This window comes from Callionymus lyra, chromosome 6 (assembly GCF_982586985.1).
Source record: "Callionymus lyra chromosome 6, fCalLyr1.hap1.1, whole genome shotgun sequence".
NCBI classification, from domain to species: Eukaryota; Metazoa; Chordata; class Actinopteri; order Syngnathiformes; family Callionymidae; genus Callionymus; species Callionymus lyra.
The window spans coordinates 33,770,929-34,059,286 of record NC_141823.1 but is presented as its reverse complement, the minus strand read 5'-3'; the positions used below and the strand labels follow the sequence as shown (position 1 = coordinate 34,059,286).

The following is a 288,358-nucleotide window of genomic DNA, read 5'->3' as shown; positions in this document are numbered from 1 at the left end:
AAACTATGGTTTGTTAATGTTGTTGTTTAATAAGTACAAATGTAACTGTTTACATAATAAAATTAAACTCCTTAAATGTATTAACCCTATATTTGTATTGGTCTTTATTTGTAAAGGTTATTGTTGTAGGTAGATTTAAAACACAATTGTTTTAATTTGTTATCATGTTAAACAAATTTTTTTTTGTTAGTTGGAAGCCACTTTTCCACAAAATTATCTGCAATATAGATTTAAATAAACATGAAAAGCAGATTGTCCAGTAATTAAACAGACTTGTTGTGTCAGTTTTAACATGGGTGCTTGTGCACATAAAGAGTTGTTTTGTAGTTCTGGTAATGAAGCGTACCAATCAGTGCTTCAACAACATAGATATCGTGGCATTCTGTGTTTCGCTTCTACACTCATGAATGGTTAACAGCCACAACACTGTGAGTTGCAAGATTGTGATCCTTTAAAGGAGATCTGTTTGACTCTTATCACAGGGTTAATGGGTGATGGAACCAGGATGCAGTAGATATAAAACGCTGCTAGAATATCTTATCACACTGTACTCTAGTGTGAGAAATGCAATGTGGAACAAAACAAAGAACAAACCGTAAATTGTACAAGTACTACACTGACTTTTTAACTAAATGAATGAATGAATATACTAACAAATATATTTCTAAAAAAGCACTAAGGTCCAGAATAAAGTTAAATGTATAAATAAGAAAATGATCAATGATCAAATGTAGCGTTTCTAATTTAGTGTCTTTCTAAATCACAGTTTGATAAAAGAGAATACATTTACATAAATAACATCATGGGAGAATACAGGACACAAATGCATGATCACATGACACAGACAAAGTCAGCATTCTGTAACATCAATAATAAATGAACAAAATAACATAAATATTCTGTCCAGAGAAATATAAATATTTAAATAAAATGCAGAAATAATAACTAGTAATCGTAACTTTTACGCTATGTGCTCCTTTTCAAAACATCTTGTTTGATCAGTTGATAAATTGTTTGAAAACAGTTTTAAATAGTTTGATGACAGCCTTGCTCTGCGGGTCAGCTGAGCCGTTGCAGGAGCAGGTTCTGATGCCCTGATATTGTAGGAGGAGATTACGTAGTACAGCAAGGCAACTGCAAGAAATCTTTGCTAGATAGTGGCAAACTGAATGAGAAGATGTCAAGGACAGCTACTACCACATACTCATCCAGTTTCATATAATCTTATAGGCCTTCCCTACAAGTTTCTGCTCATTCCGTCCATCTGTCTTCCTCTCCCAATGTGCCCATGATGCCCATAAACACGTTAACAGTACATACATACTGCACCCCTGTGGCTAAAATCTGACAGTCTTCAAAAAAAACATCCATTTTTTTTCATTAAGTAGTAGTAGTATACGTATTTCAGAATAATCAAATGTTGTCTGTCTTTTACAGGGCCAAGGAGGGCTTTACAGTCGTTCCATTGAATGCTTTTTAGGGAACTACAGTTGTCTAAGTACCTTGCTGCCAGTGTCCGTATGTGCTTTATCCATCATCCTCCTTGTAACTGCAATACATTTACTTTTCTTCTGTCATGCATTGACTTTGTGCGAGCCCTACAGTTTCTGGCCTTTAGCCTGCCAATGTCATGATGCATGATGCAATGATGACATGTATGAGTGGGTGATACATAAACTCTTACATTCTTTCTCCAGTGTCCATTTTAACAGCTAGTTGGCTGTGTATTGTTTATTTATTAAAGGATTCAGAATATACTGTAAAAGGATACTGTTATATCTGCGCATTGAAAGCTTTTTTGTCCTAATCTTAAAATGGTGTATGATTCGAAGTGTACTGTTACATACAAGTGCTTACAAATATACTGTAACAGATGTAAATGACAAGATAGAATTAAAATACATTGAAATTTAATGTAAACTGATTGAGGCATTAAGGTTAGTTGCAGCATTTAAAGAGGAAACAAAAACTGTATGTCTATGGCAATAGGACCAAATGAAGGAAGCTCCAGATAAATATCAAAAGATTACGAATAGACATGTGACTAACATGTAAAAGCTCTATCATTAATTTAATTGTTCTACACATGAATCAGCTAAATGTCAAATTAACATTTACATGACAAATTAAAAGCTCTTTCTTCACAACGAGAATCAGAGAGGAATGTGCTTTTTATTCTGACATTCCAAGGCATTACTGACTAAAACGTTTTCAAGAGCCCAGGTCACACGTAAAGACACGTATAGGACTCCATCTACAGGCCATATAGCAAGACTGCGCTGAACAAGAAGCAATAACCTTTACGTCTTTGGAAATGGCTTGATTTGTTAAACTAATCCTAGATAGAGACGTACAAAAATAATCATTATCATAGTGATCATTGTTTACACAACACAGACCTACTGAGTTGAATTAGATAGACAAAAGTGTAATAGAAATTCAAATATTGACTACTTTCCGTTCATTAAATAAATTCTGAGCAAAGAAGTACTACACCGAATATACACTGCAATATAACTATTGTAGTGACTCTTCCATGAGTGAGAATGAATGTATATGTCTATGTTTCATTCTGCATGTAAAATAAATAAATAAATAAATGAGCCTATATAGCTTACCACCTAGCTCAGATACCCCCAAAAAATCATAAAAATCACAGATTATACACTTAACCCTTGTGTTATGGTAAGGGTCAAGTTGACCCGGAGGCCTGAAAATAAATGTGTTTGTGATATCCCTTGTGTTGCCTCAAACATTGACCCAGCGAGAACACAAGGGATAATTCAAACACATTTGTTTTTGGGCATTTGCATCACGTTGACCCTGAAATAACACAAGGGTTAATAATAAAGGCAGCACCTATATAACTGGTTTACTCAGGAGTGGAAGTTTGTCTTATGTATAGTGAGGGAGTAGGGAATAGGGTGTAATTTCAGGATCCCTAATCCTACAGTAATGTAAATCGTAAAAAAAAAAGTATTTGAATGTTAATACAACGCATGGATACCACATGCTTGGATTTATATTTTGTTATTAGTATTATATATCACAATTATGCAGCAAGCCTGTGTTCTAATATGGAATTTGCATTTTTTTTTTATATTATATGTAATTAATGCTCAGCCCAGTAAGGCATTAATTTTTTTTCAGGAAAAACAAGTGTGTTCAAAATCCTATAATGAATTCAATTCAATTCAATAGTAGTGTATTGCATATTTATTTCAATGTTCATATGAACTCAAGTGCCAAAAATTTGTTTTGCAAACACTTTCGGTATCGCATATTTAGTGTCTTCAAAATGTTTACACAAAATAATAATATATCAAAGCCCATTGCCACTGCCAGGGCAATAATGTTCTGCAGTGGAAAAAAAAAAACTATCATCGCAATCTGAACATTAAAAACAGGCTCCTGAGGTAACAGCAGAAACTCTTATCATTACCTGTGTTCAGTCCAATATACCTGTTCTAAAGAGTAAAACATAAACAAGTTTGAATTATTAAGTTGTTTTGTTTACACCTCTGCTCTAAGCTGGTTGCTATGAGACAAAAGATTATGTACAGGTGCATAAAACCCGTCGCAGAGACAATCAAGGTTCTTATGTATGGGTCCAACATAAATCCAACAGAAAGTAATCCGGGAAATAAAAAGATAGAATAATACACTGATCCGCCACGTCTCAAGACATACATTCATAGGAAAAAAAATGAATAAAAAAGTTCAGTATTTTAAGTATATCAGGCCTGAACAAGCAGAAGTACTGGAGGATTTTCAAGGTTGGCAGATATTACATTACTGCCTTCCAAGGTTTAAAAAAGTTTGATTTTGTATATTAATGAACCAAGATTTTGCAACAATAATGTAATTTGTAAAAATGTACATACACACACTAAAACATACACATAGTTTTGGTGCATCGGTGGACCGTTGTATGACCTCTCCTGTGTGTCGGACAAGTCTTGCCTAAGGTAGCTGGGACAGGCTCGATGCTCCTGAGGTTGAGGTTTTTCACCTTCTTTCTAGCCATTGTTCACATGCACAATGCAGAGATTTTATTAGGCCTCTTAAAGCAAACACATTAATGATCATGTTACCTAATACAAGCACAATATTTTGGCGTGAGATTAAATTAGCTGCATTTAATGTTTTAAATTGTATTGTCGTCCTTCTTGTAAAAGATTCATAAAGATCTCAAAGATTGTATTTATTGGCTTATCAAAGACTGAAATTGCTTGCTTGGCATTTTTCCTCACAGCTACAGTGCCAATGGAAGGTAGCAGAGCCACTCCTTTGTTTAAAAAATAAAAATACAGTATATAATGCATATATACTATTTTTCCTTACAACAAACCGGCTTCTGCCTCTGGGTGTTTTGAGATTTAAGTGAACAGGAAAAGAGTGTTTGCCAAAGATCCTCTTTATTTATTCTCATAAGCCAAGTATCATTTATCTTCGTTTGTTAGGTTCTGTGTCTTCCTCCTTCTTGTTTTTCAAAAAGGACCACTTAGGGTATACAGAAGTCCAAACCAGTCCTTCCATTCTTGTGTGGAAACTCTGAGCCTGGTCATTGGTGGTTCTGATGACACCCAGTTTGTGCTCCAGTGGGTGGTGGGAATCAAAGATGACACCTAGATGAAAGTCATTGAGAATAAATCGACAAAGTGGACAACAACACCAAGTTCACTCGAGAAGATGTCAAGGACAATGTCTTGTTCTTTCTGAATGATGCAGTACACTTGGAGGCAAGCACCTCGCATCACCATGTACCATCTCACATCAAGAGCAGCTGATGAGACCCTACAGATCTTACCAGATCACACTTTTTGTTAAATGTACTGCTTTTGACATTTATTAAATTGAATTATTATAACATTTGAAATCATTGTGAATTACAGTGTCTGCCAAGGCTTGTCATGTTGGATGTGAGCTGTGATCTACACCACAACTCACATTACTGATCCTGATTATCCGGTGACTTTTAAATGAGATGATTAATAACTTACCTGACCTCAGAAACTGGTTCTGACAATAAAAACCCTATAATCGTTGAACTTGTCACACTATTAATGTATGTTTATTATTACAATATGAATAAATAAAATAACATTCCATAATTCATGTTTTGTGAAAAGGGTGATTTTAACTAGTTTAAGTCTACTCTTTTTTATGTAAAGGTCATTAATCAGAGCTCCACTAAAACATAATAGCAGCATGTAACCTGTGAAAGACACGTTAAGCCAGAGAATTGTTAGGGCACGGCTGACAGAGACTGATGGCCTTAGTCACAAACAGGTATGGTAGAAGAATTTATCCACAACAATGCCAGGGTTGAGGCTACAGAACGAATGACAGACAGACATTTTGATCAATGTAGGACGGTTTATAAATAGATACTTTAATTGAAGTTTGTTCACAGAATGCTTAACACAGAACACAGCAGTAAGAAATGTAAGCAAAATACCCAGAAAGAATCACTCAAACTGTTACCCCATGTCAACAAACATAGTTTCGATCAGACTGACCAAATCAGAAAGTGATGATTAAATGTATTCAAAGTCAATTATTCAAGGCAAAGGAAATGTCGGTTGATTTATGCACCTACCCTCACCCATGGTACATGATCACAGGTACAAGAGGAACAAAGATTTTTCAGGGTGGGAAACGAGGCCATCCAGGAGTGGCTCAGAGTAGTACCTGGGGAGAGGAAGGTCCGGGCCTCCCTCACTCAGTCAGTGTGCACATGTTAAGCCTTTTATTTGTTCTATTGCTCTTTCCTTTCTTTATTTAATTGAATTTACAGCCCATCAACTTCAGGCTGGTCATCATATTGGATTGAGCCAGGTGATATAAATAGTGACATTGAAAGATGGGTGACATCATTTTAATGACATTGAAATTAGTAACAGGAAAAACAATTATCATGTATGAACATGCAGAGGAAGGCAGAAAGAGTAGCACTGTCAAAACATATACATGAAGCCAAGTCGGTTAAGTAACAAAAGATTATCAACCAGCCGAACAAGCTGGTGAATGAATCCATAATGAACCATTTTAGGATGGAAACAGGATTTGAGGGGGTGAAGAGGAGGGACAAAATTTAGGGCATCATAAATAGCACACTTCACAGATCTGAGTAAGATGGAGGATACAACAAACCCATTAAGTTGCACACTTACAACAACCAAGTTTAATTTTGAATTGAAGAAAATCAAGAAATGGTCTGCTGCATGTGTGTGCAAACATGCTTTGGATTATGAAGCCCACACAGTTTAAGAGAAACACACATAGACTGTATTAATAGGACACAGAGGTGAAAACGTCTGTGCATTTTGCACATCAAACAAAACAAACGTTTTATCGGTTTATTTCAACTGGACTCCATTTTGTAATATAAACCAAGCAGAGGTCAAGATTATTAACTAACAATTGAAATATACAAAAGCCTTAGCGGCAAAACGATATATTTTATATAGTATCCCAACCCTTCTTCGACATAATGGTGAGTATAAAATAAGGCAAGTTTAAATTTTGGTTAAACTATCAATTTAATCACAGTTTCTTTTACCCGCAGAACGTACTATGATCTTTAACACAAGTTTTACATCCTGATAGTTTTGTTTGTATATTTAGAAAATGCTAAATAATACACCAGACAAGACCAGACCAGAAACTGGGTATTTTTGTATTGGACTAACTTGATGTCCACTACGGTCAAGATGAAACAAACAGGTATCAGCTGAAGAAGTGAATTCAGTCCATATCTGTAACTTTTCCTAAAAACTTTACCTAAAAATATGTAATAAATATATTAGCCACAAACTGTTTTATACGATATCGCTTGAACTTCTGTGAGAAACTATATCCATAGTGTGTGTCTCTGAAAACACACGACTACTTTGGTCAACCTACACGTTTGTTGAATGCTGATGTGACAGCAAACACTCCCTCAGCTATACCTTAAAGGAATCATGGCTGAAGCCTGTCCCATCTACCTGGGTCAAGCGTCTGGAGAAAACAGGTTAGCTGTATTTCACTTAATTGTATCTATTTCGACAGGATAGAGAGAAGAATTTCAGAATATTCAAACCATATGCACTATGACAGTATTTTTCAAGATTAAGCCATTTTAGGTCAGTAAAGTAAAACTGCAAATGACTCATCTTCACCTGAGCTCCTATATTATTACTTACCTATAAGCTCTATATATAGCCTATATATACCTTTTTCTCCCACTTAAAATAATGACAGAGGTCTGTAATTTTCATCATAGGTACACTTCAAATGTGAGAGACAGAATGTGAAAAAAAAAATCCAGGAATTCACGTTGTAGGATTTTTAAAGAATTTATTTGTAAATTATGGTGGAAAATAAGTATTTGGTCAATAACAAAAATTCAACTCAATACTTTGTAATATAACCTTTGTTGGCAATAACAGAGGTCAAACGATTACTATAGGTCTTTACCAGGTTTGCACACACAGTAGCTGGTATTTTGGTCCATTCCTCCATGCAGATCTTCTCGAGAGCAGTGATGTTTTGGGGCTGTCGCCGAGCAACACAGACTTTCAACTCCCTCCACAGATTTCCTATGGGGTTGAGGTCTGGAGACTGGCTAGGCCACTCCAGGACTTTCAAATGCTTCTTATGCAGCCACTCCTTCGTTGCCCGGGCGGTGTGTTTGGGATCATTGTCATGCTGGAAGACCCAGCCACGTTTCATCTTCAAAGCTCTCACTGATGGAAGGAGGTTTTGGCTCAAAATCTCACGATACATTGCCCCATTCATTCCTTCCTTAACACGGATCAGTCGTCCTGTCCCCTTAGCAGAAAAACAGCCCCAAAGCATGATGTTTCCACCCCCATGCTTCACAGTAGGTATGGTGTTCTTGGGATGCAACTCAGTATTCTTCATCCTCCAAACACGACGAGTTGAGTTTATACCAAAAAGTTCTACTTTGGTTTCATCTGACCACATGCCATTCTCCCAATCCTCTGCTGTATCATCCATGTGCCCTCTGGCAAAGTTCAGACGGGCCTGGACATGCACTGGCTTAAGCAGGGGTACACGTCTGGCACTGCAGGATTTGATTCCCTGTCGTTGTAGTGTGTTACTGATGGTAACCTTTGTTACTTTGGTCCCAGCTCTCTGAAGGTCATTCACCAGGTCCCCCCGTGTGGTTCTGGGATTTTTGCTCACCGTTCTCATGATCGTTTTGACCCCACGGGATGAGATCTTGCGTGGAGCCCCAGATCGAGGGAGATTATCAGTGGTCTTGTACGTCTTCCATTTTCTGATAATTGCTCCCACAGTTGATTTTTTCACACAAAGCTGCTTGCCTATTGTAGATTCACTCTTCCCAGTCTGGTGCAGGTCTACAATTCTTTTCCTGGTGTCCTTCGACAGCTCTTTGGTCTTGGCCATAGTGGAGTTTGGAGTCTGACTGTTTGAGGCTGTGGACAGGTGTCTTTTATACAGATAACGACTTCAAACAGGTGCCATTAATACAGGTAAGGAGTGGAGGACAGAAGAGCTTCTTAAAGAAGAAGTTACAGGTCTGTGAGAGCCAGAGATCTTCCTTGTTTGAAGTGACCAAATACTTATTTTCCACCATAATTTACAAATAAATTCTTTAAAAATCCTACAATGTGAATTCCTGGATTTTTTTCTCACATTTGAAGTGTACCTATGATGAAAATTACAGACCTCTGTCATCATTTTAAGTGGGAGAACCTGCACAATCGGTGGCTGACTAAATACTTTTTTGCCCCACTGTACCTACTTCCTTTGCAATTTAGTTTTTTTGGGGGGGTCCTTATTGTATTGTTTTATTTTAAAAATGTAAAAATTTAAAAGTAAAGTTCATGCTAAAAAAAAATATTTACTGTATCCTGGTAGCAAAATGTGAATCAAGACCTGGTGATGGATTATTGTGTGAAGTTCGGAATTTGCAAACACTACCTTCTTTCAAATCATTTGACCACTCTTTATTTTTTTGTGAATCCAATCCATTCCTATTCACCTGTGGCTAAGCATTCACATAATAATCAGATGTGATGGTTCAACGAAACTTAGATAAAGGGTTTAAAAAATGTGCTCAGTCTGGTTAGTCATCATTTGACTTTAACTACTACTGGGGTTAACTTGTTAATAGTAAAACAAAAAAAACCACTTGTCTTGTGGAGGATGTTTGTGGACCATAAAGTGGGGAAGCGAACAGGTGGGGAGGCTCATGTTCAGCTGGAGTCCCTGAACACCTCACTGTCGTCTCCTGTTGACGAGTCCGTTTGTAACAGATCTCAGTGACACTTGCGAGGCCATTTAGCAGTCGGATTCCTTCCGTGGACTATTTCTCCGTCTTTCACTTCAGTTCGGGCCTCTGTCAACAGCACCGCCCCAACGCTTGTTTGTTTGGAACGCCGAGCGATCCATCGCGGAGCGCCGGGCTCGATTGACACTGTCTGCTGATCTGCTGCGGATCCACCGCCAGGCTGCTCGCTAATTCCCGACCAGAGTCGCCTCCAGAAAGACACCATAGCAGCCAGAGACGCCGCTCCGCCGGAGCCCGCACCCGAGAATGTCTTCAGGAGATCTTTACGAGGTAGGATCAGCGCAAGTCCGAAGGAAATACCCGCTAATATTGACGAATAATGGAATTAGGAAGTAAAGGGGAGGCGTCGCGTAGTACGCTGTGGAAACGCGGTGTCCTAAGCCCTTTAACACGGCGAACTAACCCGCTTCAAGCGTCACAAACGTCAGTTTTCTCGCACTTTATATCGCTTTTAGGCGTCTTTCACACATTTGATGGCGGCGGTGGTGTGGAGATGTCGTGTGTTTGGTGGCTTGAACTCCTTTAGCAGTTGAAAGTGGAGGTGAAGTGACAGCAGCGGCGCGGAGCGGGCGGGCAGGCTGAAGCTACGGATGGCTGTGGAGGTGCGCACACTCGCACGGTTCTCCTCTCCTCACGCAGCAAAACATACCATAGTACCTCCAGAAGCAGAGTCAACTCCTCTGTAATCCTGACATCTAAATGTGTGTTTTATAACTCCCCTTGTTGTTGAGCGTCTAAAGTTGTCCAGAAGATGAAGGATGAGAAGGTCATGATCAGTTGGAGATGTCAAGCCACGCACACACAATCGTAGATAAGTGGACTCACAAAAACAAAAACAAGAAGTGGGTTCACAAAAACTTCAGCTTGTTAGGGAAAGATATTGTTATCAGTTGTGGACACACACGACCCTTGCTGATATCATGTTTAAGACAATAGTTCGTTGAGTTGTGAACAAATGGATGGACTCTTACATGTGACATCCTTCCAGGGGTTCTTTCAAGCCAGCATATTTAATGTTATGCATATATGTTAAGTTACTAGAAGTCTTTTTATCTTGTATTTATTTATTTATTGCACCTATAATGATCATAATTTTGCACTGAACATGAGCTTCCTAGACTGTGTGAAGCATGCAGTGGTCAGCACCTAGCACATCATTGACATCATTTGTGCTGTATATCGCTGATTCACTTCTGCCTCCATTTCAGTGAAGATTGCATGATTCTTGAACCCAAAGACTTGATGAATGAATTAGGTAGCACGTCTGCTCCCACCCTGGCAATGTCCGAATTCTGCCTGTTGGACTGTTATTTGATTAACATCTTGAATTGTTCATGATAAAGACATCCCATGGACAGTTAACACACGTCAACGTTGGAAAATTAAATGTAACATAATGTATAATAACACTGCACCTTATAAATAAAATTATTATTATATTTAGCTGGCTATTTTATCAAATATTCCGCTTCTCTTATTTCAAATGATGGTACTCAAATAGCAGACTCTATGACTTTAAAACATTGGAAACAAATTTAATAATCTATTTAAATTATTTTTATTGAAACTTCATCAGCCTGTCACTGTGTTGAGTTATGCTCTCAAATGTTTATCTCAATTCTGAAAAGTGTGTAATGTTCAATCTAAGTAACTTAAATGAATTCAATTCTGTAAGCAAATAATATAAACAGTTTAGCTTAATATTGTATATTTTTATATGTAAGATATACATTTTTAATGCTTCCTTATTACCTTGTTGGTGTAAAATCACGAGAGAAGAAAGGATGGAGTGTGAGCAGCTTGTCTAGCTATAAGGGTGATGTGTTGGTGATCAAGAGTTGACTTTAAACCAGTGGTCAATAAAGATAAGAACTGCTGGTCCTCTTCTCAGAGTGATAATCTAGTTGAGATGTGAGGGTGAAATTTTGTTGCAATGTGCACAAGATACAAGAAAACATTGTATTTTTTGATGTTCAAGAGTGAAGAAATCAGATGGATTTATTTTTGTAGCTGTAAAGGTCAACTAATGTGGAAACCCAACCCTCATGACTTACTCACATGTTTCAAATGTTGAGGTCTTCCTCTCCAAGATGCAATAAGTCCCTCACCATGACCATGTTTTGAAGTTATTACTTTATAAAGTTCTTCCCTAGTGTAGTATGTTGGTGAACGAGAAGTTACGAGAGCAAACTCCATTATAATAATAATGGTATTCACTCCTCCTCCAGCCTGCTGTAATCACGCCTGCATTTTTTATACAACGAATCAAAGTTGAGACCTCCAGAATTGAGTACACATGGTGAGAAATCTTGATGTTTGAACTTCCACAGCAGAGCTGGCGTGATTATGGTAAACAATATTTCTCCTCAAGAAAAGGAGAAATATTTCATGGACAGGGCTTAAACACATTTTCTAATATAAATATTACATAAAAAGAGAGTTTTGTACAAACACACGCATACTGATGAGTACAAGATCAATTTAAGAGAGACTTTCATCAACAAATGACCTTTACGGTTTTTTTTGTTGTTTTTTCCTGTTTAACCCTCACTTATGTGGGCGCTAATAATATAATTCTTGATCCTAATAAGTAACAAATGTTCCTCTAAACACGCTTAAGTTTAGTTTTAGTTTCATCCTTGCAAGTGTAATACATTCTTGAAAGTCCCCACCTGTTACACAAACTAAACTCTTTTAGACTAGAACAGAATAAGTTATCCCTATCCTCCGTTTGATCACTGACGCTTGCTTCACTCCCACACCATCACAACATATTTTACAAACCACACTTGCTCTATTATGAAACACTGCTGAAGTCATAAGAGCAATCCAGTCATACCAAGGTCAATCATTTCCTCATAATGAGTTATTGAGAGTAAGTGTCATCAATAAATGACCCTTTCAAAATAAACTATTGTAACCGAAAGACATTTTCATTAGCAAACAAAAAATGAATCCAACAATTGCAACCGGAACCGTTAAACCTTCTTGCGTAAATAGCCAGCAATCAGTCCAGTGTTCGAAATACCCGTCTGCAGTCTACATTTACAGGTTGATATTTCAAGATTGCAGAAGAAAAATTAAACGACCTGCAATTTTGCAGAATGTCAAAAAAAAAGCCTCTAAAAGTCAGCTAGGGTACGGTGAAAAAGCTGCAATCCACGCATCCGATCCAAGCAGTTGAATAACTATTTTTGCGCTGAGGTCAGGCACCAGTGCTAATGAAGCAGCAACGAGAGAAACTTTCAGTCGACTTCGTGAAAGTCAACAATAACAAACATTCTTGTTAGTGTTAATGTTGACTTCATCATTGGAATCTGCCTCAATCCAATAAATTGCGAGTTTGTGTTTAATACTTGTATGAAGGCTTGAACGAAATTTCACAAATTTTTAGGACAATGATGTCACAAAAATAAGTTTAACAAGTTTAGTTAAGTCATAACACAGTTTAACGCTTTACTAACTTACTTTTAAATCGTGTTGATCACAGATCAAATGATGATCCAAGAAATATCTTGTCTTTATTCAATAAATCCTGCACGAAGCAGTATCTGTCAATACTGATGTTATTATTGAGTGTTTCTTGTATTAAAATTGTTTTTCAAACTGATCATGAACAAAAGTCATTCAGTCTTCTGTGCTCTAAGGTCCTTCTATGTATGAAAACCTTTGGGGAATCGAATTCGGACTAGTTTATTGGATTTGTTTACAAAATTTGTGTTGTTCTAATATGTGATTATACTAAACGTGCTTCATTTACTTACATTTATTCTTAAAATCGTATTCATTTTAAAGCAGGGAAGACTCTAAGAATAATTTCATTTGACTTGTTTATTCTAAGTGTTATTCCAAAATTGTTATTTTTATTTAGTTCTGGACTTTTTGTGATCACTTATTTGTGATCATTGTGCTTTTCCCTCATTTTCATGGACTCCTGTGTTTGTCTTATGTGTCTTGCCCTTTTAAAGCATATATTTTAACTGTGTATTGTTTTTGATTGTTAAAGTGCTTTGTGACCCTGGTCTAGAAAGGTGCTTTAGAAATGACTATTACTTTCTTACTTACTTGATAATCTTGTCATTTGCAGGGTTGTTTGCACTTTGTTCCTCATTGTCACTCTTAGTATTTTCTTTCACCAATTTGTCAACTTCAGAGACTGTCTATGTATTTTTTAGGTTATACAGAAACAAAGTTTACAATTTAACTTTTTTCTTTTTATTATTTTCTTTTTGTTCTCAAAATGCTGATAAACCTCAAACTATTTATTTGAATAAATACCATCTTTGTAATTCTTTATGCTATTATTGTTGTGTTACCGTGATTACTATGTTGTGTGAAAGGATGATGTGTGGGTGTGATGACAAGTACATTTATTAATTGGTTGATATACTTCTAGTTGTAGTACCACAAGGAAGAGGGAGATGAAAGACCATCATGGAATAATAACTTTGCTGTAGAGGAGGATCTGTGAACATTGAAATTAAAAGTAATGGTTCAAATGGGTTACAAAAATGGGTTACAAAACTATATATAATGTAAATGTGGGCATAATTGGGTTGAAAAGGTTGTAGTATGGAGGTTTTTGTATTTACAGAAATAATTTTCAAATTGCAGAACACATTTTTGACATTTTGCAATATTGCACTGCAATCTCATTTCAATAACCTTTTGTTTTTTTTACTATGAATTGAATTTGCATGTTTTTATTTACTCCTTCCTGTTGTATTTTAGTTACTTTGATTGTGTGTTGTAGTGAATGTATCGGAGCACCTTCTAATAGTCATTATTATTATTATTAATATTACTACTAAATAACAGTGGTAGACTTTGCATTTCAGACGTAGGCCATCAGTGACATCATACTTGGTCCAACCTTAATTAATCCACCTCATAATAACATCAATATAAAACCAATGTTGGGGAATCATACAGAATCATCACCCATTAATATAGGCTGTCCAAGCAACACTTAATTTCCACAACAAATTACCCAATAAGCTCAATAAGATGACATTCATCATTTAGAGTAGGAAACTAAGATTACCGATAAATCTGCCAAATATAAAAAATAAAAGCCGATATTGAGAGATAGTCAGCAACGACTTAAGTATCTGAGCTTCAACTGATTCGTCCAAAAATATATACATATTCACAACCAAATCTATCAGTTCTACTCCTTGAGTCACAGTGTATACTTTTCAATATTTTGCGCCACTAACAAGGTGCTTAGCTGATTGCTTGTCTCAGTTCACTTGAAGTGCATGCAGGCCAGCGATCTTGATTCTGCTGGCCTCGCACAAAATTGTTGTCAGTGACATTACTTGCTAACTGAAACATAACTGGATAAAACCCTAACATTGTATTTGATACTGGAAGCTGTGCAGCCAGGTGATAATGTGAATAATCATACAACTTACTTACACATACTACATCTGAGTATGTTTAGGTTAGCAGTTTAGGCTAGCAGAGAATCCTTTACTGGCCCTGACTGTCCACCACTGCTAAATTAGGATGATAAAAAATGCATTATTGTTTTTAATATCATGTAATTCAACCAGTCTTGTCTTTTTAAAATTCCATTTTTTTTTTCTCTGTGCAATCTTCATTTTGTGAGGCACATTTAATGAATTATTAGGTTGTCACTTTTCTTTTGTGTGTGATCCTTGATTTCCTCAAATATCACTTTCTATCGTCAAGAGAATACCTTTGTAAACCATTCTTTTTTATTTGTTGTCTATAATATTTTATTCTAAAATAGGTGATGCTGATGTGTTTTACTCCTTAATTTAGAAAATGATTGCCTTTGTTGAACCATAGATACATTTGCTTGCATAAATACAATGAAACGATTATGCAATCATGGTGTCAAACATACCAATTAAACCTTGTTTCATTGTTTCTCTTTACTGTGGCGAGAAAATGTCACACTGAGAAAGTCATTTAAATGATGATGAAATATATTAAGATATATTAAAAGGTAAGAAAGCCGGACTGTGAAATTACACATTGTAAGTGAGAATACTTCCTTGGTAGCATCATTGCTCTAAAGCAAATTATTTTTTATTGGAAAGGTCAACGGTTTCCAAATCTGCTGCATTTCATCTGTTCTTTTGTACCACTTTGTCTAGTGCTTTTTTCACTGACTAAATTACTGCTTTTAAGAAAGCTTGTATTGTGATGAGTCATGTGATTTTGGTGGTAAAGTGCCTAACACTGTGAGCATCACAAGAATAATAATAATTACCTTAGCCTCTCAGATATGACTGGCATATATGCTGTCATACATCATTTTGAGGGAAGAATAAATAATTGGATTATCATTTAATTATGCTTTATATATATATATATATATATATATAAATCATACATTGTTTTGTATATGTCATACATCGACATACAATCAAATACTTTTCAACATTATTTTAATTGGCAATCAAACAATTTTCCGCTGTAATAAATTCTATCCGTACACTGTTGATCAAACAAGATGTTTTTAGAGATTAAAAAGGACAAAAGAGTTCTTATTATTTATACTTTTTATGGGCTTGTTTATGGGTGTCTGAGCAATATGTGTGTTATGTATTCTTCTATTATGTTACTTAATTTCATTCACATTATTAAAAATGAAAATGTTGATAATGCTTCTCCTGACAAAAAGGGCCATCTTGGTGTTAACTAAAATCAGTTTTAGTCTAGATTTTATTTATTGAAGGTGTATCTATGGTTTATTACATGATTAACACATTTAACACGGAATCAGAAGAAAACTGTTTTTCTTCCTGAAGCACAAAAATCTTCTGCTTTACAAACTTCAATTCCCATCTATGCACATCATTTCTTCAGTTTCCATATTCATTGTATAATCTTTGTGACAAAACGGCTCGTAGGTGTGGCAAAGTTTAACTATTTTCTGTGCATAAATGGAAAACCAAAATTACTTAATGGTTCAGATTTGGACCCCATTCCATGAGTTTGACAAATGTGGGGTATAATCTATTTGGAAATGTTTATACAATACATTGATATTGTTTAGATGTACTCGGTTTTATATTGAAAATTAAAAAATTGGAACGTTAAAAGACACCTCAATTAAATTCCATTCGACAATGAAGCGCACAAGCAGAAATGTGATACTTTTACACGTTCTAATAAGCCTGTTTGATCATTGAATGACCTGCATATTCACTTTAAGTATACTGGCTCTTGTTTTGGAGTAAAGTAAGAGTGGAGCCTTAGAAAAATGCTCCACATTCTGCCTCGCCACATTAAATAAGAGCAAGCTTGTATTGTTGAGGCATTATTTTCACTGTTCATGGCTTGAGAAACTAAACCGTACAACAAGAGTTTTTTCATGAGACCTCAAAAAAAGCATCATGGAGAGGGAGTGAGAGTGATGGCTTCTGGCTTGAGTGCTGCAGCTCTTGTTATTTGAAAGAAAAATCTTGTAATTTCTCAAGCTTGTTCAAATCTTAATGAGTATCCCGTCACTAATGTACTCATGTGAGTTGAGTGCATTCCTTCAGCCACAAACATATGCCTCATTATTTAAAGGGAAACTATTGTGATAACCCAACTCTCCTGACTCACTCTCATGGTTCTTTTTCTCCAAGCTCCAGTAATTCCTTCTTCAAAATAGTAGTGTAATGCATACAGTTTGACTTGTGAGATTGTAATTGTAATGAACTTTGGGATACACACTCTCGCACACAGACCAGCCATACACACCACCATGCTAAAGTGCATACTGATGTCAGGATGTAACTGGTGTACAAAACCCTGAAGTGAACTGAACTGGTTCTTTCATTTAGTTGTGCTGCCATTATCATATTAGACATGTTGTCCGTGTTTTATAAACTCGCTACTAGTTACATAGCTTTCGAAGACCTTGGTTGTGATCCCTGACAGCTATTTCTCTGCTTCTATCAAGTTTATGCCAAAATAATTCCACACAACTGGTGCTGGCACTAAACCTCCTGCAGTGTCAGCTTCTGGGGAGCATGACATCCTTGTGCAACAGGTTAAAGCGACATGTTTTCTCTCAGCTAGTTCTGCTTGGTTCTGGTCTTTTACGATCTTAAGTCACGTGAATACAAGACGGTTGAAAGACGATGAAATTAATCATTTAGCCTTAATTTTAATAATTTAGTCATTACAATTTGTGAAAATGTTTATTTTTGCACTTTGTCATTCTACGTCCATAAAATCTAAATAACCCACGTGAACTTTAAATAATTGGGTTAATGAAGCATCATTGTGTACATACAAGAAAAGACCATCAAGCTAATAGGAGAAACTTTACCAATTTGTTACTAAAATCTGAAACAAAATGACTCTGTGCTGTTATTGAGGGCCAATACTCCTATATTACCCCAAATTACCCCAAAGCTCTTGTATTTTTAAGTAGACAGCCAAAGTAGACAAGAAAACTTGAATCTGATTGTATGGATCATATTTGTCTTCTGGACCTCAGTGCGCAATTTAAAATTCATCATACCACCCTGTAATTGACACTGTACCCCGAGTTGTACAACATGTCCAAATCGAGTTTTGTTATTATAGCCAAATTGCAGCAACAACCTAAGCCACTCTTCCATTGTTATGTCTGTGACTAGTTTGCCTTGTTTTATTTAGCTCTAATCTGTCTGGTTTAAAGTCTGCTTGTGCTATATGTACGCCGTGCTAGTTCTGTCTTGGCTCCAAAGATCCTCTCGATCACATAGCTCCGAGGCTTCACCTTGGTGGGCAAATTTGGGCACTCTCTTTGCACCAGTTGGTCCCTGGCAGATACCTGAGCCACTCCCTTAGATGTCAGCCATCATAGTACTTTTGGAATTCATGGTTATGAGAGGGTTATTGTATTGTTTTGTTTTTTTAATAATAAGAGATTGTAAATCAAATTTATAATAGCTGTTATGGTCTTTAAACCAACAAATAATGTCCGTGAACATGTAATATGCAAATAATACAGTTTAATAAAGTGTAAAATCGTTTAAAAGACCTGGAAATGTATTGCACATTTTGAAAAAGCAATTTAAATAATACATTGGATTTAATTTAAACATAAGTCAAGCTCACACTTGAACAACAGTTGAACTAGACATATGTCAAACTAGTTTACCAGTCTAACCCCTCAAAACACTATAATACTAATGACTTAATAGAAACGTTTATCATTGTTATTTTCCTTTTTTGACAATAAGGAAATCTGCAATACAAATAATAGGACAGTGGAACATTAGGGTCCTGGAGTGCATACTGGGAGGAGCATGTTCTAACCTTACATTACCAGCAACTCAAAATATAAATAAGTAGATTGCCTATTGCTTTTAAATACTACAAACGTTTTTTAAAAGTGGTTATTTGTAACTTAAATCTGCAAGAAATTGTAGGAAATTATTTATTGAATTAAATATGCACTAAAATAATTGTAGGTCTTTCATGCTACTTTTTGTATATCTTTCTGTCTAGTGTTGTCTGACGTGCTCAGCTTCCTCATTAATTGCAAAGAGGCTTCCAGCACAGCAGAAGATCGAAAGCCCAAATAAATGCTTGATCAGTTAGTTTGAATGATGTCAGTAGTCTTGCTGCAAAAGCTCTCAGATTCAACCCAAGGCTTTCCAGGCCTCACATATGGCTCAGAATCATTAAATGTACATGACTATCTGAAGCAAACATCTGCAAAATGTTGGATTAGAAGAATGTTAAATGTTTGGTCCCAGCATAAGATTCAGTCCAATTGTTGAAGAGTTAGAAGGGTAGTGTGGCTATGTTGGTTCCACTGTAGAATAGTTCAGTTGGTTATTAACGCTGGATATGGTTATAACATACAGTAGGTGGTATTCCTGTAACTGTTGTAGTTTTCCCTAAATCTCCACAACTGGTCCAGAAAGCGGGAAAATAATAGTAAACCATGAAAGGGACAGGACAGCCACTTTTTGCAAATTTTGTCCCTAATGGTAAATGTATTGGAATAATAATGTTACGGTGGCTATGTAGAATGTGGCCCCTTGTATAATTTATGCACCTGCCTGTTGTTTAGTAGTTAAGACTGAATGTTTTTCCCCATGGCGCAAGTTTCATACCTCAGGTATCTAGTTTTGTCAATTCTTGAATGAGGGAAGTTGTTTTATTACTCGTTGTTAGCTGTGGTTAATACATTTAAGTGAGATATATGGTGTCTTTACAGCATTTAGTTTACAACTTTCTCAAGGCCTTTGATAGTGACTAAGTTACATTTATTATAATAATTGAATTAATGTTCTTATGTTTGTTTGCCTTTGTGTGTTCTTGCGATAGGTGGAGCGGATTGTGGACAAGAGGCGGAGCAAAAAGGGCAAATGGGAGTATTTAATTAGGTGGAAAGGCTACGGAAGTAAAGAAGACACCTGGGAGCCTGAGCATCATCTACTTCACTGCGAGGAGTTCATTGATCAGTTCAACAGCTTGCAACTGCACTCTTACAAGCAAGACAAACTCCCCAAAAACCGGAGTAGAACAGTCATCCCTAGCCACACGTCTGCAAGAGACAATTCCAGAGCTCCCTCTGAAGTCCGCAAGAAGAAAAGCAGTCTTGGCCCAGCTGTGGGGGTTCGAGTGGGAGCTGTTTTAGGCCTTGGAAGTAAAGGGTCAGCGTCTGCTCAAAGACAGAGGAAGCTGGAAGGCCCACCTGTGAATGCTGTAGTTCACCGAATGGGAAAATCCATTATGTACAAGACTCCTCCACTAGGGGAACCCCGGTATGTGGCCCCTTTGAGGAAACCTCATAATGGACTCCAGAATGGAGAGATGGAAACACACTTGTACAGAGCACCAGCTCGACCACATCAACCTCTGTCGGACACGGCTAAGGAAGAGTTCGGTGATGTGAATACTTCAGGTCAGCAGTTAACCAACGCTCTGGGTAAGACACCAGATTTATAGCGTGATGAATTCACTGATTCAATATGATTGACTTTCATTGAATTACTAATTACAATTTAATTTAAAAAAAATACTTTTTTAATGGCAGTTATTGGATTATAAATTTTAGCATCACGGTTGTTAAAACCTCACCCTCAAGTTGTGATGAGCGACATTAATCCGTAAGTAAAAATCATTGTTCTTTTCAGTTCTGGTTCTGCTAAATGACCAGTCATTACGTTAATTAATTTTTTATCTTTTGGTTTCAAAACAAATGAGAGCAGTTATGACTGTTAAGAGTCATTCGGTCTGTAAATAATGCAACTCCTTAGTCAAGTACTCAAGACATTACTACGAATATATCGTTGTTCCTACAGTATTGTAATATATCATATATTTTCCCACATATACCCCTGTAGCCCTAATTATACAAACTATGCTTCTCTGCCGACTTTCCGTGCAGTAGAAAACACAATCACAGAAATAGTTCATCCAGTCACAATTTTGACTAAAGAACATCTCGATTAATCGATACATTTTTCTGAGAACACGAATTTCACTCTTAAAAGGTTCTATCTATTGTATACGAAACATAAAATGCTATTTTATAATCAAATCCTTATGGTATAAAGAAAGAATGCAAATCATATTACATAATCAAAGATTTATTCTGGGCTCACTTGAGGTCAGGGAATAACATTTTGGTAGCATATCAAACATATTGTGAATAGAATGTATCTAAATATTGAACTTATCTCTCATCTGTAACATTGGAAACATTCTTAACGGCAGCACGAAGGACAGAAGAATACATGAAAAAAGATTGGTGCACTGTCAGCATAATAAATAAATTCAAGAATATTAATAAGTTTTCACATTTGTTCTTTTAGCAGCATGTATAACCCCCTTAAACTGGGAAATGTGACAATATCACAATAACATTAGTAGCCCAGGACTGGATTGTTGTAGCTCTATTTAACTTAAAATATAGGCTGCCGTGTGTCTAAGATGTGTGGTAACCATGTCACATATCCGCTGGGTAATGCCCTCTGCTTCATGTCCCATACGCTTTGTCCCAACGCTGTGGGGATTGTAGGCTGAGAAGAACCACTCACTGCTTTTAGCATGGCTGAATGTGACACATATAGTTAGTAATTCAACGAAGTTGGGGAGTCGTGTATATGAATACTGAATACTGTCACATATAGTGCTTTTGGCATCTTTGTCATCATTAACCAACTTAATGTGACTTCAAACTGCACTCCGTCTTGCCCTTGTCATCCTGTCAGTGTCCCGCTTCTCATTTGTCTCGTTGTTTTCGTCAGAGCTCTGCTTCGCTTATGTTCCTGTGTGTGCGTCAAGTACGTCTGGCTTCAAGTGAGCCCTCATGCGGACTCGACAATGTATTTTAATCAAGGAATCTCTTATAAACAGTTAATCGACAATCGGTTAATTGTTTGCATCCCTAATTCCTACCCTTCCTTAAATTATGTTACTTTACAACATATTACCATTTTGTTATTAATACTGAAATAGCGTAAATTCAATCGCATGACTGGACACTACGTTTGCCTTTAGTGGTGTTCACTAACTATAATTGGCTCATGGTTCTATTCAAATCTACCCAAAATAGTGAAAGATTAGTTCATAAATCAAAGCATACAATTTAATCATTTGACAAAATAAATAAATTAACTGTGCTGCCATGCTAATGTGGCAAGTTTCACATGTTCTTGAATGGAAGTTTTTTGATTTAATAAATGCATACTGTGTTTTGAAAGTCATCTGGTATGAGGTATTTGACAGAGGTGTACGTTATCAAAGTGATTTTCTATTTGTATACTAAATTAAAATAACGCTCTGTATACAAACCTTTCAGAGAGTTTTCTTTTATTACTGTAGGTAGGTACTGATAACTATTTCAGTCGTGGGTCACAGTCCAGACACTGTCACACTCAAGTTAATGATTATAGTTGCTGAACTCGGACAGAAGATGTTGTTAACTTAACTTGTTAACATAATTTGGTGTGAAACTATTGTTTCTGAAAGGCTTTTCATTGTTTAAGCGTAAATAGGTGTAATGAAATGCCATCTAAAACATAAGACCTGTTAATGTAGATATTATTGCCATTTAATACCTTCATTTTTATTAATATTATTGCCATGTGTTATAAAACAAAAAATGTTAACACTATTGACTCTTCCATTTCCTGTAATTTGTATTTGTAGTTATAGCATGGCAATGGCAAGATACTAATCTCAGTCATCACAATAAAATATACCGTTAACTAAAATTATACAAGAGAAAAAAATATTCATTATTAAGTGATAAATCATCCATATACTTCATACTCAATATTTTGATTTTATTGAATTGGAGTCCGGAGCTAAATATGCTGAGGTCAACAATGTTTGTCTGAATAAGAGGAAGTAAAATTGCAAAAACAAATGTATGTTATGCAGGAATGCTGCCAGTAATTTGTCAAACTGAGGGTGGAAATAATTTTAAAAAATGAAGTAACACAATTATTAAAATAGTTTGCTCTATTTATTGCCATTATTTGGCAATGATGGTACGATACGATGAGAAGGACATCTGATCGTACCGTCATTCTCTCTCTCTCTCCGTTTTAGTATTCCTTTTGTGTCGCTAGATTGTATGTTCCTGTATGAGCCAGTGGTGGCTGGCCCATAGAGGGTGCTGGGGCGCCGCCCTTCCACCTATTTCCCCGTTTTTTATTTCTTTATCTTTTATCTTTTATCTTTTATTATTATTATTATTATTATTATTATTTTTATTTTTATTTTTTACAAATGTTACAAACTGTTAATCAACAGTAATGCTTTCCTATGTCTGTAGAATTATTTACACTGATAAACTATATTTGTATATAAACAAGTAATAAACAACAAAATAAACATTATTATTTATCTGTCTGTGAAGGTTCTCATTCATCCAGGTTATGGTTATCCAAACGGTTCAAAAGCGATAAGAGCTTTTTATTTGTGTAGGCTTTTCCTTAACTTTCTTGGGGCTGCTGTCTTTGTCTCTATGTTATCTTGGCCTTTTAAAGCATGTATTTTAAGTAAGTAAGAATACGCTTAGAAATAGGCCTGAAATTACTGAGGTTAGTTGGGTCCACAATGGCATGTTTAAATGTATTGGGAAAAACCCCTGTGGAAAGGGAGAGGTTTACCATTTTGGTAACCCAGGGGCCAATTACATCAAACACTTATAATAATATAATAATAAAGAGCCTTCATGGAAGAACGTCTGACGAGCAAGAGGAGGGTTTCACACAGGGGAGAGATTTTATCTTTGATCAATTAAATTTTGTCAGTAATAAATCTCAACAAATCATTGCTGTCAGATTCACAGAGGACAGGGGTGATTGGAGCAGCAGGACACATGAGAGAATACATTGTGTCAAACAACACTTTGGGCTTTTTCTTATTTGTTGTTACCAGTTTCCGAATGTAATCAGATCTGGCAGTTTCCATCATCTCATTGTATGAGGACATCAGATCCCTAATGTGAAGTCTGTGCGCCTCAAGTTTAGTGGACTTCCAGACTCAGGAGATCTTCATTTATCCAAGGGCACCGTTTTTTCGGAATTTTCAAGTTCGATTCAACAGGTGCCACTTGATCCAGTATTTCAACACAATGAGTAGTGAAACAGTGAATCAAATTGTCCATGTTAAGGCAGTCATAGAAAGAAAGAGGGTCAAACTTAGCAGAAAAACTGTATGGTTCTGATTTTTAAGCGCTTTGTGACCCTAGTCTGAGAAAGGCGCTGTAAAAATAACAATAACTTACTTACTGTGTAGAGTTCGAGAAAGAAGTTTCACCTCTCATCTGAGAAGCTTCTTCAGTTCTGAAGTAAAGAAGTTTGGACCCGTTTTGGCTTCAAAACAAAGCCAGACAATGGCAAAGTCATAAGTGCCATGCAATCTACAATATGGAATCTGGGTATGTGGGTCAGCTTGAGTTCATGATTTTGTCATGTTACATGTAACTAACTCGTGCACATTTAATATGGCTGATGTTAAGCATGTAATAACATTCAATGTTTGCCATGCTATGACGGTTTTTGTACAATTACATTCTTTATCGTTGTTCCAACAGTATGGCAATATATCGTATCATCACGTGTCATATTGCCAGCTTCTTGCCAATACACAGCTCTCACTATAGTGGTGTACAGGTGGATTCATTTTAGATATTACTATAAAAATAATGGATACGTTTTTGTCAGACATGTTTGCTTTGTGTCGAGGTGGAAAAAGGCAATCAATTTGCTATAAATTAAGTTTGCTGCCAAACTATTATGTGGAATGACGAGGGGGTTGTCAACTTCTTTATTGTGAAGTAGGAGTCAATAAGAACATAAGTTATAGTGCAACTTAATTTAACTTAAAAAAGCAGAAGGACTTTTCTCATCGAGATTGAGGCTGTTAAGTAGATTCAGAGATTTTATGTCTGGTATTATGACTTCTACAATGGAACTTAAGATAGGATGTAAAGTATGGCCCTTAACTTTGGGCTCACTATATTACTTTATAACCAGCACATATGAACCAATGCTTCCCTCCATGATAATGGTCTTGTTTAACTTCCCCACAAGATTTCATTAGTTTAATCCAAACATCATCTCTCTCTGAACAGAAAACTGCTTTTAGCGTTAGTCCGGGGTTACCCTCGCCCAAATGAACTCCATGGGATTTTTCTGTGGCACATCAGTATACTTATCTCAAAGAAATAAATTAACATTTATTTTTCTCAGATGATTTGATCAATCAGTTTGTATATTACAAATTCATCTTGGAAAGAGGACAGAACAATGGTATTTTATTGTTATCTTTAACTAACCAACTCTCAGTTACTTAAATTCAAGTGTATTTTATGTTTTGATTCACTTCTTCTGTAAGTACATCCTAATATAACAAGTACACAATAGCATGTAAAGCTTAATTATCCAGATCCATGATTGACATTCTGTATTTCACCATGAAGATACTGCTGTCGGCTAATTCATTATTCTGCATGTAGGTAGCGCATTTATGATGATGTAGATATGAAAGTAGTGAATGAACTGACTACATTTTAGATGTGAAAATTCAGGTTCCAGAACCATGCACCTGGGTCCTCCGTACTCAAGCTTGAATATTCATGCAATCAAGGAAAATTCGACATCAGTGATTCCTGCTGCGACTGCTCGCATGTCAAACCCCCCTTGATTACGGAAATAAGTGGAAGCTATCTTGGCACATTTTTTGACAAGCCTGACAGCTGAACACGTCCAGCTAAACGTAAGTGAATTATAGAAAGTGCTCCTGCAGAAGATTTTATTACCAAGGCTTCTTTATAAGAAGGGAATTCAAGGAAAAATGATTCTCAGTCATGAAAAAAGAAAAGTAGCGAGCTTTGTCAGCTCCTGGTCAGTCATAATCTAAAATCTAAAATGTTATTTTTGGTACAAATAATTATAATCTAGGGACATTGTAAAGAAAGAAATGTGCAAAGATAAGGCTGATTTATAATAGAATATACCCATGTCCCAAAGGAGATCTCCAGATATTAATAAAATCGATCAAATATTATAAGTGAAAATGAAACCAGGAACATGAAACAACAGTACGGACCAGAATATCACGGTTTCATTTTATTTGTATTCATTTATTGTTTATTTTTTGTATTATTTAGATGTTATTTTATCCTCGTTCATTGTTGGGATCTTGCAGAATTTCAATGTTCATATAGCTGCAGAGGGCGTAATGATTGCTGCCATTTCGCTGCCGGAGGTTTCATTGAAAATTACAAAAACTATGGTAACACATAAAATTTTCAATGATTTGCAAACCAAATATTTTTTTGTTAAAAAATCAATACAGCGCTGTCGAATAACGATACAGTATCGTGGAAAATCTATTTTCCAAAACCCTGGCCATAATTTCTGAATGTGTTCTGAAATAGTGTAGGAGATTTTCTTTTCTCCTCCCGAAAAGATGTCCCCTGTGTCAGGTGAGCAGTAATTATTGTAATTGTGTGACAATTTGTCACTCTGTTGGGTGAAAAACCCTCCAAAAGGTTGGACACTATTTTGACCACTCTTTGAATGTTTCGTTGTTTTAAACCTGCTACAAATTGTCTGCACAACAGTTCTGTGCAACCTGAGGCCACCATGCTTGGTTTGGAAAGCTCCACTAGACAATGTGCTGAATTTGCTAAATAATTAGCCACACACACAAACACACACACATTCTATACTGAAGCAACAAAGCTACTCTACACAAAATGAACACCAAGAGGCTTCCTATTTAAGTTAAGACGGGTATATGATGATTTGATGATGAGATATGAGTCTGGGTACCTTCTCTGGGCTCTTTGTCACACTGAAATCAGCTGCTTTTATTTACTGAATACTTGGAACAGTAAGAAAACAACATGTGACAGTCAAAATGATGCTATGTACGATACGCTCATATTTTTATCACATTGTTCATGATAAGTATTTTCTATTCCAAGTCATGAGAAATGTAAGCGACATAATACCGCACAGCTCTGGAGGCTCCGGGAAGTTTCTGAAGAAAAGAGGTTTGCCTTTGAATTGCAAATGTAGCAGCTTTTCGATATCACACCTTCAAAGGTTTTAGTTTAGCAAAACAACACTCTTGGTTGCAGTTTTAGTTCAGTTTTGTGATGGTGGAAAGTTTTGACACAGAAAAATCTGACCAGTGCCGGCGGGAAGCTGATGATGTGAGGAGACGCAGCGATTTTCCAAAGCAGGGTCTCAGTGCACCTCTGACAGATGTGGCGCTCCTCATATCAGATACAGAATGTGCTCTTGTTATCGCTTTGCTTTGAAAAGGGGTTGTTGCAAAGGAATTTAAGGGAATACCATAGTTGTTTTGATTTTCAATTGTGCCAGCATATTTTAGTTTTAAACCTCTATAGCCATTATGAAACCATTTGCTCCATTTTATTTCTCCTTTAATTTAAAAATAATGTGTAATATTTCTAATTAACAAACGGATTCATCCAGATTTCTCCACAAATATAAATATAGTTTTATTCTGCATGGACTATATTATTTATAGTATTCTATTAAACTTCACTTGAACAATTTAACAAGTAAGATTCAAGGGTCTCATGGCTTCTGATTTGTGTATGCAGCATCCAGGAGGTTATAACTGATGTCACATGCAGTTGTGTAAGAGAGTAGTGCGCCTTAAATCAGTTACCGGTACATGTTTTTGCCTTTATTGTTAAAACAATGTGTTTCTTGTGGTGAAGTGGAAAAAACAAGCCAATCCCCGTGGGGGGCATCTGCTGCGCCATCTTGGAATGGCAAATGAGGAAACGATCACACGAGGAAAGGTTATGTCCAAACGGCATTGGATCAGTTTAGCTGAGATCATCTTCATCATCTTTAACAATTAGAATCAAAATAATCCACAACTCTGCTGTCAACCCAAGTAGCTGCTGCAATGCTGGGCTGGATTTTACAGTTCACTTAAACATAAACTTCCATTTAAAAATCAAAAGAGCAATTACAAAGAATACAGTTTAATAATCTGATTTGTGAAGGAAAAAGAAAAAGATGTTTTTTTTTACCAACCTAGATCTTCTTTTAGTGAACTGCTAATAGGAATTGCACATTTGCAACATCCAATGTCTAATATTGAATGATCTACTCCAATCATTGGTAGCATACATGCTGTCTCTCATTTTTCTTGCAGACCCACCTCTGGCCAATGACAAGATGCATTTGCACAGCTCGGTCAAGCGGAAACTGGCCGAGGAGAAAGGCTACGTGTTCGACAAGCGGCTCAGGTACAACGTGCGACAGAACGAGAGCAACTGTCGATACAGAGACATCGTGGTGAGGAAGGAGGAGGGATTCACTCATGTTCTGCTGTCCAGCCAAACCACTGACAACAACGCTTTGACACCAGAGGTGATTTTGACATCTTCAGCATCAAAGCACACATCTTGGCAGTATAGCACGATGCTATATGCGCTTACGTATCATATTTCATAACACTGTATTTTTGCATGTACTTTCCAAGATCTAGATCTTTCCTATCACTCCAATGACACTTGCAACAAGCACTAGAGCTACTGTGGCGACTATTAATTGAACAAGAACGGACTTAACAACATTCATTTAACGTCCAGATCAAACTCTCAACTTTGAAAGCACAACAATGTCAGCATCACAAAAATGGATCATAAAAAAAGAAAAAACTAGCAAAAAGACCAAAAAGTGTCATTTTATTATATTGCAAAAATATTATGTATGTGTTGGGTCCACCCCCTTAAACGATGTGTTGATTCAAGTTTCTCTCAAATTGATCTTGGACATCGATCAGTATGTGTCTTTTTGCACAAAATGCTCTTCTTATAAAGATATTTACAGCATAAAGTGTGCTTATGCCCCGCTTTAGCATGACTGAAAACAGTCTGTTTTTGCTGAACCGAAGTCTCGTGCAAGCGACCACACCCATTCTCCTGTGATTGTTCAGGGGTCAAAGGTAGGTAGTGACTAGACCACACCTCTGGTTTCAGGGACACCTCCCAATCAAAATGGATCAAACATGGCATAATCTACAGTAGTACCTGACGTCAGTATATCAAATACTGTGATAGGATTTACATCAACATGTTTATCATTTTTTAAGAGGTGCTTGTGTAGGAATTGCATCATGATGGCAACCAACACCCAGGACATCTGCTGCAGAGAAATAAGTAAGGTGAGTGACTACAGCTAAATGTAATATCAGAGAATTTCAGTTTGAACTTTTCCAAGTTGGGAGAATGCAGTGTAGCAGCTGTCACTCAAATGCCTCACAATAATATTAGGAGAAAAAGATACTAGAAAAAGTTCAAATACATTTATCTCAGTATAGTCAATTGAATTCTATTTATTAGCCAGATTAATCCTGCTATTGCAGTGTTAACTCTGTGTAACATGCTCTTTTCTTTTTAATTCTAGGTCCTTAGGTGGATCAGGTAAAGTGTATTACAGAAGACCCGGGATTTGAACCAAACTGTCTGAAGCCATACACACTACAAAATATGCATTGTAACATATTTAGGGATGATTTTTAAGTAACTTGAAAACATATGTTGGATGTTGTGTAATAAAAGGTATTTTTCTTTTTCACCTTTATCTTTTTTTATTTTCAACAGACATATAAAAGTAACATCTTATTAGAAGAAAGTAGAGGCTGCATGTAGGAAGGGTGGAAGACAAATTGACACAAAAATTTTTTTTTCTTTCTTTTGGGAAATGTAGGAATTCTAGAGAACGTCATTTGTCGGATCCCAGGTAATTCCCCAACAGTCAAGTTAGTCTTGAGTTCCTTCTGCCTCTCCTCCAAACCGGGACACATGTCTGGCAACAAACTCCTCTTCGGACAAACTTTCAAGGTTGTCACTCAGGGAATTCGGGATGTTAATCTGTTTCAACTCATGCACGAATGTATGTGGCTCCACCAGAACTTCTTCAAACACAGGTTTTATCAGCTGTTCAGTATAAGGAACTATAAAACAAAAAAAACAATAATTTTGATTCAGTTCCACAATAATTTTCTTTTGTTAATTTCAACTTGTCTTTTCTTTATTTCATAAGGTTACCTAAAGTCGGTGCTTCCTTCACGGTTTTGACAGTTCCTTGGCCTTTCTTGTACTTGAGAAAAGACGACCTGTACACTCTTGAGTCGTGGCTTTAGTTCATCCAACTTTCTCATTGTGATGCAAAGCCAGGTGTAGTCTGTGAATTCATAGAAATATTCAATATGCATGTTCTTGGGCTCATTCAACACACTGAGATGATTCTTAAATCATCACCTGGTGAGTCAGCTCTCATATCACCACCATTTTGTCTTTCTTTTGAAGCTGTAAATAATGTTGCTCTGAATTCCACTTATGAACGGTTACAGGTTCCAGTTGGTTAAAAGCATGTTCTCGTAAAGTATTGTGCTCAAAGATCTTGACGTTAATAGCTTTTATTACCTGAGAGAAGTGTTCATAGTTGAAGTAAGTGGTTGAATGTCTGAATGAAAATTATATCTTCTACACCTAACTGAAGCCTGTGTTGCTGTTTACAATCTGAAAAGTGGAATAACAAAAATGTCCATTAATACTAATACACTTGATGGATTAACGCACATTACACACACCCTTTTGCAATTTATATCTTAGATTTTTATAATATTTATCTTTGCCATTCCTTTTTATTTAATTTCTACAGTGTATTTTCTATTTTGCATTTTCAACATGTCTCTCCCATTACTGGCATTTCTGTTTTAAAATGTCTCTCTGTGAGATGAATAAAGAATGTATTTAATAGACTATATAGTTTTTCTTCTATGACCTGCAACTGAGATGACTTTATTGATTGATAACAACAGAAACACATACCTGTGCTTCTCATGTGTGCCTGTTGTGTTCTGTAGCACTTCTGTGTCGCTGTTGTTTTCATAATTTGCTGAGCTCATGTTGACATTAATCACCAGGTTGTGATGTTTCTGAGACAGAAATATGACTTTCTAATAGGCTGTACAGTAAATGTGAAAAATGTGTTTGTCTCACTTTATCTCTATGAACTCTCCGCTCACTCTTTTAGGGTGTTAACAGAGAAACACGAGGTGCGTTCAAGGGCCAACATAATATAGGACATTTTAAACTCAGCCGTGAACTCTGTTTTATAAAGCGCCATGTTGGCGTATATAAAGAAGAAATAATTAAAATAAGGTTTGCTGCTCAATGTACACATAATGACAACAAAGGAGGAGCATATTTTTTACATCATAATGGGCTCAGTTCTCCTGACCTATCGTTCTGCGAGAATTCAGACGGGGGAGGACTTAGTTATAACTTCAAAACGGAGCAAAGTAATGATGAGTAACTTACTGCATGTTGGAGAAGAAGACTTTAACAGTTATATATAATCAACATTTTTTCAACGTTTCTGTGACAAAGGTTTTTATTTTTCAACCGCCATGAGTCGCACACTAGCTCTTCACTTGATAACATTGGATGGGCATCTGCACTAAACTGCTTTACAAAAGTGGATTTTGGATGATGTTGCATCTATTGCCATCATGGCAAGAGTATGTACTGAATCTTTCAGGAATAGGAAATATGAAACAGACAGAATTTGTGACTTTTTCTAACACAGCATAGCTTGAGCCCCTTCAGTTTTCACAACAATTTGCAATTACACTAATATAGCACTAGGTGGAGCTAGAAGCTCCAGAGCTGCTGAACTATAGTATTTTTTACTTTTAATTCTAAAAAATTGTAGAATTGTTTTTCATGTTGTATATGCCCCCTCTATACTCAATGTTAGTTCTTTACAACAAGTATAAATCATAACAAACCCGTTCCTGCTTGTATCTAAAAATATTTCCACGAATGAAAAGTTAAGTTTTACATAGAGCAGGCAGGCATTTTGTGTCTCACATCTCCTCAGCACTGATTCAGTGCAGTCTGGTCAAACGTGATGCGTCACCAGATGCTTCATTAGTCAGTAAACAAGTGTATTTATAAAAGCTCTCTTGACAGTATCAGTGAGCTGGGTAGGCCATATGATTAATGGCCTATTGTCCTATTGTGGTGAAGGGGCACACGGTGGTGCAGTGGTTAGCACGAACGCCTCACAGCCAGAGGGTGAGATCTAGTGTGTGAAGTTTGCATGTTCTCCCCCAGTGCTGCGTGGGTTCACTGCGAGCACTCCAGTTTCTTCCCACAGTACAAAAACATACAGAGGTTTATTGGGGAAATTGCCGGTGTGTGTGTATGGTTGTGTGTCTTTGTGTGTCTGTCCTGTGACAGACTGGCGTCCTGTCCAGGGTGTCCCCTACTTTTCGCCCAATGACACTTGGATAGGCTCCAGCCCTTCTTTCATTCTCATTCGGAAAATGAATTAATGAATGAACTTGTAGTGGCGTATTGCCTCATTATTGTCTTTGTTTTCAGAAACATAACTTTCAAGGCCTCCAAAAATAAAAAGTGGGTTGACTGAACTGTTGATTTAGGCACAGAATCATGATCAAGATGGATCTATTTGCATGCGGTTTCCACGCATTTTCTTCTGTGATTTGTTGATTGGCAGCTAAAGATTTCATGCCACTCAAACTCCCACCATAAAATTAGCATAACAAGCTGGAGCCCCAATGTAATTAAAGTGACGCTTCAGTTGAAAAAGTTAAAATGTAACGCTATCATGGTGCTCAGACCAGGTTGGATGCACTTTAAAGCATTCCTGACAAATCACACCAATTTACTGTATATTAGATTAAATGTTTTAAAAAAAGAATAGCTGAAGTTCTGTAAGATTAGGCAGGTCAATAATACATTTATACACTGATAATGTATATTTACAAATAGTCTCGTATTTTCGAGGCCTAAAAGGACTTATCAAGGCTGTTCAAATATCTTCTCATCTCTCTCTAAAGAGGGAATAAAGGAGCCTGAATATTTAAGTCCATGAATGAGTGTCTTCCGTCTGCCTTTTTAATACCTTTGCATTTTATAATCTTTTAAGTCATTCAAGATGGACCTAATGTACGCACATGGAGGCTATTTTTAGCTGTTCGGCTACCTACGTAGCAACCAGATAAGCTAATTTCTATTTTCTACATACCTTACTGTCACTCAAGTATCCGTCTTCCCATGTGTTTTTGTATACCTCTGTCAATGTGTATAATACTGGCTCTTTTGTCAGTGAACTTCTTCAAATTGTCAAGTATTTTATGACGACAAAAAAATTATGAGTCCAGATTTTTCACCACAAAGTTACATTCAAACAATAAATTATTTTAAACTCGCTTGATTAAATGAATGAATGGAAGAAAAAAAAAAGTGAATTTCTAAGTCAGATGAATAAAGTATCTATCTAACTATCTATTTATCTAAAAAAAGTAAAACATATATCGATTCACACACTCTTGTCATTGTGCGGATGGACACACATAATAATATGCTCATCAGAAGGGTGGCTCATGTGAAGTTTGGAGAACCAGGAAGGCTGTATTGACATGTGTACAGGGCAATATTGGGAATAGGAGTACTATGAAAAAGAAAAAGAGGAAGACAACCAATGGTCCGTGGGTGCTGTGAAGGAGGACATTATGAATAAGAATGATGAAGATAGAAAAAGATAGACAGTGACAAAACCCTTTGAGAAATGCTATAAGGGTAGGAAAAGACACAGTGAAAAAAAAACATTGAATTTGTCATTTCTTTGTCATTTCTTTGCTATTTCTAGCTACTCCTGAAAATCATTCACAATGTTTCGAGTAATGCTGTAGACCAACACACGCCAGCTAAAACAGAAACAAAGAGACAAAACAGTGTATTTTCTGTTTTTACCTGGTAAAGAAAAATAGTAAAAGTGTTGTCTCTGTCAGTGAAAGATGTCCATATCATTTCTTTCAGATAATGAAGGAACTGTGTCGAGCACTGGGGAATGCTGCTGCAGACGATAGTAAATTATTACTACTGAGCTCTGTGGGGTCTATTTTCTGCAGTGGCATTGAGCCGTCATACTTGATAGGTCGTCTTTCCACCGACCGTAGGAAAGAGAGCAGTCGAATCGCAGACGCTGTGAGGTAAGAAGTTATTTCGCTTAATTTATGTTTGCTAAATCCTCCACCATCCTGCAGGGACTTTGTGCTGGCGTTCATCCACTTCAAGAAGCCAATCGTAGTGGCTATAAACGGCCCTGCTCTGGGTTTAGGAGCCTCCATCTTGCCTCTGTGTGATGTGGTCTGGGCCAGTGAGAGAGCCTGGTTCCAGACTCCGTGTGCGGCACTTCATCTCACACCGTCGGGCTGCTCCTCCTACACCTTTCCTCAGATTCTGGGAGTAGCTCTGGTGGGTCCAGGTTCTATCAACTATCAGGTAGTCAAGCACTGGTTCATGCCACTAAATGAGGTTTTCTTCTTTCACTGACAGGCCAATGAGATGCTGTTCTGTGGAAGAAAACTGACGGCGCAGGAAGCCTGCAGTCGAGGTCTGGTGTCACAAGTCTTCTGGCCCACAACCTTCAACCAAGAAGTGATGCTGCGTGTGAAGGAGATGGCGTCTTGTAATGCTGTGGTACGAACCTAGACTAAACAAAATATTTGACCAATCACACTTGCTCCGGAGGAAGTATTTCTGAATTTACAACTCAATTGCACAAGTCCAACATTTTTGCTATAAACTATTGATGCACTGTTACAGTCAATCCACCTTGTTTTTGCCTTGGACTTTTCTCACTAATGACAACAATATATATAAGCAGCTGCAAATTAATTTAATTTTTGTAAATTTGCAAAAGAACATGTTGATAGCATCGATAACATCCCCATCTCATGCATTAAGTTTTTTTTTTTTTTTTTTTCTGCTCCTGTAAAACTGTGATGATCTCCAAATGGTTTGACAGCTTAAAAAAAATATGGCCAAACATCAGCTGCTCACACACTTTAAGTTGAAATTACTTAGAAGAGTCAGAGTTGAAGATGCTTTGGTTTTGTTGTTTGGAAAAGACAAGATTAAAAAATAAAAATGTCTGTTGGAGAAGTTTGTGGTTAGTTTGGAGTCGAACTTGGTGAGGCCACCATCAGATGGTTTGGACAGAGACTGGGGCCTGTTTGAGTAGGTTGTACCAGAAAGGTTGAAAAACTAGGATGAGATGGTTATAAAGATCCCAAGACACCCAGCTATAATAATCAAAGTGCTTAAAAGTCAAACTCACCTCCCATCTCTCTCTCTCAAAAGGTTTTAGAAGAATCCAAATGCCTTGTGAGGAGTATCCTGGTGTCCATCCTGGAGGAAGTGAACGAGAAAGAGTGTCAGATGTTGAAGCAGCTGTGGTGTTCGACCAAAGGACTGGAAGCACTCTTCTCTTACCTTCACAACAAGGCGTGAAGAATCGTGTTCCAGATTGAGTTCCATGAAATCTGCTCCGAATCTTTTCATTCTGGATCGTCCAGATATTTATTCTTCTCTTAAGAAGTTACAAGGCCAAATGTGTAAGGCAGAAATGTAAAGTGGGCTTGTTTTTTTTCTCTGAAAATGATCAGGGTGTGTTAGTATGACAGCACATGATGAATTGAGAGTTTATATTAATATATATATTTATTTATGATCTTTCCACAGGTTCAGTTTAAGGGTTTCTTAGACATTTGTTAAAAAACAGTGAGAACCAAAGTTTGTATGAAGAGGAATGTTTACATGGACAGCAACAACACATCCATTTAATCTCATAACTACCAAAGCTTGTTCAACAAGATGGAAGAATAACAACGTAGGCCAACTTGTTGTTACTTCATTTTTTCACATTGGCACATAAACTAACTGTGACAACTCTGGTCATATTCCCTCCAACATTGCTGTCCATCTAAACAAACATAATGATTATTTTGTCATTACGTGTTTTGACAATACTCCTGTTGTTGACGTTGCTTTTAATCACTACATATGTAAAACAGGGTTGATGAAGCTTCATGAAGCAGTGTCCCAATTTTCCAAGCTCAGTAGATGGCACTGCTGATTTAAAAATGGTGGGAGGTTTATTCAAATAGCTTCTCAAAATCAAGATCTCCATATGTTTAGCCTCTAGATCTTATAGAACATATTTTTACAGATTCAATTTTGAACCCTATATGTTAAAATTAAGCTTTGAAGAAGCAGAAGTTGAATTAATTTTCTGATCAAACCTCTTCACAAAACTATTTTCAAGGTTTAATTTAATGTCTAGGGTAGATATGAATCTGAATATATTTATTTAGGACACTGATAAAGAGCTGTAAGCTCTAGAGTGGAAAATACAACTGAAGCATGTCACTTCGCCCGACAAAGAGACGAAACCAGGATGCGGAGAACTGGTTTGATCTGCGACATGTCTTCATCTCGCCTCCTGCTCAACTACCATACGAGTCATAGATTACCCAACCATACCCATGTGATGTTGCATCAGATTTAGGATGTTGAGCTCCATTCTCCTCCCAGCAAACATTCTTGTCTTTGCTTTAACAGCTGGGTTATCCAAAGAAAAATTGATTATTACATCTGCTCTGATTCAGAAATGTTTGTTAATCTGTCTTTGTCTCGATCTTTCTGGTGTGGACAATATTTAGAACCGTTTAAGTGTTTTGTCAATCTCAGAAGACGTTTGTCCACTTTGGCCATGAGAAGATGGTGACGGCATGTTAATCTCTGTACATATCAACGTGCTGCCTGTGGGAATATCTTGAATATCAGGGGGTCTTTTGTACATTTATTGTAAGTATTGTTAAAAATGTTATTTTTCTATTTATTTGAAATGACAATGTGGATGTGCAGTGTGATTGTGCCAGCCCTAACAGCAGCATTTAATTTAAAATGAGCTCCTTTATCTAAAGCAAAATGTATAGAGTCATGACAATGTTTACTTTAGTTTGGCTCTAGATTTGGGTGTAAATGTAATGTAAAATTATTGGATATATTTGAAGACTTGTGTTTTACAGGTTTAGAGGTTTTAAGAAAATTGTTGGTGGTTGTTTTCTTGTCATATTTATTTCTTTAGATTTGCAGTAAATGTTTATGATTTAAAACAAAGAAATAAATAGAGACTGACTTGTGAATGTGTTGGGTTTCTAGTCACACTCAAGTGTCTTTTTAGGGAGTACTTGATGGTAACAAGGATCCATCTCTTACCATAGTTTAATAAATTTAGGTTACACTTTAAATGTATTTCTGTTTTTTTCGATAAAGTTTTGTTTAAACTGTGATCACTAACTAGTCCCGGATGTATTGTATCCTTTGAAAATGTCGCCTCAGCTGTAATGAACTTAAAAGAGATACAGGAACTCCTAGAAAAACGACTATAAAACAATAAGTAGGGAAACGACCTTTAGTGGAAATGACATTGACGATGATGCACAGATGAGAGTTGTCACACTATTTAAATAATGTGACTACAACCCGTCATGGATGACTCAACAAAAGTGACATCATTGGCAACAAGTGGCAAATTGTTACAGCATTGCATATGAAAAGAGAAGGTAAAACATTCTGTAATGCAGTGGAGCAAGTTGAGCCTCTCCAGACATGCATGGATCTTTCTACAATCAAGTTTTTTAGTTTAGTTTAGAATGTTTCCATTGCAGGGGTAAAGAACTGCTGAATTAATGGTGACGATGTGCAAGAGCTACTGTAGTTGTAAGCATGTTTTGCAGCCGTCATATTGATGAGAAGCTTCTTTTTGGTTCTCTACAAAACAAACCTCTCATAGGCAGATGTAAACAGAGGACGACATGTCACATTTGTTCACATAGGGCCTCCACTAACAACAGGTTGGTGCAGGAAACAAAAGTGCAGAATTGACACTGATGTTTTCATTCTTTAATTATGGTTTATTCAAACTTAAAATTACTCCAACAAACTGAAGCTCAAGATGGAAGGTCACACCATTTTGGATGACTCGTTCATCCTCCTCTGCATTTCAATTGATAGCCGTTTGTTGTTTTCACACTTATCCATTCTCTGTTGAAAAATAAGAAAAAAATTATCAGACAGTCCCTTAACAGACACAAATGACCTGGTATCTCCAGTGTTGGGATTAACGTCAAAAAAGCCCTTACATAGGACGACTGTATGAGTTGATCTTCTTTAAATGAATTTGACTCTCCTCACAAAACCAGGACAAGAGCATTAAACACATTCAGCATTTATGCAATAAATAAAAAATTACAAATCCACCTTTAAATGCCCCTTCTTACCTCTTTTTTCAGGCACCTGCGCATGGCCCTGTCAAAATCGTTACAAGTCCCAAAGAACCTCATGAAAGAATGCTGTGGAGAAGTGCATGTTTAAGATTCACTTCAGCTACTGGAGGATTGCATTGGGCAGCAGACGTACTTCTGCGTGGCACTGCTTCAGAAGGGATATCAGCTCATTACACTCATCCGTGTGCAGATGTGGGGACAGATTAGAATGCATGCCGCGTCAAGGGTTGAAACCAACGTACTGAAAGTCACAAAAGACCACATATTTAATACTTGTAGATTAAATTAAAGAGATGAAAGTTGTTTTTGCAGTGATAATTATTCTCTTAAAATGCATACATGAAACAGCTTTATGATGCAAGACTGTAAATTAAATGTACATGAGAACTCATAGATATATTGAAATGTGTAGATGAATGGAGACACAATCCTCTTTCATTAAGTGATGGATTCATGTAAGCACATTTATTTGGGAGTGAAAAGCAAGATTTATTGCCATTTTAATGTCTCCCCAGAACTATGATTCCACAGTAATGTTATCCCTGTTCCTGGAAGAAATGGATTAGAAATCCTTCCTTCAGTCTGTTAAAGTAATTTAAGAGGTGAAAAAATAAAAAGCAATAATATTGCCCAGTAGTAATGGCCTCTTGAAATCTCATCACTACTGTCTGTCATGCAATTGTTATGTTATTTTTTTAACTGAGCTGAATGAGAAAAATAAAAAGGAATAAAGAGGATATCTGGTGTCATTTGCTTTGTAACTTTTTTAGACTTTATTTTAAAATAGATAAAATGTATTAAAGTGACATGTATTTATAATTACAGTCTGATAGACATTTCTGAGTCCACAGCCCTTGCGTTATGGTAAGATGCAATTGTCATGACATTGCAGTTTTGATTGTTAAAATAATGCCGACATTTAACCGGTCAATAACTCAAACTGTTTGCTGAGCTTGTTCTGAAGGATCCTCATGCCACCCCCTCCCTCTCCGTCATGTTGTGTCATTGTGTTCATTATGGACTCTTACCTGTAAAACACAACAACAAAAGTTACTTCATTAACGTGAAAAAAAGACAATGCAAGTCGTGTGTTACACGGAAACAATGCTGTCAATCTTACCGGTAGTTTGACTCTCAATCTGACGTTTGCAAGTGAAAAGCCACATGAGCTAGCTAAGGGTCAGAAAAGGCGTGCATTGATAACAGTAATAAAATCGTTTATGATTGGGCAGCACAAACTGTTCGTGGTAGATCGAGGAGACCTGAGAACGCGTCCAACTTATTTAACCTCCAAACAGCAGCGAGAACACTCGTGTTGTCCTGTCGACGATTTCATAACAGGATGTGCTTACATGACAGATAGCTCGGGAAACCAATCAAATCGCGAGGTTTAAGTCACTGCAGCCAAAATATCCAATCAATTAAAGAAGGCGGGGCATGTGGTTCAGAGAGTAAGCAGTTGGTACAAAATATATACAGCCTTCGCTGTTCCGCTAGTGGTTCTCATCGGCTACAACAAGGGGCAACATCCGGTATTTAATAGCGGACTCAATGCGGAAGTGCAAAGAGCTGTAGTTTTACTCAAAGATCAGAAACAGAATGTCATGGAGCAGAGACTAGTCAAGTGAATGAGGACACAGGACACATCTGGTATTAAAAAAAAACAGCCCTGAAGTCACAAACACACCCAGCAAAAAAGAATTTTCCGGCCTTCAAAACACATTGACTGGCTGGTTTGTAAAACGTCTCAGGTCTTAAACACAAATTCAAATTCTTTAAACAAGTTCACTACCAGCACACATTACGGGAGTGATTTTATAAATAGCAACAGGGGTCACCAACTGTTGCCAGCGGGCACCATGAGGGTCTTGTTCTGTTACTAAAGTCTATCTATCTAAATATATTCACGCTCAGTGGCCTTGAAGTAGTTTGCTGTATCAAAAATGATGGCAACTCTTTAGCATAGTGTGTGTTTGTACGAGCAAGTTCATTTTAGGCCGGAGCGTTATACACCATCCCAACTGGTGTCAGGATATTTAACTCTCTACTTTAAATATCCTGATGCTAATCCGTAGTTTTTTTAATTTTTAAGATCGTTTTTATTTTATTTTGTATTATCTCTTTTATTATTTCTTTTTTCCTTGCACTTTATTTTTTTTTTCAACTGTGCTGTTGTAAAAGTGTGTTTCCCCTCTGGGGATGAATAAAGATTTTCTATTCTATTCTATTCTATTTTATCAAACTAACCAACTAACACACATTGATTAAAATGTTTGGTTTGTAGAACTAAAAATTATCTAGTAAATTATCTTGTTTTGTGTTGGCCTGTTAAAACCTTTTATCATTGTGCCCTATTTACTCTTGTTTCTGATAATGGATATATCTATTTAAGGACTACTTAATGAGATTTAACTGTATTACAATTACAAAATATATCATGTATTTAACACCAAAGTCTCAGAATGGGTTACATTCTTGACTTCAGAAATTCAGAATATCCTGTATGGAAGTAAATGTGTGCCACTGGAATTTGAATATTCATATAAAAAGAATTTCTACAACATCTAAATTGAGCTTTGAATTTAAAAGCCATCACATTCGCTTTGTGACCCTGGTCTAGAAAAGTGCTCTTTAAATATAAATTACTTACTTACTTACGTTTCAAGGAATTTTATTTATTTAATGCATGAATACATTTTGTGGCAAATTAAATGTGTAAAAAAAAAAAATTGTGTTAACTCCTGCACATCAAGTTGATGTACATACACCTGATGCACTCAAAATATCATGTAAAGCAATAGTTTGTTTATTTATAAGTCAGGGAGTGTGAAGGATTGGGTCCTTAATCCTTTTGGCTATTGACTCAATGTTATGTGCATAAAAATCTTCATTTGTAAGAAAGTTAAAGTCAGTTAAATTTCGATTAATGCAGATCCATTCCACAACAACAGAGGGCGCTAGTGTTGCAACAGACACATTTCAGAGCGTTTTCTGATTGGTCCATTTGTGCGCTTCGTTGTTGGCGGTTTGTTTGGAAGAATTTTGTTGTAATACTTTGACTGCTGCTTACTGTGGAATATATATTTGACTTATTTGTTTTGTAAAATCCGGGAAACATGGATGACTTGACAAAAAGGCTGCTGCAGCTAATTGTCAGGAAAATACCGAGTCAGACTTTCCGGACAACCTTAGAGAAGTGGGGACGTTTAACAGCGGCGCAGATTCAGTCGATCGACTTTACCAAAACCAAATTGATGTTAGCAGGACAACTGCTCTCTCTGTGTGAGGTACTTCAGTTTTATTCTTACTGTTTACACGTGCACTGTATCATAGCCACACTAGCTTTCGAGGCAATGTCCAAAATAACGAGAACGTTTGACTTTCTTCAGGCAAACAAATTATCAATGAAACATATCACCGAACTCGAGATGACATGTAAGTACTTTTGTCCTCCCTGCTTTGAATAAATGCAGAAATGGACTTTTTTTCCCTAACCTATCTTCCAGATGTGATGGACCATCCGAACCCAAAGATGTGGCAGGTCCATCAGCTCAGCGACCCTGTCGGTGTGTGTGACGTCACGACAGTGGCGAGGTTCAAGAAAATGAATGGAGCTGAGATGTTGATTCCTTTTTTTTTCCTCAGATGGGTCTAAACCTGTCGAATTGATCCAGTTCAGGGTTCAGTTGAAGATCCATTTACGTGAGCTTGAAGGACATGTGAGTCAACATGTTATTTGTAAACTTAACTTTACAAACTTCATCTTACACAGTCTCCATATAGCTGTCAATGATGAGGTCATGACCCCAGCCACTAAAATATCAGTGGGTGTTATATATTCAGAGTTGATCCAAAACCAGTAAGCAAACTATACGACTTTAGTAAAATCATGAAAGCGGGATAATTATAAACGTCCATGAAAGAAGCAACAAAAACATTTATTTTCAATGATAAAAAATATTCTTCCCATGGTAACACACAAAATTAACTATACACAAATGTATCCTACATATTGGTTATCCTAAACCAAAATGACTCGAACACAACATTTAAAGCATGTGCTTGTGAATCTCAATGGTCCTGTAAAAGTCACTTGTCAAAAGTACAAAGCCCCTCTTCTCTTCTATTTTAGCTCTTAAATAATACAATCAACTTTCATATAGATACAGTAATTTAAAAGCACATGGTAATGCATGTCAGGCGGGACAGGATCATAAAGATAATCTGTTTCTCACAAAGATCATTAGACAAAACCACAATTATGATCACCAGAGGAGGTGATCATAATTATATGGCTACTTCGTGAATGCATGTTTTGTATCTTGTAAAATAAATTGAAAACATTAAACTGTGCTTATACATTTCAAGGTATTGTTAAAAATAAAGAAGCACAAGGACGAAGCTTTGTGGATTCGGATTTCATGGGGTGGCGTCGCCACACAGTCACTTGTCCTCCAACCAACCTACGTTGTCTACTACCTGCAAACTTCATATATTTTTGTGACCGGTCTGAGGTTGAAGAAGAAGCCCTTGTTATTCCAGGTGATGATTTGATGTGTAATTGCTCCAGAGAATCTTCATTACACTCCTCTCACCTCACTGTTTCTACAGGCTTTCGCCCTCGCCACAAATCATCAGTCTATCAAAGATACTAATCTTAGTGGGACGAATCTTGCAGCATTGAGGGACATTCTAATGAGACAATACCAGCAGGTGAGCAAATTTTCTATCTAAAGTTAATGTTGACAAAAGTTTGGTATTTTCGTTGTATTTGTTAGATGCAATATGGATACATGTGGTTTGAGACATGTATTGTTCTGCTGCATTTTTCTAGTTTTTATGATTTTCCATCAAGCTTTGCCACAGGACAGTCTGTGGTCGTCCCTGCTTACAGCTGTCCTCATTTACCGCAGCCTAAATAATGTTCAAATTTGAGAATAAATAACATGTTTGGTCAAGTTATACATGTCTTTTTTATAGTTTCCTTTAAGATACCAAAGCCCACTCTCCGAACACAATGAAGCCGTTTCAGGTAATTGTTTTCTTTATCATCCATTTAGCAATCGGATTACAAATAAGCATTTCAAGATTTAAATTACAGATCCACATATTGAGAAAGAACAAAGTGAGGATAGCACCAAAAGGGTACAATTGGCCTGCCAGGCGTTTGGTTACGGGGAGCTGCCCCAGTTACAATCGGCCGTTTACAAGGTAATTTAATGTCTTGTTTAAAACAATCTACTTCTCTTCTAAACATGCCTAAAGTTAAACATTTGTTTTCTACCCAGCTTAGGACAAAATTCCGAGACAAAAAAAACAAGACCATGAGCGAGAGGATGGAGCCCTTCAGATGTGTTGTGAAATTCTCCAGCACCAACCTCCTGGAGTCTCTCCGAGACTGCGCTTCCTCAGGTAAGAACTGTATGTTTGCCTAAGATGCACAGAAACCGTCTTCTCCACCTACCTGTGGTTATTCAGGAGATTGTATGAAAATACTTTACTTCCTGTCAATTATGAATGAACGGAAGGGTAAAGGAAAATTAGTTACCCATTCGCTAGGTTTGTCAGAATATAAAACTGTTCCCTAGTTTCACTATAACAGTGTTCATACTCTAACTAAAGCTTACTTTCCAATTTCTAAACTTAATTTAACTTGGATGAAACTATACCTGTCAGGCGATCGTCAAAATGACCACTAGATGGCGTCATTACAATTCATTGTTGTTACTACTATCACATGGTTCTTAAACACAACTGCCAAATGGTTATGGTCAAAACAACAATTTGAACGCTTTTCCCTCAAGGAAACCAGGGGTTTCTTTTTAAACTTAAAAATCAATTAGTTCTATACTGTATAAGCTTCAATTTGTTGCTCCTCAGGAATCGTCTCAACACCAGTCACACCGCTGTTGTCGTCAGTCCCACTTAAAGGAAGGAACCATTTTGTCATCACGGACAACACTGCTGGACCATCTCAACCACAAAATCATGCTTAGCTTTTTTTTAATATAATGTAATATGAGCTTTAACTGTCTTTTATTTTAAACCTGTAACCATTTCCTCATTCTGTCTTTCTTCACCTTTGTCTATTAATTCCTGTGGATACACATTACAGCTGCAGAGTTTTGAACTCATGGTCTAGTAAAGTTAATATAATTTTTCAATCATTATCAAACATTTTTTCTTTTTCATACATTGCTTGTGATGTTTTTTGGCCTAGGTTGAAATGGAACTTTTAGTCAAATGATCAGTTGGCAATAAGCACTTGTTCAACTAGCTCTGCTTTTAAATGTTGACATAAACTTGTTTACTGCATTATTGTTTTATTTGTTACCTTTTTGTACTCCAGACAATACAACTTCGTTTTTGTTGTGCAACATTGAATGTGACTTGATGTTCTTTGATTTCACAAACACGTGTTTTTGTGTTTAATAATCTACCTTTAATTTCCTTAAATGCTGGAAGTAATTTATAGATGTGTATAGCTGCTAGTTCATCTCAATAGTTTAACCTGGGTGTACATGACGGCAAACATTGTTCATCCTGCATAAAGTGAATACCATTTAAATGTGCTAAATACAACACTTGACCTGTAAGAACATGGCAACATGCACACACAACACATCAAAATGGAAAGTATAATTGATCTCATAATTTAAGACATTGAATTATTCTTCTTAAAAATCTTTTTGCTCGTATACAGGAAGTTATCTGATCTTTGTGCTGCTGTCCGTCGCACTGGTATTAGATATTAACACCATCTGTGGAATCCCTCTCCTCCTTTACTACATTTCTTCACTCCAGGTCAAAGTTGAACAGCAACAGGTCACAGTATACCTCAGATGAGACTAAGAAGCTTAAATTCTGCCTTAAGTTTTAGTTGTTTTGTCGTGCAATTTTGTGCACTTTATTTTTCAGAAAGAGGTGTCATCTCATACTTTTAAGATATTTAATTGACAATCTTGCACAATGTTAAATTAAATCAACATTTAGTATAACAGGAATAAAGAGAACACCAATTTCAGTGAAAAGAGAGATGTATATATATTCATATATATGTAGTAATTAATTTAACAATCTATTATTAAAAAATATAAATCTGAGGAATATAACATTACTACCTCAGAAAATTACATATTTAAACAAAAATAATCACTGACAGACACAATGTACCAATAAGGCCATTTTAAAAATGTTTTTTTAATTGCATGTTAAGATCAAAGGATTTGTTGAAAAGTTGTATGCTGCTCACCCAAAATATCCCATATTCCTGATTGCTTTGAAATATGATCTAAATTTATTTTAATGTGACACAGCGGACGTAAACGCCTACTACAGGACGTGACGTGTTAACGCCTCTGCAGAGAGGAATAGCGGCGCAGGCATAGACATGATTTGGTTGACAAAGATCGTCTTTTTGTCAATATAAATATTTTATGCGTTGACGTATCTGTTGACGTTTCTTTGACTCATAAAAAAGATTTTAAAGAGACGTTCGCATAGTCAACTTGTGACGTCATCACGTAGGAAGTGCGCGGACCAAGATCGCAGGGCGGATCCAAACGGTACCTCCACCGGCTAATGGTGTCGCCTCCAGTCAGAGCTGAGGGACGTTATGTCACGGTTCATTCATGCCTGCAACCAGAGCTGTGCTGCTCTTCTCCACCTCCACAGAAGACCTGACGCTCGCACAGGAACATGGCAGACATGAGCGGACAACAACCTGCCGGCGCCAGCTCCAGGTGTGACGGGGAGGCTGTGGCGCAGTCCCGGGAGATGATCAAGCCCAGCATCAGCGAGCTGACCAAAGAAGTGAGGACCAACATCCTGTGCACCGTGGAAGGATGTGGGAAGATCCTCCCCAACACTCCTGCCCTTAACATGCATCTGGTCAAGTCCCACAGGATCAAGGTAAGCATACGTGTAGCATTGTTATGCTAACTTATGAACAGTGACTGTATGTGAAAAGCAAGTCACAGCGTTACAGTTGTTTTATGACTGCAAGAATGTACATCTTTGTTTTTGTGTTATAAGTAAGTGCAAGATCTGATCAATGATTGAAATGTGATTCTTTCTGGAAAAAGTCTGAAGTCTTGGCATTGATTTATCTCTTGTTAGTTTGTGAAGAATCAGTTCATTGTTGTTTCATCCAATAGAAGCGAGTGAAAGCTGGGCTGGAGTCTCCACTAGTCGAGCTTCCTTTCATCATCAGACTCACGAACCCTTTCTCCTGCATGAATGACATCTTGTTCTGGTGTAGCTGACACAGCACAACACATGATGGATTTGCTGAGAACACGAGGAGGGATTCTAGCAAAACTTGGGAATGACATTATGAATGTTTGGAAGACAATATAGATGTAACAATATAAATCATATATCTTAAAAATGGAAAAGCACTCAAACCCTTGCAGGGACCAAGGTCTAAGGCAGACAAGTACCTGCGTTATCTTAATACATAGACAAAGATTTGAGATCTGTATTTCTAAGTGGTTTTAAGTATTTACAATTACATCTTAATCAATAGTTTGGACTATATGGCTTCTCCTAAATGTTAATTTAATATATAATTCAAATTTTAACTTACCCTCTGTTGGTACAGCTACACACGAACCTGTGATGAAAAAAATATTGAAAATGAAAACAATGCGTGGGCCATGCTGAGATGATCCGATCCTCGATTGTAATTTGATATATGGCTGAATTATTGATTACTTTTGTCTCCGATGACAAATTCCAGTAAAGATGTAAATGGATAAAATGTAAAGCAGTTAATTGTACAATTGGTTGTTGGTTTAAATTGCTACTAGAGCAGCACCATTTCAATGCAAATATGTGTTCTGTATTCCTCTCAGGATGGTATCATAAATCCAACAGTGAGAAAGGACTTAAAGGCCTCCAAGAAGTTTTACTGCTGCCCCATTGAGGGTTGTCCCAGAGGACCCAACAGACCCTTTTCTCAGTTCTCACTGGTAAAACAAGTAAGTGAAGACAAATCCTTGCTGCCCTTGAACTGATGTTCTTGGAAAGTTGTAGTCACAAAAAGATGTCAATCATATTCTCCTTTTTGTGCTTCATTAGCACTTCATGAAAATGCATGCAGAGAAGAAGCACAAGTGCTCCAAGTGCAACAATGGCTACAGCACAGAGTGGGACCTTAAACGGCACATCGAAGACTGTGGGAAAACCTATCAGTGTACCTGTGGCTGCCCATATGCCAGCAGGGCAGCGTTGCTTTCACATATCTACAGGACTGGACATGAGATCCCGACCGAGCACAGGCAAGTGGATACAATATCTTGCCCTTTAAAGTATATACTTTATTGAATATTGTTTTGATTGTTTAAGCGCTTTGTGACCCTGGTCTGGAAAAGCGCTATACATATAAAAATGACTTACTTACTTACTTACAATCACCACCTGGAAAAACCCTTACTCAGCACATTTCCAACTAATCTGCAGCCATACAATCCAAATGAACATGGGCTCTATCGCCCGTGGAACAAACAAAGGTTTTATCGGATTCATCATTGTTATTAAAATGTATTGCCTTGTGTTTTTCAGAATTCCTCCGGTTAAAAAGCGAAAGCTGGAGAAGCTCTCAAGTGGTTCTGAAAAGATGAAAGAAGTGACATGTGACGTGACACCAGGAGCTAAAGAGATGCTAGCTTTCCCTGCTGATGCTAACATTCACATCCCAGATACAGCCAGTCTGAGGTCGCACCCACGCAGGAACCTCCAAAAGCTGCTTTTACCCAAACCCAAGATCGCTCTAGTCAGTGTTCCCGTGATGCAGCTGGCTCACCTCCCGGTCCTCCTCCCATCTTCAGAGAGTGGCTCTTTGAGGCCCGTAGTACTGGCAGTTGACAGCCAGGGTTCTGTTGGCACCCTTCACCTCCTGCCACAGGCCTCTGCAGCAGTGAATTCCCAGCTAGGAGCTAAAAATGTGTGTTTTAAAGACAGCATGCAGTCTTCGCGCTCTTGTCTGGGGCCCATTAGCACCGGGGTGCAAGTCAATCTGGGGATTCTTGACGATCCCACAGGTGTCCTCGGTGGACAAAGAGGAAGGAGCACGTCGACCAACATTCAAACGGACAAATCGTTTCTCTCAAAGATCCCTGCGCCAGAAGGGATAAGCTGTGAGTCTGCAGTGTCTTCCTGCTCTCAGACTGACATCAGTGTGAGTGCTCAAATCCTCCTTCCAGTCAGTGTCGAGACCCAAACCTTCTCCTCTCGAGGCAAGGCTACATCAACCATTGGAGCTCAGACAGACGCCGGCCAAGTCCAGTGCCCCTCTTTGTGTACAGCCCCCAACAAAACACGGCAAACACAGACATGCCTCCCTCCACAGGACCAGACCATGACATGCTCCACGCTGTTTTCTAGTGACGCTCTCACCGTCTCCACTCAGACTCTCAACATTGAAGGGCCTCCAACAACCACACATGGCAGTTTGTACGAGGACTCCAAGTCTGCAGAGTGTTTTGGGGTGCAGACAGACGAGCTCAACTCAAATGGCGTGGCAGACAACCAGACACAAACTATGACCTTGTTGAATGATCTGGAAAACATCCTCTCTGGCCACCAGGAGCTCACAGAGTCCTCTGTTAGCTGCACATCTGGCCTGGGTTCTGTGCAGGAGCAGCAGAGCAGCATTGACTTTGACTTCGAAGAGTTTCTCAAGGCTGTGCACATCCAGACACAGACGGAGGAAAGTGACCTGGAAAGACTGGCTGCTGACACGCCCCTGGAGTCTTTAGACATCCAGACTCAGACGGACTTCCTGCTCATGGACGAACTGGACCAAAGTGTTGGACCAAGTCGAACACAAGCCAGTGACTTGGAGCTGTTTGACATCCAAACCCAGACTGACCTCAATTTCCTCCTCAGTGCAGGCAGTCACATGCCACTGAGCATCCTGCGCCACCCGAGCTTCTCCATGAGCACAGAGTCGTCAGACACAGAAACCCAAACGGACCTTCCTTCGTTTGTCCCTCACCAGACGCCGATCAGCCATGGCGATAGTGCACGACTCCTGAACAGCACAGAGACACAAACCAGCCAGGCTGACGGCCTCGGCCACCTTTTTCTCACAAGCAACGAAACTCAAACGGTCATTGATGACTTCATGACGGCCGACTTGGCGTGGAACATGGTGTCCCATTTCAGCTCTGTGGAAACCCAAACATGTGAGGAGCTCTGTGCTCTCTTTCGAACGGCTGAGAAGCCCCACAGCTAAAGCATGATCCTAACCATTCTCAATAATCTAGGTGTGAGAGAAGAGCATGACCTCCAGTGGTCCATAGTCTTTTCAAGAAGTCCTATAACTGTCTTAACATTCCATAAGGGTGGTTTAGACGTCTGCAGACGAACAGCATCGTGCACTTTATTAGTTTAACGACCTTGACTCTTAGCTTTTGACAGTTAACGTGTTTATTTGCACATCATGTGTCTTGTCTTTGAAAGCTTCGTTTGTTTCATCATTATCATCAGGATGTTTTCCAAACTCTCCCAGTCCCTTGTACATTGTGTTCAAACTACTTTTGAAATTTGCATGTAACTGTTACTGTGGCAGCACAATATTAGTTGATCTTCGAGGTTTGCTGAGCGAGTTTACATTGTCGTGGCTTTAGCAGTTTTAGCATTAGCACACTTTCTGTGGGAGAAGTTGAATAGCAGGAAGGTATTTAAGCCAGAGTCAAGCTACCTTTGTCACTTATTCATGTGAGTGTGCTCACATTTCTGGATCATTTTTCTCGACTCGTGGAATTCCTTTTTTGTTGTGTTGCACTTCTCTTGTTTATCTCATTCATCACCGATGATGTTTGACCAGTGACGTTGTTGTGTAAAGTTTTGGTGCCTTAAATGAATGGTTTACCTTCACCCTCCGAGGAACAAGCTGCTGCTTCCATCTTGTGTTTAAGTTCAGATGGAATCTTTAAAATGCTTTACTTTGCACGTTTATTTATGTTTTAATGCCATTAATGAATGTCCTGACGGTTTCTGTAAATAATGCAAAGGAGCTTTTAAGCAAAGACGACTTGTTTAACCATGTTGATTTCTACAACAAAAGAATGTACAGGACGCTGTGATAGCAAAACAATTATTGTCTTTGAGGCCATAATATTTATTATTGTTTTTGTCTGTTGTGATTGTTTACCATTAGTTCAGCAGATGTTTAATTCCAAACAAAATGTATGCCTTTATTTACCAAATGTGAGCTCTTGACTTCAGTTGCATGTGTGTGTGTGTGTTTGCGCAGTTATTTGTTACCTTTTTTTCTTGTTAAAGCTTCACCACACAATGCTAATAAACAGCTGGAAAGTAAACTTTGCGTTTTTAAATTCAAGCTATGATTGACAGGTTTGTCCACATTGTGCTCCACTGTGTGTAAGGTTTTAATCCTTCAAAATAAAAGTGGCTTATCTGTTACTCAGGCAAAGGCCAGAGTAACAGAAAAAAACACTTTGACAAAGTATTGGGTTACGACCCACCTGTTGAAAATCAATGTCTACATCAACATTTATATATTTTAAAACTTTTATCTTCAAAAAGACAAGAGGACAGTAAAGAGTGATTTCAAACAAAGTGTTTAATTATACAGTGGAAGTGATCATCTTAGTGATCCTTCAAGTGATACATGTTTTCATATACCTGAGTGAACTAAAGGCTGCCACAAATAAAACTTAATTCACCAATTTCCTTATTCTAAAAGATATTTAGTTTTCTATCTGACAGGCTTTTTTTTTCAGAAAATTCACAAGGTTTGGCGGTGGTTTGTGTATTTTACTGAATCATCAAGGAGATGAATCGAGACAAAGGAACTGTGTTCAGATATGGATGGAACACTTTCATTCTCTTTATGAGGTCGTTACAGGGTTGCTTGGTAACAACAACTGCAGAGGAAGCACTTGTGGGAACTGATGGGAACGTACAAGATCCCCAAAGTGAAGAGTCTGAAGCTGTGTTGCCTTCTGTTCTTGACCCATGTTTCATCTCAGAAGTCTTTCCCATTTTGATTTATTTAAACACGTCATGATGTTTCCCTTAAAATGTTACAATGATGTTGTATAGATTTCAGACATTTAATAGAAAATCTCTGCATTCTTTCATATACTTTAAGCGCTTTGTGACCCTGGTCTCGAAAAGCGCTATATAAATAAATATTACTTACTTACTTACTTACAAAAAGTGAATTCTACTCCTTCAGCATAAAAAACATAATTACTCTCAACCAAAGTAGCTGGTACAAGATTTAACCAAGGTGACCCATTGAAAAGTATAAGAGGTAGAAAAAACACAAATCTTTTTTGAGTGTTGAAAATATATCATCAAATATTTGAGTTTGTGTTTAGGAAGCAATGATTATGAAAATGATCAGAAAATACGGCCAACTTGTGAAAATGTAACATATATTTTTATATTCCAGAGTCATCATGAGGTACACTGAGTAGGAGAAACCTGCTAAAACTCAACCTGGCAATTAATGATAAACATTGGTTGTAATTACTTGTTATTCTGATTTTCGGTATTCTTTTTTTTTAATATATATATATATTTATTTTATTGTGATATATTTGTTTTTATTCAACATTTTCAGCGTTATAGAGACTGAATGTTCTTTAATTGCACCATCCCAACAATGATCTACTTTGACAAGAGATTATATTCTGTTCTACTGAGGAACTTCTTCCTAAATTAAAAGGCTGACCTAATCTAGACGTTAAGAAAAGAGACACCTGGTGTGAACGTTGACTCGTGCACTTGCTGCTGTGTTGGCTGGAACTGTGGCAGCAACACCTTTACCTATTGAGTAGTGCACCGTCTCAGCATCTTTGGAAAGCGTGAGATGTTTCTTCGGGACAGAAGCACTGACAGAAGTGAACAGGAAGCTCTGTTGAGCTGCCGTGTACCTGGAGGTCTGGTTGACATGGTAGAAGCCCAGATCTTGACTGGCATCGGCACGTAATCCTTTCGCACAGTTCTTCCTGTCAGAGATGTACTGTAAGATCTCTTCACTTCTTTTCTTGCTGCTGCAAACCTGCTCAGAGGTAGATTGAGGCGTCTTTATCAGCGGTAGAAACGTAAAGTTCTTGATGGGAACAACCGTAATATTTGGCTTCTGAGCCGGTTTCTGAGGCTTTACTGTTCTGGGGAAGGTTTGTGTAGATGTTCGGATTGTTTCTTTCTTCTCCCCCACAGACAAAGAAAAAGTGCTTCTCGGCCCAATACAAGCAGCATTTGACATGGTCTTTTGGCTGGAGGAGGTGTGTTGCTGATCACTGTTGTGTGTGTTCATGTTAGGCTGACTTGGGTCAGTCAGAGTGTGAGCAGATAGGTTTGAGCTGTCAAGGTGTGCTTTGCTTTCTCTCTGCTGAGGCTGAAGTGTGCAGCCCACTGTGGAGACTCTGTCCCAACCTCGGACCTGCCACAAGACATGGATGGAGAGTAAATATATTCATCATTTGTTCAAGAGAGAAGTGATGGATTCAATTAAAACCTCATTTTTACAACGGTTCACTTCAGACCAAGATAACAACTTTGACCTGGAAAACAATTTAAAAGGGCTCACAAGGTGCTGTAACTAAAGTAGAGGTTGGATATTGAATTGTAATCAGATTTTTCTCTATATTTGATGACATCCAAAGTACATTTTAGAAAAGAAATGAATGAGCTTAGCTCAGAACATTTATGGAATAAAGTGTGCAATAGATTTTTAAATGGACTAAACCTGCATCACTTACTTCATTATGATAAATATCTGCTAATGTTTGTACTTGCATTACTAATGCAACGTAACAATCTTTTCAATTAAGTCTTTAATGTTTAAGCATCCTTAAACATATTAAATTAATTGAAACTTTAGATTCGATTGGTACTTACAGCTTCTTCATGACCTGGTTGAGCCTCGAAGGACTGCAGTTGCTTCAAGAAAACCTCATCACTGATCGCCAGGAGAGCTTCGACGTGATTTCTCTCTGAGCTGCACCGGAGCTCCTGCTGGACCAGACTGTCCTTGTGGGGTTCTTCCTGGTGACTGTCTTCCTTTATACTTGCCATTTTTTGCTCAGCTAAACATACAGATACATACAGTTAAATGACATTATAATGACGAGTATTCTGAACACAAAAGAGCAATCCAATACAGGTAGCTGAGATATATTTTAAAATGGATGGATGGATAAACTTGGACTTTATATTTAGCAATTTGATTGGAGTAAACGTTTTCATTTTTTTTTAATAATGTCGTTGTCTTAGGAATGCTCCCTAAAATAGTAGTTTTAAATGTTTAGTAATGTAACTTACATATCAATTGTTTTCATTTGAACTATTTCTATTAGTTATTTTAACGCAAAACTCAAGTGTCAACACTTTAGAATTCATGTTTAGATCCATTTGAAGGTCAAACGAGACACGATCGTGATACTTAGCTCACACCTGCTGCCGGTACTTCACTCCATTTCCACGCGTATCTCTTCCTTCACATGACTCGTATTTAACAGATTACTTGAATGTTTTCTGGGGGAGCGGAAACCCCGGAAATACATCAGGATTCAAACGACGCCGTCGTCATGACAACCACACGCAGCACTACGCGGCGGTGACGTCAGACAGGGGGGCGTGACGGCTGCAGCTGCTTGAGTTACGTAACTCTATTCTAACCTGTTCAAATAATAACGATCGCTTATTTACACTTCCTGTCAGAGCAGACCACGAGCAGGAATGTTGTCGGGATGTGTTCACTTGTCATTACGTGTCAATTATTGTGGTTTATTTTGCGCTGCAGTCATGCTCCGCGTGTACGTTCAGTTTGGCACGTACACATGTGCACACAACCTCACGTGACAGCACCGCACGCGTCACGACACTCACAGGAACACCAGGAAAATATATAAGAAAAATAGTTCTACGATGTTTTTTTCTGGCTCTGATGTTGATGCTCCAACTTTAACGTAATTTCCACTCGTCTGAGCCGGATTATCGAGACCCTCTGCCGGGGAGCAGCAACCGAGGACTTCATTGGTCAAGAGCAGCCCAGTGACGTCACCACAGCGCCTATCGCGTGCAGGGACACTGACACCTGCTGACGGTCCGTCTCTCTCCCGGTCCTCATCACGACCACACCGGCCGGTTCTGCAGTGCAGGGGAGACTGCTGCGGTTTATGGACGCGGACTCAGGTCGCCCTGTCGCGGTCATGCTGCCCCCCAAGAACTGCCTGCCCCGGAACTACAGCTGCATCGCCGGGCTGTTCGGAAGCCTGGCGGCGGCCAACCCGCGGCTGGACGATGGAGAGGATTTTGACCTGGTGAACGGGACCTGCGAGCCCATGGAGAGCCCGGTGGTGGACGAGAGACCCCGGGGCAGGGAGGTCTCCCTGAAGCCGCCACAGAGCCCGAGTCTGCGTCGCAGGTGCAAATCCCTCCCGACGCCAACCGAGCGCGCGAAGTTAGAGATCTCCCGCACCAGGAGCCCCACGAGCCAGAAGAAGGTCCGCTTCGCTGACTCTCTGGGTCTGGAGCTGATCTCTGTGAAACACTTCGACGACACGGACGCGCCGGAGGTCCCGGAGCGCATCTTAGCCAAACTCCCCAAAGTCCCCGCGCACCTCAACCACCTGAACACCAAGTTCCCCAGAGGTCCAGCTCAGTCCGTGTTCATGGAGCTCCAGTTCTCCAACCCAGGCTGCCTCCCTGACTTCGAGCAGAAAGTGAGGGAAGTGAAAGTTCTCCTGGAGAGGGTCGAGCCGGACGAGTTCAGCCTCTCCGGGTTCGTGCGCGTCCTGAACCTGGCCTTCGAGAAGAGCGTGTCTCTACGGTACTCCCTCAACAACTGGATCACGTTCATGGACAGCTTGGCGTCCTACGTCCCCAACTCGAGCGACGGTGAGACCGACAGGTTCTCCTTCAAAGTGGTGATGCCCACCTACCCGGAGAACGGAGGAACCCTGCAGTTCGCGATCAAGTACTGTGTGGGCGAGCAGGAGTTCTGGGACAACAATAACGGGAACAACTACAAAGTACGGAGACACAAGTTCAAGATGTCCCCTCCTCGGGAGTGGGAGAACGGTTGGATTCACTTCATTTGAGAAGTTTTGTCCTTTTTTGCTATAGTGGTGGCACATTTCGTGCGTAACTTTCGCGCAACCGTTCTCAGCAGCCAGGTCTGGTTCTAACTATTTGGAGGTCCTGGGCAAAGACAAGCGTGTATCCAATATATCATCTTAAAGGGGTGTTTATGAACTAGTTTCAAGTATTTCGCATTGAAAAAAACGAGTTGTTCTAAGTAGAGCATCCTCGACGTACCCAGTTCTTCCAAAAAGTACTTCAGTCACATCAAGCTCACTGGATGGTTTGATCGTCACAATTCAATGCTTTTATTTTGGGCCCTCGATCTCATGGCTCCACTGGTATCCAGAGCAGGCCCTCACATTAGGTGGAAGTTACAAGCCAGAGGGTTACAAGTTGCTCAAATTGCTGCCACTTAGACTCGGCTCTGATTTTACAAACTATATATAATAAGCAAACAAAGCACATTCTGCCTCCTTCTTCCACTTGATGGTGAATCTTGAGATGAAAACCTTTGTTGTGTTGTTAGATAAAAGCCAGGATTGTAGGAGCGTTCCGCTCCTCAGCGTAATAAAGGTCAAATGACAAAGGTACAAGAGATATATTACACATCATCTGTAGCTTAGGTCAGCAATACATTCTCTTTACCATAAATGACCAGATTCTGCTTCCTAGTATGGAGCTTTCCCGCATGTCAAATTGGAATTTAAATGTATTATAGTCATGCACTTTAGGGCCAACGTCCAGATGAGTTCAACTTCGCTTCATTTCACGAGCGATTGAGAGGTTCCCAGCGAGGGATGTTGTGAAATAAACTGACTAAATGTTGAGGCTCTTGTACAGCTCAGTGCCCTTTGGGAGGGCACTTGTTATGTAAGGTCCAGACACGTGACAGGGAGAGCGTGCCAGGCAGCATCCCTGATCCTGGTGGGATGTGGATGTGGATTTGGTGAAAAGCTTGTCTGCTGATGGTATTTTAGGTTTGCTTTTGCACAGCACGTCTAGAGGAGAAGCAGGAATGCTCCTGACATTACTTCACTTGCTATCTCCTTCAGCCAGAGGGAGACTCCACCAGACATGGGTGTCATAGCTTCCTCTTGGTAGAACATTCGATGCCTTAAATTATAAGTCGCGGTGTGGAACTATATTTTTCCTCCACAAACACTTACCTGGATGAGGTAAAACAAGTGGCCAAGTGTTGTTTGTAACTGTTCCAGGAACATTTGTTCTGACTCTAAACATTAGTAGCATTTTGATGAGAGTCTGCACTTATGCATCAGCACTTTCCATTCCAGAGTCCCTGAATAGAAGCTTGAAACTGTCCATAAAAAGGTGCTTTGTGCAACCTTATTACATTTCAAATGATTTGTAGTAAAAACATTATCTTCTTTAAGAATGACCCAATATATACCTTGATATGTTCTTCTTAATGACCAAACACTTCATCTGACAGAACCTCTGTCAAGGAAACACACCTTTACAAATACACATTTTGACTTATGTTGCCAGTTGCACCGTGAATAACCCTATTTTCTGAACTTCTACTGTAATTAAAGAACTGTGTTGCCCTGTGTGTAGCAGCAGAATCACTCACATGAAGCTGTTTTGTCCAGCATTTTACATCCAAGCTTATATCTTAGTTAGCTGGATTACTCGTCTATTCATGAACAGAGATTTGCCTTTTAAACATTAACATTCTTATTTTTGGATTTTATGCACATCATTTTCTATATTCTATGCTCAGACAGAACACTGTGTGAAACTACTACCGATATGTATTTATACTGTGCAAGAGGCAAGATCTAATGGTTTTGGTTTATGCTTCCTATACTCATATGCACTTTTCCTTGGATGCAGACATTTTAAAGACGCTTCTTTCCTAGGTTGCGTCCAAACACGGTTGACCACATGCCTATGAGTGCAATTGCTTTATTACATAGCTCTTACTGTTTCCCACAATCACCTATTGTTTATATCACCCATGCCTCGGACAGATTCGCTGTCCATGGGATGAGTGGGAAGTTAAAAGCAAACCTGGAGTAAAAACTGAGCGCTCCTCAGTAGTCGTGTGTGTTGACTCCACTGTGGCTATGACGGTCTGCTTGTGGTCTAAACTAACTTCTATTACGTATGTGAAAACTGTAAGTTGTTGTAATTCGTCCGCTTTAGTCTGTGTTCCATTTTCAAAACCTTTATGTAGAAAGCATAAAAAAACGTTACCAGTAGTTCAAATATGTTTTCTACACAGCGGGTTACAACATCCAGTCTTCATGCTTACAAATGTATAGTTTGACTAAAAGCAGCCTGAGATATATAGATATATATTGTACGTATGTAAATGTGTTACAGTTTCATATTGAATGTCTTCCTGTCTATTCTAGGCCCAGCTTACATGAACATATTGTGAATTAAGACATTTGAACATTCATTCTATTTTTAAAAGAACATGGTATTCATTTCTGTTCATCAATCTGTTTCAAATGTGATGAAGGGACATAGATAAATAAGCAGGTCGGAAGGGTTGTAGATGAATGAAAAAAAATAAAATATTGCCTTAAAGAGATGTCGAAGTGCTCAGCGAGGAGAAGGTGGTTGAGAATATGAGTTACTAGCACGTGGTGACACATGAATGTATACTGAGCAGTTTTAAAGGAAAGGGTTTCCCGTGAAATGTAAATAGCTAATATATTTTTGAGTCTCTTATCCTGCCTAAATGCATTTTCTCTAAGAAAAGCAATGATTATTTTTCTCTTAACCATTTAAATGATTTAACTGTCCTGTGTACATTCTATGCAACCTTTCCTGTGAGGCCATCATCTACTGTTGATCTATGTGCTGTCCATACTTTAGCACTGAATGTTAGCATGAACACCTGATCATAACTATTTTTACCTTTCATTTAAACTTTGTAAAATCATCCTGGATTAAAATATTGTGTGAAGCAACAAAGTGTCTTTTAGTTTCCATCCAATAGTGCGTTTGAAGAATTGTTTCACAAATCTGCTGCTTCTATTCATAAAGCTGCTCACTGCAGCGGCCTGTCGTCACCGCTGTAGACTGCAGACATGTCCTCCCTGTGATCAATGGGGAAAGTCACGCCCCCTATTTTCTCTGAAATGAAGGTCAGTGGGCTTAAAGTAAAACAGGATTTATTAAAAAACTGTTTAAAAAAATTGTGCAGGAAAAAAAACGTGTTTTCACAAATTAATGAATATGAGCTGTTTTTTCATTTCATATTTTTTTTAAAAGACACAAGTTAAAATACAGTAATTAGGAGCATTTTAAATATCAAACAGTGTATTGCAATATATGTAATATAATCCACCCTAATTGTTTGAAAATGTGTGTGATATCTTATAAAGCACTTTATATGAAGAAATAAAAGATTAACATCATCATAATAAAGTTACAACAAAAAAAGACAAATTGGTAACAGGGTGACTGTGAAAGTAAGAATACAGTTGTCTTAACTTAGACCTGTCTTAGAGTATAACTAATAATAATAAGTAATAATAATAATAATAATAATAATAATCTCTTTTTATACAGCGCCTTTCTAGACCAGGGTCACAAAGCGCTTTGACAACCATTCACACATACTGATGGGAGCAGGCTGCACCACATGATGAAGCCATGTCTGTCATAATGGTAAAATGATTCAACACCATCGATTCTTTATGGTGCTCTGAATTGCTTTTCTTCTACAGCAACACACTGAGCAGCAGCCGCTCTGCCTCTCACCCATCCGACTCCATATGGCTAGTCAGTGAAATCCTGCTGCGAGATTTCAATTTAATTCTCTAATAACAACCCCTCAGTTGAGCAACTCAAGTGTTAAATTACACATTCCCCAGAACACAAATGAGAGTGGATCAAGTCATCTGTGGTTTATCTGCAATGAACAACATCCGTCGGGATTTATACCCTTTCTATGCTGGAATCAGCTTCTTATGTAACAGCTGTGATCATGTGACGCTGAGGATGATGATGATGACGCCATGTTTTGTTCACCTCAGAGGTGATGATCCTGCATGACGGTGCATCCTCAAAACTGGATCTATTTCCACCTGCATCTTTCTGATGGGGACCACAGCAGAGTTCATGATTGTGGTGTGAATAATTCATGCTGGGCATTTGATGAAATGCAACACTGTGTGTGCATATGGAGCCATCAGCAGCCTCCACTGCAGCTTGTAATGTGTCCATTACCAGGGCACTAGAGGGCATCAAAAATTCATCATCTATAGGCTGACATGCCAACTTCAATGTACTGTATATACAGTATATATACAGGTTTGTGTGTGTCTCTCTCTCTCTATCTACAAAAAATGTTCCTTTAAAATAAATTCTATCAAGTCTCTTTATTTTCTGTCCGTGTTTTAAGTGCATGCAAGTGATTATAAAACGTTTGTGACATTAAGCATCAATTTCCCTGATGGGAACCTCCTAAAAGAGATTATTGGAGTTGTTTATCTATGTTGACCTGTCTGTCTTTGAAATGGAAGTTCTAGAGCACTCTGCTAAAACTGCTGCCCCCTCAACTGACCGAGGCATCAAAACTATTTTACTCTGACCTCATATTCAAAATTGGGATTTAGATTCAAACTATAAAAACTCTCCACCCTCCGACTATCTGCTCAAGAGTAATAATGTTTGGTATGTTATGGCAGCAGGTGGTGTCCTGTCTTGACCCTAAAAACAAGAATTCTGGCATTCCCTGACACAGAACTAATACATTCCACCTCACCAAACATGCTTATTGAACACGATTGTCAATACCTTTGCACTCGGTTCTCTTGAGCACACACTCCTCTTCAACACTTTTGAAGTTAAGCATCTTAATTGTTCTAATCTGAACCATCCACTACCACTTGTCCAAGGTTGGGTCCTGAAAGGGTGACCGAGCCATCCCAACTGGCTTCTTGAATCAAAACTATACAAAGAATTAAGGGAATCGATAATAACACATGCTATTTTCATAATAATTGATGGTGCTTCTTTGAGTCAGTGGTGGAGTTTTCAGTCTGCTGACGTCATGAAAGGTTTTATTGCACCAAATAAGATAGTCATGAATAAAGCAAAGCTGCTGTGATTTTTCATTTCCCTTCATGCGTTTCCTCTTCTTATGAGACTTCCTCCTCATTCATCATTCCGCACGATGATATTGTTCTTATTGTACTTCTTCTCTGACGTCCTTGCTCTCTGGACCTTCAGGTCAGCAGACACTGAAATGATTGCTCTGGCTCCACAGTTTGGGCTGAAGCAGCACTCATAAATATTCCACTGCCCCAAACTGCTTTCATCGGCTCTGCGGCGCTACTGAGAGGATGGAAACAAAGCTGTGGAAAAAAGTCAAGTGCTTCTCCCAACAAAGTGGAAATCAAAGTCAGGGAGAGCATTGGGTGAGAAGATAATCAGCCACACATCAACATCATCAATTCCCTGCTGACAGCTTGGATATCACGCTTCTAAAACAGAGCAGCCGACAGAGTCAAGTGACGTACGAAGGGCAGTTGAAGGATTCCACTTTAGGAATGATAACAAAGACTTTTGTCTTCATATCCTGGCATGACGGCGTCAAAGACCACCCCCACCCCCAATGCATCAATAGGAGGTCATAGAGTTCACAGCTAAGGCTGACAAGAGTTCATAACTCAGATCAATATCTGCTTCCAACCACTTCTTAATGGCGCTTTTTTTCAATTCAATTGCTGTAAAAGGAATATTTAAAACCTAAATAGAATGTTGGAGGGTCAGAGACACAGTAGGGTGTGCACAAAGATTATACTGACAAACAAACTGTAAAAGATTGAAAGCTAATGACTGATGCGATTTTTCCACCATGAGAAATAGTTTTGTTTTTACAAAATTACTGTTTTGTTCTTACATGACTTAAAAAAAAACCTTTTTCTGATTCTGATTCTGAACAAGAGAATGAGATCAAGAGCAGAAAAGTGGTAAGGAAAAAGAGAAGGAAAGGGAGGGGGAGTGGAATTAGGTAGACAGAGGACAGAAGAGGACAGAAGAAGGAATTGATCAAGATAATTAGAGGTAGAAGCGAATGATGGATTAAAAGAAGACAGAAAGTGAAGAGATGTCAAAGAGCAGTTTTATAAACAGAATCTAAGAAGTGTATCAAAGGTTTTCAGCCTTGATTGAGTGAATGAGAAGCAGCAGTGAAGAAGTGAATGGACCGGTGCCACAGTTTGTTGACAAATAAGTCCTCAATATCCTTGACTGACCTTCTGGAAGACTTATGGGACTGTCGTCTGAACAGGGCCAGGGCTGTCTGGCAAACTCTTTTAACCTGTTGAACTCATTTCATGCAGCCAGACTTTAATGTCTCCCCAAGACACGGAGCATGATCCCTTAAATTGAATCAGATCTCAGCTGGACACGACCTACTCACACGCACTGGTAGAACCAGCAGCAGAGATGAAAAGAAGAGAGGAGGTTTTATCACCCTTTTCTTCCTCCACCTGACTGTCACAAGCTCTTTGTTCAAGCTGGCGACGTCATCCCATCCGTCCCCTCCCAATCTTGAAATAACCCCGTCCGCTATTTAGACATGGAGTAGGACACGTGCATGATTCAGCAAAACGTGACGCCTCCTTGTTTAGGCATTTTCCCATCTCTTCAGAGCAGAGGAACAGAGACACAGATGTGAGCGCACAAGATATATCTGGGTGCGTCATGCACTCTCCCCAGTGGTGAGTGGAACGGTGTCACTTTCACTCTGGTGGGGTATCTCTGAATGTGGAGGACACTCAGAGCAGCTCTCATGAAATAATCATGTTGCTAGTCTCCTGTCTCACCTTTGCAGCTTTCCCAAAGTGCCTCTCCTCCACAGAGCACATGCTTGCCGAATGTGACCGGATGTGACGTATCTTGAGGCCTGTGACCCCAGCACAGCAGCCCACCGCTCATCCAGCTAATGATGTTTGTCTGTATGACCCGTCAAGAGATGTGTCATGACATCATGACTGACTTGGTGCCTTTTTCAGCTCGACCAGACCACATGGCTGCAGACGACAGCTCTTCAGTTTTTCAGGGCGCACCAAGAACATTGTGTTTGAGGGTCAATGGGTCAGTGTAACTCAATGGGTCAAGAACATCACTTTTAACCACAAGATCGAAGATTCAATTCCCGCAATCAGCTTTCTATTTCATTCATAGAAGCCCTATTGAGTTGCGTCCACAGTAAACAATGCTCTACCTCTCTCTTCTTTTAGTTCAACCATTGTTTACACTGACAGTAAGACTGGAGAAAAGGCTGTGCGGGATCAGCCAGGGGACACTTCACATAAATCAACTGCTGCATGTGTTTCTGAATGGTCTGATAGAGAGTGCCTGTATGTCCGCTTTCAACTAGACATGTCCTTTGTGGGGCCTGTCAGTGAAATCTATAACATTTTTTTCATTGTTTATTGTTGGTATCCTAGTTCAACTGGTAGAGCACACCGTTCTTAAACACAAGGTTCAAAACATTTTGTGTTGCGACTGCAATACAAAATACACAACCTCTCTTTATCTTTTTGTTCAGGCATTATTATTTTATTTTATTTTTTGCATTAGCAACTTCCACTGTCAACACAAACTCATTCACCCAAATGTTTTTAATTCCTCCACACAAATACTCCCTTAACCCGTTGCCTTCATATTTGTGTTAAATGTGCGTTTAAGTCTTGTTTCCCAACATGTGCCGAAGGTTTTATTTTTAGGTCGTGCACGTGGATGACGGATGCACTTCATGCATGTGTGCTCTCAGCATTCTGCAGATGGTCACTCTGGATCTTTATGTTCGGCTCTCTGTCGCCATCTTGTGTTAAAAAAAAGTATTACAACGTTATGTTTTCCTTTTAATTTCTACGATGGGTTAAGTGAAAGTTGCAATAAATATATGTCAAGGATTATAAAAAGATGGATGCAAACGATTAATATCTTGTTGTTGGATACCAGATGGTGATGGAAAGTGTGAGAATGGAATGGAAATATAGATACTTTCTAGATTCTTTATTGTCATTTTATCCTTGGAATTGTTTATCAAAGAGTAGATACATTAATTTAGCTTTTACAATATGTTCATTATTTTTTGCTGAAAACATTAGGTATACTCTGTTTTACTTAATGTAATACGCCATGTTCTATGGAGCCACCACAACTAAGACGGCCTCTTCTGAACAGATGCTCCACAGGTTGCAAACATCAAAGAGAAGAAGAGAGGTAGAAAACATGTCTGCTGGCAGAGGATAAACACAGACACTACTCACGTCTCCGAGGCCCATCAGAACATGCCTCACTGCTTATCTGCCTCCAGGACTGCTCCCTCCTGCCCTCACACTCTCTCAAGACACCATCTGGTCCCTCACACGGGTATGTATGTGTGTGACCAAGTCTGTGTTTGTAGGTGTAGTGTGAAAATGATCATGACAGTGATCTGCACACTCTTGTTTCCACACATAAGTGGACATTAAATCAAGCCACACTGGTTTGCCTGAGGACCTAAAAACTGTATTTTTGTGTGTACAGAAGAACATTGCTCAAAACTAAGGACGGAAGTTGAGAAATTAGATTAGATTAGATTAGATTAGTTATTATATTAGATTTACTTTATTAATCCCCCTGGAGATCTCCTTTGGGAAATTAATTTTCCAGTACACAGCAGACAATAGAAGGTACAGCAAGTTTCATAAAATCAAGAACAAGAACAAAGTTCAAATAAAAAGAGCAAAGTGCAAAGAGACAACAAATGGCAAAAATAAAGAGCATAGATGAAGGAGAAAAACACAAAGATCTTAAAAGGATACAAAGTTCAAACTGGAATACATCATCCGTTAATACACCAAATTATGTTATATTATGTTAAATTATGTTATGTTATAATGCTAAATAAGTCTAGAGTAACAGTGAAAAATACAGTGGATTTATAAAATATAAAATATTAAGATGAAACCATTGTAATTAATAAAGCAAGATATTGAAGAAGCTGGATCACTCGAGCAGTTGTAGCTTCGATGGCTTTCACAAAGCCATTAAATGTAAAAGAAATCTAACAATAAATTAAACTCATCATTTTCTATCTGACTGCTTGAGGGGCTCTGTTGATACAGGCACAGAAATCATGTGAACTTGTTTTCTTTATTTCGTCCTCTCGGCCTCATGATGGCAGCAAAGCTTTGCACATGACCTTCTTCACGCCCGGAGGAGACCTCACTAGTGAATAAAAGTAACCTCATCCTCCCAGCCTTTGTGGAGGCCAGTAAAAAGCTGGTGGAACTCCCCCCGCCCGCCTCACTGCCGAGGGATTGTGAGGACTGCTGCCTATTAACGAGCGCCTGTGAGAGGGATGTGTTGACATGACGCCAGCTCAGCTCTCCATCTGAAGAATGTGTTGGCATATACAAGGGGCGCCACTCAAATCGGACTCTAATTCATTTACACGAAACCCTGAACAATAAAAGCCGACCTTACCTGAGTATTGGCCGCCGCGGTGGTGCTAGATGGTGGTTCTGGACAGTGTAGACTGTGGAGGCCTACAGCATGACATGAGTGATGATGCAGTGATATGTGAAAAAGTCTTTGGTTTGTGTTGCCAGGTTTGGCCTGTTGACAGCGGCTGTGATGATAAACATCGAGTAGCTACAGGAGTTTCTCTTCAAAGTGAATATCTTTGTTCCCAACACTTGCTTTAATGGGGCCCAACGAGGAACAATGGAGCACGGACAGTCAGTCGGAGAGCGAGAGACTAACACAGTCCAGGATTGTATAAAAGAGGCTCAAGTTTTCCATCAATGTAGAGAAACGCCCTCTTATAGATGCTCCTGCATGATTGTTTGTGGCGCTTAATAGTTAAGTGTCTCAGCACCCCAACATTTGTCTGTGAATGGATGGCTGAGCACCCTTGGAAAGACTGCTCTAATGTAGCATATATACTAGACAAAGACAAACAAGGAAAGTAAAGGTGTCTTAAAATACATGGTCTGATGACTCCCACATTTGATTTGAGAAACAGATCACAGTAACAGAAGTGTCATGATTTGTCAGAGGGGGATGTTAGTTGTTTATTCAAAAAGAAAACATCTTACTTAAATCTATTAATAAGTGTAGAATAACTGGTTGTTGGTGGAAACAATATCTCAAATATTGCTACAAAGCTTTTACACTTTCTTTAAGTTGTTAAATAATATTTCAAGTTTTCCTTAATTACATATTATAGAACGAGATGTATCTACTTGACAATTCCACTTTTATTTTGCAATGAAAAACTGTAGTAGAAACTTAGATGGTGCTCATTCTGCATTTGCTTATCCATTGCCCAGTCTTGAGTTTGACTAGAGAAATTCAGCTGGTTGAAGATTTGTCTAGAAGTAGGCAGCGATGAGTCAACACTCACACATCAATGCTGCATCTCATTAAGTGACATCATTCAGCTTTTTTCAAAAGATTCAAAGGTTCAAAGATATTTTATTGTTGATGTTGCAATGCCCACATTGTTGAGTGCTGCAGGACACACACACACTCATGTGGTCAAGGCAGACCTAAACCGCAGGCTAGCATGTGGAACGAGTCAGTGAAGAGGCCGTTGTTCCTGCACTGAGACTCCTTATGAGTCAACCGACAGGCTCAGAGTGACTTTGTGGAATATCTCATCTCACGTGGACTCCTCAAGTCTGCTCTTGTGTTAGTCCATTTCTCTCCTCTAGTAGTCTGTTTCCATTACCCTGGAGTCTCACAAGTCCCAACCTCGGTACCTGTGGTACACTGATTGGATTAGAGCGAGTGTGTCAAGCTTTACTGACACTACGATTATATGCAGAACATCACACGCATGTCTCTCTTCAGAAGGTTTGACAAAGAACCTTTTTCATCACCCACTTCTCCGACAACACCGACCCCCCAGGTTCCCGAGTGAGCGCTGAAGTTTTCCAGCATTCACGTGATGTGTGTACGGAAACACTCAGGTCTTGTGGCAGATCTCAGCATCTTCTTTAACTTACTTTAACTAGTCTTTAGGTTTAATATCTTTCTCAGAATGTTTTTATTTTAGCCTTCAGTAAATTACCTACACATTATATATTAAAGCTAAATCAAATCTATTCGTCTTTTGGACAATTATGGATAGATTACCATTGTTTTATTTCAGTAAACGTGAATGAATGTCAAGTACATGCAACTAGTGATCAGAGCCATAGATCAGAGCGAGTCCTGAGTTTCCAGTCGTGCTACACAGTTAATGACGCAGTTTAAAACGCGTTCAACTTCAAAGATATCCTGGGAGGCAGCAGGATGGAGCAGAGGTAGATGAGTGACAGTGTCATCTCCTTAAACTGCTGGAGAGAAACAACGTTGTGTTGCCTTAAAGTGAACATTTTCAACGTGGACAACAGGTGCTTTGGTTGCCAGGACAAACATTAGATGATCTAGAGTTTCATATCACAATACTCTCTTGATGGAATTCCGTAGCTCCATTCCCTCTCAGCAAGCATCAATTAGGAGGTCCATCCATCATGAGGAGGTTCTGTTGATAGCTGTGGAGAGATGAAGAAGAAAGTGAGAGTGTGGAGGATGTGTGTCAAAAATCAGAGGAAAGAAAAGGGGACTGTGTGGAGGTCTGATCATAATGATGGATGAGGGGGAGGATGTTGGTTTATGCCTCTATATAACTCTAAGAAGCGAACGCAACCAGGAAAAACGTCCGCAGGGAAGGACCCCAGTTTGGGGCAACGGAATCAGTATGAGTTCATGTCGGGGTGAGCTGGCAGGGCAGCGTGACCTTTGCATTTATCTTAAATGTGTTATTCTTTGGACAATAAATAAGCGCTGATACTCCTGAGAACCACCAGGCAGCACTAACTCACATTTTTGCTTTTTGACACAAAGGCCCTCAAACAGTCGAATGAGGGATTCAAGGTTTGGTATCAGTGGACGGAGCCGCACTGCTTTCACGATCTGAAGCAAGAGTGGGCGATACCGTTCATAAATCTGCTGCAGCATATTGTTGATGCGCAGGTGAACCACATCACCCGTCTGTATGTCTGTCTGTCCAATTGTGCTATTTTCTGATCTTGTCTTTTGCAGCTTACTTGCTAATTGACTACCCTGAGTAGCAAATGCTTTGCTAAAATGCTAATACTGTACTGTTGAGTCAGTCGTGAAAAATATGTTCATGTATTCAAATAAAAGTCAATGCAATGGCATCACAATGCCACCTACTGTACTGCTATGTTTACTGTCACAGTAATTTCCTGTGGAAACATGAGGTGCCCATCTTTAAGGTAAACGCTTCAGAAAACAAAATTAAAAGATGAATCTGCTTGTGGACACGGGAATTCACACTTGTTAACGTCGCTGTGGAAGCCTTTTTGTTAAATAGGTGATAAAAGTCTATAAGTCCTTGTTAAACAAAGCAGATTGACTTGTTTTGGAGTTACCATGAGTCTAACAAATGCTCACACAAACAAGCTGCTGAAAAATAATCACTATTATTAGTGAGTGACGAACAGGATGAAGGAATAAAGGAAGAAACGAGGAGTAGAAGAAGGGAGCGAGAGAGGAACTGAGCCAAGGAAGTTTAAAGGAGTGGAAAAAGGGAGAGAGGTTTCCCAGGCAAGCCTGTGTGGCTGGCTGTGTGCTCCTGCACTGCTCAGCGGCCGTGGCTGGCTAAATAAACAGTCCTAATTGGCTGTGGAGCCCCACTAGTCTGGGGTTTCACTCGCTTTCATCCTCAGGAAACTGCTGGGAAGCTGTGGGAGAGCTGAGGTGAGGCATCATGATAAACACACATGTGCTCAATCACTTTGGGCAGAATTCTCCAAATACAAGTGTAAGTTCGAAACTCGATCGGATGCTTTCCTTTCAGCTGTGCAGCCGGCCAGCCTTCAGGTTGAAAGGCCACACTGGAGGATCGGTGTGTAAATCATGGTCCAGTTTCGAAGTGCTGTTTAGCTTACAGGCGTCTTGTGGCGTGGAGAACATTTAGGCACCACACACATGCTCGCTCACACACACTCTTGGTGCAAACACTCATGGTCCAAGTGACAACGAAACACAAGCAGCATTGCATCATAGACATTGGAATAAATACAGAACGGCAAATGTAGTTTTGGAAGTACTCAAATTTTTCCAAACAAGCGCTTCTACAGAGTGTCGCGTGATCGAAGACACTCAGAGGAGAATACATTTTATGCTGGTTAACCATCACAATGAATTGTAGCAACAACATTTTGTCATTTTTTCTATTTTTTAACATTTCAGGTTAGTTTCATTTGAAACATTGGAGGACCCTGTTTAATACTACCCAGTGCTGCTCTAAACCAAGGTCAAACTCCAACTCTCCTGACTCACTCAAATGTTGAAGTGTTCTTCTCTAAGATGCAGTTAGTCCCACATCATGACCATGATTAAAAGTTATTGCTTTATTAAGTTTTATAAAGTTCTCCCCCTTCTGACAGCGACGCAATAATGGTCTTCACTTCACACCTGCTTTGTTTATACAACAAGAGTTAATCTCCGGGAAAACTTAAGCACATTTTCTAATATAAATATTTGCACAAAATAAATTCTAAGTCAATTTAAGACACAACTCATTTTTAATTAATTAATCTTATTTTCAGAGTTATTCATGGTCAGGCTCCTCCTTCCATCAGTGATCTGATCCAGCCTTACACCCCAGCTCGGGCTCTGAGGTCTGTGGATCAGAATCTACTAAAGGTTCCTCACACACTGTTCAGGACCAGAGGAGAGAAATCCTTCCGTGTGTTGCTCCTAAACTTTGGAACGATATTCCTCTCCCTCTGTGTTTGATGAGCTACTGACTCCTTCAAGAAACATCTTAAGACATTCTTATTCATGCAGGCTTTTCCTTGATTTTCTGAGACTTCTGTGTTGGTCTCGGTGTTATCTTGATCTTTTTAGTATATATTTTATTGAGTATTGTTTGATTGTTTAAGCACTTTGTGACCTTGGTCTGGAAAAGCACTCTATAAATATAAATGACTTACTTACTTATTTACTTACTTAAATCTACACATGAATTGCCCTTTAAATGTAGTTGGAAGAAAAAATGAAAATATATATAAACATTTTTTGTTTTGAATCAATTAAAAGGATTCTGTTGAAATGTTTTATCGAAATAAGAACACCTTAGAAGACACGCTCTTTGAATGTGCAACTTCTTTCTGTGCACTTCCCTCTGGAAGGATTTGCTCGGATGTTTCAGCTAGAGCTGGCAGAGGAAAGGACCACCAGTGTATCCATAACTAATAAAGAAAAAAGTGAATGATAAAGCAGCAGGTGTGTGTATGTGAAAGGCTGTAGCATCAACCTCTCTAAATGGTAAATGGCTCTTACTCAGATAATGCTTTTCTGTGTGTGAGTTAGAGATAGTGAATGAGGGATGAGGTTGGGCATTCTTTCTCTTTCTACAGTGACCTCTCTGGATATGTCATGTCATCAACATTTCCCCTGGCAGCTCACTTGCAGTGTGCAACCGGGAAGGAAGCTCTGAAGAGAGGGAAAGAAGGGAGAGGCGCACTTCTTAGGAGAGAGGCAAGCAGCCAACAACAACAGTTGACTCCAGTCGGTCGGCACAGGAAGGGGGCGGAGGTGGGGGGTAATGGTTGTGCGTTGTTAAGGCCCTACGGTGTGTGTGTGCACCGTGTGATCCTCAGGCGTTCATGTTTGTTGCTGCTGAGCCAGAGGGTCTTTTTTTTTCGAGGAGTCCCAGAGGAGTCTTTACACCACATTCCTTTCCCATTATCCCCTCTCTAGGAGAAGCACCATCACTGGATTCCGCCGGCTTTTCCTCCCGCTCTTGAAGTGTTGGTTTGATGTGCTGCTCCTGCAAAGGTGATGAAGTAGCACGCTAAAAAAGGGTTGAGAACTAATGGCTACGTAAATTAAAGCACTCCTGTCTTTGCTGAGAAGGTCTGTCTACTACTCCTGGCTGCAATCGTCTCTGGGACTCGGGGCGCCGACCACACGGGCCTGCCCGACGGCGCCAGACGCCTGATAATCGGCGCGGTGTGTCAAGGCCTTAAGAAAAAAATGCCTTGTCTGTTGTAGCGCTTAAATAAGCACGGCTGAGGAGAGCGTCTGTCGTTGTGTACTATTGTTGCCTCTAGTTCAAGGTGAACAACCTCCACCACTGCATATACATTTCTGGAAGCCAGGGAGGTTGTTCAACGTGACCCAGAGACAACCCAAGGGATACAACAAACACATTTGTTATTGGGCCTTTGGGTCACCTTGATCCTGAGATAACACAAGGGCTAAGTGTGCTTCCTATTTTATCCATGAGAACTAGTGTTAAGGAGTCATCGTTATAAGATACGACTGTGATGTCATACATCATTTATGTGGGTATAAGCTGAAAACATAATCTTGTTTTGTTGGTTAGCTTCTGTGAAGTGGTGTCAACAATATCAGGTGATATTTTCAATACTTCGGACATTTTTCTTTATCACAATGATTTTACCGCCATGAATGGCCTGCCAATATTTCCCTGTTAGAAATACATTCCATTTTGTATTATTGGAAATGATCTAATGCAGGTTTCAAGAATTGAGTTACAGTTTGATCAATTTTACCTATTGTAAGTTACCATTTAGTTTACATTTATTTTACTTGGAATAAAATTTAAAACCAAAAAAAGGGTCAAACTGATGGCACTTGTTGTTTATGTTGACCTTAATCTACCCCGGCTAACTTGGCTCCTGCAAGTGTCAATGGCTTCTACTATCTGTGATGATGCATACAGATGCTGTGACCTACTTAATATTTCGGGGTAATAGTTTAAATTTTTTAAACACGTTTTAGAATCAAATGCAAACACTTTACAATGGTATTACACAATTTGCGAGTACGTTGCATGGATGCGAGCTGACGTAGCAAAAATTTGGGAGGATATGGCGAAGTTGAGCACTGAGAAGGTTGAAAGAAGAAAGAGAAAATGTCTCTCACACCATCCAACATATAAAAAGTGGACTGGACTTTAGCTCTCTCTCCATCGGACCAATTGTGACTTGATGACATCTACTGTTGTAACATGTTATGTCAAAGAGTCATACGTGACAAGAATCTGTTATGCCAAAGTGAAATAAGCGCAAGTTTAAGATATGATTATGATTTCATTCTGAGGGTAATGGGGGCGGGACTAGATCAGCTTCTGCTTCTCCTGCTTTTCCCTTTTCGGGACATGGATGTAATATGTGAACTAAGATGAAGTGTGATGTTGATGATTTAAACTGACATGCCTGAAATAAACAATACTAATTCATTCATTCATTCACTCATGGAAAATTCTGTCATGAAGTGTGAATTTCGAATGACAATCCAAGGTTATAATGAAATGTCTGGACATAGAGATATTGTCCATTTTCTTAAGAAAAATGTAGATTTAGTTTTATAATCACAGTGAAACATATATTTTGAAACATGTCTACATTTTCCAGAGCTCATGAGATGGTCCAGACACTAATGTACAAGTTTGGAAGAATGACACATAAATCATCAGAAATGTTATGTAAAATATTTACCCACTTACGAGGACTCAGTATTTACAACCATCACAGCCGGTCAATTTGCTAACATCTGCTCTGGTCAACAGGAGTCTCGGGCCAGGAGAGGAATCTCGAGGCTTCATGTCAGCCACTCCTCTGCACTTTAAGAGTCCCGAAAATGTCTTCTCTGTGTCAATGATCTCTTCATCTTTTTTCTTCTCCTTCTCTTGATGACACGAAAAAAAAGGAATGTTGTGAGTTTCCAACCTCTCCATTGGAACATGTGTGAGGAGCCTCAGGCTTGGGAGGAGCTTCTTAATGACTGACAAGTACAGGTGAAAGTGGATTGGGTCAAACTTGTGACACTGATGACTCACATTTATGCACAAACTGGCTCCAGTCAGACTGTGTAGCGAGGGGAGAGGGGCGGGGGGTCAGGCACAGCTGTGCTGTGGTTCTCTACGAGGGAAAGTGAAGGCTCCTGACCCTCACTTCAACTGATCACAAATGAGGACGGAGGCGCAGCAGGCTTCAGCTGTAGATGGTGAATCTGTCACAGATAAAGAACGTCTTTCATTCAATCCAGGATCCACTGATTATGGCTGTGTCATTTTCCCTGTTTCTGAGCAAACACATTCCTCCGCGTCCACTCTGACCTCAGAAAGAGAGACGAGATCCCACAGAAATACATGGATAAATAAACAACCAGGATGTGTGAGTTTCTCCTCCTTCTCTGTAAGTCAGTCTTCATTCCAGCAGTTTGGATCAGAGTTGTAACCACTTGGTTATCTATAAACAATCTCAAATGTTTCACACTATCTCACACTGTTGCTGCAAATGACACTGGCCTGCTGTACTTCCTGTGTCACCTCCGTGCAATCACACAACAATATGTATAACCTCATTTCCTGTCTAACTGGACACAGATCTGTGGATCCGGACAAAGCCAACTGCTATTTCTGACCTACAAAACAGGACAACCATGCAAAGATACAACAATAGAGCCATTGTTGGAATATTGTTTTTCTTTTTTCTCAACTTATTCGTTGCATTTTACAAAAATATGTGTGTACGATCGCATATGCACCAGTAAACCTAAATTGTCCATTTAAATGCAAATTACTTCAATCACTTCAAATGTATGAGCTGATGTGTTATGCATTTTGACCACTAGAGGACACCATCATTCATACAGACATTAGGTTGCAATAAACTACACCTGATTTAATTCAAACCTTCTCTAAACGACTCGTAATGTTTAAAAATGCTTATTTTATTGTCTCTTTTACTTTTATAATGAATGATAACTGAAAAACAAGTCAATACATTTTTAATCATATTATTACCACGAAGGTATTCACAGTCAGTGTTTTCCGGAAAACGTTTTTATTTCATTTTATTTAAGCAGAAATGTTGAAATGAAATGCTTTTTACAATATATATATTCAACTGATCCATTTTAATGAACCCTCCCTTATAAAAAGTCGATGACACATTTTTGCATCCCCGTATTAGGACAGTTACCTCTCACTTTTAATAGATAATTGATGTACCAATATAAATTATAAAATCATTTTTGTGATAAGAAATCAAACGAGCTAACAATCGACAAGGAACCCTCCAGTTGAATTTCACAGCACTTCATATGCTTTATGTTAAAAGCAAATTTTAACATATGTCATTTATGCCTATTAAATTCGTATTATTATTTTTTTTTCATTTATATATATTTCAGGCAGAACTGTTAAGAAAGGAGAAAAGGCAAATTGACCATCAATTCAAAATTATCAAGGAACATGTTTATTTATTTGAGATCTGGGATCCTGCAAAGGTAAGTAAGTAAGGTAAGCGCTTTTCCAGACCAGGGTCACAAAGCGCTTAAACAATCAAAACAATATTCAATAAAGTATATACTTTAAAGGTCAAGATAACACTGATAACACAACAGGAGTTCCAGAAAATCAAGGAAATGAAATTAAAAAAAAGATTTTTTATTGTTAAAGGAACATTATATTTTGATCTTTTACAAATTGCTGAAAAAAGTCTATTCATATACTTAGTTATTTTGGGCATTGGACCAGGGGTTAAACATCAACTGGATCCTATTCCGAGAACAAATGGATCTGGTTTTGTAAATGGCACAACAGGTACTGGCCACTGCCTTTCACAATTGTATTACGCCTCATGTAAATTCTAATATACTAAGAAACAGTAAATATGGATGTGAAAATCCTAGAAAATTAAAACTTGATTCGATTTTCAAACAGCATAATTCTGTCCTCATCATCAGACAGTCTAGTTAGGGGCTCCTGGAGTCCCCTCGTAACAGCACAGATCAGGGGGGTCGCGGGGGAGGGGGTTACCTCGGGGGTGTAGGAAGCGCCTGCCATGGTCCGGGGATGGCGCTGCCTACAGTCAGAGACTGAGCAGTCAAACTTTCTGTGGAGCGTGTAGCAAAGTTCCGGAGTTCCTGTGTCACGCTTCCATGATCCAACATGCGGACCGTCAACAGCGAGCAGCTCGAGGACTGGAGCCGTTTTTTGAGCGTTTTCGGCGGACTCGTGCTGTGTCGGCGCTCGGCGGCGTGAGGTTTTTGGACCACGTTTGAATCCAACTCTCCTGGACATACAGTGACGACACTCTTCGAGGCATGTAGCCTGATCTCGCAGGGTCTGCGACGATGAATTCCGCGTGTGACAAGGAGCTTTTGTCGCGGAAGCACCGACTCATGGCTGCAGCAGAGCCCGGCGAGGAGAGCCCTCTGCCCGGCAGAACTTCCCGGAGTGACCGCAACGGACTGGCGGGGCTGGTTCACTGTTTCATCTGTGGAAGTGGAGTGACAGCCGGGAAGGAGCTGAGGTTACAAGTCACCTTTCTCAAGGAGAGGATCCCCTTCTTCCCGTTCCTCCAGAACCAGGAGCCAGCACCGGGCGCGAGTGAAGTGAGCCCGGACGGGCACGCGCTGGTGTGCGCTGTGTGCCACTGCTTCCTCGGCGAGCAGTGGAACTCCTTCGAGCGCAGCAGGACCCCCGTGGAGAAGCGCATGTACTGGCTCAAGAGACCGTACCAGTGCGACTCCCGCCGGGTCCCGCAGGAGTGGAACCTCTCCTACGACCTGGAGAGACGGATCCGCCTCGACGGGGGCGCAGACTCAGACTTCTCCTCGTACTCGGACAACGAGAACATGTCCGAGCCAGAGATGGATGTGGTGGCGAAGTGTGTGAAAGTGTCCGGCAAGACGTCGAGGGACGGCGGCAGGAAAAACAATGTCATCAGTGTTAAAAACAGCCCAGACTCCCAGAGGGGGATCCGCTACCCGGTGGGCATTTATGGACCTCAAGGGTCGCCAAAGTCTGACAAACGCAACGCTAAAGTCACGAGTAACGCTTTTCAAAATACAGAGAAGAACCAAGAGACGGTCCTTCTCGGATGCTTTGACAGCCCCGTCCCAGAAGCACCTGTACAGAACAATGGAGTTATTATGCGCAACAGGCGGTGGGCAGAGGAGGGGGGAGTCAGCTGTGGCTCCTCCAGACATCCCTGCCACATGGGGGGTGAGCGTCGACCCGCCTCCTCCTCCAACCACCAAATCGATGAAGACACAAGTGAAGATGCATCATCACGATTGTCAAGACCGGATTCCCTCAACTCAGAAAGTTGTGTCTGCTTCATATGTGGATCCAGCCTCAGACATGATGGTGGCTACAGAGTCAGTGTTCAGAAGCAAGAGAGGGCTCAGGGGGAACCCTTCTTCCCCTTCCTGTGGCTTCACTCTCCTCCCCCAGGTGCGATGGCCATCAGCGCTGCAGGTACCACGCTGGTGTGTGGCAGCTGCCACGCCTCTCTCCTGCAACAGTGGCAGAGCTTCCAGCTGGCAGATGTTCCAGTTCTCCAGCGCCTGTACGTGGTTCCCCTCAACCAGTCTTCTGCTGCCTTCCATCCTCCACAAGAGGGGAAGCCAGCCGAGCAATGTGTCGCCAAAGCCGTGCACCAAGCCTGCTTCCTGTGCGGTCAGGACTGTGCCGGGGATGTCAAGGTGGCGTACGCGGAGGCCGGGGTTGGAAAGTCACGTGGCGTGATGTATTTTCCCTTCATCAACATGCTACCTTGCCCACCCAATGCCCAGAGCTTGAAGAACGGACGAGTTCACTGCTGCAGCAAGTGCCACTTCATCCTGGAGCAGATCTGGAGTGCCTATCGACTCTGCCTCAGCGAGGATCTGATCACTTCCGTCAGCTCTTTTCTGATCAGATACCACGCCGTGACCATCCTGGAGGGGTCCAGGCCGGGTCACTCGCAGACGGGGGCTTCCTCACGGCCCGGCGGGTCAGTGTGCTACTTGTGTGGAGCTGACCTTAGTGCTGGAGCAGAGTGTCAGCTCCATGTCAATCCGCCCGGCCGCTGTGGGGAGAGGGAACCTTTCTTCCCGTTCCTGACCATTCACCCGCCTGCGCCTGGTGCCAAGCCAGTCGATGCCAGCGGTTTAGTGTCAGCCTGCACTCTGTGTCACCACGACCTGCACTCTCAGTGGGCCCAGCACCAAAGCAAAGGTGTTATCTCCTCCACACCTTCCACTGCTGGCCCTCTCGGCAATAACCCACAGCTGCCCAGCTCCCCGTGGGCCCGGCAGTACAGCTGCGAGGGATTTGTGTGCTTCTTCTGCAGGCAGGAGCAGCGACGGCACGGCAGGCTTCGCTCCGTCACCGTGGCACGACTACCTGTCTTCCTGTACGCCCCACGCAGCTCCCGTACGCTCATGGTGGACGACGGGAGGAAGCTCATCATAGGCTCATGTCTGGAATGTAAAGCGATGGTGCAGGTGGGACAGAACATGCAGCATGACGATGAGACACGATTTGTGGCAGCAGACCAGGAGAGACAAGAACATGGGAGAGACTCACCTCAGCTTAAGAAGGTAAGAGTTGTCTTCTCAAAAGTTGTGCATGTTTCTGGTGCCCGCTCACTTATAGATGGATGAACATGTTTTCAAACTGGCTTTCATGAGGAAAGGCCAGCTAGAGTTTGAGCGTCCATGTGTGTCTGTTTATTTGAGTAAGAGTGACTGAGAATGTCTCACCATGTGCTGGAGAGTTTGTTTGGATTCTTCAAGAGTTTTGTCCAAGGAAAAGATGTTCAAGAACAGATGATTCATCCAACTGTGTGATTGGTTTTAACAAGATGAATCATCTTTTAACTCACGGATGATGAACGCTTGCTGTGTTTGATCTTTATTTATGGCTTATACTCGAGAAGTCTGTAAATGCTGAGTGTGCAAAAATAATGCGCTATGCAGTTCATTATGGTTCAAGCTGTATAGCTGTTGTGCTAACATGCTAACAGTCATGTCCTTGGTGGTCATACTGTAGTCAGATATTTTATTTAATTAAAGACAAAGTGGAGCATCTTGGAATAATTTAATGACGTCATTCTGATGAAATTTCTGGATAAATGAATCCAGAGATATGAGAACATATTTGAAGATACAGGTCATTAAGTTGTTTTTTTTTTAATTGAGGATGCTGGTGAAAGGCCACCTGGTTTCCTTTTACAAATAACTTTTTATTTTAAAAACACAAATGGAAAAACAAACAATAATTACTAAACTCGTGGAAACTTAATTATGTTTTATTTTGGTGTTGGTACATTTTTTATGTGCTATTCCGGTGCAAAGGAATATTGAATTTGAATTTAAACTTGAATAAACCGTTATTCAAGATGGGGAAAATGTTTTTATTTATTTATTATCCGAATAACAAAGTATTTGTTTCAACCTTGTATTTTGTAGGCAGTAATGAAATGCTGAAAGGAGGGCTAAATCATAATTCATAAGTAAACGCAGGACAAAAATGACTGAACAGCAGAAGCAGGAGTTGTACCAATGAGGAGTTGTCAAATGTTTTCATTCACTCAAGTGAAACGTATCCCGTGATTGACTCATCATGTCAACGATGACAACAAAATAATACCTTTGCATATTAACATATCTTTGAACACACGCAAAAATGTTGATGTTAATGTTAATTTTCACATTTACTTCAGTCACGGACGCAGCGGAGCGTACATGCAAACACTGACTTCAGCAGATGATTTATATTCATTATGTGCTTGTGTCATGCTGCAGGATGAATTCAGGACTTTGCTGGGAAATATGATAACCACGTTTGTGCTTGAGCAGCCAAGAGAAGTCTGTTACAAATCAGTATTATGATCCGTTTCAGGAGTGAAACACAGATTAATTAATCTTTTATGTAGCTGAGATCCAGTTACCTAATGAACACGGTAATAACCTGTTTATGTTGAAATAAAACTTAATGGCTTGAATTATGAAAAACTGCACGAAGGATGAAGCTGGTGAAGGTCTCTGGGGAGGACTGTGAACCAGTGCAAGAAATAGATGAATATGACCCACTAGAAATCCAACAATGTGTGAGAGAACTGTTTTGCAAAGCTCTAAATAAGTGAGGGCAGGTGTCAAACTCAACAACCGTGAAAGAGCAGCTTGACATGATAAACATCTGAGTTGATTAACAACATTACTACTAATAAGACATACACAGGTGTAGTGCATCATGGGACTTCTTGTACGAGTGTTTTTATTGTTTTCAGTCGATCAGCCTTGAAGGTCAACATGAAGCTGTGGACAACAACAGGTTGACTCTATGTCCTTTTTGAAGCTATTATCTAATGACATCACCTCTCTGACCCCCTAAGTATTCACTCACTTCACCATCGTGAACACAGTTTTTTTTTTTCAATGCAAAATCCAAATCTTAATGTCCCCTAATCATACCAGAGCTATATGAGCTAACATACACAATGTTTTTGTGTATTGACTTATAAAAATATAATCTAATAGAAACTAAACTAGCAGTCTAAAAGTGATAATTATTTGATTTAACTAATGCTGTGATTATTGCACATCCATACAACCACATTCACGCCTAGTAACTTATGACTGGACTGGCTCCAAGTCTCCAACAACTGGGATTCACCTAAAGACGCGATGAAGGAAAATGTTTAAGTGTCTTTGATACAATCACATGTGAATGTTGTTGGTCTGGTCAAGATGGGGGGTCTTTCACTGAACAAAGTAATATTCTGCAAGTCTTGTTTTTGTCCTGCCTGTCTTCAATTTTCTTTAATTCAATTCACCAACTACTTTTAAAAGCTGGTAGAGCTGCTGAAACACTGAGCGATCAGGAACTGAGTTGCAGACTTGGAGGGTCATCAGACGGTTAAGAAATAAGACTGCTGTGTGAGTAAAGTGCTGAGAGAGACAGTTGGCTGTGTGACAGATTATGTCATGCAAAAACACGGCTGACCGTCATGCCACATTGGACACATGGATAACACAATCAACATGTGTGGCTGCTTTGACAAGATAGCACAGCCGTACCACCATCCATCTCACCCCAACACTTTTTTAAGAATGATTTCTGGGTGAAGCTATGCTTTGATTGTTATGACATTCTAAATAGGGAACAACATGCAACACATGTTGGAATCAAACAGCTGACATCCCTGTTAAGTAGCAGTGTCTTCACCAGTCGCCAACTGTGTTGCCACATGAGCGGATGAGATCAGAAGTAAGAATAGGTGTCTCAAGAAAGGCTGAGGTGTTGAGTGTGTGTGTGTGTGTGAAAGGGTACCGGCTGCAGGTGTCCAGTTTTGGCCTGCGTGAGTTTGTGACCTCCCGGTTGTGAGAGTGTCTGTGTTTATACATGTGATTCTGAGGGAAGGGGGCGGAACCAGGAACAGGTGCTTTGTCCCCCAGTGTTTAGTGTTCTGCTTGAGAGGGTCTGTCATCACAGGGGTTCATGCAGTCAGGAGGGAGTGACCATCTGGTTCACTTTAGGCCCGCGTGAGCCTGGACGAGGCTTACAACACACTGAAAAAAATTATTTATGGATTCTGCTTCCATGATCTTGAATGTGATTGCAAATCTAATCTGTACAAGTGGTGTCGTCTTCAATAGCACAGATCAAGATTTTAAACAAGGATAGTGAGCCTAAGCATGAACAATTTTGTTTCATTGTTAGGACAAGTTTTGCTCTTAACTTTCAATTTTTAGACAGCCACATTTTTTCAGAACGAAAACTACACTTCAAAAAACACAGATGACAATGGAATTACTAAATAAAATCCACATTAGTGTGACTGTGCTGGCAAAATATGTTATCGGACACCGTAGCTCTGAATTCTGGAATACTGCTAAGCTCACACGACTTGTAAACTTGTGGTTCAGATGCCAAAGTGATTTGTCACTAAGGCTGCAGGTTTGATTCCTGCTCAGAATTTGTGGTCGTGGAAGTTATTTTTGTAATTTCAGTGCCAATTAACTTTTGTGTCCTTTTGCGTCAATGCACTTACAGGATACTAATTGTCTTGAATAATACACATGGCCAGCCATTGAGGACCTTTCGACATGTTAATCACATGTACTTAGCTGGAACAGATGTCATCTAACGTGTTATTTCCAAATGGACACCTAGTTTAGCAGCCTGACATGTAGATGACACTCCACCAGACCTGGAGAGTTTGTCAAACAGAAGCAAGTTAAAATCAAATAGTTCAGTTCAACAGTTCACTATTTTTACACTTGGAAACATTGTTTCCTTATCTTCCTAAACCGGTTTCCTTTTCTGGAGGGTTTTTTTCTCCCCATAATAACCTTTACATTTTTATATATGGTAATGTGGCGGGCAGAACATATAAAAATCCAAGAGTTAAGGCAGTGATTTTCCTGGATACAGAAGAAAAATGAGTTGAAAACTCAAGATTGTGTGGAGAATACCGTAACACAGATGTGTCTATGAAGTATGGGCTGTTTGTTGTTTACTTTGATTTCCTGTAGAGAAAACAACATGCTTGTGAGAGGGTTTTGTGAGCAATGTTGAAGGGTCAGATGTTGTTGTTGGATACAGAATGTGTATTTGTACACATGAAAAATTGACTTTATTGATATTCTATTGTTTATTCTATTTGTGTTTGTATTTTCGATTTTTGCTTGTCTTTCCTGGAATGTAAAGACTGATTTTCTCCCGGGTGCACGCCTCATATCGTGTACAGAAGGTGTTTTCTGTTCTAGAAATTAAAGTGGTCATTTATGTCAGCATAGCCAAAAAAGATTAATTGAGTTCTGACAGAACAGATGAACATGAGTTATATATCTTGAGGGAGGTAAAGTTTGACTAGTATGTTGATGATGTGCTTCTCATTCTAATCAATGCCATGAGCATAATAAATAATAGTAAAAGCTGATAAATCATTGGTCCACAGCAGAGCGTGAGGCAAGTCTCCAATCAAGTCTCCAAGCAAGTCATCAAGCCAGTCTCCAAGCCGGTGAAGTAATACGCTCATCTTGCCTTCTACTGCTCACCTGACGGAAATTCAGTCATCTGCAGAATCCCACATTAGGTCGGCAGTTGAGTTGTCGCCTCATCATCTGGGCAAAGTTCACATCATGTAAAACCAGCTGGATTCAAAGCCTTCCTGAGGTCCAGAGATAAGACTAGTGAAATAGATTGTCAAGGAGAAAGTCAGGCCCCAGGGCCACATGCAGATGTGTATCTGTGTGTCCCTTACATTATTAACACACTATAAAATTTGACAGGAAATGGAGTAAAATCATATTTTCATGTTTTGTTATGATTTCCAACAATTCAAAGACTCTTTAGGTGGATTGTTTGCAGCCTTTAATATACAACTACTGTGTTGATGTAATTGTCTCTTAAATAAAATCTTGGACCTCTATTGTACTCATCAGTATGTGTCTGTTTGTACAAAACCCCCCTATTCGCACACTCCAGTGTGATTGGTCAATCAAGGGTTGTCACTGTGCATCATCAATCTCGGAAGTCTCCAACTCCAAGGCACTCGTTGTATAAACAAAACTAGCCTGATTAAAGCAGGCTTGAGGAGGAGTGAAGACCATTAATATGTCATAATGGACTCTGCTCTCATAACCTCTCGTTCGTTGAGATTTCAGACGCTGAAGAACTTTGTAAAGTAATCAGTTCAAAACATCATCATGATGAGAGACTTACTGCAGAGGAAGACTTCAACGTTTGAAACATGTGACTGAGTGAGGAGAGTTGTCTATAAAAAAAATAAAGGGAAAGTAATAATGATAAGTTTTACATGTATTTAAATGCTTTGAATTTTAACTTAATTTGATATCTCCACCATATCCAAGATCAGATGCCATCTCTGAACACACAGCTGAAGTCAAGTCACTTCCTGTTCCATGTGATGCTTCACTTTTCTCGCTGGTGCATGACAGACAGAGTGTGTTTCACAGGCAAGCCTCTGGTATTTGAGGATTTAATATTAAAGCTGCTGAAGGTGGATTTCCATTTAGACACTAACCCATAATCACCCTCTTCCTGCACGCGTCAATCCCTACATTCCTGGTGTTATTGGCATGAAGCGATCACATCCTGCGGTGCCAAGCAGACCATGTTTGACTCCACACTTATATGGTACATGATAGAAAGAAGTGGACAATTATGGAAGATATTTCATTTTACATCTCCACAATGGTCTCACTGCTATTTCAAGTTCAACCAAATTCTCACACTTATGTTGTGATCTGTTCTTCCTCCCAGTAAACCATCTGCAGCCTTTAATAGTTTGTCATCTCTGGTGTTGCTGAAGCTCTAAAGATGTAACCTGATCAGAGAGTACAGTGTTAATTCACGCACAGATTCTAATCTATGGAGCTTGTGTAGTGTGACCATTGGTTTGTTTTTTGAACTACTGCGACAAGAAAATCAGTGAAAAACATTCTCAGCCATGAAACTTCTTGCTCCTGTTGTAGTGAGGATGCCACACATTTCATTCACATCTCTGTCAGCCAACAAACCCCCCGTTTCTTTCATTGTACTACAGTTATGTGTTTAACTGGACTGTAAAATCATAGATGTTGCAATTTCCTTTGGAGACATTTCAACCACTGCAGTCCAGAAAAATACAAATGTGAGTTTTCCAAGCGTCCGAGAAACTGATATTCCCAGCAGGCTGTCATACAACAGTTATGTATTGAGGATGATGACTGGATCAGTTGATGATTTGTGCAGATACCACTAAAGTTCTTCGCATTGTTCCCCTTAAATGTTTTCATTTTGCTTCTTAAGAACCACATTTGACTTGTGTTGGGTTTTTTTTTATATATCCAGGCGGACATTTACTGGCATTATAATTATTATTATTGTTTTATTTTTGTGACGATTGATCAAGTTTATATACCTGTAAATGTTTGCTAGCTCTTTTTGGCTAGGTGAAACTAACTAAATAATGTAAAACTAAAAAAATAATAGTTATTGTCCTTTTTAGGTAACAGTGGCCTAGTGGTTAAAATTGGCAAAATTGTTGCTGCTTCGCTTCAGCTAGAGCATTGTTTCTTAACCAGGGTTCGATCGAACCCTAGGGGTTCGGTGAGTTGGTCTCAGGGGTTCGGCAGAGCCTCCGCGGCGGAGGTCCGGACACACCTGAATTATCGTATAAATTTGTGATGACACACCGCGCTTGGCCATCACTGGCTGCAGATGATCATGCTACACTGTTTGGCCAATCCGTGCTGAATTTAGTGTGCTCAGTAGTCAACATGCAACTGTCGTGTTAGTAGGTCGTGTGATTTCTTTGTTAATATTTTAATCCATACTAACTATGTTGGGAAAAAGAAGAAAGTGGTCGGATGAATATGTACAACATGGATTCACATGTATCACGGAATGTGATGGAAGTGAGCGTACTATCTGCATGATATGCAACGCCAAGTTGAGCAACTCTGGTCTCGCACCGGCAAAACTAAAGCCTTTAGACGGGGTTATGTTAAACAAGATTTAATCTCCAGAAACATATCATATACATATCTATGTCTTGAATTAAAAAAACATTTTTACTTTTCACTAAAGAGGGGTTCGGTGAATGCGCATATGAAACTGGTGGGGTTCGGTGCCTCCAACAAGGTTAAGAACCACTGAGCTAGAGGCAGTTTGCAGCATTACTGTGTGAAGTTTCTATGTTTTTGCCTGTGTTTTGTGGGTTTACTGTGAGGAATTAATGTGGTTTATTTAACTGATCAATAACCCATGAATATACATCTCAAGTAACAAACCAATGAAGTTTAAGTATCATGTTGATTGTGGAAGTGGTAAACTTTTGGTGCCTGCTTCCTCTCATGGAGGATTTGATATATCTTTGTTCACAAGTAAAGGAATGATGAAGAGATAGTTTCACATGGCTCTGGCACGGAGCAGACACTGGTGCAGAAGAAAATGAAAAAACGACAACTTTTATTCAAAATCGGAAGATTCTTTTATGATGACCTTCATGATAGTTCAAGAACATCCTGAAGAACATGGCTACTGTTAATAAGGCTCATGATTGTGCCAAGTGATCAGGTGTGTGTGTGTGTGTGTGTAGTAGAGGCTCTTCTGTTTGTAGCGTACAACATGTAAAATTATCCTATATATGGCAGTACATGAAGACTCGGTCTTTGGCTGCAGTAAGTCTAGAGGAAAGAGTGTAATGAAACTATAAGTTTTCCTCACCAGCTGCTGCCGTGGTTGTCGCAGACTCACGTTAAAATGCATGGAGGTCCGCTTCATGCAACACACTCCGATCAACATCGACATGCTTAGCAGCTGCAAGAGAGTGTGTTTGTGCACGCGTCAACCAGGTGGTGGAGAGCTTTGACAGGTGTTTGCTCTCGAGCTGGCAACTGCAGCTGGATCTTACCACAGCTTTGTGTGTGTGTAGGTGTGTGTATGTGTGTCTGTGTGTGTGGCTAATATGTGGGGCAGCACAGTAGCTGCGCTGCTGTTTTGCAGGTATTTATCTTGTAACTTATGCTTTCAGTCTGCTCATTAGAAGTTTTATGGAGTGTGCAAGGTGAAGGAGCCTTTTAGCCACTTGTGTCTGTTTTCTGTATTTATTTAGTTGTTGACAATAGAAACATTGTTTTTCTATTTGTTTAATAAATAAGAGTTAATACACGTATCGATCCATAAATGAACCAGCAACTTATTTATTAGGATAGTCAATATTAAAGGATAATTAAAAAAAATCAGTACACATTTATTTTAAAGTCGATTTGAAAATCTGTATTTGTCCCTTGTGTTATCTCTGGGTTAAGGTGGAATCCAGGGAGGCTTTTCACCTTGAACCAGAGGCCACACTAGGGATGCCACAAACACATTTGTTTTTTGCTCACCGGGTCACCTTGACCCAGAGATAACACAAGGGTTAAAAGTAGGTAAGTAAGTAAGTAATATTTATTTTGTCTAGACCAGGGTCACAAAGCGCTTTAACAATCAAAACAATACTCAAAAAAGTACATACTTTAAAGATCAAGATAATACTGAGAACAACACAGGAGTTACAGAAAATTAAGGAAAAGCCTGAACAAATAGAAACGTCTTAAGATGTTTCTTAAAGGAGTCAGTAGACTCCATCAAGCGCAAAGAGAGAGGAAGATTGTTCCAAAGCTTAGGAGCAACAGCCTGAAAAGATTTCTCTCCTCTGGTGGTTTTCCGCACAGTATCAAACAACCTTCAGCTGGTGTGTGAGTAGAGACAAATTAAAATCAAAAATGGTCATCAGTTGTAGGTACAATCCAGCGCACAAGTAAAACTCAAGATCTCATGCCAAATCTGACCCACTAAGTCATTTAAGTAAAGCGGTGCATCTTGTGCACTGATGGACTAACAGTTATTTAAATAAAGGTTTCAATTTGATCCTGCTTCTCCATCCAGTATTTCGAGACTGTTGCAGTCGGCTGACGGGAGCTATAAGGACAAGTGAAGGTGTAAGCTTGAGCTCCAAATAGACCCACATAGTGGACTAAATATATTAGTCATACTACACTTGGCGCACTGGCTCTGGCCAACCAGCTGTTGGATCACTTTGCGCTTCCTCGGTCGGCCAACCAGAAGAGAGATGATGATTAGCATTACTAGTGATCAGCGCAGACCTTTTGGCTGAGGGAGACTTTCCCCTTCCCGTCTTGGATTACTTCCTTCACTCCATTAGGAGCTCTTCTTGGCGCTGACCCTACAACCCCCTCGTGAAGTCCAGCCACCTGGTATCAGGCAGCTTGACTTGCCAGCTCCAGGACAGCTGCTATGACTGAAGAAGAGCTTTGGAATGAGCCTCCTCTGGACCCGCTGACTGGAGGACAATACGGCTGAAAGACTGTTCTCAAGATCTGGTCCACTCATATCAACCACAAACATTCAGCTCTGAGTGCACACTCTTTGAGCAATCATGGCCACCACGAAAGGTTAGCCAGGTGGTTTATAAATCTATAGAGATCAAATGGACATGCATGAGCTCAGACAAACACATAAATATAGTCTAGAGTTACTAAGACTTTGTGAATAGTTTCCACTGGTCACACACGAGCATGTCAGTGCTGTGAGTCAGATTGAAACTAAGATAGTTCCTGCATGTGTTAGACTATAAATGTGTGGGCCTGTTGTCACACTCGTCCATTGAAAACCCTCTCACACTCCATGAGAAACATTTTGATCGCGACAAACAATTCCAAGTGTAAATATAACTTTATCTTTTCTTAAAATAGACGCTGAACACTGGGGAGGATTGTAGCTATTCTGCAGTTTTCTTCATCTTCTGATGAATGTGTCAAAAAAGGCTACAACATGTCGTTGACGAGCGTCGTGATCGGACAGGATGGAAGTGGCTCATGTACATGTACTGTAACTCATGGATCCTCGGCACAGACTCAATGTTATGTTGTGCTCCTGTTGTTGCTCCATCAAGCTTCTATTGACAACACCTGACTTCACGATACTCAATTGGAGTCGGAATTTGAATTTTATTAAGAGAGATAAAGTTAATGATTGAAGTGATTTCAAATGCATTTTGTGGTTTGTGAGTATTTGAAACATGATACTGGAGCCGTTGAGAAGTCATGTAAAAAGCGTCATAATTTGAATTATAAAGCTAAACTGTGTTTATTTTTCAACTTAAAAAACAGTCTTAAAAAACAGAGGTGAATCAGTGCATTGTGAGTGCATGAATGGCGCAACTATTTTCACAATGAAATGTTGAAACGACATTTCCTTCATGTTACTGTTTGTTGCAGTTCACCGTGAATGCCTTTAACCAAGTGAGAGTCTGTAAAAGGGAGAGCAGTGTGGAGGGTTCAGGCAGGAGGCCAGGAAGAAAAAGTGGTTCCCCATGAACTGACATTTAACCTTGCTGCACCGTTAATGAGGCCGCAGGACAATAACGAGGCAAAGTAGCAACATTCATTGGCGAGATTATAGACACGGTTTATGTCTTCACCAGAGCAATGACACGGTGCACAGAGAGGAGGAAGTCTTAAGCCAGGGTTATGGAGAGTTGAGGAGGAGATCAAAAACCCTCTGGTTGTGTCTCAAATCTATAAAGTTAAATGAAAGATGGAGATCAAGATGTTGAGCTATAAAAATAGATCTGGGCTCATGGTAGGTGTCAAAGGTCTTCATTCTTTCAGTCTTCATCCTCTTTAATCGGCCGCCTGCTTCTTCTTTGCTTGTTTTCTCTCTTCATCTCTCCCTGTGGTATTAGCGGGGCCACATGTTGCCGGCCTCTCCTGCTGGTGTGAGCCCCATGGCAGGACTGGCTCCAGGCTGCCGCGGAGCTGTGTGTGCCTGCGTACCTAAGAAAGAGCGTGCTGTGTGTGTGTGTGTGTGTGTTTGCATGTGTTTGCGTGCGTGAGCCACTAACACGGTAACCTGATCGCGGCGCGCCTTAGCAGTACAGAGTGAAGCGGCGCTGTGATTTATCCCGCGGGCCCAGCAGATGGCTGCAACAGGAGTTTGTTTAAGTTTGCTTCAGAGCCGGGCAAGCAGCCAGAAGCATAGAGAGGTCCTGCCAGAAAAATGTTCACTGACTCTGGATGCCTAACCACAGCTCTCCCCCTCTCCTCTCCCTTGCTGCCTCCCCCTAACCCCTCACAGCCCCTTTAGTTCAACACACACACAGACACACACACACTCGCAGACTTACTGTCGCTATTCTCCATTTACCACTTTCTTATTTCTCTCTTTCCGCTCATCTGCTTCACACACACGTACACACAGCCTCACGAACACACACTCGTTTGTTTGTGCGAGTGTTTCAGTGATAGCCCAGTGTAGACATGACCTCACACCACAGGAGGGGAATTTGATAGTGTGAAGTCTCTGCTGCAGAGATGCTAAACCACAAGTCTGAGGATGTTAAAACTCCAATTTTCTTGAATTTGGTTGTTTTTAAAGCTCGTAACGTTTCCATGTTTCCGTTGTTGTTTTGGTCTGAATGCACGAACATACATGTGAAGTGTTTAACGGTAAGATTTTAGCTCTCAGTGAGTTAATGCACGCAATAAAGTTTTTTAGATAACGTTTTTAGATCACTTTTTATGAAGTACTTTTCTGCGTCCAGACCTGGTCTACTAAAATCATCAATCAACAGAAATGTTTTATTGTTGACATAAAATCAGCTCAATTTTTGTTAACTTGGTTGAATATTACAAACTCAGTGCCCAAAGACAACAACCGCAAAGTCATTTTAGTGGCCACAAGAGCTTGAAAATTCATTTTAGCAGTTTAAAACTGATGCAAAGAAAAACACCAAAAGAGATTTGAAAGGTGTTTTAAAATGAAGACCAAATGTCTCTCATGTTACTGTAAATGATGTATATATTGCCTCTATAGCCGAGGAAGTTATAGGTAGAGATACAGTTGGGGAACAATTTATGCAATGTAAGTCATATTGGATGAAAGAAGATTTCTATTATGTAATGAGGTTGTGTTATAAGAGATCATTTGTGTGTTTCAGTAGTAAGTAACAACAAATAACATATTTGCTTGTATTTATAAGAAAAAAACAACACATTTAAACCTCCCAATTGTCCTTATTAGGTATAGGTTTACAAGTTGTCGGAACATAGTTATTCTTATAGAGAAATACTTAAAAAAACGTCAGTGTCTAATTATATGTCATGATCTCCACTAAGGGTTTAAACGTGTTTACTGTTCTACAGAGATCTATAAGCTCAGCAACTTGTCGACTATAGCAAATTCCTTGCAGGCATGGAATGGTTTGCGTGTTTCAACGCTGTTTAGTGCGTTTGTCCTTTTCTTATGGAAGACATGTGGTCCACTTGATGAATGATTAATTCATCTCAACATAATTGTAAGAAATCGTCTCACATGATTCTGATTTTTTTCTTCTTCACGTAGGAATAGTTAGACCATGAACTTTCTGAAACCAACAAACTGTAGGGGCAACACAATACACACATATACTGTATATAGACTACTGAACAGCATCAACAACAAAACTGTGAATTTCACTTGAGTTGCCTCAACCTATTTTCCTTGAGCCAGCTAAAGAAATGCTGCTTGAGAATCTGCTGTCCAGCTGGTTGTGGCTTCATGCTGGGACCAGTTTTTGGCAAGTCATGCATGGCTGTTGTTGATGAGTAATTTACTGCACAATATTTTGTAGCTCACTAGCTGACATGTCCACATACCATTTTAGAAAAAAAAAAAAGCCCTGAAAAAGTCCAGACAATTAATGCTCCTGAAGAGAGGAAGTGAGGGTCAGAGGTCAGATAGTTCAGGATCCCACTAATGAATATTATTTTTGTCAAGGACTCGCTTTGCTCGCACAGATGTTTTCTCTCCATTGAATAGAGGCTAAGGTGAGCTTGTGTTGACTTCACTTTTCTCACTTTGTGTTTATTTTTTTATTCACAAAATAGCGAGACATTTGGGTTTCTTCATTTCATTAAGTGTGTTTTGTAAGCAAGTAAAGGTTATTAAATTGAGGTCATTGCAGTGCTTAAATGCAAAAATATTATTAATTATTTTGCAGGACAAGAAAAAGAAAGACATTTTATCTGTCAGTCTTCTCCATGATCAGTTTGATCATTTAAGCCAGTATGGTTGGCTCAAATACAGTCGAAGGCCACACTTGAAACCTGAAACAAGTTTTGTCCCCATGTCAGGGGATAGAAGCAAAACTTGAATCAAACTTGAGTTTTTCCTTTATACGACAAATGAGGACACATTGACACACACAAATATAAAATATGTTTATCTTGGGATCCTCTAATGAGGCATGTTTGATGACATGATCCACCGTCTCTTGTTCAGCTGAAGACTAAACAGCGAGTTCCTCATTTTCTCCTTCCCCGGGCTTCAGACAGACTGACGCTGACTTCCAAATGATTGGACGTTGTTTGACACTCACTCAATGTGGAACATGTGTCTTCGGTGCTGGACTGATAGCAGGCTTTGGATTGGCTCCCACACCGCGCAGCCCCACAGGTGTCAGCGCCGCTCAGGGTTGTGTACAGTTGTGTGTTTGTCTAAGATGTTCAGACAGTGGAAGCTTTCATGTTTGTCCGTACACATATGAGAACGTTTGGAGTGGCGGCGCGTCAGAAAGTGAATATCGACCCGTGTAGATCAAAGTCTGTTGTTTCCCTGTACTTGGCCGAGTCAGTGTGCTCTGAGTGAGCTGCTTTTATGGAGTGTTGCTGAGCCGGTTAGTGGTCTAGTCCTGCATGCATGCTGTGGTCCTGTTGGATCTCTATGATCGGCTGTTAAACCTGACTGACAGCTTGCTTTACAAGCTGCTATACATCAACCCGTAGATCTGCTGCAGCCGTGGGAACACAGACACATTTGCTGGTGTGTGTGTGAGTCAGCAAGTAGTGGAGGTCAGTCTGGAGTAGATCAGGGCTAACTGCAGAACGATAAGGCCTGACGACCTCGTGAACTCGCTCTGAGGAGGTCATCTCAAATTACACTAAGCCAAATGTTCTTGTCTGCTCACATCAGAACAGGAAGCAGTCAGCTGGAATTGAACACTTGTTGAGAATCAAGTGCAGGGAGGTTGTTCGGATCCCACAATTCATCTATTAGTTTACACTTCTTGTTTATTTCTATATTTTCTATATTTATTTATATAGCGCTTTTCGAGACCAGGGTCACAAAGCGCTTAAACAATCAAAACAATACTCAAAAAAGTACATACTTTAAAGATCAAGATAATACTGAGAACAACACAGGAGTTCGAGAAATTCAAGGAAAAGCCTGAACAAATACTCACACAAGCTCGATGTTCGGGACTTCCAGGTGGATTTAAGAAGTGTGCCAAAGGTTTCACATTACACTTGTATGGCTGCTCACTGTTGCTGCTCACACGCTGCTTCATTGATGAGATTGTTTGTAGTGTTTTGTAAATGAGGCCCTTGGCAGAGGTATACACTTTTTATTGATTAGCTGTAATAACTGACTGTCATTTTCAATGAGGCTAGATTGTTGTCAAATGAGGTTTGCTGCTTTTCCTCCACAAGATTAGTATGTTCTGGAGTAAAATGAAATTGTTCAAGCTTCTATAAATATATTTAAGAAGTACAAAAGTGAAACAGCAGTAGTAATCTGTCCTTTTTTCTCATGATATCCTGAAAATGTCATTGACATTTTTCAAGTTATTTTTTCAGTTAGAACACAAAATCAGAAACCTGATAACTTCAGAATCTGAATTCTGGTATAGTTGTGTGTTTATTGTGTTGTTGCAGTTCTTAAATATCTCCACCTTCAGGGGAACTTCATAGCTGCTGATGACGTCAGAATAACCTCCACCAAACAAGGATCACCTTTGATTGTGTTTGTATTTTCCACCTTCTGTCTCCTTAATTCCAAATCTTCCCACTCCCGTCACTCACTGCCTCGACCCGTCTCCCGTCAACCTCCCTGGCGCCGACTCTTTATTTTCCTCTACGGAGAACCAGATTTAATGTTCCAGAGTTTACTTTCTACAAGTAAATGTCATTTTTCTTCTCTTTTCTACAGCAACATGCTCAGGATTAATGCACAGAGCATCAGTTGCTCGCTGGAACATTACTGTGTGTGTGTGTGTGTGCGTGTGTGTGTGTGTGTGTGTGTGTGTGTGTGTGTGTGTGTGTGTGTGTGTGTGTGTGTGTGTGTGTGTGTGTGTGTGTGTGTGTGTGTGTGTGTGTGTGTGTGTGTGTGTGTGTGTGCGGTGTGTGTGTGTGTGTGTGTGTGTGTGTGTGTGTGTGTGTGTGTGTGTGTGTGTGTGTGCACGAGCCCAGCACAGATGTTCTCTGCAGCTCCAGCTCTCCTGCAGTAGTCCTCCCTCTCCCCTTGCAGAAAAAAGGGAAGTGTCTAATAAAAGGCGGGTGTATGAGCCGAAGTGAGTCATACACACAAACACACTGAACAAGAGTCGGCCTCCCTGGATCCTGGGAGAGAGAGTGAGCGAGTGCAGCAGGAAGCGGGGAAGGAGGCCGTGCCAAGCTGGAGCTGAATTCCTGCCAAGAGTCTACTTGTTTGCTCGTCTGGCTGGAGCCAGAGGCTGACCTTATTAGCTTGGAGGGCAGCCGTCTTATTAAAACACATCTGGCGCTCAGGGAGCCCAAATAGTCCTCATATTGTCTTCCTGCTCGCTCCTGACCTTGCGTTACCTAGCAGGAATGCTGACGAGGGCTTCACGCATCTGTTGAGAGTTTCACCGGGGTCTCTCTCCCCCCTTCCCTTCCACCCTTGCTGTCTATGCTGGCGCCTGCACGGTAGCTCTGTGGGACCTGTTTTTTCTCCCCCCCCTATTTTTCCTCTTTCCTCCCACCTTTTCAGCGCTGCCAGCACACTTCTGTGTAGCATCCCCCCCCCCGACCCCCCATCGAGAAAAAAGTTGTTTTCCTGCCAGGCTGTGTGGACACAATTATTCCTGTGAGCATTTGTTTTATGAGCGGCTGTAACCTGCTTGTGTTTATACTCTTCTTTGATGGATTTTTTAGGGTGTGAATTGTACCGCTTGCCACTCTTTATTGTCTTTTGGGAGTGAATTTCACAGTATGTACTGGACGGACAGTTGTTCCAGACAAGCAGATGTCTTCCCAGTTGGTGACACGTCTGGTTGGTCAACTCAAACAATTGATCAAATAAATATTCTGATCTCCATTTGATTACTATATTGACCAGCAAGTGGGATGAGATGTTTCTCTTCTCCATCAGCCATCTTGCTTTTTTAACTTTGAATTTCTATTTGCACTTGCAACCGATGACCAGTGGGTGGCAGTGTATGTCATGACAAGCTGGTGATCACAGTTGTGCAACTTTTAAAAGAAAAAATACGAGGGTAACTTTAGTATTTTTTAACTTTAGTGGCATTATTCATCTTGCTTTACTGCCCATCATCCATGGAAAGCCCTCTTGCTCTTCCGTGAGCTGAGAGGAAACACTGTTTCATCACACTTTCATCCTGGCCTCAGATCTGTCACATAAGAATCTGTTTCAATGTTCTCGGCCTCACCTCCTCAGGAAATCCTTTTCTAAATTATAACTTATTTTAGGATACGTTTTGTCACACTTAAAAAGACCATGAAACTATCGTTAATCATATTTTCTGAATATATATCTCCATATTTTGTAGCCACCTTCTTCTACACTTATTATAAACATGTGCTGGTAACTGTTTCTTTCTGCTGGAGTTTGACCTTTGACACCATTGAATCCTCCAATTTCAACTGTGTGATCTCAGCGACCTCAACCCCTTTAAACCTTCATTAGCCGGCTACAAAGCCCAGTAGACTGACGAGGAGTGAGACCGATACGATGAACTGATCACTATTTCCTCTCTTCTTGAGTGGACATCAGGGGGAAGTTGTGCAGGACTGTGAGGCCTAGAACCCATAAACAAGAGCAATATCATTTTAATGAGCACACAACTTGTGTATATAATGACGGGGTTGGACTCCACATATTGCGCTGAACATCTGTTTGCAGATGGAGTCTGGATTCACTCAGCTCACTCATAACATCACTCATCTTCTTCCCCTCTGCCTCTTCTCTCATTCCGTGGCTGCGCTGGACATCTTGCTTTCTTTTCAATCCATCTGGTGTTTGTGTGTGAATGATAATGTGGCCCTGCTCTGTCTCCACACTTTGTGCATGTCTCCACTTTTCTCACACTCAAGCACTTTTTCGCTTTCACTTCTTCCTCGGGGCTTGTAACGCCTGCTCTGAATACAGAAATAGATTCTGGTTTACATGAAAAACTTGGTCTTTTCCATGTTGTAACTATTTATTAATATAGAATAATATCAATGATCTTGATATTCAGTAATCATGCTATTTCAAGGCTACTGCTTTACAGGGTTTTTACAGTATTTTTCAGAGTACGTTACGTAATTGTGGGCTGAGTTTCAGGAAGAAGTTTACTCATTTTCACATCCTACTGGATGGCACTAGTCGTTCAATCTTGGCTTTGATAAACAATTTAAATGGAACCTATTGTTTTTATAATTAGGATACTGTTTCATGAAGCTTGGACAACCATCACTATAACTAGGTGGAGCTCTCAGCTAATGAACATTCATGAAACATTGTCCTAAATATCTGAGCCCACTAGATGGCAATCGTAATCTTTGTAATGAGTGAAAATCTGGTGAAGCTTCTTTTTGATTTTCATCCCTCACAAATATGTTGTCTGAAGCTGATTTTAGTTTGATGTATAATTTTCTGCCTTATCATAAAACTAAATAGTATGTACTTAATTCGCTCTTAGGCGATGCCTTCACTGTAACTATTGATCTCCATCATTTATGTCTAAAAGAGTGGAGAACTGTTCCTTGCATGTAGATGTTAGAGATGTATAGTTTTTCAACTTTTCACATTTGAAACACACACCGTTCTGAAACCTTTTGTCTTCAGTTCCGTGCATGAAGCGTGTGTCGTACTCCGGGGTATTAGTGCGAGACAAAAGAAAGTGCGTGAGGGAGTGTTGACCAGATTCCGTGCATTCCTTCACTTCCCTGCCCACTTCAAAAACTCCAGTCCTCCAGGGGACATCACAGCATTGTTACGCTCCACATCTGACGATAAACATGAAACACACTCTGGATGGAATTAATCAATCAAAACATGTGCGGTGGTCTTGGTGTGCAGGGGGTTTCTTCCTTCCTACATTGACAGAAGAAATGGCACAGCTTCCTCTTCACTCTTCCTGTTGTTCCACTGGTGTCGAATGGAAAACTTGACACCCAAAAGACACTTTAATGTTCCTTAATCTTTCCTGTCAAGGATGAAAACAATTTGTCGTTCATTCTCAAAAACACACTTGACTGACTGAATCTGTGCAGGTATGGATTTGCAATACTTTGTGTGTGTGTGTGCGTGCGTGCATGCATGTTGGTGCATGCGTCCATGTGTGTGTCGCAGCATGGGAACAGCTGTTCGGAGCAGTGCCGGCCACACACACATGTATCTGATTAGCACTTGGTGACTCCCTCCCTCCTGCCCTCACTGCTCACCTCCCTCACATTTCAGCGGGGGCCGCGGCATGCTGGCGGCACCAATAATTTTAATGCCTAGTCTGAGACTGCCAGGAGCACAAGCACGAGACTGCACACACACACACACACACACACACACACACACACACACACACACACACACACACACACACACACACACACACACACACACACACACACACACACACACACACACACACACACACAGACTCTTGCAAGAGAGGGAGCGCAGAGCTCTCATTCCTTGATCTACTTCTTTCCTTTTTTTTCCTCCTCTCTTTCTCTCTTAATCCCTGACCTTTTCTTCTCCACCCTCCCTCCCTTGTTTTTTACCCTAACAGGTTCAAAGGTGACTTGGTATGTTGTGTCAGCGACACTATTTCCCTCCGAAATGTTACATGTTGTCTCAGCCTATACATTCTGTTGCAGACAGACAATATCTCATGGTCATTGTTTCAGATTGTTAGATGACAACAGTAATTGAGACACATGTTAATAATAATATTAATATTCATTTATTTATAACACATGTAAAACATTTTCCCATCTCAATGATAATTCCCGATAAAAATGATCCTTTTACTTTACTTTACTTTTACTACCCGGTTACAGACATAACACATCCATTTATGTTTTTAAATGAAATATCTCCAATTAAATATAAACATTTACAGATTATAATCATTACATTATAACTATGAATAAAGATTTCCCCTCAATTAATATGACAATTGTAAAAAACTGAAAAAATAATTTGAACAGTATACCTCATATAGAATGTTATGTTGATACATTAATATCAAATTGTGTGTGATTTTGCCTGATAAAGTTGGCTCCTGCAGAGGTTTGAGGTCTGTATCTGCTGTCTCTGATGTCCCTAGACTTTAAAAGGATTATATATAATTTAACCAATAAAATACAGTTGCTTGTCATACTGTATGTGTTGTATGTTTAAGCTTTTCTCTTGACGTTTCAAACAGTGATCACCCGAAAATCTTCTTATCTGAGCCAACTTCAAATTGAATTATACTCTGCTATACTTCTGTCAACACACAATATCATCTGTTAATTCTGAATTCCTATTTAATTTTAATTTGAAATATTGTTTCATGAGAGTCAGTTTTATGAGCCGCCACCAGGGGGAGGTAGAACTCCACTCGACACGCACACGCACACACTGGAGGGGACCATCAATAAATAGGCTTGACAGCGTCTACCTGGTTATTGTTGTGCTGCTGGAAGGTTTCTTAGTGCAGATCAATGATAATTGTCGGGGCTAGTGTGTGTTTGTGTGAGACTGATAAGCTAGCTTGTGTAACAGCCGCCGGGTGGCTTAGAAAGTGCATGAATGTGTGTCCATGTGCATCTGCAGAATGGGTATAGAGACCAGCTGTTGAAGTGCTTTGTACAATAATTGCTGTGTGTGTGTGTGTGTGTGTGTGTGTGTGTGTGTGTGTGTGTGTGTGTGTGTGTGTATGTGTGTATGTTTGTGTGTGTGCACAGATGTGTGTGTTTGCATGGGTGTGTGGTGAATGGTGTCATCACTGGGGCTGTGTTGTGGTAGACTCTCGGCTCCACACACCAGCCGGGCCTGTAATTACTCAAGCCGGGGCTCACACACACACAGTAGGTTTGTAGACGCTGTGGTCCCCTCGCGCTCTGTCTCTCCGCTGAGGTCTTCCTATGGGATTGTCAGTGTGGTCCCGGCTCTGGTTTGGCCCCGACATCCGTCTCCTGTGTTTTGGAATGTGTCGGCATTTCTTGCCAATCCACCCTCATGTTCACGCTTCACTGGCGGCACACACACACCAGAAACTGCACACTCTGACACCCAAGCGTGTCAATGCTTGTCAATGATGTCTGTGACCCGGTGACCCAGCTAGCCGGGCAGTCAGACACTCATGACACCGTCAGTCGAGAGGCTTTCAAGGAGTTTTGTCTGATGTGCTTGAGGCCTCTGACACACCTGGATCATCTGTAGTAGTTGTGCAGGACTTTTACTTTAATTTCTGAGCTCACTAGGTGGCGCTGTTAGCTTAAAGGTGAGGAGGTTTGAAATAGTTGCTCAAAGCTTGAGATTAAAGATCGATGAATGCCATCTAGTGGGCTCTGAAAATGAGCACGAAATCGAAAGATGAAATGTCAACAGCGCCACCTGCTGCTGAGCTAACCATGTTCTGCATCACTTCCTCCACAATTGGATGTTTGATAAACACTGACATGCGTCTGGTCAACTGTGTCCTCACATCTGGGTTGAGTGTAGAGCGAAAGCAGACAAACACACTCAGATTGACCCTCCCAGTGTGGCCGCACTAGATTAGGCTGTAGAAAGGCTCATAATCCCTGCTGCCTCCCCGGCAGGCAGATAGGAGCCGCTCCTCAAATGAGGCTGGCCTCTCTGGGTGCTGAGTGGCTGCCAGCAGGCTTTTTTCATTTGAGTTCACGTAGCGAGACAGACGTCCAGCTGTTTTAATTGTCCACTTGACCACCAACCAAATGTGCAGTGAACGGAGGGCAGGACTGGAGCAGTGTGGTCCAACTGCTCTGTCCATTTGTGGAACAGGTTTACTCTTCCAGGCTTTCCTTCTTTATTTCTGTCATGACATCAAACAAACAACTTCCTCAAGATATTTATTCATCATTGAGAACACATCGTCAGTCTGTCTTTGTTCTTTTTCATCAGGCTGTGTTGCCGCAGTAACACTTCTATTACTTAAATCAGCTCATTTGCACAGTATTTACAATATCGTATTTCAATCTTGTTTGTAAATAAGATCATTTTCATATTCATGCAGATGGTTATTAAAAGCTATTTTTTAAATTTAAATACTAATTTTAATTATTTAAAATTTGATTCTTATATAAAATTGATTATTGAGTTTTTCAAAAATGTAATTTGTTTTTGTTATTGGTTTATTCTTTTGTTATAAAACAAAAAATGTAATTCTTAATTTTTTATTTGACTATTCTATATTAGTTGGATGGCTTTAATTAAATGTATGACAGCCTCTAGTGGCATAAGTACCTCTTCTCTAAAGAGTGTGGAGAATGTGATCAGGTGAAGAAATAAATGAACCTTAACCCACCATGAATAATTGACTTATGTTCCATTATTACATGATGTTTATTAATTGACACTTGCTGAATGTGTGTGTTATGCAAGTGCATTCATAAATGCTACTGCCTTCTGCTGACCCAAGACCTCAATATTTTTCAAATGCTTTAAAAATAACAAATTATATCAAGAAAATGCTGATTATACTATTTTTAAAAAAAGTGGAAATGAGTGTCTTGGCAATTGTCTGCACTCTCTTGGTACTTTCCAAGTGATAAAAATAAATTGAGTTGCTTATAAAGTCGAAATACTAATTCTTCCCTTCACATGAAGGATGTATTTTACTGGCTGATATTCAAGCCATCCAGTGTAAAACTGTAAAAACACTGATCATGTGATCCATCAGGTCTGTGCGGTGGTGCAGCACTCTTTGGGGTCTTTAGTGTACTAATAGATGAAAGGTCCACTGGGTAAGCCAGTAATAGCTCTTTATTTACGCTGAGTGGAGGATATGATTAACTAATATCAGCCCTCAGTGTATACACGTGTGACCACACACGCATGCAGCAGCTTCTCATACAAGTGAGACGAGTCAGTCCCACATGACTAACGTGGAGCTTCCTCAAGACATGGGAGAAAAAAGAAGCATGTTTGGTTCAACATGCATACAAATGAATTCATCTCTTCTTGAAGAAGAACGTACATTGCTGCACGTCCTCGATCAAGTGTTGATAAAGCGGGTGTTGTTTCTGGACTCTAATAAGCAGAGGGCAGAAGGTCGCGCTTTGTCTGTGTAATGAGACAGACGGTGAGCGGGGAAAGTGGATGCAGTTGAGCTACGGCCTCCTAGACTTACCCTGTGATCCGTCCACAGTCCGTCTCTGTTGTCCTGTGTACTCGTGTGCACCTGCGCGTGTGTGAGTGAGTGTGTGTGTGTGTGTGTGTGTGTGGTCAAATCCCCTCAACTGTTGTCGTTTGTTTACTCCTGGCGTAGAAACTGAACACCAGACTGTAATCAGAGCTGCAGAGAGAGGATCACAACAACACAGCTCCCTCATTATGCTGCAGAAGATCCCCTCCAGTGTGTGTGTGTGTGTGTTGTTTGGCCATCAGGGAGAAGACCTTTGTGTATTTATTTATTAAAAGACATTACATCAATTGATCATCAGCTACTATGTCCATTTCCTGAGTTCTAAAACTGTAATCAAAGAGATCAAAGGTAAAGTGTTGTGAATCAAGTCGACACATACACATACACACATTTAATTTTTTTCAACAAGAGTACAATTTCTGATATTTAATCATTATGGCATTTTCACAACCACATTAAATGAGCTTGTTCTGGCTATTACAAAGGTACTTTTTCTTTTAACATCTCAGACAGTAGGGACAAGACTTAAACTTTTCACACATTTTCACATCATTTATTTGATCTTTTTTTGGTAGTAAGATGTAGTCTGTTCAGCTTAAATGGAGATTTTATAATTTTCCTTTTAATGTAAAGTCCTTCTGAAGTATTTGAACTGAAAGCTGTGCTTTCTTGTTAAGTTAGTTCATAACTAGATACAGTGAAATCACGTGTTGATAAATGATTAAAACTGGGTAACAATAAAATATAATAATAAGGATTTATGTCTTAGAAGGTTTCTGTAGGTCTAATGTCATCTATGTCTTAATCTATGTCGGTTTAAATAATGTATTGTCCACCATGATTTTCCTTCTTTTAAATGTGGAAATCATGCGTGTCATTAAACAAATACAAATGGTATTATGACGAACATCATCAATGAACAAAAGTGCTGTATTTCAAGTCTTCTTTGCTATTCGACTCACAACCGATGTGCGCTCTAGTTTCCCTAAATCTCTATAGCTGGAAGTCCATTATTCAACTTCAAAGGATCATCTGGAAGGGAGATTATTTTGGGAGTACTGGAGTGGGGCATAAGCCAGGTTCATCTTCTCTCAGCTAATTTACTATATTGAATTAGAATAACCTGCGCGCATCCTCCCTCGTCTGCTCTCGTGCTCTGGGCTCATACGTTATTGCATTAGCTCAGACTTCCCTCGCTGCTCTGTGTGGCTACGTAATGAGACAGTGACAAATAAGTCTTCAACTCCTTTTTTTTTTCTCCATCATATCCTGCTCTATGACCATCAGACACATGGGTATCCAGCAAATGAGGTGTTTCACGACTGACTTGTGAGCTCTGGTGTCACGGTGTGATGCACGTCATGTGATGCAGATTCTGTTTCCAATACCATGTCAATCATTTGGTTGAAATTTGGTTAGGAAATGAATGCCAGTATTACTGGGAAATGAGAGGAAGGAACCAAACAATACTGTCCACTTTGCAAAAACAAACTCCTCTTCAACTCATCATAAAGGGCCATAAAGTCGCTTTCCAGGTCCTTGGTCCGGACACTATTAGAATGTTGACATGACAGCAAAGTTTACTTGTTCATGTCATTGGTCAGTTCGACATATTATCGATGATGGATCACGTAACCATATTTGAACCAGTTAGTGACATTTAAAAAAAAGTTTTTATAGAAAAAGACTCTGATTAATTCATGTCTAAAATACACAGTTAAAGCTTTAGCAAGTTCATGTTTAAATTAATGATTTGAACTTGAATGAATATAAATCAGAGAAACAGAAAAACATGTGTGTGTTGAAGCATGTCAGACCTCGACAGTAGAGTCTTCTATTCCATAAAAGCTAATCTATAATTGATCATCTTGAACACCCTGCAGAATTTAACCAACATAACTGTCTGATTTAATCCAACATGTACAGACAAATAGACATGGAAGAGCACAACAGTTAAAAAATGTGAACATAACAGGGGTTTGACCTGAGATTGTGTCTACAGTAGATCGTGTCAGGATGGACATTTGTCTTTGATTTTTAGGCCTTAGGAAACTCTATTGAATCACAGGACTGATTCTTGTGTATAATGCCTTCACTTTTCATTTGGGAGCTTCTGTAGAAGTATTTTGCTGACGTCCCTGCCATTGGGTTTTTACTGAAACAGATGCAATGTTGCGATTAAAAAGAAAAAAAGAAAAGAAAGCTCACAACCCAAATGTCCTTGACCAGTCAAGTAGAACAGGCAATTGAATGAAGAGTGTGTTCACTCCACCTGCGACCCCCCGAACTGAAAACCCTGCGTCAGACACCTGCAGGTTAAAGGGCTGACCTTCATGTCGTCTGTAATCCTGATATTTGACGATCACAAAGTTCTTGTTGAAAACCTTCAGCGTGTCAGTGACTGCTGTGCTGAGTGTTTACATGTGCTAATCCTCATGTGTGAGCATGTGTTGGACTGTATGTCAGAGAAGAGCTTCAGTAATCCCACAGACAGTACTTTGGACGGCAGCTGTCCAGTTGGAGCGAGGGGTTGTCTATGTTAGCAGGAGGTCTGAGGTCATCCACATGTCACTGCTTCTCTTGTTCTCATTTGTACCTTCATATCATAACTGGAGCTGCGCCCTCCTCTTCCCCTGAACTGGGCTGGCGGAGGTCCGCCCTCGCTGCCGTCTGTGCGTCTTGGAGGACACATTCATCATCTAATCTTCCTCTATGTTTAATTTACAGCCTCAGCGACTGCTGCCATATGTTCCTTTTGTCTCTTCCCACTGACGCGCACACACTTGCATGCTAACACGCACACACCTACACATGCTAGGAACACGCTTGTGCACACTTGAGTGGCGTCAAGGGGGAAAAAAAGGCAAAACAAAAACAAACATGCCAGGGAAAGCTCCCACCCACCACCCTTCAGCAGCAGCACTCCTCCTCCCCACAAGCCTGTGTTGACACAGACAGAGGTGTGTGTGTCTGATTATGTTTGGGTGTGTGTGCATATTGTCTGCTGACTGGACTCTCAGGCTGAGGTGATTTGAGGACTGACCAGTGTGAGGTGAGAGATCTTCATCCGCTAAAGAGTATACTTTTTCTAAAGGAAAGTTTGTCATCTCTCTCTCCTTCCTTCACCTTGATTCGTATCTTTGCAACCCTCCAACTCAGCGCTGTGTTCTGGGGTCCACACAAGTTATCGGGGCGGTGATGGTTCAGGGGCGACTCTGGGATGCGTCAGTGTGACTTATAGACCTTCTGAAGATAAACACCTCCAGGCCTTCTTCAGCTCAGGAGCCCCGTCCTCCCTGCTGTCATGGCGGTGCAGTCCCACTGTTGACTCACAAGTGCAGCGGCTCACACACCTACTCCAGTGCGTTTGGGAATATAATGAGCTGCAGCGACAGGACTTTAAACACGGCAAAGTGGTGAGGGCAGAGGATGAGAGGAGGTGGAATGTGAGAGTGTTTCTTATTTGCTCAGGATGACTGAATCGCATCGTTGTTGGTCCGGCTGCAGCCGTTTTCCTTCCCGCACGCTCTCTCTCTCTCTCTTTTCCCATGCTGTACTTCCCCTGCTCCCTCTGGGCAGCAACACACTCTGAATGACGTATTCACACAGTGAGACACTTTGAATGAGGGTGTGCGTATGAGAGACACACACAGAGAGCAGTTTGTGGTTAGCGGGGCTTTCTCTCTGGCTCCAGAGGCCCTGGCCAAGTCGGTGGTGAGGTTTGGCCGGCTGCAGCCGACACGGCACACACAGCTTCACTGAGGCGAACACTCTCCTGCTATCACCCTCCCTGTCGTACATTTCCTACCTCACACTTTCATCGTCAGACGGAGCCTCGGGAAAAAACGGCTTCACAGCGAGACTCTCTTCTTATATTAAACTACTAAACTCTTCACTTTCTTCCATTACACGGCTTCAAGAGACAAAGAGACATTGATTTAGCGGCAGGAACAAGACGTTTGGCGCGATTCATCCTGTTAAGCCTGCAGACACACTCGCACGACGAATCTCAAATGAACGCGACAATAAAGTGAAGAGAAATGTAAGAAAGCCCGAGAAATGGTTGGATGGTGAAATATTCTCGCTCAATGTGATCTCAGCTCCATGCTGTCACCGCCGCTCTAGAACTCAGTCAGGGATCAGAACCAGGTGGGGGTGGCACTGAAGAGGGATCTGAAGAAAGTGTGTTGATTCTTACTGGATCGTGAGCTTCACCTCTTGGACGGAACTGGATGAGGCTCAATCTGTTTGCAGCACAGACTAATGAGCTCTTAAGAATGTCAAAACATTTTTATAGGAATCAAAACTGCCAAAGAACAATTTCGAATAATGTTTCATTGTCGTTTGCCTACATTTGGAGTTGGAGGCAAAAATGTAAGTCAATTTATAATGTAGCGACTGGAGCTCAGTGATCATTGTCTTCTTCGTCCAAAATGACACACTTTAAAATATCTAAATACATCCATGGTTTCGACTTTAATGTCCTTCTTGTATTGAAGGCTTGACATTAGACATACACATAGCATGTGGTCCCCTGGGCCACATTTTGACCAAGTCTACCATAACACTCACAGCTTCTGTATATTACAAATATACTGTTATCCCCAGTGACACAATATGACCTCGATCACATTTCTTTGAAGGATACAAGTTCTCAAACTGTCAAGTTACTTTTCTTCCTTACTTCTTTTCTTACTTATCTAAACTCATTTTTAATCTGATTTGTTTACTGGCTCGCTGTAGTCAAAAAGAGGTACAATTTATACTGAGATGTGTATAATAATAATGCATTTGAATATATATATGTTTGTATATATACTGTATATGTATGTATATATATATTAATCAATTATAACAGGTGGTGTCCGTCCACCTCTTATAAATGTCTACGTCTTGGACTCTCAGAATGCACGACAAGGTCAAAGGTAAAATCGGGTTAGGCAGAAGACCCCCATAAAAAGAAAAGGGTCAGAATATATTGAGAAATTTCCAATATTTAAGAATTAAAAATGTACTTGTTAGATTAGCATGTAGACTTGAAATTAGAGCAACACTAGCCTGGTTTTGAAGTTGAACCTACTCACAGTATGTGGCACTAGCAAGCTTTCTCCAACACCCGTTACTCTTTGATCGTGACCTTAGACATAAAACGTTATTTCACTGTAATTATCACGTCCACTCTGTCTCAGTGTGGCGGTCAGTTGTGGAAGTTTGGGATTCCCCGATGAGGTAGCTGGAAATGTGCTCTAGATAAGAAGCAACAGATGAATTAATAGAGAGCATGTGTGGGTTTCTGGAAATGAAACAATGTCACTGTTTCATGTGTGGTGAACTGTGCAGTCAGTGCAACATCAAGACGTCAGAGAAGATTTAAAAGATTTTTCCTGAAGCACGGTTAAGCTCAGGAGGGGAGTGAAAGTCGTACAGAGTTGAGACATAAAAAAGAAGGTAGGCGTCTCAAATAACTGAAAACCTGTGAAAGTAAGTGAGAAGAGAATACACATGAAAGCAATGTTCACCAGAACTGCCTCCAAGAGACGACACGTGTATACAAATCACCACAGCGTTCATGCTTCTTTTCAATTCTCTTTCAGTTCATCTGCTTTGTCAGAAGTGAGAGCATGGTCAGGATTTATAACCTGCTCTTTGTGTACAAGTTTGTCGAAACACCAAACATGAAAATCCATTTTCTTATGTTTGTCCAAAGATCCTGATTCTTCATGTTGCTCGTGAATAACTGTGTGCAGAAGTGGAAGAATTAAGAGAGATGCTTGAGGTTGATTAAGAGGGTACAGAGCATTGGTTGTGTAAAGGAGAAGAAGTTTTCAACAATGAGCTTCCATCCATGTGACAAAAGAGCAATGTGTAATTGTCCCGGACCACCTCTCCACATGCTGATGGACTTTTGTTTGCTTTGAAGAAGAATCAAACCAGTGCCTGCAGGCAGAGACTCCAAATGTAGTTTTTATTCAGAAACCTTTTTAATTTGTAAGACAACTCAGTCTCAGACTCAGTCTCAGACCTCAGTGTTTCTTCATCTTTCTTTAAATTCTATTTATAAATAGTTTACATTTTGGTTGATTTATTTATCTTATTTTGTGATTGTGAACTTTGTTTATCAATTTAATTATGTCTAAAAAAAAATTAGATCAACATCTTCTTAATGATATTTCAAATCATATTTTTTTTACAGTTAAATTCAATGTTTATATTATATTATATTATTTTCACGGTCTCATATAAAATAAAGTAGATTATATTGGAGACATTGAATTTATGTTGCTGATACAAGTTAAGATACAGTATACAGTATCATCATCTTGAAGTTAAACTCCTTGTTGCTCTGATGGCTCCCTGTCTCAATGAAATGAATGAACCATTGTCATCCATTCTTCCTTGTTTGGGCTGATCTTTAAACCTTGTCGTAACTATTAATTATTGCATGTTATTAAAAAGATGTAGGTTTTTAGTGAAAAATAATTATTGCAGGGTTTTTGAGAGAGTATCTCCCAATGTAAACTATTGAAATTTAAACTGGAGAAATGGTGAAATGGCTCATATTTTTACTCTGACTAAGGAACCTTTGACTTCTTTTTCAAAACTTGCCTGACTAGACTTGATGAGGACCTGTACTTGAGATTGATGGGACGCAGCCTTTGTAACTCTTTCAGTATATTCCAACCATCATGATGAGCAAGATCTGGTCCATTCATTTTCTGGTCAGGTTGTTGTATATTGATCTTTTGAAAGTGAATGAACCAAGTCACTCAAGGAAGATAAGTCTGAAAAATGCATTGTTTGTTGTTTGTTTTTGGGGAGAAGATGTACTTCTGCATAATTTACTTGCAGAAAGACATTTTAGAGACTAAGATGATGCTTCCCATCACACTACAGGTCTAGACTTAATCCAAAGAAGTACCTGCGATGGCCCATGGGCCAGACTTTGGGACAGAAATAAAGGTAACATTAAATGTGTCTTTTTACAGTAAATGAATTGATCCATACTGAAGCGGATGTCAGTAAGTCATGGCACCACATTCCAGAACACAACCTAGTTTCATCTCTAACACAGATGAATACTAATGGCCTAGAGGTGTGTTTCCTTCTGTAGAAACTAATTAAGACTCTGTGATGGATGGTGATCATGGGAAGCTCCATCCTCGTGCATTGTCAGTTTGAAGGCTTGACAAAGTGATGAGTGTTTAAACATCAAACATGCATGGGTGCATATGATGTGTGCACATGCACCCTAATCTTACACATCTGTTCACTGTATTACACGTACACACACACTGTAGAAAAAAAATCCATCGTGGCCTTGGTGTCCCATTCTGCCAGCTGCTCGCTGCACAGCTACTACTCCTGTCTGGTTGCTAGGATACAGACTCACTGAGGGAGTAGCTTGTGACACGTTCTGTTGTTGCATGTATGTTGTCACCGTCATAGTCGACAAACGTTAGTTCACAACAACAGCTTTATATGCGTTCAACGAATGTACATGTAGTTGATTTTCAGATTGTGTTTTTATTGTGGTGATGATTTCCCTGATCAAGAGGGTTCAGGCTGGAGGGTCTGTTGTCAGTGATAGATCCGCCATCAGAGGGCGCTGTTTGTCTATTAACCTCTTGGTTGTAATTGGTGGGGATACCTCAGTGGCAGCTCCCTCCTCCCTTCTCACCATGCATGCGGCTCTCTGTTGTCTCTTTATCTCCCCCAGCCTTCTCCCTGCTCACCCTTTCTCCTCCTCCCCTCCTCCCTCCCTCTTCTCTTTCATCCCGACCTGCTTCCCAGTCACCACTGCCCCCTTGCTTCCTTCTTCTTCCCCCTCCATGCACCTTCCACCTTCCTGCAGCAACAGTGGGTGAAAATCCCTATCAGGGAGCATCGTCCTCCTCTCACTCCACACATTCATCACTCTTCGCCTACGGGCTTTGTTATGCCTTAATCAGGAGCTTAAGTGTTTCATTTTCACCCAGACAATTCCTGCCATTCAGCCTGTGCCTGTGTAAATAGGTGTGTCCTGTTGAAGTGCCAGTGGGCAAGCCATGCCAGCCACGCTGTAGCGGTGGGATGAGCCGCAGCCTCCAGTCACACACACACAAGCAGCAGGAGAGGAGAGAGCAGAACAGGCTCACTTTGATGTCGCTCCACACACAGACACAGACACACACACACACACACACACACACACACACACACACACACACACACACACACACACACACACACACACACACACACACACACACATACACACCCCCACACACACACACACACACACAGATAAGCACAATCACATGGCATAAACAACCCATTTCAAATGACCTTTTCTTTCCAATCCTTGCTTGCTTAACCAGGTCTTAAAGTCTTGAATTCAGATTGTAGTCATAAAATCTAAGCGTCACGAGGATACAGTATATACAGTCCCACGTGAGTCAAGGCTGCTGTCATTCCTCTTATTTTCCAAATATCTTTTAGTTATTTAGGTGATCAGTTTTTCTGGTCATTAAATAAAATCATGTAAAATATAAATGAGATATATATATATATATATATATATATATATATATATATTGTGTATACTCTAAGATTATATATGTTTACAGTTTATAAATAAAATGCAATCATGGACGGAGAAAGTCTGATGATCTGAAGTTATGGTATCATCCACTTGTATGGCTATTAGCAGCTGCTGCCGCGGTGCTGTGCGAGCAGGTATATGACTGCTGCTGCCAACTGCTGTCCCACTGAGGCAATTTCTGTCAATTGACATATATGTTAGAAAAAAGTTAATGTCGGACGATAACATTAAAATGGAAAATGGGTGTTCGTCTGCAGCTTGGCAGGGGTCTGCGCTCTCTAAGTGCTTTTCTATTTGGCTGTTACTCTGGGATGAGTAAACAACCCAGAGGTTGATGGCAGGCAGCAGAAGAGGGAGAGCGCTGACACTCGTCCAGGCTATCTTTCCCCCTCAGATGTCCGTTTGGGCTCACTAATCTATCGCCTGGTAACAGAGACAGCCTATCACTGGCAGCCACACCCCTCTGCACATGCTCATGGACCCGTTTGGATCTTTGATGGGGAATGGTGCACGCCACACAAACATGCACACACGCACATACGAAAGTATCCCACAAATCCAGACCTGTCATTGCGCTCCATTGTTTGGCTGCGGTTGCTTTCTCCTGGTGTGACTGCCAGCAGATGGCCGGCACCGAGCTGTCAGAGTGGGCCTGGGGCCCACACACAGACACACATGCGCTTCTACAAAGAGTGTCTTATTGCACTCTGAACATATGTGCAGCGTCCAGAGAATCCAGTTAGAGTCTACTCCAGTTAATGCATTACATTTTTCACTCCGGCTAATTCAGTTAGCTTCCCTCTTTGTTTTCCGCCGTGCAGCTACAGGTGCCCCCTCGCGACCCCTCCCTGTAATGACCGTGTAATCTCATAAAAGAGCCGACTGCACATTAGCATGTGTAAAGGCCATTGTGTTTGTGCTTGTGTGTGTCAGTAACAGGTTTCTTTTGCCATGTCGCCTTCACCGCCTTTTGTAAAAGTGTATTTTCAGCAGCAGTGATTTGTGGGAGCAGGTGACGAGCGGAGCGTGCCGACGCAGTGTAAAAGCAGCCGTGGGTCGCAGGGGTCATGTAGAGGTGAGAGGTCAGCGCCGGGGTGAGGAGTTGGCTGTAGCTCCATGACATTCCACGACTGGCTAATCATAGTGCTGGTGAATAGAGGCGGAGCAGCAGCTGGTAAACAGGAGGGCTCCTGTGAACGCGTGTGTTTTCAATAGGGTGATACCTCAAACTGACTACAAAGACACACACTTTATATTATCTGCCGACAAACCTTGCACACACACACAGTCAGGTGATGTGTCTGCAGAAAGCTAGGACTAATGACAGTGTTGCGTTTGCTCGCTCAGCGGCCCCCAGCACTCACCTCACCCATCCTGCAAAAATCCAGCCTTTGTGATTCCCTCTCTCTCTCCTCCTGCATCAATAGATCTCTCCACCTTGTTCCTGCTGTCTCCCCACTTTCCTCTGCCCCTGGAGGTTAGAGTTGTTCTGCTGTGCTCGCTGTATACATTACCTGCCGTATTTATTTTCCCCAGGCCTGACAACAGATACACACACAGGTCAGTGTTTTTGGCTGACACCAGCCTTTCACGTGCTGCAGTGGAGAAGCAATACATCTTTGATGTTCGCCACTTTACTTGACTGCTGCTGATCGTTTTCATTTGAGCGGCATTATAATAATATAACATCACATGGTTAGGAAATAAAAATAAATAAATAATAATAATAGATAAATAAATCATTACGAAATGAACCGTAATTGTTTTTATAGCTTTGACTAGTTGAAATAACAGGTGTTGCCCGGTTATAATATACATTTGAAAACAAAATAACACAAAAGTTCAGGTGGATTAAGGGCCTTACAATTGCAGATATAAGCAGAAAGTATCGACTAACGTTTTTAATATGTATTAAATGGGTATACATTTCAGTGAAATTAATTGCATTTTCATTTTGCCCCCTTGACCTGAGTGAGTTGGCCTCCTCCTAAACCATTCATTGAGAGGTCAGAGGTCCATGTACTCATTTTTATAGACATTTTGTCGATAGGTTTGGCAGTGTATCTATATAGATAGCAGCTTGGTTCTCTTAGGGATGCTACAGGTCCTACAGTGCTCTTCTTAAACTCCAATGACCGCCATGAACTGCTCTGTGTCTGGACTAAGCTTGATTTTCGTTTGTGACCTAATTCATCTGCAAAGGCCAAAATGGCTTAAAACGGTCATGCAATAACTACTACTTATTATTAGATATTATATTTGATATTATAGTTAGAATAACGTGAATAGGCTTATTTTACTTACTTAGGCTTAAGTTACAGACTTTTGAAACTCGGAAGTATTTTTTGCCTTCTTTCAGCCCTAAGCATCTTCTCCATCAATTTTTTCTGTCTGTCACGATCGGCCCAAAAATGGGGCTAGCACCCTTTCAAGCCCATTAAAGGGCAAATAAAATATTCAAAACTAAAAACCTGGCCTTTGCATTTTGCTTTTAAATCATTTTTCTTCTCTTTGTATGTTATAAAAGTCCCCGAGCCACGCCGAGTACCTTCTATTTCAAATATATATACTGTATATATACAGTATATAGAGAGAGAGAGAGAAATTATATAGTACATTAAAACATTGTATAGAATTGCACAAAAATGGCCAGTGTCTAATAAAATGCCAATACCAGTCATTATTTATTTCCATACAACTCACTGATAATTCATCATTTAAATGTATTGAAGTCTTGTTTTAACTCTGACAGCCAGACGAAGCAGGAAGAAGACGATCGATAACACTTAGCCTTTTCCTGTTTGAGGTTCTGCTCGACCCTGGAGGCTCACTGCCTGTCCTTGTGTGTACTTCACGCTGTATACAGGTACAATTCTGTTGACGTGTCGGATTGTGTGTTGTCTGCAGGTCAGAGAATGACTGCGCTGTGTAGAAGTTCTTGTGCTTGGAGACTGTAACACATCAATGGGAACCTTCATTCATGCAACTGTCTACTACTGCTGTCTGTTTAACTTTTTTTGTTCAAGAGCCAACACTGAAGTCACATTAGTGATATCATTCTAGGCATCCTGTTGAGCCACTGAAAATATTTCATCATCATTTGATCAATGACCAATTTCAATTTATTTATTTTGTTAACTTGTCTGTATGCTTGTTCTGAAAAGGCTGCCATACTTTGTCCAGGTCTGCTCTGAAGTGTAAGTAAAGGATGAGTACAACAATTTGTCACTTTAATATTCCGACTGCTGGGAAATAGAACACAAATCCAAACGGCATATTGTCTTGACTCTCTTGAGCGGAAGGAAAAGCAATGGATGAAATGCAACACCTAACACTCTCACACCGATGTCCTTAAACTTGCTTCCCTCCTCTGACCTCTGGACTTACTGCCTAGTGATTCAGGAGCCTCTCAAGTCAATCAATAGGGTCTCATGACATAAGTGAGGGTGCCTGTACCTAAAGAAAAACTGAAGTACTTTTCCGTGTCACTATGTCCATACAACATTCAAAATTATGGTCAGAGCTGGACAGTGAACTGAAGTATCGTAAACGGACTCACTGACCTCATCATCTGCATATATCAGCTAAATGAGGGATTACCCACACCCTGGTCGATCAACTGAATAGTAACTTGTGCTATAAAGATCAAAGTATGTTGAACTTGACTGATGAACATGTTTATCCATCAGTGTCGGGTTAATACCTCTGCCAAGGTATTCATTACTCTGTTGAGACTAGACTTCTGGAACATTACTGCCACCTGCTTTCCATATGTGTTTATTCAATCACAAGATTGTTTTTTTAAATACTAAAAAAGTATGTTAGAAGTGTTGCTCAACTAGTAATTGGAAGGGAATTGACTACAAAACCCTGTAAAACAGTGATCACGACTTTGACAGAATACACTTATTTACACCTATTTATTGTATTTTGGAAACATAACAGACCAGTCATCAAAACATCTGTAGGATTGTATTTATACTGAAGACTCTTGACCTGAAAATGAATTATTTGAGAATATTGGCTTTCCAATCCCAGGTTTTAGCACTTCATATGATATATTGTAATATATATATATATAAATATATATGTATATATATGTAAATATATATATATATAAAAAATGAAAGTATTTTTTTTTAAACTTTTTGGACCTCTCATTGTAGCGGATGATGACCTAAAGCCATCTGAGAACCACTGCGCCTCCCCTGCCTCCCCTACAAACTGTGTTGATACATGCAATTGACGCGCGCCCTATCTCTGAATGTCGCCAATATAATGCTCACAGATGCGTTTATCTGCTATACATTTGATTTTCCACAGTCTGGCTGATGCATTTAACCATTACTGTAAAGTTAAATGTTTGTAAGGGTCTTATCTAGTTTCGCTGTTTGGAAATACAACCGCAGTGAATAGGCAAAGTTGGAGGCACATACTATTGAGCCTCATCAAACTACGTCACATCTACGATGAGGCGGAGACACTTTAAAAAAAAGGAAATAAGGTGGACTTTTACAACAAAGTAACAAAGTAACAGAGTCAGAAATGGTTTTAATCTCAATCATATAAAAAGGGATAAGAAAAAGAACAAGAAAAATACAAAACTACATTTTGGCCTTAAATAAAATATTCTTTTATTGACCCATTTAATACTCAATATTTATCTTATAATTTATCTTATAATAATAAATGATGTTTTGTCCTTTCTGTGAAAATCTAGCCAATCAGAAAAGTCACAACGCAATATTAACATATCAGAAGCAACAAAAGGTGCGTCTCATTACAGCAAAACATACAACAACGTGTGATCGAGTCGTAACATTTTAATACAACTACAGCGCTGACATCATATTGCTGTAAAACTAACCGTCGCTTGGGATTCTTCACTCTAGACCCAAACTTAAATTCTCGCTAAACTTCAGCTGTGTCTTCCTTGTAATCCTTTATTATCACAGTCATACTCTATACTGTTTAAAAATCCACGTTTTTAATCCTTTTTTAAAATTATTTATCAATTCATTCATTTTTTCTAAATCTATTGATTGTAAAAAAAATAATTTAGATTTAGATTTTCAGCCAATTGAAAGGTCTCAGATCCTTAAATATGGCAGGTTAAAGATTTTGAATATAGAATTTTAAATAAATGGATAATGATAATAATAATTCAGCTATGACTCATGTCAATGTCAAAGTTGAGTTGGTTTATGAAGCTATAAATCAATATTCATCCACAATCGAATACTGCCAAAGATCTGGAGGATGTAGACTAATATCCCACAAAATATCACAACAATTCAATATAGACTTTTTGAGAAATGACTGATTAAATCATATTTTTTCAAACTATCTTAGTCATATGATATTGTCAAAATGACATTTATGCTATAACTTTTAAATCGTCTTTTAAAAATTTCACCCAAGACCATGTGTGTTTGTGTGTGTGTGCATGTGTGAGTTAAGAATGCTTTTGATATGTAAAATAACCAGTAGCCAATTAAATACGTTCAGTGCCTCACCAACCATGAACCTCAGCGCACGTCACTGTATTGGACTATATTTATTCTGGGTGATTAAGATGATTTTATATTTTAATATTTTTTACACAAACAAGTAAATCAATCATAAATGAGTCAGTTACCCTAAGTTCCTGATTCAGAATTCACAAATATTGTCTATCTCATCCCTGAAGACAGATGCACCTCTTCCTTCCTTGAGTCTGCTTCAGTGAGGGAGCCTCTGTTGGGCTTCCTGTCCTCTTGCCCTGGACTGACCTTGTATCGACCCACATTTTAGCTGCTGGCTGTTGTGCAGCTACACTATGGGATAAGATGTGTGTGTGTGAATGTATGTCCATGCACAGCTCATCTAGGATGGTGGGATGTAATCTTAGCCTTGGGCAGGATTGGGACTTGGCCCATTCAGGCGGAAAAGACAAGACACTGGAGCTGCAGGACAAGAGAGAGGGAAGTGGACCAGTAGAAGGAAGGTTAGCAAAGGAGACATTATTGGACAACAAGTAGTCGGGCTCTTTATTGAACTTGTTTTGCGGAAGAGAGTTGTCAGTCTATGTCATCTCGCTTCACCAGCCAGCTTTTACCTGAAGAAACATATCTTCTGCTCCACTCTTCTTCTCATCGTTCCTTACACGCTCCTTTTTCCCACCACTGCTCCTTTGTTCTTCGGCAGCTTCCTGCCCTTCAGAGGTTTTATAGAACACCTAAGCTCAGGAAAGCTTGCTAAATAAACCAGCAGTAAAGCAGTCAGTTCGAACACGCTTGAGTTCTGAGGCAAAGGTCATCTCCTGATCTCAATTGTGTGAGTGAGAGCACTGGAAGGAGGGCCTGCAGGCAACTTCCCAAGGGTCAGGAAGAGGCAGCATGCAATGCTTCAAAAAAAAGAAGAAAATAACAGACAGGATCAAATCTTTAAATCCCCAGGAAATGTCAACCACATTTGAGGAAATGTCACTAGAGACGAGCTACATTGGCAAACATGCACCACCATCGTGGCCAAAGTGATGTAGGGCAGCTGCTTCCTGTGGGCGATGACAGCTTCATCTCGTTTTCACAAATCTTAAAACACAACCTCGAAAGCCTCCAGGTAGATTGAGAGCTGATCAGTGACATTTTCCGATCAGTAAACATCTGCCTTATAGATCAGCTGATGTATGGATGCCATGAAGATGTGTGGGAATTTCTAAAACAACACTTTTGATTTCCAAGTACTTATTGAAAGATCCCACGTGAACACTCGACAAACTTTAGGGAAGGTCAAACAGGTCTGGTGATGTAGATCTGATCAATCACTTTCAGAAAAAGAACATCTTTTAAGTTCACTACATGCTACAACTACTCACTCTTATTGTTGATGTTGTTCACTCTGGTTTTAAAGAAAAAAATTTAATCTTGATGTATGTTAGATGCATCCATCATCTGTGACGAGCCAATCTCTTATCGACTCAAAGACAGACACAATCCAGAACTATTTTATGAACACGCTGTTAATGACACTTTACACCTTCACAAGCAGGAATTACAAAGTTAAGAGAAATACAAATATATATACTAAAGCTCAAATGTGTGAACTCCACCCTGTGATGCAGTTTATTTATGGATTTAAGCTCCGCATCATAACAAAACAAAAACAGGTCAGCATTTAAAACTTAAATATATTTTAATTATGTTTCAAGAGTCGACTCATTTTGATGTTTATTTTCTTGATTATTTTACTTTCCGAGTTGCTTTGTTCATATTTGTAAATCAATAAATGGAGTTGTTAATTAGTAAAGATAATATTTAATTCACTTTTTAAACTTTAGTCATTCAACAAGGTAGAATGCTTTGCTCTTCTCCATCGTGGGCTCAGCACTTAAAGGAAGGCTCACAAAGGTCATGTGCTGGATGTGTCGACCCACTTCACTGAATCTGATCACTTCATACAAACATTTATCATATCTACTGACCAGTGTGCTAGTGTGCTGTAACTATCCATATTCTGTCTCTAAGTGAAGAAAACTTTGTTTATTTATATCATTTCCAGCTCTGACAGACACCGAAGTCTGAATGAATTTCTCAAATGTTGCCATCAAAGTGCAGACTTTGAAGCAGTTTCCTCAGGACTGTTTCATTATTCACTTGCTGTTGAGTCTTGTTTTTTTGCATTAAAGCCATCATATTTCACAATATTTTACGTAGCAGAGATGATTTCATCCCCATTTTTCAAGTCTGGCTCTGTGATCTCATATGCTGTGCTGACATCATCCTGTGCTGCCATTGATCTTTCCTCACTCCTGCTGAGTAACTTATCGACGTCCTCAAGTGTATTTCCTGTCTGGAGCGTCAGCACTGTTTATGGATGGCCTGACTCCTGCTGTTACACACACTCTCGGCTCATCGATGCATCCTCTTGCCTTCTCATCCTCCTCTCTATCTTATGTGGACGGTGTTGCACTGCAAATGTTGCTCAGGGTTCAAGTATTGACCGCCCTGACTGTGATGTCCAAAGAGAGACAAAGGTGAAGTCCTTCTGAGTCTGTTTGAGACGACGTGTGTTTGATGGATGTGGGAGTATATCACTTCCTCGTCACCACTTGGGGATGTCACTTGGTCGGCCTGAGCATATGTGTGTTCCCGTTAATAACCAAAAAAAGACCAGAGAATCAGGTGATGCATGATGTCCACTGGTCTGTTGTTTATTTGCAGCATCCGCTCTGGATCCAGTCTTGCCTGGGGATCCGCTGAGTCTTCTGTTCTCAATGATGCTGTGTGTTATCTAGCCGCGAGGCTTGCGACATCTCGCATTATAGAGTCCTCTGTGATTAGACGAGATAAAACTTAACTTCAGAATTAACCTCAATTAGCAAAGCCCCTGTTGATCTCCCTCGCGTTTCTCCCTGACTGCACCAGTGCATCTTCCTCTTGTTCTTTCTTTATTACAACCACAGTTGATATTAGCTACATTTCAAACGGTACATATATTACAAGCGTTAACAATTTACAGTTTAAACAACACTTTACAGGAGAAGAGAAACATTTTCCAGTAAATAAGAAATTATTTTCCAATTTATTGTATACCTGGGCTACGTCAGGTATTTCAGCTAGTAACTACAGTATAATAATAGTTTTGACCATTTCTTTTTCTTAACAGGATGAGATGTGTTGCTGAATTTGATAATTGTTTTCCTTCATAATAAACTCTTTGCATTCCAAAAGGTTGCAGGTTCAATCCCAGCTCCAGACAAGCTTGTGTCGTTGTGTCCCTGAGCAAGACACTTCACCCTGATTGCACCTGATGGTGAACTTGGCACAAGTGTGCATGCCTGCTCACATCAGTATGTGTGAATGGTTGAATTTCCCCTCGTGGGACTAATAAGGGATTCTAAAAAAAATATTCCCCTTCATCTGCATTCATGTTGGGATGGATGGAAGTTTTTAGATTTCTATTTGATTCCGTCGAAAGCTTGAACAGATACATTTGATTTGTTTTTGGTGAGCTTTATTGATATTTAAATTAGATATTGACACAACTATACATGTTTAAATTTCTTAAGGTTGACATGAAATTACTTTGTGGGCCTTGAATGTCAGGTAAATCTAATGTTTTGTTTTATTTTTTATCAAAAAAGGGAAACATATTTAAAAGGTCTGTCTTTCAAATATTTATTTTAAAAACCTGCGTCATTATTGCATCATTTATTCATCGTTCACTAACTCTCACCTGAATCACATCATGTGATCAATGTTCACTCAAAGACAAAATATGATCGTTCAGCACTCCCATGATGCATTGCAACACTTGCTGAGCCAGAGCTCACAAGGGTTCCTGAATAACGTGGTTCTGTTGTGACTGCAGTGGACACCTCAGTGGAACAACACTTCCTGAGCTCCTGGTCACCGTTGGCAATGTTCAGTTGTTGAATTCCTGTGGCGATCAGGCTGACGGCCATAGCTGATCAGATATCCAACTGTATCCCACTGCTCTGTTTGGCTCCTCGGCTGGAAACCATCTGTGTTACCTTCAGTTGAGTTTGATGTAAACACAAACAAACGATTCGCACACAGAGTGAGAGAGCGCCGAGCTGCTTCCCCACTGAGTCCTGATCGGAAGTCGTTAGCAGAGCGTACTTTATTTTTAGCTGCTGTGTGCTTTGGAGGCCAAAAGTCCCATCAGTCTTTGTGGGCCTGCTTTGCTGCACAGCCCTGTCTCCAGCTGAGAGCCATGTATATTTCATAAGCTCAGGGTGCTTTTTGTCGAGCGATGCACTGTACCTCCTTCACTTGTCTCTCTGCAACTCGTCAATGGAGGAAGCGATCACAGCCTTTTTTAAACTCCTCTCCCTCTCCTCTCTGACAGTCACCCTCTGCTTCTTTCTCTCTGCTTTTCATGGTCGGATTGTCTTCCTCCTGAAGGCTCATCCCTCTTTCCTCTTTCAGTTGAGGACAGGAGCGGAGAAGAGCCGACTAGAGCTGTCAAGAGAAGTCATTCTCTTTCCTTTGATTCGCTCTGTCTGTCCTGTTCGGAGTCTGTGTAACTTCATGGCAGGGACACTTCTTCACCCACTGCTGGATTCTCTTGAGTTGTTTTTAGAGCTGAGATGTCTGTGCAGAGACAGTGGCTAGAATAGATCCATCTGCTGTCTCTCATTCTATGTTGATATGGTGTTTGATACATTCAAGACATTCAGGGTTTTGATGCTAACAAAATATTGATGACATTGTTGACTTGAAAATGAAACAAGCTCTGGAGAATTCTGCAAAGGTTGATAGAAGCAAAGGATGTCTGTGAAGCTTGTGAGGTTTTCTAATACAAACTTTATTAAAAATAAGTAACAATACAAAAACAAAACAACATTGACAAAGAGCACAACATATATATTAATCATGATGACATCATAACCAATAACATGGATAACAACAAGTACAGCAACGGACAATAAAAACTAAAAATGCATCATCATCGTCAACGATCAACATCATAAACGGACAAAACAAAATTACAAACTTCACTGAACTTTACAGAAATAATCATGTATCTCTGTGGACTTCAGTGGGACATGTTGGTCTACATTTGAATAGGTTTTGATTGGCTACGCAAAAATGAAAATTGAAATCCAAACTGCTACAAACACAGACACAGCTACCAGATAAAGAAAGAGGTTTAAAATGGATCTGAGAGTTAAAAACCTTGAGTCTATAACCAGGTCCACATATTCAATCCCAATGGTTCCAATCTAACACGGAACAAACTATAGATCATTTGTCATCAGTATAACACAACACTGTAAATAAGAAAAGATGCTAGTGAGCAATAACGGATATATGCTTCTAAAAAATGTTTAGATCACAAGACCACACTGTAACTGTCATCAGTACAAACATGGATTTGACATTTTTGTTTCGGATGAATTACAGATTTAACCCAAGCTCTTGTCTTGATTTTGCGATCAGAGGTAACTAATAGGTAAACTAACTGAGGTTTGTTGTTTAAACAGATAGTGGTTTATTAAAAAAAACTGTCCTTGCATGGCAAAAGTTTGCTTATTACTGCTTTCACAACTATTGTCTTGGTTCCACCTGACCTTGAACGTTTGCATGGATCTTTGATAGCTGCACTAGAAGTCTTTTGATGACATTCTTGCCACTGTGTTGACACGGAAGATGGTGCTGATGTTTTGATTTTTTGGTTTCCAGACTGCTGTGGCTGACGTGTCTCCTGTTGCCAGTGAAGAAGGGAAATCTGCTCCGGCGACTTTGCAACCTGCGGTGGAACCAGTCACATCTCAACCTTTGACCTCAGATACAGAGAAAGGTGAACCCCAATGTTCCAGTGAGTAAACTGGTGTATTTCATTTTCATTTGCAGTAAATTTTAGTTTTGGTATCACCTGTTTGGCTTTATCTTTGTGGTGTGCTGGCGTCTTTTTCCTATCATCTTTTTCCATCACTCACTCCCAGAACAACATGTTGCAGACAAAGTGAAACAATGCATTCATTTAATTTTCAAAAGTGAGTTTTAACTCAGCAGCTCACATATAATTGATATTATGAATTTTAGATGTGTACATTTACAGCTGTCAGCCAAGAGACAAAGATGAAGTGAAAGAAGAGCAGAATGGTTTGTTGACGATGCAGGAATGCCCGTAAAAAAAAGGAAAATGTCCTCCCTGTGTGTATGCCCAGAGGGAGACTATCACCATGTTGTGTAGTTCAGTGCGTTTATGTGGAAAGTGCTGCTGTCTCCTCTCATCAGTGTACATTCACTCTGGTGTCCAACTCCCCTCATTTAACATGTCCTGTTATTTTTTATGCAACACTCTAAAAAGAACAGACTCAAACTAATTCTTGGGCCACTGACTCTTTTCATCTCGCTTATCATTGATCGCCCTCCTCCCGCTCTACCAACCTCGCTCGCGCCCTATGCCTGGATGTCTTTCTGTTTTCTCTCCCAGGCTATTTCTGTTTAGCCGTGAGGGCCCCGCTGTCGCGAGCACACACTCCTCCTGAGCACACAGAATGCTTAAATACTTTCATGCACATACAATCTCCACCACAACTTGCTCACTAGCGTGCTCAAGCAACCATGACTAAAGGGGGCCACCATGATCACGCTCACACACACACAAGTCTGTTCGCGGTCCCTCCTGATCATCTGCTGTGGGTTGAGATCCAGGTTTTTCATGAGATATTTAGGGGCCCTCTGTCATCGCACTTACATGACATGACCCATTTCCTCCGCTCCGTTTCAAACTGTCGCACTGCAGACGCAAGCATTTTTCTCACAGAATAGATATGTTCATGCAATATTTAAATGAATGCTGCAGTTTGAGAGACAGTATATGTACGTGTCAGAGCTTGTATCATTCTTCTATTATAGCACTGGTGGTGCAGGACGCTCGGCATTTATGTTTTGCCTTTGTTGGCGGTAAAAGGTTTATCCCAACAAGCCAGTGTTCATATGTTTGTCATTAAGTACTTCTGGAATGCCCAAACACAGACCAGATTCACCTGCACATGAGTCCACACTTACTTTTCTCACTTCTATTGTTGGGTCAATGAAACAGATTATACGGTGAAGTCTACAGATCCTTTGAATCTGATGAACCCAGAGATGATGTTAAATCTTTGTGTATAAAGTACAATAACTCCTGAACTGGCTATGAAATACTATTATTTTTTTACACCTTCAGTTATGGGTTCGCTAAGAGGGAGTGAGACAAAACATATAATTAAACGTACAGGAGATGAAGTTTGTTATATTTATTATGTAAAATACTTAGTTTAAATGTTTCTTCAGATGTTGCTTATTCATGATGTAAAGTGCTTTCGTCCACGTATACTTGTGTAACACAGTGAATATTGAAGATGTAACGCTTTCACAATTCAGAGTCATAAAATCTGGATGGACTTATTTGACCTCGATGAACTTATCTGACCTGAGTATAATTATGGGCACATGGATAAGGGTTTAATTTAGCCTCAAAGAAATAGCATATCCAGTTGAGGTCAGAATATTTTGTTGAAAGTTAAGGTGGTTTAAATGATTGAACCAGCTTTGCCAACCGCTTGCCTGTCTAAGGAGAGTGGACGCGACATCTGATCGACGACAATTTGCTGGCAATAAAAGGTGTGAACGCATTCACTGAGCCGTTCAAACACAGGCTGTCACTCAAGTGGCCGCGGACATGACTAATCTGTGGTTTGGACGTAACGAAGCTTCTGCCGCTGGGATATCTTGAGAGGATGATTTGCAGGAGTGAAATGTTGAAGATATCTAGCCCGATGTCAATATGGTCCTCCTGCTGGAGTGACGCTGTGCAAACACGGGGGTGTGTGTTTAGGCATGTTGTGTCTCACAATATTGAAGATGGGATTGTCATGAAAGAGGCTGTGAGTGTGTTTTGATTGCGGTGGCACAGCTGGACTTGGCAGACATTTGTGTTTGGCTTCTGGCCAGACCAGCACAATTACTTCCATGAGATCACAGCGGAAGACAGGTTGGGAGGGAGAAGGTAAACTCTTCCGTTGGTTGAGGACGAGGATGGCTGGTTTTATGGTGAGAAAAGCAGTCCTTGTTCAAGCTGCTTGCTGCACGTTAATAATAGGAACACCCACATCCCTCATGTCAGAACAGGTGTGCTCTACAATCACCACTTTCGTCTGAAACAAAGAGACTCGAGAAGGAATAGTTTACAGCCAAATGTTGGTTTTGTGACAAGAAGTGAGAATATTGAGGGTAATCGCAGCAAAGGTCATAGAAGCAACATTCAAACATCAGGTTCAAGTAAATGACCAGCCTTGACTCTTGCAGCAGCAAACCGTGGTCATTGGCTCAAGGATACGATTTTAGAAATTTAAAGATGGGGAAAAAATCAAATCTGCTAGTGGTCAGTGGACTAAAGATGTGCAGGGACTGAAAAGAGAATATACTCTGTCACTGAGTGCATTTCTTGTCTCAGTCTCTGCTGTCCTCAGCTCTGCTGGCTGCAGGGTGGTCTAACTGATGTTGACAGTGACAAGATCGCTGCATTCCCAGCAGAGTTAGCATAGTGTGTGTAAATGTGTGATTAAAATGGCCCTGGAGGCCAAAGTAGTCTGAGTCTCCAGGCAGTGTAATGCTTGGTAAAACCCTGTGTGTATGTGCATGTGTATGTAATGTGTGTGAGTGTGTATGTGTGGGTCTCTTTGTGTCATTATTTTGGTAATGTTTTACATAGTGTACCACTCCATCATGCTTACGTGTACTGGCATTTACAAAAACACTGTTTTTTAAGTGACATCAAAGACGGCGGATAATGAGTCAAACCATTAGAGGAGCCAAGGTCTCACTCAGGCTCAGAGTTTGACAAAACATTTATTAGATTTTTGTTGTAGACATAATAACACATTTCTTTAACTGTAATGTAAAGGAAATATATTCTTTTGTGGATAATAACAATGTTCACAGATGTGTATTTTTCTAATCAAGTTTGTTACGTGGCTGTAAAAAAGTAAAGTAAAAGAACAAAAAGTATGTTTTTGTAAGCTCAGGGCTCAACATACCATTGATGCTTTACTTCTGAGGGCAAACGCTCTGAATGGATTCACTGGCTGTTTTTAATCCATCTACTTGTGTAATTCAGTAATGCCATGATCACAGGATCTTTGGAAAACGGAGGTCTGTTCTGCAGTGCGGCGCCAGTCCTGGCGGGCATGCGGGAAACAGTCGGGAGACAGTGGGTTTGGCGAAAAGCCACACTTATTAGCCACACACAGGGTGGGCACACGGTGCGGCCCTGACTTCATCATGTGTGTGTGTCGTTGCTGGTCTGTTTGTGTGTACGTGCGTGTTGAGATTCTCATGTGGTCACACTGACCTTATTGTTCAGTCACTTCTGGTTGATTTGCAACACATTCCTCTCTCCATATCCCTGAGAAACGGGCCGTTAAACTCTCTACTTTCTCCCCTCCACCACTCTCTCCTTCTTGAAGTCCCTGGATGGGTTTGATTTAGTAAGTGTGTTTTTTCCTGGGAAGGCAGGGAGCCAGGAAGGGAAGACTTGGGAAGAGACTTACAGATTCACGGCCAGTAGAGCAAGTCATTACTCACTTATAGCTCATCAGCAGATCCATCAGCGAGCTGGAGCGCTAATAGACATGAGATGTCGCTATTTAGTAGATAATAAACCTTTTTCCGTCTCCATTCCTCAATTATTCCCCCCTCACAGATGGCAAGAAACCATCAGTGTCATTGACATGGTTCTGAAAACGAGTAATAATCATGATAATGAAGTGGAAATAATGATTCATAGAAACCTAACTGATTCTCCCGGTGGAGTCAATGTGCCAAGAGTGTTTTGACTATGCAAGCTAAGATGTTATTTTCTTTGTACAAGTGAATCACTCCTTTGAAAATCTGTCATATTGTGCTGATACATTTTTCACTAAAAAATAATATATTGATGAGATTTTCACTTCTGGGTCATAAGATACTGTTTTAAATATTGTTGTTTTCTAAAGTTTAATGGGGACGACACAAACCAGTTTACACTTGATAGTCAAGAAAACGACATTTTAAACGTAAAAAGGTATTATGATTAATAACAGACTATGAATGTGATTCACTTGATTCATGGTCATGTGTTCGTTTCCCACAGATCCATTTGAGGAAGTCCTGATAATGAGCTCAGTCTTGTCTCGATGATGTATCTGAAGTTGTATCAGCTGATATGTGCCACGTGGTGTGAGGTCAAGTGTGAAGCAGGAAGGTCAGGTTACAACAGCAGCTGCAGAGAAACGACCACCTATAGTGAGTTACTGGAGGGACTCCAAGTCTGTGACCTCTGACCCCAGTCTGCAGACCTCAAGCTCTACTGCTTTCATCTCTTATATTATGTTTTCAACTTATGAAGCTAGCAGGACATTTCTATTTCCAGCTGTAGTGCTGTGTTTAAAATTCCCTTTTAGTTCCTGCTGTCTTCAGTGACACCTTTGTTTACTCGGCCCTCTTATCCAAACTAAATGATATTCTGACTTCTCTTCCTTCATTTCCTTCCTTCTCTTCTCCCCCTGACAACTTCGGGGCTGAGGCTAAGTGCATTGTGCTGTCTCGCTGCAGGTGCCGGTGTAATAAAGCGTGTCACTGGGAGGTTTGGGTCGCACTATCCTCTTGTTTCCTCCTTTTACTTTCCTTCAAGCTTCCTGTATCTCATCATATCTTCCTCCTCTCCTTCTGCTCTCTGTCATGTCTTTTCACCTCCAGGTCTTTCTCAGGTGGAGCTTTTTTTTTGGACAAAAATGATGAAGCAGAGTACACAACTGCTTTTTTCAAATAATAACTAGTGGCTTCAGTGTGTTTGTTGGTGAATTTATTTGATGTGGTTGTTTGCTAATAAAAATATAAGTCAATCTGTTCGGAATCTTTGTGCTTTGTTCACTTTCAGAACAATGTCACTAGATGTTAAGATTCAAATCTATAAAGGTGTGTTCAGAAACATTAAAGTGACTTACATTTTTGTGTAAATTCAAGTAAGATGGCGAGGGGTTTGACATCTGTAGCATTCAAATATAAACTAATCAGAAGTGATGGGTTGATAACACTTCATGAAGCTGTGTCAGTTCAGTAGGTGGAGACATTGCCTAAAAAATGATGGGAGAGCCCATCACTACCATTCAGAGCCGATTCATCTTTGACACAAGAGAGGAAGGATTCATCATCAACATTAAGTAAAATAGAAAGATTTCTTTTCTGTTTTTTGGCAACACATTAAAGTGACTTAAATGGAAAAAGATCTGTCTACAGATCTGTGTGTGTGTTTTAAATATTCATCAGTGTGAATTAAATGACTTAAATAACAACCTTAGATTTTCACTTGGGCCACTGGATGGCAGCACTGAGCGCAAACCCCTTCTCCTCCCTCATGTGCCATCCATTCACATGCATGCTGGCACTCACAGGCCTCTTTAGTCTGATCTCGCCCGGGCCTGTGTAGGGTGACAGGTTGCTGTGAATAATTCAGTCATGTCCATGTTAATGGCTGACAGCGAACATGGCCTTTAAAATGTTCTGTTGGGCCAATACTACTTTATTCTGTTTCACTCTCACTCTTCCTTTCTGTTTAGTCTCTTGTTGACTTGTTTGTCTTTAAATGCCCACAAGTTATTAAACCGACTCTGCACTTTTCATTTATATCTGAGATGAGAGTCTTAATAAAATGAAATCGGCAAATGATTCCATTAAAAAAAGCATCTCTTGTCTTCTCATGAATATTGGTTACTGCTTAGATGTGTAAACTCTAGCTTACATGAGCTTAACAATGACTCTGTTAGGGGTACGAAGGTATAAATCTTTGACATGTGCTCTACTCTAAATTAAAAAGCATATAAAACATGTCAAACTCAAGGCCTGGGGCCTAATCCAACATACCAAGGGATTGTTTTGTGATTGGCAAGAAAAAACTCAACTATACTAATCTTTCTTGACCAGATGTTGTGATATTATTCAAGTTATAGCAACAAATGCTTTACACGTAAATCCGCCTAGTGGACTTTGAGTAGGTAACATCCCAATAATATGTTGCAATGAATACATAATAGAACTGATTTTCTTTCCGTGCTGCTTTTCTCTGGACGTTGAGTGCATTGTTTTGTTCAATATTAATTATTTATTAATTAAATGTATTTTTGCCACATACTTGTGAGTTTCACCCTTAAATTTAGTTCTGATCATGGCTTTATTGTGTGTGAGTGTGTTTGTGATGACTCAGCACCATGAGTGCTACACTGGGCTTTGGTTTTCTCTTGTGTGGGATGTCAGGATGAGAGCGTCTCCTTTCTTTCAATTCAACCATGATGTCTGCGCTCAGTGTGTCTCACTGAGTCTTCTTTTGTGTTATCGCTAGTTCACGTGTCTCTGAGCTAGACCTGACTCCAGTCAGACCACCTCATAATGTAAGTTGTTTTCATTTTGAAAAAGCGCCTTTTCCTAGACCAGGTCTTCAGCAACCAATAATTTATTTAGAGAGTTTTTAAAACCACCTTGATTTTAATTCTTAAAAACATGCCACCTCTTCCAAAATCATCACACACTACCCACTAGTGAATAGGTCACATTCCTATAAAGTTGTTTGTAATTGGATTTTTTCTCTCATTACACTGCCCCCTAATGTTTAATTACGTTAGCCAAGGAGCTTATATTTTTGTAAGCTGTTAGCAAAATAACTAAAGTCTAGACGTTCATTGCTTAGTTTGAAATGTAAACTACCATTTTGATTTAGGAGCATTTTGAAAGAATCTTCTTTCACTTCTTTGCCTTCTAGGAGCTGCTGCCCACTTGTCCGACTTTGTTAACAACCAGCAAAAGAACAAGAAATAAGAAAACTTGATTCTAAATCTACTTTAATGTGACTGTAAAAAAAACATGATTTTGTTCATCCAAAACATTTTTGGGGTTGCTATGTTGTTAAAGCTTTGACAATCATAACAGACCATGCTGGTTTTAATTTCTGGCAACTTTTTTGTTCCAAGCTTTAGTTGCTGTAGAAGTGGTCTTGTTGATTTGATTGTATGCTATGATTTTTATTGATTTATATGATTCCTTGGCAGATGAATTTGCTGCCTAATGCTTTTTTAGCTCGTTCATTTGATATGGCAGGTTATATATTTCTTGATGCACCTTTGTATACTATTAAAATATCTCAAAAACAAATTCTTTGGTAGAAGCCGTAAAACCTCGTAAAACATATCGACACTATTGATGTTCTGAGAACATTTCACAAGACAACACAGGAGATTGAATATTACAAGTCTCCAGTGAGCCCAGGATAGCTGGGCCTCCTTCAGTGTCTTCAGCTCTGGTGTGGCTGATTATGGGCAAAGAAAGGAGATGCTTCTTCTTTCTCCTGGACTGCTCTTTTACAGTTTTCTTTTGAGTCGCCGTCTGTTTCATCAAAGTCGTTTTCTGTCTATTAAGTCCTCCTGTTGGCCACACATCTTCTGTACATCTCATCGCTCTGACACACTTCCTCTTCTCTTCATGCTCCAGTCTGCTGTTCTTTATTCCCTCTCGCTCTCCTCCGACGGAACACAAACACATCGCGAGCCCTTGAAGTGAGGTCAGGTTTGAGGCGTGCTGTTAATTAGCCGGCAGGAGTTGTTGCCGCGATGTGACGGTCGGGTGTAATTAATTAGGTGGCGAGCACAGTGGGAGGAAAACAGAGGAGAGACGGCGTGAGCCGGAGATATGCCGACTATCAGTCCTACTTTTATCCTCTGAACTCAGATGAGTTTCTCTAATGAGAAAAAATGAGATGCTCCCAACAAGGGAAGAAAGCATTTTGTCTTTCAAATGTTCTCCCTGCCTCCTCCTCTGCTCGACGTTCTGTCACCGCCTTGTTCTCCTTTCATGTGACTATCACATCCAGGCTATTGCTAGCAGGGTGCCACCGAGTCGGAGTCACCATTTATAAATCTCACGCAGCACAATGAGCATGCTGCCTCAGGGACGTGTCCTGACATACGCAAACTGTGCTGACAGCCACGCTGCACATTACAGCTGTGCGCTGACAACTTTGAGGAGAAGAAAAAAAAAAGCTGAGGGCAATGAGTATCACGGCGCTGTAACTGCTGCTGGTTCTGTACTGCTGCCGGTGATCTGTGGATGCGAGGCTTGAAACGAGAGGCGTACATCTCAGAACAGCCATGCTGAATGTGGGAGGGAAGGCAAGAGGAGCACAGACACTCACCGCTCTATTGATCCTCTTCTCAGTTCAACGCTGACTCCTTGACCTCACTCAAGTGTGTGTACGTCTGTGTCAACATCAGTGTGGGTTCAACGCCAGCTCGAGGTGTGTGTGTGTGTCGAGAGCCCAACAACAGAGTGATAGATTACAACAATGGTGGGAAACCTTGATAGGTGGCAAGAAAACCCTCAAACCTTTGTTTTATAGTACGGAAGGAGGGGTGGAGGGGAGGATTCACCTGTGGTAGAGGACAGTTATAAAGTGGTGTGTCGAGGTTTAAGTGGTTCTAATAGCTATTATTAATAACATGAAATATATAAATTGACCATCCGAGATTAGTGGAGTGAACTGAGTTGATACGTTAGGGAGCAGAGTTAGACTAGTTAAGGGAGAGTAGGTGGGGTGATGTTAAGGTAGGTAACTGTGAGGAATGACTAATAGGAAGTAGATACGAATGTATTTAAACTGGTATGTAGATATGTATCTATCTGGTAGCCAGGTAGGTTGTGAGGTTCAGTAGGAGATCTGTCTGTAAGTTGGTACATGGGTATTTAAAAAGTAGGTTATGGGACTTGTGTGGGGAGGAAGTTGGACAGTTTTCAATAGTTGGGTATGTGGGTGTTCAATGGAGAGGTCGATATTGAGACTAGTGTAGGCAGCTCAGCTCATAGGTCGGTGTTCATATGAGAGGTATGTTGGTAGGTGGGTGGTTGATAGGTAGGGAGGTTTTGGGACTGGTGTTGGCAGTGTTGATGGGTGTGGTTGAGAAGTACGTCAATAATTGGTGTTTGGTAGGAGCTAGGCTGGTTATGGGATTGACTTGTGGAGTAGAATAGGGATCTTCAAGAAAGTGAAAAATGAACCCACACATGACGGCACGAAGAAGTCCAACAACCATAAAACGGTCCCTAAAACGTCCCAGCAGACATCATGGAGTCAAGATTGTTGCCCTGACCTGAACTGCAAACATTATGTTTGAATGTTGGGTTTGTAGGTTTATTGAGATGCCACCTCGTGTCTGTTCTGAGGAGGCAACTGGAGTGACAAGTGTGTGAGTCTTTATGAGACTGACCAGGCAGCCCTTTCACCACCTTGTATATTTCAACGGAAACACATCACTTCATTCTTATTGTCCACACTTAAACTGTCTGCGTCTTATTTACAGTTCGGTAATGTCAGCACGGACCGACGCATGTTTACAACAACGTGTCAGACCTTTCAAACAGCCGGCAGTTTTCATAAATCCCTGTCGAGCAGCAGTCAGATTTTGGCCTCTCGTGTGTAAATCACCAGACGCAAAAACAAACGCACAAACCGGACTAATTTCATTCTCACAACACTCAGCATTACCTCACAGGCGAGCGTTACTCTCGGGCTGTAGATCTGTGTCTCGGTTATTTATGGTGGTATGCCATCACGTTAACTACCTGCTCTCACTTTTCCTCCCTCCGTCTCCATGTCCCAGCCTTCCTACGCCTCTTATTCCCTTCAACTATCATTTAGCTTTTACGAGATGTCCTCAAAGAAGCCGGGGGTGTTCAGCCCCTTAGCTCCCCCTGCAAGTATTGATATCCTCTCTGAGTCGAACACTGAGGAGGAACTGATGGCAGAAGTATGTGACATGAGGAGAGTGGAACTGGCGAGCGCTGATCAGCTGAGTTTGGCTATGTTTGGGATATTGTTGTTTTTATGAGACCAGCTCTGTTAGTATGCATGTAAAGAGCAGCAATGACAGGAAGGTTTGCTTCTTTATGTGTGTGTGTAGGAGATCAGAAATGAAAAAGTCAGGTGGAAGGTGGATGTTTTTGGGGCCTGTAGGAAACAAATGATCAGTGAGGTCCTTCAACCATGTTGAATTAAGTAGCAGGGTAGCTTACAAATATCCTTTTTTTCTTGCCAAAAACATGATGATGCAGCAATCAGTCCAAAACATGAGTCAATCAAAATAATCACCAGCCATGTTTGGAAGTCAAGTGAAAATAACAACGCACATGTGGGAATATGAACCACTCTTACATGCCACATTGATGATTTTGGAGAATGTTAATGTGTTAAGTGCACGACATGACGCCCCATCTCAAAAAGATTTGTTCTGCCTACGTGACCCCATACATTTCTAATATCAATGTGGTCACTCAAGGAGCGCGTCTGAGCGATGTGTGTAAACATCTGAAACATTACACATTTTTAAAGCATGTGTAATGAAAGCAGGGGACTTTAAATAGGACAGCATGATCCAGAAGGCATCAATGATGGTAGACAAAGATAGCAAGAATGCTAATGCAGCCATTTTTCAGGCTTGTCTCAAACAAAAACTTTTTTAATAAATATGATTCAACTTAACTAGAGATGACACATGACGAATGTTATCTGACAAACAACCTTCTGATGAGGCACACCCAAGATAAGATGGATGTTGTTGCGTCAGCATGTAGCAGCAGTTGGACCAGGCTAACCATCAAGACTTTAGTCACCTTCACCTTAATGGATGAGCCGAGGTTGAGTCATGCAAATGTTTCCACAAATAGTGTTACTTCTTCCTAAGACGTGTCAAATCGGTTCAATTAGTAAACATGTTTGCATGTGTGATTTTACACATACTTGTTTGCCTTCGCTTCAGTGTGTGTGTGTGTGTCTGTGTGTGTTCTCGCCCTGTGGGGATAAAGGAAAGGTTTGTTTGATTAATTAATGCTTTTAGACACGAATGTAAATGATCAAAGGAGCACATTTGCATTTGCTGTTTAATTATTCATGAGCTGCGATCGCTCATGAATTAGGACACCTGTGAGGGCCTCATCCCTTCATTGTGAGTCCTGCACACACACACTCACACATGTACACACGCATGCACACACATGCATGCACACACACATGCACACACACGTGCACGCACACTAACTCAGACATGCATGCACATACAGTACATGCACGCACACACACACACACACACACACACACACACACACACACACACACACACACACAAACACAAACACAGATGCATAATCGTGAGCTGGTGTGTGAGCAGGCCTGGCTATCACCTCTGCAGCAGGTCAGTAGCACCTGCTGCTATCATGAGGCTTCCACTGCGACTCGGGTCCAAACCTGGTGATCAGGTCATAAGGCTGCTGAGGCTCTGACTCCATCATTCATCTCCATAGATACAAGGGAAAGGCACTGATGATCTAATTACCCTCGCTGAGGCGTCTGGTTGGCACGAGAGGAGCAGCAGAAGAAGGCAACACTCTCTCTTTTGTTGGATCGGAGGATATGTAAAGAGAATGTTATGATCTGGCGCTTGTTATAAAAAGCCCCTTCATCGCTCGTGTTCCCTCGTCTGCTGCAGAAGGATCTGTTGCAGGCACTGATGGGCCCCTGTTGCCATGGATATGAGCAACGGTCGTCCTGTTTTGCTGGATGGGGCTGGGTGATAAATCGTAGGACGTGGAGCAAGTTAATAATTTATCCTGGGGAGGGAGCGACTGTTCTGGGGCGCGTTACCTCGCATAATGGGTTAAGTGCTGCGATTTCTGTGCCGAGCCACGCATCGTAAGAGGTGATGTTTAAAAAAATGAATAAAGAATGAGCAGATCCTGCTGAGAGGGAATCAGAGGAGGGCGCTGTGTGTGAGAGGGGGGGATGAATTGGGGGGAGGCTTTGTCATTTTCCTCTATGAAGTTACCTGATTGTCAGGTGAGGAACAGTAGAGACTTAATTGAGCTTCCCTCAGGCTCCAGTGAAGCTCTCTCCCGTGTCTGTGCTTTCACTTGAAAAGAAAAACAGCTCCATATGAATTCCTCTTTGAAGAGTGACAACAGCGCGACAGGCAGAGATTCCACAGAAGCGAGATGGAAGGTCTTGATACTTATAACGATCAATACCTCTTGATTATGACCAGCCTTGTCAAGAAATGTTTTCTCCTTCAAAGGGAAATCGATCTGCAGCCTGCAGATGATGGAAATCCGCATTCTTTCGCCATCTTGTTATATGTACCTACAGTAGTTAAAGACAGTTGATGTATGTCCGAGGACCACTGAGAACGACACTGATGCTGCAGGAACGAAACACATTTATCCGTCTGGCTATGAAGGAGCTGCTGATGTTGGACTCGCTTGTTGCATGCAACGACGTGAGGCGCTCAAAGACACAGATAGTGCTGCTTGTAAAGCTTTTAGAGACTCTGGTCCACACAACTGTGGAATGAATTGGGGGGACGACAGAAACATCTGTCAGAACTCTGCGAGAACCACAGTCTTAGACTAGAGGAAGGAATATCAGCGTGATGATTTCCTCCCATGATGTCCCAGTACAAGGATGGGGAAGGCATCTACCACCACCTTGTCCTCCGTCATGATAACTGAATGCTCCGTCTCTACGTACGTCAGCGAAGAGTCTGTTCCCTGATTCGTTAACATATTTAGTTTTGAGGTTCAGTTTTGAGGTGCTGCCGCTTTCCATTGCTTGAAATGCAATAACGCTCTAAACCAAATTCCTTCTATCCAAAGCAAACAGGCCAGACATCCAGGAGTCAGTCTAAGCTGAGTTGCGGTTCAATCTCAGCACTGAATCTAACACTTCACCTGGTGAATTGTAAGGTTCTAGTCTGAGAATCTCCTGGATGAAGCATGGTCGCATCAAGCTGCTCTCAAACTAACTTTTAGATATCATGATTGTTTTTTTTGTGTCAAGCATTTTATTTCTTGGCTCAAAATATATTTTGACCTACGGTATGTTAGACACGAGTCCATTATTTTAAAGTCCTTCTTGACTACGTTCTACCCAAGTCCACTGAGAAATCTTTTCAGGCTGTTTCTCCTAAGCTTTGGAACAATCTTCCTCTCTCTTTGCGCTTGATGGAGTCTACTGACTCCTTTAAGAAACACCTTAAGACGTTTCTATTTGTTCAGGCTTTTCCTTGATTTTCTGGAACTCCTGTTGTGTTATCAGTTTTATCTTGATCTTTAAAGTATATACTTTATTGAGTATTGTTTTGATTGTTTAAGTGCTTTCTGACCCTGGTCTGGAAAAGCGCTCCACAAATATAAATTACTTACTTACTTACTTACTGACATGTATTAACAGTACATGAACTGTGAATGAACCAGATACTCCAAACAATTCTGCTTCTCAATCAAAAGATACTTGAACTACTGATTTTCTTTTACACATTATTCCAACCCTGTTCACTCAGTGAGAATAAACTTAAGCTATTGTTGAGAATCAATGTAGGACGGATTCTTAAGGTGCTTGTGAAGTAGTTTGACTGGCCGTGTCTCTACCGAAGTAGACGGATGTCGTGATGAGGAGAAGAAAGGCATGCATTTGTTTGGCACAGAAGAGAGCAGATACCAGTGAGCTCTGGTGTTGCTCACCTGCTCTCTGTCTCTCTCATTGTTACCATCAGCCCTCGGTGAGGCAGACAGATGTTAGGTACCGTCGACCAGAGGCCCCGGGTCCATGTCAGCGCCCCCGCAGGCGTGGAACTTTGCTGCAGCACACAGGCTGACAGCTTCATCACTCGCCGCTCCTCGTGATGTACACATGTGGCGACGTGCGTCCGTGCACACCCACGTGCACGCCCCCCAGGTTGCCTTTGTTCCCAGCATCTGTTTCCCTCCGTGATTAATGCAATTAGCGAGGTTTGAAGCTGCTGGACGAGGCAGAGGAGAGAAGCAGCACGAGAAAGAGATGCATGGTTAGGAGGGATAGTCACGAGGTAGGAGATGAGGTGAAGAAAACAGAGGAGGAGAGGAAGAGAGCCAGTTGTCAAAGCTCAGGCCACAGAGCAGCACCACAGGGGACTGATTAAATATGGAAATTCTAATTGCTAATTGACCTTTATTAATCAGAGCAGTGAAGAGGGGAGTGTTTTGTCGCTCTCTGCCAGCTCATGTGTGTGTGTGTGCTTGTGTGTTTGTGTGTGTAACACTTGACATTGTTTGTGAATTTGTGGTTTGATCTTTTCGTGCAGTCCTCTTGTCTCATGCAGCTCTCTCATGTTTAAACACAGTGTAATTAACACACCTACACACACACACATACAAAACACACAGGGTTGTAATGGTTGAGTGAGATTCCTGCACCTTCTCACACACACAGACACACACAGACACGCACGCACACACACACACACGTGCACACACACACACACACACACCTACACACACACACACACACACACATCCAAATCCAGCCTCTTTGTACTTCTCTGCTTTCCTGCTAACGATGAGTCCCTCATCAAACCTGGCAGTGATTCTCTTGTGCTGTCACTCATAACCACAAACACCAACAGTTGTATGTACCATGTTGGTGTTGTTGCACTTTCCAACTGTTATTTTAGCACTGTGTGACAATCGCTAGGCGGGGACTCTTATTTTTATTTATCATAACATATGACCACTAGGTGACATGTTACTTTGATACAGCAGTTGAGAGGCATCGTCTTGGCGATCCAGACGTGTTTTTTTTGTACAGAGCCCTCAGCTGAAGAGACCTTACTTTTGGAAGTTGTGCTTTGATTGTTTACGTCGTCTTTGTGTATTTTACTTCACACTGACCAAAAGCAACATTACGTTGATTGAGCATCAAACTGCTTCATGACAGTGGGTGGGTCCGTCCCATCCATCCATCCATCCATCCATCCATCCATCCATCCATCCATCCATCCATCCATCCATCCATCCATCCATCCATCCATCCATCCATCCATCCATCCATCCATCCATCCATCCATCCATCCATCCATCCATCCATCCACCCATCCACCCATCCACCCATCCATCCTTCCATCCATCCATCCATCCATCCATCCATCCATCATCTTAAGAAACAAGACAAGTTTATTAGTTACTTTTTTTGTCAGTTATATACAAAGAAGAAGAAAAACATTTACCACCTAAATATTTCACTTACATTTTTATTTTCCATGTATTTAATGTTCCGATCCATCAAACCTTCTCTCTCTTAATACTTTTCTGAAATGGTTCTTCTTTTTCTTCTGTAAGGGAGCGTCAGCATCTGCCAAAGCTGAATGTCAATTCTGATCCCCCAGAGACGGTGATGTGGGGGGAGTCTGCCCCTCTTTAGCACCGGCTCCTCTAATCCTGTTAGCTCAGCCCAGGATCAGACTGCTGTGACTGCTGTGCTGCAGCCACACACAAACACTTTGCCCTTTAAGGGTGCTGGGGGACTCTGGTCAATCAAAGGGACAATTGTTGCAGGGTCCAGAGGTGGCAGTGTAGGTTAAAGGTCAACCATCAGAGGGGTCGGATGAAAACCCCTCCCAGAGACTGTGAGACGACAGGTCGGCAGAGAAGCAGCTTTTAATTCACATAGAGTCTGAAATGTTGTGCTCCACGTTTACCTCAATATGTTGAGTTGTGTTGCTCACTGACCTGTTCAGCTCTTCATGGTCATTCAGTTAACATTGTTCATTTTCCTCAGTAATTGCTGAGCCTGCAGACTTTAGGCAACGTGTACTACCACATGTAGCCAGCAGATGGTGCAAATTATCGTTGTCCTGTTCTGACTGAGCCTCTCATTTTTTAATAAGAAAGTTAGAATTCAAAACATCTCTGTTGACTGACGTATGTTGAGATGAGTCTCAAAAACATGATTGATCCTCAAGCATGTGTGTGTGTGTGTGTGTGTGTGGTGCATGTTTTTAAATGCTCACCTGCACAAGCTTGTATGACAGTTACTGTTTGAAGGAGGTGTTTTGTTCGAGCGCTGTGAAGCTGTCTGTTCTTCCAACGGTTTGTCTCTGAGCCAACACTGTGAGTGACTCATGATCGTGTCACATGGCAGCAGCATTCTTCTTCGTCTGACCAGCAGCAGCCCAGACTGACCTCACAAACACACAAGTTGCTTATGAGTGTTGGTTCAATTCTGATGCTATTTTGGCCTTTGGGGAATCAACACCTTTTTTTTGTTGTGATTGTTTTTGTTGCTTTGGATCGTGTGTGTTGTGCGTGAGTGTGTGTGGGCTGAGAAACGCTATTCTGCCAAGACCAAGAGGGAAATGTCGCCAACCTTTAACCCCAGGGCTCATTAATGAGAGGGGTGTTCAAGCTGATGTAGCCAGATCATAATGGGTGTGTGAGTGTGAGTGTGTGTGTCAGGACATGATTTATCACGTATTAGTCAGCAGAGGGGAGGAGAGCGGACCCCTCAAAAGCCTGAGGTTACAAGATTAGGTCAAGGGTCACAGAGGTCAGAGTTGTGAGTGCTAAAAAAGATCAACCTGGCAGCAGGATGTCTGAGCGGGGCCAGATAGGTTTCCAGAGGCAGACAATAGAATGTAAATACACAGACACGGTCACATTCCTCCTCTGGTGTTGTTGCAGTGTGTGAGTCTGAGGTCAGGGAAGCTGCTCAGAGGTCAAAGAGAACAAGATCCGCAACACACTTCTGCTCACTCACTTCTTGACTGTCTGTATTTTGAAACTGCATCGGAACTGAGCGCGCCTGCACGGCCAACAACACACACACAATCATACAAAGCCCCACAAAAGCAGCTAATTTCACAGCAACTCTGCTGGGGCCCGGTTTGGGCACGGCTGTGAAGCACAGACAGAGAGACAGATGGTGCCGGGCTGGCAGGAGGAGTTTTCGGCTGTCCTCCATGCACGGATGTGTGCGTCCACGTACGTGTCAGTGGATGTTTATGTGCAAGCTCTCCTGTGTCTTTGTGCATTTTCAAACATCATTTTACACTCCACACACCAGCAGGGTTGACGCTTCAGGCTATTGTTGCTCTGCTTCCTGAGACTGTGTCTTGTTGCCAAGCGAGGTGTCGGAGAAACTCTCACCCCGACACAACCTCCCTGTACCCATGGACATTTTTCAATCTCATCACAGTGTTTCTCAGTCTCTTTTGGCCGAGCACAGACTGTGCCTATTAAGCAGAAGAGGGACTCTTCCTGCCCAAGTAGAGCTGAAATGAAACTAAATCTTCCTCTTGTGCATCTGCAATATACATGTTTGCATCTTAGGATGAAGATATGAACATTTGGCACCAGCACCACTTCCACATGTTTTTTTTTTTAAACATCTTGTATGCAAGACACGTGTGGCCTTTTCATAGAACATTGGTTTTCATCAAATTGACCATTCTAGATATAATGCATTCATTTATTACAACATTTCGATATTTAAATACAGAAAAAGAGAAAAAAATACAATCAAATTATGCTTGAGACCTTGGCCCCTAAAAGTGTTTCAGTGATGTCACTTCAAAGCAATAGTTCACCTAAAGTCTAAATTTTACAAATTTCCTACTCACCCTCATTTCAAGTGTTGGGATTATTTTTACATTTCGACAATTTCTAAAGCACATAAAATGGCCACAAGAGACTCCATTTTTAGAATAATCTTCTGTTCACATCAATAAATTACAGTGTTCACTCGGATAAAATGGGATGAGTGTCAGGATGGGAAGGGTCATTCCGGGAACTAAGAAAAGGAGCTAGGACAACATACTTCCAGAATTTAAATGATTGTGCTAAAACAGAGCTCATTATTCAACTTCTGTCTCAGTAGCAGTGGTGATGCATGTTGTCGTGTCACCATCGTCTAAAAACTCTCTGACGTGTCTAGTGAGACTTCCTCATTGGAGACCAGGGGGGAAAAGACAGAGAACTGACATTGTGGTCAGATAAAAAGCAGTCTATTAGCTGCGGTGCATGTGAGCAGCAGACAGAGTGAAACTGTTGAAACACTCTTTCAACAGCCCTCCTGCAGTCTCCTCAGGTCAGTGCAGCTTCTGAAGAGCCTCACTTTCCCGGCGAGGATGAAAAAGTGAGGCAGGCAAAAGTCTGTGTGCGCTCCATTGGAGGTAACGTTTGTCCGGACCTTCCTTGAGCACAGAGAGACATGTAGGTGAGACCGTCTGGTTTCATCAGTCATAGCCTTATGGGGGCACAGCCCGCCCCCCTGAGCCCTCCTGACCAGTGCCCCATTACCACCAGACTGGCTAATTAAACTCAATGTGACGCATAAAGACCCTGCATCCTGCTGTCGCACACACACAAGTTAAATAACACAACCACTTACCACATTAACAGACAATTTAAGGACATGACGGGACACAATGAAAACATTTCATAAACAGGCACACACCTACACACACAGGCAAAAACACAAACTTGTGCACACACACAGAAATACACAGAGACAGAAGAACATACATACAGACACCCACATAGACAAAAACACACAGACACACACACATACACCCACAGACATTGACACACAAACTTGCACACACAGAAATACACATGCACACACACACACACACACACATGCACGCACACACACACAGAAACACACAAACAAACAAACTCGCACACATACAAACACCTGCTCGCACACACACACAGCGACACACAAACATACACAGACACACACATACACTGCCTTGCTGCCAAGAGTATGTCCCATTTTAGAGCAGGAGTGTTCCATTTGGCATTCACCCACTTCTCTTCTTTTGATCCCAACGTTAGCGTTTTCCGTGTCCCCCGATACGTCAGGGAGGACAATGGCACTGGAAAACCTTTATTTACCTGCTAGATTGTCACACACAACAATTGTCATGAGAGTCAACTTCAACTCATCATTTACTGAAGCACAAACATGAATTGAGGAGCTTCATGTGCGAACGGTGAAATGAAGAATGAGAGTGAGGAGCGAGGGCTGATAAAGCTTCATGAAGAATGTGTTCATTTTCACAACCCACTGGACGACACTCTCTGCTGTATAATCTTTGGCTTTGAGCAACCACTTCAATGACACCTACCAACAGATTTCAGCCAGCACCATCTAGCTTGTAAAGATGAGCAAAATGCTTCATGTGTGTTGGAGTCTATTCCAGACATACTGGATCTAGAGGAGACGCGACAGAATAGTTTTTAGGAGCTGTGACTGTTTGCTAAACTGATTTAAAGCCCAGCCCTCTCAGACCTGCACAGCTTCAAGCTGCCACAGTGAGTTGTCCCATAATCTTCTGTTCCAGGTAAAAAGCTTTCTTCTCCCAGACGCCCATACACTCCTCCTGCACAGACTTCCTTAAACCCTCGCTTTACCTCCCCCTCATAAGCCCCGCCCTTCTTTAAGCTTATCTGACAAGCAACTGGGATAAGCAAGTGAAGCACAAACGATTCTGTGTAATTGATGTGAATTATCTCCATGTTTGTTGATTGGTAACTGATGAAGTGTTGAACAAACACCAGTTGAGCTGCAGTCCTCACGCACCACTTCACTCAATCCTACAGCCGGTTTGCTTTCTGACTGAGAAGCTCTAATCAAGACTCTATTGAGGAGCACATTGATAATGTTCACCTGGTGCAACAAGTGGCTTTTGAAAGTATCTGATGTTTTCATTTGTGCTGACAATGTGTGTTGTACCCTGATGAACGAATGATCCGTTCGATTTCATATTCATGAATTCTGATGAAATCATTGCAAAGTTTAAGATAAGGAAATGAAATGTTTGAATCATGCTTTAACACCAAGTACAACACATATTTAACAATGTCAAATGCTTGTTGAGTCAAACATTTAAGATGATTCAATAATTATCTTAACTTATTCTACCGTCTGTCTGTTTGGAAAATAACTTAAAAAGTTCTGAAAGTATTTCAAATAATTTTCCTTAAAAGTTGATGAATCCCATCAGGAATGAAGAAGATTGTAAATCACTTGTATGTCTTACTGTGTGTTTTCTGACTCACGGGTGCTCAGGTATGAGTCCCGGCTGAAACATTGAACTTACTCTTGTTATTATTTTATAGCTAAGAGCCAATAGAATTTTTGAATCATGATGTTCTTATTTGTAAAGTTTTCATGGCATTAAAAACATATAGAAGGCAAGCTAATGAATAATATTTGTAACACTGCGATAAAATATGAGTAATTGTGTTTGTTTTGTTAGCATTTGTGATGAAGCGTCTCCTGCAACACTTGGGGTGACTCTTACATCAGCCCTCCTTTCCTAAGTGGACCAGCGTCCTCACGTGCAGAGGAACTCCTCTGTTTACTCTCAATCACGGCTCCTTAAATGCTCTTCTGTTGCCATGGCCTTCCATCCTCTGTTTAATCTGGCGCTCCGCTCATTTCTTCCGTCCCTCCACTCCAATAGTCATTAAGGTTCAGGCTCATCTGCATAAGCTGCCGTTGTAGAACTCCATCGCCGTAGCTCATGTTTATTAAATAAGCCTCCTTGTTGTGTCAGCTCGCCTTGCTTTACGTCTTGTCCTGCTATTTCCGTTCCCTCCATCTCCCTTCATTGATGCGTGAGCGGCCTTCTCCTCCCATCCCCCTCCTCTTGCTCCTCTGTGGGGGTATTAAAGGCTGTTTCTGTTGGCTGTCACTCTTCATAAGTGGTGTCTTGCTCAATGTGTTCGCCCTGTTCCCAGTGTGAGTGCACCTCAATGCCCCGGTGTGCGCTCTCTCTACATGCCCCACTCAGAATGGAAATGAAGGGAGTCTGTAATGAGTTCCACTCAGTCAGGGTCCCCGACCCCATCGCCATCAGCCAGCTTAGAGGAGAGAATCAGAGAGACGGGGAGAGGCGAGTGAGACGGGGGTCAGGGATGGAGGGAAGAAGAGGCTCCAGGGAAAACACAGAGCTTTTTTATTTTTGCACAACCCCCCCCACCTCCGTTGGTGCGTGGTTGCCAAGCTGCTACAATGTTAAGCTGGCCTTTCTTTGTGTCTTTTGGGAATAGCAAGGCTGTCACACGAGTGTGGAGTGAACAAATTCGAGGGATGGGTAAAGGGGAGAAAAGTGGCCGACCGTTCCTCAGGAGCCCCAGATAAAGGTTTGAAATGGACGGCGACGAGCGGCAGTGCTGCCAGCACATCATCAAGTGAATCACCGGCTCTCATCAGAACGCTGCTCTGTGCTTAATTGGTTTTAAGTCTTGTAGGCTTAATAGCCATCATTTTTGGCCATAATCATTAACCCTGAAACCCAACAAGCCGTATCAGCCTAATTGTCTGCTCTGCAGCTCCGAGTGTCGGCAGTGAGTGAAATTCAGCCATTTTGACTCCTCCGTTTATTTCTCTCATAGTTCATGATGTGACGTCTCATGGACTGAAACTGAAACATTGTGTCATGTTTCAAGTTATGTGAAGTGATTTCACCACTATTCTATTGAAGTTAAAACATATGTTTTACTTAGATAAAAAATTTGCCGTCAACAAATAAAAGGTAAACAAATATTTCGATATCACTTTACAGACAATGTCTTTTGTCTTAAGCACTGGGCTGTCAGTGACATTAGCTTAGCGTAGCCTAGCCTAACCTAAATTACTATTGCAATTCTCACTATGAATAGAGGAGGTGGCGATGAGAAGACATACAAGTGAATGACAAAAACCTTTGAATCTTCCTATGTCCACATGGAGCTCCAGAACAGCTAAGAGTGAGTCATCTGACAGGTTAACATAACCTCCTCGGCAGGTAGGATATAATTGATTATTATCTTATTTATATATACTTATTTACAGTATATACAAAGAGCATTCTTTTTGGCTTCTTAGAATGCAGCTAGTCATTTTGGAACATTTTTGAACGTTGAAGAGAGCAGACGTCTATGGATGATCCCTTCACCAGGAGGTGAGTCATAATAGGTGGTGTTTACTCAAGCTTCCTCCTCCGTTCACCAAGAATTGCAATTGCAACATGGAGTGTGTGTCTGTGGTTAACAGAAAGGAAAGGCTTTTGTGTTCATGTGGAGATCTGGATCGGGTCAGGACAGGTGTGAGGGTTCACTCGAGGGTGCAGGTCCGTGTAATTATCGATGCCTATCCTAAGATACAGTGACTATGTATTTGTAGCGGTGGTGCTGTAGGTGCAGGCTGAGGAGGCAGATGCCTCACTGGGCGTGGAGCCCGGGAATGGTGTATATGTGTCTTGTTGAAAGAGAGTAATGGCTGACTCTACACGGCCCCTGACCCTGCTGGGCAGAACAAGTCCTCTTCTGTTTCTCCTCACACTGATTAGAGGGTCAGAGCAGCAGAATCACGCAGACCAGCTCACACACCCGGAGTCACACACTGCAGGTCTTTGGGCTGTCAGCACAATGGAGAAGGAGAAAGAGGACATTCAGGAGAGGGAGAGGTGATGTCAAACCGTGGGGAAGGCAGAGGGAAGTGAGGAGAGAGAACCTCGGCACAACAAGCATTTGCAAAGATAAGAGAGGAAAAAAGGATAAGACAGGATGTGGTCTAGGAAGAGACAGATATGTTCCGGCGTAGATAAAAGAGAGAAAGGCTGGGAGCGATATACCTGCTTATTAGTAGCTGCAAGAGCAAAGGATGAAAAGTCAAATGGGTGGAGTAAATTAATGGAGAAAAGGGAGCTGTGGGAAATGCTGCCTCTTCCATGAGACTGTCCTTCCTCTGCTCACACATGATGGATGAATCTTTGAGCAATTATTTACTTCACAGCGCGATCTGAACCGGTGCACCCTCACCAAGAACACTTGCAAGTAGGAAGGCGGCACAAGAAGGTGTTCCTGCCTGTGTGCCTTTGAGACAATGCCCCAGCACTTGAAGGAGCTCGGGTTGTCTGCAGGCCGCTTTGTTTTTGCATTTTTATGCGTGCGTGCATGCGCTCGTGGCACTGACCCGTGTAAAGAGACGGTGTGTGTGGCATACATAATGGAAGCAGCTCAGAAGTCCCAGCTTAACAAGCCTGCGTGTGTGTGTGTGTGTGTGTGTGTGTGTGTGTGTGTGGGTGTGTGTGTGTGTGTGTGTGTGTGTGTGTGTGTGTGTGTGTGTGTGTGTGTGTGTGTGTGTGTGTGTGTGTGTGTTTGATTGTTTAGAGAGAAGAAGAATGGAGGAAAGGAGAAAGAGAAAGTAAAAAAAATCTCTCGTCATCACCTGTTTACTCCAAGGTGAAAAATCCTGACAATAAAGTAAATAATGACAGTTAAACACGATCTATTAATTATGTCTACATTAGTAAATCTGTAAACTCACTGTGCGAGCAGTTTTAATCTTGTAAACTCCATTAAAGACCAGTAAGCCAAGGAGAGTACAGTTGAAGTCCTGAAGAGACGCTTGAGGATCATGTCTGATCAATGAATACACGCATGTCAAACACATGAGATGAGCTTTTAAAATTAAGGCATTGAAGTTGTAGACATACATGTTCATAGATAAAAATTAAAAAAAATTCCAAACATATATTTAGTCATCATAATAGTATTTTTACTGTAGTGTGTCATGTGGATCTGAAAGAGCCTATCATGATCTATATCTTTGTTATTATTTATCCCCTCCTCTTTACTCAGAAGACAGTTTAGTGCTACTATTAAAGGAATGATGTTTCATTGCGTTGTCACAGATGCATCAGAGGAGCTGATGTCTTTAGTCAGCTGGTGACAAAAGTGAGGAAATGTTCTCACAGCTCTTGATCTGTTCAGTATGCAGCCACGACTCGCTTTAGAGCAGCGAGGCTTTCTAGCATGTAGGTGCTGTTGCATTACACGTTTGGTAATCACATTCCGTGGTGTTTCTCAGATTTGCACACCGCCGATGTGTTGACTCTATCCAGGTGAGCACGACCTGGCCGCAGTCTTTGCTTGAAACATCCTGTTTCGTTACAGAAAATGCACTTTTGCTCATTTTTGGCCGTAATTATTTGGCTCGTCCTTATTTCCACACACAGATCCTGTTTAGGTAATTATTTTTTAAATACACGGATAAAAACTTGTGATGCGGTAGGAGGTTTCTGATTCACGTTTGTTTGTCACACTGGGATGACATGGTACTTGAACCGTCGCCATGGTGCTGTAATTAGCGAGCAGGGGTGAAGGGTCGCCGCAAATCTGCTGGGCCGGGACAGGACCTCTCTCAAGTGTCGAGGGGGTCGGAGGTAGCCAGGAGAAAAGGGGCAAGAGTGTTTTACAGGGGCTTGGCTAAGCCCAGTTTAAAAAGAGGCTCCTGGCTGAAGCAGAAGAGAAAAGAAAGCCATTAAGCAGTGTTGGTTTTGTAACGGCTATCTTTCCCGCTCTGCCTCCGCCGGCATATGTCGACATGTTTACGGCGAAGAAAAGTGTGTGAGCGGGAAGTGTAAGTCGAGCACTTAAAGCATGTAAATGTCTATTTCAGTTTGTCAGCTCGAGACACTTCATCTTGAAGTGCCTTTTTAATCGTTGGAAAAGAAAAGTGAGGGTAGTGTGCAGCGAGCTGCAAGACGAGTGAGAGAAGGAGGAAAACAAGAGAATGATGGAGGAATTCTGAGGAGGAACATACAGAGGGAGAGCCTTCATCTAAGCATTTGGGGTGGATTAAAAAGGCAGTTGTTTAACAGGCAACCGTCAAAAGTAAAACCTCCCTGTCTGCTTGTTTCATTGTGTGTGTTCAGCTGTGTGTTGATGTCACTGCAAGTGTGAAAGAGCAGTGTGTCTGGCGCCGCCTGCTTTCACTGGAAAACACCTGCATGACAATAAGGTATTTTGAGTCTGATTCATGGCAAACACGCCGACTTGGACGTTCTCTCTATCAACTGCGACCTGAGATGATCACTTCTGGTACACTAGTCAAGTCTTGGCCACCATAACTCTTGATTGAAGTGTTTTAATAGAAAATGAAGCTTTTGTCGGGTTGATGGAATGTAACACACAGACAATCTGTTGTTAAGACGAGGCCTCTGTAAGTTGGCATATGGTGACAAGCACACAGGCTGCACAATCTGCCAAAGAAGCGTGTGCATGTGTGTCTGCACGTTTGTGTGTATGTGTGTGCATATGTCTCAGTTGGTGATGAAAGATAAGGCTTAACAAAACTGTGTCTTAATTTTCAAACTCAAAAGGTGATCAAACAGGCAATTAAAAAAAGTTTCATAAGAAAGTTGTCAAAAGCCACAGATTAGACAGGTTAGGGCGGCTCTGAAAGTGAGGATGACGCTTCATGAAGCTTCACTACTACAAAGAAGCCAAGGCTTACATTCAGAAGGGACAGTATATGTCCATCTTTAGTGTGACCTATGGCATCCTACGAGTTTTAGTTTGTGTTGCATGTTAGATTAATTTATTGAGATTAGCACCAGAACACAACAACTAAATACAGGGAAAAGAGAATCTCACAGAGTACTGCTCATAAAGAATTCTTATTGCTTTTGTGTGCGTGCATCTGTGTGTGTGCATGTGTGCGGGCGTGTGTGTGTGTGTGTGTGTGTGCATGTGTGTATGAGAGAGAGAGAATTTAATCAGAACATCTTTTGGACTTATGAACTTAAGAGCAAACACACACAGTCTTGCGCTCCAGAATATGAATAATGCTGCACATGTGGGAGTAGAGGGTGTACTGCAGATATCTGTGGAGTTTAAGACTTTCACTTGTAGATGATCTCAGACTGACCAGTCTTGACTTGTGGAGTGTTTGCAGCTTTAAGTCCAGATTGGGTGATAAAGGGACTTTAAGTGCTTCAAAACGTGTGCATGTGTGTGCGTGTGCATGCGTGTGTGTTTGAAGGCTTGTTATCTCCTCGTGCTCTCAGGGCTCTACAGCAAGGGAGAAGCCTGTTAAGTGTGTGCCAGCTGGCAGGGAGCCCCTGGCAGGGGGGCCGGTGTTCACGTGCCCACTCCTCTCCCACCACCTGTCGGGTCCCTGGAAGAGCGGCGGAGATCCTGCGGAGACTGGCTCTTCCATGGGTGGTGCTGGTTGGAGGATGATGCGGTGATTGTTCAACATGCCAGGAGATGTCAGGAGAGCGTCTGCAGGAGGGCGGGTCGGGGTGAGCCCTTGAATCAGCAGGTCCTCGGAACAGGAAGTCGATGATCTTCATAGTTGGCCATGTTTCCACCAGCGGCAGATGAAAACACGTCAATCCATCTTCCCCCTCCTTCTTCTCTGGCAAATGTGTTTGTGAAATATGTAACACACAAGTTAGTTAACCCACGGTCTCCTAATTCTGTTTGTTATGTTGTGAATACATTACTCGAGGGAGCTCGGGGAGATGGAGAGACGCTGAAGAAAGAAGACAAATAAAGGCTGCTGTGTGTGGGAGGACCCGGTTTTCAGAAAAGACTTGTACTACCTTTCACCAGGGATTGTGCGAACATAGACGTGATCAATAATGTAAAAGCTGCAAAGAGTGCTTGTGATTAAATAATGAAGAGGCTTGGCACTGATGATCAGGATCATGTGTAGTTGTGTGTGCGTCTGTAGGTGATTGTTTATCTGCTCAAAGCCATGGTGATAAGTGGAGCTGACACCTGACTTTTTTATGGAGACAGATTATGAATCAAAAAAGTCCTTCTCTTTGTTGTGTTAAGTGCTTTGTCGGTTCCGTTGAGATTGTGTCATTAGTCAGAGAGCTTCTTTTAGGACAAGACGTTCGCCCTCAACATCACAAGCAAACCTGGTCACAAGAGCATCAAGGAAGCATCTGATGATTCACCAAAAGGGTTGATGGCAACAAGATGAACAGAATAATGTACTGAGAAACCATGTTTTGACATTTCAACAAAAAAAGATTTTTCTCTTAATAAAACTATACGAGATAAAAACTCAATATGCTACTGTTGCAATAAAGATAAAGGAAGTAAAATAAGAAAAGTTAAAAAAGAAGCAACAAATAAATAATAACCGCTCAAAAACTATTGTAAAATAAAAATGTCAGAAATAATTGGCACTCGAGAGATCTGCATAAATCCTGGAGGTCCACTGTTTATATTTCTTGTGTTTCACTGCCTGCCTTTCTGTCCCGTCGTAATTCCGGAGAAAGGAAGGCTTTCCATGACAGCAGGGTCAAAGGTCACAGACTATTAAACCTTGTGGCTGTCGTCATGCCACGCATTGTTATCGGTGACCCCAAGCCACGCGGTCACAGCCTCCATGTTGACCTATGACTGTTGCTGACCGGTCAGGTTCTAGTAGAAGGCAGCAGGCAGCCATCAGAGTTTGACCTTTGACCCTGTTGCAATACGAGGCAAATATCACAAAAGCTCTTCTTTAGCTGGTCTTCGGATTTATTTCTGCTTTGAAGTTTGAAGATTTCAAACATGACGATCAAATTGACACTCAAAACATTTAGGTTTGATGTTTGTGGATCTGAGTTCTACAGCTCAACACATAGATGCAGATGATCTTACTTGTATCTGCCCTTGACCTCTGATGGAATAGGTGCTGAAGCTACATACAGCATCACTCTGAGTCTTCCTACTTCCTCCTCTATCTTGGTGCGAAAAGTTATGCTTGTGCTGGAGAGACAAAGAGGACGACTTGTGAGAGCTGAACACTGCTCAACTCTCCGCCCTGTAATTAGCTCAGTAAATGCTGTTGAGATACAGCAGGGAAGTGAAGCATATAATAGAGGTGGGAGATCCAGCCTTTCACATCACACACTAGCATACAGCATGCTACCGCTAGATTCAAGGTGCTTCAGATTCAATGTTCGGGTGAATTTACAGCGCACCTCCTGAAGCCTTTTCTCAGCAGAAAATACCACAGTTAAATGACTTGTTTTGTATTTCACTATTTTCTATTCTAGTGAACTGCATGGTATCCTCGGGCACTTACACAATTAAAAGCACACAACAAGGTGGAAGGAAACAGGAGCCACATTAGCAGTGATATGTACTGCAGCAAAAAAGACACATAATTAAACATAAGGCAATACAGTTTTTCTGTTTTTCAACATGATAATACACACGCAACTCATTACCAAGAGGCTAGCAAGTATGTTAGCAGCTGCCAGAACATGAAGGCAGGTGAATAGTTCTGAAGAAGAACTGACAATAAAACCATGTGAATTATGCAGTGAAGTAAGATGTTTGCCGTCATAACAGTGCCATTTTTCTGTCAGACTAGAGGGGTTGGCTGAAAAATACATCTTTTAAAATTCACCCAAGTTTGAATTTAATATATTTTTACATAAAAACAACAATAATTGATTTTAACAGAAGTTAAAAAAAATGTGTTTCATTGCCAGTACTTAATGTTTTTCTTCTTTTACATTGTTAGTTGTTGAAAAATGTTAACATTAACATATAAGATTTCTATGAGAAGTTGAACATGAACCAATTCTACTCAGGGGTAGAATGGACATAGCAGTTCCTCGATATGAGCACCTTGGTGAAAGTTTATTTTGCAGCAGCTGGTACTTACTGCCCATCATTTTTAATAGGGTTAACTATTACATTCAGTCTGTAAGACAATGTTATTTGATTTTCATTCATTTTAAGATTGAGTCACAGCCATTTATGTTCACTATTCAGTCAACTAATGGAAATATTGTCCAGCACAGGTCATATTCATATGCACTATGCACATTATTTTTATTGTTTGTTTTTTTCACAAAAAAGTTCCACTTATGTTCTGTACCTTTTTTATAATTCTACAGCCAAAGTTAAACTAATTATATTTGAATATTTTTTCTATACATACTGATCATGCATTTTCTTTCATTATTTATTGGTTTTGCTCAAGTTGTTCTCAAGAGTAAAACAGGATAGTGCTATTGAGGTAAGAAACCTCATGGGTTATACCAATACATTCTCAAACTAAATATATTGACTGATGACATTTAAAACCTCATCCTCTTATATCACATCATATTTAAAGTGATTTGTATCGCAATTATATCGTAACTGTGGCACTGTATCAAAATGTGTATGATATCGATCTTCTGTCTGTCTGTCTTTCCTTCTGCCTCTATCTCCCTCTCTCTCTCTCCATCTCTCCATACCATCCATCTGTCTGTCTGACCGTCGGTAACTTATTGATATCTACAGTGAATGGAGGCTTCAAAAAGGTCTATTTTCTTGTGGGGGCTTTGTTTCAGATTGAATCTGTCCTCTTGTACTCTTGCTCCTCCAGCTGATCTCCCAGTGCTGCTCTCTGCACTCCCTGTTATTATGTGTAGGTGAAGGTGCTCTAATGGCCTGTGGTTCGCCTTCTCTCCACCTCTACCCTTTCATTTTCCCATAACAAGCCCCCTGCCGTCCTCCGCCGCAGCTCAGACAAGATTATCCCTTCGCTACACCACCTCTGTTCTATTCGCAACTTTCTCGTGGTGACCCTGTGGCGGCAGGAAATGTGAATTTGTAACAGTCATTTCTCTCGCCGCTGCCCCTCGCCTCTCTCTCACTCTGTGGGTCCCGACCCTCCGTTCAAGCAGGAGCACTCAGGACCGGTCACAGATCATCTCGAGCACCGTGGCGATTGCTCTCGCATCTCCCCACAAGCTCGCCGCTGCCCCCTGCTCCACGATCCTCGCTCCTCACTCGTCAGACACTCAAGTGTCCATCAGCCTCTCTCCGCTGACAGTTGTGCTACAGAGGCGGCATTTAAAAACCACAACCTCGTTGCTTTTCCTACAGACAAGACAGGAAGGTGCAGGTGCTCTTTGAGTGAGTGGAGTCATCTGTCAACTATCTGCCTGTTGGCGTCCCTCCATCAATATCTTTCAGCACAAACAAACCATGCATCTGTATTCTCTCTCTTTGATTTACGCAGGGAGATTTTAAGTAGTTGTGTATTTAGTGACGGGGGAAGCACTTTACCTGCAACCTCCGACTCTCTTCCTGGACGAATGTTCAGCTCTGCTAATTGAACCTGTCAACGTGGTGATGATAAATCCAGCTGTTGTGCTCGCTGCCTTCCACAAATTCAGCTGCTGTCCTAACTCAGACAGGAAATCCATCACACACATTTATCCAATGACCTTTTACCAGACATCCTTGAGGTTAATCATGCACACAATAACTTCATCTTGGTGAGGCAAGTGAGGTGAACTTGCAGCCTGTTGGTGGTGCTGCCACGATGTGCTGCCCCAGGAGGCAGAGGAGAGAGTCATCAGTTCATTTTATATTTCATTATTTAACAACAGTTGTATCAGAACAAACCACTGAAAAAATGAATTCATTATTATCTCTGCCAAGGAGGTTAAGTTTGTGTATCTTTGAAAATAACTCAAGTATTTACCCAGTTTTAATCAAGTTTTCAGAAGATGTTCATTGTAAACAAAAACAGATTTACATTTCTTTTTTTTCTTTTATTAAAGATTTTAGCAGTGTTCATGATTTCCCACTGGGTTTTACTGGGTTGAGCTGGCAAGTTCAGCAATGCTACTGAAACCTTATTTAATTCTGATAAGGCACGACATCAACGATATCTGCAATATTCAATAAAGAGTAGAATTTAAGATAAAATGACTCGATATTTTTTAAAAATGTAGTTGGACAATTTGTCAATGTGTTACGATACCTTTTTCGGCATTTGAAATTCTGAAGCTTTCTTCTCCACAAATATTCCAAAAAACTGTGTGGATCCAAATGGACCGAAATTTCATTAACATGCATTTATCCATTTTTTGAGTGGAAAAGAGCTGCTTGGCGGAGGTCTGCAATGTCTTCAGGTTTTTCTTGTTTTTTTTCACTTCAAAGAACCGCGTTGAGTCCAATTTGGTCTAAATTCTCTTTTGTTGCTAAAGTCCTTATTCTCCAAGAGGTTTATCCTCTATTCATGTCATAAACTAACTGTTTTCATCCAGTGTTTCTAACGATTCGGGACGGATTAATCCGTGAACAGACAAGGAGCAGAGAGAAAGCGGGATACTTGGAAGGCCATCTCTCTCCTCATGATGGACAACTTAACGTCTCTGTGTTGTGATGTTGAGAGATTGCCTCTGTATTTTTAGCCCCTTTTCTTCTCCGTCCTGACTTCAAACAGAGCAAATGTCCTTAAATAACCAAATCAGAAGCAATTTGTTTATTCAAAGACAAAATCTGCTCTCAAAGCATCAGTCAGTTTCTGCAGTCCTGAATGGAAACAGGTCCTGCAGCTTTGTGCAATTTTTTTTAACCTACTTTTCTATTCTGTTCTCTCAATGTTTACAAACATTGATGAAAATATATACAGTTTATCACAGCCTGGATTTAAAAAAAAAAGTATTCTTATATCAGACATGTAGAATGGTGTCAGAGGTGGGTTGACCCTAGTGTATCCAGTGTGCTTGAAGTTTTTCAAAGGGCAACTAAATTGTTGCTTTAAGGGACTCTTAAAGTGTAGTTTACCCAAAATTCAAATTTGACTCGTTTTCTACTCACCCTCATGTAGACTACGGCTTGGGATTATTTTCAGAGTAATCCTTTCCTGGCAGGCTTTGAAAGACTAACATTGCTATAAATCGGAAGTACTGTACTCCAGGTACTTCAGGTTTCTATGGCTTTCTACTGTTAAAACTTCTGAAATGAGCGTAACATATTGACGTGTATAAAGAAAGAATCAGGATGTCCTCGCTGCTGAAGAGTTGGGGTTTCACAATAAGAAATCTGCTCATTTATTGAGAAGGAATTTATTGAATATCACTGGATATTCCAAAACACTCCAGGAAATTCAAACCACATATTTGTGGTTCAATTGATTTATCTACTTATTTATTTGATAATATAATTAAATCTTCCCTTGTTTCTAGAAACTTCTCATTTCTTCTCTGTTAACCTTTTCTATGATGGTGAGCGTGTTCCGCTGGTGGTTATGTGTCTTCACCTGTAATCCACAAGATTGAAACAATCCTAAATGTGACACATAACCAAAGACTAAGTGCAGCAGTCACACATGGATGTCTACTAATGAAGCTGGGACAGTCGATCAGCATTAGATAGACTGGCATCAACAACTGTTTGCCATAAGAAAACTGTAAAGGATTATTATACTATATGTGGTGAAAAGGCTCATTTTGAGAAGTGTAAGGTGTAAAGAAGCCAATTTGAGATCAGTATTGTTCTCATGAGGCTATTAAACATGTGCAGGGTATGGAACTGTGTTTCAGGGTTTGATGCTAGCTGGAAACTGACATTATTGAGCAAATATGGAAGCCTTTGAGGCAAAATAAATAAAATTATACGAATTGGTTTGTTGTGAAACTGACCGATTTGGGTTTATGAGAGGTCACTACTGGTGTATAATGACAAGATTGAATACAAATGTAATATTCTTCCAGTAACTTTATTTAATCAGTCGTTTTGCTACTTTATTATATTAGAAAAGCCTCTGACTTCTGCCACGCAGCTCACTATTTTTGGGCAATATTTTTGCCCTGTGTTTATATGAATTATTTAAATCACATTTTATACCAAATAAAATATAACTTATGTCAATTAGCTCCATGGAACAACAGGTGGCAGAACCATACTGTAATTCACAGGCAAAATTCAAATGAGGGTTGAAGACCACAGAAATGTGAAAATTCTTCAAAAGATCTGTTGATCCAGATTGTAATCTAAAACCAGTACTATATGACCATTTGAATAATTCCTTAAAATGTCACATTTCTTTCTTCCATTGTTTGGTAATATAGCAAACAGACAGACACACAACAAAACAAAAATATATCTATACATTATTCATTTTTGCAATGTGTGAATGGAAATGAAGGCCACTTAAATGTAATAAAAAGATGTAAAGCCTTTATGAGGCTAATGTTCCTGCGTCTTCATCATCATTGTGTACAATCAAGGTATTAATTGCCTCACTTTCAAAAAGACAACTTCCTGTTTGTCTTCTCTTAATCTTACTAAACGTGTTTTGCCCTCAGCCGCCCCTCTGCCCTTGTTGTCAACCCAATTTCTGCTTGAAAAAAAGAACCTCGCACAAAAGTGCCACGGTGTAAATAACTTTCACACTAAAGACACCAGCAAGAGACAGTAATTTGCTTTTATCTTTGCGGCGACAGAATAAAAAGCGTCAGAGCGAAACAGAGACAAGAGTGGAAGGGAGACATAAGGAGCGGATAATAAATTCAGAATCAAGCCACAGATATCTCATCTTGAACAGACTGTTGTACGTGTGTGTGCATGCATATGTGCGTGTGTGCCGTGTACAAGCCTGTTTGTGTGTGTGAATACATAAAGGAGCATCCTTCTGCTTTGGCAGCTGATCACAGGCCGCTAATTCAGTTGTTATCCATGTTTGAAAATGGAGTTGGTTGCAGGGTTTGAGTGAGCTGTGTTCATGACTCTGTGTGTGTCTGTGTGCTGCAGTCTGTGCGTGCATGAGGGGGTTTGGCATCAGACTGGTAGGTTGCTGTGGGTCCACACTGGCATCGCTGGGTCTGAAGAGGGATTGGAGAGACAGCAGGCCAAATGTTGCACAGGCTAGTGACTGCCACTTGGTCCACTGCCCCAAACTAAATACAGGCCAAATCTGCAGATTCACCCCTGACTCTCCAGAGCTGTTGGAAAAAAGACGCCTGATTTTTTACACCCAAATCTGACTTTGTCGTTATTATTTTGGTCAACAATACTAACATTAGAATATGGGTGTAACCTGCATGTTTAGTACTAAATCTCATCCTAAACAGAAGAACAGAAGAAGTGTGTCAAAATGTACAGTATATTTTAATGATCAGAACAATCACAAAAGTGTCATTTTGAATTGCATAATATTTATTTTTTTAATAGAAATTGTATTAGTGTTATTATGAGTGTTATAATAGATCAAATGATAGATTTACCACCTGAAACACTTGTGTAGCTTTGTATATTTTAAAGACGTCATCTATAATTTCTAATATCAACATTGTTTATGCTAGTTAACATAGGAGGGAGCATTTGTCCAAAGCGGTGAGAATCTTGTCCGTGATAGCATGGTAAAGATAAATATAAAATTAAGGCCAAACCAGACTTTGATTCTTTAATTGCATTTTTCTCCTCAAGCCCCTTTTTATGCTGCTTCTTGAGTGTTCCGACTTCAACATGGGATCAGAGTATTGTGTCAACAAGAAAAAGCAGGAGAAGATATATATTTTTAAATAACCGGAAACAAAGATGAGAAATCCAATCAAGCCTCTTAGAGTTCCATCAATAGGCATTGTTCTAAGATGGCTCCCTCTCTGCAGCTCAGGCAGTGGTCTAACACGCAGGCTAATCCCAGAATAATACGGAGATGAGGGCAATGTTGAGGATGAGGGCTGTGCCAGCAGATTAGTGAGAGCAGGATTCTCTCACTGTAACACACACAGAACTACTGGGCATGGACGGGATGGAGAGGAAGTGAGAGAGTGAGTAAGGTGCCTATTGGATTGTGCAGCTTCTGGATTAATCCTGAGTGAATTTGTGTTTCTGTTGTGGATCTGAAGTGAGCTGTTGAGGATTCTCCTGGTTGGCTAAAGCCATAGGTCACACGCATGTGAACTCTTCTGTCATCATCATCATCGCTCATGTCTATACCAGCACACAGGACTGTGTGAACATTTAAAAACATGTTTTCATGCATGGATCTGTCGACTAAGACAATGATCGGATGGTTCTATAGGTCTCAAAACGAATGCAGCAAGAATGAATGTTACTAAATCAAGGGAGAGTTATGAGGCTGCGCACATCATCAGGTAACTCTTGCTTAATTGTTTTTGTAAAATGTTGTTATTTACCCTATATAAGTTCATGTACATCTTGCATGCTAATAGAGTTCATTAAATCAATGTGTCAATTAAAATGTAGGATTTGGTGTTTTGAAGAGTGAGAGATTTCATTTACGACTGCTTCAAAACTAAATTTGAAAAATCGTGGACTTAAGATATTGAAACAATAACTTATGATGATATGAGACTACCAGAGCAAACACATTCCTCTGATTTTCACACCGTATGGCTAACTTATTTAAGTTTTTCCCACAAATACTTTGGCACTTGCCCCTGTTTGTACAGTATGTACACTGGACTCATGCTTTCTTACACTTCATACAAACTCTAGTTTGCGATCACATCGTTATGAACTCTACTCTGATGTTGGATGGCCTGCTTTGGCTACATGTTGGCTTACACACTGGTATAAGGTTATTAATAAGGAACTCATAAATAACCTTGTACTTCTCCCTCAGTATTATGTGTTTATCTTCAGTGCAAAGTGATGTTTATGATGCTCTTGGTTCTCAGGACTTACTGTCCCTAGTTTTTTTGACAGTACGACCAAAAATGGTCTTTCAGTATCAGGACCGTGCGGATTAGAACCCCCCACAGAGCAAAATTAAGATTTTAAGATTAAATCCATTAGAAAATACTTAAAATTGGAATGATCCATGTATCAATGTTTTTTTAAAAATAAATATTTTTTCAATTTGAACTATTTGTATTAGTATTCTAATTTAGTTTGAAATTTGTAATGTGAAACTAGGACGTGTTAAGTTGTGGCCCCGTAGTTTAGTATGTTTTGTTGGATGCTCTTTTTTTCTACTTCTCTTCGTGTTGTATCTAGACACAACCTTAAAGAAGAAGATGAAGTGCAGAGAATGAGAGGAGAGATGGTGAATGACCTCAAGGGAGTCTTTTCCCCTGTTCACCTCTCCCTGTAGCTTCAGCGTCGTCATATTCAACTGCAGAGTTTCCACTGAATGATGTGTTAAGTCCGAAAGCATCGAAAGTTCAACTCAGGCCGTCCAACAGCCTGGGAGGAGATGGTGCTCTGCTGGCCCCTCAGCTGCTGGCGGCCACCACTGGGCATGCTCCACTTGTACATTTGCCGGGCACTTGTCCAGCCCTTGTTTGTGGCCTCACACACAGTTGTGGGATTCACAACGAGCCCGAGGCTGGTCGTACAGTAATCCAGCTCTTTCTCGCCGCAGCTTTCACTCGCTCTCTCGCTGTGTGCGAGTTAATGGGTTAACCATCTCTGTCCAATAAGCAGAGATGATTGAGACAAACAAGCCAATGAGGAAATGTCACAGGAGAGCAGAAGTCAAGTGCAAAAACACAACCCGAATGTGTGTGTGTGTGTGTGTGTGTGTGTGTGTGTGTTTGCGTGTGTGTGTGTGTTGGTATTGTGCACATAATAAGAGTGCATGCATGCAGTAAAATCTGAACACATATGGATCGTTGCTGTAGTAGTTTGTGTAGGAATCTCAAGACTAGGAAAAATAATATTATTTTGAGCACAAACACTAAAGTGAAGGAATTGTGCACTTATTTTTTATTTTTTATAGATTCCATTGTAACCTTTAACTGCACAGTTTCGACATAAAAAGACAGTAGATGATCTCCTGGATTTAATATGATCCAAATAAGAACCATTTTATGCTCTATACCTGAATCCTTGAATTCATTGTTTCCCCTTGATGTAACAATATTTATTCAAGTTTGAATAATATTTATTCAAGTTTAATTTTTCCTTTATAAGCTTTTTATATAAAATTATATTGACCTGTTGATTGTAACCTATTCATCTTCTTTATTTTTATCTAATTCCTTCCTTCTTTTTTTTAAACATATTTATTATTTATGTTTTATTAACATGATTATGCTGTATTTTACAATTAGAAAAAAAAAACAGTTTATTCATTGACACAATATTAAACTCTTGTCACAATAGTCTGTTTAAAAATAGTTTATAATATCATAATCATAATCTCTCTTGTTTATCCTCACACACTTACAGTGGGCGGAGCTAAAGCACATTTTCTAAGGTAAATATTTCAAGGGAAGAAAGTATATTATATTTTAGTATATTTAGTGTCAGGAAAAACCAGAGAGAGCAAAGCATGATGCCTTGTATATTATCTGGTTTTCTGAAGAGCTTAATTCTGAGCCAGCTGCTATGTAACGGAGCAGATTCGTCAGAAGGAAAGTGATGTTTTGGATGAAGTCACACATCACGCTGCGGTCCCAGGAATCAGTTGTACTCTGTGATGTGCTTAGAAAGAACTCAAATATTCCAAAATGATTTTTCCTCATGAAGAGAGCCCTACATGGTCACACTTCCCTGAATATTTTTCAAAACTGGTAGTGTGATGTACGTGACTTAAAATCCTCAGGCCGTGTGTGACAAAAATGGATGATTCAAGGAATTTTAACAAGAACATCTCTTCAAGATTGGTGCGTTACATCAAAGTGTTTTAAACACAAATGTGGATTTTGTCTCCAAAGTCAGTCTTTTGGTAAACATGTTATCTCACATGTCACTTTGCTGTCAAAGTTTGTCAACTGATCAGGAAAGAGAAGGGTCTCTAGCTTCCCAGGACCTCCCAGCTGCCCTCTCGGGGGTTGACACACACACCTGACACACCTCTCACACACTCCACTTGCAAGCATATATTTGTTAATCAAATGAGCAGCGCTTTTAACAACACCCCCTTTTCCTCTGGTTCTCCATCTTCTGATAACAAGGAATCGTGGTGAATCTGTTATTTGATATGGAGACGAGTGGAGGAGGAAGCAGGTAGGAGAGCAAAGCGACTATAAAAAAACCTCATCACAGCAGAGACGTGTGGCACGACGCATTCCCTCGAAACAGCTCCTCGCCTGTGTTTGAAGCAGGTGCGCCACAAGGCATTGTGGGAGGGAAGGGTGTATGACGGCATATCAGTTTGTCAGCTCTGTCCTGCTCCCCCCACTCTAGCTCCCTGAAGTGTTCCTGTGTGTGTGTGTGTGTGTGTGTGTGTGTGTGTGTGTGTGTGTGTGTGTGTGTGTGTGTGTGTGTGTGTGTGTGTGTGTGTGTGTGTGTGTGTGTGTGTGTGTGTGTGTGTGTGTGTGTGTGTGTGTGTGTGTGTGTGTGTGTGCGTCAGTTACAATGAGGGCCGGCAGCTATTTAAAAGGGAAATCCACGCTGAATCAGGCGTGACAGGATTCTGGCGGGCGTGAGACGTGCACGCATGATTTGTGAATATTAAAATATGACTGAAAGAAAGGAACCGCACAGAGAGACCGCTGAAGATGTCATCTGGAGAGATCCGGAATGATGTTCACAGGATCGTTTATACTCCTGGAATCATGCATATTAATGCAATGATGCTCATATCGTCAAAGTAGTGTGTATGAGTCTCACACACACATGCACACCAATGAAATACAATCAAAACATTGACATCAACTACAGATTGGAGACATCACGGTCCCGGTTTTGTAAGTAAAAGTACTCGGACACAAATCTTAAAAAACATATTGACACAAAACATGCCAGGCAGTGACGCACAATTCCATCTTCTTGTGCTGCAGCACTACAATTTAAATGGAACGTGTTTGTGTTTAAAGCATCTATAAACACTTCACTAACTTACCTTCACTAACATCCGACTGGGAGCCAGCTTCTACAGTACCTCCTGACCAAACACTGACTAGTGTGTAAAACTAAACGGTGCTGTGGTCCTCTACGGCTTGTGCTGAAGAAAAAATGATACAATGTTTCTAAAAATCAAGAATGTACAACATTTTTTATTTAATGAAATTACATTTACTTCACACAACTGTCTAGGCTAGTGTTAGCAATGTTGCTACCCAGTATGATGATAACATCTATGATTTAAATACTCCACAGGAAATTAAAATAAGTGTAAACTTAAGTTGTTTGAGATTGACTTCGCATCAACACCATTTCTCATTTCTTTCACAGTCAAAGTGTTAATATGAGACATTATGATCTGTTTCTCCGACAAGCACTTGTGAAATGGTTCCTCTCCTAACTGTCTCCCGGAGAGATGAAACACAATATTTGTGTCGCCTCTGATGGTGCACATCTTTCCTAAATATTTCAAGCTGTTCAATTAGATTGCAATCTGGAGACTGCTGAGGCCATACCAGTCAAATTATCTTTATCGTCATAAGCTTCTTATGCCCCCGAATGGCTTCTAGGGAAACATGTGTATGTGAGACAGGATCAACTTTTGGTGTATGCAGTTTTCTATTCACCATCATTTGTTTCGTATGTTTGACTTTGATATCAACAAAGTACTGTGTCCGTGGTAGTGATGACTGAAGAAGATAGGAGGTAGTTTTCAGGTTCTTCTGACGTTACCTCAGCATGAATTCATCATTTTGCACTCATTTATCATTTATAGAAGTTGATGCTCAAATCAATACCAGTTTATCAACACGACTGCTTTAGACAACAACACTCATCAAATCTATAACATAAAGTTGCACTCACTGAAGGATGACAATGTATTTTGATTGGCAAATGAATTATATAGTTTAAAAAGGGATCTTTTTATTTGGAGGTTTACTGACTTCCAATTTCAATGTATTTAATACAAAATATGATCTAGAATATTGTCTTTTGTTTATTTATTTCACAAATCACTTGATTTCACTTGAATGGCTTCTCACTGCTGTTGCTTATTCTTTTCTTGAGCAAATCAACTTTAATTGAAAGTTAATTTGCAGTTGTAGTGCATATGTTGATAAAGACATGTTTATGTTATTAATTATTTAATTATTATCCAACAACATAAGCTTGACAAAGCTTCATTTGAAGCTGATCAGTGTTTTAAATAAATAATATTAAGTTTGACACACAAGTCGATCTCGTTGTGCTGCAGCACTACAATTTAAAGGGAAAAGTGTTTGTGTTTAAAGCATCTATGAACAGGTCAGTCATGCCTGAAATATTTAAGATAAGTTGTGGGGTGAAGTTACATCTCTCAAAGGCTATCTTATTCAAGTAACTGTTAGCTTCGCTAACATCAGACTGGGAGCTAGCTTCTGCAGTACCTTCTGACCAAAGTGTGTAGAACTAAATGGTGCTGTGGTCCTCTGCGGCTTGTGCTGAAGAAAAATGACACACTGTTTGGAAAAAGCAACATTATTTATTTAATGAAATTACATTTACTTCACACTTCAACTGTTAACTAGCGTTAATCATAATCGTATTGACAGGTGGAAGATACTTTCTCACATTGACTTGCCATCATTTGAAATGTGTCAGTCTTCTCTGTTCACCTGGCGTTTCTCTCTTTGCTGTTGTACATTTATAAAATGCATTTCCATATCATTGAACAATAATTCACCCTTTGCTCTTTTTTGCTCTTTTCTCTCCCCTTCACCTGATCTCTCTGGCGATTGCTCACTTGCAACTGATCCTGACCCCTGACCTCTCAGGTAAGAGCTGTACACTAGCTACACACTCACACATCTTTGAATAATGTTGCGTAGAGACTGTGTAGCAGCTTGACCTTGTGGCTCTAGACACTGAGCAGAGGAGCTGTGAATACACTCTCAACGCTCTTGTTTCTGCTCTTTGTTGGTCAACAACCGAGGGTTTGCGATGCTATTTATGAAAATCCTTTTGCGTGCAGCTGCAGGTGTGCTAACACGCCTGGTGCTCAGCTGGCCGGCGAGAGTTGTATAATTACAGGGTTATTGCTGCTGAGCCTGATGGGTAATGACACATTTGCAAATTAATTCTCATCGCAAGGCTGTGATTAGCATACGGAGTGAGGGATGCGCCCGCACACACGTACACACTTCACAGGATTCTAATCAGCAGAGAGAGGTCAGGTTAAATAGGTGTGTGTGCCACTGGAGAGGGTGTGTGAGGTGATGATTCCTTGTTCGATGTGATATTTTGTATCATTCCAATAACCACAGTGTTTGACCTTCACATGTGTCATCACAAGCCTTTTGTGTTGGAGGTCTCCCGTTGATCAAGGACAGCACCCGGATGTGTGAAGTGGCATTTCTGTGTTGCAGATAATCAGGCTGGTGATCATTTGCACAATGAGGAAGACCGTCTCACACTGTTGTAGTGAATCTGTGAGCTGGTTAGCTTATCAGAACTGCAACCATGTTTGACTCTGTACTGCTTCCTTGTGTTGTTTTTGTTGTTGAAAATACGTCCTAACACACACCACCTGTGACACAAGACACACTCTGGTTTCTGTCCTCCATGGTCACCTGCTTTCCCATCTACATCAATGATCTCTTAACTAGTATTTTATAATTATGACTACCTTAATTTGGCCCATAGAGACTCCTCCCGGTCCGACCTCATGAGTTTTGCTGACTTGAGTCTCCAAAAGCCTGGTCTGAAGTTTGTGTGTTTTTGAAAGAGAATCATTTGAAAAATGTGTTTCTTGTATCAGTCAATCTGTTGAACGTCCAGCAGCTGGGCTTCCTGGGTAGAGATTAAAACGATGTCTTATCTTCACCCGCGTGGAAGAAGACAGACCATCTTTCAACCTTTTCCAAAAACCCTCCTCAGCACGCCTGCTCACCCGCACTCACACACAGGTGGGCACGACTCCCTCCGGCTTGTTTGTCAGCTGATAGCAGCCACTTTCACTTATCTTGATTTCAATTTTTACTTCCTGTCTTCTCCGTCATACTTTCTGAACACATACTATTTTCTGAGCAATTTTTGCATACACCTTTTTATTCTTCTCTCGTACCTGTCTTTGTTTTTGTGTGCGTGTAGTTGTGTGTGTGTGTATAAGTGAGTGCTCATGTGGCTAAATGAGGATTAACAGGAGTGAACAGATGATGTATTACACAGCTCTCAACTCCCCCCAAAGTCTTACACACATTAAATGATATAAGATTGTGATGTTATTATGAAAGTCTCTTTTATCATGGTCTTGATCATCAAGCCATAGCACACAACCCATCCCGTCACAATAATTCTAATATTCATGAGAAAATATAAGTAGAACATGATAAAAATGATGTTATATGAGGCAATATTTAGGAAAAGATGACATTAAATAAAGACATAGTTGTATTATAAAGCTCAGCTCAATGAATTGTATTGCTTTCTATGTAAATAAGTATATACATATGCCAAACTTTCTAGAGAGAGATTAAATGACCAAAACAAGATGAAGAAACTCAAGAAAGAATACTTACGTGGAAAAGCAGCCAAGAGAGGCCCGACCATATTACACCACATTCATAATATAGCTATATTTCATTATTTTGGGGGGCATTTGAAAGAATGTCGATAACACTGAGTTTAGAAAATGGCAGCAGTTTGTTTGCACAACAAACACGTACACGGAGAAGAATGGATCCTTCAAAAGATTAGTGGATCCAGATGGTACAATTTCCAATGAAGCAATTCTTGGTGTTTCATGTTTTTTACTGACCTCCTTCAAGATGGTAAATACTGACATAGAGTTACTCTGCTCCCCCAGCTGTCTGAATGAAAGTTGTATTGTTCCTCAGGCGTGTCTGTCACATTCATAATCTGGATTTCATTATACCCAGCAAAACTTTCACAATTCTACTCAGCAATGAAACACACACACACAGCCATATCTTCACCAAACACTGACTGACGCCATTTCTTTGTGTTGGTCACGAGTTTGACTTTTCATATCTGATTAGGTCTGCGTCCAGACTTTTCTTTCCATGACCGGCTATAGAAGTCATTGTTTGCTTTACGTGCTGCTGCTCCAGCTTCTTCTGCTGAAGGCTCTGGAACTCTAAGTCGGCCTCCTTCCTGTTAGAATCATGCCAATTCTCCCCTACTGTACATTGTAAAGAGCAGGTTTGAGAGCGAGTCAGCATCTGAGGCAGACTGTCCTCCCAGTCCACTTCCTCATCATCCCTTCTTTCCTCCTTGAGTTTGTATTTTGTCCTTCTCGCTGAACAGAAGAGTGAACTTGTACCCCTCGTGTCCTGGTCAGGTTTTGTGGAGAGTAGAACTCTGTGTTGATGTCTCAGTGAGCACAGAGAGGACGCTGGTGCTGGACTCGTCTGCTGTCACGCCGGCATGGTGAACAGCCTGTGCACAATGCTGCACACGCCAAGTTCCCTAAACACAAGTGTACCCACACACTCACACACACCAGAAGTCTCATTTTCACTGAGAACAGAGGCAGGAATCTTCTTTTATTTTCACCCTGCAAACACCCCCCTCCCCATCTCTCGCTCTCTGTGTCCTCTCTCTTCCTCTCTCTCAGTCATTCCCTCTATCTCTGACATTCTCTATTCCTCTCTCTCAGTCATTCTCTCTATCTCTCTCTTCCTCTCTCTCAGTCATTCTCTCTATCTCTGTCATTCTCTCTCTCTCAGTCATTCTCTCTATCTCTGTCATTCTCTCTCTCTTCCTCTCTCTCAGTCATTCTCTCTATCTTTCTCTCTCTCTCTCTCTCTTTTTCATTCTTTCTCTCTGTCATTCTCTCCCTCCTGACTCTCTGTCTCTTCGGCATGATTCATCACACTGTCTGATACAGTGAGAACAGATGCTCCCTTGATACTCATTGCCCTCTCCCTGTCACCGGGCAGGTCCAGTCAGACGTCACACTGACTTCTGAGTGAACCATGACCACACTCTTCTCCGGGTCAGGCATCAATTGGAGAGTGAATCACAGGTTGAATGGAAATGTGACTACTACAGTCAGTCTCCGTGGAAAGAAATCTTTTATTTGAAGAAATACGCTCTTTTTCTGAGTTAGTTTTATAGCTCATTTTAACAAGGTAACAAAGTCAAGCATGAGATTGAAACTCATCTTAAGTCTTTGTAGAGTAGAGCTAGCATATTTGATGGCATCATTGCACTAGTAGTAAACCCTTTATGCTTGTGAAGCCAGTATTGTGTGGAAGGTTGAGTTTGTTGTCACTAGTGGAGGATATGTAATAAAACTAGACATATCACCGTTTGCTAGACATCATGTTTACATTAAAACTCAAATGCTTGTGTTTAAATTTGAACAAATGTGTGTGCTCTCGCAGCTGCTGACTCGTGATGGAGGAATAAAGAAGCATTTTTTCTTAAAAGAGAAAACATGGTGAATGACTTAATGAAACACGACATTGATCATCTTCCTAGGATCTGCTGTCGTGCTCTTGCTTTTGTTGTCTAAGGGTTGATACAGTTGATATCTTGATCTAAAATCTAATTGTTCAAACTGTCTGTTTACATGTTAATTTGTTAAAGGTTATGTCATCTTCATCTCCAGCTACATTTTCCCTTTTATTGGTGTCACTGTGAAAAAAACAACATTATTCTCCAAGCTCCTTTTTTCATTCCTTTTTGTTTCCCATATTCGCTATATTCATTAATTTCACAATCTTTATCAAACCGTCTTCCTCCCATCTGGAAATATTTTCCTCTCAGCATCACCTGAAGATACTACATATCTCTCACATGTGCAAACAGACACACACTCCCCTTTTCACTATCTGGATGCGTAGTTGCCTTGAGGGAGTTCGTTCTGCCCTCCTTCTTTCCACCTCTCCTCCACCTCCTTCTCCTCGTATCAGCAGTTTGAGAGAGAGAGAGGGAGAGAGAGAGAGAGAGGGGGGCGGGGGGGGGGGGTGAGAAAATGAGAAAGTGAGAAAGAGAGAGTGGCAGCAGTAGCGGTGGAAGCAGAGCCGTCTCCTCTCATCATCATTCTTGGATAGAGGCAGAAAAGGAATCAATCACTCATCCTCAGGATTATCGCCGGTGTTCCGCTCCACCTCCAGCATCTTCACTTCCTCTCATCACTGGACTGTTTGTTATCTTCTCAGCTGTCCCGGCTGCGTGTGTGAAAGAAAGACTGAACGCTCTCGCGACTACTGCTCGCAAGCAGGCGTGCGACCCCTCGCCCAGGGGATCTGGAGCAAGTGTGAGAGGGTTCAAAGCCGTGGTGAGCTCAGAGGTTGACCCTTGCTCCACTCTCTCAGAGTATCAGTTGGTGTGTGTGTGCGGATGTGTGTGTCCTAGCCGGCTGGGCGGTCCCAGCCTCACGCTTGGTTAGCGAGGACCAGAGAGCAGGGATGACAGGCTGAGTTCCAGCCCAGCCTCCCCACACACAGAGCCTTGTTTCTGGGTGGCTGCGAGGGCACGGCCCCTCTCGAGCTCAGTCATCCAGGACAGGACGTCTGTCTGCACATTTTGACAAGTTCCTTTCTCTTCATGACACTCTAGTAGACACCATGTTTGGACTAAAAGCTCCTCTCTACTATCTTCCAGGTAAGCTCATGTGATTTTGACCAAAGTTCTCTCGAGCTGTGTTTTGTGTTAGAGTAGTAGTCAGATGATTGACAGCAACAACTAACCAAATGTGTGTCTAAATCATAACTGTGATGATGTCAATGCAGGTTCTCTTTCTACTTGTCTGTGAGCCTACACACAAGCACAGGAGTGTTTGTGTGTGTGTGTGCGTGCGTGCAAGTGTGTACTTGTGTGAGAGAGAGAGAGAGAGTGTGTGTGTGTGTGTGTGTGTGCAAGTGTGTGCTTGTGAGAGAGAGTGTGTGTGTGTGTGTGTGTGTGTGCAAGTGTGTGCTTGTGAGAGAGTGTGTGTGTGTGTGTGTGTGTGTGTGTGTGTGTGTGTGTGTGTGTGTGTGTGTGTGTGTGTGTGTGTGTGTGTGTGTGTGTGTGTGTGTGTGTGTGACAGAGCGAGCTAGGGTGGCGTGAGGTTACCCCTGGTCGGTGCTTAAGTGCGTCTCACGGCTCACTGGGTTCTGATTGTGCAGAGGATAACCGAGGGAGGCAGAGCGGGCCAGCAGAGAGAGGCTGATTGACAGAAGTCAAAACGGCATATTAGAGTAGAAATGTAACTCCTGTACATCAGCTAAGAGATGTGTTTATATTTCCTTTCCGGCAACTCCACTTAGCTAAAAGGATATAATGGTTCGTGTCTGGTAAAAGTACATTTTATTCTTTATTTTATTCATCTTATATTTGGCTTCTTTAAAACATTTTTAAAATCATTAGCTTAAGTCTCTAATGGACTGAACTTTTCATCATTCGATCTAAATGATTGGATGGTGGTCAGACTGTACCCCCCTCCTGTGAAACAGCCTAAGGAAAAAGTTTGACGTGTGCTTTCAGGACAGATGTCCTTTTTTTTAAAACCTGGAATTAAAGTGCAATTAAATACAGTACAAAAAAACAAAATCTTACAGTAAAGTAAACATGTTTTGATGAATGTTTTGCATCATTATTTAAAATGTGTTTGATGAAGTTCTAGTACATACCATCGTTATGATCCTATCCGTCTCAGTAAAAGTGCTTTTCACTCAGCAGTCATACATAAATGATGTGCTTCAGTTCAATTAACCCATTAACAGACGGTTGTGACTCATGTTGTTCGAGCTCTCAGGTGTAAAAAGATGCTGTCAAGACTGTCTTTTTAGCTCGTCAACAATCTCATGATAAACACACTTGTTATTTTCTCTTCAAAAGGGTCTTGAAAGCTCCACTTGCTCGGTTGCTCACATCCACTGGCGCAGTGCTGTGTAAATACATGTTTGTTCTTTCAGCAGTGGTCAGTGGATATAATGTGCACTCTCATCTTTGAGAAGCCATGGTCCATTTCGCTGACCATGCTTGATGGTCAGTTGATGATGCTGTTAGAAACCACTGAGAAGACTGTAGATACACCATCATGTGGATAAATATGATTTTATTGACTTATAATGATCCATCAAGGTGTGAGCGCAGGCCACATTAGTCTCTTGGTTCTCTTAATGATATCGCTGTTTTATTTTATCGTGTTTTTGTAACATTTCCTCAACAATTCCTGTATTTATTGTTGTGTTTGATTCCTCGACATTCACTTTCTCTCATGACCCTCGGGGGGGAGGATGTCTCCCCCTGCTTGTGTAGGGGGAGAACTGCCACTTACTTGCCTGTGTCCCCTGCAGCCATCTTTCTGCACCTTATTCTCTTGCTTTAATGATTTGCCCGGTGGTACCTGAGCCTGGCGCCCCCTCCACGGGACTCACATGAGCACTCCCTCGCCATCTCTCATTAGCGTGCTTTGTGTTTGGACCGTCGTGACCTCCTGCACCGACCCTCCCGCAGCAGGGGAGCCACACAGATTAGGGAGAGAGCAAAAAAGGGTCTTGGTTGTGACAGTGGCCAAATTTCAAAAGGTTTGCTGTGTGCATGTGAGTGTGCATGTGAGTGTGCATGCATGTTGTGTGTGCCCGGCGCGGCGGGTCGCCTCTTACCCCCTCCCCCTTTCATTCATCCGCTGAAAGAGCCCCTGCCTGCCTTTCCGTCTTAACCGCCGTTGCCTTGGAGACCATGTCAGACACATGCTAGTTCTCCATGATTATTTGACAACAAAAAAGGTTGGGTTAAATAAAGAGGAGTGGGATAGTGGGTGTGCTCGAGGGCTGCCGGGGAGAGAGCAAAGAATGAAAGTGATTAAAAGAGCATAACAGCAAGGGTCGTGGGGATAAAGCTGCAGTAAAGGAGCCCTTGAACCTGTTTTGCTTGTAGCACAGCCAGGTAGCGACACTTGAGCAGAGAACGTTGCTCACCTTCTCGTCTTTGTCCTCGTGCACACCATTCTGTTGACCTCTCATCCTTGTGCACTTTCTCTTGAATACTTGGACGTTTCAGTGCCCCTCCGTCTCAGCCTCAGGTGGGAAGAGGGGGAGACGTGGGATGACACAGATCCAGACCTGAACAATGGAACTCAGAGCGGTATAGGGAAATGTTTTGGATGCCACCCTGGGGACATTGATGTCGCTCCAGTTTCTTCCCAGTCTTTTACTTAAGTAGCGTTTGATCCCGATTGATTCAAACAGGACCTGAATAATGTTTCACAAAATATAGAACACAAGAAGCTCCTTTTATCCCAGTATAGCTAGTTTGCTGCTCTCACTGCAGTCCATGCATATGACCATGCATTTGTCCTCAATGCTGGTAGTGAAGGATGGTTGAAGGTTCAATTAATGAGCTTTACTTAAAACAGTTGTGTCTTAACTCACTCAAATGTAACACATTGAACAAATGGTATATTATTTTCATTCAATTATTACAAGATCATTATAATGTTTGCTTCCTAGAAATGTAAACCTTGTTAATTAGTATTTAATCTAACTTGAACTCCATCTATATGTTGTACTTTAAGTTCTTGCAGGCCATATAAAAATAAGTTTGACACAAATGTCAGAGTTAGAGGCATAGGGAAGTGTGAGAACATCCTCCCGTGTTGGACAGTACTTACGTAGTTAACTGTTCTACAATGTTAATGACAAGATGTATGTGGTACAGTATATTGCGCAGGACTAGCTGAACAATGCTAATTTAGGCGGTCACTTCCGTGGACACATGTTCAGAAGCAGCAAGTGACTCAATTATTTCATCCATTCAGTATGACAACATTTAAAATGTATAAATTCATGCTTTTTCTTGTCATGTGGAATCACAGACTGTGGCTCTGGCTCTCTTCTCTTGGATCCCCGGACATCCTATAGGATCAATTCTTAAAGAATCAAGCTACCGCCAGCTCTATTGATCGATACACAAACTGGTCCTGCTGGCTGCGGTGGAATAAGCAGACTTGTGTCCTGAGGAGTGTGTTAAAGCCTCGGAGCACTTGACTAATCATTACGCTCGATTAAGGACATCTTGCCTCCCTTTCTTAACTCGTCACCTTTCCTCTCTGTAGCCTCCTCCCTCGATCAATCGCTACAAATATCTCCTCCGCCTCCCTCTTTCTGCCACTAAGTGTCACCCGTCTCATCTAGCCATCCTCCTTTGCTCCCTATGCTTTTATCCTCCAGTTCACTCTATCATTGTATCCATTTATCTATTTTACTCCCCCTTCACTCCATCCCGCGTCCCTCCTCCTCCATGTGCTCTGACAGCTCTGTCATTAGATGGCAGTAGCAGCAGTAAAGCAGTCACAATGATGGACTACCAGCTTGCTTGCGCTCCTCTCACTCTCGCTCTCTGCTCTCTGGTGTTTCAGCTCTTGCTATAAAAGCGCTGACCTCTCCTCTGCGTGGCATCTGTTTCTGCGCCAGTCCGCAGGTGGCACTGCCCCAGCCGTGACCTTAAAGGTCGGCGGTGGCGCGTCTAAGCGGCTGCCCTGTTAGCCCGCTCGTAAACCTGAGGCTGTTAAACCCTGACCCTGCACACCTGTGGCCTGCACTCGTCTCTGGATGTAAGCCACCAGCAGCAGCGCTGAGGGAGCTTCAGTGACACACACACTTACACACGGTTACAACCCAGCCTTTTAGTGAGCCGGACCTCATCAATATGCTAATGTCTTCACTTAAAGGTCACTCTCCGACAGAGCTGTCGCCCTGATTTAGTTTCAAGAGCCTGATAATAAACTGCAGTTGAATATATTTTCATTTGATTGTTAGTACAATTGCAAATGCTGCATGTTAACAATGAAAATGTATAAACTACACCATATACAGTAGTTTGTTAAGACGCGCTGTGATGGGTCGTAAAGTTAGAGAGGACCGACTCGGATGGTTTGGAAAGGTCAACAGGGGAGACAATGTTGGAAGGTGAAGACAACAAGGGGTTCATGAGTGTTGAAACTATCCATGTTTATATGTTTTTTCTCTCAGCAAATCACCATAAAAAGTTCTGAATGTTTTTCGTGAGGAATATTGTTCCGTCTTCTGTACGGACAATGGCTTCCGTTCTGCACTCGAGGGAAAATAGAAAACTTGACTTCATAAAAATAAGTGTTGACCTTGGGGAAATCACTGTTTCAAACCTGGCTTTGAGAGGTTGATTTCGATCAAGACACTTTGCTTTTGTCACAGGCTGACACATTTCTCGAGTCACCGGTTTGCTAGTATGCTGGGTCATGTGAGGGATGCACGTAGAAAGTATGTGTTTTTAAGGGAAGAATTTGATATTTTATAAACAAAAAAACTCACATGATGGAATGATTTGGTAATGGGAGATAAAGAATTAGATGCACAAGTCAAAGATTTAGATGCACCTTTCGTCTAGGTAATCCAATTGGAAGCTTATAATATTATATAATATTATATTTTGTCGTATTCCTTCAACCTTACCACCAAATGTCTGTATAAAGTTTGTCTCCACCAGCAGACAATACAAGGCGTGAGTGTTCGGCACACTAACTACCACCTACCACCACAGACACACAAATACAAAAACTCTCTGAAGGTATTGATCCAAAATCATCTCTTTCTGCTTAATGGCTGGTCAAATGTTGGAGGAGAAACCAGCAGAAGAGAGATGAGGTTAGTTGCGGAGGAACGGTAATCCGCCTTCACTTCCGTGGCTAATTAGGAGGCAAAGATTTACGAGGAAGAGGAGGGGAAGCAGAGTGTGGTACCACCCAAAGAGGGGTAATGGAGATTTTAAGCTGCACTTCTTCTAGTTCTCTCAGTAGAAATGTGGGTGTGTACTCACTTTCGTGTGTATTTGTTGTTAATATGAAAGGTTTCCAGTCATGGTGGAAGTACTGGCCTTTTTAGGATGAGGCATTATAAATGAGAACTGTGTAATTATTTATTTGTTATTATTTTACCTAATACTACGAGTATAAAGACCGAATTCTATTTCACCTGCACCTCTTTTGGTCAACCAAATCAAAGAACAATTTAAACATGGCATCACAATTTGGTCACTTAATTGGATAGTTTACCTGAATTAAAATCAAAATTACATTTTTGGAATGTACGTCCATTTGACTGTGGCGAATCCTTCTCAATTCTCTTCGTCCTAAAAGACACACTTAACATTCACATACCTACATGATGCTCATCTGAATGTTCCTCTTGTTGTGACGCCTTGACGGAGAAAAAAGAACAGCTTTCACATGAAAACAATGTCTCTGACCCACTGCTGTAAAGCAATTTGCTTGTCACATGACACTCCGGGCAGGTCGTAAAGACAAAGTGATGAAGTCAAGAACATTGTTTAAATAAAGGTTTTAATGACTGTTCAAATAAAATAATCGGTGTTAAAAATATGAAGATAAATGTTAAGGTCAAAATGTTACGTAGTTTCCAGAAAATGGAAAGAAGGCATAATGTATGCTTCAATTATTTGAAGCATATAACTGATTAGACTAGTGTTTTTTTTTTAGTTATAGATTCTGATTAAGAAGATACTTTTGTTGTTTTTTTTAACAAAGACTGAAAATAAAAGGTCTGGGCCACTCTGGTTCTTAGTCAGGACTAACTTTGTTGTTTTATACATGTAATTAAAGTCTAAAGAAAAGGGATTTTGAAATGAAGTTAATATTTTTTTAAACGTGACTTAATTTCCTGAAATCTTCTGTGTAACCTTTTTTTTTTTTTTTTAAATCTGGTCCACAACACAAACGGAAACTGAATTGTGGTGATGACGTGTACACGATCTGTACCACACCAGCCAGTAAAGGGCAGCACACCCTCAAGTAAAGGAAACATTCCTGCCAAGTCCCTCGTCTTAGTCAGCCAGAAGTGCCCTTTCTTCAAAGTGTTTCATCACATGCCTTGCTTCCAGCAGCTTGGTGCTCCTTTCATGCTAAATTCAATTATCAGGAGCCAAATAAATAGCTTGTCCATTTCTATCAACTGTCCAAAAATGCTGTTTTCCATTTTATAATTATTTATAATCTTAGTTAAAAGGAAGCTATCCAACAGAAATTAAATTCTTGCGGAATTTTTCCTCAAATGTAACTGATTAAAATCTGATATTTTAGAGATATTTTTGGTTGAAAGCTTAAATTAAGTTAAAAAAGCACACTATGTGAACTTAATCTATGGCCTGCCAACAGATAAGACTCCTAATTCATCCCAGGCCTCTAAATTTAACAGAAATGAGATCTAAGCCTTTGAATATTAGGTTAGAAAACTATGTTCTTCTCTGTTTGTCACAGCCACTTCACTGTGTGGACTAAAATTAACTGGTGTGTGATCTGACATTACCTTTCTCATGACCTCTGAACTGTCCTCAGAGCTCGTCGTGGATTGTAGAAGATGAGGTTGTAAATACCTACGTCACCAGGGGTCTCTGTCTCTTCTCAGTGTGAGGGGTCACAGGGGTTAAAGATGAGAGCCATGTGGCCCCAGGTGCTCGCCTCAATGATGGCCTTTGACTTGACTTCATCAGTGGCCAGGAGAGGTTGCTTCTGCAGGAGCAAATCGCCTCGTCTTTGTGTGATATTGTTATGATCCGGCATGAGCTCTTTAGGCTGTCCGCGCACAGGAAATGAAAATGAGTATGAGAGACAGATTAACCGAATCACGAGCATTCATCACCTCCTGTTGAAGACACAAGACAACGCTCTCGTTCAGACATTGTATTTTCCTGCTGCCTCCCGTCCTTGACTCCCATTAAGCCTCCCCAAGTGTCCTGTTTGCCGCTGATCACTTGCCCCGTGCCAGCGTCTACAACATCCAATTAAAATCTGTGTCTGTGTGCAACGGTTGGGCAGCTGGAGGCCTGGTGATGGATGTTTGATGATGTTTATGACCTGAATAGCTGGCTCGGGGCCGGTCAGATGACTTTCTGAGAAGGAGTAATGAGGAGAGGGCACTGGATTACAGCTCCATCACTCTCCACAACCAAAGCTGTGGATGCAAAAAAATGGCACACAAGCCAGTGAACCTAGTTCATGGGGAACACTTTTCTGGTAAAATGATAGATATCCGTGACAGTACTTTCAACATAAGACTGGATTTAGTTCAAGCATTACATGTCTTCAGTCGGTAAATGACTAAATATAGCAAACATCAGCTTTACATATCAATTTATATTTTAGGAATCTCAGAATAATTCAATCAATATGTTAATATTTTCCATGAAATCATTACATATCATACAAAAGTTACCAACAAACACTTTCTTAAAAACTTGCCAAGATTTCGGACAGGGGACTTTATAAAGTAATAACTTCAAAAAAAATCATCATGATGAGGGAGTTACTGCATCTTGGAGAGGAAGACTTAAACATTTAAGTGAGTCAGGAGAGTTTTCACATTAGTTGCCCTTTAAAAATAGCTTACATACTAGAAAGGTGTAATTATAAGTCAACTGTTTAATTTAACTAATATTACTTATATGGTTTTCATTTTATACTTTCTAAACAGTGTCATAGTTTGATAGCACAATAAACTAAATGCTTTTTACAAGCTTAAATTGGCTTCGTCCTGAGAATTTAGAACGTTTCAGCTTTTCGTGTGATGGCTGCTTTGTTTTGCTGACATCCCTGCCATTGTTTTTTATTGGAAAAAAATGAAATGTTGTGATTAAGTTTTCCTGTGGTGCTGAAAAGAAAAGCTATAATGTCTTCCTAAGAGGGTGCAGGCTCTCACCAGGTTATTTATTTTTTCTTCATTTTTTCTTGAATGTCCGTTTCAAGTCCTTGGATCTGTGGTCTGAGCTTTAAAGAAGAGAAAGATGTCTGCAGTTTATCACAGTTTGCACCACACATCTTAAAATGGGCTCCCACTAAATCCCAAAGTGCAACCAGTTGAAGGATGATGCATTGATCTGACATGCTGCCGTCATGCTCACCGGTGCTGATTGATGCGCCCTGGCTCCTGGCTCTAAGTGTCTGCTCCACTCTCTCGGCATCATGTCAAGAGAGGTTTGAGGAAAAAAGCAGGGGGTGCTGATGAGGGTGGGGAGCAGCAGATGAAGGTCAGAGGAGAGAAGAGTGTAAGGTTAGGGAAGGGCTAAAGGGATGAACTACTAGACAAGTGCTTCACCATGTTGTCAGGGAGAAGAGGAACTGGCATGAGAGAGTGGGGTGACGTTGGTGAGGGAGAGTGCAGAGGGGAAGCCGGCACTGGTCGTGGACGAGCGCTGAGGAGGACGGCTGGTGGTAAGCAGGAACAGATTTGGGTGAGACCGGCCAGACGAATCTTAGTGGGGAGTGGCAGGAATAAGCTGGCAATGTGGAGGCGGGCATACGGAGGGCAGGTTGGCACTTTGGCTGCCACAGTGGTGTGCACCTGCCTAGAGGGGGAGCCTGCCAAGAGCAAAGGAGAAAGACCCGGGCTGGGGGGTTGCATGTGCTGAGCCTAGGTTTGAATTGACTTGAATCCTCACAAATGTTTAAGATTATACACATGAGATGTTATGTAAGTGAGTGAAGAGTAGCAAGAGTGTTACCAACCCGAATGTCGTGTTTATCAGTAGTTTTAAGATTTTATAAAACACTGCAAACAAACAGAACAATAAAACAAATGAACTTCAACTTGACTATGGTGAAAAAGGTTGTCTTGTGTTTATACAATTCCATGTTTATGATAAGAAAAGTACTAAGTATCAAAAGCAAACTAATGTTTTACTAAAAAGTATCTCATGTAATGAGAATTAGAGATGCAGGAGACTTGACGCTCTAATATTGTGTTCATTATAAGCTAATAAAAGACACTATGTATTAAACTCAGCTCATTGTCACTTAACATTTGACTGATTCTATTACAATAGACTCCAATTTGCAGCAATATGCATTTAGAAAGTCCAACTAATCAGCAAGTTTATGTGTTTTGGCTGAGCCACACCAACACAGATGCTGAAGCCAAAGGCCAATGCTCTTGTTAAGCTGTTGTCAGAGAGCGTTTGTAACAGCCCACTGGAGCCCATCTGTATTCACACACACACACACACACACACACACACACACACACACACACACACACACACACACACACACACACACACACACGAGTGAAGATGGAAATATCTCATGTACTTCTCGTTTATGTGTTTCATCACCTACACACACTTGGTGTGTGTTGATGAATGTGAATGGCTAGGTGTCCGAGGCTTGAGTTGTAGCTGGTGGGTAGAGGGCAGTGACTCTGTGCTCTTGTTTTAGCCTTGGCTTTAGATCCAAGTCTTTAGGCTGCCATGTTTCTCTCTGATCCGTCTCCTCTCTTTCATCACGGAAACCGCAGAGAGCAAGGCAGAGAGAGATGAAGAGGTTTAAAAGCTGGCAGAAACACCGTAGCCTTGAGGTGTTATCTCTGACCCTCACTGTGCTGCAGCAAGGGCTGAGGGGGTGCAGGGCAAGAGTGGGGGTTCGGGGGTGTAGTGGGAGTGATTGAAAAACAGCCTACTTGTCCTTTTCCCTCCGCGTGTTGAGCAGGATGGATAGCAGATGGTCTTGTTACCAGCAAAACGAAAATGAACACAGTCAAATTTGCTTGTGTTAATTTCTTGTCCCTGAGGTGACACCTTGAGCACGCACACACACATGTAGACACATATTACAGACATGAACGTGTGCACATTTTACAGTGTTTAGTTCTGCTCTGCTGGCTTCAAACACACTCCATCTGTACCCAGAGAAAGTGTGTCGGAGGAGTGAGAAGCATGTGCTTGGCTTCAGGAACGTGTTTCTAATGTTCATAGCAAGCTTATGTCACTTCAGAATCTCAGAGCGTTCGGAAACACTGCTTGGATCAGTGTTTGGTACCCAACTGTACATAGACAGTGTGTGCTTTAAATGTGTTGATTTAAGTGTCTCTTCAAATAATCTTGGACCTTTATTGTACTCATCAGTATTTGTCGGTTTGTACAAAACTGTCTTTTCGTTGAAACATTTACATAAGAAAATGTTCTTAAGCCCCGCCCACTGGAAATGCTTAGTTTTTCTGAAGATAAAATCTTTAGAGACTGCATTATGGAGAGGAAGACTTCAACATTTGAATCGTGTGAGTAAGTCAGGAGAGTGGGGTTTTGCATTAGTTCACCTTTAAGGACTAACAAGGGCTGAATTGGCAATTAAAGGTAAATAGAGGTGTGTGTGCAAACCTGGAGGAGAAGATGCCGTGCTCATTCTGGGATGGTGCCTAAATCCTCCCATTTTCCAGATCGTCTCTCCCTTCTCTCCCTGCTTGCTTTGTGTTGAAAGGAGAGCTTCTGCTTTGTGGCGTTCAGTTTTCAACGCTCGTGTGTTGGAGGATCCGGACTAGTCCTAGCTTATCCCTTGAAGTGTGTGTGTTCTGCAAGGATAGAAGCGCCTTAGCCTTCCTTATCGTCTTAGCCGAGTGCTTGCTATGGTTATTTAAGCCCCAAGAGGAAGGAAAGTGGATGACAAAATTGCAAGCCTTGCTTTATTATTTTAGAGAAGTAAAGAGGAGTATCTTTATTAGGTGAATATATAAACTAATGAGAAGCCTAGTATGTGATTGTCCAACCTTGTTTTTGGTTGTTTCTGCTGGTTATTTGGAATAACCGAAAAATATACGATTAGATTATAGACAGAATCAACAAAGCCAGATGGTTTTGACACATGAAGAGAGTGTTGGATAAAGAATGTAGGAGATAATACCAGGTGAAAATATGTAGTTAATGTAAAGAGGATAAATATATGGAGGTAGGCTAATTAAAGAGGCTACGTTGAGTTGGGCCACCCCTGACAGGAAATGCAGAATCAAAACAATTGCTTGTTTTAAAAGACAGTTTATTTGAACCTAAACATGACCTGATGTCAGTTCATGAACACCAATGCAGAGCGCACTTGTCCACCATTGATCAAAAATGTCTTCTGGGGAAAATAAGTTCTTCACCAGCCAAGCTACTTTGGTGACTCACAAAAGAAGAGGATGGTGGCAGATCCAATTGATGGGAAAAAAATATCTTGTAGCTAACAGGCCTTCAGCTTTCAATCAAACTATCCTTGTCAATGGAGAAAATATTTATTTTTCATCTCCTTGAACTCAGGTGTTGTAAAAAAAAAGGCTGTTTTATTAAAAAGAATATACTGTATGTCAGTGGACAATTACAGACACCACTTGCCATTCAGAGACAGAAAAAGAGGAATTATGTCCAATATTACGAAGGGAGTTCAGATGAGGATAAGAGGTACAAAGAGTTGTTGAATGATTTGGGATTTTCAATTTCAATCACCTTTTAGAAGATGGGTGCCACAACCTGCAAGTTTTGGAAAAAAAGAAAAGCCTTGTGTATACTAGGAGAGGACAGTCCTAGGGTTGCCACCTGTCTGTTGGAATATGGAAGTGTACAATATCCATAAACATGACATGAATGCCTGCCGTTTTACTGTTGAGGTTTAGCTCAGGAGGATATGATTACATTTTGTTTTGATTGGGTTTGATAGTATTGGAAAAACTGCTGTATAATCGATAGGGAGAAATTCAGATGATTTTCTCTTTCACCAATACAAGCTATAAGAGGAGGAAGTCAAACTTGATTTCAACTAGGCGGTATGGTTTTACATCAACCATGTCCCTTATAACCTTCTCCAAAACTAAAATCTCATTGAAAACAGATAGAAGTCAACAAATACCTATATTGCATTCTTGTCAAAGAAGAGGCAACAGGCCTTGATTATTATTTACATGTTCTGTAATAGATGTGCATCTAAAATGTATTTTTTTTTCTGCATCAAATACCACAGCAGTCACGATAAAGCTAGACACGGAAGATCATTGAATTAACCCTGCCAGCATATGTTTCATTCATACGTATGCACAAGCCACGCGTTTCAAGCATTGGTCCAGCGGGCCAACCTACCTTCCACACAGCCATTGGAAAGATTGAACTACGTGAAAACTTCTTCTAGAATGATCAACTCAATCTATGTTTCTTTTGAACCGACAAACTAACAAAACCAACTCTGCTGCGTCAGAGCAGAAAGCCATCATCTCCGTACGTGACTGGAAGAAGCATCTCCTGTTAACTCCTGTGGTGGGCTTCAGCTCTTGCCACAGTCTGTGATCTGTGCAGAAGAGTGGTGATGAGCTTGATGCAGTCTGCCGGTGTCCTGGACGTGACCACCACATTAATATAGCACTAATGCAACGCTCAGTGTGCTGCATACTAATGACACCCGCTCTCTCTGATGTTGCCTATTGTTGTCAGACTCAAGCTCAATCTTCTCAACATCTTTATGTGGTGGTTTCAGTGAAAAAACACAAACACTGAAAATGATCTCAATGTCAATTCAAGTCAATAGTTTGAAGCGTCTGAACTGTGTTTCCCTGTAAACTTTCATTAAACCATATTTTCTCATCAGAATATTTCTGCTAATTAAATTGTTTGTCAGAAATGTACTTCTTTAATGGCACTCTTGTTTCTTTGCATGTTGCAAGCTGTGTGGTGGGGGGGTTATAATTGAGTGGATAAATGAGTACATTGTTATGTGAAAAAGTTATTAGTCCGCTCATACATACAAAACATGTCTCTCGCTGTTTGTCTGAAAAAGCAAGGGGACTAAAATCTAGATCGGGGATGATCTGTAGATCTATAGATCTGTGCCTGCGTGGACCACTGATGGTACCGCGAGGCATGTTCTTAAAACAGCAATGAAGCTCTGTGTCTGTGTTTAGGTGTGTTCCCCGACTTCCATTTGTCGACACTGATGAAATAAATAAATGCTGTGGTTATAACTATCATTGCTATTATTCAGTCGCAAAAGGGGTGGTGACCCTTGCTTTAAATGGTGGGTGGTGTTTTTATCATTGATTTACAAATTCCCTGTGACCAACATCTAACGGCATCTCTGTAAAATCCACTTCAACTGGAACTCTGCCAACCATGAGGGGTCGGGGAGCCAAGCATGACTCCAGATAATGGTCAAATATTGTATCTAACTTCTTGGCCGTTGTGAAGGGAGGGACTGGGCGGAGAATGTGGCAAGATTGCATGTCAGAATCGGTTAAAATCGAGCCTATAGAGGAGAGATTAGCCTCGTTTATTGGCCTAAATGCTGTAAATAACATCAGGGATCGCAGCTAAATGGAAATCAATGCAATTACGCTGCTAGCAAGGGCTTGAACTCACATTGGCAGCTCTTTCTTACTATTGGTCCTAAACATATCTAGTCCTTCGTCCACATAATGATCAACAGTTGTTTTAGTTCTTGTCAACCGGCTTAAAATATCTGACAGAGCGAAATGTAAATGCTGACTGAGGATTAATTGAGTGGGTTGATACAACTGCAGGCTAATGATTCTGTTTAGATTTGCATAAACCCACTTATCACCATCATTTGAATACCTAACAATTGTGGGGGGGAATTGGCAGTTTTAGTACTTTGTTGTGATTAGATAAATAACCAGTTTAGATTTCACCCCCAGGTGCCATCTGTTAAATAATATACACAGTTTCCAGGGTTTGTGTCTGTGTGTGATTTCAGGAGTAGAAGTGCACTCTCTTTGTAAATCCACATGTTTTATTTATCACACCAATGTTTTGTGGAAAACAAATTGTAAAACACATGCTGTCTTACTTGCTTCTTTTTCTGGGTTTAATCAATACATTGTAAGTCAACCAGGCTTTGAAAATATAACAACCCATCTGGAGATTTATATCCATTTCTTCTCAAGCTTTTTTTCAATCTCAACTGTTGTTTGTTGAAATGAAAAATACAGAGAAATATCCTTTTTTATTGAAGTCTGTATTTTTCAAAGAAGTTCTAATCTGTTTGCAATAACATCTTATTTTGTCTTAACCCTTGTGTTGTCTCTGGGTCAAAGTGACCCCGTAATCTGAAAACAATTCTGTTTAAGTTATCCCTTGTGTTGTCTCTGGGTCCAGCTTAACAAGCTCCTTGGCTTCCAGATATACATATGCAGTGATGGAGGTTGTTCACATTGACCCTGTGATAACACAGAAGTTAAGATTTGTTTGTGTCAAAGAAAAAAAATTATTTGAATTATTTAATTTAAGTGTGTTTTAATGAACGTACACCACCTACTGACTATTTGGAGTCATCAATGAACCTGTGTATGTTTTTTGACTCAAAGATCTGGTCAAAATATGATGTATTCAAATGTAAGTACACAAAGGACTAATTAGAAAAACTTACTGATATAAATAATATCTCAAGTAAATGTATCAGTAAAAAGGATGATTGTGGTAAAAGTGGCTGAGAAGCTGATGTGTTAGACTCACACTCATTTATATTATACAAACAATACATTCAGAATAGATGAATATACTGTATATTCAGTGAGAATTAACCCTCTTATTAACCAATAAACCTTCATTTGTAACCTCCATTGCTAACAGGGCAACAACAGTTTAGTTTTGGCAAACTTCCATTGTGCTCTTTTTTCTGCCTCTCTCCCCTCTTGCTGCTTCATGAAGAAAGACTGGGGCTTCGTCACATCACTTGGGAGGTGTGAATAATTTGATCTAATTAGTATTTTCATTGCATTTGGATTTGTAATGAACTAGTGCAACACAGCCGCGGTGCATGTTTGTGAAGAAGAGGGGTTGGAGGGGTTAAGGGTTTCACTTGGCTCTGAACATTCACACTGACAGCTCACATTTAGCTGCTAATAGGAGTGTACACCGTTAATAATGTCACAGCAGAGAGGTGGAATACATTTGAATAACAGATGACAACGGGCTGTTACATTCCTGCGTGCCTTTGTGTGTTGAATGAGCAGGAGTGTGTGCGTGTGATCCGGTGATGGAGGGGTTTTCCGACAAGTTAAACAGCAGAACTAAAGAGGCAACACTTGCCTGTAAACAACGTTTAAACAAACGAGACTAAAAAGATTAAGAAAAGGTAAGGTTTCAAAAGCATGCACAATAAAATTGTCTTTACCATAGCAACGCACTTATATGTTAACAGACTCACACACGCACATTCATACGAACATATGAACAAACACCTGCTCAGATACATACATCCATGCAGCTGTACACGGACAATAAGTGCACAGCCTTACCAATGCAGAGGTACACACACAGACACACACAGTATTAGATCTTATTGTCTTAAGTGGTGTGCTCGTGCCTGGTTTTCCAGATCAATGATGTGCGGCGGGTGATCGATGTGAGGGCTTAGCGGAGTGGAGAGAGCTAATGGGCAGGTCAGTGGCTCAGACACATCCTGGCTCCCCCTCCTATTACCACTCCGTCTGTGAATAGCCCTTGCCACACTCCCCTGTTGCACACACACACCAAACACAGAAACACAGCCAACCATGTTCAATCAATAGACCTCCCCCTATTTCATTTCTTAACCACATCTCTCAGTTTCTTTCCTAGGCTTGGCTTGGCTAGCTGCTTGCTTGTTGATAAACATCACGTAGATTACACAAACTTAATTCACTCAACAACGCAGTGTTTTATGAAAAAAAAGGAAGAACTTAGAATACATTCATTTTTACTTTATGACATAGCTTTAGTAACATATTATAGCGAATAAGAATTTGTCCTTATATTCATTTATAAACGTAAACATATTTCAACCAAAAGACGTTAAAAATATGCAACAAGAAAAAGGTTGGAAAAGGAAAGAGAGATGTAATATATATATATATATAAGTTCTATATACAGTAGAATTAAACTAAAAGCACATATTTTTTAATTTTTCCTTTTTTATAAATGACTGCAGAATAAGATTATCTGTCAGTTGTGAACATCTTTGTACATGTTCAATGTTATGCCTTTTCTCTGACCTCACCAGGGCCACATAAAAACAGTCAAAGGGCTGCATGTGGCCCCTGTGCTGAGCTTTATCCAGGGGTTTCATCTGATCCAATTTACATTCTTGGTTGAACCTGTCACTTCTCATCTCCTCCATTGGTTTCCACTTGACACCTGATCTGCATGTTAACTACCTCAATGGTTGAGATTTCATATCTGACAGCGAAAAGGTGCGACAACACTCAGCCCCCTCGTCAGAAATAATACATGCACATATAAATATGCTTAATCGTTCGTAAACACGGCTCTGTTGGCTTCTTTCACCCTCTGTTTATGACCTTTGCTTTGCTGAGAAGTAAGACTCCAGATTGATGTGGACACGAAGCCCGTAGAGATAGTTTTGATATCAGCTAAAAGTAGGTCCTGAAAAAAACTGAATCGTGTCTTAGCCAGTGTCCCTATGGAGAGGTCTAAAAGAGCTGCCACTTGTCATCCCCGCAATAGAGGCGAGGCAGGAGGTAAGGGAAGTCTTTGCTATTTGTCTTTGGGAAAAATGTATCATTTAGTTTATCGCTATTAGAATGTCTGTTCACAAGATTCACATTCATCCATGATTACATGCAGGGATGCACTTCAGAGTTTTATTATGACAGAAACATATTTCCCAGCTTCGGTGAGAGCAAACACAGAATGTGTTTTAAAATAAGAATCATCCATTGTTGTTTTTTGGTTCTTTTATTCGCACCACTCTTTATATTGTCCTAGGTCTGCACCATGTTCTCTTCCAGTACCAACTCAAGACCATTTTCTTTTGACTATTTCCTTTTATATTTGCCCCTCCTAATGGTTCCCTTAAAAAACAGTCTTCATGGCTATGTTTTATTTTGTTAGTATTCAATTGGTGTCAATGGGTTTCTATGGCTCTTAAAGGCCACATAAAGATTGGACCCTCAGGCCATATGTACAACAACATTTTCAGACAGGAAGCGAAATTCAAATTTCTTTTCTGGCAAAGTTACCCAGATTATCCGGTTAAGTGCTTGTAAATGATAGATGTATTAAGATCCCGCTGAAAGATGTGTTCATGTGTTACTGCTGCTGCGCCTCTGAAGTTAACACAGAAGCTGAGGGTGATTGACTCACGTTGTATATAGAGTACAAGCAACAGGGCGTCTCATTGCTCCTCTGGTCAGGATTAAGATCGGAATTAAACACAGCAAACATGCAAGTGATTTGATTAAATAAGATTGTTGCATAGAGTTCTAAAAAATGGTATTTCAAGAAGGCAGTAGACAAAATTCAGTTCTTAAGTTAAGTGTGATATTCTATCAAGCAGAGTCTCTTCCAAAGTGCAAAATAGTTGTTTTTAAATCAGGGTATAATGAACGGCTATTTAGTATAAATTGCAAATATGTAACTAACCATGTTCTTCGCCGAGAACTGAGAATAAGTGTAATTATCTTTATCTTCAGTTTTCTACACCAATCATTGTATATATACAATTAGAGAATGCATGTAAGGTACCACATAGGTATTTGCCATGAATGGTAACTTTTACCATTTGTAAAATTTAAAAACTGGTACATCTGGAACACAATGAATAAAATGGAAGCTTCACTGAGAAAGCAAACAATTCAGGATTAACTTTCCAAGTTCCAATTAAGTGTAAATAATTACAGCTCTCTCTCTCTCTCTCGCTCTCTCACTCTCTCGCTCTCTCACTCTCTCGCATGTAACAAGATGTCTCCGGTAGCTGATAGATTGTAATGAATGTAACAGCAGTCAGATCCTTCAAAAGCCTCTCAAAAGCTTAAGCCTCTTTATTAAATTAAGCTAACGATGCCTTAGGCCAGGTCTGCTGAAGAGAGAGAGAGAAAGAGGGAACGAGGGAGTGGGGGTGAGACGGGGAACGATGGCAGGAGCAAGCATGTTAAATGGCGGGTTCTGGAATCAATGACAGATGGTTTGAGAGGAGGCACGTTTGATTGAAAAAATGACCACACCGTGATACTCATGGTAGTTTCAGGCAGTCCAACAATAAAATATAAAATAAATCACTGTATAATGAGGATAGTGTGACATGTTTTTGGAGTCTTTGTATACTGTATTACAGTTGCTTAAGCTGTTTCATTCTCACAGATGTATTCGTCAGCAGCTGATGCTTCGATTGTGTAACTGCTTATCAGAGACAGCATTTAGTTTGTTCCTCTCCGATGACTCGACTGAATTAAGCTTCATCCGAGTGTTATCTGGAGGAACTTTTTGTGCTGCAATTCCCTGCTAGCAATGAGCTGTGAGGGTAATATCATAATACATTGTAGCTCAGTAATTGTCTATCAGTTAATGAAAGATGTGTAATTAAACAATGTTTAATATAAATATTTGCACATTTTTTCACAGTTTGGGGAAGGAATGACAACAGGTTTGGGGGGAAGGGAGTGACAGCGAACCACATCTGAGGTATAAACAGGAATTTCAGCAGGAAAATATTTTTAAAAAGTACTTATTGGTGACTTAATTTATTAGCGACAACATTATAAGCAGTGTGATTGATCTCTATGATAAACTTCTGTGATGATATGTGTGGCAGCCACAGGTAAAAATAAAAAGGTAGGAGGAACACATTTTCTATTCTGAAGATTTGTGTCTCCACTGCTTTAGATAGCTTGTTTGTGTGGAGGCGTGGGCTGTGGCGAGAGACCCCTACAATTCATAATTGGTTTTGCTTTTGATCCAAAGCAATTAGCCGGGTACAACACAAGGTGAAGAAAGCCTCATCCTCTTCCTCCCCTGCCATCACCTGCTTAATCCTTATTTTCATCCCTGGCTATGACAGAACACCGTCTTTACTGCTCACAAGTGGGGCTTTGATTTTACACTGTATGCTCTCGCTGCTTTCTAATCCACAGTAACACCATTGATAAGCCAGACAGGAGGAGGTGGGTGTCAGCTGAGGCTGCAGACTGCTTCTGGTGGTGCGCTGTCCCCTTGTGGACACTTGGAAGAACTACCTATTGTGGTTACACGCCATTATTCTACATAACAAAGACATGTACTTTAGATGAACCAATAACTTTATCCCATCACCGATATAGTATAAGATACGTATTATTTATGCTTTCATATATCCAGGAACGCAAATATTTGACACACATTTACGTTTATTAATTTAAACTGTAGTTTAACCAAGACAAACTATTGAGATTTTTCGTGTCTACCGCTAAAACCCCTGGATTCTTTATATCTATTTGGAGGAAAACATTGCAAACCAACAAATTTCGAGAAATGCTTGAAGTGATAGTTATTCCTTTTTAGTCTTTTTAGAGTTACAGGCAGAAATGCATAGCCATGCTAACATGGCGACTGGGCCTCACTTATCTTCATCCAAAACAACTCCAAATACCCACATACTGCTCTGTAATATCCCTGATGTATGGAGCTATTTGAAGTTGTTTTGAGTGTATTTTTTTGGACGAAGATGAGTGAGCCCCAGTCATCATATAAGTGTGGACATGCATTTCTGTCTGTAACTCCAAAAAGACTTGGAAAACTCTGAAAACACTCCCAACGCTTAGTTGACATAAGAGAATTTGGGCTGAACCATCCCTTGGGTTTAACACTTTTGAATTCAAACATCCTCAGTTAACTGATTCACTATGTGTTTCAAATGTGTGTGTGTGTGTGTGTGTAGCATGGGGGGCCTCCCCATCTTCAGCTTTCCATCCAAACCTTCAAGGAGATTGGTGTGAACAATACATGGTTCCTTTGATATGATTTGAGATGCATATGGTTATTACCTTGATGCAGTGGTACGGAATGATAACAAATGTGGACCATTTTTATTTAAAATAAACACATTTCCACAGTAATCCTGAAACATGGCTCTGGTGATCCATGCAGGCTCGGTCCGCTGGTATTTGAGAGCCAGTGACTGGCTGCTGGGTCGGGGCGATGGATGATCGTTCTTCAGCCCACTGTGGGGAGGACAATGAGGGGTCAGGCCTTTGGTCTGGGGGCGTAACTCGGAGGGGTAGCAGGTGCTTCTGTGCGCCGCCTCCCCTCTCTCCCTCCGGCTCGTCTGTGGCTGTCCGGCCCCCACTGTCGAGGAAGCTCCACCCCCGGCTCCAGCAGCAGCAGCCGGCCGCCTCTCCCCTCCTGTCGCCGGCGTCGAGCTCCGCTGCTGTGGTCGCGCTCGGAGTATTCCTCGTGAAAGAAAGAGTGACTCCTGGAGCGTGGGATGGATCCACGCCTCCATAGCTGATCTCAGCCTCACTCGAACACTGGAATATCCATTGACTTGTTTGCGGTGAGTGATTGAGAATCAGTTTGTGAAGCCGGCGGTTGTTTGTTCAGCAGCACACGGGGTGTTGAGGAAGTCTGGACGGTATCAAGGAAGCGGTTGATCGGGCTTTCCGTCTGTAAACCCGCTGCCATGAGAAGAACAAACAACATTGCTCGTACTACACGAACCACATAGAAGCAAATGTTGTCTTTCTTAATAATGATATGCTGCTAAGTGTGCGACTTAAAGTGTAAAAGCTTCAAAAAAGCTTGAACTATCTCTAGTGACCCCGGTGGCATCGACGCTGCTACCCCGCCACCGGGGTCTCGGGGTACTTTGTCCCGCAGACACATCCTCCGCGCCTGCTGTTTTATGAGCGATAGTAGCGTCGCTAGTTAATGGTGGTCACCAGACACACTGGCTCCGTGTGGACTGCTGCTGTGGCTCAGTCCTGCCTCCTCCGTGCGTGTTACTGCTGTGACTGACACTCTGACACATGGTGACCATTTGGTGCGTAAAGTCAACTCGCAGCTGAGCGTGCGTGTGCGCGTGGCAGGCGGACACGCACGGGATTCTCTCCTTTTTTAATGCCATCTACAAACACAGGTGGAGCTACGGGCTCAACAGAACACCTTTACCTGGTTCATGTTTGGCCACAGGCGCTCGAGTCCTTGTTCACCTGGATCCTGTGACTACAGGTAGAAGAACATTGTTTGTACACAGTGGCTGTCATAAGCATTTAAAAGTCGAATGATAATAACAAACTTAGACTCTAGTAAAAGCTATTTTCTCAATTAAAGTAATGTGTGTAAAGTTACGTCATTTCGTCCCACTAGCTTGATGTTGAACTCTACAGACTACACACTGATCCATTGAATGTTCTGTATTGGCAGCAGAATAGAGTAGTTACTGATGCTGGAACCTCATGGTTTAACTCTGATCAGTCAACCTCAAAAGAAATACACATACTTGTGTGTAGCCATTATTTTCCAGACGTCTGTCCAGACTGTCTTGCCCTGTGTAACCCTGAAAACATTTGGAGGTGTTGATAGAAGTGTTATTTAAAACAATATGCCTCTTGGTTGATTTGAATGTTGGCGTGAAGGTTGTCCTGGTGTGTCAGTATGTAGTTAGTGTGGATCACAGGTGTTGGCTTTCTAATCCCACAATGTGAGATACTAGGATGATAATTATGTAACCCCCGAGACCTAGTAAAAGTTAATGAATGAAACATGTTTTCACTCTTTTATTGATCCAATTTGAATCGCCCAACAGCATGTTGCACCCAATTTAATTAGCTGCTTATTTTGTTTTTAGTCGAGTCAAATCTCAGGTTGAACCTAATTATCCAGTGTTGAGGGTAAACAAGCAGATGCCCCTGTCAATGAGAAGGTATTCGCAAAACACTCTTTTAAGTGCTTGCTTATCATCTTTGTCCCTGGACTGACAACATGTCCTGGGGAAACCCCCTCTCCTGTTCACGTGTCCGCTGTGACTGGCTTGTGTGAACAGTCTGCACACGACGGAGAGAATGATTAGTAAAAGAAGGAATGTGATACAGCTCGATTTTTAACTTGAAACATCTGTGATCCCAGACTGATGGAGAAAATCATCCATTGATCCACTCTGGCTTTAGGCATTGAAAATCTTTTTTTAAATTGAACTTTAAGCGACTTATTACATATAGAAGATCAGGGATAGTAACTTCAAGTCTGACATGCTGCATAATGGATCCTGGCAGATATAGTAAATAAAAGCACAAACGAGTTTAGACTGCACGTTCATCCAAGAATCAGCCACAAATACAGATCCCTGCTGCTTCCATTCAGACTAATGCATCATATGACTGCTGTCTGTCTGACTGATAACACTTTTTTTTTGTTACTTATCTTAATGTCATTTATTTCTTTTGGGGCATTTCGGCTCAAGGTTTGCATTGCTATATAATTTTAATAGCAAAACTAACCATGTTAGTTTATTGACTTTTGACTAAAAGAGGGTGACGCCAAGATTCCCATTCAGATATTTCAGTTTCAAAAACCTGTTTCCTGAGGGTTGAAATGGTTTTAATCTCAGATGGTTGGACAAGCAGTCATGAAAATGATGCCAATATAGATGTCATGAGGCAGAACATAGATAAAATTGTGTTTTGTGATCCTTTTGTGTGACTTTACATATCAAAACTGGTTACCTTGTCACCACACACAGTCAATATCATGATCCAAGTATCTTGACTTTTCCTTTGACTATGTTTTTCAAGAATGAAAAGACTTTCCTCAAAAACGTTTCAGTATAATAAGGATTTTATTGACTTGGTTGTCTAACAGGCAACTTGCCTGAGGTAATGTTCTGCTTTCCAAGACAAACAAAACGCGGTAGTTTATACTGTACATACAAAGTATTCATTAGATGTTCAATAAACCATGGTAATTCTGTTCAAGTTGTGGCAATGTGGTCCGTGCATCTCCTACAATACAAGACAATACTTTTCCAAACATTTTGGGGGCTGAATAAGAACAAAAAACACAACAGAGCACAAACCTGTTAATAAGCTGTAAAGCTGAGCCAATTACTCTCCTTGTTGACCCAGTCGTATTTTTTCAAAGAGTGTAAGAGGATGTTTGCTTATTTAGCTCTGGTGCAGTCTTTCACATGTGATGTGTCATTTAAAAGCGGTTAAACTTGTATGTGGAGAGAACATCTTTTCAGGTTTTGCTAGCCTGCAGTGCCGAGGGTGTCGGCGGCGAGACGGCAGCTGTGTGAATCTGCGTGCCGGTGACAGTTTGTCTGTGGCAACAGCACCTGGTTCTGTTTAGAGAGTGATTAGGAGAGTCCCAAGCAGCTCCTCATACTGTTTACACAAGGAGCCGGGAGTTAAAGGTGACCCACTTTGCATTTCCTTATCAACAGACTGCACAGATAGCTTTGAATAGCAAAGACAGCAGAGAGAGACTTTTGCATGGGTTTACATAGATCACAGGGAGAATAGGGTCGGCCCCTTCTGAGGGTGGGGATGGATTTGACTAGCAACCACCTCCTGAGGTGACATGAATATTGTCTTTTGTGTCTGCCTAATGTGAAACAACTTAATAGTTAACCACATTAGGTAACACCTTTTTATTATGTGGCCATCTATTTTTCGCCGGCTTCTATTTGTCTGACAAAATACATTCTTCAAGAACTTTTCTATTCATTCTTTATTAATGCGTCAAATACATTTAAGGGCATAACTATAACCCAAATTCATTTAAATACTCAAGTTGATTTGAGCTACTGTATTGTTTCATCCCTAAATCCAAGTTATGTTACATAAAAGATAACATTTATTATTCCTTCTGTTATGATGTACCTCAAGAGCAGTCTCTATCTACTGGCCACCCTGTCTGCAACGTGTCTTGCATAGTAAAAGTACTTTATTCATGTTGCGTTGTTGAATTGAGTGTAAAACCCCAAACATCCTCCAACCCTTCAGAATGAAGCAATATAAGATGCATGACAACAACAGCGATGTCTGCTGTTATTAAAGCACCCCTGATATTGTTGTATCTCTTCAAGCTCTCAAAGATTCAGACACAAACTTCAAGCAGGGTGAGAATTGATTAAAACAAAGAAATAGAATGATTTCCAACGACAAAAAGATGAATGATGCATAACTCAAATCAAAATGTTTTTCTTTTGTCTTACCAAGTTTCGACCCTCTATATTTACTTGGCAAAGGTTTTTGAAAGGTCTCCAGTGTGTCCAGGCGTCTCTTACAAGGTGCAAAACCCTATAAGTGCTGGTTTACTGTTGGTGACGACAGCTGTACAAACGAACCATAAAATCTTATCTGAGGAAAAATGCAAGGTGGGCCGTCCAGAATGTGCTTGTAAACCCAAAAGACTTTCGATAGAGAGAGCAGGAGATTGAAAAACTTCCCTTGGCTTGTTTTTTACCATGCATACTGATTTCTGCTCCACATTTCACCGCCAAAGCTGCTTATCAGTCTGTCACCAAGCTGAGCAATATTTATTTACCCCACCAGGTACTTTGTGTGCTCACACTTGTGTACATTGTGTTTCCAAGTGTGAAAAGAAGAACACCAGTGAACGATCATATGGATGTCATTACTTATTTGAGCAGGTGTTTTAAAGAATAAAGCTCCAACATGAGTGAGCGTGGTTATTAATCAGGAAGTTTGAAATGGATTGATGGTCACTATGGATGTGAGGAAGTAGTTAAAACATGATGGATGGATAATGAGCAAGATAAATCTTCTTGTTGGCATTGGCACGGATGCTTGACAGTTGTTTACACTTGTGGTCAGGATTGTTCATATGAGGAAAAGCTTTGTGTCGATGTCCTCACTTACACTCATTTCAGAATCTGGGCCAGTCAGATAACCTTTGAACTTGTTTTCAAATTTAACATCGTGAACATACATGTGTTAAATTTTAAAAGATTGTTCAAAATCGTTTTATAGTTGTTTCTTTATGTTATTAACAACTGTTAAGGTTTCCCCCACTGTCCTGAAACACTGTTAACCTGCTGTGTCCAGCTTTGTTTGTAGGAAATATTAATTGTGGCCGTAGTTTGATCTTACTATGGATTTTACTTTACCTTTGCATGTTCAGAGCCATAATTGCTTAGGACTTGATACTGAGCAAATGGAAATCTGTATTTAATATAAATTATTATAATTTGTTTTTGCAATTAATATGAATTAAAAAACGTAATAAGTGCACTTGTACATCCTAGTGAAAAAGTTAAAATAAGTTGTCCATACATCCATAAATCCATACATACACATTGTAACAAACCAATGGGATTAAAAAAAAAAATTGTTCAAATAAAGTAAAACGTGAACAAAAGTTAATCTTAATCCAATACAACAATAATCAAAAATAAATATAATGCTTTAAGGGTTAAGGGTTTTACGCTGTGTCATGAATTTGCCAGTAACCCTTATGCCTGTATGTTGGGGGTAAAAGCTCTGGGCTGTATGCCCGTTGACATTGGATGCAGAGATATCCAAGACCACAGAAAAGCTCCTCAAAATGTACTACACAGATCAGAAAGACTGGGCACTTTAAAGTTTTACATTTGACTTTGAGGAGTGTAATTTTGCAGTTGGTAGTTGTAAATAGTAACCCAATCTGACTCATGATTTTGACAAAGTTAATATCTTTTACCTGAAATGTGTTGCTACTATTGCAGGCTAATACATTTGTTCACAATCAGGTTCATGTCAGTTTGTTAAGAATCGCTTCTCTCAAGATTTCACTGAAATGACAATAAATGTTCCAAACTACTTTGGATATTTTCAAGATTTCTTTTGCCTCGTATCTATAAGAGCCTCCTTTCCTCGAACAACCTTTAGTCATTTTCTCTCTTATTTTGAACATGGTCTGATTTATTGGTACAGCCAAAAAAAGCCCAACACTGCAATAATTACAACATTCCAAGAGGTCGTCCGCATCTCTTTAGTATGTGTGCTTTGTTTACACACTGAGTCCGTCAAGATGGCAACATTCAGTTTAAACTTTTTAAATCCCGGGCACATATATTTAAAGTAAGAGTCAGAAGATATCAGTAGAATATATATTTTCTCTAGCTGCTGCAGTGGTTGTTCCACCTGATGAGCAGTGACCAGACAAAGCACAGCAGCAACATGAGTGTTCGATAAGTGTGACACACACTCATTCTAACTACACTTGACCACTGCTTTCACCAAGTACAACCTCTCCCATTCAAGGTTTTTTTCTTCTGGTCTGCTGCAGAGTGTGTGTGTCTATCCGTTTCCTCCTTCATGAGTTCTGCAGTCGCACTCTCTCTGTATAGCCCGACATTGTTGCCCCAGGCCACTCTTTAACAAAGCCCTTTTCTTCTGCTATCACACTATAATCTCTCATTTTGCCTCCATGTGCGCCTGCTCCTATCTCTCTTGGACGTGTCTGTCTGTTTGCCTCACTGACTTCCTCTCTTTCACTGTCTCCATGATATCTCTTCCATCAGCTGACCGTCATGATGCGTGTCTGTTGGTTAACATTGCTGCTCGTGTATGTTTGTGAAGCACCCATAAAAGGAAAGTTGGTGGAAGATCCTCATTCTGTTGATTTAGCAAAACATGTCTCATTGGTTCATTTGAATGATTCAAGTTTGGTCAAAGCTGGTGGGTGTGTTTACTCTTGGCAGTAACTGAAGTAAAGAAACGGGCTTCCGTTGATCAGTTTGGTCGTGCTAATGTGGACAACATGAGCATGATTTTAGTACGAGTATAATCCACTGATTGTCATCAAAGCGTTGTGTAATGCTGCTTTAAGATCTTGTTTTTCACTGGGTCACTGGGTTTGTCTTTAAGGGGTGATGCTGGGTCTCAAAGCCAAACTGTGGATTGAATTGCGTTTGGTTTGTCCATGATTGTATTAAATATTGAAGTTCAGTTAGATATTGCATTCTGTTGAATGAATGTTTAGCCTTTTAACAAACATGGACAAGATCTGAAATGTTATCTTCCTGCGTACCTTATTTTGATAGCCCTGCTCAAGACAAACTAACTTTGGCTCATTTATGGCTTAAGCTATCTCTAAATCAAAGCTACTGAGTGAAAAGTATTATAAGAAAAGTGTGTCCTACCCTGTACTCTATATAACACAACAGTATATGGCATATTGACATTTTTTTAACTCTAGAAGTTGAAAAATGAGTGTTTATTGATTGGGTCATTCTCATCTGCATGTGAGGTGAAGAGACCGTAAAACGGATCCAGAACAGCATGAGTTATCGTCTTAAGAAATCCTTAAAGACAGTAGGTTCATTTCAATTCTGGAGAATGCCAATTAATTTTCAAACAGATTATTTTTTCTCATAAAGTGTGTGGTTGTAATAGCAACAGCCGCCTTTTCTCATCAGCCTCTGGTGTACACGCAGAGACCTGTAGCAATTATAGCAATTGAAGTACCACAGGGTGATCCTCTGCTGCTGGACCCTTTCACAGGAAGTCAAGTGGGTACAGTGTGTTTGAGTCGGGGTGTTTTTCGCTTGCACAGTGTAACTGTGTGGCACTCATGCGGGGCACTTGCGTGGCTAATTAAGCTTCCACCAGCCGACTGAGAGCATCAGTCACAAATGGAAAGACGGCAAAGAGACCTGCAAACAAGGATGAGTGTGTAACAAGCAGTTCATAATGTGTCAATCATTTTCTCCCAAGCCTGGAGACGACCTGTTCGTCAGTGATGGGACTGATTATGTGTTGAAGAGCTTCTGGTGGCAGCTTGTTTAAGCTGGTTTAGTGGCAGCTTCTCTGTTTGCTGCTGCTAGTACCTTCTTCACCTCACATAGGCTTCTTTCTTAACCCTCGGTTTTCTGAGCATTCCTATGGATTCTTCTGTGACGCAACGTCCAAATCAGATGGCAGCAGATGTTTGATGAAATACATTTGATCGACAATATCAGTAATACGTTGTGTACCTACCAATTGTCACATAACATACTTTAATGTCAGTGTGAGGTGTACAGTCAAGCCCTGCAACTACTTTCACGAGTGATGTCAACTGCCTCTGTTAGAAGGCAGAGCATATTACGAGAGGACTGAGACTTCACTTTTTATTTACGTTATCACAAACTAAAGAAATAACAGCTAACATTTCTGTGTGCGGCTTTGTGTGCGTATGTGTGTGCAGGCATAAATATGCTGATATAAAATACAAGTTCAGGTCAAATTAGCGTGGATCATTAAACCTTAAACAAATTAGGTAAGATCTATTCTAATCTTTGGAAATGTGTGTTTGGTAAAATGCATGTTTTAGCAAATATTTGATAAATAAACAGAGAGACTCGGCTAAAATTTTAAAAGGAAAAATAATGGATTGATCTTTATGTACCTTTATATCTTTGGAGTACCTGCTTATTACCTTCGTGAACCGTTTCTCGCTGAGACCATCACCATTACTAGCTGGGGCTAAGAAACAAATTAAATTAATTAATTTGTTTTATGGAAATGGAATACTTCTCTTTTTATTCCAAACCTTGACCTTAGGAGTCAGCAGCTAGTCAGAATTAAATATGGTGATACTGAGTCAGAGTGAACTTCCTGTCTCCTCCTCACCTCTGCTATCTTCAACAGCTGGCTGGGTTCAAGACAGCACTGCGTCCACGTCTCCCCCACTGCGAGGGGCTACCAAAGGCCACACACACAGCAGCTTGACTCACACAGGCACAGACCACAGACAGACACAAGGCTCTTGTGTGTGTTTGTGCGGCTGTTTGCATGTGTGTTACACTCTCTAAGCAGTGTTGTGAAGCGTAACCAGACTGTTCTGTCATGCGCCCACGCTGGTGTCTCAGAGCACACACACTCCAGATGACACGCACACACACACATTTCTGCTGTGGCTGTGTAATTAACCGGCGGAGGAGATGGTGAAGTCACATGTGGGGAGGAGAGGGAATCATCTGAGCCCGGGCCTACACCATAAACACACAGAGACACACACACACACAACACACACGCCTCAGCTTGCTCTGCGCGTGTCAGAGAATAGAAGAGAAAGGTGAGGAGAGAGAGGAGATGCCGGCTGGTCTTTTGAAATCTCTGTGTTTTTGTTGTGAGCTGCTGGCAGGCAGGTTGGAGGTGCAGAGAAGAGGGAGGAGGGGAGAGTGAGGGAGATGGGTGGGATGAATAATAAGATGTGTATAATCCCATGTGTGCAGAATAATATGCATGGTCATTTAAAGTCACAGGTGATTCTCTTGTCATAGATGAGTGTGATCTGACAGCAGTGAGGTCAAGTCGGGTGTTCTTTGCATTAACATAACATCAACTTCATTAGGCAGTAATTCCATTATAATTCTTGCGTATATGGTATTTTAAGTACTATGTTATCTCCTTCTTTCTGTTTTAAGCTTCTTTGACCATCAAAAAATCTTACCCCGATTAAAGATTTTGACCAATCACTGGTCTGTTCTGCGAGGAGGCCTGGTTAGGGGATGGCAGACCTTAAAAACCATTGAGTCATCAAATTATAAACCTTTTACCTTTTTGGCATCTTATGGAGTCTACTGACTCCTTTAAGAAACATCTTAAGACGTTTCTATTTGTTCAGGCTTTTCCTTGATTTTCTGGAACTCCTGTTTTGTTATCAGTTTTATCTTGACCTTTAAAGTATATACTTTATTGAATATTGTTTTGACTGTTTAAGCGCTTCGTGACCTTGGTTTGGAAAAGCACTATATAAATAAAAATTACTTACTTACTTACTTTCCACTTTAGATTTGTTTAGTCCACTAGTTTTGTCTTTTTTTTTTCTTTCCAATGATTCACTAGTGACATCGTCACCAAATGAATAGATTCTGTTGAACTCATTATGTCTTTGACGTCAATGTTAGCGCTGCTGTTTTGTACTTGTATATGCCTGTTCTTCTGTGTAAACACACATCAGGTCTTGTGAGGAGACAGCTCTGATGTCTGAACTCAAACAGACGTGGAACTTTAAGAGCAGGTTTGTCCTGTAGTTCCCTTTTGTGTACTCAGCATTTATACATTAAGTTGTGGTGGTTTAACTTGTAAGTCGTGTCAGCTCCAGAGGTTAAGCTTTCTGAATACTTAAAAAATAAATAGTATAAAAGTATTTTTTGGAAATGATGCCCTAAATACAATTATAATCTCAATGTTATATAAGTATATCTTCTATACATTTATATAATTACTATTGTTAGATTAAAAACTGGTTGATTATACTTTGAAATTTGTAGATGTATTATACCCAATAAAGTTGTTTACAAAAGACTACTATGAACTAAGGTAAAGGACAAAATGAGATTGAATAAATTGTAATAAAAAGATCTTGATTTAAACCAGTTCTACATACTCCCTGTAACCCGTGCTCTGACTATTATAAATGCATGTTTTCTTGGAGTTACATCACACATTAGTTTGACATCACTCAAACCCTCTACGTGAGCCAGGGTCTTGAAATGGGAAAGTGCATACTATTTTATAGATTTATTTGCTTATAACTTCACAACAAGTGACCAACACATTTAGGATCAGAGTTCATACCTTATTTCTAGGGCTGTTTTTCAGTTGACATTTAAGCTTGTTGCCAAGTCCTTGTTTTGTCATCTATTTGTAGCCGAATGTTAATCACACTTGAGCTCAGTAGTATTGGATTTTAGAAGGTAGCTTTAGCACAAGTCAAAATACATTTTTCGTTGAAATCCCTTCCATCCTCTTGAATTTGAAATATTTACGTTTTACACAGTCTCAACAATGGAGGAGAACTGGTATTTAATTCTCTATCAAATTAGTTTTTGAATACATTTCCGGGCCAATTATATGATTTTAAATCTTTGGTGGCCCACATAAATTGACACAGCAGGTTGGACTTGGCCGTTCTTTGTGGTGAATTATCCTGCAAGACAGTGTTATTAACGATGCTACACTTGTATGGGTAAAAAAGTTACTTTTAGCCTTCGATAACTTCCCGTGTTCAGCAGCCAGACACTCTTTTGACTGTGTTATCATCTGATCTCAGTGTAGTCCTGCAAGGTTAAGGCTGAAGTGTTTAGCTTTGACACTCTCAATAAGCATCCCAATGTCAGACTACAGAAGGATGGCTGCCCTTCATCTTCCTCCAGCATCTCTCCCTCCAAACTTGGCACGAACAGACCGGTGGCTGGATCAGATACATTTGCCGACAGCAAAGCACTGCTAGTTTTAACAAGATGATAGGCAAATCCTTTCCTGGTTAGAGATTAACCACTCGCCAGTGCTGCCTTTGCATTATCTCCCCACTAGCTGGGGAAAACGGGAGCCAAGAGGGTTTACCTCGAGTGAGGATGTGCAAGAAGTGGATTCATCTCTACATTCCATCCAGAAAATGGGAGTAACTGCTGGTGTCATTGTTTGATTACAGAAGTTTGTGATCAGCTCAGTTTCGAGTACGGTTTTTAGCATGTTTACTGTATGACATTAAACAGTCAATCTTGTGAGTGTGTGTTGAGAGACCTGTGTGTAGGTTGGTCTAATCTGCATTCTGTCTTCTTAGGGCTTTGTTTTGTTTCCCCTCAGGGCGTAACGGCATGAATTAGTGTCTTGCTCCAGAAAGCGAAACAATTGTCTAAAGAGGCGTTTGATCTGAAGATGAGTAGATACTCACCATTCTTGCTTTTTCATTTGGCATTAGGCATCTTCTAGGTACGTCTGATAGAATATGAATTTGCCATTTAAAAACGATCTCAAGTTGGGTTGCTGATGTGAGGATGGCCTTGATTATGTAGTAGACAGCGCCATCTGCTGGATGGGCTTCGTACTGGGCTCCAGATATTGTCGGTGATGTTCAGAAGTTTAGGCAGGTTGACTCATGTGGAAATTCGGATCTAGCCTTGCCTTGATGATGCTGTATATCTTCTTGAAACAAGTATTGTATTTATTCAACCTCGTGTTAGAAGCAGGAGCGCTTAACTCAAAATACAAATGTAACTTTTAACATAAGTAGTTTAATAATAGACTGAGCTAACTAGGAGATGCTAGATGAAAATGTTACACTCATTATGGTGTTCCTTGTGCCCCATTACACATAGCTTATCCTTTGAATCATTATTTTAAAATACAATGAAGCACTTGTTCCATATATTTTGCTGGTAGTACTTCCTGATGCAACAAAAAAGCATTCCTATTCACAACCTTGAAGTCATGTACAGTTATGGAGTAAGACCCACTGCAAGCAGTCAGTTGGTCTGAGCACATCAACACGGATGGATTTCGTCAAGTATAATGCCGCAGCTAGGCAATTTAATTTCAAGCGACCTGACAGAAAATCCTCTGCAAATGAGCCTTGACCAGTGTCTTCAACAAGAGTTACACAGCTGACTTTTGGTTAGGAAGTTACTTCCTAACTTTGACCAAGTTGGGAATGCATTGACCTCTGTAGACACCCACAATTACTGAGTTGCTACTGTTTTGGCTTCTTTCTGATGCTATATAAAACAATTGGCTGGTTTATATTCCAGTTTTGGAGGTGCGTACAGGTCAACCGTTAATGTCAATATCAGAGGGTGCACGTTTAGAAGGATCATGGGGCTTCTATCTGTGGTTCTGACTAGTTCAAGTGTTTTTGTCCACATCTGATAAATGAGGCTTGAAAAGAACACCAATGACGTGCATCGATTAGAGATGGTTTAAGCCTGATGTCTGTGCACAGAGAGGCAATGACAGAGAAGACAACAGAGAAATTCAGACATAGACTTGGTGTTGTGTTTTCACAGAGGAGCCCAAGCATGAGCTGATGAATAGAGAAGCTTTGTGGAGCCTTGGCCTTTGGCACAATGCAAGCCACCGTGTAACTGTGCCCGAGTGATCATTCCTCTCCGTCATCTCACTCGCTCACTTACCCCCAGTTGCAGTTCTGAGAAAAGAGATGACGGCTAGGAAGTGTGTAAAGAAACGACTCATGCACACCAACTCTTATGACGGCAGCAAAGACAGAAGTCAAACCAAATAGTTCTGCTTGTTTCCTCAGCACAACACCCCCAGACCACAACCACACTCAAGCCTCCTCCACCCTGATAATGAAGATTTGTCTGTGCGTGTGAGATAGCATTTCCATAAAACAATCATGAACACTTAATATCTCGCCAGCCACAGTTTACCACAACACATATTTATACACACACTTCATACATTTAATTTCAACTCAACTTCAAGAAATACCTCTTTATTATAAATACAGTATTATATTGTTTTAAACAAAAAATATCCATAACATGCACTCTATATATTTAATTTTATACTCGCTACTCATCAAGTAATAAATACAATAATAATTACTTCTTCAAATTGTATAAAACAACGCTTCAAATGAATCTGGTTTATAATGTTTGAATTCAGGTTTTGTGCTGAAGGACGGATTTAAGCTACAACAACTCTTCTTCACCTACTGTGTTTTGTACATTGGTGTTCCATAATCATTCTGCCTCCTACTGTCAGGATGAGCTCACTGCTATCAATTTGATTTCAAATGCAAAACAATATAATTATTAATGCTCAATCATTTTATTCAGAATTGGTATAAAATAATCCCAATTTGGGTGGTAGTGAGTGGCCTTTTAAGAGGTCAAAAAGTGCCTTGCTCTAAGGAAAACTCTAAAAAGCCTAGTTTCTTAACAGAACAGGAGTCACACATGCGGATGCGAGGAACTGGACGATCCTGACGAAGATGCATGTTCTGTAATGCCTTCACTCTCGTCTCAGCAACAGGGTCAGATGTGGTGACCGACCCACTCCGCCTCCCCCTTCTCTCTAGTCCCCTCCCCCTCCTCCGCTCGCCTTGGCAGGACATGCATGCCTCTGTGTGTTATCTACAAATGGCTAAGGAATTATAGGTTGAGGGGAGGGAGGGGGGGAGATCGAGGAGGGAGGGCTGGGGCAGGTGGGGTGGGGGTAGAAGGTTGGGGTCATGTGACATCGTAGCAGCTGCTAGCCTAAGAATTTCAGTTTTCTCACTTGGAGTGAGCGAGCCGGCGCAGGCAGGAGAGAGATAGTCGGCGTGTGTGGTGTGCTGCTTTGTTAGATAAGCTGTAAACGCTCTTTGTGAGCGCCAGAGACAGGAAGACGGGCGGGCAGGGAGGGATAGAGGGTGGATGGGTGAGAGGAGATAGACTGAGCCGGGGAGAAGCAGGAAGATGGTGTGTTTCCTGTCAGTAGCTGCCTGTGTGTGCTGGGCTGGGCTCAACATGAAGATGCAGCCATGGGGGATCCAGGCTGTTCCTCTCCTTTGTGCAGTAAGGAGCTACAAAACCGTCTGTTTTTATCTATGACGGGGGGGGGGGGGGGCACCGATCATGAACTACTGCCAGACCTCCGGATGTGTGTGTGTGTTTGTCAAGCTTTTCTCTCCGTCTCCGTGAGCTGTGTAAGAGTGTTGTGTCCCCAGAGTTGGTTCAGACTTTTTTGTTGTTGTTGTTAAGCAAGTGTTTGACATTGTGTGTTTGGTTTCACATGTTCTCTCACAGCACAGTGTGTATTGTTCAGAGAGTAGCCGCTGTTGAGTCCATTATTAATTGTGCGCCGGGTTCACTGGGAGTGCAGCGGGGGGGTTACTGGCAGGACGAGGCGAGAGGTTTAGGGAATGTTCTCCCTCTATGTTGTGTGGCTCGTGTCTTCTCTACACCGGGTCCGCCAGTCCTTCTCAAACTACTGCGTTTGTCTCACTCATGTAAAACACAAGGCTGCTTGTGGACGGATCACACACACGCCTCTGGTATTCAGGGATTCCTCTGGTGGTCTCACCTTTCATCACATTCTGAGGAAGCAAAGAAACACTTTTCACCTTTAAACGGCTCAGTTCATGAGAGTGCTCATAACATGCTGCCTTTTAAACACATGACGGAGAGAGTTTATCGCGCGTTGAAGTTGCTGTGTTTCCCCACTGTCCTGATTAGAGAAGGTTAGGTCCCCCAGCAGCTTTAATTGGATGAGGCACCATCTGTAGTTTTTTCTTTGCCATCGTGAAAAAGTGTCTCCCTCAGTAAAGCAGAAACACAAACGGCAGATTCTGTTGCTACACCATGAATTGGTAGTTGCTGCACGCTTTGAAGAGTCATCTTTGACCGTAGACCCCAGGCAGACGCTCCGCCAGACTAGCAGAGGAAGGGTGACCCTCTGACCTTTAACCTCTGACCTCAGCCATACAACTACAGGCCCTCTTCTCCACACTCCACAAATCCCCGTCCACACCAGCTGTTACAAACACTTACTCACCACCTCTGCTCCGAAAAGCTTAGCACTGACTTGCTGGGGACAAACTTTAGTCAGGATATTGTCCTTCGTGTTCTTCATATGATCTTCAACTGCTGCCCCTCTCCTCTGTCCATTTGTAGGCATGAGCCATGAGCCAAAGTCACCATCACTAGGAATGATCTCCACAGCGACGCGGACCACGGCGACGGTCAGCCCTCTCACCCCATCGCCACTAAACGGCTCAATCGTAGCCAATGGAAGTCCGGCAAACCAGTCGGCTCACTCTGGATTCGCCGCAGCTCTTCGTAAACTGGCAAAACAGGCGGAAGAACCACGAGGTAAAGCCTGTTTGAGAAATGTGACGAGAACTTTTGTTTCTGCTGCTGCTCTTGTGTTGGGTCATTGTGTGTGTGCGTGTGTGTAGTTGTGGTTTTAGACGTGGCCCATGGTTACAGGTGAACAACCATTGAAGTCTAGTCCTTAGGGGCGCCATGTTATGAGGGTGCGGACTGAAGTTGTGTTTGTGTGTGTGATATTCAGGGGATTGAATGACACAAAGTTGTGTAGCTCAGGAGTAAGAAGTTTCTCTTAACACCCTCATTTTAACCTATTCTCATACACAAAATTACAAATAGGTGTTACTTGTGGAACGTATGAAACTGTATATCACCATCCAATCCTTTTAACTTTTGACAGTGTGTCAGTCTCACTACAATCAACTTGTGTAACTTGATTAGTAACTTGATTAGTCAGAGCATCACTAACAAGTGAAATATATTGATTTAAAATGATCATATTCTTTGTATCATATCATTACAACATCTCCAATTGTTTTCTTAAAAGCTAAACAAATCAATGCTGTGCAGTCTGAGGAAAGGTTAGCATGTTGTTTGTGATGAATTTATCATGCTTCGGATATCTTTGTGCTTCTTTTAAGTAAGTAAGTAAGTAAGTCATTTTTATTTGTATTGCGCTTTTCCAGACCAGGGTCACAAAGCGCTTAAACAATCAAAACAATATTCAATAAAGTATATATTTTAAAAATCAAGATAAAACTGATAACACAACAGGAGTTCCAGAAAATCAGTTATTCTTTGGCTTTGAGCAGCTTTTTAACCTCCAATAATTTTCCAGCCAACAATTTCAGAAAATATGAAGCTTCTCAGATCATCATTAGTTAAAGCAATTTCCCAAGTCGGTGATACCTCCTCTTGTTTGCCAACCAACTAACCTTCTTTTTGTATTTCAAATTTTATTTTTGATTTAGTTCATAAAGTCAGTCATTGGCCAACAAGTCTTATGTAGTTCTTACTGCAAATGGAATGAGCTTCCGGAAATCAACGTCATAGTTCTTATTATCTCTCTCAAACACTTTTATTTAAATTCCATGTTTTAAATGGAAAATAGCCATTTCATGACTGATTCAGACTCAGAACTGTGTTATTTTATTAATTATAAACATTGAATATTTAACTTGTTAAAAGTATATATCTTTTTCTAAAATATTACAGCTGTAATAGCTGTTTATAGCTTGAATATTCCTCGATCACCTTTTCAAGCAAATGTAAGTGCAAGTCAACGTACACAACACAAGATATTAGCATATAATGGGGACCTGTTTTTTTTATTAATAGTCTGTGTTTGTGGGAAAATACATATGTTGCCATGGGCCTCACCTCCAGTGATCAGAGGGTCCTAATGACCTCAGCTGCTCACCCTTTGAGCAACGCTCCTAAATCAGATGCTCCCGTACGTCCTGGCTGTGTCTGCCCACAATGCCCCATGGCACTGTGGAGTCCAGAAAATGATTAATTGCTCAGACACAGAGGCAGAGCTCAACCCAAACCTCTTCTCACCTCTCCCCATTTGTCCTTTCCTCGTCAATCCAAGCTGCACGACAGCTTTCACTAGAAAGGCAGATTTGTCTGCCACTTCAGTCGAGCCTTGATGAGAAAATGTTTTCTGTGAATACCACTGTGGCAATTTTTTGAATCTTGAGTCGGTGAACAATAAGTTGAGTAAAAAGCCCCTTTTGTGTTTGTTAATGTTGGACATGTTGGTGAGTCAGCCACTGAGTTTCTGTCCAGCCCAAGAGTGGAGCCCTGACTGAGGCTTACACACCTTTTTGTCTGTATAGCCTGTATTTATAGGCAACACGCATTCAAACACGCCCACACACGCACACGGTCTTTGCAACTGTGTAAGACAACGTGATTCCTCAGCATGCTGTAGCCTGCTTCCTTTTTATTAGCTGCTTTGATGCAACTTCCAATTCAGGTAAGTTGTTCCGTGAGGCATCGTGACTCAGTGTCCCTGCCCGGAGGACATGTTTGAGAGCTGCTATCACTGCTACTGCAGGCTCCAAGAAGAAAATGCCTAGCTAGGAAACGTTCTAAAATGTTAGAGTTGTCCTTTATCTCCTGAAATACAGACAAGTCAATGAAGCATTACAAAATATAGGTTAGGTTAGGTAGAACTTTATTGATCCCTCAGGAAGTCTCCTTCGGGAAATTGTTTATACATTATCTTCTATGTGTTTTTGCACATGGTAGTGTCTCTCAAAGACTCGCATTAGTGTCTCCAGTACGAAGGGCTAGAAGGACCTGTTTGATACAAACCTCAATGGAGAAAAAGTACACAAACATTTTAGTAAAAACAATAATGATAATAATAACTACAACATGTATTTATATTCATCAGTGTCAACGTTCATTGTATTTGTACTGATAACATTCTTACATTAAATTACAAAACAGACAGAGCTCCATTGGGACCATTACTGCTTTTAAAACATCCCTTCAGGTGCCATCAGTAGTCCTTACAACATCTTGGAGAGATAAAAAGGAAAAACAATACACTGTAAACAAAAGGTAAAAATACAAGGGTATGTGTAGTAATACAATAAAAATGAATTGTAATTGTTCATAGATGTGTATTATGTAATTAATGAAAGAGACGTTTTATGTGGGTGGTGGCATAAAAGGTTCGGGCGCCACTGCTCCAGATACCTGTGGTACTTTTACCTGGTGACTGTGAGCAGCTCTGAGAGGAAAGGATGGATAACAAGTAGCAGAGTGTTGTTCCAGCTCTGACGCCAGCACACTACACTGGGCGTGGACGTACACCTAACACAGCACTCTCACACACCGTGTGTTTGCTGATGGCTGATTAATTAGGCAGATCTGGTTTAATCCGCTCTGCTGTGGTGTCTCCATTTGTGGACACACATGCCACCAGAATTTCAGGACTGTTGTTTGGACGAAGTGCTGTGCGTCCTCAGGTGTGAGCGAGGTGTCCAGGGAAAAAGGCGATCAACAGTTCTTGTGTGGCTGGAGGCTCGGCTTGTTTCTGGGAACATGCTGGGACAGTGAGACGGTGTGTCCGTGACCTCTCCATCTGGAGCTCACACACACAGTTGTTGCCTTGCTTTTCTTCAAGGCAAAAGCCTTCAGGCTTTGAGTGTTTGTGAAACACCCACAGCCGAGCTCACTTGGCCCTCAACTTTCTCAGTGATGGACTGCATACAGTACGTACAGTCAGCGGGGGCTTTGAGAGTTACTCCCCTTTTTTAATCTACCATCTTGCACTGGCTTCCTTTCCCTTGCTGGCACAGCAACACACACACACACACGCACACGCACACATTATGTGCGTCTCCCCTCCCCCCTCACACGATGCAGATTACAGGCTTTGTGTTGTCAATGCGTGGCCAACACTGTAGTAGCAGTAGCAGGTGTGTGCCGTGTTCATCTGCATCACTTGGTGTGTATGTGCATGCACATGTGAGTGCACGTGTCCATGCTTATGGTGCTGGGGCATATGGATGCAGGGTTGGCTGGGCAGCGCTATGCACACCAGGTGTGAAATGGACTGTTTAATTAAGTGCTGATGTTGTTGTAATGCATGCTGGGAGGATGGAGGAGGCAGTGGGGCGGGCAGGTTGGCGGTTGGAGAAGAGGACCTTCTGCCTGCGACGGTTGGGGCTGCCAGTGTTCAGAGACTTGGCAAGGGTGTTTCTCTCAAAGCCGACGTTCGATTGGACCGCGTTTCCCTGTCAAGTCTCTGTGCTCCAGAAGATGTTGCTGATGTTGAGCAATTCACACTAAATGTGACGTTAATAACCGATTTGACTGTTCGTAGTCACCACTCATGAGGCTCTAAAAAAAAAAATCGTGGGACCAGGAATGCATGATTCCATTTTGTCGATTTCTGAATCTCCATCTGGATCAAGAAACCAGTTAAATTATTCATCATTTTGCTTGGAGAGCTTGAACAACTTTTAACTACTATTTTTCACTTCCTCCGTGTGTTTGATAGAGTTCTGCTGCCACCTGCTGTCCCATTAAGTTCATTTTATGCAATCATTTTTCAAAAGATAGAAAAGGTTGACTTACCATGACTTTAGAATCAACATGGGAAAAGCATTTAGTGAAATCAAAATAACGGCTGAAGAAATGCATTTTTGTCTGTCATTCATCTGACCGGTCCAGTCAGTGCATGTGATATTATTGCTGCTTCTATCTGGCTGGGAAGTCTGAACTGTAGACCTCTGAAGCAGATCTGGTGCTTCCGGCATGTTTGCTGATGTGGGCGGTTCTGCTCTGTCTCTGCCTATGGTTTATGTATGCATTGTGGCAATTAGACAGATTTGGAAAACCATAGTTTTGTTAAACAATCACTTTTAAGCTACTTGGTGGTTATTGCTCTTGTATTTTCTCATCCAAGAGGAAAGAGGAGGTTGTATTTTGCTGATGTTGCTTTCAAAACTATTTTCATTGAAGACTGCAGATCTCAATGAAATCCTCTGGAGATGTCGGTAGTAGATGAAGGAGGGTTGATTAAATTCCGAATGATGAAGAACTCGTATTGATGAAATAAATGTAGGTAATAATGTAGGCTATAGTGGTGCTTTCTGCTCTGATGGGTGCTCCTGTTTTGGTGTAAAATTCTGCTTGACATGAGTGCTGGTTGCTTTGCTTATTTTCTTTGTATGTGTACATTTCCTACTTTGGTTTCTACCTGTTGGAGCTGCACTCTCGTCATAACTCTTTTGTCATGAGCGCGCGGGTTGTTGTGTTTGTGTGGCATCCTAGTCTTTGGCTGGCGCATGTGCGGCTCAGCTTGAGCGGTCAAGTGTGGAGGCAGCCTGGGAGAGTGGAGTCTAGTAATAGAGGAGGCGATGGAGAAAAGGAGCTTCGCATTAATCACACACAGCTTGAGAGTGAGACGGCATGTGCTCCTCTTTTATATCACATCTACCATTTTCTTTTCCCCTCCGTGTCCATCCCTCTCTCCCAGTGGTTGTGCTCAACAAGCGCCCTGGTCCCGGCACATGGAGAGAGTGACAATCAGTGCAGCTAATGAAGTGCCGGTCAGCATCTGATGAGCCAGTTTTATGGGGACGACAGAGTCTCTCCTCTCCTCCTGCTGTACTCGGCAGATTCCCTGCAGGGCGAGCATGTGTGGCTATCGCCCCTTTGTAGGAAGGAGCACATGGTAAAATTATGACCAGCATTTCTCTCTGCTTTACGTCTGAATTTATGTTTTTAATATACATCTGTGGAAACTGAGCCACTCATAAGCAAACATGACAAGTGTTTCTTGTCTGCTTGGATTCCCTCTGTGTGTAAAGAAAATGTATCTTTGAAGAAGTGGTGGGTGTGTGGTGGCAGCGCATGAGTGAGAGGAATAATGGCTCTCATTTGTGTGGAGAGGTGTCTCAGAAATGTGGCTGCTAAAGGAGCTGTCTTCTGCCTTTAATGTTTCTTTCTCCTCACCTGCTTCTTTCTCTGCTTTCTTAATTATTTAGTCTGCCCTGCCTCTTCACTAGGCTGCTCTGCCTCTACACCGGGGGAGGGGGGGTTGAGAAGAGGTCTGTTGCTTAGCAGTTCAGAGTCACTGTGATCCCCTCCTCTCATCTTTTCACTTCCCCCCTCTCTCACTACATCCCTCCCTCCAGCCTTGTTCATTCCCTGCAGTGTTCTATATGCACACTGTGTGTGCGTGTGCGTGCGTGCGTGGTGAGTGAATAGGTTGTGACACTAGAGCTGTATTAAGTGTAGCTCCATTCCCCAGGCTGAGTGGGCCGCTATTGATTGACCCAGTCTTGCAGGGGAGAGTAATGGCTCTCTGAGGTGAGGGGGGAGAATTAAGCCACTAATTGCCATTGTGAAGACAAGATATGCTCACCCCTCCTCGTGCACCGCCACCATACCACCCCCCTTCACCCCCCATCTTTCTACTTTACTCTCACCTTGCACTTCTAACGCACTCTCACTTCCTTCCTTCCTCCACCTTTTATTTTTCATGTTGGTGTGTCACCTCACATGCATCATCCCCGTCTTGTCGTCACAGATCTGGTCCCACAGGTGCCGTTGCTGCCCCCTCTCGTCCACACACATCTGATTAGGGGATTGTTTGCACTAGGCGCTTGTGAAAGTGTGGTTTAAAGTGATAATGATCAGGCTCATCTTCAGCTGCATCTTTTCTAACCTGCTTTCCAGACCCACCTTGTTTCCTACACTGGCCTGTGGTTTCCCTTCACATGTTGAGATTCACTCATGAGATGTGAGGGTCAAAACGGCTCCGTAAACCTTGTGCGACGATGCAGAGTAAACCACAAGCCCACATGTGTGTAGAGGAACCATTACATGTGGAGTAATCCGCATCAAGTGGTTGAGTTACTCTTTCCCCTGCACACCCACTTATTCTTCTAGCACCTTTAGGTGTTAAAACCAGCCAATGCTTTCTTCGCCAACTCATGTGGTTTGTTTTGTTGTTGTCATGGAAGCCAAAGTATGTCTTAGATGGTGACAACTTTGAAGTAAGTATAGATCAGAAACAAATTTGAGGTTTGTGCTTTTGCAGAGAGAACAGCGAGGCCATGAGTGCTACAGTCTTCGCACCAGCACCGCGGACCACTCTCACGATTGCGACCCGAATTGACAGTTTCAGAAAACCCACTGTTTATCAGCAGAACCAGAAAGAGACAGGAAACGGTGGTGGACACAAGCGATAGAGACAGTGCTGTGTCGTATAACGAAAACCTCATGGTCGCATTAATAAAGCACAGTTCAAGCAGCTCACAACATCAAGTTGTTGTTTAGGTGCTAATAATGTACCTTGTTTCTGCTCTTTTTTTTTTGACAGATTTCTTCTTTTAGTTCATTTTATTTAAACGTATTTGTATTCATTATTTATTGATTCATTACAGCTTTTGACTTCTTGGCTATTATCTTTGTATGTGCGTGTGTGTTAAATGAAACAATTTATTATTTTCAACTTTGTAATGAGTTAAGTTTGTAAATGGCTTCTTTTAATAGTCCACCGTTGTTTGTTTTTGATTGATTCCATTGAAAGAACCAATGTTGGTGTTAAAGAAGGAAATAATTTGACTGAAGGTGTTTGAATGTCCACTGATTTCCATTATAAATCTAAGTTTAAACAAAATTCTGAATCTGCAATATATTTTTGTTTTGTTGTCCACGAAACATTTAAAATGTCCCTGTAAAAAAGGAGTTTTTATTAAACGAATGACTTTTAGCATTCCTGCTCTTGTTGTCGTTGAGCTATACAAAGAAAAGATTTATGTGTATTTATTGAAGAGTCATTTTTAGCCGCTCTGAGTTATGTCTCCTTCCCGTCAAGGCTGCGTGCCTCCTGATCCATTTCAGCAGACACTAAAGGTTAAATCTAGCCTGGTACATCACATCTGTAAATCTCCTGCAGGACACGACCGTTAATTTAGCTCCATCGATTATCTGCATATTTTTTCTTGACCGTGAGCTAATTCTGTCTCTCCATCTCCCTGCAGCTGCGTCCTCCATCAGCAGTGAGTCCTCTCCTGTGTCTTCGCCAGCCACCAACCACAGCTCTCCGGTCAGCACACCCAAGAGAGGTCCGCTCGGTCCAGGCTCTGTTCTGGTTCCCCCTGTGGGACACAGCGTGCCAAACACTCCACCTGTAGTCACCATTGCTCCAACCAAGACCAGCAACGGGCTGTGGAGAACAGAGGGACGCCAGGTGAGGATTAAACCACATCAACTCAAACACCATTTACCAAGTTATTTATGGTCCACTGGGTTTTGAATTTGACATTATTAAAATAAAAACCTAAAAAGGAAAGTAAAAGAATATCTGACTTATTTTTCACTTTACGTATAGACTGCGCAAATACATTTTCTAAGACCATCTGGCCACAAGTGTTCTGTGGAAGGATGCGCTCTGTTCTTGTCATGTGTTGAAGTGTTGAGTTGCTTCTTGAGATGGCCAGCTTGTACAAACACTCTAATGGGCTCTGAAAGGAGATTATTGGATTTTGTGTCCGGCCTCTAACCCTTAGTGTTGCAGCGTGCACTGGACATATGCACATTTGACATCGCTGGTGGGGCAGTGAGTGTCTGCCTGAGCCCTCTCACCCCCACACAAGATGCTTCATGCGTTAAACAATGCCAGCTGCCACTGGGACATCGGGTGACAGCCTCAACGGCAGCTAACATCTGTGCCCCTCCAGACCCCCTCCTTCTATGCCCTATTGGCCTTGGACTACCCCCACCCCCCACCGTTCCCCTGGCTTTGCCCTCCTAACCCCCACAACCTCATGTCCAGCAGTCAAGTGCATCACTGCTCTGTCGGCCTAACACCTTCTCTGTAGTGTGGAGAGCGAGCGAGCGAGAGCTGCTTGCTTTGATAAGGAGTGGATTATGGATTATGGCCTTGCTTTAAGCCTTCTTATCGCAGCTCAGGGCTAATGGTGAAGGCCAAGCACATGGTTATGAACAGCACTTGGCTTCTTGGGGAAGCTCTCTGGAACACTTGGTCGAATCTATAGGGACGGGTGTGCAAGGAGGTCAGGGAGCAAGGTTCATTCATTCTATTGTCCTCTCCTCCTGACCTTTCTGTGACCCTCACTCACAGCAAACAACCACACACCTGTGTGTGTGTGTGTGTGTGTGTGTGTGTGTGTGTGTGTGTGTGTGTGTGTGTGTGTGTGTGTGTGTGTGTGTGTGTGTGTGTGTGTGTGTGTGTGTGTGTGTGTGTGTGTGTGTGTGTGTGTGTGTGTGTGTGTGTGTGTGTGTGTGTGTGTGTGTGTGTGTGTGTGTGTGCGAGCCAGGATTAAAGGGGTCATGGGTTTGATGGCTCTGGCTGCCTCAGGACCTCGGGGTAAAATATAGGTCCATAGCTGGTGTGAATAGGAGAACAATGCTTTATAAAACTTTATCAGCTCAGTATTTATCAGTATTAATATAGTATCAGAAACCATTTATCAACAGTTATATTTATTTACATATAGAAATAAATGACGCTTCAATGCAATTATAAAATAAGTCTGTGTAGGTTTATAAATTAGATCATTGAATTGCTTGAACAAGATGCTATCACTGCAGCATATTTGAGTATACATTTCTTCTCTTTGTTTATACAAGAGTTATACATTTTTGTTGAGAGCTTTTTTCTAAAACAAAATGTTTTATTTTGATGAATTGCAACTGTTTTTGCTAAAATACATGCAATACATGATAGATGGTGAATTGATCAACTTAGAAGGCTATTTAATGACTCAAACATTAACATTTTGATCATGTTTCCTATAAAGTTGGTATAACGAATTATGAATTAAAGTATTGTGAGGTAAACTAGACTCATATTTATGCTCATTCAATCTATTTAAGATTTAATTTCAACTGGGTTAATACAGTTAGTTAATCAGAGAAAAACTCTTCTGAGAAGCTTTTCTTCTAGTTGATCTCTGGACCCCTGTAGAATTTGCCTGTTGCTGTGTCCATCTCTGAGTGTTGGAAGCTTTGATTTGTGTCTTCATCTTCCCCCCTGGAGGAGGGAGGGGTTTGGTGCGTTGGCATTTTGCTTTAATGACTGCAGGAGTCTGCTCCCGCTGCTGCCTGTAATTGCTTTTTAATTGGCAATTTGGATTCATGGCTCCATCTGAGGGACGTAAACGAGCGCTCAACAATGCACGGGGTCTCCCTCCCTCTCTGGAGGTTACCAGGCCCCCACTCTCACAGGGGAAGATGGAGGCAAATGGATGAGTCTTTGAGTCTGAGTGTTTTTGCTCCTGGGTGTGTATATGGCATGTTTCTGTTGTATTGTGTCGCGCTGACAAGGAATCGGCCTGTTGTTTGGCGAACTGAAAAGTCAGAAATTAAAATGTAAATATATATCCTTACAAATGTAAATATATATATATATATATATATATATATATATATATATAAACATATGTGTGTATATATGTGTGTATGATGACAAGGTAATCACATAAAAATGTAAATATGAAAAAAAAATGAAAACAAATTAAGTATTGCGAAATCTATTTATATATATGACATGGAATGACGTCAACTTCTCCAGATATCGACTCATTCTCAAACAAGGCCTCCATTCTGGACAGCTGATGATAGGAAGGGGCTGCGCTCGCCTCTTTCCGCTTGTAAAGCGGATAATATGGAGGACGGGTGGGCTGTAATGAGGGTAGGAGCGTTGAGAGAACTTGGCTGTGAGCTGGAGCGTCACAAACAACTGCCGAAACTGTCAAAGTAAACTACAAAGCTCTTCTGCAGTTGTGAGAGTTTGTGGGGAGTCTGAACATTATTTCAGAATAGATGTCATGGGGTGTGTGTCGGCATGGGTCATCAGCTGCAGTGCAGGAGGTAATGGCTCGGTAAAATGGGATTTGTTTTATCTGCACTGTTGTTTATCAGAAGGAGCAGAAGGTTCTGCCGCTGCTGGAAGGTCTTTCTCAGGTCCCAGCCGGCCAGAGGTTAATTCACTGGACCAAACAACCGACTTCTCCAAACCCTCCATGTCCAGCCTCATTCCATCAACCTTGTCTAAATGGTTCCTTGCTTAACTCACACCACCACTGCATCTGTTGGCAGGCGTTCACCAAATTGTTCTCGTACTCCCACTGTCGGAAGTTGGACAAGTCCCAGTGTGGACAAGTTGCACATTGTAAAAGCTACAGAGAAGTCCATAAAGAAACATCCTTCTACCCCCCCTTCAGTCCTTACTTCATCTCTCTCCCTTTGGCATTATAACTGCTCTCAGTTGCTCAATCCACAGTGACACTATCGAACAAAGACTTCACACAACAACAAGATTCACAGAGAACCACCTGAGAGATCAAGACTTGGTTGGTATTAGGATAAATAGGTTTCAAAACAACCAACAAAAGCTCATCATTAACTCAGGCTATCTTTGAAACTGGTTTGTGTCAAGATTTCAAGAAACAAAACTGATGAAGCGTTATATGATGCATGTTTCACATTGGCACCAAATACTAATTCAAATTCACATTTGTCAACCAAATAATAAAGTAAATGTTTTTAATATCAAAATCATCAAAATCGTATTTCTCATTGAGTGAGAAATAATGTTTTTGTCTTAATAATGACTTGGTTTTATAATAGCTATGGCCTTGGGACTTATTACCATTACCAAAAGATGTTTGAAGTATATGTTAAAATATCAACATATGGATGCAACAGTCCAGGGAGTGAAAAGGGACCCACATGGCTCTGGTCTGGTCCAGACGCTTCATTGTTGTCTCGGATTATCAAACAATCCAGAATGAAAAAAAAAGTCACTGTCACACGATGACGGTGGACAATATTTGACTGCATCCTTTGTGCGGCCGTAACTCCTGGGAGACGACGGTGTAGCATTTTTACGGTAGGAATGTGTGAGGAAGCCGATGAAAGCGCCCAAGGTTCTGGGAGCGAAAGGGGGAAGCAGAGACAACATAAACAGGCCTCTTTTTTCCTCGTGTCCTCCAGCTCACAGGAGCTTCCATGCACAGTGACAAGCGTGACGGTCAGAGGTTCTCCTGAACAATGACCAAGACTCTCTCTCTCTATCTCTCCAGGCTGACTCAGGGCCTCGAGGGGCCAGCAGGGAACGTCTGGGTGCAGAGGGGACCCTCCAACAGGAGAAGGGTGGCCCCTCTGTCCCTGCACATCTCCTGGGAAACCCCTATGCCTTCGGTCTCGCCCCCAGTGCTGTCATGCAGGATTCACGATTTCAGCATCTCAAGTGAGTCTTTTTTTGATATTCAAGACTCCAGACACTTTTTATTTGAGTCAGAAACTCACTCGGTTACCAGTGCTCACTTTGATAATGAAGCACCACAGAAGACGTTAGCTCTATTCATATTGTGATAGTAACAGTATATTAACAACAGAGACTAGTATTGTATGTACATTGTATGGATAAAAGCAATTGCCAGCTGGATTCTAACCCTTAATTGACAGTCTTGGTGTCGCAGACATGCAGATTTTAAATCACCGGAACTATTTAGACATTTATACCGAAGTTCCTCTGCCAGAAAAGAACCTGAGCTTCCTTACTTCTGTCGTTATGCCTTTTAACAAAGGTTCACCTGTACAATACAAGAGTAAACGTGTCACATTACTGAATAATCCATTTTTAATCCCATGAAATAGTCAAATTGTCTTTGAAAGCAAAAGATTTTTGGAGTAAGCTTGTAGGAGAATGGTAAAAGAAGAAGGTAGAGAAAAGGTAAAGGTTAATACATTAAGATAAATACAAGAGGTCATGTTTGAATAAGAGGCCAGAGTGTTTACAAGTGTTTATTTATAACAAGAGATATTACCCTTGAATCAACTACTAATTCATGATATTAGCAGTCATTTGGGTAGTTATTAATCATCATGAAGTACTACTATTCTTTAACATGAATTTGGAGGTTTTTATTTGATCATAAAACCTAGAATTGATCATTCAGAGGATTTTTTTCAGCAGTGCATGAGGTGCTAAAGAAAATATTTGTCGATCAGTCTGTCCAGACAGTTACCCAACGTTGTCCCTCCGGGTCACGTGCCAGAGGAATATCTGCGGGGCTTCAGGCCGTACGCTACAGCCGAGGACGCTCTGAGGATGCCATCGTTGCCGCTGGGACTGGATCCAGCCACAGCAGCTGCAGCAGCAGCAGCGTACTACCATCCCGGCTACCTGCCACACCCGTCCTTCACGCCGTACAGGTGCGAGTCCATGATTCAGTAGCACAAGGTCACGTGCAGTTTAAAGTCAAGTTATGTTGAAAGTGCACTGATTTAGTAGTCAAGTAAGATTGTTTGTGTGGGTCGGTGGAGGAGAGATACTGTGGACATTGGATAGATTGACATCACAGAGGTTTCACCTTTTTCCTCTCTCTTTTTTTCCCGATCCCCCAGGATGGATGATCCATTCTGCCTCTCTGCAATGAGGTCACCTTTCTATCCACTGCCAGGAGGGGGAGCTTTACCCCCCATTCACCCCTCTGCAGTTCACATGCACCTACCAGGTGTGCGCTACCCTGGCGACTTCACACACCCGTCCCTGTCCGCTCTGCAGTCTGAAAGGTAAGGCTTCTTTTCAAAGCCTTCTCCTCAAGTTTCGTTCTGATTTGACCTTTTCTCTCTCCTCTTGGTCTATCCAGGCTCCAGCTGGAGGATGAGCTGCGGCAGCGCGAAAGGGAGCGAGAAAGGGAACGGGAAAAGGAGAGGGAACGCGAAGCAGAGAGGGAAAAGGAAAGGGAGCGTGAACGAGAGCGAGAACGAGAGCGTGAGAGGGAGCTGGAGAGAGAGCGGGAGCGTGAGCGGGAAAGGGAACGCGAGAGGGAACGAGAGAAGGAGAGAGAAAGAGAGAAGGAGTTGGAGAGGCAGAAAGAGCGAGCTCAGAGGGAAAAGGAGTTGCAGGCATCCAAAGCTATGGAGAGTCACTATTTGGCTGAGCTTCATGCCATGAGGAGTCAGGACGACCGCAGCAAGCCTGAGAGACTCACTCCGAACCGGGCTGGTAGGTTCTTCCCCCGACAGCCTTCACCTCAAGCATTAGTATTGACACTGACATCTCTTACCCTCCACAGAGAAAACCAAAGAGCCCGCCCTACCGGCCCCCAAACCCGTCCCTCCCGGACACCACTCCACAATGGTACAATCGCATCACACAATTCCGGGTCTCATCTCGAGCCACGGCCTGTACATGGGACCCGGCGCCATCGGAGCCGGACTCTCGTCGTCGTTGATGGCTCAGAGGGCGAATGAGGAGGAGAGGTGGATGGCACGGCAGCGCAAGCTGCGTCAAGAGAAAGAAGACCGTCAGTACCAGGTGTCGGAATTCCGCCAGCAGGTTCTGGACCAGCACCTGGACTTGGGACGGAGCGTCGACGTGTCAGATCACCGGCTCGACCCCAATAGGTAAAGTTTGCCTAATATCATGTCGGTACATGCATTCTTCAACTTCTCCAGCAAAGTTTACAAACCTTATTTGGATCAGGCTTGTTTACAATGCTGTAGACTTTCATGTGCTCAAAAAAGCTTTTTATTATTTTTGTTTTAAGCAATGTTTTGCAACAAAAAAATATATTGTATTTTTTTTCTCTAAAATATATACTAAATATAAATTGTATCATAACAGACTTTGTGTTATTTGGGGAATAATTCTTATTGTTGTGGTTAACGGGTCTGTGTACAATTGTCGACACCTATGCTAGCAAGCATCTGCTTATAAACACAGCTTTAACACTTCACACGTCAAGCTTGAAATGCATCTTTTCTTTCTCTGCTGGAGTTTGACTCTGCTCTTGACAAAGAAGGGAAGTCGGCCGTTTTATGGAAAAATGAGAAAGTTTGTGTTAATCTAGTTTATTGGAAGTGTAGCTGTGCTCACCTGTCTGACAGTTTTGGCATCATCTTTCATGAATCCTTATCTAGAAGTCGTGACTGAGTCATAAACTCACAAGCAGGATTATTGATGCTAGACATTTGCAGCACTGTGGCTAGCTTCTGAACCAAACTTCTCCCAACGATGACTACTTTCTGTTGGTTGAGGCAGGCGGGGTGGCTAAGATGCACACCAGCTAATACCCGGCTAATCCTCTCATCCTTGCACAGCATAAGTCTCTGGCTTAGCCTCCTTTGTATCAGTGTTTGTGTCATATGTGATTCAGGGGCTGAAGTGATGGACAGCAGAGGTACAAGCGTCCGTCGGGTGCTGTATTGAGCACTCCTGAGCTGCAGATAAAGCTCGACTTGACTCACAGACATTTACAACACGAAGCTGTTGAGTGCGTTGTTGTTGCTCTGTTGCCAGAGTTGTTTAGGAGAGTTCAATAGTCATCAGCTTTATGTTTAAGTAAGTCAGTTGTAAATCCTTAATTTTCATTGTGTAAGCGTATTGTTAATCCAATAATCTCTGTCTAATAATCAATGACCCAATTTCCCTCAAAGTCGGTCTCAAAATCGGAGCTTCTGGACACAAACTCATGACTCTGAGGCATGACGTTTCCGCTCTTTCCTTTAAAAAAAATATATTTTCAGTTTCACACATAGACTCTAGTTTTTTAAAGTAGCTGGCTGCAGCAGTGAGAAGCCGTACGACTGGATGACAAACTATTAAAACCTTCTTCAATCCACATTGAACTGCTAAACGTTGAAATATAATCTGATCACAAGTCATTTTAAACAATCCTCAAAGGTCCAGTAAAAGTCTCAGTGGTCATGTGACCTTTAGCACACTTTTGAACCTGTCTTATGCTGTGTTTTACAGACAAATCCTTCATGAGCAGGTCAGCCGGGATGTCCACCCTCACCTGGGAGCCCCTCCTCCACTCATTTCCCCAAAGCCTCAGCAGCCACCACGTGAACACCACCCGCCTCCTCCCACCACCCTCTGGAACCCTGCATCTCTCATCGACACCACCTCAGAGTCTAAACGTAACCAAGAGTCCTCGGGGATGGGACACTACGAGCTGAGTCGGGTGTCCATGGGACCCTCAAAGTACGAGGACGGGCTCAGGAGGAGGGACACGCAGCACAGAGGACCTGCTAACGTCTCCGAGTCCAGCACGTTCTTGGCTGACCTGGAGAAATCCACACACTCCTTCTTCAACCAGCACCGGTCCTCCCTGTCTCTGTCCAGCCAGTATGAGCTGGACGGAGCCATGAAGAGCAACTCTGGACTGAAAAGCCACAGCAGACACACAGGGGGCGCCGTCGTCCTAGGATCAGGGATGGGACAGGTATCTTCATCGGGAATGGCTCCAGACACGATGTTGATCTATGACGAGGTCCTTCAGCAGCACCGGATGCCCGTCAGTAAGCTAGACCTGGAAGAGAAGAGGAAGAGGGAGGCCAGAGAGAAAGGTACGTCTTTACTTTCCTCAGTGACCTCCAGGTGCAGCAAAGGTCATTTTCAACCCTGCCTTGCTTCTTCGCTGTAGGTTACTACTACGAGCTGGACGACTCGTACGATGAAAGTGACGAGGAGGAAGTGCGTGCACATCTCAGGAGAGTAGCAGAGCAGCCGCCCCTCAAGCTGCTTGAATCCTCAGAGGTACACATCCGAACACTCCTGCACACACACACACAGACACACACACACACACACACACACACACACACACACACACACACACACACACACCTGTATTTGGTGACTAAATGTAACTGTATGTTTACGTGGCTTCTTCAACAGAAACTGGACTTCCTGGGGATGTTTGGTTTGACCACTGTCAGTCGGCGGGACGAGCTGGTGCAGCAAAAGAGACGCAAAAGAAGGAGGATGCTCAGGGAGCGCAGCCCCTCGCCAACATCCTCGCAATCCAAACGCACTCCTCCCCCTCCTCAACTCAGCACACGCTTCACTCCTGAAGAGATGAACCGAGCGCCAGAGCTGGAGGACAAGAAACGCTTTCTCACCACGTTTAGACTGTCCCACGTCACCATGCAGCAGCGGAAAGGTACGACAAAACACGTTGAGCGACATTTACCCTGTAAAAACAGACCCTGGTCTGAAAAGCACTCTATAAATATAAATGACTTACTTACTTATTACTTACTTATTTTAAAAGTTATTATTTTCATACTTGTATCCCGCCAAAATCTAAAATCTTTTATTCAGTCAAGGAGATTCATTTTTTAAAAACATGGCTTATTAATTTGACCTCTCTATATGAGAAGTACTGCTGGCTGCCAGCAGAGGGCAGTGCTTCACCACCCTCTATTCCCCTCCCTGAGCTACAGCTCAGGTCTGAATCTGCTTCTCATTTATTTATAGATAATGAGAGGGTGGTGGAGCTGCTACAGGCCATCAGAGAGAAGAGCGTAACCTTGGATACCATCAGACATGCCCCTCATCCGCTGTGTAAAAGCCCTGCGGCACAGACCTCCGGTGAGAAATATGCTAATGCATGCGAGCAAAAGCTCTCTCTAGCCGCCACTCTGTCTGTGTTAGTACTGTCATGTGACGTCCATCACTGGTTCAAACACTCGTTCTGTGGCGACCTCGTCGTGACTCGCATGTGTCCCCATCATTGCAGACTCGGTGTTATCTCAGCCTCCCTCTGAACCTGAAGACCAGCCTGGCGTCAGAGCGCAGAGCCCCTCCTCACGCTGCTCCTCGTCCCCCAATGGCCACCCCAAGCCCCTCGGGGACACTTTAAGACCAAAGGAACCCCCATCACCAGCTGTCCACCCAGACAAGGCCCGGGGGCCGGGAGAGGGACACGTCTCCAAGAGGAGCTCCAGCCTGCTGAACAGCTTGCGGCCACCGCTCCCCCTGCAGGCGAAAGAGGGTCATCACAGTATGAATGGACGCACCAAAGCTTGGGAGACTTTCACGCCGGAGGAATTCGCCCAACAGTTCCACGAGTCTGTGCTGCAGTCCACTCAGAAGGCTCTGCAGAAGCATAAAGGTACCAAGAGACAACATCAGCTGAATCTACAGTGGTTAAGATCAATAGATTGGATTAGATAGACTTTTAAAAAATGGGTTTCCAGTACACAGCAGACGATAGATTTATAAAAACAAAGTGCAAATAAATCGTATTTAGAATTCACTTTTATTCAGTCTTGTGAATTTCTCTGTGAGATTTCTCTATGGAGATTATTAAAGTATGGTATGGCTAAGTGTCATGGTCAAATCCGTCTTCTCTTCAGGTGGAGCTTCAGGCATGTCGGACACGCCGCAGGAGTCCTCGGTCCATTACAACATTCCAGAGCTCCAGAGCGCCCCCGGGCGGCCGCCACAGTCTCACTTGAACACGCAGACTTTCCCAAACCCGCTCGCACACACTCGCCCTCAGCCCAACGGCCAGCACTTCCCTGCTCCGCCCCACCGGGAAGCCTCAGGGACGAGGGACGACCTTTCAGGTCCAGATGGCGAGGAAGACGAGGAGGAGGATGAAGAAGAGGACACCCCCGCTTCCAAGTGGCAGGGGATTGAGTCGATATTTGAAGCTTATCAGGAATTTATAGAAGGTAAGAAGATTTGTGGGAGTTGTAGTTATAATTGTCGGCCACTAGACGGTCGGAGCAACAGGTCTTTAATGTTTGTTTTCCCTCACAGAGCAAAGTTTGGAGCGACAAGTATTGCAGAGTCAGTGCCGAAGACTTGAAGCTCAAAACTACAACCTCAGTCTGACGGCTGAGCAGCTGTCTCACAACATGGGGGTAAGTCAAGGTTCACTCACAACTTTGAAGAGATTGTTCAATAAAACAAGCTTTAAGCGTGATTATGTGAGCAAACCTCTTCAGACTTCAATAAAATATGGACGTACTACTGAGATCAACTCTAATTACTCTTGTTTGTGAGAAAGTCCATCGACCAGTAGACCTGATGAAAGTTAAAAATGATTGATCTTGTGATTTATGAACCAAATAAAGGCAAAATACAGCCTACAAATAATGGAACCGTAAACAAGGCCGCACACAAACGGCTCTTCTAGCTCCAAGCCTATTTCTAATGTTTGAATTATGTTTACAAACTGTGTCGGCACCACCTGCTGAACTCAGTGAGGATAACGCTTCATCAAGCTTCTGACTTTCTAATAGTTTTCAATTGTAGCTACACACCACCATAATAAACTGAGCGTTCCTAACCTCAGAGTTATTTAAGGATGGATGGTCTTCAAGTGGATAGTTTTTTGTGGACATTGGCAGTGTGGACATCTTGAGACAAATGGTACTGGAGTGGTCCTAATGTTGTGCCACCATCATGTGGTTGTGTGCAGGAGCTGATGTCACAGAGACAGAAGCTGGCGGCGGAGAGAGAGAAGCTTCAGGCGGAGCTGGAGCACTTCCGGAAGTGTTTGACGCTGCCACAGACGCACTGGCCGAGAGGCGGCCATTACAAGGGTTACCCCCCCAGGTGACCGGGAACACCCCCGTGATGGCCGCCGCCACTCGTCCTCCTGGACCAACGACTTTTTCAGTCCATGTGGCTCGATGGAGGAGACGCGGACTGCCCGAGCAGGACTAGTGAAAGTCTCAATGCACAGCAGTGAAGGACTCGGTGGCTTCATACAGTCGCTGAAGTGTGCCAACGTAGCCGACGAGCACGGAGCAGAACCTGCAGATCACCACGCTCGCACAGACCCGCCTCTGCTGCTATGTCGTCCCTCGCCGCCACAGACAATCCTGCCAATGAGGGACCAGCTGCCCCAGGAAACCTCCGGCCAAACGCTCAGCATGAGCCGGAAATGCACTTAAGAAGCTGAAGAATGACACGTGGTACGACGACACTCTTGAACTGAGGAAATGCACAGAAATGAGGAAATGTTTTATTTCAAAATAAAAAATGGAAATAAGAATTTAAAAAAAGGTGCTTCTGCCTTGTATTGTACATAATATGAAGACTTAAAGAATTTTGTATGTTTTTATTACTTCAATCATTGTTCTTTAAAAAAGATAAAAGCCTGCCATTTTATATGTTTATGCATTTGGGTTGGAAGAATAATCGCCGCTTTCCGCAATCGTACTGCTGCTGGCCAGAACAGCTCGAGATGAAACTACATCCTGCAGCTCACACCCTCGTCATCACCATCGTCGTCAAAGTCCTGCATCATTTCAAACACTTGAGTTCTTTTTCACCGTGTTTACTTGACTAGTTCAATACAGACATGAAGAGTCTTTCAAAGCAGCTGTTTCCCGCCCAAACATCTGGTCCTTCATCAGATCATCAGCAGTCGTGCCAAACTGTAGCATGTTTTTAGGCCCAATTAGCCAAACGTCCAGCGTGGAAGGCCATCACTGAACAACCCTGACTTATTGGCGTCCGCTCACGTAAACCACCACTTGTTGCCAAAATGTCCAACAGTTGTGCAGGATCGTCACTCTGTGCCTGGCCTGTCAAGACGTTTGAGATGCCCCTCGTATACAAAACAAGTGCCTCATCGGAGCATGTTATCTCCCCCACTAACCCAAACAATCTTCAATTCAGCACGAGTCCCTGCGACTCTAAATCAACTGCTCCAAATGAAGGATCATTGTGCTGAGAGCGCATCCTGCTGGTCAGTCGAGAGCTGCCAACAAGCCCCGTGTCTCCCCCCGCACACGCCTGCGATAGCCTCAGTGGACGATGTTTAGATGCTGTGAATCCTGTTTTTTATGTACTGTTTGAATTCATCGTAATGTAATATATTCTTTGTCCAATGTAGTAATTAGGTATTTATGAATATATGGCTGTGATTTCAGACAAAAAAAGAAAATAAAATATTTGAAAAAAATATTTATTAAACCTTTTGTCATCTCCTTTCAAACTTTGTTTTTATTATTTTTTAAATGCAGTTATGTGTATATACAGTATATATATAAAATGTTTTATAGCAATTTAATAATGATGGAAATTCTGATATATGCGTTTGTTTTGTTCTGGTTATTTGAAATGCATAAAAAGATCTAGTGAACGTTATAAAATTAGAAATGATTATCGTGTTACATCCCAGTTTCTTTGGACGAGACTTTCTGTTCCAATTTCAAGAATCCTTCATTATCCGTCAAGGTCACCCCTGTGTTGTTAGTTCCTCGTTCATCTTTCTTTAAAGTGATCGTCCCTTTAACATTTTTTATCTAAAATTCTTTCAAATATCTGAAAATAAATCCATCCAAATAACCCTAAAACATAAACGTATAAAAAGGATATTGAAAACGAGAAATATTTTAACGATATCAAGAAGCAAATAAAAAAAGTTAAAATTAAATTAAGAAATAATGGTTACCACATATTACGAAATAAGAAAACTAAAATGTTTCTTTTAGCCATTTATATATTTATGTATGGAAATAAAACCATGCCCTTCAAGGATTCTTCCTTTTTTGTTCACCTTTAATTTGTTAATTTGTTAAAAGAAAATGAAAACTGAAAAATAAAATGATTGTAAAGCAAAATATTGAATTCCTTTTAAGAACCTTGACAACACTTTCTTGTCTTGCTATTTATTCATTTGATGTTTTTTTAAGGTGTCCTATGGTATTTTTATTAATTTCCTTATTTATGTCATGACTTACTGAAAAAAGAATTAGAACAATAATGCTTTGGCCGTTTTTATTTTCTTTGACATATTTGGAGAGCCAACTATTTATTTATAATTTCAGTTTTCCCCAAAATAACAAATGAAACAAAATTATACAATTCTGAAAATAAAATAAAAACATGTCAAATTAATTATTTTTTGTCATGCGTCATGTTGAATGCACTTAACTACCTACATGAAATACACAAAAAACTGACTGTTACTTTAAACGGAAGGTGGAGATAGACCTTAGCGGTGTGTGGAGTTCACAAAAAAAGTGTAGTGAGTCGTCTATAGTTTCAGTGATGGAGTTTAGACAAAACTATTTATTTCTTTCACTTCATACAAAATCAAGTGATTTTGGATCACACAAGGAAATATCGACACATGATTGAAAAAGGTCAACTGACGTCTGCCGAGTTCAAGCTCAAAAGTCTGTCAAGTGTCCCTTGCTGGACCCCGGCTGCAGGTTCGTCCTCAGTTTGAACATGCAGTTGAGAGAGTCGAGGAGGAACGATCGGATGGTGTTGATCTCCATCAGGGTCAAGTTGTCCAGCTACAGAAGAAAGGGACTTTTGAAAAAAAAAAAAAAACCTCACACCTCCTTCACAGGAGTTTATCTCTGAAGTGTGTCCTCCTGATGGTCCGCTAGCGTCATACCTTGGCGTGCGCCTCCTGCTGGCTGATGAAGCTGTCTGCAGAGAGGCGAAGCTTAGCGATGCGTGTGTCCCAGATGTCCTTGACCAGCGTGCGGATCTCATCTGCTTTAGGGATGTTGTCTGACGCACTGAGAATCCAACACAACAAGATTATGAGGCTGTTGACTGAGAACACACACACAGATACTCACTGGTTCAACAGCAACTTGGTCAGCTCCATGTAGTACGCACTCGGGACTTGTGTGAACGTGTCTTCCTTCCTCTCCAGCTCTCGCATCTCCTCCAGTTTCCCTGCAGAGGAAACATGACTCAGAGATCAACACTCGGAGCAGGAAGTCAGAAATGTCTTCATTGGTTATACAGTACAGTAATTCTTTATAGATGCAGATCAGATCATCAAACACATGTAAATATTCATTAAAGACACCACTAGTAACCACAAAAATGTAGTTTTTAAAGGAAAATGTGTATAACTAAGTGAGAAAAAAGGCGACCAAAATATCGGGAAGATCAAGTTGTTCAAAGGTAATCTGATGGGATTTTGGTCATTAGATTGGCTCAAATCTTGTAATGCATCAAAAACTAAAATATGTCAAATAATAATAATGAAGCCTTTCAATATAGCAAAACTAAAATAACCACCACAGTTGAATAACAAGGATCGTTTCCAAACATCCGCAGAGCTTTAAAACACGCAAGACCTCCAAAGAAGTGCAGGACTCACTCGCCTCAGTGAAGGTCAGTGACTCCACCATGAGAACATCAAACCAACAGTATAATGGTGGTGAGTGTGACCGTATAGTGCTGTTGTGCTGCTTCCAGACCTGGAAAACGTGATAAATGGAACAATCTGTTTGTGTCGGTGACCTTAAACTGAAGCTTAGGACTATGATCCAAACAGAGCAAGTATACGAGTACAATTTCTTATTATTAACATCATTAGGTCGAGCCTCAGAATGGCTGATGAATAACAAAAAATAAACTTTAGAGTTGGCTAGTCAAAGCCCTGATCTGAATCCCACTGAGTTGATGTGACCCAACAATGACTGTGTGATTGTAAGCATTAAATCCATGTCAAGCACAGACGCTGTCAGTCCGTCATTTCTCGACATTGTAACATATATCAACAATCAATACAATGACATTAGATCACATAAGTGTGCATAAGTTAAATAGATGAATAAAATGAATTTTAATCGAAAAACAAAAGGGAAAAACAACAAGAAATATTTAGAAGTGAACCAGTAATGAATAATAAGCATAGAATAATACAAGTACTAAACATAATAGAAAGTCATCTTTCTGAAACATTTGTGCATGATGATGTTTTTAGTTCTTGTCTCAACTTATAAAGGCGGCAGAAACAGTCAAAGCGCTAAAATTTCGTTTGACTTTTTTAAAATGTTTTTATATACATTATTTAAAGATTAAATACCTTCCTAATAATAGTACAAACGTCCCTACGACATCTTTTCCCTTAACCTTAGTAAACATTTTTGATTCTTAACTGATCATTCAAATCAACTGAGAATTTGAAACAGAAAAACACTGCAGTGGATCATTGATGTCACTTGGCTGAGCAAATCGTTCAAGATACTGAATAGTGTCTTTGGTGTGTGTCCTCTTTATGTGATATTTTGGATCAGTTAATGATGTCACGGTGACGTATTTGATCCTCACCAACGTCCATCCAGTCTGGAGGGATGACGCGACACTTCTGCCGCTGCTTCAGGTTCAGAGCCAGCCACACTGGAACATCCACCGGCAGGCCGGGGTTGAAGGGACCGAGGTCTCCCTGAGGTCACGATTAGGAGTACAAGGACGTGAACACGCGCTTATAGATGAACATGTTTGGATCAACAAAGAGAACGAGGTTTGTCTCGTTCCAAGCACCGTGCTACAAGAACAGCTCCGTTTTAGTGTGACTGATGACGTACTTACCCCGATCAAAAAGATCTTGTCCAAACTGAAGTTAGGAATGATCTTCACCATCTCCTTCTCGGCGAGAAACTCCCCCTCCGCTGGATCCATGTCCGGCTCTTTAGTTTCTAAAGCTCACTCGAAAATGTAACATTGTTGCTGATATGAAAGTTCCCGCGCTGCAGCGTCCGCGCGCACACCCGGAAGTGAAGTGGTGAGTAAGAGGAACTACGTCATCGGCAAAGAGGGAGGGGGGAAGGAAATTCGAAACCGTCAGTGACGAGTGAATATTTCGTTGTTTTTTTATTGTTCACATTGAAATTCAGGTTCTACAAAAAGTGCGAAACTCTCATCAAGCTTCGCTATTGGTTTATCCTCGAGACGTAATCCGTTTTTACAACAGAGACAAACTATTTTGTTAGTGTGTGAAAGTAGTTCCTCCAGCTCTTGATATGTTTAAGGCCAAAATGATGATTTCGTTTCTCCTCTTGAAATGTGTGAGGCCATAAAGCAATGACATATCTCTACGGTGTGATGGTTATCAAAATTAGTTTTTATTTGTGATAATCTCAACCACAAATGGTTACCATTTAAAAAAAATGAAACGGAAAATTTCAGCCTTAAATCAAAAATTTATTTTCAAAAACAAAATCATCAAACAGCATAAAAAGCATTTTTTAACTTGGCTCTTTTCAAAAAGCTGTTTTAATCAATCAGTCTAAAGGGTCTGTAAAATGACACTCGTGAATGAGCTTTTCCTTTTGACAAATCATCCCAAGCATATCTCACTTCATTTATATTAATTATTAAACTTTAAATAACAGATTAAAAACAAGTTAACAATTTAAAGTTGGCTAGTGAGACAACTAAAGAAAGAGTCAAGATGTTAAAATATCTGATGCTCACACTTGATTAACGCACTTCTCAAAAACTAGTTATCAAAACATCTATCTGCTGAAGGTCACCTTCCAAAGGTGGACAATAGAATGTATGGCTCTCAGCCGAGAAAGATCTGGGCTATGATGGTCATCAGTGCCGAGGACCTTATAAGAGGTTACTCAGAAGTTTCCATCGCATAGCATCACGCTGAAGGCTGTGTTCAATTCCTCCACCAGGTCTTAGCAGAGGTCCAGGACAGACTTGTTGATCACCGGATTCGTCCAGTCGCAACGCAGGTCGTCCAAGTGGTTGTCAAAGTCAATCAAGTTCTCGTAGGACCGTCCCTCCAACAGAGCAGACGTGATCTTCTGGGCTTCATTCCAGTCCTCGAAACATTCACTGCAAAATGAATAATGAAATAGTTCGGTCCAGGGCTCGGAAGTTTGACTTTAAAGTGCAACGAATGTGTTGATTTAAGAGTTTCCTAAATTGATCTTGGACCTCTATTGAAGGCATCAGTCCGTTTGTACAAAACTGTCTTTTAATTTAAATATTTGGATTAGAAAATGTTCTTAAGCCCCGCCCGCTGAAAACACTTTCTGGAGAATAAAGCCCAATGTTACGTTATAATGGGCTTCTGTCTATTTACCTCTGGTCACAGACTTCAGACGGGGAAGAACTATATAAAGTAATAACTTCAAAACATCATCATGATGAGAGACTTACTGCATCTTGGAGAGGAAGACTTTTGAAAACATGCAATGAAGTCAGAGGAGTTGGAGTTTATATATTAGTTGCCCTTTAAATTCATATAACTGTATAGATGGTAACGGTTTATATATATTTAAGTGTAAAGATTAAAACATAAGTGTTTTTCTAAATGCTTTTTTAACATTTTGCTGTGCAGGAGATGACAAGCAAGAACAGAAGGACAATAGAGGTACAAGTTTCTTGAATCGTATAAAAAATAAAGTGGATATTTTAAAACAGTGCTTCAAGTTAGAGGTTTCCAATAAAGAAAATGGCAAGAACACAAACATAACGATAGTCCAATACATTATTCCTTCCTCTACCTTGTAGAGTCTACCAGGTAAGCATGAACGACTCAACGGGTAACAATGGCTTACGTTAGTCAGGTAGAAATTGCTCAACAAACTTACCAAGTTACATCTCTGCTTCTCCATTTATTTTCATGATGATCATAAATAATTATAATTGGCTCACTACAGCTCATTTTAAGACGACTGCTGTCCACCTGCAAGACAAAAATGTTCAATAGGTTCAAACACAATTGTAGATTAAGAGAGCAGAAACAAACCCGAAAGCCAGTGTAATCACTTTTTTTTTTACATGGAGAATATGAACAAGTATGTCAAGCTTCAATGTTACAATACCATATTAACTGGTGTTTAGAACCAGCCAACATTGGCTTTACATACCATTATTATTGCAGCATCACTGAAATTCTCTGAAACTCTTGCTGCCACTTTCTCTGCCACCTGGTTGGGTCTGGAGGAGAGAGGAAAGCATTGACCACACCTGCACATCAGCCACATGCTCACTTGCCATACCTTGAATCTTTGGTGCGCTCGTTGGCTTGATAATATGCAGCGATTACATATTTGTTTTCTTTACACCAAGTGTCAATCTAGGATTCAAACACACAACATGGGAGTCAGTTAATATATTTTATTCCTCTTAAAGAACTGTGTGTCAACGGGAGTTAGAAACCATCTCATTGAACCCTTGGGTTAAGGCTTTGCACCGATATTTACGGTCATGCCTTCATTTGCTCCGGTTACAAAGCCCACGTTAGACCAGCTGATGACTCGAGCTGTGTCTGACAGTTTTCTCTTCTTCTTTGAAAGACACGTCCATTCACGATGATGTTGGGCAACATTAGTTTATGGCCTTTTGACAAAGTCCACCAAGGGAACACACAGATAGGCTTAAACTACGCCTACAACTAATAGTGGAAACATGTATTTTTTTCCACAAACACTCTCGCTTAAGTCGTCAAATATGTACAAAGCAAGTACGACTACTCACCAGAGTCAACGCCACCTCCAGCATGGGGGCCAGGGCCAGAGTACCGTGGAAGAGAGGCACACAGTCCACACACAGGACCGGCTCGTGGTGTGCGTCTCTCTTCTTGTCTTTAGTCCTTTCTGCCACCAGTAGTCCGTTAACCGCACATTGTGGGTACTTGGCGGCGTGCAGTAGCATTTTACAGTACGCTTGACTGGTCAGTTGGACAGGCATGCTCGGAGTATACTTGACAGATTCAGCGAAAATGGCTGCTCGGTGGACCTAAGCTAAGCTAATGTTAGCTTGTATTACATACCATACCTGGGGAAAGTAAATGTCAAGCTTTCTTTAAAATATATGCTTGATAGCGGATTACCTAGATAGTATATGTACCATTGTATATTGAAAAGTTCCAGATAAGTGAGGAGAATAAGTCGGCACTAATGCAAACTAATACTGCAGCACGACTCTGTACGACTCTTCTTCGCTTACTGAATAGCAAGTAGCTGACTGTAACATCCACAGCGCCACCTACTGTCTATCCATCAACCTACATGGCTAACCTCGCTTGACTTCTCAGTAATAAAAAACAGAAATACACATCATAATGAAATGTTGATGCGCTTAAGTATTAACCACCTCATTGAGTCATTAAATAACGTTTTATCCTACGATATTACATTTAAACATTACATTACATTTTAACAATAAATGCATTTACACCTGGATTATTCATAGTTGTATAAAAGGATGTGAAGAACAATCAAAGGTCAGTAGCAGCACCGCGGTAGGAGCAGCTCTTAAAATATTACATTCTAAAGACATGAAAATATATATATATGCGAAAATATGCGAAGCTGTTTAGTCATAAATAAATGTGTTGGATTCATTTAGGTACAAGTACACTCGTGTACAGTAGGTGACGACATTTGCGTATTCTAGTTGATTGCGAACCGCTATTCATCCAGCGAAGAAGAAGAAAAAATTGACACGAAGAAGAAGATCTGTTCTGTGACGTATTTCCGCCCACTTCTGCGGTCCTCTACAGACCTCCGGCGAACAGGAGCACGGTGAAAAGAGTAGGTTCTATTTTCACTCACACTCGATGAACAACAACCACGAAATCATAACGAGCAAGATTTTTATGAAATGCACATAACGAGTTTATCTGTTAACATGTTTGGATAGCTAATATTAACCGTGCGAATGTCAATGCATAAGTGACTTTGCCGTACGAGTTAGGGCAAGCTAGCACGGTACGCTAGTTGTGGTTAGCATTAGCTCCGATCATGAACATGCTAACTTGTGTCATATCAAGCTTGACCAATAATAAAAGTACAGAATGGAATCATCGATCAATAACGTGACTTTATATTATGCTTTATGTAAAAGTGTCTAATGCCACTTTCTACAAATGCACACATTCCGGCGGTATGACCTTGTGTTGGGTCGAAGGCTAACGACAGCTTAGCATTTCCGGATGACCCAAATAAAAGACTGATACTTATTATTTTTATAACGGCTTTATCTCTCTTAGAACGGTGCTACATGGGAACTGTGGTTTTAAAATGCGCTTCAACGTTTTTATTCAGGTTTAGATTTCGAGGTTACCCTGAGCACTGTGGTTCATCACGTCTTAATGTTTGTTTCACAGAATGTTGGCCACCAGAGCACTTAGCCTAATCGGCAAACGTGCCATTTCCACATCAGTCTGTCTACGAGGTGCCCATGGTGAGTAAAAATCCACCCTATCTCCAAACAGCATTTATTTCAAATCATTTTCTGCATACGTGACTTTGGCAAACATTTCAGACTTTGTTGAAACTCAAGTCCTCATCCTAATTTGTAATATATTTGTATAATATTTTTTTAATATAAGGACTAACGTATACACTACAGACATGCACTTGTGATTAAAATATATTTATTATTTGCCTGCCAGGTATCACCAATGTTGATGACTCTTATACTCGCCCCTCCTACCATGATGAAAGGGATTTCCCACTCCCTGATGTCCCTTTTGTGCAGAACCTCAGTTCTGAGCAGAAGTCCCTAAAAGAAAAGGAAAAGGGATCCTGGACTGCACTCTCCAATGAAGAGAAGCTCGCATGTATGCCTTTAAGCCTTGGCTATATAGTCATATCTGATATTTAACATTTTGAAGTTTTCTTAAATCATGCTTTATCTGCATCCAACAGTGTACCGCATCAGCTTTAACCAAAGCTATGCTGAGATGAACCAGGGCTCTTCAGAGTGGAAGACCGTTGTTGGAGGAATCTTTTTCTTTATCGGACTCACTGGCCTAATGGTTATCTGGCAGAGGAAGTATGGTAAGAAATACAGTCGGTTGTTAAGATCACCATGTCTGTTTTTATGTGGTATCATTACATTTCTTTTCTCTTCCTTTAGTGTATGGACCAGTGCCGGACTCATTTGATGCTGAGTGGAAAGCCAAGGAGCTTCAGAGGATGCTAGACATGAGAATGAACCGAGTTGATGGCATATCCTCCAAGTGGGATTACGAGAACAAGAAGTGGAAGTAAAAGCCTCAGTGGACCATGACCAACTCAAATATGAAAATATTTGATTCTCTGTAATTATAAGTTCTCCGTGTCCTTCAGTCTGAGCATTTTGGAAGGTCCCTTCCTCCTATGGTCGTTGTGTATTATAAAAGTAACAAATAAAAAAAAATAAAAAAATCGGAACTACTTTCTTTCTTTTTTACTTTCTGTTTTGAAAAATAAACACTGACATTTCCTCTAGTTGTGGAGGTTTTTAGATTTATTTGTATTGTCTTATTGTGTAGAATGTAACTAGGTTTATTAAAAAAGGCAAGGAAAACTATTTGGATGTTGGAACAAATATTTTTAAGGACCCAAGATAGATTGACTGATACACCTGCACTGTGATCATGATGGCCATGAGCAACTTAATTGGACTAAACCTCACTTTTCATGAGGCAGTACACATGGAAAAAGACATATCACATACCAAATAACTGAAGTTAAAACAATTTTTAGTAGTTTCCTTCCATGCTGATGTCGCTAGTTGGACAACATTAGGAAATGAGTCATGTTTGACCATTTTATTGTACATTTAATCGTGCCTGTGCAAATAGAGAAGTTAGCATGACACAAACGAGTCAATGTATTTGTAAAGGCGGTGTTACGCATCTTGTGTGTTCGTTCTCAACTTGACTCCAGAGAAATGTACTAGAAGAGAAAACGGGGTCCGGTTGAAATCCAAGCTTTGTTTCTGACACAAATAATTCGAGACAAACTTCTGCCATTGAACGCCCGTGAATGACGTCACGTACCGGATGAGCCAGCAGCTGCACTTTATTCACGTCAAAACAATCCGGAAGAGACACAACATGGTTCAAGTGTCGCGCTTTGGGCCAAGTTGCACAGATACAAGTCTAGTTGTTCGCATTAACGGAGCGATGAATTGACAAAAACTCGAAATTAATTTCGTTTTAATCGGTGTTACACTTTATTTTGCCTTCTCTGCTTCAATGTCAACGTTCAGCAGCTAAAGTAAAGTATCTGTTTGGCTGTCACCATGGGAAACGGAATGAACAAGGTAAGCTTCGAGTCCATCTCATGTGCTGGACGATGTGAACACGTATACAACAAGAATGTAACTGAAGACGAAACAACGCTTAAAGGAAATCCGTTCCATATCTTTGTGTGTTGTCCATTACACTAACTAAATATATAGTGTAAATGCTCTAATTGATACCACGAAACTGGAAAATGAAAAGGTAATTTAAAGGAATTTGTCTTTAAGGGCTCCATTATTCAAACATGTGATCTGGCTTGTACTGTTGTACTGTAATGATCCCTGCTCAACATTTTATCTGTTTACTATGGAAGCCTATTGATTCAAGATATCCTTTTTGTAGATTAATGCTGTTTCTGTAAATGAAATAGGAATTGCATTTATACTGGAAGATTCTCACCATAAATAAAAAATAACATTACAAATCTAAATCAATTTAGTCCCTGTCATCACTATGACTGGAACATAGTTTAGCTAATCTTCCTCAGACGTTTAATTTAGTTTCCTTTTTTTTTGGAGTACATTTTGTATGAACCATGTTCCATTTCAAGTTTAAACAGCACAATATGGCTTTATTTTTGGTTTTGACACCCCTCAGCCTTCTTATTCTTCTGATTTTTTAAATGTATTATTCTATCCAACACATTTGTAGCCACCAAGGCTCACATATTGTGGCTTATAAAGCTGTAATAAGACCCAAATGTAGACCCTTTGATCTCTGCGAGTCCTTTTTGTGAGTTATCTTGGTTGTTTTAAAAGAGAGCCACACTTGCACTGGGGAACATCTTTTCTTCCCTACTTTGCGATCAAGTCAATTTCAGCTACAATCACCAGAAGTCAAGCCTAGCTAGTGATTATCCACAGACGCAGGGCAGATCGGTTTCATGTATTCCTACCTCATTATTTTCATCAATAAATAATCCTTAAAATGAGTATGAAATTACAAAATCTGGCCTAAAACACAAGAGATATAAAAACAAATAACTCAGTGCATTGCGTATAAAGGTGTGAAACATTTTATCAACCGCATCAGAAGCTCGAACACATCTCAGGAATATAAAACATTTTTTTCCAAATATTTTCTCCGGATTATATTTACATTAGGTATTTGTCGACATGCACTTCCCAGAGTAACTGAATGTGAAAACGAAAACACCTGCTATAGTGAGACTTTTCTGGTACAATGTATAGAAGAACTTATTGACCGGCCCCTACGACAATCTTGCCCTGAACATCATGCATCGCTGCTTCAAGCCTTGTATGGCTGGGAACATTGATGCTTCTTAAGCTTTAAATCCTATCGGGTTGAGGGAGGACATTTACTCCTTTCTGTTAAGGTTCCTGAGTCTGGAGGACCATGGATGTTTGAGTCTAACATGTCTTCAAATTCTGCTTCCCAGGTTATTGATGGGCTCTACCTTGGGAATATAAGAGGTGAGGTGAACACGCTGTAAATATCTGTTTTGAATGCATCATTGCCAAAGTCTCTTATTCTTAATTAAACCATCATTACATGATATTGTCTTTGCCACAAATGAATGTGATACATGTGTCTCACTTAGTGATTCAAAGTAAAGTGTTCTATTGACATGATAAAAACAAGTCCAACAGAATTTAAAACATTACATAATTCTACAATGAAGCATTGACTAACTCTGTGAAGAATTGAGAAATGTTAACTTAAATAGTTACCATTAGTAATTTAAAGATTTGTCATTCTTCAAATTGACATGTCACTTTGATTCTTCCTCATTAAAGAAAATTAAGAAGAAATAGAATAAAGAAATATTTTACTTCATAATGTGTAAAAAAAAAAAAAAACTGCTTAACATATTTGTTCTAACGTCTCATAACAATCACGCATCGTTATGAACTTGTTTTTTTCTCTCTCAGTTATTTTAAACTATTAATTGTCAGTGTGGCTACAACATGACCTGCTATTTAGAGCTTCCCAAAATAGCTACTGAGAAGATTATGCCACCATATGATGCCTTACTCTGAGCAGCTAAAATTAGCACAAGAGCAGTGAGAAAATGACCCAACTGGCCGGATGCACTATTGTCAACCTCTGTTGTAGCTCATAAAATAATGGACACTCATCTAAAGTGTCATATTGGTATTAATGCAATCAATGGATATTGTAAATCAGTATATTACCAATACTTACTTAATAACGTGAATTACTGGACAAAAGATAAAAGCCACCTCTGTGTATCAGCACATTCTTCAGCAGCCACTTCTTTGCCAATATTATACATTCATTATGTACCTTTATTTTGTGCATCTAGATTCAGAAAACAGAGAGAGCCTGTCTCAGAATGGAATCACTCACATCCTATCTGTGTACAACAACGCTAAGCCAGTGTATGAGGTTTGTGAAATGTTGATTTTTCATTCTGCTGTAATGTGACTATCTGACCAGAAGGGGGTAGTAGTGAATTATCGTAATAGTTTAATCCCTTATTTAAAAGTTTTCTCAGGATGAATGAATTCTCTTCAGCCTTACTCTCGTGCTTCTGTTTCCCTGCTTTAAAATGAATTATTTATGTTAAATGTTTATCTTAACAGCAGTGACACAATGAAGCAGTGAGTCTGACTTTAATGTATTAAAGTAAGTCATAGTTTTGATGACTTGGTCGATGAAGCTTGTGGATTACCAAACAATATAATGACCAAAAAAAAAAGTTTTAAAATAAACACCTGATAGATGTCTATATGGATTATAAGCCGCACATTAAATACTGGAGATATTGTTTGATAAGGCAACTTGAATGTTCTTCATCATTTGCTTATAGTTGTTGTACCCTGCTGTGTTTGCATCTTTCCCAGGACATGACCTACCTGTGTATTCATGCAGCCGATGCAAGCAGCCAAAACCTGTAAGTCTGTCACACACAGAGCAGTGGTCGTATCAATACAATCTTCTTTTATGGCACTTTTAAATCTCTTCATCTTGACCCGTAAAGCCCTGATGAGTCACGTCGTTTCAACAGTCTGTGGTCCTGGGGTGTGACTTGTGTAGGAAACAGATGTCTGATTCATTAAGGGCTGTTGTTGTGGAACTTTGACTGACAAACAAATCATGCTTTGATTAATTAATTCTCAGTTTTTACTCAAACATTGGAATTGTCAATGTCCTTAATCTTATAGATTATACAGAGAGTGACTACATGTGTTCAATACAATTGTTGGAGGGTGCCGTGTCATCTGACCGATTCAGCAGTGGACGAAGCATGAGTGTTCCTGCGACCACAATCAATGTCACATTAGTCATAACTTTGAGTTGTGTTCTTATATCACACTCTTAAAAACAAGTGAAATGCATTTATATAGGCCCACACATGAGTGTGCTTCTCTGTTGGTGTTACAGTCTCTAATGATTAATGAACTGTTTCCTTCAACTGAGAAAAATCTCTAAACTTAGGAAAATGATGACACAACACGAGCTCGTAATCCATGTGTTTGTGTCTTCTTGTTTGGACTATTGTAACAGTTTATTTTGGTGTCTAAACAAGAAGGTGTCTCGCATGCAGTTAATACAAAACTCTGCATCCAAAATTCTGACCCGCTCTAGTAGAAGAACTCACATTTCCATGATGCTTAAAACTTTGCGTTGGCTGCAGTTTCTTTCAGGATCAATTAAAAAATTCTGGTTCTTATTTTCAGAGCTATTCATGGTCAGGCTCCTCCTTACATCAGTGATCTGATCCAGCCTTACACCCCAGCTCGGGCTCTTAGGTCTGTGGATCAGAATCTGATTCCGGACCAGAGGAGAGAAATCCTTCCAGGCTGTTGCTCCTAAACTTTGGAACAATCTTCATATGTGTTTGATGGAGTCTATTGACTTGAAACTTTTTATTTTTTGAATATTTTTATTTTTGAGGGCTTTTTCTTAATTTTCTGGGACTCCTGTGTTTGTCTTATGTTGTCTTGACCTTTTAAAGAATGTATTTTAACTGTGTATCGTATTTGATTTTCTAAGCGCTTAGTGACCCTTGTCTGAGAAGAGAACTTTACATATAAAAATGATTTGCTTACAACCAACAACAGAGTGTGGCTAAAGTTTTAATGCTATTACATTGAATCTGGCTGAGTTGGTAGTTGTGCTACAGTCTAGTTGATGGTACAGTAAATAAGAACCCTTGACCCTTGCATTTGTTTAACAAAGTGTTCAGTGTCATGATTGACATACGAATGGTCTCTGACATTTAAAAGTGAGTGTAATGACGGTGAGCAAAAAGGAAAGTGTTGCTGTCGATAGTGCCGATTATTTTTGGTTTGAGATGTCTGACCTGATGTTGCAATCAAGCAGCAGAGGAAGGAAACCTTAGTGACATCTGGCTGCTGCTTCGACCACCCGTGGCTTCGACAAACCCCCTCTGTCACAATCACAGTCTGAGTGGTGGGTGGATAACTGTCGCCTGCACTGACTCAACGTCAGCACTGGGCCCACTTTTTGTGGCAACCCAGTTTCGTCCATCACAAGACCCTTTTTTTTTAAAGCTAATGTGTTCATTTGAAACAAATCACAATTTCTTAACAAATCAACTCTGTTTCATTTATTTAAAGTTTTGACTTAAATTAGAGTGACGAGGAGTACACAATGTAGTTAAGACGGATCTAGAACACCTACCCAAGAACCTCACTTCTGGATTGAGATTGACATGAACATGAACAGGTTTTTAGTTCGGTAAGTATAAAGATAATTTAAAGATGGTTCAATTGACCCACTCTGTGTGGTCAACTCTGTCTCCGCTTGATCTTGTCATTAACCTTAAGTTTAAATTCACAAAGCTGTCAAGAAAACAAATCTCTCCAACATCACTATTTTCACCACGGTGTCGACAACATGTGACTTGGATGTCTATCTACTGACATCCAGACATTCTCTGCATATTAAACATGAGGGCCAAAGTGTCATTCAGGAGTGAAGTGATATTGAGTAATCCGCGTCTTGACGGTATACAGACATTAGTCATCAGGAATCTTCTTGGAAGTGGTTTTGTTGCTGAACTGTTTTTAGGCCAATCCCGTCAAGCAAATAAAGATACCACAAAGTTGTTGTGGACCAGTTTACATGTAAATCCACTTGACTCCCAATAAGATAGCTATTCGTATTATGTTCCCGTTTCTTGTCTCCAAAGTATAAATACAATTCAAATTTGAAGTTTAATATTTAGCAGCGATGTGCATTTTTCTGGCGATGACGATGAGCATCTGAGATATTTCGGTTTAGTTCTCCTTTATTTATTTTTTAGTCAGGTCGAGTGGCAGCAACTTCAGCAGGGAAGCCCAGACTCTGCTCTCCCCACCTACATAGTCCAGCCCAAGTCACCTCAACCTCCTCCTCCACATGGAGGAGCAGAGGTTCTATTCCGAGCTGTGCTTCTCACCCTAACTCTAAAGGAGAGCTTGTTCCGGCTTTCTGGTTCTTTCACTCACTACCAACCTCTCCCCACCTTAAGTCACTTTGTTTAGCTTATTTTATTTTATTTTTATTTTTATTTTGTTTATACTGTCGTTATATTCAGTTACTGTTTTGTTATTTAATGCTATCGTCCTCTTCTGTGTGCTTTTTGGTTTTTCTCTATCCCTTCTGTGCTACTGGAAAACAGAAATTTCCCTGAGTGTCATCTCAAAGGGATCAATAAAGTGCAGTCTAAGTCTAAGTCTAAGTGAGGGAAGGGATGTAGATTGACATTCATCGTAATAGCGCAACAAAATTCAACAGAATATTAATGCATGTTTCTTTCATATTATTGAACTCTGCTGTAGCTTGAGAATTAAGTTCAGTTTCTCCTCTAGATCTCAGCATTTCAAAGAGTGTATCAGCTTTATCCACGAGTGTCGCCTAAATGGAGGCTCATGTCTGGTTCACTGGTAAGTTTTTATTGTGTTTTTATATTTTTTTGCCCCAATTTAGTCAAGAATTGGATGATACAAGGGTCTTAGGAGCTGTGTAGCCATCATAAGAAAAATAATGTGTTGTTTTGTCCCCCAGCCTGGCAGGAGTGTCCCGAAGTACCACCATGGTGGTGGCGTACCTCATGACTGTCACCGACTACACCTGGGAGGAGTGTCTCTCTGCCATCAAGGCAGTTCGCTCTTTTGTCGGCCCAAACTACGGCTTCCAGGGGCAACTGCAGGAGTACCAGGTTGCACAGGTGGCGCAGGTATGTGAGTGAATGTAGCTATGATGGCAGATTCGGCGCCATGTGGTGCAGCCTACTCCCATCAGTATGTGTGAATGGCTGTCAAAGCGCTTTGTGACCCTGGTCTAGAAAGGCGCTATATAAATAGAGATTATTATTATTATTATGGTTGAAGTTTATTGTGAACACATTCAACCAAACCTAACATCATTGAAGGAAATCTTGACATAAAAACCGTGACGTTACATACTTGAAAATATTTTCTTGTCCAGTATGGAGTGGATATATGTATTCCTATGAAAGGTGTGATTGTAAATGTGTTTTAATATTTGGCCTGTCTCAACGTACAAGACAAACTGTGGAGATGAAAACTAAACATTTTAAACTTCCTCAATTTCCAAATGACGTGGCCCTGTTGTGCGTGAGAAATCTTTATTAGCATGTTCCTAAATCTAAAAATCTAACAGGAATTTGAACCAGGTTTTGGTTAAATCTGAAGACTAAACGGGTCCATCTGATTACAAAGAAAAAAGTGTGAAATATTTAAAAAAGATAGTATTTAGTCACACAATTTTTGCTCACCAACTACTGCCACATTCTGGATGGGTGAGGTGAATGGAGTGTGGTGGACTCTGATGGTGGACTGTGAAGGGGAACTAAGAGGTTTTTGCTGGCATTGCATTAGCTCATCACGTGTTGTGTATTACTGTCAGCATGTTGCAACAACATCATGGAAAAAAAGCTCATTGTTTGTAACTTGCACTGATTTCAGAGGGATTAAAAGGAAATGAGCCTTTTTACACGGGATTTTCCTACGTTAGCCTGGTTAGAAAGTGAAGTGAATCATGACAAAGCTGTACAGTAACCTTGCTGTAAGAGGAGTTTCCTAGGCTGAGGTACATTTCTAGACGACTATAATACACACAGAGAAATTTTTATTTTTCATTCAAAATAACTCGTACTGACCCTGTACTTGGTTGGCTGATTGAGTAGAATATTTAATTAATTTAAAATAGATCAAAGACTTATTTTAGACCCGTCCACCTGATATAACTTTAAGTAAAGACAGTCGTACGTTAACAGCTGCATTATTTAGAGAAAAGTGTCGCCAGAAAATTAATGTAAATTGAGAAAAGTAAAAAGTAGCTAAAGGAATGCAAAAGAAAAGTGATTTTGACGTCTTGATACTGATCAAAAGTCAATAAGAAACTGTTGAGGATTAAAGGTCAACTATAAACATGGCTATATGTGCTTCAAAGACAGTTTCGATTCCAATCATAGTCGCACTTGATTGAAAAGCATGAAAATGTTTTCAGTAAATAAACAAGGACTGGTCTTCTGACGAGCATTCAAGTGAAATGATTTTGCATGACCATTATAGTTCCTGTCATTTCACCACGAGTACTACGAGTTTGTGTCATCGTGAAACCAGCCACAGCTTCACTGATTTGATGAGTCGATAACCGATGATGACTGAATCTGTGTTAAGACGAGCTTCATTTTAGCCCTTTCTCTCAATAGTAATAATACTATTCAAATGATTGACTTTAGATGTACGTCTTCAGTTTGAGTCTGAGCTAATATAAACAGTAATACTACTGTATTGTAGGGCTAACGTCTCACTAGCTTACGTGTATTGAGTGGCGAGGTAGCTCAGGACCAGAGGAGAGAAATCTTTTCAGGCTGTTGCTCCTAAGCTTTGGAACGATCTTCCTCTCTCTTTGCGCTTGATGGAGTCTACTGACTCCTTTAAGAAACACCTTAAGACGTTTCTATTTGTTCAGGCTTTTCCTTGAATTTCTCGAACTCCTGTGTTGTTCTCAGTATTATCTTGATCTTTAAAGTATGAACTTTTTTGAGTATTGTTTTGATTGTCTAAGCGCTTTGTGACCCTGGTCTCGAAAAGCGCTATATAAATAAATATTACTTACTTACTTACTTACACATCAGACATAACATTTTGCAAAGGGGAGTGTGAGAGCATGTTCCGGTAAATCGTTGAGAAAAGTGTCTAAAAATCATTTTGACTTGATCACTTGACAACAGGAATCGTGTCTTTTGTGGCTGTGCGCGGCTTTTCTGGGAAATGCTTTCCTTCTTTTTGCACCGCCCTCATTGATCTTTTGCCAAGTTCTGTTGTTAAGCTGCCTTCATCATGGTCTTTGTTGTGTAGACACTTATCCTGTTGATTTATAACGACTAGTGATGCATTGTTGGACAAATATAATATATATAATATATGAATAATATATATAATTGTAATATATATAATAATATATATACAAGCTCTGCCTGTCTTTCTCTTTCTGCCTGTCTATGTATCTTTCTGTATTTGTCTATCGTTGTTTGCTGTCTATCTTTCAATTTAATTTAATGTTAATTATCAAATCACGACAACACAGATCCCTGTGAATCAACACTGAGTGAATATACAGTGTGACAGTGGCGAGGAAAAACGTCCTTTTAGAAGGCAGAAACCTCAAGCAGAACTAGACTCTGTGTTGACGGTCAGCAGCTGTGACCGGCTGGAAGGGGGGAGACAGTAGGAAAAGAGAGGGGAGTCTATCTCAACTCAACTCAACTTTATTTATAAAGCACTATAAAAACAATAGCGGTTGATACAAAGTGCTGTACAAGAACATGAAAATAAGTTGAAAACACTAAGATAATACGAAACCAAATAAAACGAGTAAAAACAAGTAAAAGGCACTAAAAACAGATACTGAGTCTCATGCTGTGTTAAAAGCCAGAAAATAAAAGTGTGTTTTAGGACGAGATTTAAAAAAGGACAGTGAGGGAGCTTCTCTTCTTTATGTCCTCTGTCTCTGTCTCTCTAACTTTTTGTCTTTGTCTGTGTAATTGTCTATCTTAGCCCTCTGTCTCTCTTTCTTTGTCTTTTTTGTCTATCTTTATTTCTGTAGTCTCTGTGTATTTTTCTATCTTTGCCTATCTATTTGTTCTGTCTTTGTCTTTCTGTCTCGTCAATCGACAGCATCTGCCTGTATCTTTGTACAAGTGAAATCAAAGATGCAAATGTCACTGAAGTAAAAGTTGAGCTTATGATGAATCAAAGTCAAGAATGTTTTCACATGGATGTGGTTCTAAAAGTTGATTGATGTTTTCATGCTCTTAATTTCTTGTGCAGAACAAACAATGGTTGCAGTCCAATTTTCGTCCAAGTCCCTTTAACGACCAGGAGCAGGTGGGGGCGCTGCTGAGCCAGTACACTGAGCAGCAAGAGGGCCAGTGGAAAGGATCGGGAGACGGATAACTTTAGGACTTCCCTTCTACCGTCCTGGTCAAGCTGAAGGCAACATGAATCTTCATGAATCCTCACTTTTCATTTATGCTACGAACTTGATTACCTCAGCAGCTCTTGGTTGACTTGGCTCAGTACAGAGGCCTTAACCCTGATCACCTCAGCACCTTAGCCATGTGATTTGAACCTTCATCTGTTGAATCATCGGGGAAATAAATCAACTTCCAGCTTCCAACTTCTTTAACCTGGTTCCCCCACGAGGTCTGGAAGGTAGTTCAACAATAAACGGTTTGCTAATCTCCCGTCATGAAAACAGTTTCCCTGGTGGTGCAAGAGTCAGTTGTTTGAAGATAAGACAGCATTGTTGTAGTAACATCCAGTCTATGAAGTGTTTCTGTCATTGCAGCAGAACACATTCACACTCAAATTAAATAAATAAATGAACAGTTTTTTTCCTCCCGATTGTAATAAATGAAGATTTTGACTTCTTGCCTTTTTTCATGTGTGTTACATGCACGTCATATGTGCTGGTTTATTTTCCTGATACACAGTTTGTATTGCAGTTGTTTTTTGTTAGACACAAATGCAGTAATTAACTGATAACATGAAAGAGGTATAAATATTTATGATCAATAATATGTGGCTTTGCTCTACTTAAAAACGAAAGTAGTAAAGACCCGTGAAAGCTTCTTTCTTAGTGGTTCAGGTCCACTTCTCGTCCCAGGCTCATTAATACATTCAAATGGTAGCAATAGGTCTACTGTATGTCATTCTTCATCTTTAGAAACAGTATTTCTCATTTCTCTGAAAATATTTGCCGTATGAAGAACATTCAGATGAACAAGATGTATTTGTTAAATGTCAATCTCAAGATTTTCTTTCTTTTGTCTTGATTCACTCATTCCATTAAGTTGAAGACTTATCTATAAAAATGTAGATACATATAATAATGTAATTGTGTATTAATGTAGATACATATAATAATTTAATTGTGTAGTTATTAATGTAGATACATATAATAATGTAATTGTGTATTAATGTAGATACATATAATAATGTAGTTGTGTATTAATGTAGATACATATAATAATGTAGTTGTGTATTAATGTAGATACATATAATAATGTAATTGTGTATTAATGTAGATACATATAATAATGTAGTTGTGTATTAATGTAGATACATATAATAATGTAGTTGTGTATTAATGTAGATACATATAATAATGTAATTGTGTATTAATGTAGATACATATAATAATGTAGTTGTGTATTAATGTAGATACATATAATAATGTAATTGTGTAGTTATTAATGTAGATACATATAATAATGTAGTTGTGTAGTATTGTAGATACATATAATAATGTAATTGTGTAGTTATTAATGTAGATACATGTAATAATGTAGTTGTGTAGTATTGTAGATACATATAATAATGTAGTTGAGTAGTAATGTAGATGCCTATAATAATGTAATTGTGTGGTACTGTAGATACATATAATAATGTAATTGTGTAGTAATGTAGATGCATATAATAATTTAATTGTGTAGTAATGTAGATGCATATAATAATGTAATTGTGTACTGCTGTAGATGCATATAATAATTTAATTGTGTAGTATTGTAGATGCATATAATAAGGTAATTGTGTAGTTATTAATGAAGATACATATAATAATGTAATTGTGTAGTAATGTAGATAGATAAAAAGTGTATTGTGTAGTAAAGTAGATACATATAATAATGTAATTGTGCATTAATGTAGATACATACAATAATGTAGTTGTGTAGTATTGTAGATGCATATAATAATGTAATTGTGTAGTTATTAATGTAGATACATATAATAATGTAGTTGTGTAGTATTATAGATAAATATAATAATATAATTGTGTAGTAATGTAGATACATTTAATAATGTAGTTGTGTAGTATTGTAGATATATATAATAATGTAATTGTGTATTAATGTAGATACATATAATAATGTAGTTGTGTAGTGTTGTAGATGCATATAATAATGTAATTGTGTAGTTATTAATGTAGATACATATAATAATGTAGTTGTGTAGTATTGTAGATAAATATAATAATATAATTGTGTAGTAATGTAGATACATATAATAATGTAGTTGTGTAATATTGTAGATAAATATAATAATGTAATTGTGTAGTATTGTAGATAAATATAATAATATAATTGTGTAGTAATGTAGATACATATAATAATGTAATTGTGTAGTATTGTAGATAAATATAATAATATAATTGTGTAGTAATGTAGATACATATAATAATGTAATTGTGAAATATTGTAGATGCATATAATAAGGTAATTGTGTAGTAATGTAGATACATATAATAATGTAGTTGTGTAGTATTGTAGATGCATATAATAATGTAATTGTGTAGTATTGTAGATAAATATAATAATATAATTGTGTAGTAATGTAGATACATATAATTATGTAATTGTGTAGTATTGTAGATGCATATAATAAGGTAATTGTGTAGTTATTAATGTAGATACATATAATAATGTAATTGTGTAGTAATGTAGATGCATAGAATAATGTAATTGTGTAGTATTGTAGATGCATAGAATAATGTAATTGTGTAGTCATTAATGTAGATACATATAATAATGTAATTGTGTAGTATTGTAGATGCATAGAATAATGTAATTGTGTAGTTATTAATGTAGATACATTAATAATGTAATTGTGTAGTAATGTAGATGCATATAATAATGTAATTGTGTAGTATTGTAGCTGCATAGAATAATGTAATTGTGTAGTCATTAATGTAGATACATCTAATAATGTAATTGTGTAGTAATGTAGATACATATAATAATGTAATTGTTTAGTATTGTAGATACATATAATAATGTAATTGTTTAGTAATGTAGATAAATATAATAATATAGTTGTGTAGTACTGTAGATGCATATAATAATGTAATTTTGTACTAATGTAGATACATATAATAATTTAATTGTGTAGTAATGTAGATGCATATAATAATGTAATTATGTAGTATTGTAGATACATATAATAATGTAATTGTGTAGTAATGTAGATACATATAATAATGTAATTTTGTAGTATTGTAGATGCATATAAGAATGTAATTGTGTAGTAATGTAGATACATATAATAATGTAATTATGTAGTATTGTAGATGCATATAATAATGTAATTCTGTAGTAATGTGTATACATATAATAGCATAGTTGTGTAGTATTGTAGATGCATATAATAATGTAATTGTGTAGTAATGTAGATAAATATAATAATGTAATTGTGTAGTATTGTAGATAAATATAATAATATAGTTGTGTAGTAATGTAGACACATATAATAATGTAATTGTGTAGTCATGTAGATGCATATCATAATGTAGTTGTGTAGTATTGTAGATACATATAATAATGTAATTTTGTAGTATTGTAGATAAATATAATAATGTAATAGTGTATTAATGTAGATGCATATAATAATGTAATTGTGTAGTATTATACATATATATATTTTATTAACCTGTATACAGGTTAAAATCCTCATGTTCAAGAGAGCCTGTTACAGGTAGGCAGCAGCAAAAACAGAAAGTTAGATACACAAAACACATACAGTAGACAAAACACAAAATACAAATAGGATACAATACAGAACACAAACATTAAAGTGGAATTGTGCAGGGTACTAAGTGCATTTACAGACCCTCACAGACTGCTTCGTCAGTCTTCCTACAAGTGGTTTGAAGTCCCCTAAAGGAATAAACTTCAGCCTCTACTGAAGTGTGTTCCAGGTTGCAGGAGCATTGTAGGGAAACGCCTTCTTGCTGAGTTCAGTACGGACTGAGGGGATGGCAAACGAGACCTGAGGCTGCTTCCGTGTCAAATATGTGGACAAGTAGTGGTTAACATTCCAATGATGGATGTATAGATGAAGAGATACCAATGAGTGGTTCTGCGCATGGAGGGTGAAGACCAGTTTGTGAGAGAGTATAGTATTGTAGTATATAGTATAATATAGTAGTAGATGTATAGTAATGTGTGAGGGGTCTACAACCAGTTATGGATCTCAAAGACTGATGATACGCGTCATCCAGCAGTTTCAGGGAGTGACTAGAGGCATTCATATACACAACATCACCATAATAATAACCAGTTCAGATGAGGAGGATTATATCGAAAAAAAAACTCATTACTACGTTGTACATTGTCTTGACCTTTTATATATATATTTTATTGTGTATTATTTTGATTGTTTAAGGGCTTTATGACTAGTCTGGAAAGGGCTCTACAAATATTACTTACTTTCTTTACTTACTTACCTCTGAGATATCTAATTTTATGTATTTAAGGGGGCAAATAATTTCCTATTCGGCGAGCATTAGACACAAATCCAAATAGAAAGTGTTAGAAATAGCAAAACAACCCGCCAAGGCTGTCCCCTGAGTCCACTGCTATTCGACCTTGCTATAGAACCTCTGGCCATTGCACTACGTGGGTGTAAGGATATCTCAGAGGTTTGGCGGAGAGATGTCCAACATAAGGTCTCACTCTAGGCCGATGATCTACATGTTTATGTATCTGATGTAAGTCATTCCATTCCATTCTCTCATGTTGCTGCTCAATAGAATAAGCCAACTCTCAGGATACAATTTAAATTTACACATAAGCGAGATTTTCCCTATAAATGATGATGGGCTGCTTCCTTTTAAGAAGGTCTACAACCACTTGAGATTCCTTGGTATTACAGAAACAAAGAAACATAAACATTAACTTAAAGAAAACTTTGTAAACCTACTTAACCAGGTGAAACAGAGCCTACCACTAAAGTAGTGTCTACCACTTTGATGGGTAGAATCAACTCTATTAAGATGAACACCCTTCCAAAGTTCTTATTTCTATTTCAAAATACCTATGATTCTCTGGACTCAATTATATCACCAGATATATGGAAAGCCAAAAGACCACATTTAAATAAACTACACCTTCAAAAACCCAAGTCAGATGGAGGAATGGCTCTCCAAAATTTTCGTTTCTATTATTGGTCCATTAACCTACATTCCATAATACTCTGGTCAAACCTTGACAATAAAGTAAGTAAGTAAGTAATTTTTATTTATATAGCGCTTTTCCAGACCAGGGTCACAAAGCGCTTAAACAATCAAAACAATATTCAATAAAGTAAATACGTTAAAGGTCAAGATAAAACTGATAACACAACAGGAGTTCCAGAAAATCAAGGAAAAGACTGAACAAATAAAAACATCTTTAGATGTTTCTTAAAGGAGTCAGTAGACTCCATCAAATGCAAAGAGAGAGGAAGATTGTTCCAAAGCTTAGGAGCAACAGCCTGGAAGGATTTCTCTCCTCTGGTCCTGAACCGTGTGCGTGGCACCATCAGTAGATTGTGATCCACAGACCTCAGAGCCCGAGCTGGGGTGTAAGGCTGGATCAGATCATTGATGTAAGGAGGAGCCTGACCATGAATAGCTCTGAAAGTAAGAACCAGTATTTTAAAGTTGATCCTGAAAGAAACTGGAAGCCAGTGAAGATCTACAATGAAGAAAATCCTTCAATGTTGTTCTGAATCAACTGCAGGCAAGACAGCTCCTTCTTGTTAAGACATGAAAATAAACTGTTGCAGTAGTCCAGGCGAGAAGACACAAACGCATGGATTACAAGATCCAGATCATGTTGTGACAACATTTTCCTAATAAAGAGGAATCTCCCTTGTGGGTGAAGATGCAGATGAACTCCAGAGAAATCCTTCGAGGCTGTTGCTCCTAAGCTTTGGAACGATCTTCCTCCCTCTGTGTTTGATGGATCTACTGACTCCTTCAAGAACCAACTTAAGACATTTTTATCTGTGCAGACTTTTCCCGGATTTTCTGGGACTCCTGTGTTGTTCTCGGTTTTTATGTTGATCTTTTTTGTATTTTTTTTTTTTGATTGTTTAAGTGCTTTGTGACCTTATAATAATATAGTTGTGTAGTAATGTAGATTCATATAATAATGTAGCTTTGTAGTAATGTAGATACATAAGATAATGCAATTGTGTAGTAACGTAGACACCTATAATTCTCTAATTGGATGTTAATGTAGATACATATAATAATATTATTACATACACAGTCATGGACGGTGATGGAGGGTGGTGAAGAGATGGAAAAAGAGTAGCTGCTAGAGTGAAAGAGAAGTGTATAGGCTAGTTATGAGAGCTGTCATGATGATGGTTTAGTTTGGATACGCTCAAAGGAGAGACGGCGATGGACATGGAATGTTAACAATACCGGTGGAAAGGAGTGGCGTTCAAGAATGAGGCCAAAGAAATCAAGGAGTTGCTAGAGATGTATTAGCTTCCGAAATGACACATGCCGTTTTGGAGGTTCAACTAGACCCAGAGACAACACAAGGGTTGAGGTGGAAGAGGCTGATGTGTTGTTCCAAGCCCTCATGCCGAAAAGAAGAATAAGGTTTTAAGATGTGATGAACTCTTAATAAGATCCCTACTTGGTAGTTCAAAAATAAAGCGCAGTTTAAGTGACAAGAAATATCAAATTAAATATTTAGGGCAAGATGTGGCTGAAAAGAAGATGTGGCTATGATGCAAAACACCTAAGTGAGTCTATAAATGCTGATGACTTTGGAAAGAGGAGACAGTTTTATCAACCAAACAATGAGTTAAAACAATAGTAAACAAAATGTATTTCCAATATATAAGCTTGAAGTTTACCTCGCTTTTCATGGTTCATAAACACGTAACAACCTAAACCTTGCTGGAGCAGCTTTATGATGTAGTTCAATACAACTGAGATAAAATCCCTTTATCTCTCTCGTGCCGGCGGGTGTGGGGCAGGACGAGAATTCCCCACGAAGGTAGTGTAACTTGTGACTCTCCAGGTTGATGTGTCGTGTTTTATGCGTGGGTTTGACGAGCGTCGCGTGTCTCGGAGCATTTCTTGTAAATGGCTTGACTTAGTAGAACTACACTTCCGTCATGGGCGAGGCTACCGTTCGCCCTAAACGCCGATTGGCCATCAAGCCATGACGCGACCTCTCGCACACTCAGCAGTCTCATCCATAAGAAGAAAGTTCAGCCCCGGCGGTCAGTCAGAACCATTATCGCACTGTAAGTTCGGCGACCCGTCCTGACCCTGGACTCTCTATTGCTGAGCATTAACTGATAACGACGTCTGCTCCTGACAGGTGACCTGCATCAACATGTCAATCTCGGGGGGCCGCAGACTGAAGCAGTGGCTGATGGAGCAGCTCCAGAGCGGCCAGTATCCCGGACTGCTGTGGGAGGACGAGACCCGGACTATGTTCCGAATCCCGTGGAAGCATGCTGGGAAACAGGATTACAACCAAGAAGTGGACGCGTCAATCTTTAAGGTTGGATATGTGATTCTGTAATAATAGAAATTAATGTAATAATTTAATGCTTAAAAAAAACAACATTTTTGATACCAAAGAGACTGGTGTTTGTGGTATTCAAAAATACAAAACAAACACACACTCACACTTCGCTCTCAAGGTCAACAAACATAATAAACACCTCTAGTAAATGAAGAGACAGCCACATAATAATAATAATAATAATAATGTCTATTTATATAGCGCCTTTCTAGACCAGGGTCACATAGCGCTTTGACAACCATTCACACATACATAATACTAATCACTATTTTATAACTTCCTTTGAACTTTTACAACATCATATCAAACCACACATGTGCTGTTAAACCTTTTATAACACTTTAGATATTATATTAATATATTATATTATTTATTTTTTATATTATTATTTTTTATAAAAACAATGCTGTATGTATTGGCTATTTGAAACAATTTCATATCAAATCAATAAAGTTTTACCTTACCTTACCTTACCTTAGATGTTGAATACACAATATCTCTGATACAGCAAAAAATATCATGCGTTTGAATTTTTTTCCATTTTAATACATTTATAGTTTATGACCTAACTAGAAAACATGGATATAATCATGAATAACCATATATATATATATATATATACATTGTGATTTGTTAAATTATCATTTTCATTCGAACAATAAAAACGCATAACAAAACACTGCAATAGACATATAGAAGTGACAATATCGTGCATCCACTTATTTCCATGTTGTTGTTTTTCCTTATATTTTTTTATTAAAGTTATTACTTGCTATATATTGCTAGTTATTACCTGCTTCTAGCACAGAACGGTCGAGCTTCATGATGGTCTCTGTGTCTGCAGGCCTGGGCCGTGTTTAAAGGCAAGTTCAAGGAAGGGGACAAGGCCGAGCCAGCGACTTGGAAGACGCGGCTCCGCTGTGCTCTGAACAAGAGTCCAGACTTCGAGGAGGTGACAGAAAGGTCTCAGCTGGACATCTCTGAACCGTACAAAGTCTACCGAATTGTGCCCGAGGAGGAGCAAAGGCGTGAGTAACTGTAACTGACAGATGTAATAATTTCTCAAATGAAGATCATTAACTTTCCACCCGATCAATGCTACAAACATATTTAAATTTTAGAAGTTTGGTGCCTTATTTTATTTATTTGGTATAAATTGTTCAGATTTGGCATTGTTAAAAGACATTCTCACACCCTTTCTAATTAAATAAGGTTGTCAAATATGTTGTATATATAAACATTTATTTAAAAGCTGTTTACACTCTTTAATAATTACTTAATTTTAATTTAACTCTTGTGTTCTTTAAGATCTTATTTTTACTTCAGTTTTTCTTCGCTGTGCTAACCATGCATTCATCAAAGCTCTTTATGTCAGAATACTTATTCACCTTTTATGTGTATCATTCTTCTACATTCATGCCATATATAATTCACAGTATAGCATGGAAAAATATTAACGTTTTTGTGGTCTTGAATTTTGTTGTATTCTATGAATCCAGATGGAAAAAGCTTGGTGCCGATGATGACAACTACTTCCAGCTCTGTTGATGTATCTGCAGACTGCAGTCCTGGTGACGTGGACGGACATGATAAAGATGTAAATAATCTTTTTAATTTTTTAATTATTATTATATTATCTTTTTGTTTATTATTCCATTTTTATTTCAATTTTTGTTTTCAATGTTATCTTATTTTAAAAATATTTATATAATTTTTTTTCTTTAAATTACATTTGTTAAGTTCAAAATACAATACTGACATTCAATTTCCTTCAAATAGGAAGATTTCAGAAACATCCAGACCAGTCCGGAGTACTGGCCCCAGACCAGCCTCAATGGTAAGTCCACTGGCCCACCTTTTTTTTTTTTTATAACATCAAAGCATCTTTTGTGTTTAAATTTGGGTCAATTCAACAATATTTAAATTGTCAAATCCTAACGGAGTTATCTCAAGACCCTTGACAGTTTAAATCTGTGCACCGTGTAATCCACCTTGTTGCTTGTTTCATTCTGGTATTCTGTACTGCCACCACAACAAATATGTCGTGTTTACAACAGCCGCAATACAAGTTTTTGATTCAGATTCTTTGGCGAAGAGAAAAACAGTTTCTATTGGACAGTGTGAACAGCTTTGAGCGACTGCGAGGGAGAAGAGAGAGAGAGGTGGATGGAGAGAGAATCCCTTTTATTTTTCTACTGTTATGAAGATGAACTGTTTCTAACGTATTCAACCCATTAGGGGACTTGACCAGTAGACAAAAGTGAATAAAACTGAATTTTAAAAAGTGATCCAAATAAATACATAAAGCTACAGTCCATGAGGCAAACACAAAGTGAGGTGGGATCGTTCTTGATGACAGGTGATTAGTGCAAGATTTATAACACAGGAAAGGAAGCTTCAAATAAGACAAACACAGAATAAACTTAATGTTGATTTCCCTGTCATATTTGGACAGTGTTGATGAATCATGTATCATTTATGGCCATATGTGAGTGGTTCACTATATGTGCCCACTGGTAAACTTGTGACCCTTTTTTGGTCTCTGCCTCCCACCCTATGTATCTGGCATAAACCCCAGCTTCTGCATACTGTAATGGAACAACATATCCTTTACTTATTAGATTTATAACCAGGATCACAAGAAACATGTTTATTCAATCATATTACTGTTAATAATTATTCACATTTGATTTATTTCTTTATATCAAAAATGTTATATTATCTAATATTTAATAACATTGTTATTTGCATATTTATACCTTATTAAACATATTTCTTCTCGTACATTTTCTTCTACTTAATACCTCATTACTGCAGGATTGCAACAACTATATTGTCAATATTTCACATCACGACACCAAAGAAAGCCAGTTCAACCAAACATCAAAATCACTATAAAAAGGTATTCTGCTGTACTAAACGTGTCCTTATGTGTGAGATGAACAGAGGATGAGTAAGAGAAGTCATCAATAGAATATTTTGATTGCAGCCTGGGTGTAAAATCATTGTCTCCTCACACAGCACTGTTGACTCATAGCCAAACTCCATCTGTTCCACCTCTGCGTGACATGACATTAATGTCAGAGCAGTTATAAGTGGTGACCCGTGTGTTTTCTGTCCAATTCTGCAATGGAAGAGTTGACTAACATCCTGTAGAAGCCTGTGCTGACTCAGCTGATGTTTTCAAAGTGTTCTGCTCGAGACTTTTTTGTGTTGTTTTTTTTGATGACAATGTGAAATAAGTTGACAAGTTATATCTTTTATTTTACCCCACAGCTTTCCCACAACGTCAGGAACCTTTCCCATCTACACCTCTCAACTCAGGTATTTTTATTCTCCTATATGTGACAAAAAATGTACAGTTTTTGAGAACCAACTCCCTTGTTGAACAGTACACAAGCTTTGATTGGATATCTTGCCCGTAGCAAATCATTTAAAAAAATTCCGCCCACGCTTTAAGTTTATTTTTCCATACTTAATTGAGCGAAATCAGACGTCTGACGTTTGTCTTTTTGTTTTCTAACTTGTGTCCTCTCTTTATAGCTTCCTCTCCGATGATGATCAGCTTCTTCTATGGAGGAAAGCTGATGGGTAATACACTGGTGACTCATGCCGAAGGCTGCCGGATCTCCCCGGCTCACCTGGGTCGCAGCTCTCTGTACGGCTCCGACAGCATGCAGAGCATCCACTTCCCGCCGGCAGAGTACATAGAGCACGAGCGGCAGCGGCACATCACACAGAAGCTCCTGGGTCACCTGGAAAGAGGGGTGCTGCTCCGAGCCAACCAGGAGGGTGTTTTCATCAAGAGGTTGTGCCAGAGCCGAGTGTACTGGAGCGGCATGAACGATGTGGGCTTACAGTTCGTCCCCGAGCCATGTAAACTAGAGCGCGACGACGTGGTCAAGATCTTCGACACGGGAAGATTCCTTCAAGGTAAGCTACGCTTCACTTAGAGCCACAATGGGTCATAAAAGAGTGTACGATTGAATATGTCTCTCTGTGTTTCAGCTCTGCAGCTGTTCCAGGACGGACAGTTTCCAGCACCGGACCCGACAGTGTCTCTGTGTTTTGGAGAGGAGCTTCAAGATCTCAGCACCGCCGAGACTAAACTGATCATAGTTCAGGTGAATGATTCGACACTCTCATGTTCTCACTGTGAGATGTATAAACCTTCCCCACACACCTGTGTTAACACTTTCAACAGATAAGGTAATGATAATACAGATGAAAAAATACAAATCAAAAAGGAACTATTTTATATTAGCCTCCATTTTAAGCAGCGTTGACGCTAATGCTACAATATGTAGGAGTAATTACAGTGACAGTTGATGCAGTCAACTGGATGTGTAGCATTGCTGTTACTCTGCAGACTCATTATCATCATTTATGGTCACCCCCAAATGCATTTAGTCTCAAAGAGACAATTAGATGTTTAAATATTGCTTTTTAGACACTTATCCTCCACTGTTGTTGTTCATGGTATTCTGGTCCTCCTGACGTTAAAGCCAACCTGTGTAGGTAGAATACTTGTCCAGAGGGATCAATAAAGTTTATTCAATCTATCTATCTGTAATATTAAAAAACAACATTGATTGATTCATGATTGACATATACAGTATATGTATATATATATTGACAGTATTTCTGTGCATTTATTCACTGTTTTCTATTCCAGTTGATCTGTAGACTTAATTTCCTTTTTATTTATAGTTGTCTCTAACCCTTGTGTTATCTTAGGGTCAAGGTGATCCAAAGGCCTGAAAACAAATGTGTTTGTGCGATCCCTTGTGTTGTCTCTGGGTCAAAAGACCTCCCTGGCTTCCTTTGGGCCTTCGGGTCAACTTGACCCTGAGATACCACATGTGTAAAAATTGTTGTATAAGTGACATTTTAGGAATTTATATTTCCCTTTGTTAAACATTAAATAAATTGATTTATATAACAAATACTAGTTACGAATACAGTTATTGTTATGTTTTAAGATTATTTGAAGAATAATAACATATAGAACAAAAACACTCCCACTATTTGATTGAATGGAAGTGTCAGTTTTATATGTAAAGTACCTGGAAATTTAGTTGCCGACACCTGGTCTGATGATTCTGAACCTGGGCTTTCCACTTGCAGAAAACACAATCATCTGAGGTGCAAGGTTTATTATAGAATAGCAGCTGAAAAGTGAAGAGTGACCTTTCTATCGCAATGAATTCTCCTTCATCATGAGTACTTAATAAATCACCCATACTGTGCCACAGATCACTGTGGTCAATTGCCAGACTCTGCTGGAGTCCATCAGCACACGCCGGCCTCCAGCTTACAGCAGCTTCGGCGTGGACATGAGCGATGACGGGGCCTCTGACCAAGTGGCTCGCATCTACCTGGACTTGTGCAATTACAGTGGCCCGCCGAGACAGGCCTGCTACAGAGACAACATGCCCATCACCGCCTGAGTCTAACATGGTTGTTTTCTACTGTTTCTCTTGAAATGTAATATAACTTTTGAATACAATGATAATTACATTCATCTCTATGTTGACGTTTTTCTTAAGATCCATTCTCTTCAAACATAAATGTACAACATACTATCTATGCTATTATTGGTAGTTTGTCAAACAGAACATCACGTGTTCTTTTCATTGGTAGTTATTGTGAAATAGAAAAGATGGGTTTTACTATCTGAGTCACGTGACTTTTTTTGTATTGGGTTTTGTGATTTTAAATAAAGACACTTTTTCATTGTTATCAAGTGTGCTTGCGGTGTGTGCGAGTGTGAGTGTGTCTCACACACATGTATTGCAGATGGAAACCCCTCAAAGTACCTTGTGGTCACGAGTGCTCATCTGTTTGGGGGAGTTTTTTTGTGAATTTCCAAAGAACAGGAGCACGGTTGAAAATTGCCACAGGAAGTGAACTTCATGCTGCACCTCCCACGTACACCCAACACTTTGAATGTATCGAGAGACATCACACCAAATCTGACATTGTGCAGCCACTGGAAAGGTTTCTATCTACATCATCATGTTTGCTCTTTCAAAACACTTGAAGATGCTGAATAATGGACACATAAATATTTTAAAGGTTTTTAGAAAAAGTTATCAAGGGCTTACTACGGAAATTGAAGAACAGTGAATAAGACAGTTTGAGCAGGTGGTGTATCTAAGCAGCAGCATGATGGACCAGTTGTATTTCACAGTGATTTGAGGGGGAGACCCCTGAGAGTTGCAGTGATCTAGACGTGGGGTGACCAGGAGCCGGATCGGGGTGCTGAGGTGGGAGGTGATTCATGTTGCCATCTTGAAAATATACTGACCAAGTGATGTCATTAATGTGAGCATGACGTGAAAGACATGTATCTAGGACGACTACTTAAAAAAATCACAGTCCTGAATTATGTCATTGAACTGCCACCAAACGAATCCAGTGTTTTGACTTGGTTATCAAGCTCCAAAATGTATCACATTTTTATGAGGTCCTGTTGGAAACTATTTTCCCACATCAAGAAGAGGAAGACAAAATTGTTTTCATGTTTGTTTACTTTTTTGCTTACATGCTTACTTTTCTTCAGGATTGTCAAGCGTCTGCAATGTGGTTCTCTGTGATTGCAACATTTTCTTGTGGCGTCTGAGGCTTCCCACAAAAACTATTGCAGACGATTGACAAACACCAGTGAGATGTTGCCTCCTTTGAAAAGGTGCTATTCCCTTTCCAGATTGGACTGTTGGTTCTGTGGATATCTGAGACAAATTCAACAAAAAGTACAAAACATTAGCGATTATTAATTAAAACGTAATTGAGTTAAAAAAAACTTAAAAAAAACTCTCATATATTCTAAAAGGAGATACGTATGTGATAAAACAATCAAATATAAAACAATACATTTCCAGTTTTATTTTATAAAATATATTTAAAAATATTAATGTAATATATAAAAATAAGTGATGAGTTATAATCAAAATAAGACAAACAAAAAATAAGTAAAAAAAACTAAAATACAACAACATGAAAATCGTGTAAAAAATGTGTTTAAAATGTAAGGAAAATGAAATCACAACAACAATGAACTTTCAACAGATAAAAAACAAGAATTATAAATACATAATGAAGTACAAAAATGAGAAGGAGTTAAAGTAACTTAAGGTCTTGCACGCGAGTGATGGGGTCAACAGACGGGCAACATTCTCAGTCCTGTGATTTGGTTCTGCTGTGGAGCAGAACGAGCTCTTCATTTGCTGGTCCCTCCATGGTCACACACACCGTTTATACAAACTAAAAGAGTATATTTACAAAGAATAACTATTTTAAAAAGAATAAAAAAAAAAAACAGGAAAAATGTTAGATTAGAATCGGGAGTCACTTAATAATCACATAAAGAAAATGAAAAAAAATTACTGTTCATACATTAAAATGAAGGAAACTGGTGTTTTGGATCACTTTTCTATTTGAACCTCCCTTTTTTATATTTACATCTCTTGTACAAATCCGTCTCGTAACTCTTTGTTAAAGGAGTGACCATGTAGTGTTTGTGTGGCTCAAGGTGTTAGAGAGTAAAACCCCAGAAAGGAACTGGACACTTTCAGTGGAAAAACAGGTGGTCAGGCAGCACACGTTTAGGGACAAAAGAAGAAAACCACAGACGTTACCTACACATACGACTACGCCGGTCCAGGTTCACATCCTCTTGTTAGTATCACTTCAACCTTTATGTCAAACCATATCTAGCACAAAATTACCACACACGACAAGTTGCAATAGCAGAGCTAAAACAAGGAAAATACAGATTGTGTTGTGTGGAGTAGTTCAAAAAAAAGTTTATTGTTGTTAAAATGTCAAAAAGATTAATTGGTAATAAAACAAAACAATGTTTTCAAAACGAATTTACTGAACTGAACAGTAACAAAATGGACTTAATTGAAAGGCACAATGGTCACTCTCCTGCAGGTCTCATGTCCTCTCTTCTTTCCACCGCACAATCCACTGCTCTTTTAAGATGCCAGGACAAGAATCCACCTGGACCGCACCAACTCCAATTTCTTCCCTCAAAATATTAGAATACTTACTATTCATATCATGTTTAATCAAACATTTCAATTAAACCATCTTCCTTGCACACATCTGCAGTTGGTATTAAAAAATGATATCAAAAAATTAAATTTGAAACCCCCCCAGAGATGGTAGCGCCCAATTACCTCACGTATGATGTTATACAGGTGTTTAAAGCAGGGAGTAAACTGTACTTTAACCTTTTGCCCCTGGACCACATAGTGAGTAAATTATCTTCTATGTACATTGTCCACAAAATAATGTTTAATTAAGTGGTGTTTATTGCAATTATATGTAAGCCACAGCTTTTTTGAGTTGTATAGTCAAGACTATGCAACACACATCAGAGCCCAACTACCCTGAACATTATTGTTATACTAGTAGCATAGAAGTAGCATTAGCAATGATATCCATCACTCTGACTTGGTCACGACTTCAATTACTTTGGTGATTTACACCTTCGGTGTCATAGCTCGGATGGTAGAGTGGTTGGCTTGTGGCCTGAGAAGTTGTGGTTTCTATCCCAACTCCGGATGAGATTGTGTCCCTGAGCAAAACACTTTACCTGATTGCTCCTGATGGTTGAGCTGGCAGGCTGGTGTAAAGCGCTATGGGTGCTAAATAAGCTTATAAAAGTGCTATCTAAAAAGAGCTATTTACCATGACCCTTTACTTTATATTTTACTGGAATTATGTACAAGTTGTTACACAGTTAGGAAGAATCTGCATATTACCTAACCCTGAAATGAAAAATGTGGACTGCTCTGAGATACTTGATATTGTGAAAACATGAGCAAATACATAAAGTATATCCATGTATGTCCTAAACAAGCAATGGTAATGTATCGAGTCAAGAAGAGGGGTATGAACAGGCCTGGTCCGCACAAACTGTCACTGGGTGAAGGTACATCTTGAGGTTGCGTCAGTACGTCCTGTAGTTGCTGCACTGATTCTTGACCGCCTGATCTGCCTCTGGACAGGAAACACCAGAAGATGATCCAGCACTCAGCTTCTCCCCTGAAAAGGGGAACATATATTCAGTGCTGTGAACCAAACCCACAATTTGTAAACCTGATGGCAGTGAGACATGAATGAGATTCTAACACAATTCAAGGGTCATTAATATGACAGGGCAAGTGAATCGACAACTGTAAGAATATATTAAGACAGCAGTTTCAAAGCAAGACCTAACTAGGTTTCATATTAGCAAGAAACAAAACTTAAATTCTCTCAGGGTTAAGGGGAAGGCCAGGGTGGGGTGTGAGTCCCAGGAGAGGAGCGGTAGGGCACCAAGCTGGTCACAGCTCAGCGACCACTGCAAGCGTGTCTGTGCATCAGGATGTGGCTGAGAGGGTGACAACTATGAGGTCATGATCACACGTCTATGATGAGCTCACTCAACAATGGTTGAAAAAGATGTATACAAATTTCCAGGTAATATGATCAAAATATGTTTTCATTAAAACCGGAAATCGTCTTTTTGTCATTCTTGCAAATTAATTGCTAAGTGGGTGTTTGACACCTTACTGTTAGGTGTCATAAAAACAACAAAACTAGATAGAGAGAGAGGGAGAGAGAAAGAGAGAGAGAGAGAGAGAGAGAGATAGATAGATAGATAGATAGATAGATAGATAGATAGATAGATAGATAGATAGATAGATAGATAGAGAGAGAGAGAGAGAGAGAGAGAGAGAGAGAGAGAGAGAGAGAGAGAGAGAGGGAGGGAGGGAGGGAGAGAGAGAGAGAGAGAGAGAGAGAGAGAGAGGGAGAGAGAGAGAGAGAGGGAGGGAGGGAGGGAGGGAGAGAGAGAGAGAGAGAGAGAGGGAGAGAGAGAGAGAGAGGGAGGGAGGGAGGGAGGGAGAGAGAGAGAGAGAGAGAGAGAGAGAGAGAGAGAGAGAGAGAGAGAGAGAGAGAGGGAGAGAGAGAGAGAGAGGGAGGGAGGGAGGGAGGGAGAGAGAGAGAGAGAGAGAGAGAGAGAGAGAGAGAGAGAGAGGGAGGGAGGGAGGGAGGGAGAGAGAGAGAGAGAGAGAGAGAGAGAGAGAGAGAGAGAGAGAGGGAGGGAGGGAGGGAGGGAGGGAGAGAGAGAGAGAGAGAGAGAGAGAGAGAGAGAGAGAGAGAGAGAGGGAGGGAGGGAGGGAGGGAGGGAGGGAGGGAGGGAGGAGAGAGAGAGAGAGAGAGATCGATCGATCGATTGATTAAGGATAGATAACACTTTATTGATCCCTCTGGAGGTCTCCTTCGGTAAATTGTATTTTAAGCACACAGCCACACAGACGATAGATTCATAAAAACAAGGACAAGAACAAAGTGAAATGAAAAGTGCAAGATGACAAAATCTAAGTCTAAAGATAGAGAACATAGATTAAAGAAAAGATAACAAAGAGAAAGGATACAAAGATTAATGTAGAATAGACTCACAAATTATATTTAATAGAAAATGGAAAAATAACACCAAAGATACACTAATGTTTCTAACTTAATGTCAAACAGAACAAAGATATATATATATATTTTTTATATAAAATATGTACACATTATATATATTTGTATTGCTATTAAACAAGATTTGAAGACGGTACGCAGAGATAGCACTACTTAAAGCACACTAAGATCATCTAGAAATTTAATTTAAAACTTTTAAAGACTTAAAATACATTGAAATAACCAATTGCCATCAGAATTTTAAAAAAAAAGAAAAAGAAGATAAACAACTATCTATTAAATGTAATTTACCCCTGGTAACTATAAATGTTCCAATACCATTCATTGTCTCAGGGGGAAGTGAGGTGACATATACTGTATATGTATGTTTGTGTTTACCTAATAATTGTTCGAATAAAAAAATCTAAACGTTTTGTTTGTTAGAATTATCACACTATTGCTATAATTATTATACATTTATCATCATCTTCCCCCCAAAAAATAGCAACCTTTTTGGATGCTCTTTGTATTTTCTTCCTTAAGTGATTGCGTGAAAATCTGTTATCGATAGAGGAACAAGATCTTTGTGGTGTCAAACTGTGCTTCTAACTATAACATTAGAACGACCGTCCCACTCACACCGATTACACAACACCGGTCTGGTAGCAGGTGCTGCAGGGATGCTTTTTAAAGTTGGTCTGAATAGGTTGCAGTACAGCTGGGCCAGTGGGGAACTCGACCACACACTAGCCCAGAAAGTACGGTCACAGTACACACTTCCTCCTTTAAAATCCAATAAGACCATCACATGACTGTAATAACCTTTGACAAAAAGGATAAAGATATAAACAATAAAACTGACACTGATCATTTTTTATCAATGTTGGAACTTTGGTGGGTCAGGTGGAGATCTATGAAGGGCAGGATGAAACTCAATATACAAAGTATGAGATTGAGCGGTGGTATAAATGTGACACAATATTTACATTTCACACTTCATTGAAGACTCACTCAAGCAGATTTTCTTGACAAGTCGGCCGTGACATCAGAACAATTTGGCAATTAAACTTTTATAGACATTAAGTTTTCAGAAATAAAACATCAAATGTCGTTGGTTTATTTCACTAACCGGTTAAAATAGTAATAGGAATCTGTTAACTGAGTTGAATAACTTTTGAAAGACAACGATATTCATAAAACCACAGAGTAAACTGATTAAGAGAAGCAACTCAAGTTTAGTGTTTTAAACAAACATTATTTAAAAAGCTTTGTTCAAATCTTTATATTTACAACTGAGCTCTTTTTTAGCTCTTAAAAAACACGAGACATGTCTCCAAGATCATAGACTTCTGTTGAGAATGATTGCAAACCATTAAATGTTAAGGTCAACACCTTTATTTCGAATAGAATATTAGCTATACAGAGGATTATGTGTGCCAATTTCAACATTTTTGTAGTTTCAATTTCGTCAAAAGGGTAATAAATTGGACATAAACATCTATATATTATTTAAATTCACGATTAGCCTTCATCCCAGTCCGAGGTAGGGAAAACTTTAGATTAGTAGTGCCCTCTAGTGGAGCAGAAAAGCAGAGCCCTTTCATACAGATTTATTTACTGATTTTTGTTTGATTCATATCTGAGCTTGCTGCACCAACAATAAGTAAATAAGTAAGTAATGGTTATTTCTAGAGCGCCTTTCTAGACCAGGGTCACAAAGCACTTTAACAATCAAAAACAATATACAGTTAAAATATATACTTTAAAAGATCAAGACACATAAGACAAACACAGGAGTTCCAGAAAATCAAGGAAAAGCCTGCACTTATAAAAATGTCTTAAGTTGTTTCTTGAAGGAGTCATTAGACTCCATCAAACACAGAGCGAGAGGAAGATTTTTCCAAAGCTTAGGAAGGATTTCTCTCCTCTGATCCTGAACCGTGTGCTAGGAACCATCAGTAGATTCTGATCCACAGACCTCAGAGCCCAAGCTGGGGTGTAAGAACCATCATTTAAAATTGATCCTGAAAGAAACTGGCAGCCAGTGAAGAGTTTTAATTCTCTTATGGACGTGTCTACTTATCATTAAACTTAGGTGAATTAAGAATATTTTTTTTCAACATCATTAGACACACTGCATGAAAATAAACACTTCTGTGCATCACAAAATCAAGTAAGTAAGTAAGTAATTTATATTTGTAGAGTGCTTTTCCAGACCAGGGTCACAAAGCGCTTAAACAATCAAAACAATACTCAATAGAATAGGACTCATCTGAAGCCAAATGTTATTTAACATTTATCTGTAAATCTTGAAACTGAAACAGAGAAAACAAAAAATCTTCATATAATGTGTGAAAACAAGTCCAAGATAGAGTAAAACATTTGCAACGGTGGATTATAAATTATACTTATATTATGACGCCTTTTATTAAGCCCCTTTTTAGACATAGTTGTATAATAACACACAGTGAACTAAATTAATCACCTCGTGCAGCCACACTTAGCACATACTTTTAATGACCATCTCTTTTTCATCTACGCCCTCTTACACACTGACACTAATTGAATATTTGGCAGAGACTGAAGGCAGAGATGGCGCCAACTGGGCTCAGGAGTCATCAGTCTGGGTCATGTGACTCCCTTACATTGACTGAAAAAAGCCAGCCATGTACCTTTTATCTAGTCACGGTGATTAATTACATCCAGCCATTTGGTTATTTCACATATGTGAGAGAAAAGTGAAAATGAAACTGATAAACGCTGCACTGAAGTTGTGAAAACAAAGTTTGATCATTGTTGCATTTGGTACAGGAAGAGTGGTGTGACTGTCAGTATACATTCTTATTCCACATGAGCTTTGATCGTGTTCATTCTGCCCATGTTTGGACAAGACAGAGGAATATGCTCTCTGAAGACCACAGCTCCTATGCTTGTAGTCAGCAAACAACGGTCCTTGACATTCTTCCAGCAGAATTAAAATTACTGTATTTTTTATAAATTATTTTAACCTGGGTTTATTAAAATTCAGGTCGATGTTGGTACAAGCACAGAAGTTTTATGTAACAATGGAATTTGTACCTCACTGCCACAAGTGTTTGACAATATATATATATATATATATATATATATATATATATATATATATTGTTTATATGTTGTTGTTGTTTAAATATTTTAATAGATATGAATGATAATATTCTGTTGACCAAACCTGATTTGCCTTTAAAAAACATCTCATAGGTGAATTACGATTTCCTGGGAAGAACTAAAATGCAGGGAAACGCTGTGATCGGTCATCCATCAGCCATGGTGTCTGCATCCTCCTGAACAATGTGCAACCTCTTAGCCTGAAGAGGGTCATACGGGGGGCTGACTTCCCCTTCCAGAGTTCCATATAGATGCTCACATACACCTCAACCACCTCTGATGGTTACACAGTACATTCCCAGGTGTGCGAAATACACTAAATTGATACAATTTAATAAGCAAAGATGGCTTTAATTTCAAGGATTTATCTATGTAATTAATTTGAGACACTGATAAAAATAAACATCTTATTTGTTGAAATATAACAAATAAATGATACATATTTTCTTTTCTTTTTAAAGTCTCAACCAAACGATCCTAAAATCAATTGATATTGACTGACTGAATGATTTAGGCTCTGTCTTAAAGCCCTCTCAGAAGGATTTGTCCTGGTGCCGGTGGAGTTTGCCGATGACCCCAGCATCTTATTGCTGCTAAGGTTTATGAGGGGGTCTGTGGAGGGATGGCATTTGCCTCTATCTCAGTCAAGAACATTGATGGCTCTGGCTTTGGTCTGCACTTAGACCTCCTACATGCAAGACTCTGTGTTTACGGGCGCACGACTCCCTTTTGCACATCCATCATTTCAGCTGACTCACAAGCACACCGTCCTAAAGCTACACTTATTACATTAATTTGACTCAAAACAAACCAAGTCCAAGTTTCTTGTTGGACCTCATAAAAATTGTTAGTTTGGGGGGAAAAAAAGACAAGAAACATTGTAAATATCTATCAACAAAGCGGTAAATAACAACAACATTAATTTACTTATTAGTCTAAGTCTATTGGAAATAGCAGCACATGAATTAGATGAATTTAGCAAAGAATATTAAATATGCTAGGTTAATCAGAATAAAAGAGGTTAGTCAAATCTTAGAGCCGAGTCAGAATTGTATTAGTTTATATAAAAAAGGTTGTTTATTCAAATTCCAATGTTTCCAGTTAGTGAAAATGTGCTTGAATAACTTTGGAATTTGACCCGAACTTTCAGTGTCTTCCACAGCACACACTTGTCATCACAAGACAGAGTGGCTCCCACTACACTCAATTTCCTGTAATAAAACACTTGGAGATGATGTTCTCAGCAGGCTGATGCTAGTTGCTGATACCTGCCCGTCTGATCATCACCCACTTCTCCTCAAGGCACTCACTCAGCTGAGAGCGAGTGTGTGCCTCTGTGAGGCCTTCAACTGTGCGATGCCGGAGGAAATTCTGGTTTGTGTTTGTGATTGAGCGACAATCGGTAGCATGGATGTTGTTAAAATTCTACTTAGAAATCAGGAAGAACGACCCCCAACCACCCCACTCTCCCTCATCCATCATCAGCCTGAATGAATGCAGCTACAGACCCTCACACACTGGCCATAACTCTCTCTGTAACCTCTGGACCCAGCATGCCTTCTTCTCTCACCTTTCCCACATTAGCAGACTTCCTGGGAGAGTTGGAGCTGTGCTCTTCTTCTGTCAAGTGGTTTCTCAGGAAGTGACTGCTATCTCCGGCTGCATGGAATATTGTACGAGGTGTCCTTTTTGTCATGCATTGCAATGTCGATTGTATAACACAGGAGGCACTGTGACCCCATCTCAGTCTTAAGCTGCATACCACACACACTCACGGGGAAAATAGTTAGTTGTGGTGGGTTATAAAGTCAAGTTCCCAAGTCATGTCACGTGATAAGCCATCTAACAATGAAGTTGGTCTGCAATGTTCTCATGTTCTCCCGACACCGAGTCAGTGTTATGCATGTGCTGTTTATTCTTACCTTCGACATCGAACTAGTGATAGTCCAGCAAAATCAGCCTATAGCCCGGACCGGGACTGGAGGCAGGATCTTCTGGCTTATGATACAACAGTACAATATAGTCACAGGATGACGGATGACAGTACTAAGGAGCTCTATGTTTAGCTCTGGATACCGAGCCCTTCTGGACCACAGCCTTCTTCTGGCTCTAAAGGGAAGGATGGAAAGGCGGAAGAGCTTGAGTGAAAATAGGCAGCAGCATGGGAAAATGTCCACTACTGCCAACAGTTCATGGTTGCTATAACAAAAGAAACAATTGCAGGTGATGAGTGTCTTATACTTGCAATTCTAAATTTCACATTTTCAGGTGCATCAAATGGGTCATTTTAGGGTTAGCTCACAGTGATGCAGAAGAAATTATAACTAAACATTCTTCTCTAATATACTGTATGGATGCATCAGTGGAGGCTGGGAAAACTATCCTCGGTGGCGTTCTTTGTTCCAGTACATTTGTCTGCTTGTACCATTGAAAAACCAGCCAGAACTAGTGGTCTAGTTCTATTAATTTCATGTAGAAATACACACTTGACAGCTAATGATAATTTATAATGAATGTTTCTTATCAACCCTGTTTAGATAAAACTTGCAAACCCATTTGAATTATACTATTACACAAATCATACAGAATAAAACCAAATTATTAAAAAACTAAAGGAAAACTATGAGCTACCTTTTCTTTGCACCAGGACACTTTCAAACACACACAAAGACACACATATAAAACAAAAAACAATCGAACGCCCGTCTGCATACGAAATCACTGTATATGGTTATTTCTAAAACGAATAAAAAAAATAAAAATATATAAATAAATGTTCGGGGGAAGGTAGGCGCTACAACACCCTAAGTAGGCAAGGGTCACTGATATGCATACATATATTCGTTGTTAAATAGGGGATTTAAATTTACGTTTGTTTAAATAATCCAGAACCATACCGTTTTGTTCTTTAATACATTTATAAATACATTTAGTATTCGTTGCTTGCTAAATATGTGTGCTTACACCATATAAGCTAGTTTACACTTACAACTAGCGAACCAATGCAATACATTAAAAGAAGTGAAGCAAATTCGACTTAAAACTTAAGTCGGACAACATCTTCATACGGTTATATACTACTTCTAAATGTTTTATGTCTTCATTGTAGAAGCGAAAGTAAACGTTTTAACTCGCAGCGCTTTGGTGATTGACAGCTGGAGGGGCGAATAGAAACAGTAGGCGGGCATAAACGGACAAACTACTGAGCCGCTTTATAAAATGACTTAAGAAAAGTGTCTATTTTGAGTGATGTCTGCGCCTCCACTATATGTTTTCGACGCCGTCAGTGAAGAAGACAGAGCAGCATTGACTGTGTGTGCACCTCCTCCTCTGTTGGTTTAACCCTGGTGGGCAGCAGGCCCCTGTGACACCCAGACACAGCTGTGATTTACGACGACGCTCTCCCAGCGGCCAGAGAAGATGACCACTCGCATCTGACCCCTACTGTCTTATCAGACACTCGTCCACAGAGTGAGACAGTCCGGTGTAAAGCTGTTCTACGCGACCATTAAACTTGCATTGCAGACCTAAACGCTGTAAATCACGCAGACGCGGTAAATAAGACGGTTGAAAAAAACATGATTTATTTCGTTGTTAAACTATGTTTTCCATATATAAGTGATGTAAAACATTTGTAAATAGCCAAATTCCAATTAAATAATTAAACATCACGTTGAATCACACATTACTTATCTACCGTTCAGATATATATATATGTTAAGCCTATTCAATAAATGTATTTAAATATGTAATAAAAAACTATAAATGCATGTTATTATAATATTTTTATTTTCTTCTACCGATATACAGCAAACAAACAAGGCATTCATTTACAATAAAATAGTTAGTGATTCAAAATAGCACAAATGCCAAAAACTTGAAAAATATGAAGAGGAAGGAGAAAAAAAAAGTTGTCGCACATTTCTAAAATAAAATAACAAGTATTTTGCATTTTGTTGACCCAGCAATAAATGTATTCGTTTTCTGACCAACTTTAGACATTAAGTTCATTGAATTGGAATGTGATGTTTTAATAAGAACGACAGTGCTGTGCTTTAAAAAATCACCATGACAATGACCTGTTTTGCGGTTTATAATACTAATCTATATAAAGTTACATAAAACAAACATCGTATAATTTTGTAATTGACTAAAACTTCCCTAATTGTTTGGAAAAATAAAACAACAACAAGGCTTTAGAAAGTCAATTTGAATTTCAATTTCAATTGAAAGTGGAATACGTGCTTTTGTTTGGTAAATGTAATTGATAATGCTTAAGACTTCAGGAGCAGTTGGTTAAATGTATTAGTTTTCATTTTCTATTGAAATGCTCCTGTCGGAGCCGCTTATATTATCCCTTATGCTTTATCAATATATATATTATATAGTTATCGAAGCAATCTATGTTTTGTATTAGTGTTGGCGGGCTTAATTTGACAATACACCTTATATCCTATAGGGGGAGCTCGGCGCTCTGAAATACCACAGCAATAGTGTTGAAGCAAGTCCAAGTGTGAGTGCAGAGGTTAATATCTCTATTTATGAAAACTAACCCGATATATCCGAGCAATGTTACTCAATTTTATGGCCATCGTCACGCATTTTAATTCATTTCCAGTATATACATCGTGATATGATTCCTGTCAATCCGCACAGAGCAGATATTGCTGACAGATCTAGTGATTTTCTTCCAACCAGAAGAAAAAGAAACATTTTTCCAGGGTTGACCATGGAACATCTTTGAAAACAGGCCCTCTGCTGGGTTTAAGGTGATGTAAACAAACTTTTATTTTTGTGGCTGTGACACACAGTGGTTTCCCTGGAACTGGACCAGCAGCCTACAAAGAAGGCCACACAGACAGTCGTGGTCAGAGCATCTCTGTGGACCGAGACGTGGACAGACAGACGGATGAAAGCAGAGGATGGAAGGTTGTTTCAAGGCAAAGAAACATTATGATCCCACTTTGAATAGTTACATGCACAATTGCTACTGAAAGTGCACTGATACCTTTGTATACAAGCTGGTGTCAGCTCCATTGTTGTATTTTATTATCTTGATTACTTTTCTATTATTATATTTCCAAAAATATTAACTGTACACATATTTTCTACAACACATTTTCCATAGCTGTATTAGATTCTCTACAGGGTCACACGGTCCTTAAACTTAGTATTAAGTGATTTCCACAGGAAAAAATAGTGAAAATTTAAAAAACAGTTCTACTCACATATTGGATGCAGAAAATAGAAGATGACCCCACAGTTTTCAGTGCATAATGGTTTGTAGAAATGCTCTCTATTAAAGTAATATCTGCCTGAAAAATAAACACCCTCAAACACAAACAACAAAGGCGCACAGACCTTCAGCCATTTGATTTGGCTGTAATTTACAGAACAAGGTTGTAAATAAACATTTCCAATTAGAGAAAACATTTATAGAAAAAGTGGAACATAAAGCCATAGTTTGTGATGTGGGGGTTTGGTGTTCAAGAAATCTACTTTATCTGATGACCTGCTTGAAACCATGATACTTTAAAATGTGACGTTATTTTTAAGAATGTCTCTTGTATTAGCTATTGATTTGAACTAACATTTGAGATATGATGTTTTTTTTAAGGGTTAGCAGAAGCAGTTTTAGGCGTTTGTGACCAGTGGAGAAGAAATGAACCAGATCACTGTGGTAAAGTCACTATGACACACAGACACACAACAGACAAACCTGTCTCTCATAAAGCAGCAGTGAGACTTCAGCAGTCTGGCAAACACAGTGACACACTCTGAGTTGAGAAATGTAGATATTTTATCACACTTTGGAATGCTGGGTCGTGCAGGGGAAGTTTAGCCTGTATCTTTGCACGAGAGATGCTTTATCAGTGGAAAGTTTCTCTATCTGCCACAGATTTAAGATTGGTAAAACAGACGTCAAACTTCCTCCCATGCTAGTACATGTTAGCCCACCCAAAGGCTTTCATCAATCAATTTATTAGTTGCCAAAACACAACACAAACTATGACCGCCTGCATTCAGCTACACATAAACCTTTTCTTCTTGATGACACCATCTGAATACTCTTTTATACTGCTGCCAAGCAGGTTATGCCATTGTTGTAGTTTTTTTATCATTTCGGTGTTTTACCACTTTTTATTTAGTGGTCAACAACAATTAGATACAACCGCAATTGTATCAGAATAAAATATACAGCCAGGTTAGTCAAGAGGATCCAATATTCAGCACAAAGGATCAATCAATATTGGAGTTAACTATGTGAAAAAGAAAAGAAAGCATGGAATATAGAATCTGGGTTACAGTTTTGAGCCAAAGAGAACAAAAGAAGCGGGTCCTCCCAGTCAAACCACCATGTGGAGGAGTCGACTTCCCACTGCAAACTAAAACAGACAAAAGACAACTGAGCCACAGACATTTATTCTAACTACAATAACAAAACACAGAGAGCTGCGACGCCAAGGGATAAAATAAGCAGCAGAGTTGACCAACAGAGAAATAATGAGTGTATGGTCTTGCAAGTCAGAAAACCTCAACTTGACTTGAAGACTCAGAGGTGAGAAATTCTCCTAAATTAGAATTTACAACCATGCTTCCTGGACTCAGTTGCAAGCGTGAGATGAGGTGTCATAAACAGATGAAGAAATTTAAATTGAATCCACAGAAAATCTTTATAATGTGGACAAGGAAAAGTTTATACCATGGATCCATATGAATGTAGCATCTGTGCTGTCTTCTACCCTGCATGATCCAGAGCACTCGTTGCCAACAATACTTTCAAACATATTCGATTATATAACTAAAATACATGTACAGCAATAATATTAGGTTCAAATAAAAAATTGGTAAAAAAAAATAAATAAATGCCTCTTTTTTCAGCAGCTTAAAAAACGGAAAATATTACCAACGCTTATTCAGAACCATTTTTATGTCAGGAGAAAGATACCGTCTTATAAACACAGCTGTTCATTTTGCAACACCAAAAAATACAACTGTGGACATGATTGAAGTTTCCAGACACCTCGCCTGAAAATGTATGCTTTTAAAAATAATAACTTAAAATGAAATACCTAATGTGTTTGATTATGACATTTCTCATCTTAAATGTTATTCTCTTAAAATAGTGTTTTCCCAGAAGAGCAGCATCCTTAGAAACGGCCAGATTGATGTTTTTTTCCTTCCACAAAAACAAAACCAGCAACAGTCATGACGTAGATCTGCGGTCATGAGAACAATGAAGAGAATGGTGCATAAAAACTGAGCGATTATCTTATTGGTGTGGACGTCTGATGTGGCAAAAACTTGTGTGTTTTTCTACCATAATTCATGTACAGTTTAAAACTTTAACTAAACAGAGATAGCAGCACATGATGGCTAACATCAAAGTTGTATCATCAAATAAGTATCTCTTTTGTATTTTTGGTTCCACTTCAAGGCCACCGCTGATGCTGGAACATAGCAGGTGATTCACTTCTTCGCCTACGTGAATATGTGGGAGCGAGAAGATGAGTGGGAGATGATGCAAAATGATATGAGCGTATTTAAGCTGTTCTCAAGTCGAGGAACATGTTGCGTTTGATTCTGTAATCTGCAGAGGTTAAAGGACACTGTGTGGGCTGATGTTCTAAAATATCTCCTTTCCGATGAGTCAAACGGGACCATGTGTGAGGCAGAATCCAGCAGTTGACTTCTCATGTGTGGGAGTAGAGTTAATACAGACAATGAGAGGCAAGAGAGGCTGGTCAAGACGCTGACATCACAAGTCATCACCACGATTGATCGAATCCCTTCATTGAAGACACTTATGAAATGAATTGAAAGGGATTTCTTTTTTTTTTTTTTCTGTTTCAGCATCAGGTGTTAAAAGAGCACATGAGTCTTCTATGACCTTCACTTAGCTCACCTCCCTTGCCACACATGTCCTCTTCTCGTCCTCCTTTACTACTGTATATCCATGAACCTTAATGGTTGTCATCACCTACCTGGTATCTCCATCTACAACATTTCACATTTTTTCTCATGTCAACACAATATTTAGTTTAACCTCTTTAAAATTGTTCATCAACGTTCTTGTTAAACTATGAGTCTTTTTAAGGACACTGGTCCACACTTGAGCTCAAACTCACGCTTAACTTAAGCATGTTTCTCTGAAAATAAGAAGTCAAGTCAAGAGTTTATTGGAGTCCTTCTCCATTCATCAGCTGGATACCAGTAAATTATTTTGAACACACATACTTTCCTCTCCTCCTACATGTAATCCCACCTTCTGGTTTGTGTCCACACGTTTCAAGTGTGACGCACACGAGAGACGGTAGGAAAATAATCACATCGTTTTTATTGCACCGGTGTCATCCCAAGACTGGAAGAACATCTTCCAAGTTACTATTCCTGTCCTCTGACCACAGCATTCAAAGTGTAACCTGTTTCACTGGAAGGAAAGCAAAGTCCCAGAATGAATCATGCGAGACACAAATGCAATTGTCAAAGGTCAAGGTCATGCGAGTAAATTTCCCGACTTAAGTATAAACCAAGTAGAACTCTTAAATCTGCTCTAGATCAATATGTTTAGTTTAATATTTTATTTTATATGTGTTTGATTGAAAGACTCTTCATGTGTGAATAGGATGTATAGGCACCTTATTCCAAAATATTTCTCAAGACTCACAAATAAGAACATTTAATAAGTAGACACAATGCCCTAACATTTTAACAATAAACATTTAAAATTGAAATTGTACTCAACAAGTATTATTGCTGACCTGAGAAAGGCTTCAGGATTAAAGTCAAAGGGCTGTGTGTGGCCCCAGCCCATACTTTTGTGTGGTGTAATATAATAAGAGTTCATTTTCATCATCATTTACGCATGAAAAAAAATAAACATGTGTTGATTTATTTTTCCAGTTTCACCCACAGTTCGTTACACTTTAGGTTTAGTTTTTGACGAAATAAAATGCGAGCCGTTTTCAAGAGGTACAGTGAAAGCTTGCATTATATCTAGAGAAGTCTTCTTCAATGAATCCACAGAAATCTTTTAGGTCCAGCCAAACAGGATTGCCTTTTTAACCCTGGCATGTTCAAAGTACAGCTTGTATGTCTTTGCGGCCCTCGAGTTGCTTTCATGATTCATATAATTGTCACAACTATTTCATAGTTATATTATCTGCATTATTCAACCAGAGAATTAAATAAACACAACATTTTTATAAATTCTATCAATGAAACATTTATATGTCACACAAACCTTTAAAGACAATATCCTGAGCCATGACTCAATCTGTCCGTCAATTTCAATTTGTTGTTGAATATTAAGACTAATATTAATATTTAATATTTGAACGACTAAAAACTCTTGGTATGGTCACTCTACACATTCTATTTCATTAAATGTGAGCCTCATTCTGGTATAAGTCAGGTGTCTTAAGACCTGGGTAGCTGGGACAGGCCTGGGGGGTGATACTTGTCTAAATCATTGAAGCATACATTGTGGAGGTTGCTGATAGATTACAATATTAAGTCTCTTGTAATTGAATTAAAGCTAATGGATGATGTAAGAAAAGCAAAGCAGCGTGATGGAATATTGTGGCGTCATGTTTGTTGATGCTTGTGGCTTTGCACCAGCACATGTGTGTAGCATAGCCACCACTTGCTGCCTAAGTTTCCCCTGCAGGGACACAGATAGTCCTTCAGATAAGCTCCATCTCCATTTACAATCACAGCTCCTGCAATTGACTCTTTTCTCTTTAATAAGTAAATTACCTCTAATTCCTTCTGTGTAGGGGTTGGCTTCTCTTGGCCTGCTCGGACCCTCATGGAAACCAGATGTTGTATCAGCCAGTAAACACATACACATGCAGGGTGACGCAGTGAGAGGTGCGGACACTTGCGTGGATGCTTGTGTATCTCACAGGTAGTAGGTCAGCCTTTATCAATCTCATGTCCAGAAATCAAAGCACACCTTTCTCTTATCTCCGTATCCACTTGAGTCACACTCTCTGTGGTTGAATCCCCTCAGGGCTCATTTGTTACACACAATAACAAACACATTTGGATGAGGTTATGGGACAAATTCACTCGACTAATGAGGGTATCAATCGATCTTGAACGTTAGCAGAGGTGATCAATAGCACCACCTGGAAGACGTATTTATTCATGCAGCCTGTTTGACGTTCCTCAAGGGTTGTGTATCGACGATGTAAACAAAGTTGGGCTGTTAACCTTTGCTAATGATATAACCTCAGTTTACAGATCTATCTGTCAGTAGCTGATTATCAAGCCCTGGATTGTTGGTAAGAGAGGGTTAAAACTGATACCATATGCAGCGCTCACTCTTTGATTGCAGCCTGTGTGTGGTAGGAAAATCGTGTGTAAGATTCGGTGTGTGCCTTCTGGGTGGGTGTGAGTTTAAGGGATGCTCACACTGGCTGATCATCTTAGTGTTGGACCATGTGCAGACGCACTGCTATGTACCATATGTTTTCTAAAAATACAGAGGAAAACCTCCCCATGTCCACCCACGCAGCCGCTCGTCCCAGACGAAGTCTGACCCTCCAAGTATGCTGTTGTCTCTGACCCGTACCTGTTTCTGTGGGTTTTACAGGCGGCTTCACACCGCCTCGTCACACATCGCCTCACCAGAGGACACTGAACACTGAGTCTTTGTAAAACCACAGCCACTCCTGGGAAGAGCCATTGTACCACTCATCGTGTGTGTTTGTTAGTGAGACTTTCTGGATCAACAAGGTAAAGTTTTCTTTAATAAAAATTCCATATATTTATATAGAACACAAGCGCTAGGATTTTACAATGTCTGTAACTTTGGTCTTTTCAGCTCCCTGTCTAAAGTAAATATTTATAAATTATATTTCTAATTAATTTGTGATATTTGAAGCTTTCTTCAAGAAAATAAATCAAAATGAGCTTCAATGGATTAAATTAATTTTGAATTAAAAGCCCTAAGGAAGTGCATACCTCTGCAAAAGGTAATAAAATGACAAATAATTAACAGATATACACACATATACCATAAGGCAAACTTGATTCAAGAGCTGTTGGCCTAAAGCAAATAAAACAATCTAGTGACCTTCTTTCGCAACACTAAAACAATGTATAATGACCAATAACAACACATTTGTTAATGCAGTCACATGAAACCATATTTATATAACTAAAAGAGTGTGGTAAGGTAACATTTGGGAGCCATCTTGCCATCCACGATTCCCTCAAAGCTATTCTGAATCCAGATGGAAGTACTGAACATCATCAACATGTAATCAGCTTTTGTACCTTCATCAATATTTTTTACAACTTTTATTAAAATATATTCAATGTTCAATATTTTAGTTAAAATAATATGTTCCTTTAGTACAAACATAATATTGATTGATCCTTAATAATTTATACATCAGTCTTTCTTAACTTTCAGTCTGGGTTATTCTGTCTTGAACAATTCACCAAGAGTCATCCAGACAAAACTCTCAGACGATTCTCTTAACTGGTCCTTCTCTGATCCTTCTCCCCCTAGAGGATAAGAGTTTACAGTTTGAGTTGTACAAAACATGAAAAAATGATATGCTAATCGCACCCTAGTAGTTGCTGATTTCGAGCGATCTACATTTTTTGTTTTATTATTTTAATTATGAGGAATTGCAGGTATTTTAGGATTCAGGATCGTTGCAAGACAAGTAATAACTGATAAGAACAACGCTGGATGTTACTGGGACAGGTAGGTGTGTGTGTGTGTGCGTGCGTGTGTTCAAAGCTTTATTGTACTTGGTGGTGGACAGGGGTGCGTGCACTGGAGCATCTCAGGGCAAATGGGTCCCATCTGGAAACAATTGGCTGGAGCTCAAACCCTGCAGCTAGAGGAGCCTCTGCCCTCCTGCGCCTCCTCTCTCCAACAAACCTTTGTGTCTCTCCTGTGTCACTCTCATGGGCACACAAGAGTCCTAATGCACCACGCGCTCAATCTACATGGATAAACCTTCCAGCGACACACATGTGAGCACACCTACACACGTGCACAATGATTGACACACACACGCACACTTTAACTGGCAGCATCCCTGTCGTTCTGATCCTGAGGGAAGTGGTGGACTCGGCTGGAGATCTCTATCATCACCTCCCCAGAGACTCGGGGCTGATTTTGAGTGTGTGTGAGCACGCATGTGTGTGTGGACCAGTGTGTGTGGAGGAGAAGCTTGGTCCCTGGAGAGCGCTGGATGTAGAGGAACCCTGAGGCCACAGGAAATCCACAGAGACAGACAGGCTGAGAGAGTGAAGCCTGTCAGACACAAGAGAGGAGACCAGGGACTAGAAATTAAGACTAATGCAGGCGAAGTTTGTGTCAGTCTGCTATTCACTAATTTGATAAACGATGAAACGACTATTTGAGGAGAATTCTTGCAGAGATGCGACTGAAGACTGCTGGAGAATGTGACGAGCCATGTGAGGTTCTGTAAGTTCGAAAAATACTTCCACATGATTACATGAGTCAAGAAATAATCCAATAGAAGATTAGAAATGTGTATAAAACCCTCTAAAATACTATTGAGATGACTCTTATTTAACCTCTTCTCAAATATATGTCATGTCATCTAGAAATTATGAATAAATAAAACATTTATATTGACCTTAATTTAAAAACATGCCTACTACAATACAGTGTATTGGTTATTGTATTTATCTACTTTTATTTAATCTTACTCTCTTCAATCCTTGTAATCTAATACATCAACTTCATTTAATTCAATTTCCTATTGATTTTCATCATAACGTGGTATTTTTTGTTTCTATTGTTTATCATTATTTTTCATGATATTGTTTTTAATTATTTATTTAGGACCTCAGCATGTGCTCAGCAGAAACAAACATGAAAGCAGAAATTATTTTTCCGACTCACTCATGGAACCAACTCCCCGAACATCTGTGAGACGTGTCAGCTGAACTGTTCATCATCTTGATTTTATTTTTATTTTGCAATATTCGAATAAACATTCTCCTTGAGCCTGTTATTATCAAGTAATCCATCTATTCTATACATTTGCCTTTTTACTTATATTGTATGAGTATTAAAAGTTGTGCATTACAGATGCTGTGATGTAAATAAAGTTATTTGTCTCGGATATTTATTCTGACATAGTTACCTTGTTGTTGCTGTTATATAACGTCTATGAGCTAATGCGACAGCGAACCGGCTTGTTTAACGTTGGCTTACAATATCAATGTAAACATGTGTATTTGTGGGTTCATTAAAATCATCTAGGAAGACATCCGAGAATTTTTATTAAACGCAAATCAAATGCATTCTTTAAATCGAGGAAACTCACATGATTTTCGTGACTCAGGGCCGTCTGCTCCTCCGTGGCCGGACCCAACTTTGGCCAGCCTGCTATTTAAATCTATTGAAACTTTATTGAGCGAAACAGCCGACCCATGTATGTTTCCCCTTGTGAAAGAGCTGCTTTGTGGTCAGGAGCTGCCAGGCTCATCCACGGCCCCTCAGCGGGTCTCTGCGGGACCCCGTCTTTGCGTCGACGCTCCCCATTTAGCTTTCTTCACTCCGGTATGTTGTGATTTCATTCAGGCTGCTCTTGCTGGTCTTTTAACAGTTGACTTCCACTCTCAGTGTTGAACCTCCATGTCCAAGCGCTCCCTTGTACAAGACCACCCACAAACACTCACTCTTCTGATGCCGCATATGCTCCTTTTTACATTTTCCCGCCTAGAAACCCTGTCTCTCATAGTAAATAACTTCACAACAATAGACTCAGTATACTGTATATTCTGGAGGCACATGTAATCAGAAAAACAAAAAATAATAATCCGTTTTGGAAAGAATACAACAAACATATAAGGGGTATATGCGGTACAAATCACTCCAAGAAATGACAAAAATAGGTGTTTTTCTAGGTGATCCCAACAAATTAAACTTAACTTTACCCACTTTTGTCAGTTAGTTTTGTTAATAGTTAATAACAGCTTTTTCGCCACATGTTTTTGTTTGGAAATAAAAAACATCTACACATAATTGAATAACAAGACCATCATTGGATACCTTTAGATCATTACAGGGATCAAATATTTTTACGCTTAATTAAAAAAAAAAGATTTTGCTTTATAAATTTATGTTATCAGTGGTTTCTTTTTTTCCTTTTCCGGTATTGAAATTATAATTATTGCTTTTAAATTACAGTAAAATGTGTTCTGTGTGATATTATTACCAAGAACGACAGAGCTCATGAATTGTAAGCTCCTACTCTATATTTTTATGAATAATTGATTTAAATGTTTTGAAATATATTGGAGCCAAACTCTCCAACTTGCCAATTAACTTAAGCTCTTAAATTGACTTCATAAAATGACCTGAAATTTGGGGATTTTCTTGAATTGTCATCAACTCATGAACTCATGAGACTATATTATTATAAGGCCTGTATTTTTCGAATAATACATGATCCAAATCTATAATTTCAGACATGTCCAGACAGGCATGTGGTCTGGGCCAGACGTGGAGCCACCCACTGTGCCTCGAGAAGCTCTCGGTAGATATCAGATAGATGGCAGATCCTCTAAAGCTCTAAAACTCAGCTTGCAAATTACCATCACCTCCTCCAACCTCTCAGGCATACCTCCCCTCGACAACCCCCCGCTCTCCCTCACATCCTCTCTCTCACATTACATCGCAGAGATGGTACCTGGTTTACAAGACGCTTGAGAACGTCATGCAACTTTACTAACTGACAATTCTAGCTAACATCTAGTTCCTCCAAGTTGTAGTTCATGCTCACTCCACCAGGTGGTAAAACTATTTTGTATCTCTATAGTGTCACTTTGTCTTCACGTCATTGTGACAGAATAAGGATTTCTGTGCAGTCGTGCGTGTGTGTGTGTGCGACAGAAAGAAGACAGAGAGTGCCTTGTTAGGTAAACTGTTTGACATTCATATTGAGGATGTGATAAACAGGAAGCACGGAGACCCCCCGCGGTGTCCCATAGCCACACGCCAGGGTTACACTAAACATCCTCAACGTAAACATCCCTGATACCCGAACATTTGTAGCTATCAAATCTGTCAAAACATTACAGTGATGCAAGAACATTGTCCCGCTGCATGATAGGACGTCTTTTTTGATATTGTCCCCTTGGAAACGCATTTATCTGGACCGAGTTGGATTAGTTGAACGATTGATGAATTAAGATATTAGCAGTGCTGAAGGCGAAGGCACTTATAAGGAGAATCGTCCAAATACAGTAAGTTTTAGTAGTACAATTTGAATTAAAACATTTTTTTTTGATAAAGATAAATGCTGATGTACAATTTGTTTTTACACATTAGATCAATTTAATGTTTGAAGTTTCTCCTCTTCAATAATCTGAACTGGTGCTCTGCCATTGGAGGCACAAAGGAAGATTTTTGGTGTGTGGTCATGTGGTAAATATTGTGTTTCCTGTCTCCTCCCTAACTGTTTTGGTAATTGGCTTGTGTTAACCTTGTGACCCAGTGTCTGCTGGCAGAAGTGGAGGCTGGTGTGGAGGTGGTGGTCAGTGTGGAAATTAAACATGAAGAATGTGGATTAAGAATATGATAGAAGGCTGCAGGTTATTTGCCAAAAAAAGGCATTTTAGAAAGTTTATTATACGTCAAACAAATATAAAATCAAATTAACTTAAAATATATTATAACAAAGGTCATTCTTGATGTACAAGAAGTTTTGTTTCATTCATAATTCCTTCTCAAAACATGAACCGATGACTTCCACATATTCCACAGAGGGGTCAATAAAGTTGATCTATCTATCTATATTTCATCATTTTTCTTTGTTTCTGAATTTAATCATAACATTAAACTTTTGTAATTGTGTATACGGTGATTTACTCTAATAACAACATACTCCATGGTAGACTGTTTGGTGGTTTATATTGAAAATGAAACATTTCACGGAGTAAGATTTGACCCTGAGGCCTTGGGTTTGACACCTGCTGTAGGAGAACCTGGTGATCAGGAGATAAATAAGATATTCTATTACAGCACAATGACTTTTTGCTCTTTTTTAAAAAGAAGGGATCATCGTGTTTATCATTTCACATAGAAATGATTGTCTGAACCTCTGTGATGTGTTGAAGCTGTGCCTGAAGAACATGTTCTTTTGAGAGTCCTTCTCATCAGCTACACCCTCTCGTGACATCCTCATCATGTCAGTGTGTTTTGATCAACTACTGCGCTGAGCTTCACACTCTGCTGCTGGTTTCAATGAGAAGTGAATGAGGTCAGCCCACCTGCTCCCTCCCTGAGCAACAATGTCGACCCAACGCAAATTTGTAATTCTATAACCCGCAGAGCAAATTTGAACTTGGCTTCGAGGTCTTAAGTCGGCAGTGATTTGAGTTTTCCATGTCTTGTACACGAGGAAATAAATTATTGTAACTAAATGCCATGATTACAAGTAAACATCTACTGTGTGGGCAAGTGTGTGTGTGTGTGTGTGTGTGTGTGTGGAGCCTGGGAAAGCTTTGGGGGTGAGAGCAGGGGGGTCTGAGACTGGGGCCAGTTAGCGCTGCTGAGTGGTTGGAGATACAGAACAAATGGGCAATTACAGAGTTCCTCTTAGCTGCTTTTGTTCTGAGAGGCTGATTAGATTGTCTGTGACGTGTTAACATGCAGATTGCATGAAGAAAAAAGGACATATGTCCAGTGTTAGAGGTGTGAGCTAAAGTCCCAAAGCTGATTGATATTTTAAATCTCAACTTTTATATCCAAACATTTATTTTCAGTCACTAATATGTATCAACATATTTTAGGTCGAGCTTCTCTCACTGAAGATTTGTCTGCACACGAAAGTTCACAAAAGTCTTACTACATATGAAACATCTTTGGAAAGTCTCATCCTAAAAAACACATTAATAATTATGTCGTTGTTACTTTTCACTTTTTGTTGGATAAAAACACAACACAGTATTTATGTTCTATTTTCTGTGCAAAAACACAAGCTAAATTAACACATCAGTCAAACTAAGATTGGACCCCTTATTTTGTACTCTATCATTGCACATTAATAACCTAATTTGAAGGGTCTGTGATGGCTATGACTATGAAGTAGAAGTGGAGTAACTCTGGCGAGACAGATGTCACATGGTATACCTTAAAATGTTTAAAATGTTATCTTGAATAAAGGATCTCAAATATTTAAACTTAAACAACTTTAAATAGACGGTATAGATGTAATGTCCAATAATTGGTGAAATAGTCATATTAATATCTATAGACATAATGGTGCAGGAATGTTAAAATGAATATTCTTTTTGTTGTTTCAATGTTCAACACACAAAATATATTTAAAAGCTTGCTGTACTGAAAGGTGTATGTGTAATGAATCCTACTTTAAGAGGAGAGAATGAAATGTTGGGTACTACAATAAAAACTGGTACTAGGTATACATTCACTCAACTATGATTAGAAGTCTCTCCAACATTGAACTAATTTTTTTACTCATAAGATTTCAAAAATACATTTGCCAACATAAACCTAATTTAATCCAAACGTCTCAAATATATTAAACATGGTCAACCACAATTCAGCTAATAATATATTCGCTTTTTAAAGTTGATATTATCCATTTTTTTACACGTTAAAATAATGTTCATTGACTAAAAACATTTCCAATAAATAACATTTACTAAAAATCGAAAAAATAAATATGATAAATATTTTATATATAATCCATGTATATATAATCCAGGTCCATCAAGTAAGTTTTTGAAATTGCTCAACCTTTATTTGGAAACAGATTCAATCATCTTAAAAAATATATTTAAACAACGTGTCAGTTACTTTTTAGAAATTCAAAATGACTGGTTCTTTGTTGCTATGAAAAAAACAAGTATATAGAGTCAAATTTGCAGCAAAACTTTTCTTAGTTCAAGATTTGAAAGATTCATGCCATGTATGGCGTTACCTTGGCAGTGAAGTTGATGGCTATTATGGGCTGTCTCTGAAGGGAAAGACAGGAGAAGAGATACGAGCATATCGGCAGTTACAGAGTCCATGACCCCCGAATGTAAACACTGGCTGAGTGTGAAGACGAGCCGACAGGACGGGACCCCGTGCTGACGCCAAACTCTCTAAGTCGGCCATCAAGCATCCTACACTCTGCGTGTCAGTGGGTGTCCCCTGTCCCAAATAATAATAACAGTCTAAATGTCAGTAAATCTAAAGTATAATTCATTATATTAGTGAAGAGCTTATTTGTATTTAGTTAAGACAATACGTTTTGTATAAAGCAAATGGGAATTTTAATTTGTATTGTTTTAATTAAAATATAGATGAAAAACAAGGTCACTACCTCAAAAGTCTAAATATAAAGGGTCTAGCATATGATTAAAATGTTCTGTGTTTTAGATTTCATTTGTGCACTCCGCCTGGTCTGCATCAGAATATCGTGTTTACAGCACAATCCTTTTTTTCTTACTTCACACAAGTGGGACTTTCCAGCAGGAGGAACAAAAAGTTGGAGAAAGACGCAAGAAAGCTCCACGGCCGGACTCGTGGTCTTCTGGGTGGTCCCAGGAGGAGCGTACAGGACAGGAGAACAGGCAGATGTAAACTATAAACCAGCTCCACTCGCCAAAGTGCTGCTAGCACCGGCCAACGAATCAACGTCAGACTTCTGACATCCAGGGAAACACACAACAACTCTGTCATAGCTGGAAAACAAACCCAAAACTGAAGGACAGTTACAAAAGTGGAGAGACAAAACAAAAGCTAGCCAGGTAACAAAAAAATGTGATTTGTTTTAATAATTAACATGAAGGACACAGATATGAAGGTTGTGTGGCTAATTTAAACATCGACAAACACACACACAAAGCAGGAAATGACAATTTGCTTGTGATTGGGACTGTCAAACACGACGACGGTGACCCCGGCTGAATGAGAGCAGCCTTATCAGACCAATCAAGCAAACCAAAGCAATTCCTCTCAGCTTCACCTTGTCGACACGAGACATGCGGCGCTCCGACAGCGACGAAGTCTCACACTACTGTACCACATTTCTACAGTCACGCACATATAGTTGAACCAGGTGTCGGAAGACATCAGTTGATTGTCCGTCAGGTGCTGCTGGATTAAGCTCACACCTGATTGGTTAACTCATGTGTGCTTGACTGGTTGGAACGAAAACCTTCACGCGATCCGTGGAAGATCATTTCCCTCAAAATACAATCAAGACTGAATCACACAATTCAGTACCTTGTATATCAGAATCATAACATTTTTAATTTAATTTTATAGGTTTAACTTCATGATTAAGGGCAAAAAATGTGTTGAATTAAGTGTCTACTACGTTAATCTTGGACCTCTATTGTACTCATCACTATCTATATAGTCCCCTCTAAATTGAATTGAATGTGTCTTTTTCTTCCAAACTATTGTGTGCTTTAACTAAGCCCATTGAAAACACTTTGTTTGTCTGGAGATGTAATCTTTTACCATAACTACACCCACTCTGCTGTGATTGGTCAAGCATCAAGGTTTGACAGTACGGGTGCGATTGCAGCTGGCTAGAGGAGTGAAGAGCATTATTGCATCATAATGCTCTCGTAACCTCTCCTTCGCCTAGATTTCACCCAGGGGAGAACTTTATAAAGTTATAACATTATACAGTCTTCACATGTTTGCAGACTTAAAACTGACCTATAGAAGCACTGCATGAGTTGGCTGCAGATCCTCTGGCAGAGTTGATCAGCCAAAAAACAGCCTTGAGCGTGTCGCTCGAGGATCTATTAGAGGTGACTTTTATATTCTCTGCACAAGAGCACTTTCAGTAAGTCGGCCTGGTCAGTAAGGAGTGCAAGTGTGTGGAACTCTGTACCTGAGGAGGTTAGACTGCTCACAACATACAAGGCCCTAAGAAAAAAATGAAAATGTGGCATCAACACCTACAGCTGCCAACACTAGAAACCTGTTGTGATATTCTGATGTTCTGATGAAATCTTCTTTTATGTTTTTTTCTTAATTGTATAGGAAGTGTTTGCACATGGATTTTTTATTATATTGTACATGTATTGTGTATATTTAAAAATTCAATATGAAATATATTTTAAATATGTAATTTTATTGCCTTTTGACATCATGACCAGGGGAGTACAGATGAAAACTAGCCTTTTGGCTAATTCTGGCTTTTTAAACCATGTGTATTCATGTGTTTTATGAAATTGCACTGTCCCCTTTTTAATAAACAAATGTAATGATGAGTGACTCACTGCATCTTGGAGAGAAAGACTTCAACATTCGAAACCTGTGAGTAAGTCAGGAGAGTTGGGTTTTCACATTAGTCGCCCTTAAAGTCTAAATTCAGGTGGAAATTATTTTGATATCAATAAATGATCTGCTGCCAACAAAGGGATCGTCTGCTACAGTGTGTTGCACTCCAGCTGGAAGTGAGTTGTCAGATGATCTCTGGAATACTCAGTGGTGCCACGCCCCTTTATTCTAAACCTGCTGCTTCCCCCCCCCCCCGTCTTTCTCCCCCGCCTCCCCCATCAGCAGCTCTCAGGTTACCACGCATCACTGATCCAGACAAACTGCAGATTCTTTCAACAAGCAAATTACCGACAATTAGGTCCCTGAAGGACAACATTTAGCGTTCAGGGGAATGTTGTGTTGTGGTGCAGGACCATTTGTTTTGTTTGTGTGACTTGTATGTGTCAACAAGACTGAATACTAAAAGTGAGAATAAAGATGGCACTTGTTCAGTGACACATGTGCATCTGTGTGCAGCCCAACACGAGTGAGTGGAAGTATCTAACTCTGCTGCCATCATGAATCAGTTGCTCTCATTCAACAGTCGAGAAGACCGGAGAGATTAGATCTGAGCTGGATAAATAGGGAGGGATGGAAAATATATCTCTACTTGATCAGGCTGATTTCTGCGAGCATCTCAAATGAGTCTTACTTATGCCGCGGGAGCTTTGTGCTAACATTTGGTTTCTATTGTGTCTGAGTGGAGTTCAGAAGGGCAACTTCATCTCCGTTAATACGATGATGATGTCAAAGACGGAATTCCATTCCAGAGGAATCATTCAGGGAAGCTTAAAAGTATATCTTTATGGTTAACCTATTATTAATTCATGTCTCCACATCTTCTGACTTGCTGTCTCTGGGTGTCTCTGACAGTGCGCTACAAGTTTCAGTAAGTGTTTTACAGTATTTTCCTGACTAAAAGGCGCAATATCAATGAAATGAATGGGTATATTGTTATGCGCAAGGTGCACATTAAACCTGACTGTGTTAACCATGGAATAATTTGTGTTGGCTTAGATTAAAATGTGCTGTCTTCAGAGGGCATATAGTTAAGGTTTTGATGTGCAGAGAGAGAAAGAAACAGTGTGGAGAGAGTGAATAATACACAGCCTTATCCAAGGCATAACATATCTTGTTTACCACACAAGATATGTTTGAGTTCATTACTTACAACCAGAAGCCGTTTCTCTTTTATTAATCGAATTTAAGATTCAGAAATGTTCAATTGTTCAACTATAACATTTCTCAGAAATTGTCAGTTATGGGTTTATTCAGTTCTGAATGAAATTCATGGTATTATGAACAACATTTTGATGAATCAAGCTGATCAAGAGAGTCATCTTATTTTTTTAAGTTTTCAAACTGCCATATAATGATATATTTCACTTGTAATATGAATCTATCAATACGTTATTTTAACAACCAAAACAACAATAGAATTGATTATATTTAGTTTTGCAATTGTTTTTGCCTTTTCTAAAGTCAAAGTCCAGGTGAAGTCAGGCAAAGAGGATGAGTCACACTCAATCTTAATTTCTTTACAAAACGAACTGTATGTCATAATAGTAGACAAGTGACTAATGGGGTTTTTGCTATTTTTCGAACTGACTGATCTTCATTTTGTAAAGTAATGTTGACTTCTCATTTCTCTTTACTTAGCTGACTGGTTCTTTCCATAAAATGAATTATATGATTTTCCAACAGGGCTGTATCAACCTGATTGCTTCACGGCAAAAGTTCCTTTAAGTAACCCTGAAAAGACCATCGTGTGAAGTAAAACCATTTCAGGTGACTATATTTTATCATCGAAAGAAGGTCGAAGAAGAAAAATGTGGCCACTTTGAAGAAACTAAAATATAAGACAAGTTTTAAGTTATTTCACACTTATTTTGTTAAGTACGCAATTCTGCATGTGTTCATTCATAGTTTTGTTGCTTTCAGTGAGCATCTGTAAATCATCAAGTAAACAAAGACAGAGCAGGAAATTAGAAGGTGTACTGTATATTCATTTATTTAAGTCATGTCTTGTGTTGGCACACACCAGTCAGCAAAGCAAATCTGTAATTTAGAGAGCCATAGACTGCCATGTTTGACCAATGATTATAATAAATAATGTTTAGTTAATATCATTGCTTTTATACAGTATATGTGTCTTAAGCTCTAATGTTTGAATAAAGGTGTGACAGGTTTGCAGACATCAAGGGCAGTGTAGCAGTCTGTTGCTATGCTGTGATATCAATGGTGTGTAACAAAAGCCAGCCTCTTGGTATATATTTAGCTGCAGCGTGGCCACCACGCTCTACAGCTGTGAAGTAAGTGGGAGCCAAAATCATAATTCCAGGCCTATCATCGTAATCACAGCTCCATCACAAAATGGATTTTGTCAGGGAACGCCAAGTCCACTAAGAGCTGCCTCGGTTAAACATTAAGCAGCTGGCCTCTTTTCTCTTTCTGACACACACACACACACACACACACACACCCCCCCTCCCACACACACACGCACACCCCCACACACACACCTACACACACGCGCACACACACACACACACACACCTACACACAAACACACACACGCACACCTACACACACTCGCACTCGCACACACCGAGACAACGACATTACATGGCTTTGTAAGAGTTTCGTTGCAGGATAAGAATCTGTTGCAGTGTGAGTGTACCTGTGTGTGTCAAAGTGAGACTGGTTTGGATTAACTGTGTCTTGTTCAATCTGACGTCGGTGACGTGTGGTCCGCCTGCACTATTGCAGCACTCCGCGTGTGTGAGTCGGCATAGATGCCGCCTCAATGTTGGCCGAGAATGCAGAGAATTCCGTTGACCCCACCCCGTCCTGCCTGGCCTACCCACTCCAAGGGGACATTGATGGGGAGTGATGGGGGCGCTCCTGAGAGGTGGAAAGAAGGAGGGGGGTGAGTTTAGTGACAGTTCAGTAACACTCACCAGAGCCCCCCGTCCCCTGCTGCAGAGTGGCATCGCCCACCCTCAGTGCCAGAAGGGAGAGTTTATTTTTTTAGCTCCTGCTCTCCTGAACACTGGCTGCAGAGGACCACCGAGCTCGGGGTCTTTCTCCTCATGCCATAAGCCTCTTCTCCACCAAACGGAAAGAGATTTATTGGGGAGGGGAAAGAGGGAAAATAATGCTGGTGACCTCCACTTAACAAGAGGTAAACAAACGCCTGAGGTAGTTTAATCAAAGGCCACACTGTCAGATGGAAGTTGAGGTGGTCATGTGACTTTACAGTATTGAGAAATGAAGGTCATTATGATTCAGTGATGAGAGCACCATGCTCGCAATCACATGTACACTCCAAACATCTGGTTTGAATCCTCTAATTCAGCTTCCAGACTGGACGAGAAGTTTTAAGATGCGATATAACTTCAATATCACCAGCTCTCTCGCGGCGCACGTCTCATCTTAGGGAGTATCTCCATCTAAAATCAGATCCAATCTCCCTCCCCGGCAATTAAAACACATGCCACTAATAAGCCACATCTGTTTGACATCATATTTATTTTACAAGTGGAGAACATCCGCACCACTTGTTTGGCTTCTCACTCTACTGCTTTTAATGTCAAACTGTGGTTTAGGATTTCCACGGAGCTTTGAGTTTGGATCAATATTTTTCACTCATAAGAGGTTTTCTCTCTGGTCTCTTATTAATCCAATCATCTACAAAGACATAGTTTTCTCGTGATGAATCAGGAAACAAAGCACGCCTGTGTTTAAGGCAATGTACTCTAGAAAAAAAGGCATTTCAGTCACTTCTCCCTAACGCTGATGTTTCTTATTAGCACAAAGAACAAACTGTGCCACTGCTGGTTCATCTCCTGCAAGAGCATTTCTTTCCACACCTCTGACTCCATTCGAAGTAACGGCCTGTCAATACATGATTGAAGGCTGGTGTTATTATCAACCAGTATCATTGGGATGCCACTATGTAGGGACCTTTGAGATATCCTGTGTTAAATCAGATTATTTCTTCTAGTTTTCCTAGAAACTTGAGGAGGTTTCTAGAGTGAGGGATGGATGTTAGACTGCTGACATCGGAGAACCAGAGGATTTGTAATTCCTGTCTAACCTCTAACGTTGATGCCTTAAAGTCATGCAACACTACCGCAAATAGGTTTTACTTTACATTCGACATGTTGGGCTGGCAACAGTTCACATCTGTAAACTTGAGGCCTTTGGGCTAAATCTGGCGCATGAAGTTAGTTGTATGAGTTTTAAAGGAGCCTTTTTTTGCTTTAGTAATCGATACTTACATCCCCCTAGCTTTGCATTAAAATGTTAATGTTTTATTTATTTAGTTATAGTTCAGCAAAGAGTACAAAATCTAAAAGAGTAAAACACTTAAGGACTACAAAAATGGACCCACAATTTTTTACAAATTTGTAGCAACTCTCGCCCTGTTTTAACTTATCATGGTTTAGAGTAACTGATAATCAGAGACGATTTTTAACTAAATGTCACAATACAATGTCACTTTAACAATGTGCATTTTTCCAGTTTTCTGAACGTTACTTCAGTAAAGCAACTAGCACTGTTACCATCATGCAAGATGGTGCACTAGATGGATCTTGACTTCCCTGTTTTAAATTGATTTGATTTAAATTAAGTGATTAATGTATTTTCTCCCTGGGTTTATGTTATTAATTCATGTTACTAATTAATTTAAAATGTATTATTATTTATTGAGCACATTTTATTTTAGTATCAAATAGTTGAAGTTAGAAAAAAACGGATTTTATTTTATTTTTTCAGATAAATGTATAATGTGTAAATTGTTAGTTTTAAGTTGATCTATATTTATTACCTTTTTGTTTCGTATGCAGTGGTAATTAATATTCTTGGACAAAAGATTCTATTTATACTCAATACAGAGTGAGGGGGGGGGGATCTTCCCTGGGTAAAAGGAAATCATAATGAAGGAGGACTGACCTACAGTAGTTTGTGTGGTCATCAATCTCTTAAACCTTTGTACCTTGTACACTTCCTGTATAGAATTGTATTTCCTATTTAACAAGCATCAGTTACATGAAAGTTTTGACACCCGTGCTGTCGTTTCTCCAATTTTCTGCCATGGTCCAAAAATGCTTAAATCAATTGTTGATGTAAGTTTTTGCATCATTTTATAATTCTAGGTGGAGCCCCATTTCTAAAGGGCATATGAAGTGGCTCCAGCTACGTGCTACCAGTAGTATGTTGATATCAGATCAATGGAAAAATCCGGTTTAATGTTTTAGAATGGACAAGAGGAACAAGAGTTATGGTTTGGGAGTGAGGTTATCTTATAAACCACAGGTGCAGCATCACACAGATACAGAGAGGGAGTGAGGCGTTAACCGTAACTGCCAGTGATTACGCCACAGCTCCTCTTGCTGCCAGTGGTTGCAAAATGATCCTTACATGCTAAGTACACGTTGTCTCGGAGCGATTCATGTTCCGGCAATATTCTAAATATCATCAACCAAAGTCAATGACATGATATCTCAGGTCAGCAGAGCTGAAATGCAAGACTAACCTTCTCGCCCCAGTTTCACCTCCCTGGCGTGTTTCAAAGCGTCCTCTTCTTGACCTCATCCCATCTTCCTGTTTCTACTCATCCACTGACAAAACTTGCTTTCAGATTCAGGCACTGAACTATGTGGACACACAGAGCAAAGAGAGTCTGAAAACCACAGATTTGTAGACTGTGGATGTATTTCACTCTTTACATTCAGCAGGAAAGAACAACAAAGTGATGTTCCTTTTAGGAGGAGGTGAACTCAGAGAACATATATGTGCCTACAGAGGCTCTGGTGTCCAGACCAGAGGAGACATGGTTCATAAGTGTGAATCATGTTTGCCAGCATAGCATCGGTAAAATAGTAAAGACCTCACATCTGCTCCTATGGATCAAGAGTGTGTGACTCAATTTCCATTTGCTGTTGTAAAGGACCACCAGACCCAAAGACTGAAGTGCCATCCATATGGTTTGGAAAAAAAGATCAACTATAAAAATACAGAGTAAAAAAGATTATTATTAGCCAAAATGATGCCATTCTGACATTGATATTTCAAAAACAATAATTATTGATATATCACATAATCTTAATATATAACTTATCATCTTTGTTTAACATGAATATGCTTGAAAACTTAAAATATTTATGTTTATTATTTAAACAAAGAAGGCACTATCAAAAAGTATACAGCCTATACTTGTTTGTGTCTACTGCAGGGGCAGCAACTTCAGGAGGGAGGCGCAAACCTTTTTTCTCCCCCTTGATGGATATAGTCTCACCTGTGGCCTCCTAACGGTGGGACCTGCCCTGAAGCCCTCACCAGCAAGGCGTCCAGGAGGCATCCTGATGCCACCTCAAATGACTCCATCCGATGTTTCAGAAGAGAGTCAGAAACTCAGATTTCATTCTTTCCTGGGTTCTTACAACGATGAGCTATGAAGCCATGTTGGTGTGTGAATATAGAGTATATATTAAATTGAACATTTCATTACAACTGAGAGCAGTTTTGAGAACAGAAAGACAAAGTCAAAATGTTTTCCTCAAATAAATGACAAGTGAGTATTATCGAAACAGCAATGGCAAATTTAAAAAGGAAAGTATAAATAATACGTTTTAGTTGATGTGTGGAAGAAGTATTATGAACGAGGAAACAAGTGAGTGCAGCATCACACACAGACATGAGACATTTAAAAGGAGCAGCAACAGAGTTCAGTGTCTTCATCAGTTTGTGACTGACTGATGACTACTGAGTGAGTCCTCCTCCGCGTCATGCTAGTTCGGCTCCTGGATTTGGCTAATCAGGAGAGTTGGGATTTTCCACATGACTAGTAAAATGATACATTAGCTGTCTAACGTGCGTTTTATCTTGTTCCTTAGTGATCTAATAACTCGGACTGAAAAGGTCACAGAGAGCACACCCCTCCGGCAACATCCCCCCAAATCCTGCGCAGCCTGATATTTTGACAAAGAGCAACATTTCAACAACTAAACCAACCAAAACTTTGGAGCAACACAGGAGTGACTTCAATCATCATCAGCTACAACATTCAGTGATGGATACCTGAAAACCAGAAGGTGATCTGGTTCAACACCAAATACAATATCTCTTTAAAGTCTTTCTAAGTTCGCTCATTTCTACGCACACCTGAGGATCTCCTAACCTTTTGAGTGAATCTTTTTTCCAACAATGCATAGAGAGCTGATGGCAGTGACAGTGACGCCACAGCAATGAAACAACTGCTTGATCAGAAGGTTTGATCTCTTTCAACAATCAAACATGATCTCTGATCATCGATCATCAAATGAAGCAGAACATCGCACCTTTTCTCTTCAACCTCTCTCCTTCCTTTTCCTGATCCACCTCTGAGTCTTTGTCACTCAGGAATTCTTCCTCCCTGCACTCCTTCATGCACATGCGCACACTTTTTCCAAGGAGAAGCTCCATTTATGAGACAGTCTGAGAATAAATGGTGGTCAGCAGTTCAGCCTGTTGGCTCGCTGCACTAAATACTGACGTCCGGCTCAGACGAGGGAAACTTGTGCGTGAAACGTGGTCTGTGCCAGCAGAACACCTGGATGGTGTTAATCACAGCTTCACATAAACACAGATTCAAAGTGACTGCGCAGGGAACACAAACTTCTCCATGTGCGGGGACACATGCGTGCTAAGTGCCACACAGACAGTTGCTGATGTAAGACACTTAAGCGCCCACGCACTGACCCCCACTGTCCATTGCATGAGAGCCAGAAGTGAATGCTGGGAAGTGTGTCGCACCAGAATGATGCTCTTACTGAAGGTCACTCTGTTAGTCAAAGCCATGACGCTCTGTGTGCTCCGAAGGGAAGAATATTCATGTTCAAACAGTCCGAATTCAATCAAAAAAATGTGGAAACAAACTATGACAACAGAAACACTTTTCAGATGCTTATTCAAAATTCCTTGAGAGAACAAGTTGTTTTTACGAGTTGTTTTATTATTAGTTTGAAATACTTATTTTTGTGGGGGATACATGTTGAAAGAAATAGACATAATGGAGAAAAGATTAAAGGAAAATAAGCAGTCATAGACAGAAGAAACTGTAAAGAATAATAAGGCAAAGAGAAGAAATAAATAAAAGGGAAAATGAAAAGGTTTAAGGAGAGTATTTTTACTTGCTGATCTTACTGAACAATGCAAGTCTTTAAATCATATTGAATTAAAAATGGACTATAAAAAAACCTCAGTTATATTTACCATATCCATGCTTGGTGCTTAGTTCTGTTTTTGTATTTGTTTTTTGTGTGTTATATTTCATACTTTTATTCTTTACTGACACCACAAAAGATCCCATGTTGTGTTTACAGCACTGGCAATAAAAGTTTCTGATTCCGATGAT

The 288,358-nt window shown here is 40.2% G+C and overlaps 12 protein-coding genes across 16 annotated transcripts; 8 read left to right on the top strand and 4 right to left on the bottom strand.

Annotated features, from left to right (window-relative positions):
* Nucleotides 1–9,151: 9,151 nt before the first annotated feature.
* Nucleotides 9,152–36,847, top strand: LOC148078909 (chromodomain Y-like protein 2). 2 transcript variants are annotated; one of them, XM_087792910.1, is made up of 7 exons: nt 9,152–9,598; nt 19,625–20,204; nt 27,968–28,185; nt 33,675–33,847; nt 33,902–34,112; nt 34,194–34,337; nt 35,001–36,847. In XM_087792910.1, exons 1-7 carry the CDS (start codon nt 9,575–9,577, stop codon nt 35,148–35,150), a joined length of 1,500 nt encoding a protein of 499 aa, XP_087649036.1. In that variant the 5' UTR covers nt 9,152–9,574; the 3' UTR covers nt 35,151–36,847. The 2 variants fall into 2 exon arrangements, with proteins under 2 accessions (XP_087649036.1, XP_087649035.1); XM_087792909.1 differs by having other exon boundaries at nt 19,625–20,228.
* Nucleotides 36,848–37,594: 747 nt separating this feature from the next.
* On the bottom strand, nt 37,595–39,318 carry cmc2 (C-x(9)-C motif containing 2). Its single transcript, XM_087792911.1, has 4 exons — nt 39,111–39,318; nt 38,124–38,231; nt 37,985–38,056; nt 37,595–37,748 (listed from the first exon to the last, which is right to left on the bottom strand). Exons 2-4 carry the CDS (start codon nt 38,202–38,204, stop codon nt 37,668–37,670), a joined length of 234 nt encoding a protein of 77 aa, XP_087649037.1. The 5' UTR covers nt 38,205–38,231; nt 39,111–39,318; the 3' UTR covers nt 37,595–37,667.
* Nucleotides 39,319–41,025: 1,707 nt separating this feature from the next.
* cenpn (centromere protein N) lies at nt 41,026–44,331 on the top strand. Its single transcript, XM_087793568.1, has 10 exons — nt 41,026–41,277; nt 41,380–41,425; nt 41,497–41,556; nt 41,636–41,709; nt 42,359–42,532; nt 42,602–42,703; nt 42,971–43,022; nt 43,092–43,201; nt 43,279–43,402; nt 43,871–44,331. Exons 1-10 carry the CDS (start codon nt 41,107–41,109, stop codon nt 43,984–43,986), a joined length of 1,029 nt encoding a protein of 342 aa, XP_087649694.1. The 5' UTR covers nt 41,026–41,106; the 3' UTR covers nt 43,987–44,331.
* Nucleotides 44,332–45,399: 1,068 nt separating this feature from the next.
* On the top strand, nt 45,400–50,284 carry atmin (ATM interactor). The gene is made up of 4 exons (XM_087792908.1): nt 45,400–45,901; nt 46,846–46,971; nt 47,072–47,271; nt 47,555–50,284. The coding sequence occupies exons 1-4, from the start codon at nt 45,689–45,691 to the stop codon at nt 49,227–49,229; spliced, it is 2,214 nt and encodes a 737-aa protein (XP_087649034.1). The 5' UTR covers nt 45,400–45,688; the 3' UTR covers nt 49,230–50,284.
* Nucleotides 50,285–50,670: 386 nt separating this feature from the next.
* LOC148078905 (uncharacterized) lies at nt 50,671–53,518 on the bottom strand. The gene is made up of 3 exons (XM_087793567.1): nt 53,429–53,518; nt 52,874–53,061; nt 50,671–52,415 (listed from the first exon to the last, which is right to left on the bottom strand). Exons 2-3 carry the CDS (start codon nt 53,048–53,050, stop codon nt 51,714–51,716), a joined length of 879 nt encoding a protein of 292 aa, XP_087649693.1. The 5' UTR covers nt 53,051–53,061; nt 53,429–53,518; the 3' UTR covers nt 50,671–51,713.
* A 584-nt stretch (nt 53,519–54,102) lies between these two features.
* On the top strand, nt 54,103–57,981 carry LOC148078904 (protein phosphatase 1 regulatory subunit 3E). Its single transcript, XM_087792907.1, has one exon. It carries the CDS (start codon nt 54,154–54,156, stop codon nt 55,075–55,077), a length of 924 nt encoding a protein of 307 aa, XP_087649033.1. The 5' UTR covers nt 54,103–54,153; the 3' UTR covers nt 55,078–57,981.
* Nucleotides 57,982–73,906: 15,925 nt separating this feature from the next.
* gse1b (Gse1 coiled-coil protein b) lies at nt 73,907–219,373 on the top strand. Of its 3 annotated transcripts, none has more exons than XM_087792918.1 (17): nt 73,908–76,471; nt 118,594–118,711; nt 198,993–199,190; nt 206,666–206,874; nt 210,734–210,900; nt 211,665–211,868; nt 212,061–212,228; nt 212,306–212,664; nt 212,735–213,065; nt 214,417–215,012; nt 215,090–215,202; nt 215,344–215,608; nt 215,926–216,039; nt 216,188–216,562; nt 216,807–217,127; nt 217,216–217,319; nt 217,880–219,373. In XM_087792918.1, the coding sequence occupies exons 1-17, from the start codon at nt 74,237–74,239 to the stop codon at nt 218,018–218,020; spliced, it is 6,018 nt and encodes a 2,005-aa protein (XP_087649044.1). In that variant the 5' UTR covers nt 73,908–74,236; the 3' UTR covers nt 218,021–219,373. The 3 variants fall into 3 exon arrangements, with proteins under 3 accessions (XP_087649045.1, XP_087649044.1, XP_087649043.1); XM_087792917.1 differs by having other exon boundaries at nt 118,594–118,729; XM_087792919.1 differs by lacking the exon at nt 215,926–216,039 and having other exon boundaries at nt 73,907–76,471; nt 118,594–118,729.
* Nucleotides 219,374–220,451: 1,078 nt separating this feature from the next.
* gins2 (GINS complex subunit 2) lies at nt 220,452–222,935 on the bottom strand. Its single transcript, XM_087793566.1, has 5 exons — nt 222,760–222,935; nt 222,499–222,613; nt 221,010–221,109; nt 220,820–220,946; nt 220,452–220,715 (listed from the first exon to the last, which is right to left on the bottom strand). Exons 1-5 carry the CDS (start codon nt 222,847–222,849, stop codon nt 220,587–220,589), a joined length of 561 nt encoding a protein of 186 aa, XP_087649692.1. The 5' UTR covers nt 222,850–222,935; the 3' UTR covers nt 220,452–220,586.
* Nucleotides 222,936–223,290: 355 nt separating this feature from the next.
* emc8 (ER membrane protein complex subunit 8) lies at nt 223,291–226,127 on the bottom strand. The gene is made up of 5 exons (XM_087792904.1): nt 225,667–226,127; nt 225,189–225,265; nt 225,057–225,126; nt 224,778–224,872; nt 223,291–224,016 (listed from the first exon to the last, which is right to left on the bottom strand). The coding sequence occupies exons 1-5, from the start codon at nt 225,877–225,879 to the stop codon at nt 223,857–223,859; spliced, it is 615 nt and encodes a 204-aa protein (XP_087649030.1). The 5' UTR covers nt 225,880–226,127; the 3' UTR covers nt 223,291–223,856.
* A 499-nt stretch (nt 226,128–226,626) lies between these two features.
* On the top strand, nt 226,627–228,350 carry cox4i1 (cytochrome c oxidase subunit 4I1). The gene is made up of 5 exons (XM_087792906.1): nt 226,627–226,724; nt 227,300–227,376; nt 227,588–227,755; nt 227,844–227,975; nt 228,055–228,350. Exons 2-5 carry the CDS (start codon nt 227,301–227,303, stop codon nt 228,186–228,188), a joined length of 510 nt encoding a protein of 169 aa, XP_087649032.1. The 5' UTR covers nt 226,627–226,724; nt 227,300; the 3' UTR covers nt 228,189–228,350.
* A 629-nt stretch (nt 228,351–228,979) lies between these two features.
* Nucleotides 228,980–239,101, top strand: dusp22a (dual specificity phosphatase 22a). Of its 2 annotated transcripts, XM_087792903.1 has the most exons (7): nt 228,980–229,227; nt 230,607–230,640; nt 231,495–231,577; nt 232,036–232,085; nt 235,012–235,086; nt 235,208–235,379; nt 238,504–239,101. In XM_087792903.1, exons 1-7 carry the CDS (start codon nt 229,207–229,209, stop codon nt 238,627–238,629), a joined length of 561 nt encoding a protein of 186 aa, XP_087649029.1. In that variant the 5' UTR covers nt 228,980–229,206; the 3' UTR covers nt 238,630–239,101. The 2 variants fall into 2 exon arrangements, with proteins under 2 accessions (XP_087649029.1, XP_087649028.1); XM_087792902.1 differs by lacking the exon at nt 228,980–229,227 and having other exon boundaries at nt 230,583–230,640.
* A 6,606-nt stretch (nt 239,102–245,707) lies between these two features.
* Nucleotides 245,708–251,792, top strand: irf8 (interferon regulatory factor 8). The gene is made up of 9 exons (XM_087792901.1): nt 245,708–245,763; nt 245,841–246,026; nt 246,895–247,078; nt 247,550–247,647; nt 247,830–247,887; nt 249,327–249,374; nt 249,594–249,983; nt 250,059–250,174; nt 251,306–251,792. Exons 2-9 carry the CDS (start codon nt 245,856–245,858, stop codon nt 251,498–251,500), a joined length of 1,260 nt encoding a protein of 419 aa, XP_087649027.1. The 5' UTR covers nt 245,708–245,763; nt 245,841–245,855; the 3' UTR covers nt 251,501–251,792.
* Nucleotides 251,793–288,358: the final 36,566 nt, after the last annotated feature.

Coding starts and splice junctions, on each gene's coding strand:
- atmin (XM_087792908.1), top strand. CDS start 45,689: ATGGCAGACATGAGCGGACAACAACCTGCCGGCGCCAGCTCCAGGTGT. Junction 45,902..46,845: donor TCAAGTCCCACAGGATCAAG/GTAAGCATACGT, acceptor TATTCCTCTCAG/GATGGTATCATAAATCCAAC. Junction 47,272..47,554: donor GAGATCCCGACCGAGCACAG/GCAAGTGGATAC, acceptor TGTGTTTTTCAG/AATTCCTCCGGTTAAAAAGC.
- LOC148078904 (XM_087792907.1), top strand. CDS start 54,154: ATGGACGCGGACTCAGGTCGCCCTGTCGCGGTCATGCTGCCCCCCAAG.
- emc8 (XM_087792904.1), bottom strand. CDS start 225,879: ATGCCTGTCCAACTGACCAGTCAAGCGTACTGTAAAATGCTACTGCAC. Junction 225,266..225,666: donor TGGAGGTGGCGTTGACTCTG/GTGAGTAGTCGT, acceptor TTTGAATCCTAG/ATTGACACTTGGTGTAAAGA. Junction 224,873..225,056: donor GTGATGCTGCAATAATAATG/GTATGTAAAGCC, acceptor TTTGTCTTGCAG/GTGGACAGCAGTCGTCTTAA.
- irf8 (XM_087792901.1), top strand. CDS start 245,856: ATGTCAATCTCGGGGGGCCGCAGACTGAAGCAGTGGCTGATGGAGCAG. Junction 246,027..246,894: donor TGGACGCGTCAATCTTTAAG/GTTGGATATGTG, acceptor CTGTGTCTGCAG/GCCTGGGCCGTGTTTAAAGG. Junction 247,888..249,326: donor GCCCCAGACCAGCCTCAATG/GTAAGTCCACTG, acceptor TTTACCCCACAG/CTTTCCCACAACGTCAGGAA.
- LOC148078909 (XM_087792909.1), top strand. CDS start 9,575: ATGTCTTCAGGAGATCTTTACGAG. Junction 28,186..33,674: donor ACAACGCTTTGACACCAGAG/GTGATTTTGACA, acceptor CATTTCTTTCAG/ATAATGAAGGAACTGTGTCG. Junction 34,113..34,193: donor AGATTCTGGGAGTAGCTCTG/GTGGGTCCAGGT, acceptor TTTCACTGACAG/GCCAATGAGATGCTGTTCTG.
- cox4i1 (XM_087792906.1), top strand. CDS start 227,301: ATGTTGGCCACCAGAGCACTTAGCCTAATCGGCAAACGTGCCATTTCC. Junction 227,377..227,587: donor CTGTCTACGAGGTGCCCATG/GTGAGTAAAAAT, acceptor TTTGCCTGCCAG/GTATCACCAATGTTGATGAC. Junction 227,756..227,843: donor CAATGAAGAGAAGCTCGCAT/GTATGCCTTTAA, acceptor TGCATCCAACAG/TGTACCGCATCAGCTTTAAC.
- gins2 (XM_087793566.1), bottom strand. CDS start 222,849: ATGGATCCAGCGGAGGGGGAGTTTCTCGCCGAGAAGGAGATGGTGAAG. Junction 222,614..222,759: donor ACAAGATCTTTTTGATCGGG/GTAAGTACGTCA, acceptor TCGTGACCTCAG/GGAGACCTCGGTCCCTTCAA. Junction 220,947..221,009: donor ACCAAGTTGCTGTTGAACCA/GTGAGTATCTGT, acceptor TTGGATTCTCAG/TGCGTCAGACAACATCCCTA.
- LOC148078905 (XM_087793567.1), bottom strand. CDS start 53,050: ATGGCAAGTATAAAGGAAGACAGTCACCAGGAAGAACCCCACAAGGAC. Junction 52,416..52,873: donor AACCAGGTCATGAAGAAGCT/GTAAGTACCAAT, acceptor GTCTTGTGGCAG/GTCCGAGGTTGGGACAGAGT.
- gse1b (XM_087792917.1), top strand. CDS start 74,237: ATGAATTCCGCGTGTGACAAGGAGCTTTTGTCGCGGAAGCACCGACTC. Junction 206,875..210,733: donor GGAGAACAGAGGGACGCCAG/GTGAGGATTAAA, acceptor CTATCTCTCCAG/GCTGACTCAGGGCCTCGAGG. Junction 210,901..211,664: donor TCACGATTTCAGCATCTCAA/GTGAGTCTTTTT, acceptor TTTGTCGATCAG/TCTGTCCAGACAGTTACCCA.
- cmc2 (XM_087792911.1), bottom strand. CDS start 38,204: ATGCATTCTAATCTGTCCCCACATCTGCACACGGATGAGTGTAATGAG. Junction 38,057..38,123: donor TGAAGCAGTGCCACGCAGAA/GTACGTCTGCTG, acceptor ACTTCTCCACAG/CATTCTTTCATGAGGTTCTT. Junction 37,749..37,984: donor GCAGGTGCCTGAAAAAAGAG/GTAAGAAGGGGC, acceptor ATTTTTCAACAG/AGAATGGATAAGTGTGAAAA.
- cenpn (XM_087793568.1), top strand. CDS start 41,107: ATGGATGACTTGACAAAAAGGCTGCTGCAGCTAATTGTCAGGAAAATA. Junction 41,278..41,379: donor AACTGCTCTCTCTGTGTGAG/GTACTTCAGTTT, acceptor GACTTTCTTCAG/GCAAACAAATTATCAATGAA. Junction 42,704..42,970: donor TAATGAGACAATACCAGCAG/GTGAGCAAATTT, acceptor TCTTTTTTATAG/TTTCCTTTAAGATACCAAAG.
- dusp22a (XM_087792902.1), top strand. CDS start 230,583: ATGTCTTCAAATTCTGCTTCCCAGGTTATTGATGGGCTCTACCTTGGG. Junction 232,086..235,011: donor GATGCAAGCAGCCAAAACCT/GTAAGTCTGTCA, acceptor TTTCTCCTCTAG/ATCTCAGCATTTCAAAGAGT. Junction 235,087..235,207: donor GGCTCATGTCTGGTTCACTG/GTAAGTTTTTAT, acceptor TTTGTCCCCCAG/CCTGGCAGGAGTGTCCCGAA.